General features: G+C 47.3%; 9 protein-coding genes and 2 long non-coding RNA genes across 25 annotated transcripts; 5 read left to right on the top strand and 6 right to left on the bottom strand.

The window, feature by feature from the left end:
• The first annotated feature begins 4,244 nt into the window (after positions 1 to 4,244).
• CENPV (centromere protein V) lies at positions 4,245 to 7,468 on the top strand. The gene is made up of 5 exons (XM_059865768.1): positions 4,245 to 4,477; positions 5,481 to 5,579; positions 6,322 to 6,391; positions 6,757 to 6,871; positions 7,203 to 7,468. Exons 1-5 carry the CDS (start codon positions 4,245 to 4,247, stop codon positions 7,325 to 7,327), a joined length of 642 nt encoding a protein of 213 aa, XP_059721751.1. The 3' UTR covers positions 7,328 to 7,468.
• Positions 7,469 to 7,747: 279 nt separating this feature from the next.
• Positions 7,748 to 59,621, bottom strand: PIGL (phosphatidylinositol glycan anchor biosynthesis class L). Of its 2 annotated transcripts, XM_059865766.1 has the most exons (9): positions 59,345 to 59,484; positions 56,257 to 56,356; positions 40,997 to 41,063; positions 26,864 to 26,954; positions 21,507 to 21,574; positions 13,931 to 13,962; positions 11,627 to 11,755; positions 9,403 to 9,536; positions 7,748 to 8,372 (listed from the first exon to the last, which is right to left on the bottom strand). In XM_059865766.1, exons 1-9 carry the CDS (start codon positions 59,426 to 59,428, stop codon positions 8,274 to 8,276), a joined length of 804 nt encoding a protein of 267 aa, XP_059721749.1. In that variant the 5' UTR covers positions 59,429 to 59,484; the 3' UTR covers positions 7,748 to 8,273. The 2 variants fall into 2 exon arrangements, with proteins under 2 accessions (XP_059721749.1, XP_059721750.1); XM_059865767.1 differs by lacking the exons at positions 11,627 to 11,755; positions 40,997 to 41,063 and having other exon boundaries at positions 59,345 to 59,621.
• Positions 59,622 to 61,421: 1,800 nt separating this feature from the next.
• Positions 61,422 to 117,131, top strand: NCOR1 (nuclear receptor corepressor 1). 2 transcript variants are annotated; one of them, XM_059866045.1, is made up of 47 exons: positions 61,422 to 61,541; positions 74,371 to 74,548; positions 75,811 to 75,944; positions 77,432 to 77,627; positions 78,574 to 78,756; positions 80,633 to 80,746; positions 82,015 to 82,071; positions 82,513 to 82,565; positions 83,297 to 83,363; positions 83,743 to 83,915; positions 85,860 to 85,950; positions 86,464 to 86,642; positions 87,080 to 87,134; positions 87,318 to 87,419; positions 91,847 to 91,977; positions 92,452 to 92,669; positions 94,317 to 94,379; positions 94,723 to 94,862; positions 95,548 to 95,674; positions 96,324 to 96,879; positions 97,533 to 97,662; positions 97,930 to 98,125; positions 98,667 to 98,837; positions 99,012 to 99,172; positions 99,552 to 99,672; positions 99,776 to 99,877; positions 100,366 to 100,463; positions 101,247 to 101,415; positions 101,834 to 101,974; positions 103,204 to 103,287; positions 103,781 to 104,037; positions 104,143 to 104,503; positions 105,004 to 105,228; positions 106,438 to 106,647; positions 107,284 to 107,433; positions 107,970 to 108,143; positions 108,691 to 108,856; positions 109,098 to 109,594; positions 110,036 to 110,164; positions 110,276 to 110,433; positions 110,596 to 110,819; positions 111,240 to 111,377; positions 112,435 to 112,577; positions 113,109 to 113,162; positions 113,425 to 113,646; positions 113,926 to 114,108; positions 114,288 to 117,131. In XM_059866045.1, exons 2-47 carry the CDS (start codon positions 74,441 to 74,443, stop codon positions 114,473 to 114,475), a joined length of 7,599 nt encoding a protein of 2,532 aa, XP_059722028.1. In that variant the 5' UTR covers positions 61,422 to 61,541; positions 74,371 to 74,440; the 3' UTR covers positions 114,476 to 117,131. The 2 variants fall into 2 exon arrangements, with proteins under 2 accessions (XP_059722028.1, XP_059722026.1); XM_059866043.1 differs by having other exon boundaries at positions 110,273 to 110,433.
• Positions 112,255 to 113,532, bottom strand: LOC132337454 (uncharacterized). The gene is made up of 2 exons (XR_009489182.1): positions 113,396 to 113,532; positions 112,255 to 112,652 (listed from the first exon to the last, which is right to left on the bottom strand). It is a non-coding gene; the product is annotated as an uncharacterized LOC132337454 (long non-coding RNA).
• A 1,110-nt stretch (positions 117,132 to 118,241) lies between the features above and the next one.
• TTC19 (tetratricopeptide repeat domain 19) lies at positions 118,242 to 121,765 on the bottom strand. The gene is made up of 10 exons (XM_059866046.1): positions 121,542 to 121,765; positions 121,398 to 121,474; positions 121,028 to 121,138; positions 120,885 to 120,923; positions 120,300 to 120,356; positions 120,027 to 120,088; positions 119,804 to 119,898; positions 119,450 to 119,604; positions 119,012 to 119,174; positions 118,242 to 118,553 (listed from the first exon to the last, which is right to left on the bottom strand). The coding sequence occupies exons 1-10, from the start codon at positions 121,729 to 121,731 to the stop codon at positions 118,420 to 118,422; spliced, it is 1,083 nt and encodes a 360-aa protein (XP_059722029.1). The 5' UTR covers positions 121,732 to 121,765; the 3' UTR covers positions 118,242 to 118,419.
• Positions 121,766 to 121,774: 9 nt separating this feature from the next.
• Positions 121,775 to 147,872, top strand: ZSWIM7 (zinc finger SWIM-type containing 7). 5 transcript variants are annotated; one of them, XM_059866051.1, is made up of 6 exons: positions 121,778 to 121,928; positions 122,386 to 122,485; positions 124,548 to 124,569; positions 126,899 to 127,001; positions 131,207 to 131,311; positions 147,697 to 147,872. In XM_059866051.1, the coding sequence occupies exons 2-6, from the start codon at positions 122,407 to 122,409 to the stop codon at positions 147,793 to 147,795; spliced, it is 408 nt and encodes a 135-aa protein (XP_059722034.1). In that variant the 5' UTR covers positions 121,778 to 121,928; positions 122,386 to 122,406; the 3' UTR covers positions 147,796 to 147,872. The 5 variants fall into 5 exon arrangements, with proteins under 5 accessions (XP_059722031.1, XP_059722034.1, XP_059722035.1 ...); XM_059866052.1 differs by lacking the exon at positions 147,697 to 147,872 and adding an exon at positions 141,518 to 141,659; XM_059866053.1 differs by lacking the exon at positions 147,697 to 147,872 and adding an exon at positions 131,624 to 131,866.
• Positions 134,147 to 146,944, bottom strand: ADORA2B (adenosine A2b receptor). The gene is made up of 2 exons (XM_059866047.1): positions 146,427 to 146,944; positions 134,147 to 135,389 (listed from the first exon to the last, which is right to left on the bottom strand). The coding sequence occupies exons 1-2, from the start codon at positions 146,789 to 146,791 to the stop codon at positions 134,708 to 134,710; spliced, it is 1,047 nt and encodes a 348-aa protein (XP_059722030.1). The 5' UTR covers positions 146,792 to 146,944; the 3' UTR covers positions 134,147 to 134,707.
• A 9,275-nt stretch (positions 147,873 to 157,147) lies between the features above and the next one.
• On the bottom strand, positions 157,148 to 229,748 carry SPECC1 (sperm antigen with calponin homology and coiled-coil domains 1). Of its 6 annotated transcripts, none has more exons than XM_059865629.1 (16): positions 229,664 to 229,679; positions 228,084 to 228,187; positions 218,785 to 218,961; positions 216,742 to 216,877; positions 186,913 to 188,471; positions 184,906 to 185,113; positions 184,043 to 184,116; positions 183,521 to 183,699; positions 175,904 to 176,049; positions 175,612 to 175,712; positions 174,746 to 174,827; positions 172,332 to 172,482; positions 171,309 to 171,411; positions 160,181 to 160,297; positions 159,575 to 159,634; positions 157,148 to 158,876 (listed from the first exon to the last, which is right to left on the bottom strand). In XM_059865629.1, exons 3-16 carry the CDS (start codon positions 218,929 to 218,931, stop codon positions 158,787 to 158,789), a joined length of 3,153 nt encoding a protein of 1,050 aa, XP_059721612.1. In that variant the 5' UTR covers positions 218,932 to 218,961; positions 228,084 to 228,187; positions 229,664 to 229,679; the 3' UTR covers positions 157,148 to 158,786. The 6 variants fall into 6 exon arrangements, with proteins under 6 accessions (XP_059721612.1, XP_059721613.1, XP_059721615.1 ...); XM_059865630.1 differs by lacking the exons at positions 228,084 to 228,187; positions 229,664 to 229,679 and adding exons at positions 221,376 to 221,495; positions 222,907 to 222,924; XM_059865632.1 differs by lacking the exon at positions 228,084 to 228,187 and having other exon boundaries at positions 229,664 to 229,748.
• Positions 229,749 to 229,817: 69 nt separating this feature from the next.
• LOC132337459 (uncharacterized) lies at positions 229,818 to 235,044 on the top strand. The gene is made up of 2 exons (XR_009489186.1): positions 229,818 to 230,053; positions 231,251 to 235,044. It is a non-coding gene; the product is annotated as an uncharacterized LOC132337459 (long non-coding RNA).
• A 4,367-nt stretch (positions 235,045 to 239,411) lies between these two features.
• Positions 239,412 to 242,774, top strand: TIMM22 (translocase of inner mitochondrial membrane 22). The gene is made up of 4 exons (XM_059866313.1): positions 239,412 to 239,677; positions 240,005 to 240,201; positions 241,173 to 241,245; positions 242,201 to 242,774. The coding sequence occupies exons 1-4, from the start codon at positions 239,431 to 239,433 to the stop codon at positions 242,275 to 242,277; spliced, it is 594 nt and encodes a 197-aa protein (XP_059722296.1). The 5' UTR covers positions 239,412 to 239,430; the 3' UTR covers positions 242,278 to 242,774.
• A 1,153-nt stretch (positions 242,775 to 243,927) lies between these two features.
• Positions 243,928 to 281,523, bottom strand: ABR (ABR activator of RhoGEF and GTPase). Of its 4 annotated transcripts, none has more exons than XM_059866309.1 (23): positions 281,444 to 281,523; positions 267,845 to 268,029; positions 263,180 to 263,284; positions 262,545 to 262,730; positions 262,039 to 262,146; positions 261,365 to 261,425; positions 259,255 to 259,307; positions 258,977 to 259,117; positions 258,564 to 258,685; positions 258,292 to 258,457; positions 258,057 to 258,179; positions 257,904 to 257,979; positions 257,665 to 257,769; positions 257,141 to 257,215; positions 256,899 to 256,996; positions 256,656 to 256,787; positions 249,660 to 249,719; positions 249,458 to 249,567; positions 249,085 to 249,224; positions 248,510 to 248,644; positions 248,150 to 248,255; positions 246,393 to 246,540; positions 243,928 to 246,260 (listed from the first exon to the last, which is right to left on the bottom strand). In XM_059866309.1, the coding sequence occupies exons 2-23, from the start codon at positions 267,950 to 267,952 to the stop codon at positions 246,171 to 246,173; spliced, it is 2,448 nt and encodes an 815-aa protein (XP_059722292.1). In that variant the 5' UTR covers positions 267,953 to 268,029; positions 281,444 to 281,523; the 3' UTR covers positions 243,928 to 246,170. The 4 variants fall into 4 exon arrangements, with proteins under 4 accessions (XP_059722292.1, XP_059722293.1, XP_059722294.1 ...); XM_059866310.1 differs by lacking the exon at positions 281,444 to 281,523 and adding an exon at positions 272,439 to 272,514; XM_059866311.1 differs by lacking the exons at positions 267,845 to 268,029; positions 281,444 to 281,523 and adding an exon at positions 264,962 to 265,304.
• Positions 281,524 to 282,304: the final 781 nt, after the last annotated feature.

Below are 282,304 nucleotides of genomic sequence, written 5' to 3'. Positions count from 1 at the left end.
TAGCAAGTCCAGTTACTGTTCTTTGTTCAGACAAAAATAGGGCTGCTTGCCACAGGGAAAAATATATATATATTTATATACATATTTCTATCTCATAACATTACTCACACTTGCCTTTCACTGTGTATGATGCAGTATAATTATATTTTGTCTCCCTGTAGCAGTGCAGGAAGGTCCAGGCTTGGCTCAAGTTCCAGCCACGGGACAAACAGACCCGTGGCATGTCACTGCTTGTCCCCAAGCTGCCAGCCTGGAGGGTTACACAAACAGTGAGTCAGAATTCAAAGTACTGTGAGATTGACTGTGATATTCTGAGATTACCAAAAAAAGACAACTCCCTCGGTTTTGTTTTTATAGCTTTATGCTAAAAATAAATTCACTAAACAAAGTTTTTAAGAAGCCACCGACTTCAGGAGCTGAAAGAAAAACAAATTTTAAGAAACACAAAGATTGGTAGTAAAAGGATGAAAATTAGTGATACTCCTCTGTCTCCCTGTCTGTCTAAAGTGTATTTTAGCTTTGTAGGACACATGGGATTCAGCTTTCAGATCTGTGCTGCCACGATAAACAGGCTTGGGCAGCTCTGGGTGACCCAGAGGGACATGTGACAGCTCTGCTGGTGGGAGACGTCCAAAGGGGATTTTGTAAAGGGCTGAAATCACAGGTTTGTGCCTGCATGGTGTGCCAGTGAAAGCAACAGCTTTAACTAATAACTAGGTCTGTTCTGCAGCTCCTTGTCTGCACCTCTGCCTCCTGCCCGGGAATGGTTTGGATCCCATCCAAGCTGCAGTGCAGGGAGGGAGCTGCTTTGTTCAGCTCCTCTGCTGCCTCTGAGCACATTCAGCTTCTGCTTTCTGGGGTGAGGTTTTCCAGCAAAACAGCAGAGAGGTTCCTTGGGAAACAGGCAGACCGAAGAAGAAATGGCCGAAGAAATGGGCAGAAGAAATGAGTCCTAAACCACTGTTAATCATTGTTAGTGTGTTCAACAGAAGCTCTGTAACAGTGAACAAAAACAAACACCGCCAAGGTCGTTCTGAGCAGCCCGGGATGTCACCTCCTGCATTTTGTTTTCAGATCCAGCTCGGGTCCTTTGATGGTGCGGAAAACGTCTGGAATGTTTCCCCCTCCACCAGAGGCAGACTAAAACCCAAGCACAGCCATTTCCCCCCCTGAATAAACCACGTACTTTGAACCACCTCTGTTTTTTAAAGTGTGCTGTCAGCTGTACAGAACTCCTAGTTCCTTGCTTGTGAGATATAAAAAACATCCACAGTTCCTAATTCTCTTTCACCCACAAACATGTAGCTGCTTTCAGTGCTGCTTTGGGGATAAAAATGCTCTCACAGGCAGAATTTCAATGCTGGCTGCGAGCCAGGGCTGCAGAGCTGAGTCATTGTTATACAAGCAGAGCTGAGGTGGCACAGAAAAGCCCCTTTGTACTTTACCACTGAACACGTCAGCTGCTGCTGGCCTTTCAGCATCACAAGACACCTACACAGAACCAACTGCAATTTACTGGACTTTTCCTCTTGTCCCGTCATCTGTCTGGATATTTCTTCCTTTTCCATTTTGCCTCTCAAGCTTAACAGCAAATGCATTTTTCATCAAGATGTTGGCCTCTCCTAAAGCCTGGCAAACACTGCATCAGCTCTGGAAGCAGTGAAATGAGAGCTGGTAACTCTGGGCACTGCGAAGGTGCTGCCCAGGTATACTGAGAATACAATATTTGACTGAAATTTGACTGAAATTGACTGAAATTTAGGGCTTTCAGCTCAGAATGTCTGTGACATTTATCATCATCCCGAGTTCCACTGTAAAGCTGTGGAATTGATTATTTATATGAGACTCAGTTTTGTGTTCTGAGTCCTTGGTGATGAAATATGAAGCGAATGAAAAAAAGAGAAACAATTTATTTACTATGGCATTTTGCACTTCCATTCTTGTCCTCCAGTTCTTTATTCTGAGATATCACAGGGGAACAGAATTTAGCTTCTCAAAACAGCTTCTGCATTTAAAATAAAGTGAACTAATTGTGGAGAGGCATAGAGAGTGACAGATTTGCAGATATTACATAGACAAACTCACTCCAGTTTTCTCGTGGAGCTGCTTTTTTGAGTGCTGGTGTCTCCTGTCGTACAGAGGGTCATTTGTGTGAACTGACATAACAAGCCTCTAAAACGAGCTCCAAAAATTACCCTCTGGCTTTCAGTGTGCTGAGCTCAGTGTTTTTGGGACAGCACAGACCGTGGGTGGTGCTGGCCATGCCCGAGGGGAGATGAATCCCTGCTGCAGCCAGCACGGGCTCGGTTTCAGCGCCTTCCCAGTTTCACCCCAGTGACTTTTTCCTCCCAAAACACGAGGTGACTGACATGTAATCTGGTTTGACCAAAGGTCTGGGAGTGGCTCAGATCAGGAGCTCCATGTGAAATTGTCACACAGGGTGTATCTAGTGAGTAACCGGAGCAGAGCTTCGCATAAGGGATAACAGGAAACTGTAACTCCGTGCCCTTTCCCATCATCAGAGAGCTGCTGAGCCACAGGATTCTTGAGCAAATCCTGGCATGTGCCATCTCAGGAGGCAGCCTGAACACCAGAGTCACATGTTTTTAAAGCTCTTTTCCAGACTGAGTGCTGATGGATGTTTATTCATCACTGCCCTCCTGCTTTGCCATGTTCCTGGCTGCCACTGGATCCTTTGGTGCCTCTTTGCCTCTCCAGACTCAGCTCACTTGTTTACATCTTTCCCCTTCTTGGAAAGAACAAGACATTAAGTTCTGTTGACTACAAATTCTTGATTATATCTCAAACAAAAGAAGGTTCCAGTCTTGCAACACTGGACACAAGGGTTTGTCTTTGCAGTGATTATTTTTTTCCCCAACTGAATATGACTTGGATACCTCCAAGTTTTGTACTTTTCCCAGCATTGATAGTTTTACTTGAGAAACAGCACTGGATTTCAGTGTCCAAGAATAACCTTTTGTAAGACATTTACCACTAAAGGGGTGATTTCACATTTTCCTGTTTTGTTGTTGTTGTTGTTATTTGCTTGATTGTTTTGGTTTTGGGGTTTTTTGGTTTGGTTGTTTTTTGTGGGGTTTTTTTTTGTTTGTTTGTTTGTTGTTTTTTTTGCTTTTTAAGGTATGTACTCTCTTATTTTCAAGACTTTGGTAACAGAATTAGTGAAAAGCTAAGTGGGAAGCCTGTTAGAAGCCATTTCTCTGCAAAGCTGCCACAATGACTTCAAACCTCAGGAAGGCCTTAACACATCCTGTGCTGTCACAGCAATGCTGTGTCTAAATGAGGGCTGTTCATAGCAGAGAAGTGAAACACCACAATTCCAGCAGTACTCGGGTCTGCTGAGCACCTTCCCACTCGTGAACATGTGAGGCATCTTGCTCAGAATGAGGGGGAACCTCGGACTCATGCCTGTGGATAACTGGCATGCCTGGCCTCAGCCCTGGAATCAGAAAATCAGAGAATCCTTCAGGCTGGAAAGAACTTTGAAGATCATCAAGGACAACTGTTAACCCAGCACTGCCAAGGCCACCACTGAAGCGTGTCCCCAGGTGCCACATCCAGCAGTTTCTTGAACCCTCCCAGGGCTGGTGGCTCAAGCCCTTCCCTGGGCAGCCTGTTCCAATGCCAGCAGGACCGGGGCAGTGACTGTCCCTGTGCTGGGCACTGCTGAGGCCACACCTCGAACCCTGGGGCCAGTTTTTGGCCCAGCACGAGGGACGCTGTGGACTGGAGCGTGTCCAGAGAAGGGAACGGAGCTGGGAAGGGGCTGGAGCCCCAGGAGGGGCTGAGGGGGCTCGGCCTGGAGCAAAGGGAGCTCAGGGGGGATCTCGTCCCTCTGTACAGCCCCCTGACGGGAGGCTGTGGCGGGCTGGGATCGCTTTCTTCCCCGGGTAACAAGGAAGGATGAGAGGACATGTGTGCCACGGGAGCTTTAGGGTGAATGTCAGAAAAGATTCTTCACTGCGCGTTCCCCTCGTTGTACCCCAGCCCCTCTTGGTGCCGCCGTGTCCCAGCGCCGTCCGGTCCGCTATGTCCCGGCCCTTGCCGGTTCCACCGTGTCCCCTCAGCTCTCCCGTGTCCCCTCAGCTCTCCCGTGTCCCTTCAGCCCCTCCTGTTTCCCCTCCCGTGTCCCCTGAGCCCCCCCGTCCCCCCCGGTGCCGCCGTTCCGCCCCCCGGGCCGTGCGCGTCGCGGGGGCGCCCCCCGGTGGCGCAGGCGGAGGCGGCGCATGGGGCGCGGCGCGGCGGGCGGCGCGCGGCGCTCCCGGCGGGGCAGCGCGGCCGCGGGCGGGACGCGCCGGGTCCGGAGCAGGAATGCCGAGGGAAGCCCGGCCGGGGCCAAGGCGGAGCCCCCCGGGCCCGGCGTCATCGATCTGGGGGCGCAGAGCGGGCGCTGGGCCGCCTTCCAGGAGCGGCACCGGCTGAGCTGCGAGGAGGCGGCGCGGCTGCTGCTGGACGCGTAGTGAGTAACGGGGCCGGGGCTCCGCGCTCCCGCCCGAGTCCCGCTCCCGGCAGCGCTCTCTGCACCGCGGGTCCCGAGAGATGCCCAGAAGGGGCGCCGGGGGTGGGATGGGGAGGGGGAGCACGCACCACGGGGGGAAAAAAAAAAAAAAAAAAAAAAAAAAAAAAGAAGAAAAAAAAAAAAAAAGAAAAAAAAAAAAAGTGGCTTTCTGTGCTAAAGCTGCCCGTGTTTTACGGCTCTCCCATCGAAAATGCCCTTGGGGGCTCCGCCAGGCTCAGCTGCTAAATCTCCACCCACTTCTGTTCGGTCTGTGCAGAGCACGGCACATCAGAAGCTGTCCGTGGGAGGCAAAATCTGGAAGGAAAATGTTTTTTTCCTTTGCATTAGCGATTGACCTGCACGGTGACTGCCCAGATGCTGTGGAGGCAGCTCGGGGAGGGGGAGAAGCACAGGCTCAGAAATTCCTTGGTCATAAAATTCCTTTGCAATTACAACCCAAAATAAAAGACATTTCAAATATTATGTAGAATCCACAAATCTCTGCTTTCCCCAGCTCTTAAATGGAGGAATATTAATGGTGTTGGAGGAACTGTGGGGAAAATTGTGGGGAAATTCAGTTCTCAGTTCCAAGGAGTCTGTTTTGAGGTGATAGCCCTGGTTTCTGTGTGGGGTTGTGTATGGACACAGCTGTAGGGTCAGCACTGTGACCTGGAGTGTGATGGGGAACTGTGTTGTACAGAGTCCTCAAAGTGGTGCTCTTCTTTCCTTGTCACCATTTTAATTAAACCACAAAAGCAATTGCTGCAGAGGACAAAAGCCATCCTCCACCTCATTCTGACACATGTTATTAAATACATTTGAGTGGATATATTTCTTGGTGTTCTGCAACAGCTCAAGACAGAACTGAGTAATGAATACATAAATGTCATGTACAGCCTTACTGTTCTCTTGGGCAAAAACCAAGAGAGGAGGATGCCAAAAGCTCTGCTGTGTCTCTCTGCAGTGAATACAGGGGTTTGGTGAAGCACACAGGAGGCTGTCACTGTGGAGCCGTCCGCTTCGAGGTCTGGGCTTCAGCAGATCTGCACGTGTTCAACTGCAAGTGAGTTGGTTTGTTCCCTGTTCCCAGAGATGGATGTCAGCTCTCTGCTTTTCCAACCTTAGAGCTAAAGATGAGACAGCTGCAGAACATCCTCTGAGCTGTTTCCACAGGATTTACCCCTAATTATGTCCTGATCCACTATGAGATCAGTGTTGGTGATTTCAGGTGCTGCTTTGGGCAGGACTTCATGTCTCAGCCAGGCTCACACAGAAAGTGTCAGGAGAGATCTAATGAGTCCAGGTGCTCAGCCATCTGCTTTCTGTTTCCTCTCATGCAGGGGGCTCAAAGCACATTGGTCTTTTTTTAACTTGTTCTTCTCAAGTGACATTACAGCTCTGACCACATGTGCCTCAAACTAAAACACTCTCTGGTTTCAGTACTGAGCCCTCTTTGCCTGCAACTCATTTGCTTCCAGCTCATGGGTGAACTTCTGAACTTTACTTTCTTGTTTGCAAGGTAATGAATGTTGGCAAGGTTGCCCAAATGTGCTCTGAACCATTAAGTGGATTTCTCAGGGCTAGAGTTTGTCCTCAAGAGTTGTGTGTGAGAATACCTTATTGGGGTACCTGTGTAGGGTCAGTCTGTTCATGGGTGTGCTTGACAAACACTACTGACACCATAAATCCACTTTTGCCACTTACCTCTGAGCCATTCTAGCTGTCAGTAGGATTTCTGTTGTCAAGAGGTCAGATTGCTGCTCTACAACCTGTCCACTTAGAAAGATCTGTTCTTTCTTTTACAGTTGCAGCATTTGCACAAAGAAACAGAACCGACACTTCATTGTGCCAGCGTCGCGTTTCAAGCTGCTGAAGGTAGAGTGAGAACTCAGTAAGAGCATGGCCACGAGCACAAGCAGTGTTACCCCCACAGAGCCAAGAACAAGCAGTTCTCTGCCCTGAGTTTGGCTGGCTGGGGGAAATGGCTGCATTTGAAGCTGTCTGGGGTGGTTGTGTTAGTGCATCTTGTTTAGAGCTCTTGCAGTTCCCAGGCCTGACTGTTATGGACACGTGTCCATACAAAACAGGGCTTCAGGAAAGGAGCAGGAGTGCACAGCTCTGTATCTCCAGCAAAGACAGGAAGGTGGCATTTTAAATTGCACATTTCTACATTGTATCTTTCCAAAGTAACGAACCCATCTATTTCCATGGAAAACTTAGAGTGCTTTTCCTTTGCCTAGGGTGCTGACAATTTGACAACATACACCTTCAACACACACCGTGCCCAGCACACGTTCTGCAAGACCTGTGGTGTTCAGAGCTTTTATACTCCTCGTTCCAACCCTGATGGTTATGGTAGGTACAAAGCAAGCTGTGCTATCCAGAGTTAACCACCAATAAACCTTGGATAAAGATTCCACTGGATGCTGACATGACAGCAGTGAGCAGCATGTGTCCTAAGAGTTTGTTCCTAAAGGAACTGCAGTCTGAACCTGTACCTCCTCCATAAAAAACAATCTTACCTATAAATGCATGGGCTTCTTCCTGTGACAGATTTCTCATCCAGGCTCCTCAGCCTTACAGCAATAGCATTTACAATTCCCTGAGATGCCCCAGCCATGGAATGGAGCAGGCATCTCCCACATTTTATGAAAAGTAGGTTTCTGTGTACTCTGTTTTTCTTCAGGAATCGCTCCCCACTGTCTGGATGATGGCACTGTGCAGACCATTATCACAGAGGATATCAATGGCAAGGAGTGGGAGAAAGCAGTGAGGGAACATAAGACCATCAGAGACATGTCAAAACCCTGACACACCCTTCCAGCAGCCTTGGGAGCACTGCCATGGAACTGCAGTCTGGGCTTTCCTGGGTGGTGGTTGGTGAAATCAATCTCGAATTACTGTTACCTGTTCTCTGTTTCTTAAATAAATCTTTCTATGCTGATTGTCTCATTCCTTTGTGACATTCAGTTTTCAGACTGCCTCTGCTCTGTAAACCACTCCAGGGTTGCTGGTTTGGCACTTTGCCTTTAGCTGTGCTCAAGTTTAAATCACAGTACAAAAGATTTCATTAGAATCACTTGCACCTCATTCCTGTGTCCTGCTGAGACTCTTGTGAGTTGACCTTGAGCCCTGTTCTGAATCAAGAAGAAAAGCTCATATTTCAGGAGGTAAAAGTGAAGGTGGAGCCTGCAACACAATGTGTATAAAAGAAGCAACAGCAAACATTAGTGCAATTGGAAAAAACTGCATGATTTCTGGTGTTTTATTCAATAGCTTTGGCTTTTTAAAGTTTTGACTGAATAACAAAGGTGTTGTGGTATCTGTGGAGACAGCATGAGCTTTGAAAAGTTACTCCTGATAGCTGGATCTTACAAAAGCACCAAGGGAGAGTTGCCAAGCAGTCCTTGCAGCTCTACCTTCTTGGGGAAACAGTTTATGCCATATCTTCTCCAATGCAGAATCCTCCAGAGCTTGGCTCCCAATTAAAGTTAATCCAAATTTCTCATCTTATTTAAGCTTCTATGATGAGAAAATAGAGTAGCTATAGCCTGCTCTCAGGCTTTAGCCTTGTTCTCAATGTATCAGGCAACAAGATATTCAGAAGGAGGTTCACCCAGCCTGGGTTTTGTAGTGTGCAGAATGCCACACAAAGAGCACCCCATCCTGTTGAGCACCAAACACAGGAGCTTTCTTGAGTCCTGGGCCTGGGGCAGTCGTGGTTTTGCTCATTCCTTGCTCCTGGGGTGGTGTCCTGTCAGAGCAGGCGCAGGGAGTTGAGCACCAGGTACCGGGAGAAGAGCAGGTAGAGCTGGCGGAACCAGAGGAGCTGGCTGCGATGGCACCGCATGGCTCTCTAGGAGAAACAGGGCACAAAGCATGACAGAACCTTCCAGAGCTGCTGTGGGGGCACTTTCCTGCTCCTGCTGTGGGGCTCAGTGCCCATGTACAGGACAGCCTGTTTTCAGTGAGCAGGGAGAGGCAGGGCAGGCTGCCTAAGCTCAGGGCCTGTCTGCCCCCGAGGCTGTGTTGTGCTGCCTGATGCTCAGAGAGTCCTGCTCCAAAGGACTCTTCATGTGTCACTTCTAACTCCTCCTCCCCACGTGATCTCAGGCCTGGGGAAGTGTTCACATGCTGGGAAGCAGGAGCCTGATAAGTGTGTCTGGGAACATCTCTGCTCCTTCTGACCACACACTGCCAGCTGCAACTGAGTCTATTTATAGTGCACCAGCCTAGAAAGGTCAGATTTCAGGAACAAAAATACATGGGAATAATGAACACCACCTTTATCCAAGCTGTTTCCATAAGTAACTCAGCCTCAGAAGCAGGAAAAGTCTGTAATTTGTGAATTAACAGCACTGTTTGCTGGGTAAATATTTTCATGCTGCTAATCAGATTCTGATATAGGGAACTGTGGAGTAAATGTGTGAGATCCTATGCAGCAAAATAGTTTAAAAATGTACAGTAAAGGGAACTTGTGAAGAGCTTTGGACCACAAGTTCACAGGCTGTCTCCATCTTTAGTGAGAGCTGTGATCCAGGATGCTGTTCCTGGCATGCCAAGCTTTCACAGGCCACTCACATGTTCAGAATACTGTGTTGGATCCAGTTTCCTTTGAAATGCATCCTACATCCTGGGGAGTGTAAAACTCAGTGCCCTGTGATTGTCTGAGCTGCAAACCTGCTCAGCCCTGTCCTGTCACACAGGACATGAGGTAACCTAGCTTGTCCATGTGTCTAAAATCACTGCAGACATTCCTCAGTGCCATTTCTAACCCGTGGATGACACTACTTCTGGCATCCCCTGGGAATGTGACACTTGTGACTAAAGTGCTCACAATGAGGATGAGCCACTCAAACAGGTCAGGCAGGTGCCACTCATCTCACCTTGGCTTGTGCAGTCTCCTCCTCTGTGAGGATGAAGAGTGCATCCCTGGGCAGGAGGCAGGAAATGAGGACATCCAGGAAGGAAATGTATTTCCTGAAGAGATTTACTGATTCCAGCACGAGCACACGGCACCCTACACAGAGAAAGAGGATAAATATTTCAAACCAGCAGCAATTTTTGTAAGGTGCCCTTTTCTCCAGGCTCAGCAGCTCTTTGCACCTTCCCTGTGCTGCTGGCCTTGGGAATCCTTTTTGTGTAAAAGGGGAACAACTTCTGATGCTCCCACCAGGATTTTTTTGTGCCCAATGCACATCTATGACCTTTTGTATTGTCTGTTATTCTGTATGTGACCCTTTGTACTGGTTCTTGTTCTGTAATAGCCTGTGGAAAGCAAAGCTAGCTTTGAATACCCCAAAAACTGTGTGGTTTTAAATTCTTCCTGCATAATTAGGCTCAAAAAAATAGATGCAGATGATTCTCTGAATGCTGACACTGTATCATATAATGGAATTTTAAAAGAGTAGTTTCTGGTTCAGCTACCAAAATGAAATTCCATCTTTCTACTCCAGTTCTTAGCTACAGAATAAATATTTACAAGCCTCAGGAATAAAACATTAACTCAGGCAGGCAGTAACACTTTAACAGAGTTCCTGCATTCATTGTTCAGATGTTTGTGATGAAGCAGATGAAGGTAACATAGTTCAAGATTCTGCTGATGTTGAAGGGGTTCTTTTTCTGTTTCAAAGGTCCCTTTGAACTCAAAAGTTAATTGCTTTTTTTTTTTATCATGGCTAAATTGTCTTCACTGATGAGTTCAGAGCTACTGATGGTCCCATTAAGAGCCTCTAGCTCTCAAGGGAGCTGCTTTGGGATTTCCTTGACTTGGCAGCTGCTGTGATTATGTTCCACACTTCCCACATTGTATTAAAGTTTGACAGAAGAGGCCAAAGTCACAGTTTACACAGGTGGGCAGAGATGCAATTCGATTTGCAATGAGACTTCCTTCAGTGAGCCCTGAAACAGTGAAATTACACAGAAGAGACAGAACAAAGCTCTCATGGACTCCCTCTGGCACATCACCAGGATCTTTCAATTCCTTTCTTTCTTTTCTTTTCTCCAAGGGTGTTGTTCCAACTTTTCAACAGCCTCTCCCACTCTCCAAAGTTAACTGGCTAACTCTTCATTTCAGCACCACAGAGGGCTCCAGGGCCATGCTCCCTTTCCATCGAGGAGACACGGGACACTGGGAGCTGACTCCCAGCAGGTCACACAGGGCATCACAGCAGTGATTTCCTCCTGCTGTGGGCAGCAAGGGGCAGGGGTCGAGCCCTCAAGGGCAATCCCCGGCGCTCCCACCCGGTGCGGATCCGGGGAGCGGCGGAGAACCCGCGCTGGGAGCGGCGGGCGCTGCTCGGGAGCCGCCGGGAGGTGGCGGCGTCCGCCGGCCGGGAGGGGAGCCGGGAGCGGGACCCGCATCCCTTCGGAGCGCTGCCTTCAGCCCCTCCTGTCCCCGGTGCCGTGTCCCCAGTGGCTCCGCAGGGTCACGGAGCAGCGCCCCGGGACGTGCGGGAATGCGGGGTTCGGGAGCGGCGCGGCCCGGACACTTCCTGAGCGCCAAGCTGAGCCCCCGTCCCGCTCCCAGCCCGCCGGACACGGGGCAGGCAGAGCTGCTCGGCTGCCATCGGCCCCAGCTGCTCTCCCCGGGGATGCTCTGCAGGCACAGGTGCTGCAGTCGCTCACAGAAGGGCCCTGACACTCCTTTAATCCCGCTTGCAGACATTTCTTATTTGCACATAGCAAACGTGGAAGGAAATCTGTGATGTGCTGTGAGTGGGGGAACCATTCTTCCCCTTCCTCTGCTGAGATCCTCTGGGCTGCTGCTGGGGTAGTTTCAGAGGAAGAATTAGAACAGTGCTGCTGTCAGCATTCCCAGTGGCACCTGTTTGCTTTTCAAACACGGGACAATGATCTTTCCTTTCCTGGATGGCTTTAATGGACTCTGGCAATGCCACAACTATTCCTACTCACAGTGATGGGAAGAGAGGCCTGGCACCACTCTCTGAAGCTTGGGCTGCTCTTTTTAACCAAATGTGCTCTCCCTTCCCTCAATTTTTTTCCCTGAAAAATATTAATTCATGCAGCAATTGCACCTTTTTGTTCCCCAAAGCTCAGCAATAAGGACTCAAAACCATGGCAAGTGATTTCAGTGTGGATGGCTCTGACCTGCTGGGGCCTCCTCGGTCAGATGAGGTGAAGTGGTGACATCCAGCTCCCCAAAAAGAAGGGCACTGTGAGAGCCCTCTGTGTCACTGATCCAACCAGGATTTCCATGTGCTGACAGCAAAGCCTGCCCTGCATGGCAATGTGAGATGAAATGAAGCAGGGAAGGAATGTACAGTCCAGGGAGAGATGGAAAAGGGTTCAGAGAAACAGGCTGCTCCCTGCCAAGCAGGGTGAGAGCAGTGCTGCCATTGAGGAGTCCTGTGACACCAGCAGGTGAAGCTTTTCAGAGCTTGCTGTGCCTGTGACCTGGGCAGGATGGGATTAGCAGTGTAATGCAACCTCTCCAGGTTGGCAGAAAGGGCAGGATCAATATAGCTCATGGATTAGGCTGAGAATAGAAGTGTGTGAAGCCTGCAGCCTGCTCAGCTTGGCTTTCCACTTCCAAATCACTCAGGCAGCAAGGATGCCTAGAATGAGCTTCTGAGTGAGCACTGTGTGTGCTGCAGGCCTGCACTGCTCCTGATGGAAGGAGGCACAGGTTCTTCTGGAAGAGCACTGGGTGTAGCTGGAAGGGGCCAGTGGCAGGGGTGGGAGCACATCCAGCAGTTGTCTTGGCTTCTTGAAACAAGTGCTTGTGCCTGGGCTGGAGAACTTGATTACAGATTATAAAAAGCCTGTTGTGTTTGTGCTGGCTAAAGGCATTAGAAAGCAGAGCAGGATATTTAGGGTGCTCATTTGCATATCACTGAGGCAATGCAAGGCTTAGCTGGCTTTTGCATTTGCAGGGAGATTTTCTGTGGATTCCCTGATCACATGGGCTTACACAGGCTCACCCACAAACAGCTCCCTCTTCCCAACAGCAGCACAGCACTTTTCCATGGCCTGAACATGCCTTTCAGCTCCATCCAGACAGCCTCAATCCCAGCATCACCCTTGTTTCATTAAGCCCCTCTGGTGCACAGCCCTGCACGCCTGCCAGATCAAATTATAAATACTGGGAATTTCAATGAGACTGGAACTATATTTGGAAAGGCTTAGCATAAGCAGCAGCATGGGAGCTCCCCGTTCCTTTGGTGTTTGTAGGTCATGTCAGATGTGATGTAATCAGAGCAGCAAGGCTTGCACAGAGCTCCAGCAGCCTCTTGATGCTGCTGGAGAAATGGAAATGTTCTCTGTATGTGGGTCTGTTTCAAACCTGAATGGATTTGAGGCACAGCCCATATTCAGGACCAGAGTGAAACCTGCATGAGCAGCACATAAAAGTGGCTCAGTGTAGATGGGGCCTGACAGCCAGCAGTGACATCAACTACTGCAGCCCCTTGTCCTTTGTGCTGCACACAGAGCTGTGCTGCAGCCCAAGGCTGAACAAAGGAAAGGTCCCAGGAATGAAGCTGGCACTAATACTCCTCTTTCATGAACTGGGGAATGAAGGGACTGGAGTCAGAGCTCAGCTTAAAGGCATTCTGCCATCTTGGCTCATGCTGTCTCATTAGGCCTGCAACTTCCTGCTAGCAGAGAATTAAAACTGATTTGCTGTGACTCATTCAAATCCCACAATGATTTGGGAATTAACATTAAAGGAACACAGCCTGGATGGCTGCTGAGGGAGCAGGAGGTTGACTGGGTGGGCCTGGCTGAGCCACCTTCCTATGCTCTGTCCAAACAGCTGAGTGACAGCTTTGTGCTTAAAAAAGGTCCACACATTTGTCCCTGGGCAGGCACTGTTTGCTAGAGATAAGGGCTGCAGCTCTGCTCTAGAAAAGGAGTTTGGAGCTACCTCCTGCTGTACTTTGTTTATTTCCTTTCCCTACTTGTACAGAGAATTTCTCAGCAATTCTTGCTCACAGGTGGAAGCAGCCACTACAGTTTGTTGTGCCACTGCAGATTTCAGATTTCTTTCTGAGCACAGTTGGTGGAGACTTAATTTGCTACATGCAAATATTTTTGGCTGAGTGGGTAATCGTTTCTGAGGCTTGTGTCATAGAAAAGGAAAAAGGCTTGTAAGCAGGATGTGACCAAAGACTCTATGACTAAGCTGAGGGACCTGGAAAGAGCACTCAAATTCACCCAAGAGGCACAGGCCAGACACTGCATCACACCACTGAGGCAAGACAACCCCAAGGGACTGAAAAGTGACTGTACAGAAGCCTGAACTGGTAAAAAATTGCAGGAAGATAGAAGTTCAGCTGTGGATTTCATCTGCAGTGCAGGGGTGAGTTGGGCAGCTGGAACCCTGGACACAACAGGGATGTCAAGGACTGCAGGGTGGGGATGTGGGTGGGAGGGGAGGTGGTGGACTCCTACCTTCAGGTAACTTCCCCTCTGAATGCAGGTACCTGTGAAAGAAGAGATACAATGGGTCACCACTCCATGGAACTACTCAAACCCTGACTTTACAGGAATAAAACCCTGCACATTAAACCAAGCCTTTTCATTTAACACCCAGTGACAATGGCCAGTCTTGTGAGAAACTTCAGGAGCCCACACTGGCTGCACCTCAGGCAGGGCTAAGCCTTGTTCCCCACACTATTCTGCCATTCCTTCCCTCACCCTGCCTGCTGGGACACACCACAAATAAGCTCCATAAATCATATTCACTCTCAGACTTCCCAAGGGAAACCCAAGATGCTGTCAAAGGCTGTTCACCCCTGGGACCACCTCTGGCTGTTTGAAGCCCAAGCTCTTCTGGCCAGGGGCATTGTCTCAGCAGCTGCTCCTCTTTGGGCACCAGCTCTTTTTTTCTAACCCAGGCTGGCACTGGGACATCTTTTTGCTCACCAAGACTTTGATCCCTTCATGACTTTGTCCTAGGAGTCTCTGCAGCAAAACAGAACAGGAGGACCAAGGATGGGAGATGTGAATGGTGGTGGCACTTCCATCAGGAAGTGTAAGCAAATGGCCCTGGGATGGTGAGGGCATCAGGGGGTGTTCATTTCAATTCCTTTCTCAATTCTCTTGTTTTTCCTGCTCATGGCTTTGGAGCCATCCTGGATTTGGCCCACGGCAGGGCTGGGAAGCAGCAGGTCTCCAGCAGATGGCACTCAGGGCTGTCCCACACCCAGTCCTGCTCTTCAGGAGAAAACGACATCCAAACAATGGAACATTTGCCAAAAGGAGAAAGGAAATAATAATAAAAAAAAGTTATTTAACCCTGTGTAATATTTAAAGAGATTGTTATCACCTAATAGTGGTGTATCTGACAAAGGACAATGTGCCAGTTCATGTGTAAATCAGCCAGGATAAAACATGCATTATATGTAAACTGCCGTGTTTCTCCAGTCACTTTCAAACTAGGATTATCTCTGGCTGTTGGTTAAGTTCAAGGAAAAGGATTAGCTACACAGGCCTAGACAAAATAGGAAGCACGGAGTGATGAATACCCAATGCAATACAAAGCAGAAGTCAAGCCAGAAATGCAGGTCATGACAGAACTCAAACAGCAATCAGAAAACATATTTAAACAGATTCTCCTGCCGGTGGTGTCCTCTGCTCCAGAGCCAAAGCAATGCCATTTCCTGCTAAACAATAGCCTTGGAATAGTGACTTGGCCACCTCCTGCCCCACCACTCAAACCTTACTGCTCTGACAAAGACTGTTAAATGTAGCCTTGTAATTTAAATATCTCCATGAGTATCTGCTCAGCTCTTCTGCCAGAGGTTTCTTCCCCCACAAGTGGAATCTGGCCACCCAAAGAAATGATTCAGCACTTGGTACAATTAGTAGGGTGGGAAACTTTTAGAATAAGCTTGGGGAGATAAAGCAGTGAGTGGCTGTGAAATTTGGCAAACTCTGAAAGCCCAGTGTCTGTTCTGGGTGTGCTGCTCTGCCATGGAGGCACCTTCAAAGCCCTGAGCTGCTCCAAGAGGGAGCTAATAATAACCACTCCTGTCACTAGAAACAGGAGTGAGAGATCCAGATCTTATGGAAACGATTCAGCAGGAGCAGGGAGCACTTCAGCAGGGAAGAAAAGTGTGATTCAGCAGTAAATGAAGGAGTTTGTGCTTGTGTAAAGGTTCAGGGAGACACAAACTGTGTTTGGTTACTGAAAGGTCCTCAAAGCTGCTGCCAGCAGACCTGTCACTCATCTGGAAGAACAGGCATGAAGAAACTGCATCTCTCCTCATCCTTTTTGTCCCAATCCAAGTGCTTCAATTCTCAGCAAGGCTCAGTGCAGAGCCCTGGGAACGGGCTCCACCCAGCTCAGTGTGCAGAGGAATTGCAGCCTTGCTCATTTGTATTTCTCTGTGGTTGCAGAGAGAGAGAGAAACACGAAGCTCTACCTCCTGCACACGTTCACAAAATGAGCCAATCCTCTCCCAAATCCATCTTCTCACTCCCATCTCCACCCTGCTGGAGTGTATCCATGGGACACTTCCAAGTAGGGGAGAGGTTGCAGCTCTCAGTTGTTGCCATTTTGGGAATGTTGTTTTACAGATTGGACTTGCTGTGGTTTGGTCGAAATGAAAGAGTTTGGCATAAAATCTCAAAAAGTAAAACACAGGCTCTTTTTCAGGAGATTTTTCCATGTGGGTGTTTTGGTTTTTCTTGCCTGAGAGACTTTTTATAATCCTTTTTAAACACAAAGTGACCTAAGGTGGCTCAATCCCAACCACTGCCCAGGTGCCAGGTGGTTACAGGGCACCTTTCCCTGCAATGCCTGTGGTAGGTTCAGGTCCACGTGTGAGACCCTCTGCAGTTAAGAATTTGGGAAGGCCATCAGACATCCAAAGGCTCCAACCATTTCTGCCCTGCAAGATCTCAGCCCCAGCTCCTCCCTCAAGGTCCAGCTGCTTTGAAGGCTCTGCAGTCACCAGCTCCATCTGCTCAGCAGAAACACTGAAATGGCCCAATGCCCTCACCCTGAAAACTGCAGGACTGAGCTGGCTCCCAGATTCCCTGTCTTCACTCAGGCATCCTCAGGAAAGGTGTGAGTGGGTCAGCTCCTCTGTGGCACTGACCAGTGAAACCTCCCAAGCTGTTCCAAGAAGGAACAAGTCAAGATGGAGCTGAAACCTCAGTCCTGGGGAGCACAGAACTCCTTTGGGGCTCATGTCCACGAGGGTGTGTTACAGCTTGGGTGATGTTCTGTTTGATGAGAAGTTGTTCATTGAATTCAATGACTTCACTCTTTAAATAGTTTCCCAAGCCAGAGGCAAAACCCTTCACTGAACTGACTGCTGGCTGCTGTGGAACACTGGGGAAATACAGTTTTGAAGAGTATGGCAAAGAATGGATGTCTTAAAGCTGCACTGGGGCTCCATTTAGGATCCCAACCTCTAATCTGCCCAATTAATCTGATGAAGCAGATGTGAAGGAGGAAGAACAGGCAGTCTCCTAGGAATCACAGAGCCATTAGAAGGATATACTTGCCAGATGTTGGATGTTTGCTCTCTGGAATGCCTCCTCCCTCCCTAGCTGGATTTTCTGGCTCCATTTCCATGCACCCTGAACTACACCATGGAGCAGCACTTTGTACAACACTGCCCAGGCTCTCTGTGCTCACACGTGGGGCAGTGGCAAAAGATGGTTCTGCCAGTGGCAATGCAGAGATGTTCCAGCTGACAGAGCTGTCCCAGCTCTGTGCTTTGGGCCTTGCACTGTCTGGGAGAGGAATGTGCAGTGTCACTGCTCCCCTCACTGTGACACAGGGAAGGACACCCCCTGAGGCTGCTTCTTTGGAAAAAAACCTTCTTTAGGGGGAATTCCTTCTGTGCTGGTGCTCCATGCTCAGCTTTAATCCTGATGGCTCTCAACAGTGTCATGGAAGGGCACTGGGATGAATGAACTTGGTCAAATGAAGGAATGAGGGAAAGGGATAAAGAAATGAGATAAAATCTAGAACTACACACCCAGCTATGGGATACATGCCAGGGCAGAGAGTTTTGAGGGGAAGTTTCAAGGACAGACAGCAGAGTACAATTCTGTCTCAGCCTTATGGGGACAGTCTGGCTGCAACCACAGCCATCACTCATAAGCTCCCCCAGGACATTTAAGATCAGTAAAACAAGTGAGAAATGCATGGGCTGTAGCTGCTGAAAGGAGGGAAAGATCTTCCAGCCCCACAGTATAAGAAGACACCAAATAAAAATGACAAATGGGCTGTCATTCACTGTTATCAAGCTAATCACCCAAACCCAGCTTCCTCCCTGTCCTTTAAGACCTGGCATTGGAAATTCCACAGAAGCTCACAGCAGAACTGTGCTTTGTTGGGGTGGGATGCAGTTGGTGGCCTCTCAGAATGGCTCCCACCAATGGGACTGGCTGGACACTGCTCCTCTTTGTTTCCATGGATTTGCAGCTGGCATTTACCCAGCCCTCCCCTTCTAGGGAGCCTCAGTGCAGCCCTCTGCACAATGTCCATGGCATCCAGGAGTGGGGCATTCAGTGGCCAGGCTGGGACATGGCAGTGCCACAAGGCATTGGTGGCACTCAGGCTGCATCCTAATCCACTGCTGAGTGATAAAGCTCCCAAACATTATCTCTGCACAGCCTCATTTACAACCTGCCACAGAGCTGGTGAATGTTCACAAACATCCTGCAGGACTGGGAGGTGTTTTTCCAAATGGAATTGACGAGAATAGGCTCAGCTAATGATTCCTTGATGTAGCTTTTTATATGGCATCATTGATAGAAGTTTTATGGATGCAGTTGCTATAACAACATAATGCACAGTGGTTAAATATAGCAGCTCCTATTTTCCACTCAGTTTGCTCTGCCCTAAGCAGACAAGACTATTCTTTTCTGTTCTAGCTGGGATAAAATGGATTTGATAGCTCACTAAAGAAAACAAGTGGTACAGTACTCCCTCCTCCTCCTCACAAAGATGATTCCTCTCCATCCTAAGCAAGCAAACAACAAACCCAACAGCCCCCCATTTGCCAGGCTCCTGGGCAAGAGGGGTTCTTTAAAATCAAAATGCACAGTGACTCATGCAAAACTAAATCACCTTGATATTACATGTGATCTCAGTGCAGGCACTGTCATTTCAGAGTGCAGGAAAGAGAGGTTCTCCAATGTTCCTGCCACAGAGTAATTACCAAGCTCATTACCACAGTGCCTAGTGACTGGCCAAATGCTGAGGGGATAAAGTGACCTGGATGTCACTCAAAACCTGCTCTTCCTGGAGGATGAGTGTAAAGGATCCAACCTCCCATGGCCACAGGGAAAGCTTCTGTTTTGGGGGATAAAAGAGGATGATATTGCCAAATCAAGCTACAGAAGATTGCTTCCAGTCCTCCCTGCTTTGCTGCAGTGGGTTTTTCTTGGGTTTGGGTTGGGCTTTTTTTCTGAATGGAAGCCAGAACTGAAATGCTCCCAGGGGAGACTGAAATCAAATAGTAATTTGTGTTCCTCTCCCATCCTGTTTTTTCTTATTTTTGCCTTGCAGAAGAACAAATCCACCCTTGAACCCTGGCATTTCCCAGTTCCTCCCAGATCTGAAGGCCAGGCAGGCACACAGCAGCAGCTGGACTCCTGCAAGCTGTCAGGAGGAAGGCTGCTGCAAGGGAAAGAGCTCATTTCTTCTGAGTAGCTCCTGCTCCTTTGAACATAACCTCTGTTCCAGACACTGGAAAGAATATTTATGCCTTTAGCAGACAATACTGAGCATCTGCTCAGCTATGACCATTTCCTGAACTGTTTTATTCCTTTTGAAGCTGTTCAATAATTGGCACCTCCTGAAGTGAGGAGTTGTGGGAGGGGTCACAGAGCCCATTCCAGCCCCGCTCTCGCAGAAAGTAATCTCATGGAAGTGGACACAAGCCTGTCTCCCAGACTCTGGGAGCATCCAAAAGAGCTGAGGATCACTGCACCAGCCCCCTGCTTCATCCTTTCCTCCAGTGTTCACAGTGGAGGCAGAACCCTGCAGGATTTGTTTAAAGAAGGTTAATAAATACATTGCAGATGATACCTGGAGGGGAGAGGTCGTTTGCCTTTCTCTTGCCATGTAGCACTGGGGCCCCAGGGGCAGCCACTGCTGCTCTGCAGGGCTCTGCTGGCACAGGGGCACAGAAGAAGCCTCAGTTTATGCTCCCAGAGCTGCCTGTGCTGGCCAACATGTGAGAACTCATCAGGGCACTGAGAGTCAGGAGTGATACAGTCACGCTCTACTTCCTCCATAACACAAACTGAAAAATAATGAGGGCAAGCAAGCCACTAAAAATAAACTTAACCTTTCAGCAGCCACGGCATCACTCCTGCCACATGCAGATGATGGGGCTACCATGATTAATTCTGCTGATTCAGGACTGGAAGGGAGACAAGACACAAAGCAGCCCTTAGTTAATGAGAACTGCTCGTGCTCTGGTGTCCCTATCAGCATGGATCTCATCAGCCCAGTGTTCTGCTCAGCTGAGGACCAGTGCAAAGCTCTGGGTTCAAGGGAATTGTAGACAATGAGCATTTCCTGGTAACATGCTCTGAGACAAGAAGAGGGTTAGATCCCCACTGCACACACAGGAAACATAAAGCATGAAGGTGGCAAAGTGATTTTTGCACTGCCACAAAGTAAGTCAAGAGTAGAACTGGGATCAAAATCAAGAGTTTTCCTTAAATTTCTCATTTCCTATGAGCTCTTCAGGCTGGAAGAGGACACCTAACAACCTGCCTTTCATTCCTCTTTGTAGGTCATAGAGCACTTGAGAGAGCAAACAGAGGTCCAGGCAGCTGGAAGCTCTTTAGGCCCTCTGTGACAATGGTGTGAGCATTGGTCATCAACCTCTGCTCTCAGTGTTCAGCCCCTGCCCAACCTCTGCTCTCAGTGTTCAGCCCCTGCCCAACCTCTGCTCTCAGTGTTCAGCCCCTGCCCAACCTCTGCTCTCAGTGTTCAGCCCCTGCTCAACCTCTGCTCCTCAGTGTTCAGCCCCTGCTCAACCTCTGCTCACTCCTCAAGCTTGTGCCTGAAACCACCTCCCCACCCAGCCTAAATAAAGCACTGCTTGCTTTAACCCCACCCCCTCTCCTCTGTTAGGCAATTTCAGAAGTTGCTGGGAAAAGCCATGATCCCCCTCTAACACTGAATTCCAGCCATCAAAGGTCTCAGCATCTTCCCAGAGGAGCTGAAGGTCTCAGTGTGGGTTCTGTGGCACTGCAACTCTCTCTAGGCAAGTGAGAAAGGCAAATCACTGTGAAGTTGTCAGCAAGGACAGCCAGAAGAATTTGTTTATTTGAATTGCACAGATGATTCAGAAAACAAATGGGTGCTATAAATACAAAGCTGTACTTGCAAAGAGTTCTTCTCATGCCTGGGAAAGGCAGGAGCAGCTCTGGAGGAAATCTCTCTAGGACACAGAAAGGTCTGAATGAGCAGAGGGTTAAAGTAAAATACAGTGGCTGTCTTGCCAGCAAAATCTGAGTGATTTTAATCAAGGGATTTCTGTCTGTTAACCTCACCATCACAGCACAGAGACAGAGGCTCCCATCATGTAAGGAATAAAATGGTGAAGGAACTAACAGACTATTCCTAGAAGTGGTAAAGAGGGACAGCTCCAGTGAAAGAGCAATGTCCTTGGGCAGAGAGGTAAATTCAGGTACCTGGAGATGGCAACATTCTCTGGTGAAGAATGTTTCAAAACCCACCTGCCACCAGCTCAGCCATCAGGTATTCACACTCTCCTCAAAGCAGAGTGCAAAGTGATCTGTGGCATATTTTAGTGGGATCAAGGACAGGAAGAGCAAAGAGGGCCCAGTGAAAGGGACACTGGCAAGGTCCCAGCTGATGGAACACTGAAAGATGCTGTAGGTTATTTCCAGAGCTGTGGCAGTTTCTCCAGACTGTGTCATGTCCCACAGCCTGGCACTGAGTTCAGTGAAGTGAACACTGCCCTGGTTCTGCTTCCACAGCAGCACCAGCCCAGCCCAGAGAAGTTTGCAGACACTGTACCTGACAGCAGTGTAGAGAGAGATGTGGTTGGCATGGCCACTCACTCCTCCTGCATCAAACGTCACCACCTGCAATAAACACACACACAAGAAGCATTTAGGAGCAGGAGGAGGAGCCTGTGCAGTTCCCAGATTTGACATCCAAGCCCTGTCCCAGCCCGTTGTGTCTAACAAGTTGTTTATGTGTTGCACAATGAGGCCTTGTATGTGAACTCCTCATGCCACAGAAACACAACCAAACAAACAAGGCACTCTGGAACCAGATGACTGCACAGCCCAACAGCCTGAACAACAGAAAGATGACAAAGATCGTGTCCCCACTGGCAGGATGCACTTGTTACTTATTACCAGGGCAAAAGGTCACTTTCAGAGGGATCTGTTGCAAATGTGTTCCTGACCCGAGAGGTCCAGCTCTATGAATCACTCTCTCCTGGACCTGAGAACATCCTCCAGTGCCTGTGGATGTCAGGGTGAAGCTATGGTTTGAATCAGGACATTGCTGCAACACGAGCCACACAATCATGTCTGACTGTCTTGGTTCTGACAGGAGAAGAAGCCTTTTAAAATAATCTGAATGCACTTTTGTACAACCAAATCAGGATTTTCACTGAATTAGATTGTATTGTTAATTGCTTCTCTGCAGGGGGAAATGGGAACTCCAAAATGCAGAAGTAATGTGTGCACACAGAGCACTGGCCTGGCATTGTCCAGAGCCCAGAACACCCCTGGCTCCCTGCCCTCAGACCCACTAACAGAGTGCCAGGGCTGAGGCATCACCCTGGGGACCCCTCCCTCTGTGGGGCTGTGCAATGGGCACTTAAAGGCCCCCAGGTCCAACCAGGCAGCCAAAGTGGCAGCACAGAGTGTGGAGTGGACAGGGAATGTGCCATCCTCTTTGCAGGGAGTGAAAGGGACAGTCCCTGGACAGTGCAGAGCTCAGTGCTTGCTCTGGGAGAGGCCCAGCAGCAGAGCTCTCCACAGCTCCCTTCTCTGGGAGCAGGAAGAAATCATCAACTCCCACGTTTCAGGCAATGTTTGCTTCCTTGCCAGCTTGTTCTCTCTTCAGGGAAGGAAATGCTGCAGCCCTGCTCACTCACAGCACCTCCCTTCCCAAGATCTATTTTATATGCAGGGCCTGGAGCACTGGGTTAGAGATCAGGGGAAGATCAAAAGCCACCGTGCCCATCCTGCAACCTGCTCCTCCAGCAGGAGAGGCCCTCCCAGCCAGGGGATATTGAGTCAGGAGGGAGAGGAAACACAAAGGCAGTGATAAGAAATACTTCAAACCCCACAAACTTCACACAAGCCTGCTTATAAACCCACCCACCCACCCACCCAGGACAAGCCCACAGTCAGACTTTCCACTTTGCCCAGTGGCCAGCAAGCCCCAGGTTGCTCTTTGCTGGCAGGAACTGGTGGGACCAAAATTGGTTTCATTCACATACAAAGAAGCATTTTTTGGTCAACCCCTATTTTATAAGGAGAAGAAGGATGTGTTTAACCTTGCACTGGCAGAGAGCTGTGCAGGGCTGAGCCCTCCCTGTGCACATCAGCTTGTGGAGGAGCTCATCATGAAATTGAGCACAGCTCAGGGTGAGCACAGCACCCTGGACTTTACAGATAAGAAAAAAACACACTCTGAAGTCACTCCTACTTAGAGTGGTACTTCCCTAAGATGACAACATCCCCCACTCACTGCAGGCAGAATAAATTCCTATTCAGGTGAATAACAGTGTGAGTCTGATAAGGGCTGGACTTGCACTAAACCTTTTTACTCAACGGGGACAGAGAGAGGCTTTGTCTCTTCTGCCTGCTCCCTGATTTTCATGTATCCTGTACAAACAGAACATTTTTAAGAGCAGCACCCTGCTGTCAGACATGGTTGAAATTAGTCAAAGGGCTCTAAAGTATTTTGAAACATGCATGTGCACATACATATAAATACAATTGCATTATTCCTGTTTCCTTAGGAAATCAAACTAAAAACCCCAGACAAGCCAAAACACACATTTTTTCTTCTGTGGAGGTTACAAGAGAACAAACCAGAAGACTGAGATAAGAGACTTCAGTGAGCAGACTAAATAAACTAATCATTGTTTTTACAAAACTGGCTCGGGCCAACTGTGGGAGCAACAAGGCTGGGTTAGGAAATATTCTTGACATGGGAATTATCTGTTCAGAAACACCTTTGGAGGTTTTCCTTCTCCACATCTGTTTTGAAATAGAAGCTGCTGAGCTTATGTAATGTCTGAACCAGCAGAAGAGACTACAGAGAGCACATTTGCAATTGCTGTAGTCCAGTTTACTGTTATTGTTTACTGAATTGCCTGTCTCTTTAAATAAAGGAATTTTTCAGTACAATTCTCAAGGTTTCTGCACAGTGGCTTGGCCAAGGTGGCATTGCTGTGTCTGATCCCTCTCAGCACACATCTGGCTCTGGGACAGCAGGGATGTTCCACCCTAAATATACCATATATCATCTAAATATCTATATAAGTCATCTAACAGGGCTCTGATTCCACAGCACCATTGTGCTGTTCATGACTTAAAGCAGGCAGCAATCACATGTAAATCAATCCCTCTGGCTTCAGGGATTCATTTCATTGATAAGGAATTTGAATTTCTTTCTCACATGCCGAAGATATTTTCACACGGGAGCATTTGCTCCTTCCACACAGTGCAGCTCCTGCTGTGCTGGATTTTAACTCCCAACCTGAACCAGGCTGATGATGAAATCAAGCAAACAATCAGGACAGGATGAGAAAACCTGAACATCTTGAAAATGTCTGGCTTAAAAACAGGCTTAGCCAGTTCTGGGAGCGAAAGGCTGGGATAGTAAATATACTTCATGTGGAAATTACTGCTCAATGAAATCTTTAGGGCAAGAGGGAGTTCCCTCCCCACACCTGTTCTGAAATGGGAGCTGCTGCTGTTGCTGGTTTTTCTTCTGGGTGACCTTGGTATTCAGGAAATGGAGCTTTCACTGGTGGAAGCCAGAGCAGCAGCCAAGACAAACAGGTCCAGAAATCCCTTCCGGAGAGGGGAGAGCACAGAGGAAATTATTCAATTGCCAGCAAAAGAGAAAACTCTTGAGAGCTCTGGAGTCCATGATCCCTCCTCACACCTCAAAGCTGAGGTTCTCCTCCTCTCTCTGGTGTCACACAGTGCTTCAAACACAGCACACATCTGCTGTGGAGACACAGAGGTCTCTGATTTTTAACAAGGGCCATCCCTTAAAATGCCACAGCAAGCAACTCCACTTCTCATGGCCTTCCCTGAGCATCTCTCCTTGCACTGCCAGAGCCCAGGGAGATACCAACTCCCTCTGAGTCCCTTCTGAGTTCGGAGATGTGTTTTGTGTCTGATTTAGGAGCTACAAAAGCCTGCCTAGAACTCATACAATACTGTGTAACTTCTTTTTTTACACACCAAACACTTTCTAATCTGGATCGAGATAGAGCAGCCTTGGCTGCCTCTTCTTGCAACACTAGCTTTTGCTTGGAAATCCAGCAGGCAGGAAATAATTCCCAAAGTCTATAAATTAGTTTTGGCTTTGAGTACACCAACCATTAATTTCTGTGTCTGCACTATTTAATGTAGAGCTTGGATGAAATATGTCCCTGTAGCTCCCAAAAAGATTGAGCTACTCCTGGACTTCCAGGGCAATTGAACAAATGAATAACCATGTAATGGAAGGAAACTACACAGAACATGAGGGACTCCTTGCCTTGCAATCCTTCCTTTCAGGCATGCTGGAACTGCAGCCCCTGCTCCACTGCCAGATGGCACACAACATGTTCTGAAAATAAAGATAATAAAGATACCACTGTCGATGCTGTGACTACTGGGAGAACTGGGGAAAGTTTTCCCACTGGGATGGCTACAATAGACACCCTCCAGTCATGCTGACTGCACTGAGCTGGTCTGAAACTCTGTTAGTTTTTGGTTTTTTTCAAGGCTCTTTTAACATGTTCAGCCAATTCTATCAATTTCAACATTAGTGATAAAAGGACTCAGTTTACCTTTCAAGGCAAGGCTGTTGGGTTAGAACAGCAGAGATATCACAGAGAGCAAGCTCTGAAGTTTTAAACTGCAGAATGTTTAACAAAGGTACTTAGGTACTTCTCTCACTGTTGTTGGCAAATTCAGTCTGCTCCTAAATGAATGGTATTACAGCAAACAGCTGAGACCTGTGTGATTGCTTGGGACCCTTCAAATAATGAACAATTCCAGAGCAGTTCATTAGCAGCAGCCCTGAGGAGCTGCTCCAGCTGCCCCTGGTGCTGCTGCTGTGTCCTGCTGCAGTGATTTGTGCTCAGTGCTGCTCAGGGAAGAGCTGATGGCAATGCAGGGGTTCCCATCCTGGCAGGGCCACACCATGCCCAGGAATGTTTCCTGCTCTGCAAACCCCACATTTCCCTGCTCAGCTCAGCCCTGTCAGTGGCAGATTCCAGCCTCCCCCAGCACAAACAGCTGGAGTTTAATTTTCCCTGAGACAAAGATCTAATCCTTCCTAACCATCCAGAGGAGGTCTGGTGTTTTCAGAATTTCTTCTGGGGTTTTGGTGCACTTGTCCCTGCACCCCTGAGAGTCACAAACATGCAGTACAAATCCTCCTGTGTTTGGAGCTTTCAGGTTAGATTAAAACCTATCCATTCAGGGGGCCAAAAAGCACAAAAGGAGTTCAGGAAAACTGCATTTGTCTCTGTGCACAGCAATGGATTTCATGGAAAATTAGCCTCAGAATCAATACAAAGTTGGATGCATGATGCTGGTTTTGTGCTCGTGGGGCTTTCATGCTGCAGGAGATGTGGTTTCTTGTTTTGTGAAGTGCTGAAAGGCTTTGAGAGTTTCGTGATTTTGCTGCTAATCAGTGTGTGACAGTGCCATGCCTGATCAAAGCAGGGTTCAACAGAGAAGAACAGAACATAACCCTTTCCATGCTCAGGCCCTTATTCCTGTTCTGTGGGAAAAAAAATCCCAAACTATTCCAGTGCCAGGAAATCTCCCCAGTTTAATATCCTTCAATCCTGACCTATAACCCTGCTAATCAAGCCCTCTAACACACATCTGCCAATGGGCTTCAAATCTAAGCCTAAACCTAAGTCTAAAGCCCAGTTTGGCTCTCTCCATCACAACATGGTTACTTTAAAATACAGAAACCATTTGAAGAGCTAGAAAAGTGAAATTCCTCCACTGTTTGTTTTTCAGTGGGAAGCAAAGAAAGCTCTCCTGAGAGAGAAGATACATCCTAACCTAGAGACTCCAAAGAAAGCTTCCAGAGGGAAAGGCAAAGCCCAGAACACTGGCTCAGGAGTAATGTGGCAATTGCCTGTGCTGCAGAAAGTGTCACATTACCAGGTTGATGTTCTTGGCTTCTATGTGCTCCAGGACAAGGGTGGCCAGGAGCTGTGTGTCCCACTCCACAGCAGGATCATCAGGAAGATCCCTGGAAATGAGAAGGGCCATCAGTCACTTCACTGCTGAGAACTTTGTAAAGGCCACTCTGGAACAGAGAGATCATCTTGATCACAGAATGAAATCAAGATAAATTTATTTACCATATAAAACCAGCTTAAGAGTCTTACAGGCTTGGATACTGGAGGGTTGAAAGAGAAAGAGCAGTTCCAACACCCTCCTCATGGATTTGTCAAGGTCTCCCTTTCCTCTTACCATCAAGGCAGACTTTGTGACTGCTTTACTTCAAGCAACATCTATTTTGTAAATTCTTTTTCTTGATTTATCCCAAACAAATTTAAAACCCCTTTAAAAACACATTTTTCTGAAAGACTTCCTAATCATAATCTACTGGTGAATTACATTGGGATGGTACCAAGCAAACTCCAGCTGTCATTTATTCAGGAATAATCCACTAACCACAACCAGAGGACAGCAGAGTTGTAATTATATGCCCTGGATTTGATAGTAGCTGTTCATGTGTTTATTTTGTGCTCTGCATACCCAGCTGGTATGCAGAGCACACTGTGACTGAACTCCCTGCCTGGGTATTTTGGATTGCAGGACTCTAGGGGCAGGGACCATGAGCCAAATGCAAAATAGCACCAGACAGCCAAGAGAACATTCCATATTTACACAACTGAGAGCTGAATGTGACCCCCCAGTCATTATGTTTGAATGATGCCAAGAAAACACTGCTCACAGAGCTGCAAAGGTTATTAGTAACAATAGGATAACACACAGCTGCTAAACCCAATAATGACACGTTCAACTGGTCTTTTTCTCAGACCTTTTCCCTGCTCTGGAAGTCTGATAATCACTGTGAGGTGGTTCAGCAGCAAAATGACTACACAGCAAAATGACTACACAAAATTCTCCCACAGAGCCAGGGGCTGGAGCTGAACCTCTCCAGCTGTTTGCAGCAGAGAGCAGGGGCCACATCCCATCCCTGCTCAGGCCTTGCTCCCTCCTTGCCTGCAGGGACAGCAACATCTGCAACAAAACGACAGGGAAAGTCTCCTTGGCACACCCCAAAATAAAAATAAACCTCAGCCTGGGTCTTCTAGCCACAGATTTTCCCACTGCTGTTAACAGCAGTTGGAGTGGAAGGAAGAGCTTTATGTCCAAACTGACCATTAGATTTTTTGTGTTGTTACATTTCCCTGTTCAGCTCAGGCCCAAATAATGTGAATTAGAAACCCCAGCACAAGGGAAGGAGTTCCTGCACCAGGCTGCACATTCCAGCTCTGGCCCCTCTAGCAGCACTACAGCAACAGAAAGTTTTGTATTGTTGGCAATTCCCTCTGGGACAGACAGCACCTCTGTCTGATGGACACCACACACCTGAATTTCAGCCCTGGAAGGATGCCCTGGTGCATCTGGTGGCTGCCTCATCAGCTTAACAAACCTGAATCTTTCACACAGACTTTCACACCTCCTGTTTGAGGAGTAAGTGGCCCAGGTGACTCTGAGGGTATCACCAGTCCCAGCATGTCACAACAAGCCTTCAACTGAGCACATTTATAAATATGATTCACCTAAAACATCTCAAGAAACAAGCAGACTGAGTCCAAGTGCAAGTGTGACAGTGCTTCAGTTGTTTGAATGATTCCTTCCAGGTCTGTCAAGCCTTAACCTGATAATATTAAAGCAGCAAATTATCCAACAGGGTTCTTCCACTGATCACTTGCAGTGCAAATATCATTCCCCTTTTTGGACAGGGCTTAAATGGAGGAAGTGAAGAGTCCCATTAAAACAGGAAGGGTGCTCCAACAGTGAGAGGTCAGGAAAAAAAAAGTAGGGCTTGGAATTTATGATGTCCAGGAGGCTTTGGTGTCATAGCCACAGCACTCAGCTTTATTGGGCTGTTTCCAAAAAGGCTGCTGGGTAGTGGAGCAGGTTTTAACTAGTTTAGACAGATAAAGATCATCCTCGTCAATGGAAATGAACAGCTGGAGGCAACGGTTTAGAATCCCTGGAAACAAAACAATCTGAAGGCATGAGCAAATTAACTCCATCAACACTGAACTGATTGAGCAGGAATATTCTACCCAAAATTCTGCTTCTACCCAGTTACTGCTGGTCATAGAGAGACCACTTACTGCCAGCAAGGAAAAGGAAATATTCTTCTTGCATCATATTTGTCAGGTACAGAAGAGAAGCTGATCTTGCCAAACAAGAGACACATGCACAGAAGCACATTCCTAACTCATTAATAGCCACGATGGCCCATGGAAGCATTCCCAGCTCATTCTGCAAACACAAAAACTTACACACAGCTAACTGACAAAGCCAGAGGCACCCAGGGAAGTCAGCAGAACTACATTCATTCAGCAATAAATACATTCATCTAGACTGCTCCAGGAAGTGACTTTTCTTTCATGGTAAGAGTTCATAGAATACTTTATGAAGTTGGAAATGTGTTCCCATGATAGTAAGGGACCCACAGAAAACATGAGAGCAGTAATTTTCTGCCTGTGCTCTGGATATCAGTAATTGGGTACAATAAGGATGAAAAGGTGATGAAGAGAACTGAGTTCAAACACAGCCATGCACTCAGGACAGGCTCACACGAGGTCTCCACATGCCCAGGGAACTCTGAAGGGACATCAAACTTCAAAAACTGCTCACAAAATCATTCCTGAAAAAAAATATTTTTCCTAATATCATAAATAGGTTCTGCCCAAACCTGCACAGTCCCCCGAGGTGCTGCACTATTAAAATAAAGTTGCATTCATTGCTTTTACCTTCAGAACCTTGTATGAGAAACATTCAGCATTTCAGTGGTTAATTGCACGCTGCCTTTCTGGCTAAGGCTGATAATGCCTCAGAGCTCAAGGTCGAAGGGCTGAGATAAAGGACTATAAAGGAGTGAAAATTAGCACATTCCCTGGAGCACACTGGAGCTGGTCCCAGGAGACACCGTTCCCCTCCCTGTCCTCTGCCCCACAGAGCTCCTCGTTGCTGCTGTCAGTCACTGCCACACACCAAGACATAAATCCTGCACCGAGGCTCCCAGGTCCTGCTGCTGGAGGGGGCTGTGGGAAGGGCACAGGGCTTTGGGCACTTGGCCATATTTCCATCAAACTATTATGGTCTGGAGGGGATGTTTATGGGATTCCACGTGTCTGATATTGAATGCAGGTGGCTGCTTGGATGCAGGGAAAAATGGGGAGATGAATAGGAGGAAAAAAATATTTTTAATTGAATAAGGCTCCAGAAGAGTTGTGTTCCCAGGAATTTTCAGTGAAACCCATGCTGTGCACTGTACAGGGAATTTACAGCTGTGCCAGGGGATCTGCAGCCTCAAGAAAAGAAATGGAGAATTATGCTGCAGTGTGGAGAAGAGTCTGTCTCTGCTCACTGATTTCAGCAGTCACAGGAAACATCACGTTCAGAAAACAAAATCCTGCACCTTCCTCTGTACCCATCCAGGACCCCTGGTTTTCTCTACCTCACTCTTTGCTTTCCCTCCTGCCAAGCTGAGCAGAGCAGACATTGGCATGTGCAGCTGCCCTTCCCAAGGTTTGCCCAGGAAGGAGGCAGTGGATGTCCTGGCTGTCCTGGAGCTCCCTTGTGGGGATCTGTAAGTGCCCACAGCAAAGCACACCAGCATGAGGCACCATCCCACCTTGTGCAGGTTTGGCCCAGCAGCCTCACAGCTGAGAATGAGAGATGTCCAAAATCATCATCAATCATTTCTGCCTGGAGCCAGCTCCTCTCCAGGGCTCCCCTCTGCCTGCCCTGGGCTGGAGCTGCTCTCCCACCTCAGCCTGGAACACTCTGCACTTTGCCAGCCCTGCTGCCCCTGCCAGCAGCCAGCAGAGTTTTGTAGGCTCATCTTTCTAGGAACATTTGTGCTCAAGATGATCAGATTCCTGTCATTTGGGAGGTCACTTTTGGCCAAGGTAGAGATTTCAAAGCCTTCACAGATACATATTGCCAAGTTATACCTTCCTTACATGATAGACTGCTCAATCCTTGTCCAATTTTCCACTGCTCACCTTCCACAGAGCTTTCAGCAGCAGCCAGGGTGTTCAGATGGACAATCCTCTCTTGAAGCCCTCCATGTAATTTATTCTGCTCATGAACTAAGCTCTCATGACTGCTCTAAAGGTTAAGTTAAACCCAACAGCTGGTCTGTGTGATGGCCACGTGGCTCCACAAACAGCAAATGGGCTGTGGGATAACCTTGAGACCTGACCCTCTGTGAGCCGGAAAATCCCCAGGCCCTGGGGGCTCTGGTTACCCCAGAGTCACCCATGGGGAGCAGCAGGGACCTCTCTGCCCTGACATGAAACCTTTGTGGATGGCTTTTACAGGGAGCAGGCAACAGAGTGACTTCTTGGAGATGTTAAGATCTCCATTTACACATTCCAAGATACCAGTGCCAAACTTTCAAGGTGCCCATGTGATTTTCCATCCCACCACACACCAAAAGGGTCACGATGAAAGAGCTTTCTCATTTCTCATTGCCTTTTAATCCTGCACAACCTTAATCAGACCAAGGCTAGGGACAAGGAAACTTTTTTGGCATGACTTCTCCTTATCCCCAGTGCCTGATTTTCCATTAAATCAGCCCAAAGGTCAGTGGGCTGATGGTGGAAGCAGGTGAGCTGCTGTGCACGAGGCTCCCAGCTGGGAACAACGACCACAAAGTGTTTGTTGGAACAGAAGATGCCCTTTGTATAAAGTTATAACTGTATGAAATGAACATCTGGGCAATGAAACTGGATCAAGAAGCAAAAGATCCCACAGAACAAAATGAGGTGAGTGCACAATTAGTGAAAAGGCCATGTGATGACTAGAGGCAATCAGTGACCTTTATATCACAGCTTCAAAGTAATTGAAAAAAATGTGTAAACAGAAATTATTTCATGCTCTCCAAAGTAGAGCAGGGAATTTTATTTTTGAGATTATGCTAAGATAAGCTAAGACTGGCTAGCCCTGGGTCTTGAAGCACAGCCTCTAAATCCTGACTTTTATAACTATTTATAAATTCCTCTTCCTATAATGGGCAATTACTGACAGGAGGGAATTATTGCTGTTAGGCTGCATGTACATCTCTGATTCAAATGAAAATAGCCCACTTAGATAAATGATCAGCATCTTGCAACATCATGTTCTACAGAGAACAGATGCTGTGTGCTTATTGGAATGTAACAACCTCCAATTTGGGAGAGAAATGGACTGGAGCAGGATGCCAACTGTCAAATGAAAAGCCACCTACGACAGGGAAGCTCAAGAAATTTTTAGACCAGCAGCATCCTCCCTCTCCTCATAGTAAAGAAATACTGATTATTCTGAGAGTTGTATTTTAAGATTGGAAATAATAATCTTAGGGTTTGGTGTAGGTAGAGGGTAAAGGAAGTAGGGAAGATGTAATGACTGGAATATTAACAGTAAAATACTCTGGAAGAGCTCTGCATGTTCCCAGGGACAAACCCACAGCTCTGACAGGTGACACTCCAGCTTCCTCCATCCCTCCCCAAAGACAAAGGGTAATTAGGTCCTGAGGGAACCCATTTTTTTGACTTGGGCATGATCATGTGTTTCTCTTTAAAAAATAAGCATCCTTTGGGTTTAAATTCACAGGAATTATGACAGAACACAGGACTGATTGTTTGCAAAGACCTATCCAAATGGCCCTGTACTAATTTATTTTTTTTAATGAATTATTGATGATTTCTAAGCAGAGACTGATGTCTATTCACAGGGATGACACAATTGCTTATCATAATTTGAAATCTGGTATTCATTTGACGTCTGTGCCTCAGTGCCTTGTTGATAAATTACAGCACAAAGCTCTGTAGGAACAAGTTCATATTCAATGTCTTCAAACAAAAACAATTGATGGTTCCTTTCAAGACCAGAAACACATAGAAGCTATGATGGCTTAAGCTAATTTTAAAAAGTAACTTAAAAAAATAGTTTGGAGAGGGCATCAGGCCCTGCTGTGTAAGACAGGGAACAAAATTCAACTCAATTATTTCTGAATTGGTATTTAGTCACAGTATTTTTATCTTCTGCTCTTCACACCAGTGAAATGGAAATGATTATATGTTTGCCCCTATGTAAAGAAGTTTGGGATCCTTCTAAAGAAAGTATTCTGTCTGTTCTCTGATTTCTAGATGGAAATCTAAGATGTGTCTCAGCAATCCTGGGTACTGGGAACCCCACTAACCTGTCCTTTACTCCTTGGACTGTCTTCCCATGGGGTACCGAATCAAATTCAACATCTTGGTCTTGACTTGAAGGTCTAGCCCAAAAGATACAAAATACTGCATAAAACTCCAAAATTAAGAGTATAGTGAACAGTTCTGTCCATTTGGAGCTGAGGAGCTCTGCAACAAGGATAACATTTCAAGCAGTCAGGACTTCCTTAGAGGCTGGTGCCAAACAGTGAATGGGCTCTCAAATCAAGCAATCACAAACTGCTTTGATTTCTACTGCAAATACCAGGAATGCTCCTGGGAACCTGTTCTTTTCAGCAGAAAACACAGTAATATTTCCAGTTCAAAATTCCCCAGGCTCTCCAGAGCAGATAAGAGAGCTGAGACATTTGGGCCAAATGTCATCCCAACAATGGAGACCCCGTTTGCCAAAGCACGTGACAGGGGCTGGGTGTGTCACCTACTGGGCACCTCGCTTTGGTCACGTAGATGTCACCTCATGATGCTGCAGCTGAGGGACACCACTTCCAGGAGGGACAGCTCCTGGGCAAAGCAGCAGCATTTCAGTTCAGCTCCTTCCTAAGGCCAGCAAGGTGGATGGAAATGCTCAGTGGAAAGCCTGCACAGCAGACGTGGACTACAGCAGCTGGTGGCCTTTGGGAGTTTCAGAGCACACTCTCAGAACCATCTGCTGTTGTCTGTGCCAGCTCCCAGGGGAGGGACAGACTGACCTGATCCCAAAAAAGGTGGACTGGTCTCTACAAACTCCCTGGGCTCCATTATGTACCCTTTGGGATGTCTCTGGTCACTCTGGTATGTCAGAGTCACAGGGGAAGGACTCAGCCCAAAACACCACCAGCACTGTGAGGAAAGAGCATCACCAGGCCCAGATGAAGTGACAGGAATGTCCAGAATAGCTCCCAGATCATTCCTCATTATTATTGTTGGCTTTGCCACAGTGCCTCGGAATTCATCTGGGCCCTGACAGTCTAAGTTGCCCTGACTGAGAACAAAAAGCCCAGCAATCCCACAATCACCACTGATGTTTTTAAACTGAAACACAAACCACCAGCAAAACCAGGAGTCTCTGAGGAGCAGACCACAGGACTTCAGTCCTTCCTTAGTTTATTTTGTTTTGTAAAATGCTTGAAGAAAGGAACAGCTCAGTGGGGCAGAGCTTGGGACAGGGTGTGTTAAGCCATTCACCAAGAAGCCATGTCCAGCTCACATGGGTCCTGGCACCACTGGCTCAAGGACAGATCCCAGTTCCAAACTGGGCCAGGAGGTCTCACTGTCCTGGCAGAAGAGCACAGGTAGAAGGCAATACCCTGTTGCTCTTAGCTAGTTTTGCTCTGCAGTTCTGCCACACAAAAGGTCACACATGCATCCTAACATGCCAAGGGCCTCACAGTGGAAAAGGTACAAACCCAAGGGGAAGGAACAAAAAGTCTCTCACAGCAGCCAGTAAAATCTTTCAGAGGCAAATGACTGAAATACCACAGCCTTCATACGCCAAATAAACCTGGTGACCCTTCAGCACAACCTTAATATTAAATCTGTTTGCTCTTGGAACGATAAACACACCACGCTGTGTAGGCAAACTGCACTTCTGATTCTGGCCCATGGAAGTCAAACAGGACTTTGCCACTGGCTCAATGGCCAGACCCTCAAAAAGCAGGAGAGCCAAAAACATAATCACTTCAGCCAAAGAGATAGACCTTGGTCTATCCCACATAACAAAAATACTACAGTCAGAAACCTCGGGAGACAGCTTGTAGCCAAATCAATCCCTCAGCCACTTTAATTAATCATCTGGAAAGTGAAAGCACAGAATAGTCGCTTCACGGACATTGATTTCTCATGCCAAAACTTATGTAAATGCAGATGCAACTTCAGCAGAGCTCTCCAGAGGATGATGGCCTGATTCCAAATGCAGCTTCCCATGTTGCAACATTCCAACTTCGCTCTACCAATTCTATCCAAAAAAGTTTCGGGACTTCTCAGCCTCCCACAAACTCCCATCTCCTGCAATCCATTTAACCAATGCAATGATCTGGGAGCATTAATTCTTGCAGTCATGCTGTACCCACATAATGCTGACATTCTGATGCCCTGGGCTCTCCAGCTGGGTGCAAATTTCAGTCCTTCACCAAATCACTTCCTTTTAGAAGACAATGTATCAGGAAGTCAAACACCTCTCTTACTCCCACAGACTTTACCGGCATGCAAAGTTTCTGCTCATGCAAACAGAAACAAGTCTGCAGGCACTGAGAGCACCCCAGTTGCAGAGCTCCATCAGCAAGCTCCTCTCTCTCCCTGCTCCCGGTGAAACCTCCCACAGCAGCCCGGCCACGAACTATGCCTGGAACCCCATTTGCGACAGCAAAGTGGGCCTCGGCAACAATGAACAAGCCGAGCAGAAGGAACGCGGGGCCCTTTGTGGCCGGGGCCGCTGCCAGCGTTATGCAATGCTCGCTATGGCAACGCGGGCGCTCGGCAGTAACCCCGCCGCAGGCACTGAACTCTGCCCCACTGGCGAGCGCCGAGCCGCCCACTCGCCCGGCCGGGCTGTTTACACTGCTCACATGACGGCCCGAGGGAGGCTCCTGGCAGCCGCTCCAGCAGCCAGCCGGATTTCTAGGACCGGCCGGCACTGCCAAAGGCTGGCAGCCATTCGCTCTTGCGAGCTGCGGGGCCCGCCCGCAGCGCCCCGGAGAAGGGAAGGGCAGCGGGGCGGCGAGTGGGGCTTGGTCCTCCCGATATCAACGCACTGAGCATCCAGCGAGGGGAGAGAGAAGTCAGGAAGCTTTAAGGAAGGGAACTGAATTGTTGCAAAGTGTGGAATATGTAGAAATCCCTTTGCTTGCTAAAATGTATAAATAGTAAAGAGTTCTGCTGGTTGATTTGTGGAGTTCCACCTGGCACACCCAGGCTTGGCAGCTCTGAAATAAAAAATCAGTGTCTGTCTCGAGTGTGCCATTATTGGCTTGCTGCACACCGGGTAACAAATCCGATTTTTGCAAACAGTATCTTTTTTCTTTCCTTAATGAGTGGCAGATGAGTGAGGATAATGAACTGGAGCTGGGCACTCCTCAAGAGCTGTGTGCCATGAGCTGCACGTACCTGGGTTACACGAGGTTGCACAGAACTCCCAGAGTGGCACAGAACTGTCCCGGCTCTGGGCTCGGGAGCATTCACCAGGGCACGGAGGAGGATGTGGAGACAGGGATGCTGTGCTCCACAGGTGCCTTGCTAAAATGGTGATTTAGTCTTACAGCACAATCCCGAAGGAAAAAGCTGCAGATTCCCAACGCGCTGTGTGAGCGCTGCTACTGCTCCGGCACTTCCACAGCATTTATTTCCACACGTTAACAGATGTTCATTAACTCACACCCCTGCGAGGCTGGTATGGGGAAGTGAGTGAATAATAACCTCCACGTTTTCTAATGAGAGAATTAAGAGCTCAGGTAACTCTCCCTGGAGAGCCCGAGGCAGCAGAGCTGAGTCAGGGGCAGAGCCTGGACCGGAGCCCTGAGCCCGGCTCGGCTGCAGCACCCACACACACTGCAGGAATATGCTTCACTGCCTGGGGCAAGCAACAACCCAATCCTCAACAGGCCTCTCACGGCTGCTCTGCAGAGCCTCCTATATTTCTGGGCACTTGGACTGAGCAGAAAACATATTTACAGTTGCAAATGATCCACCATTACCACCAACATCAAAGGAGCTGCTTAAACATATCCCCAAAACTTGCCAGGGACCAAAGTGTGACCTCTGCATCACCTAATTGTGCTCTGCATGACACAGCCCTGGATGACTCCTTGTGTCAATACTCTTGGCTGCTCTTCCTTTTAGGTAAAAACTCATGTCATGCCCTAAAATATTGTATTCTCCAGTAAAACCTTGCTACTCTCAGTAAGAGTTTGTGTGGATTTCTCTTTGCTGTGCTGACAAGTTCCTTGTCACAAGAATGGGCCCTGCAGATACAGCTCTGAAAAGCAGTGCCTTGACACCAGAACTGCCTTTCACATGTTCATCCAGTTAGCCCTACATCCAAACATAAAAGCTTCACTAAAAAATAGGAAGGAAATTTAGGTCTGGCTAAAAATCTTGACACTCCTAAATTTCAGTTTAAATCGGTGGCTCAGTCTCATTTCTGCAGGAACAGGCTCTTGCAGCTCTCTGACCCTCACTGGTGACAGCAGCTGTGGGAGTTCTCCTCCAAGCCTCAGTCTCTTGGCACCAATCCTGCAAAGCCTTCACCTCTCTCCCCCACGGGTCAAACCTCTGCCTGCAAATGTTTTTATCCTGCAATATTATATAGTGCCTTTCCCAAGGCAAATGATAAACCAGCCTTGGCAGCCCATCGTGTGGCTACTTACAAGAAGAGAAATGCTGAGTATTTGCCTAATGAAACAGAAATACAGGAAGAAAATATTTATAACAATGCTACTGTTTAAATAATGGAGACCATAATTCATTACAGATGTGACCCTTCTCCAAAATGAAGGGTTTAAATCTTGCTGATGCAACGTAATGACAAGAAGTAGAATGGATTTAATGAAGAATTCAACCAACTTCAATTCTGAATTGCCCCCTTTTATCACCTGCCATTTTGTACCCCAAAATAGGAACAAAATTTGCTTTCAAGCATTGTTTGTCAGACTTTTCAGTGCTCAGATTTAAAAACTGATTGATAGGAAAACATCCATCCTTCATCCTAAAAGAGACTGAGCCCTTCTACATTTAACAAAATTCAGTTAATCATTAACAATTAAAGATGAGAAAATGCCATGGAACTCAGACAAGATTTGTTATGCTTACAGTCAAATATAAAAAATGGAAAATGTATGTGCATGGAGGGGAGGATGTGTAATGAATTATTTCAGTGCAAATGGCAATTGCAGAGAAACAGACTGCAACACTGAAATGAGAAACCCTGAAATTACTGTACAAGGAGTCTGCAGGTACAATGAGATTGAGTTAATATGTGACTGGTTAGAAGAGGGGGCATGACTTGGCATGGAACAGCAATCAAAATGTTTCCATTTAATGCTTCACTTGGCATAGAAGGATCAGGTAACAAAATATTCACCCAAAACACATTTCAGTTGCTAAAAAGGCATTTCAGTTCCCTGCACTGCAGTAAAAATACTTTTTTCATTTTAACTAAAATGGATTTAAGAAGCTACAAGAGGCAAAAGATGCTCAGTGATGTCCAGCAAAGAGTTAATTTCCCTTCTCTTGATGCAATAAGACTGAAATCATAAAACACCATCCACATTTGCTAATCTAGTACACATTAGGAAAAAGGTGGATGTGCAACAAATGAAAACATTCACTTCCTATTTGCTTCATCAAGTTCTGTTTTCTCCTTTTCAAAAAGCTGGTGTTGCATCACCTGAACAGCATTTCCTTCAGAACAAATTACCTAAAGTCTTCAAAATTGGCTTCAGTATCTCCACCAAAAGCAACAGTAAAACTCTATGAGCAAACAAGTAAAATTCATTGAATTCTTTGAGATACTGAGTATCTTTTACACATTTTTACTCATTATATGAAAATACCTGCAAGTGTTTAACCATTTGCCAGCATCACTTACCTGCTAACAGAACATCTTATTCTATTGACAGTTGCTGTGAGTTGGGCTTTCTGTATTGCTGGCACTCTGTTGGTGGGGCTGGGTTCTCTTAAACAAAATTCCTACTTGGTAGTGGGGTTATGTTAAATGTATTCCCAACCCAGCAGGTGTCCTTTAAGGAATTGATTCTTTTTAATAGTTTGCTCTTATCTGAAGTACCACACCCACCACCTTCTAATTCAATTTTACACTGGAACTGAAAAACTTTGTCATTTTATGTCTGCTGACTGAACTGGGGCCAAGGGGAATAAAACCATTAAGGTTTCACGTGAACTCAGAGAAGAAAGACTTCTTTGGTAATATAATTACAGAGCACAGAGCTCGTAAGAGGAAATGAACTACAGGGATTTATTTGATTAGACTTTTTTTCTTTTTCCTTTTTAATGATAGCAAGGGCTCTCCTTCCCCCACCCCTTCCAGTGTAACCGTAGATGTTAAGCAAATTCTTGGCAGGCAGGAACTGGGACTGTTACAGAGGGATGTTTCAATGGGACACTGTTATGGATGGAGTGAGTCCAGTTCAGTTTTGAGTATCTCACCCATTGCTGAGGAGCCTGAACAACACTCCAGCTGTATGAAGAGTTTGTTTGCAAAAGGAGCTGAGGTTGTGTCCCACCACATCACCTTTCCAGCATCAGGGCAAAGCAGGAGCAGGGATCTGTGAGCCTCTTCAGGGGCTGTGCAAGCCTCAAGGGCAGTGACCAGGTTACTTCGTTGTCTTGGTAACGTTGTGGTTGACCTGGGCTGACCAGATCACTGTGACTTAATCATCCTAAGAAGGAAACAACTGCAACAAGTGGAGAGCTAATTACTGTAGGCTCCCTCCCTGAATGGACTTCCTCAAGCTCGTGCCTCACGTTCACAACCTTTGGCCTGCCTAAGCATTCAACCAATTCTGACTGTGCACCTCCCTGGGACAAGCAAGTCACCTGCAGCACTCAGTACCATGGATCTGTATCTGTTCACACCCACACACTCCCTGGGGTCTCAGGAAGCAGCAGGTTATAAACTCTTATTTACACTGTGTCAATATAGAGGATTTTACTGTTAGTTACAATGTAAAGTGCATGTTTTATCTACTCAGTGTTTAAGCCCTTTTTTTCTCTCTCTCAGTACAATAATGCAGCTGTGGAGATCATCTGGGAGACTGAAACAAATGGTGCCCTGATATAATCATAACAGAGCTGGATGAAAGGCAATTTCAGCAAAAATCTTGACAGAAGAATCTGCTTCTGTTTAAGTCTGACCTGTTCTCCTTGCAGAAACAGCATGACAGAATGTTTTGCAAAAGATTTGTATTTATATGCTTGGCTGTCAGCTCTAGATGTTGCTCCTTGTCTGTATAATAATTACATGGAATGCTCAGTGGAGATGTTCTCTAAATTGAAATAAACAGAATCAATACAGACTTAACTGCACTGTCACACCACATGAATAAAACATGCTGATGGATTTTCTTGGCCAGTGTTCAACAGGGATTTATTTGGTCATTGTTATGCTATGCAAAGTGCATGTTAAATGGTGTGCCAGCAGTTGAAAAATGCCATTTCTGTCTAACTTTCACCTGCTGTTGTTACCAGTAACTCCTAGGATTCCTCAAACAGAAAGAGTTGCATATTTATCTCTGCCACACAGTACAAGTGAAGAAAAAGAAACATTTTGGAAAATAGCTATGTACAATGGTTAACACTGGATAGGGATCTAGGGCACAGATATTACATAAAAAATTACTTGACATAACTACCAGTTACCTTTGAATCCTCTCCATTTCTTGTACTTATTTCTCCAACACCAAACCATCCTTTTTTCATGCTGCCTGATGAACTGCTGCAGTTCACTGGCTCCTGGACCTTCACTTGCTTTTGCAGTTTATGTATCTTTTAGAAGGTCTCACAAAGCAACAGCCAAACCCCTAAATGTGGTCACTTCCTTCATCATTCCAAGCAGACCAAGGTTGTTTCAGTTCACTGGAAGGCACTGAAGCATGTTCAGGTCTCATCTGATTACAGAGCCTGTAATGCCCCGAGGCCACTGAGACTGTCAACACAGCTGTCCCTGTGTGCTGAGACAAATGTCCTGCTGGGCAATCCCTGAGTCAAAATGGAAACACAACTTCTGACATGGATTAGGGGTAAGGACAAGGACTGGAAATAGGCCAGGAAGCCAGGGAAGTTTATTAGGTATTACTAAAGGAGATTCTATTGAGCTGTTAGGAAATACCTTGACCCTGGTGCTGTTCTGCAAGTCCAAGTATTCTGAAGTATTTCACTTCTCTGGTCACCTGTTGCTAACATAACATAAAAATTAACATTTTCTGAGCATGTTTCAGACACACAAGACTACACAGAATATGTATAAAGCTCATAAAGAAGGGAGGTGCAGAGATCTGCACTCTAATGGCATTATTAGCTCTTGTGAGAAAAGCAGTCTTACTGCTTCAGCACTGAGCAGCTCCCACCCTCACCCATCCCACACCCTCATCCTCCCCACACCCTCACCAACCCCACACCCTCATCCTCCCCACACCTTCACCCATCCCACACCCTCATCCTCCCCACACCTTCACCCATCCCACCCTCACCCATCCCCTACCCTCAGGAAAACCCTGGCAGAGCTGCAGTCAAAGGCAGAAATTCTGTTTCCTGACACAAACTCTGCAGCAGAAGCAGACTGGAGCAATCCAGTCCCTGAAACCACTGAACAATCTCCTGAATGCACATCCTGAGGGTTAAACATCCCCAAATAAATTACAATTACTGTTCGTGCAGATCACCTTAAGACCTTGGGCAACAGTGTTTTAACATTAAATTCTGCAGGTTTATTTTCCTAATACCTCTTCATATTCTTTCTTTTTAATTAATTTTCTGGTCATCTGTGGCTTAGAAAATTATTGATTCAGTAGGTATCTGCTCCCGCATCTGGGTTTTCTTTAAACAAAGTCACAAAAATGATGAATCTTCTCCTACATAGTACTTTATTGCTACCTACATTCATGCTTTTGGTGTTTTAATCATAACTAGAGGTTCACACACTCCCATCTCAGCAAGTACAGTATGCTGGATAAGCCAAAAAAACATTTTCAGTTGAAGGCTTGCCCAGACATCTAATATTTTATCATAAAAATCTGAAATTTTGTTTTGCTCTGAGTCACTGATAAAAAAATTACTTCATGGAACATTTGAAATGGGAAAAAAGAAAAAAGGGAAAACAGGCCTGTAAAACAGGACTCAAAGAATTGGCAGGAGCATTCCCAACCTTGGGCCCTGTCACTGCCAGTTCAGCTGCTCCAAGGGCCAGGGGGTGTTGGTGACACCACAACAGTGACAGTGCCACACAGAAAATTCAAACCAGGCTGTGGTGAGGGCCAAGCCAGCAAAATTCCTGCCCACCTCTTCCTGCAGGCCAGGACAGGTGGGTGTCAACCCACTCACTAAATAAGTGATTTAGTTCTTTCTAAAACAACTCTCTCTCTAAGGATTAAATTTAATTTCTCCAGTTTGTTGTATTAATAGGGATGGAGTGATGCATTTCTCCTCACTAAATTAACTTTTAGTCATGGTTTGTGCAATTTTGAGTTGAGATGGAAGCTGGAGCTCCAAATCATAACAGTATTTTATAATTGTTTCCAAACAACTGGGTAAATTATATCAGAATTTCTAGAAATAATGGAAAAGCTTATCAAAACACAGTATTAAAAACTAACACATGCAGTAAACAAAGATAATATTAACTGTAGTTAAGGAGATAAAGCAGTTGGTTTTGGATCACACATGCTGGTGAGGCATCTAAAAAATTAGTAGAACAGACTTTCACATCTATTTTTATTCACAGACCACAAGAAGAAAAAGGATTTCCTCCTTCAGTTTTGAATGAGCTTCTCAGCTCTGAATTACTGAGTGTCTGATAAGACAACTCAAAAGGAGTCTCTCACTCTAAAATAGTCTAGTGCTAAGAGAGAGGACTCCATCCATTCTGTGGTTTTACTTTCTCTTAAACAGTGTCAGGAAAAAGCACAGTGCCTGCCTCTTAAATTTCATGTCAGTTATCATGTTAAGAATACATGAATCTGAGTTCTTAGAACAGATGGTCATAAATGCACATTAAATTATAATGGTTAACTTTAAACCATTTAATTTAACATAATAAAATATTAATAATTGCAATAAATTTTGATCCATGCTGCTCCAGTGGCTTTTGGTTTTACAGGGCAAAATCAGGCTTGTCAGCTAATGAATTCTTGTGACTGATTGTAGTTATTATCAGTGCCAGAGGCTTTTAAAGCCAGCAGGACCACTATGGTCATTATTCTCATACAAAATGTGTGGAACAGCTCAACAGACCCCACCCACCAAATCTCTTCCTGGTGTTGGTCCTCCTGCACGACCATCAAGTCATCTCATGGATAAAGCAAACAGCTCAAGCATTTTAAACATCCATTATTAGGCCTGGTTTCCACTTCTTTCAACATTCTGGTGGCAGTTTTCCAAGTATTTTGCACCAAGATACTGAACTAGAACAAGAGAATCTCAAACAACACCTGAAGAGGCAATAACAGCTCCTTACTCCTGTCTGATGTTCAAAACCTGGGAAACACACATGCACAGGTGAGGTGACACAGGGCAGCACTCCTTGAGCTGGGCTTGGCTTCAGACAAAGGACTCCTGGCTCTCATCTGCACACTCAGATTCCTGAATACTCTGCCTCCAGCAATGAGTGTGTGAAAATCCCATGAAGGACCCTCCAACCCATCCCTCTGTCCACAGGCAGAGGGAGGAGAGGAAACAGCACCAAGGTGCAGCCTCAGCAAACTGGGCTGGTCCTGCTGCTGGTGGTTTAATGGTACAGAAAAGAACTGAGAGCTCTGTGCTTGTCCCAGGTTCTGCTGAGAGGGCAAAAAGAGCCTCTGGTCACCTCCTTCCCACGAGTGAGCTGAGCATGGGGACTCAGTGAGTACAGTGTTTGCCCTTGAACTGGTGTGGGCTGCATTTGGCACTCTGCTTTTAGATCAATACATAACCCAGGAGTAATCTTATCTGGCAGGAACAGGGGGGCTGGGGGGAGGAACACAGCCCCAGAGGTGAGGAGAGCAACTCTTCTAAATGTTAATGGGTTAAGAATAGAAAGGTCAAATGCCTGCCTTATCAGAAGGCCCCATGTGCAAACAGGCACCAGCTCAGCAACCAGAGCACCAGCTGGGGATAAATGTCAGAAGTTAGTTACTGTAGCTGTAAACACCAAAAGCAGGATGGTGCAACTGGGAAACCTCCCAAGACACTTCTGGTTTATACAGATCACTGGGAAAGTCCAACTGCCAAGTCTGGCTGGAAATTACTTCAATCTTAGAGCTGCTGTGGAAGCAGAGAGCACCTGTGAGCTGTGTGGTGGCCCCACAGTGAGCCACTGTAGGAGGGGTGTTGAGTGTGTCCTGTGTCCAACATCCTGTGCTGGCTCCAGATTGCTCCTGCCAGGCTCACACATTCTCCTGGAATAAGGAGTATGAGGATGGAGACAGAAAGTCCTTCCCCACCTCCCTGCAGGTACAGAGGGCACTAAACAGCAGAAGCTGCATGAGGACCCTGAGCACAATATGTAATGGATTGTGGTGGAATAAGAGATGAAGCAGCACAGGAGAATACATCTTAAATACTAATACATTTTCAGCCCAGTTCTAATTAATCTTCTTGTTGGCATCCAAGGAAAGAAGCCAAAAGTTGTATTACAGTGGGCAGTAATCTTCTTGCAGATACAAGCAATCAACTTGCAGGAATGATGAAGAGCACAAACACATCCTAGTGTGAGAGTTACTGTGAGGGGCCTTTGCCAGTCACCAGAGCATCCAACCTGGCACCTTTTACTTGCAATAAGTTGCCAATAAAATTTATCAGCTGATTCCCATTCTCTGAAAAGGCTGGCAGTGAGCAGCCATCTTGAAGACTACTGCTGTTCCTCCTCTCCTGGTACTGGGAATGCCCCAGGAGAAGGTTACCTGAGTTTGGGAAACAGATCCAGGATATCTGGCACAGCTCCCTGCTTCCTGCAGAACAAAGAGCACCATTCTTGTCACCCTGCTCCCAGCTGTAAACAGCTATCAAAGGAGAGGGTTAACTGCCACGTAAAACACAGAGAAGGAATAGTAACTACAAATCCAGCAAGGCTAAATATATTTTATCCCACAAAAGGGATAAACAAGATCTGTGCTCATAGCTCAGAGATCTTATTCTAACCATTGAATAGTTACTTTAATTGGTAAAGATAGGGTTACATTTAAAAACAAAAAAGGAATGCACCCACTTGAAGCCATGGCTCTCTGAAAGATGATTTTTTGATGTTTGTACCACAAAGTGACACTCTGCAGTTAACTGGCCATGCCTCCAGCCCCAGCCATAGGGGAGAACATCATAACCTACTTAAATCTGCAGGCTGCATCCTCCCTGCAGCAGGGCTCCCAAACAGCACAAACTGCTCCTTCCCTCCACCAGCATTACTGGGCATCTGTTTATCCCCTGCTCTCCTGGCAGCATCTGCTCCCTTGCTGACACACAGGAGCTGCTCCTCTGCATTACCACCTCGTTTGCAGGCTGGGAACTCGAGTTCATCCGTTTGAAAGAGCACAAATATTCAGCAGCACACATTTCACACACATGGCATCACTGAGCTCTATTAACAGCTCTGTTCAACCCTGAAGCTACTGGATTTTCAGTGACAGCTCCAGCATGTTAACGACTTGGGGTGTTTTCTGAATTCATGTAGGGAAGAAAAAGCTTTTATAAAAATACAGGATTTTACCTTTTTCTATTCACAGCAAGAATGACCAAACTTATTTATCCTATGAGTCACATCCTGAAGGCTTCACATGGCTGACAGCCTCAAGAGATATAATATACATTCTGGAGAGCCACTGCAGAGGAGAGAGAGTCTTTTCATCTCTCATTTCTTGAGCTGAGAGCTCAATTGAACTTAGTTCAATTTAGGAATAGGAAACACAACCCAAGTCTTCCAGCAGCACAATGACATTTCCCGAGCTGCTGCAAATTTGAATGAAATAATTTGCCAACTCTGAATGAAGCTGTGGAGATTCTGCCACAACTCCTCTGTTTTATTATGCAGGAGGCAATTTTGAGAATGCTGCCTCAGCTCTGCTGTTTATTCTGTGGACATGTCTGCCTGCTACAAGTCCTGTCACTGCCTCTCACTCTGACACACGCTGGCGTTTTCTTGGCTCTCAGTCACAGAAGGGGAAGAGCACAAGGGTATTGCAGAAACACCTCCTTTCTTCATCCTTCTTTAACATGTTCACATTTTAAAGATGATTCTGTGAGCACATTTCTTGCAGCTGAAACTGTTTCATAGAGTTTCAAAATTGGACAATAAAAATGCATAGTCCACCACAGCATGAAATGCAATGCAGGAGAGACCATATGCAATTTTCTGACCTGTGTTATTTCTATGCTGTCATCATTCTGAGGCATTTGATATGCTACTCTTTGGCTTAAACCCAAGAATGGCATCTGAATTTTTACCATAATAAACTTTCTCAACAGACTTTGCATTCTCATTATTCTACCCATGCAAGCCACAAGGATTTTTTTCCTCCTTAAATGTCCAATCTACAGGCAATGGTTGTGAAACTCCATTATTTCCAGGAACTGCTGGCAAACCTACTGCTGTCTGCTCTTCTCAGTATTGCCTGTATTTTCCTTGTTCAGCCTTAAAAGCCAAACTCGGTTTGCAAAAATGTCTGGGTTTCTTGATGCCAGCACTGAATAAAGAGTAGAACGGGACAGAATTAGATGGTTTTATTATGCTGAAAAGCCATTAACTCACATGAAAGTCTGTAAAACAACAAGAGCATAAAACTGAAAATAGATGCTCAGCCTTAAATCCTATTACTCAGAAATTTTCCTAGGCATTACCAATCTTTTTGGTAATGTCTTTTTAAGATCTACCTTAAATCTTTTTAAGCTCCACCACCCTCATCTGATCTTTACAATAAAAACAATGTGGAATATTTTTTGCAGTTGTAACTACTTGGATTCTCATCATTCAGTAAAGTGAAAATAATCTGTAAAGAAAGGCAGCCTGAATTGTCCAATATAGGTGATGTCTGCCACAATTTGGTCTTCAACAGGCAGAGGTAAAGAACAGACAGGTATTCTCAGTTACCTGGGAAGAGATTACACAACAGGAGATACAGCCAAGAAATCTGGGAGCTGTGACAAAGATTTTGGATTATTCAAATCTTTCATCAGTCATGATGATCCAGAAGCTACAATGGAAAACTTCCCACCTAAGGGTTATCTGCAGGACCCTCAGTGATCTCAGCCACACACAGCAGGATCTTCACAGAGAGAAAGGGAATTACTCCAAATTTACACTGGCAGGACCAAGATCAGAATCTGACCAGACCCAAACAAAAACCAAAGAATGGCACAGGCCGTGAGAACAATCAGAGTCCATGGGGTGTGAAAGCAATGGAGACCTCTGTGATTCCAATGCACTTCAGTGACTTAAAATATTCCAGTGCTATTGTTCTTCCTCCCCAAAACATCTTGGACCTCATCCTGTGTTCCTGAGCACTCCTGAGAGACAGCTCTGAAAAGATAACTGACAAACTCACAATGGCCTGAGCTTCCTCAGCTGAGTATTCCCTTTCACTCCATTTGGGAAAGCTGCAAGGCTGAGTCCTGGGAAGGGGAAAGGGACCATCCACATCAGCCCAGTTCATTCCTAAATGCAAACCACATTGGGCTGTGGAGCACGATAATAAAAACCTGCTGACCTAGTTTCCTGCAGAACAAAATCCTCTGTCTCCCCTCCTCCTGTGCCAAACCTAAATCAGATCTCGAAATTAACCCTTTGACTAGCAAGGAAAACTCTACTAATAATCCTCAACACTCATACAGCATCTCACACCATGAGAATAGCATGGAAATAGCAACTGCTTCATCTCCACAGCTCTGCAAACAGGGAGGGTTATTGCAGGATGAAAGTAAGACCCAGAGAAGGTCAGAGCCCTTAGCAGACTTCAGCAGAGAACTTATTCTCTTCCTTCCAAAGGATTTTGAAGCTCTGTGCTCCAACTGCTTTGTTTGTAACATTTCTTCTATGCAGATATAAAACCTTTGTTCATGATGTTCATGTGGCAAAAAAACAACAGCACAGCTCTGCTTTTTTAAAAACTGCATCAAACCCCTCAAGAAAAGACCATTGTTCTTCCCAAATTTTGCAATGTCAACTTGCAACTCCTTTTCTGGAAGATGAGAGCTGATTGTGTCTGCTCCAAGTGTCTGGTGAAAGTGCTCCCTTGTAATGGCTTCACTTCCTCAGTGATGCAATGTTTCATTTGAAGGGATGCCTGGGGGAGCTTCAGAATGCACCCAGAATGCAAAAATAACAGGGCATGTCACAACAAACTCAGCCAAGAATATACAAATGGGAATCCTTTGGCTGTAGGATGCTTCCAAAGGCAGCTCTGGATCATGCTGCTGCTGCAGAGCAGAACCCACTGCAGACAGGTAGGAGCAGCTGGGGAGCCTCAGATTCCAGACTGCTGAGAGCACCTTTGCTGGCTCACACTGACACAGTCAGCTGGAGGAGTTTTCAGTCATGTGTCAAAGAGGGTTTTATTAACACAAGAGTGGAGATTAACAACTGCTGTAGAGCTTTACAAATGGGTATTTTACAACGAGGTGACCAATGTGCAACCTGCAAGTGGAATTGCTGACTGCAGCCAGAGCTTTCAGTTGCTGTAAGAAAGACCCTGCACTGAATAATTTAATCACTTGTTGCTCATGTACGAACTGAGAGAGCTTTGCTTCATCCAGACAGAACCCAGGACCTGGAATTACTCCAGAATTTCCTACAACAGCTTTTGAAAAAAGAAGGAAGCCGGAAAGTGACAACTACAAGGCATGTCAGCAATGCCACTTCACCTGAGAAGAGGTTCCTGTCTCTGCCACTTTGTCACTCTCTGCAGGGAAGCAGTTAAGGCTTACACAGTAAAGACAGCACTTTATACACTGTACCCTCCAGGGAGTTTGCAGTGAAGAACAGAAAACCTGGATTAGGGAACACTGCAAAGGTTGTTGTAACTATATCTGTTCTCTGGATGCTGCATCTTCTCAGGTGAACACCACAACAGCTTCTGCCCCACCTTGGAAATGAGGAAGACAAAAGTCTGAGTTCCCACAGACTTACTACTAATATTGGTCAGGAGTAGAAACATGATGATGGAAAAATAGCATCTTATTCATCATATCTGCTCCCCGAGGGCTTAGGAGTTGTACATGCTTTTTTTATTGACACAAACAAGCTTTAACTTCTATTGTCTTGCAGAGGAAGAGAAGGCTGAACTCAGTTCTGGCTCACACATCATCTGCAATTCCAGCCAAATCCCAGCCACACAACTTTTATTACTGGGAGGATGTCAGAGGCAAAGGCACAGCTGGAAACTCAGAGCCCAGACTGAGCTTTGCTGTGCTGGCAGGGAGACAAACCAGTTTTTGATTTGTATGTAAACAGAGCCAATCTGAACTGGAAGGTCATTAAGAGAAAACACATTTCACACAACACCCATTGTACAGTTCCCTCTCCAACTTTCCCCATACCAACTTTTTTTTTTTTTTTCAATAAGACTTTGTCTTCTCTTGTTGACTGTTTCAGTGACAATTCCTGGGTGTGCTGAAGTCAATGGCCAACCCCCACTGGAAGTGATGGAACTGAAATTCTTTAGACTGGATCCCAAGGAGGAGTTTGCCCAAGAGAGACTGCAAATCCCTTCCTCTGCTTTCCAATACAGTAATTACCTGCAGAAAATGCATCCATTGCAGATGCAAAGGATGATGTTTCCAAAGCATGTCACAGCCTCAGATCTCACAGATTTACATTAACTGAGGTACTTACATTTTCTACTGTAGCTACAGTTAAAATAAGGTTATGAGAATCCACAAAGAAACCACACAGTTGTTGTGATCAAGGTGTTAATGCCTGAACCATTATTGTGAGAAGACTTTTAAGAGCATTCCCAGCAGAAATAGGAATATATTTTCCCTGAGTAAGCTTGGAGGAATGCAGAGATTCAAAAGCTGAAGCAGAATCCCTGATAGATTTTTTTCTGTTTGCTCCTCCTTTTTAAATTGCTGTGATTATTTGATATAATTGTTACTCTTTAAGGGTGAGAGTTAAGCATTTCTCTGAAAAAAGATCTGTGTCTGCCTTTAATTAACAGCTGCAGGTTCAAATGAGGGACTAACAGAGATGTTGCTGGACTATCAAAGCAGGGAACCTTCAGAAGCAAAAGGAAAGTGCCTGTCATTCTCCATTAGTTCCTCAGGGTCAGTGTTGGCAAAACACACTGAATTGTTCTACATGTAACCAGCAAAATAAAGAGGTTGTTGTAGTTTGCTGTGCTTAAAAGGGGACTCCTGGGTATAACTGTTGAAAATAGCTTTAATCTAAAGACTGTATCTTTCTATAGCTTCCTGGAAGCATGAAGAAAGTCCACTCAAAATGTTTTAACAGGAAATCAGCAAACTCAAAGACACTTCCTTCTGCTTGGACACAAGTGTTCTAGTGACAGAATGGCTCCCAGCCAAGAAATTTGTGTTCCCAGGAGACAGCAAAGCTGGGACAAGAACCATCTGCAAATCCAGGATGGCACCTTGGAGCTTTCTTTGCTCTGAAGATGATGCCTGTCTTTAATGTATGTGGAGGACATTCAAAAATCATTCATGAAAGAATAGTAAAAGGCAGCTCTGAATGAACTAAGCATGAACAAAACAAAAAAAATCCTCGTAATGGATTTTCCTGTTCTCCTGCATGTCCCTGTCTTCAGCCCCAGACTCCTGAAATGCAGCCATTATGCACAGCTTTATTTCTTTTCTTACCATAAGCTTAGCAATGCTGATGGTTTTTCAGTCAAATCAAACTTTCATCAGCTTCAGGGGATGGCTGGGATCCCTCTTCTCATCTTTCATGTTTTGAGATCAGTATTTCATAGTTTTTATTCTGCTAAAATCATCTTGAGAACTAAAAGTATACATTTCAGTGCAGAGTATTTTGATTTGATTTCCATAAACCATTTTGTCCTTTAGCTGTACTCCTTCATTTCCCCCTGCATTTATTCTGAGCCCTTGGCTTCTCTGGCCAGGCTCTTCCCCTCAATCAATCCCTGCTGTGACTTCACTGACAGGCTGGGACAGGTCCCTGGTGACATCTGAGGGAGAATCCTTGAGTGTTTCCAAAGGTACCATTGCTGAGGGAATCCAGGGCCCTCTGGCACTGAAAGGATCTTTTTCCTTAGTCCATCTTTCCCTTGGTGGACAGCAAGGAAGTTCCTTTTGCTGGAAAGCTGAGGAAGGACCTGGTTCATGGCAGCCCCGGGGGGAAAAAAAATGGCAGATTTCCTTATTGACAAAAATATATAACTCAGGACAAAATAGCTAAACCTAACTTAGTGCAACACAGGGCTTTGTTTCAGAAAGCAGCTTTCCTGGAGGGCTGTGAGACAGCTCAACCCCCAGAAGAATTTCCTCTTAAATTATTGCATAGAGCAACACTTATAAAAGTAGATGCCTGAAGGCAGACTTTGATATAATCCTTTTTATAAAGTGTTCTGAGGTCCTAAAATGCCAGCAGGAACTGCCACGTAGGAAAGCATTTTGAAAAAATGATCTATTTAGAAATGTAAATATAAATAGGTGGCCAAATCTTTTATTGTCTTCCCAGAAAGAAAACAATTTACATTTCCAGAATTACACCAAACAGAAATGAAATTTGGCTACAGAATGATAAATATCAAGATCCCCACCTGACTGACAAAGTGCCTTCTTGTCATGATGAAGCTTGTTAGAGTTCAGGATGATCTGGAGTGTGTGTGGCTGATTCAAGGGATGTAGGTTGATTTCCCTGCAATACACACTGAGCATGTGATCAATTTACATGTCAGATTTCTGGTCCCACAGATGTCGTTCTTAATTACAGAAAATTCTGAACAAAAAAAAAGCCTTTACAGCATTGCTGGGATAAGGAAGATTAAGAAAATCCCATCACTCACTCCTGAAATATGCAGTTCTTCCAGAATAAAGCATGGCAGCAATTTTAATCAGCATACAGATCAGTTTTTTAGAATTAGCAATAAAATAAAATGTCAAATTATGATACCACGGGGAACTTAGGAAGACAAAATGTAGCTCATTACCACAATTACTCCAGCAGAATTAAAACTGTTAACTACTGATCCCAAAATATGAAACAATAGAACAGGAAAGAAGAAATGTTAGGGAATAATATCACCTTTGTGATAGAAGCACATAATAAGTAAGATGAACACATTTTTTAGAATCTCACAGTTCTGTGCACTCAGCACCCCTAATCAATAAACTCAAGGACAGCAAATCCAAACTGGATCAAGGGGATGGACTTAATGATTATGCTTCTAAATTCTAATTTTAAAAAAGGCTCAGATTTCCAGTGATATATTTTGTTCTCTGAAGGGCCTGAGTGTTTTTGTGTCTTTGTGATCACCACAACCAGACACACACACTATTTACTTAAGGATATATTTTTCCCATGACCTTACAGACTCATTTCTCTGTCACGGAGAGGTCATGGAAGGAAGTTTGTTAGAAGTTAAATATGAGGAAGTGTAATAAAGCCTATTTATCTTAAAGGAGGAAAAAAAGAATCCAACAGCACAAAAATTATTACATAAAAAATGTAAAAAAAAAAATTGAGTCTCTCTGCAGCCTCATAAAAATAGCTTGTGATAGTGCAAGGGCAGATGTCCTCTCTGCTGTGCAGAGTCTGATCAGAGCCCTTTGGGACTTCAGTCAAATAATAATAATAAAAAAGCAAAGGGAGTGCAATTTCCATGGAAACTTGGAAAGAGATGTAACATTGTTTGCCATAAGCGTCCGACTGTGAATGGAAAATTTTCCAGTTTACACAGATCTCAGCTATTATTTTCTTTGCAGTGCAAACTTGGGCCCAATATTTTCTGTCATATTAAAGATGCTAATAGTCAGTTTTACTTTCTGTCCAGAACAACTGTGCACAAAAGCTTCAGAATCCACAGTAAAACATCTGATATTTATCTTTCCATGAACCCAAAACACACATTAGAAAAAAAGAATAATTTGGGCTTCCTTTTATCTGCTTCTCTTCAGAAAAAGAAGGCAGATCAGAAATCATCACCTCTTTATGTGCAATGTTTCAGACTAAAAGACAGCCAGAGCATTGGCAGAAGTGCCCACTATAAATGGGAGCTTAACTCACAGGAAAATCTGCTGTTGAAGCACATAAGATGATAAAAATACACCAAAAGCACAGAGTTTACATTAACTTTTATATAATTAATGAAGTGACTTTTATCTTACATGAGTTTCAGAATTCACTCTCTTGCTACTCCTCCCTTACCCAGCAACAGGAATAATTGTGACAGTCCAGAAATTAACTTTGAACAACACAAGCCCAAGTTCTGAGCTGGGCTGCTCCAAGTGTTAAGCCTTGTGTGGCAATGGTAACAAAAGTCGATTGTGGAACTTTTGTCCCCTAAATGCAGCTGGTTGGTGTAGTGTGGGAGCTGTGATAATGACATGGCAGCTCAGGGAACACCTCTGCAAATCTGGTGCCTGACCTGTACTAGTCACAAGTCAGAAGAGTCCAGAGCTCAAATCTAAATTAGTCTGGAACATGTGTGCATGCCCAGACATTCCTGCCCTTCCCACTCCTGGACATGCCCCACAGAGAAAAGAACTTTGCTGCAGGAAATGTGTGGTGACCTCAGATCTCTAGGGCTGAAATGTGGGTACAGTTTGGGGCCATATTTGTGCAGATATAAGTTGTCTTTAAGTGAGATAACAAACACAATGGCAACACAAAACACAGCTCCTGAAGGATCCAGGCAGAGCAGTTGTGTGATAGAGACTGAACTGGTCCTGCTGGGAATCCTGGATATAATTGAGAGAGGCACTGTTTAAGGCAAGGCACTGCTTAAGAAGAATTTGGTGTTTAGCACAGATCTCATCATAGGCTGACTGAAACTTTCTCTTCACAAGTTCACACACAGTCCCAAATGTCATGTTGATTTTATACCTGCCTGCCTAGAGAGATGACAGAGCAAGTCAATCACCTGGCTTTGAAAATCTATTTCCCCTTTTACATCTTGCAAATTCTACTCACTCACTTGTAGATCACACAAAGAAAGAGGAAGCAGCATGACTCAGCTCCACACTACAATGGCTGGAGCAGATCCAGACCTTGCAATCCTTTGGGCTTTCCTTACCAAAACACAAAGCTGCAGCTTGGCTAATGTAAAGCATGCAGTGTTTTTGTAAGCAGTGGGAGATGGGCAGCAGGCCAGCAGCTCTCCCAGAGCAATGTTCTCCTTCTTTACATTGATGGCAAATCATCTTCTGAAGAATTCACCAAGGAACAAAAGAGCCAAAGGGCTCTGATCTTAAAAGGCTAAGGAGGAACAGCCTCCTGAGCTGTATTCTGTAGGCATGAATTTACATTGAAATCTAGTGGTAAAAAATGAATTATTTTAGCAAGTTCCACACAATGCCATACCAGCAAATATTTGTGTATAACCTGTAAATTACATAAGTCTTAAGAGGCACAGGAAAACTATTGACCTTAGTGAGTCCAAGAACTTGGAGTAAGTTTAAAGAACTCTGAGTCCTAGTGTTTTGTCTAACCCACTGGCAAACAGTATCTAGAAATCAGCAACACTAGAAATTCAGTGTGGTCTAGAAATCAATCCTGATCCTCTATCAGTTTGCTAACACCTGATCCACAGATGTTTTTCATGAAGAGCATCCACATGGTGATGGCACAGTAAATAATGCACTGTAAACACACTTTGCTGTGTAAACAAGCTCGGAGCAAAATTCATCAAGAACTTCACTTCATTTACTCCCTGAATGCACAACAAAGTTGAAGGGTTTGATGGTTATCTCACAGCAATCTAACTCAGAGATAAAGACCTCAAATCTAAACCTGTTTCTTGGAGAAACAATGTACACTCCAGCCCAGCTCTGAGCAATGGGATGGCTCTGTCATTTCAGGCACTGCACAGGGAGAGAGCACAGATCAGGACAGAAATGTGTGCAATAATAATAAAGTAAGAAAGAAGCATCAGCCAGGAGATTTCTCTGAAAAGGCCCTCACCTTTTAAAGATTGACTTACAACAAGCAGCTCCCTGGGCTGTGTGTGTGGGGTGACTGAGCACCATCAGAACTTGCATCACTCACCAGCCAACCTCACATTGCTTTAGAGGATAAAAGGCCAAGTGGCTTCAGGGCTTTAATGTCAAAGATGGTTCATTGAGCAGACTTTATGCTTAGCAAAGCTGAGCAGCTTTTTCCTTATTCCTCCCCAGAATGTTTTGGGCATTGTCATATGCTTGTACTACAGAACTTGCAGTCACCTAAAGCCAGCTCATGAGAAGTGAACGGAAACATCTCTTTTCATTCCAAAGGAAAAACAACTTTTATGCTGTTTTCCTCAGCAAGCTGAAAACTTGGAGAGAAACCTAAAGCTAAAAAAAGCAAAGAACTCAAAAAGATTCATATTCTGGACTGTGGTTTCTGCTGCCTTAGCTCAAGGGAAAATATGGTCATGGGAAAAGGGCCTGCCTGGAGCCAGAGTTTTTTTCAACTCTATTCTAGCTGGAGTGGCTTTAAATCAATATGTTGCTATTATTTCTTCATAAACAGAAATATTCTTTATGGGCTGGGTGATAGCTGTTTACAAGAGAAACAACCACTTGTATCGTGTTTCCTAGCAATCAGTGTCTCATTCAGATCTTATACACAGAGAGTGATTGGGCAATTTGAGAGGCTTCTACAACATTAGTTCCAAGTTTCACTGATTCAAAGTGTTAAATCACCCTCCCAGAGGAGAGTTCCTGCACAGAGAAGTGTCAGCTTTGCCATCCTCTGCAGCTACAGACAGCTGAAACAACACCACACCTTAGAAAACAGATCTTGCATGGCTTATTCTGAAGAATCTTACTGTAATGTTACTGTGGACTGTCTTTAGTACTGCAGTTCACTTTTGTCTTTGGCCAGGACTAAAGCAGATTGTAAATATAACAGAATTCCACACTAACTCTGCAAAGACCACCTACAGACAAATCTGTCCCAGGCAACCCAGAGAATTTCTGTCTACTGTGGTTGTACAACCAAATGTGATCATGCTGCCCAGACACACCGTGCCAGATCCCAGCAAGTGTGGTTATCATTATTGCAAATGCTGTATGAACAGAGCTTCACCTAGGAATTGTGATCCCCATAATGCAAAAGAATTGTCTTCTGAATTAATTAGATTTATGGGAAGAATTAACAAAAATATCTAATATTGTCTTTCTTGAGATTCCTCAAGGCTTTTTAGAACAACACAGTCAGCTCTCCTGAATGTTAAAGTGAACTTCAACCCCTTTAAAACTGGAATTATACTGGAAAGGAAAAGCAGTTACCTGTGATCAATGACTGTGACATCAGAAGCAGGAATCCCCAGCACATAACAACTCTGTTCCAGCTCTTTCTTACGAATCTCTCCTTGATTGTAATAATTTCCTGAAAACAGCAAACACAGCAACACCATCTAACTCAGATTAGGTTCAGATCAAGGGGTCCAAACAGCTCAGCATCTTCTTCCTTGTTCCATTCACAGAGGAAATTAAGGCAGAACTGATATGGCAAGACGGCACAAATTTAGAGGGGCAAAAGAAGAGAGAAAACCTAATCAAGATAAAGGCAGTTGGGAAACGTTGTAACAGAGATCAACAACTAACAGGGAAATGGGACTCATCATCTTAAAACACTGGCTCCTTCTTCACTGAATTATTTTCCTCTCATCTTGCCCTGACATTCCCTTATTTTTTTCTTGGCATCAGCCATGCAAAGTCCCTGCCAGAGCTGTGATGCCCCTTCCAGAACGTTGCTCTATGCAGGACAATACTTGCAACTCAATTTTAACTTTGAAGTAATAAAATGAAAAAAATACAGTTGAGTATTAATGTGTGATTCAAGTCTGTAGTCAGCTGTCTTGAATTACACCAGAACTTTTTATTGTTGTGGGTGTGAGTCATCTACATCTAGCATTTCTCTGGAGCACTGCTGCAATCTGAGCCATCACTAGCAAGCTTTGTACAATTTTCAAAGGGGGAAAGAGTAACTAGAAGGAAAAAAAGCCTCTTCCCACAGCCTGTGACTGAATGACTTTGGGAGACTGACAGTGACTGACTGTGGGATGAACCTTGGATTGCAAGCCCCAGCTCCAGCAGAGTGAACTGAAGGGTGCAGCTTGTCTGGAATGACTGAGTGAGTACACAAGGGTTCATTTCAGAGTGGTTTTTACCAGGCCATTACCAACACAGTGCTGGGAGGCAACAGCTTTTGCTGCAGTGCAGTGTCACAGCAGACTGCAGGTGATGCTTTATCCAAACACTCCCACTGCTCTCAAAATCCCTGACTTCTGCTGAACTCAAAGAAACAGCTCCACAGCTGCAGAAATGTGTCAGGACATCAGGAGGATGTCAGTGCTCACCAGAAAGAATGGGCAGCTGTTGAGAGCAAACCCAGCTGAATAGCTGATGCTGCTGGACCTCATCCATGGAGCACTCACAACAGAGCCAGCTACTACAGAGAGCAAAGCACATTTAGACTGAGTTATTAATTCAATCTAAGATTATTCAGTGTGTCAAAGACTGATCTCTTTTCCCAGTGCTGTAATTCTAACTCATTTCTAAGTCAAATTGATTGATAACTGAAAACTGCAAGTACAATGGTTTTTAAGTAATGATTTTGTCTCAGCATTAACAATTTGCAGTGCCTTTGATCAACTCACTTGTCATCATCAATCACTCAAACAATGAGAGGATGAACCATCTGAATCACCCACAAGACTAATCAGAGGCTTTTAAAATAAAAATCTCTTAGCTCATAAAGGTGCTCTCCCCTACATTTCCTTACAAGTGAGAAAGTACCTAGAAGGAAACAGCAAACACACTGAACATGTCATGCCACTGAATCAGGAGTAAAGAGAGAGGAAAATTCAACAAAATAAACAGAAACACAACACTTCCTTGGAAAGTTCTCTACCAGCAGCACTGTATTAGTCCCCAAAACTGAAATGGCAGAGTTGCACTTCAGTCATCTCCCCACAGCTGTGGAGAAGCCAAATGGGATGCACAGACCTCTCTGTCCCTCAGCAGGGACAATGAAAGCTCTGCACTAAATCTTGAATGGGAGGTGCAGAGCCATCAGTGCAGCCACCAAACCACTGGACTTCCATAGTTCAATCCCTGTCTTCTCACCTGGGTGGTCTGGCAGGACAGGAAGCTTTGGAAATGACAGAAATGTTGGCAGTGAACTGGCTGGAGCTGCCAAAGGCACAGGGGGCTCTTTCCCAAAGCTAAACAGCTCTCAGTGTAAGAATTCTGGTACTGCAATATGGTCTGAAAGATCAACTCAAACGAGGTTGTTTCTTATGCACAGAAACTTGAAAAGTGGAATAACTGCTCAGGTGTGAGTTCTGCAGAACAAGCTGGAGCTTCAGCAGATCATGAGAAGAACACAAAAGTGTCATGTGCTGTGAAAAGTTCTTGCTTTGGGCAAACAGTGGAGCCTGTAAGAATCTCTCCACTCTATTCAGCCCCAGCAGCTTCCAGTTTGTCATCACTGCCCTTCCAAAAATTACATGAACCAAAGGAAGAGTCCAAGGGAGAGTGATGAGAATGATTAGAGCTTTAGAAAACATGATCTATGAGGGAAGACTGCAAGTAATCAGGTTGTTTAGTCTGGAGAAGATAAGGCAGAAGAGGCAGATAACAGTCCTAAAATATGTAAGAGGCTGTTACAAAGGGACACTCTGATTTCCACGTTCCTGTCAGGCATGAAAAAATAAACAAACAAGCTTAAATTACACCAGTGACTCAGGAAAAGGTGATCTGAGGGAAAGCTAAAGCAGCATCGAAGCAGACCCCACAGGCTGAGGCACCTCCCCGGACATCCTGGAGAACAAACATTTGTCTGCAGCAAATGAAGACACATCGCTGCTGCCTCCAGGTCAGCACTGATGGACAGCCCGGCCTCGCATTCCCTTCCGGGCTATTGTTCCATGATCGAATTGCAACTCAAGTGCTGCTTTAGATGTGTTACAGTGGATGTATCGCGACATTAAAACTGGGCCATCCAAACAAGTCTTCTGCAAGACAACGGAATTACAGGGAGATGCCAGGGAAAGGCCGTGCTGAACAGCACCTTTGACAGCCCACTGACCGCCACGCAGCCGGAAAGTGCCTCAGCTTCGCAACTTTCAAATTGAGCACGTTCCCCTCCGTTCCGTCACGACGCGCTCTTGGAAAGGAGAGGGGAGGCGAGGGACGGGGAAGGGCGGGCGATGGCCGCACCGTGCCTCAGTTTCCCCGCAGCCGGGGACCTGGCACCCCGCGTCACGGCGCGAGGCCACACACGTGGGGAGCCATCGCCGCGGCCTTCCCGTGCCCCGGGGGTTGGCGAGGATGGGGGTGGGGTTTGGGTGCGTGGGTGGTCCCCGCTCACCTGCGGAGCAGCAGAGCACGGCGGGGGCGGCCCCGGCGCTGCGCAGGCCGAGCAGGGCGGGGGCGAAGAACATGGCCTCGTCATCGGGGTGCGCCGTCAGCACCAGCGCGCGCCCGCCCCGCGCGCCCCCGCCCCGCGCGCGCCCGCGGGACCCCGCGCGGCCCCGGCGCAGGCGGCGCGCGCCCCCGAGCAGCAGCAGCAGCAGCAGCAGCAGCGCCGCGAGCGCCGCCGGCGTCCCCCAGCACCACGGGCCCGCTGCCATGGCGACCGCTCCGCGCCGCCGCCGCGCCGTCGGGAAACGCCAGCCGCCGTACGAAGGTTCCGCCGCACAAAAGGGTCCCACCCTCCCCAGGGCCCTCCCGTCCCCGCCTCGGGGCGGGGCCGCTCGGTCGCTGCCGCGGTAACGGGGCTCGGGCCATGCCACTACGGGGAAACGTGTCCCGTTCCTGCTGCCCCAGGGCCGCCCGTGAGGAGCGGGACCCTGCCCTGGCCATGCCTGGTGGGTCTCAGCCGAGGACGGGGCCCGAGGGTGTGCGCTGAACACCGGCTGTGCCCCTGGGCCAAAGCCGTATTGACCCTGCCGGTGCCTCCACAGTGATTAATAGCGAAAAAGTCGAACTGTTCAGCGTGTGGTACCTTTTATCCCTGCTGTGGAAGAGACCTGGGTTAAGGGGAAGCTCAAAAGCAGGAGGAGCTTGTCTTCAGACATGTTCTGTGGGCTATCCGCAGTGTGGCTGCAAACGGGAAACTTTTGGGTATGGTTTGGAAGTGAAGCCAACTACTGGAGAAAGCTGCAGAGCAGAAGGAGACAGGAAGCATTAAAATAAACATGAAACAGTCAATCCACACACGATGGCGTGGATACTTTGCTTTTCCTAACAGGCAATATGGAAGACAAGTGCACAGAGCAATGGTGGAGGGTGGGAGCTGGGTGGGTTAAAGCATAAAAGGTGAATACAATTTAGAAGAGTTCTGAGGAGCAGTTCAGACCTCGGCAGGTGTATGCCTGACTGGTCTCCCCTGACTCTTATTTGGACACGTTTAACTTCCAAGTGATTTCAAGCGAGAGTCATTGGCTTGTGTTGGCATTAGAGACTGTGAACATCAGCCCGGAGATGTGCCGTGTCACCATAGCGTGGCACTTCTAACCACTGTAATAACCCAGCCCTTGGTACAACACGTGTTTGCTGAGCGATCCTCCTTGCCACAGGGTGAGCCCCAGCTTTCTTCGTCTGAACCAGTAATTGTGTGGGCACCCATCCTGCAAATGTGGGCACGACTTCTCCATTTAATGGAAATTGTGACCATGAAGTAATCTAACCTTACCTAATGCTATGTCTTTCACATAGTAAACCTGATCAGAGATTCATTTGTGATTTTAGCGCACCCGAGTTGCACATTTGCACGTACGACGCCGTGCAGATTTGAAACTCCTGAAAACGCAGGGAACGAGTTACACACTCCTCATTCTGGGAAAGGAATGAACAGACATTTAACGAGATTTAAACCTCCCTCACATTTTCGGAAGTCATTCGTCGCCGGGGCTCGGGCCCGACCGCAGGGACAGCGCGGGAAGTACCGCGGACGGGGCGGGAAGAGCCGTGCGGGACCGGACGGACTCCGGGCGATGCTCCCGTGAGGGGCTCCTGAGGCCGCGTTCATCGGCACGGCCGCGGCCCGGGCCCCTTATGGGTTATTATCAATTTACATCGGTCCGGTGGGGGCCAGCGGGGCGCTGTGGCACCCTGGCGGTCCGAGCCCCGGGAGCCCCTCACGAGCCCGGCCCCGTTCGCCTCATGGCGGCCGCGCCCCCCCCGGCCCTCAGCGGGAGGGGGAAGGAGCCCCTCCCCGCCGCACCGGCCAGCGGTCCTGGAAGGGGCATAGCAGCCCTCCTTCCCACGGCCGCGCTCTCCGGTGGCTCTTCTCAGTCTGTTGCTACCTATGCCTCACCACACACTGGCACAGCCTGAGGAAGGGAGAGCCACCGTGGTCGGTGAAAGGTACCGAGCTGCGGCGCCGCGGCTTGTTCGGTATCTGGCAGGACCTGGCGGGAGGGGGCGGAGCGCGCGGGGCCGGGGGAGGGGAGGCAAGATGGCGGCGGCGGCGGCGCTGAGGGTGAGGTGAGACGCCGCGCCCGCCCAGCCCCGCCGGGACCCGCCGGCACCCGCCGCCCGGGCCGCCCCCGCGCCGCGCCTCGGTAAGCGCGGGGAGCCCGGCGGGGCGGCGCGGGGGCAGCGGGCTGAGCGCCTCCGCTGTGAGGAGGAGGAGGAGGAGGGGGAGGAGGGGGAAGAGGCGGGGGCCCGGCCATCCTGTCCTCCTCCCTCCTCACGGGGATGGAGCCCTGTGGTCTCCGGGGGGAGGGCGCTGGAGCCAGGGGGTACCCTTGGGGCAGCCCCCGGGGGTGCGGGGGGTTGGCGGATCGGGGGCGGGGGGTGCCCGGTGCCCGCGGGGCTCTCCCCCATTGACGCTGAGGGTGCGCGGGGGGATGGCGGGGCACCGAGCGGTGGCCCTCGCTGGGAAGTTTTTGCAGAAATCCCAGAGCATCTCCGTGCTGGGTGTTCATCCTTGCGCTGTGGGTAGGAGGAGTGCAAGTTGAAAAAGAAAAAAAATTAAAAGAAGGGTCAGTTCTTCAAAATCGTCCCCTTGGAGGCTCGGCCAGGAGCGCGGTGGTTCCTGAGGATGTGCTGCGGCCGCAGCTCCGTGTCGGGCGAGCATCGCTGTCAGTGCCGGGGAGTTGTTGCTGATGCTGACGCTGAATTATTCATATGGGACCTGTAAACATCCCCGGCTTCTGTCATCTCCGGGCTGCTGCAGGGCACAATGGATGTGGCTTTTGCTAGAATTATTCTGACTTGATGGTAAAGAACTTCGTGCTTGCTGATTTTTCTGTACTTTGAAAAGCTGTGTGTATCAAGTTGGTTGCAGTTAGGCAGGATTCGAGGTGGATGTGTGAACTGTCAGTGGCAGACAGGCTCAAGTAAGCAAGTAGATATTGTGAACAATCTGTTGTCCAAAATCTGCTTCTTCGTGTTTCACAGATATGGTTTTAACAAGTCTGCTACCTTTTCGTGACTCTAAATATTGGTGTAACCTGGGACAACTTACTACGGTGGGGATGTCTAATCTTGATTTTTGTGGCAGTATTCTTTTATTAATTTTCATACAGCACTATAGTTATGAACTGTTTGAGTTCAGATAGGGATTTTTATCTTAGGCAGGATGATTTGAGAGGTAAAATCCAGAGCAATTATAACAAAAGCTGGTTTTGGTAAGTGGGATGGCACAGTGTCAGTGCCTGAAGAAGTGGACACAATTATGTCACTGCACACAAGGACCGTGCAGCTCTGTTGCAGTTTTGCACTGGAATTTTATTCCGCAGAATGTTGTTATTCCTGATTAACTAAACAACCTTGACATTTGGAAAGGAAGTCTGGAATATTTGAAGTGGATTTCTAGTTAGCTGAAATGTGGTGTCTTGTGTTGGGGGATGAAAGAGCTTCGTGCTTAGCTCAGGGATTCAGAAGTTCAGGGGAAAGAAGCCAACTGCAGTGACCCTTTTTTGTGAAAGCGTGGTTAATTTTTTCTTTACGTCACTTTTCTTTGTGATATGGTATGGGCTGCTGAAGAGAGTTCTTTTGTGATTTATGTGCAGGGTAATTTGTTTGAAATACACTGCTTGATGTTGGTCACTAAAATACCTAAACTTGTTGCTGAAATGTGGGAAGAGCAGTGTTTTGGAATCTTCTTTCTAGGAGTTATAATTTGTGCTTTTTAACATGTGGAGAGGATGTTACAAGTGTTTGTTGCCACATGTGTTGCTTCTCTCTAGCTTCTTAGTCATTGCAGCCATCAATTAAAAGTAACTCTCCAGACTGAAATGACATGCACAGGATCAGAATATATTCATTTTGCTACATTGTGCTGCTGCTGTTTTGTTTTGAATACACGTTGTCTCCTACAACCACTCGTTTTAGTTGCTCTTTTGGGGCAGACATGTTTTCCATTGTGATCTAAAAGGATCTTCAAAACTCTCTCAAAAACTGTGGTAGAAGTAGGGACAAACCCTAAAGCTCCTTTCCAATTCCTCCCTCAAGTCCCTTTCCACAGCCCTTGTGCTCCTCTGACTGCATCTTCTGAGTTGTTTCATTTCTCAGTTGTAGCATGAATGAGAGATGCTCACAGGGAAGGGAAGCTGCCTCTGCTTCAGCTGCTGTTAAATGCATGAAAGCAACTGAAAAAAACCTTCTGTAGTAGAGAACAATATTTCTTATAAATAAGAAATTTATACTCTTTCAAAGCTCTCTGCAAAAGTTCTGGTGAAATGTTTTATTCCTCTATATGGCCTTTTGCCTACAAAATGATTTAAAGGAAGGCTTTCTTGGCTGATTGAAAATACTGTTTAGGGTTCTGGTGTGTGTAGTGACTTATGCTGAAGATTTTAACAATTGTTGGAGCTGGAAAGGGTCTATTCCTTGTGCAGGTGCAGTGCAGCACAGAACAATCTCAAGAGCAGACCTGTAACCAGACAGTGGTTTCATAATGCAAGCAAACATTTCCTGGATGCCAGGCTTGAACTCTTCAAGTCATTTATGTTCTTTAGTCAAATCTGAATCTGTGTTTCAATGTTGGGCTATTAACTGAACATGGTACCTTCCCTCCCTACTGCAACTGGTCCAGATGAAAATTCTGACCTATGCAGGACTGCTGTCTGTAAATATTTACTTCGTGATACTTCTAAATCATGCAAATAGCCAGGACAGTGCTGAATGTATCTTCCATTTCAGTGTCTGTCTCCTTCAGTGATTCTCCCTCCGGTAATGAACTTCTGTGAGGTTCCCTTTCCCTTCCATGCTCCTTCAGTGCTTTCCCACCCAATGCTGAATCACAGCCTGGGCCTGCTGGGGCTCTGCTCAGTGAGCTGTGTGAGACAGAGGGCTCAGTCTTACCTTGGAGCTGTGTTTCTTCCCAGTATCCTAAGAGATATTCCCATGTCCTTGCCCAGCCCTACATCTAAACCACTCATAGTGTTGCCCATCCCAGACTGTCTTGATAGACATTCTTTTTTTCCTTCAGGCTCGAGGAAGATGTTGGTCTGTGTGGTTTTGAAGTCAGCAACTTTACCTCCTTAGGATTGCAAAGGTTATTGCAAAATTTAAGATACTCTCTTGGTACAAAGATGCATCAGACCTCTGAAAAATCCTATTGTTCATAACTTTCAGCAGTAAAAAAATGTAGAAATGAATGTTTCATGCAGACAGATTACCTGGACAAACTGTTGGCCAGGATTTAAAAATTCTGTGCATGTTGAGTGACTGCTCTTGGGTAAAACTGAAAATGAAAATACAGTCACAAAAGTGTTGGGGAAAAGGACACCTATAAATGAGAATGGATGATGTTAAGTGTAAAATATGCTTCACTTGCTTGTGCCTCGTGCTGCAGGGAAGGGACATTTGGGTAATTCTCATTTGTGTCCTCACCATGTCAGAGAGCTCTTGTCCTGTGGGAGCTGCAAACAGCCCAGAGCATTCCCTGGCTGTGGGACACAGAGCTCCACTAAAACTCTGCTGGGCTTCCTGGGCACAGCCTGGGGCTGCCTGCAAGAGCAAATGCTCTCCTGGAGGGATTAAAATGTGTTCACGTTTCAGGGAACACAGCTAACAAATGTGAATATAAATCAGCTGCAAACCCGACTGATTCCTGTCCTGTTTGTCAGTGTTACAGAGTTAACACACAAGTTCATGACAAGTTCAAGTGCTGCTCAGCAAACGAGGCAGGTATATGATTTCAGATCAGCTGCACTTTTCACCTCATTAGTAGTATTTTGGGGGAAAATGATGAATTACTGTAAGTCAAAAAATTGTATATGCTCTATAGAGTTTTGTCTCATCAGGTTCATTTTTTTCAACTCTTGTTCTGTTTTAATTCTGAAATGCTGATTTTGCAGAGAAGGGGTGAATGATTGTATGCCCCCATATAATCATTCTGACTTCATGGTTTAGCTGTGCTGGAATGTTGTATCCAGAACCTGGAATAATAAATGTCACTCACTTGTTCCATTTTAGCCATTCATTACTTGTATAGGTGCTGATGTTTCTCTGTGGTCTCAAAGATCAGACTTGAGCATATCTAGAACCTTGAAGTTCTGGGTTGGTTTTGAGTTTTGTTACTCCAGATCTAAAGGATTATTTATACCACTCATTGTTTGAGATCTCTTTCATTCCCTGCCTTTTTCTATGACTTGGAGGCAGTTGTACCAGTCCCAACTGGAGGTATATCTTTATATATTGTTGTATTTCCTGTGAAATAGGGTATCTTAAATGTAATCCTAAATGTAGTAGCAATAAACTTTGTTTCCAGAATGCCCTGGTGCATTTCCTGTGGAGTATCAGAATGGACCAAGTAATTGTTCTTAGATACAGTTTAAAAAAAATTGTTATTTTAGCCTTTCTGTACTTTTTAGTTAAAATCTAGACTTGATTTTATCTGAACCCAGTCAGCTGAGGGGAATTATGAGGCTGATACTTGGTTTGCCCTGACCCTTTCTTTAGAAGTGTTTTTTCTTACAATCCATCATAGTTTGTGGATTTAGTCAGTATGGACTAGTCAAGTCATATTTCCTTTTCCAAACCAAAGCTGTTTTTAAAAGCTGTCACTGCAGATCCACTTTTGATAATCAGTGAACTATAAGAAGATCCTGAAAACTTGAAACTGTGACCACAGAATTTCTTGGCTGTTAGGTGATGTCAAAAGGAATTTTACCTGCAGGTGGATTAACAGTGAAGGAATAAATTCATGTGTAGGAGCTGTTCTTGAGCTGTCTACACTTTCAGACCAAAAAAGGAGAAGAAAAATGGTTGTTCTGAGAGAATATTTTTTGCATAGTGTGTGATGGAGATGAAGTTTGAGATGTGGTTATTTCTAAGTCATAGGTGAAATGTGAGGAAGGAGGTGAAATGGAGCAAACCTCAGTGAGTTGTTGGACTCTAGTGAGTGAGGATGAGTTGCTGAGGAAGGTTTTTTGCAGTTCTTATCGCTGTGGTTTGTGTAGCACCTCTTGAGCCTCTTGCCTGCTGCACTGGAGGATGCCTGGGCTGGTTTCTGTTTCACATTGCAGTTTTCAGGGTGAAGTTTGAATGCTCCAGTTGATGTTTCAGAACCAGTGGAATTACCCTGTGGCAGGGATAGGGCCCTTCAAAAGGGGTGAGGGAGATCTCTGGGATTTGGGAACTGCTGGAGTCATGTCAGAAAAAAAGCTGTTTCCTCTTGGGAATGTGAGTCCTTCCCTGTGCAGTGTTTGGGCTCTGTGAGGCTTGCTTTGGACATTCAGTTTTGGAGATTTGGGTTCTTTGGCTCCTGAAAGTTCTTCATGGTGTGAATTAACTGTGTGCCATTTACCATATTGGGACAACCAGGAATCTGGTGTCCCTTGGAAAATGTTTTTAGGAAAGAAGCTATCTTTGTTTCTATGACATACTTTTAAAACAAGAAAACCCTGTAATGTTTGTACCCTTCTCAGTTTTAAGTCATCACTCTGTGGTATTTTTAGTCAAGGAAATGTCTACATCCCTAATTTCCATTTCTGAAGGGAGGACTTCCTCCTACCTCTTTTGGCTGGTTTTGGTGTTCTTGTGACCCTCCTTGGCAGAAGAGATCTGGATAAGCTCCATGGCAGGGTGTAAGAGCTGTTCCTCCATGAAAATCCAGGAGGAGCTTTCCTCCCTCAGGGATTCTCTGTATCCCAGGGTGTTAGGTGGTAACTGCTGAGTGGATGCTGGAGATCTGGACTCTTATTGGAAGTGCATGTGCTCAGCATCCCTCTATTTTTATTTTATTTTTTGGTAGGTCAATGGGTAATTGATCAGAAACTTCCAAAGATGTTGATGTGTTCTTAGTTTTTCCTGTTATTTCCCCTCTATAATGCAGCAAACTTGTGTATGGCCTGGGACCTGAAATCATGTATTAGCAACTTTTCTTTGAGATCATCAATTACAGGAGGGATTAAAATAGAATTTCCAGGAGAGGAGTATCTTGTCAGCTGAATTTGATCAACCCCATTTTGGTAAGCAGAAATTCTGTTTGTATTTGTAGCAGGAGAGAGAGAGAAAAATAAACTGTTATTTAAAGATGAAGTATAACAATGTGATCCTGAGATTTGGCAAGAGTTTTGATGTAAATTACATGTGTAAGGATGCAACCAATTTTCACCTTTGGAATGGCAACAAAAATTGCTTTGAATGACTCTTTAACACTTACTTAATATTTAGTGTTCAAAAACTATTACTTGAAGTACTTTAAGCAGCTGGTTACCTGGGGAATCTTTTCCTATTAAGATATGGAGTATAAAAATCTGTTTTAATTTTTTGGCTCCCTTGATGGAGATGGAAAAGTCTTCCTAGTATAGAGTCAGTGTGGCATCTTGAATTGACAGCTGTAATGCTCCTTAACTTGTGTCACGTCTGTAATTGGCTAAATTAAAGTTTATTGTGTGTCATGGAGAATATGTCAGGCACTGTAGAGCTTTGGACATTCAGAAATAAGATTATATTGTACATTAAGGGAAATATCAGGATGTGGAAAGGGTTGAATTCAGATGTTTGGGATTTTCTTAGCATCTCTTTTTCAAATACTCCTGTTGCTTGATTTATATGATGTTAATAATTAATGGGGAGAGTGTTGTTCAGTGTTGGTTGTAAAACACAACCTTACAGAAGTAACTTTTGTACTGTATTTCTAGAAGGGATAGAAATAATGATTTTTCCATCAATAACTTTGTGAGTAGAGGGAGTGCAACTGAATGAGATTAAAGTTCTTGGGAATTTATGGTGTATTTGGGAATTTATGGTTCTGTCTGTCACAGAAGAAGAAAAGGCATTTGCACATGTGGAATTGTCTTGGAAAATTCAGCAGTGAGTTGTTCTCAACTTGGAGAAAATACATGCATTGTTTCTGTTCATTCCAATAGCATATGTCCTTGTGCTTTGACTACAAACTTTTGAGTCTTCTGCAGCATAAAATTGAGTGAAAAAAGAGTGAAAGAAAGATTAGAAAAAGTGTGGAAGAGGCCCTGAGCTTTGGGGATGACGCCTGTGTTCTGCAGAAATAGGAAGCACAGTACTCTGGGGCATATTTAAATAACCATTACTCAAGTTGTCTTTAATTTTAGTTTTGACCTTTGAACATTTTTTTTTTTTTGCTTGTAGCACACAAAGAATTCTTCAACTTTTGGAGGGTATGCCCAGCAGATTTTCATACTTTGCAGTACATCTCATCTGTAAGCTTGGCCATTGTAGCTGGAATACAGGTCCTTCAGTTTTAAAGCCCAGAATTATCTTAAATCTGCTCAGGCATCAACCTTCTGGTAGGTTCTTGAAAGAAAACCTTCTACCTTTCAGGATTGTCCTATCTGTTGATCTTGTAGCTCACATCCCATTCCATCTTTTTTGCCATCTGCATAAATGTCATTTGACTTTGCTGATGAGTGGACACTGAGGAGTGACTGAAGGACTGATGAGTGCCCTGGCAGTGTTTGGGGCTTTTTTAGGGAAGACTTTCTAGACTGTTAAGGTAGCAGCCCCACTGGTAATGTTCTGAGCACAGGGATTTCAGATGGGAGATGATACTTAGCCTTGTACTGTGCCCAGTAATTCAAATAAATAACTTTTTTTATGGGATTGGACTCATTGAACTATTTTTAGCAACCTGTCTTGAATGGGCATATTAGTGTTTTCTGGTGTATGGCATATCCCCAGGATGCAGAGTTGATATTTTTGTTTGGATGTCTGAACAGGTTAATGATTACCTGGTAAAACAAAATACTACTGGGAAGATTTGTTTTGCAAAGCTAGCAATACACACTGAAGGGTTGTTTTTTTTCCTTGACTCGTAATTTAGATTTGTTTTATGCCATTTGAAGCATTGTGTCTTGAAGGGTCTGTAATTCATGAAGTTTGGTCAGTGTGATTTAATAGGCTGGTCCATAAATACAGCCTGATTTTGGTTTTTTCCATGAGGTAGTTTCATTACCTTTTGATGAAGTGAAGTCACAGAAATAATTATTCACAAGTTTTGTTGTCATGCCTTGGATAAGGCCTTTCAAACCAACTGCTGAAACACTCCCTTCGCTCTTCCTTCTCTTGCCAGAGTAAACTTTGAATAAATATCCCTGAATTCATTTTGTGATTCTTTGTAGATCCCCTGTGCAAGGCAGAGCCTCCCTTGCTCTGCCATGGGTTAGTTACATCAGAGCTCAATTTACTAAATCTGCTGATTTAAAAACAAAATCCCCCAACTCAGGGTAGACTGTAATCTCATTCTTTGCACTCTTTATATCACACTTAGTTTGCTCAAAAACAAGATGAGGAAAATTCCCAAAAGGATGTGAAATTTAATTAGCAAATGTTGGTTAAGCACTTCAAGATGGCACGAAAATTACTCTAAATGCAGAAATGTCAGCTTGTTTTGGATAGCTGAAGGAAAACTGAGTTTACCCACGAGACTGGTCTTTTGTCCATGAAGGTAGGAGTTGGAGACAGGATATTCCAGCAAGTGGAGCAGGTGACTGCCCTGCCCTGGGACAGCTGCTGTCAGGTCTGTGTGGCCACACAGTGAAGGGGTTTGGGGAACTGCCCTGCTAAAAATAGTCCCAGTTTTTAACCTGCTGTGTTTTTCCAAGTGAAGAACTACTTCACTCAGGCAGCGCCTTCAAGTGCTGCAAGAATCGAGTCTTATTTCTGATTCAGGCTTTGACTATTTCCTGGGGAGTCTTTGATAGATTTTTTAACCTTTCTGTGACTCATTTTCCCACATGTCTGCTGAAGATAGTTTGTACTTCTGCTTCTGAAGCATTTTGAGTTCTGGAGATCAAGCTGAAATTACACCATGATTGTTGCCATTATAATATTCAGTTCCAAATTATTTTGAACTTACTCTAAATTCCCTGCATATGGTGAATGTAAGTGTGAACAGTAGCTTTTAAGGGAATTCTGAGTAGGATCTGTTCAGTAGTTTGAGCTGGCCAAAGACAGAAATATCATCATACCTTTAGAAATAAACATTGTTAAATCATTTCCTTGCCCGAGAAGCACAAATTAACACAAGGCCAAGTATCTCTTCACTGTTCCTGAATCCATTACTCTTGTCATTGCTTTTTCTCCCCTGGGTATCTTCCCTTAACTGCTTCTTTTTTGATTCTTTGCTCCTATAATTTTTTTTTTTAAATATTATCCATTTGATGCTACTGGGTTTCCTGTTTTGCTGTAGAGTCTGGGAGTGTCAGTGAAATGGGACATCATAGCACAATTTCTGGCTTCTGAGCTGCAAAACAAGAAATATTTCTTTCTGCCCCTTCTAATTGTCAATATTTGATGAGACAGACAATTTGCCAGCCTGGTTGGCAGCTGTATAAAAGTATTCACGACCTAACTTTATCTTTGTGAGACACGAGGCAGAATTCCAAAGTCTGTAACAGCTCTTTTAAACGTTTATATATTTAACCTCTGAAATTTGCAGAATAATATGAAAAGGTACAAAAATACTTGTCTGAAAAATAGAATCTTGCTGTCATTGAGCAGGGTTGGAAGCTGATTTCTGGTGTTGTAATTTATCAGGAGTGCTGAAAATGAAGATGAGCAGCCTCTGTTCTGGCAGGGGAGAGGAAAGCAGTGCAAGGATCAGAGAGGCAGAGAGAGTTAATAAATAGTGAGGAACTTTCCAGGAGGATTCTGGTTGGCTTTGAGTAGAGCAAGAGGAGGTTTGTCATGACTAATGAAAGGATACAGCAGGGAGGAAAGCCCGGATGAGGTTGTTTACAGTCTGCACACACAGTTACAGTTTTATGCAAAAGGATGGCTGTATTTAAACATAATCGGGATGTATGGAAATTGGAGAGGTTACAGCAGGAAGCTGGCACTGCCCTCACTGCCCAGGAACTGGGTTGATGAAGAATAATCTGTGTCTGCTGCAAATGTGTGAGCAGATGCTGAAGAGAGAGAGGCAGATGCTTTTGCTGACAGGTCAGAGGTTGCCTGCAGAGAAATAGGAATTGAAGTCAAGCACCTCCATCCACAACTGCAGACAGGGAGAAATGAGCAGAATATCAGTGGTAATTCTGGTAAAAATTGGGAAAAAATCCCTCCCCTCGTAGCAGAGAGGATAAACAAGCTCATGCTGTAGGAACCTGGGAGATGAGGGGTCAGATCAGGAGAGTGTGCAGGCATGTGGTTGTGTCTAGCAGGAAAAGGAGGCTTAGAGGGAGGGAATGTTGTATTTCAGTGTCATTTTACGTGTTTGTACTCCAGGGTTGATTTTATCTTGAAAGAAATGAGATCCCATGCAGGATCCCCATCCTTTAGTTCCCTCCCCACCTTGTAATTGCCAATATGTGACCACATGTTTTCCTCTGCTGTTACCCCCTTATCTCTGCTGCTGTTTTGCCAGTTCCCTCGGGGAGGAGGAAGAATGGTCCCCCACCTCTGATAACTTCATGGGTTTTTTTTTCTCTCTGTGGTTCTCACCTCTCATATTTACCTTGATTGTAATCTCTAATGCTCCTTGTTGCTTTCCTCTGCTGGCAGCTTTCATTTATTCCCCTTTTAAAAAAATTCCACTATGAACATGATCACACTTGCAGTTTTCAATAGGAAAGTCATCAGATTCAGTGTTGTCCTATTTATTATGTAAAATATTGTAGTTATCAGGGGGTTTAGGTTGACATTTTTGGATGGATGCAGGATGCTCATTCTTGTACTCCATGCCCTGTCTCTCATCTTTCCATGTTCAGTGCAGAATCTGGAGAGATGGCCAGGCCCTCTCACTGCAGTTGGTTGTGAAAGATTTCAAGATAACACCAACCTAACACTGTGTCCACTGAAGTCCCTGTGAATGGAGAAATGGCTTTTATAGCATCATAGAAAGTGAATGTGGCTTGAACCTTCAGTACCTGGGTTAATGATCAACTTGGGGATTGACTGAATATTGTGAGAATAAGGAGCAGATGTAGCTTGACAGAGAGAAACTGGGGATGACCTTGAGTCATGCAGTGATTGACCTATATTTGTGTGTGACTTCTTTCCTGGTCCCCTCTGCATCCCCAGATTCTTCAGATCTCTGCCCATGAAACTGCTGAGGGAGCACAGGTTGGGGCATCAGCAATTCATCAAACTGAGATTTGTATTTCCATAACCTTAAAGTGTTTGAGCATCTTTATGCCATGGAGCCAGTTCATTATTGATGAGTGTGCCCCAGCCTGTGACAGGAGGAGTTATCCCATCAGCAAACATTGGATGGAGCTGACAGCTCTGTGCCAGAGCTTTCATTCCTGTGAAAGTCCATGTAAGAAAGGCAAACTAGAACTTTTCTTTTGGCTGGGGCTGGGCTTTAGGAATGCTGTGGAGTGCTCAGGGACAGCTCTCTGCTCTCACAACCTGCTGGCTTTGTGACACTGTGCCTTGATTAAATGGAAATCATATGACTCAGAGCCATTAGACCATCACACAGTAGGTAAAGCTGTACTCCAATGAATGCAGTGTGAATGATGAAGTATAATAAATGTTAATGGTGAAGCATTCTGTTACAGCTTGTCACTTGGATATGAATTATAGGTACTATAATAGATGTATAGCTACTATAAAGCACACTACTAGTGATCTGTAGTGTTGCTTTGAAATAGAAACTGTTGTCTTTTTCTTTGATTTTTCATAGCTGAAAATCAGATTTAAGAGGTAAATGTAAATTTGTCTCATTATTCTGGTAGTCCAACATGTAAAGCTTTGTTTGATGGAGAGTTAAGAAGGAAATATCCTCTGACCAGAACAGAAATGATAAAATATGTCAGATATACTTTAAGATCTGTTTGTTTAGCTTGCTCTTTGCTGAGCTGGTTTTGCCTATTGACTGATAATGGAAAATGCAGTTTATAGGTGATGTCTGTGAAATGCTGTGGATTAATGTGCTGTGAAATGTAGCCATTGAGGCAGAGATCAACAGTTTATTTGAAGGTCCGATGTGTCTGCTGGGCTCTGGGCAACAGGTTGAGAATTTGCTCTGCATCTGATAGAATTCTGGATTTAATACCCAGACTCCTGGAATTGCATCTTTTGAACTATCAGAGAAAAATATTCTCAGTTTAAAATATATTTATGTCCCACTTTTTTGCTTAGAGCCATAATTTACCCACTCAAAACACTGATGGGGGAGCAGGATTGAATCAGTTTATTTGGATCTTCAGCAACTGGAGCTATACCCAGCCTCAGGCATGCTCAGACTTTGCTAGGGAACTTGTCTGGGTTTCTGCAGTATTTAAAATCTTTCCCCAATCAGTTTGCAGCTCAGTGTTTGCTCTTCATCTGCAGCTGGAGAATGCAGTAGAGGCAAAGTAGCCATTGATTGTCAACTAAGCAGGATTGTAGCATATTCAGTTTTTGGCATCCTGTAGGAGCCAAACTATGCTGGCATTTGAAGCAGAGCTGGTTTTCTGCTTTGTGAGTGCCTTTTTTTACTGACTGCTTGACTTAAGCTGCTGTTGGATGGTTGGTGATGGCATTCAGGGCCTGACTAAAGCACTGGGATTTAGTGGACTGTAGGTGACACTGAGTGCAGCCCTAAGACTACCTGGATCTGAAAGTCAGCAACAGTTCATGGAATCCAAAAACTTTGTAGAAGAAACAAAAGGGAACTTCATGTTTTGCTAAGGAAATTTACTGTAAATGCAGAATCCAGCGATAGACTTATAAGCTCTTTAAAATTTATTTAATGTGACCTACTTTTCTTATCAAATTCTAAGTCAACTAGTAAAAGGATGTATTCTGACAATATAATCCTCAAATCTTTGTGTAGACAATGCTGACACGTCTCATTTTGAGCCTATTTAAGACCCGTTAACATGTTTCAGACTGGAGTAACCTATTAAATAAATACATCAGGAAAAAGCTTTTACTGGTAATGGTTGTTTTGCTTAGGTGACTATGGCTGTAATGTATTGTGAGTACATCTGGTACTTCAGTGCTTATCAGCGATCTTTTTCCCTTTAGGCGGTTTCCTAGAAACATGATTGCTTGCTGGTCTTGATCTCACAGCTTTGTGGAGACTCCTTCCCTGATAATGTCAAGTTCAGGCTACCCTCCGAACCAAGGAGCTTTCAGCACGGAGCAGAGCCGGTACCCGCCCCACTCTGTGCAGTACACCTTCCCCAGCACCCGCCACCAGCAGGTAAGGGACACCCCAGGGCCTGGGCTGCAGCCAGCCTGCACTTCAAGGGTTTGCCCTGCCAAAAAGAGATTAATTCTGGTTTTTAAACCAAGATCACAAAACTCGTTCGCATTTGAAAACACATCCATGTGCCTGTGGTAGAGCTGCTGCCAGTCTGCTTGGTTAAATACTGGTGGGTGGCTTCTGCTGATTTACTTTGCCCTCCTGGCCCTTTATTAATAGAAATGTCCTGGGTTTATCATTGGTTTCTCATGGTTTGAATAAATTCAGCAGGGGTTGTGTTCCTAATCTTCTGTTGCAGTATTGGGCTAGAATCTCTGTAGTTAAGTGTGGTACTTGTCAAAATTCTGTGCAAGGTGGAGAATGTGTAAAAACTTGTGTTACACAGATTTTTTTTTTCCTGAAGCAGCTGTACCAGTGCTGTCAGCTGAGTTCTGCTGGCCAGAATGGGAGTAAAGGATTTCTAAGAATATCCAACTTGCTCATTTCTGCCAAGCTTTTATTCTGCCATCCTGTGCCCTGTGCTGTGGAGGACCAGCTGTTGGCTTTACAACAGTTCAGGTTTCCCTCATTTTCATTACATTCTCCTCTTGCTGCAGATACTTTGGATGATACTTTCTTCTACTTCCATGTTATCAAAAGAAATTCAAAAACTGAAGCTTTTTGGCTTGTTCTGTGTTTATTTTTGGATAATTTATGGAAGCTGCATCTCATGGGTAATGATCTATTACATGTCTTGTAGAGCTTCTCTTCAGTCAGTGCCAGCTGCATATAATTTTTAAAAGCAAGTAGTTGATCACACAAAAATATAAATAAATAATATTGTACTTCACTTTGATTGTAAATTGTAGCAACTGGAAGGTGCATCTTTTGTGACTCTTAGTCCTGATTAATAATGTCTAATATAAAAATGTCTTGAGGTGGTAACAAAAGAAATTGCCTCGAGGTTGCTCTCATTTTACCACTTTGCAGTTGGATGTGCAAGACTGATTTTAAAGGATGTTTTTTAAAGGCTATTTGTCTGCTTGCTGCTGACTCATCTGTGTTTTGTTAGAAGTTGCTAATAAATTAGGTGGAATTCCCAGTATAAATATTTAGTCTCTCTAAAGTTTATTTAAATCTCGGAACTGCCATTTGCAAACAGTTTTTGAGCCGGAATAAGACTTTCTCAATCTGGTGCCACTCTGTGTTCAATATCTTTGGAAATGATGGTGGTCAGTGAATGCTTTTGATCCTGTTAACACCAGAGGTGTTCCCCTCAGGAATTTGCTGTTCCCGACTATCGCTCCTCTCACCTGGAGGTCAGCCAGGCCACGCAGCTCCTGCAGCAGCAGCAGCAGCAGCAGCTCCGGCGCCGGCCCTCGCTGCTCTCCGAGTTCCACCCAGGCTCTGACAGGTGAGGAGGCTGACTTGGAAGGGTGTGAGCTCCAATCTCGTGCCTGCAGCTGCTCTGGGGTTACCTGAGGCAACACAGAGTGGACAGCAGCAGGGAATCAGATGCTGGAGTTTACTTTCAGTTTGCCAGTATCTTCCTTCCCAGTGAAACGGGTCACTGCATGGGGGATGTTGAGGGATGATCAGTGTGCATCACTGCTGGGAGGTTCAAGAAGGTTTCCAGACAATGTCAGCACTGAACGTTCTCTGAACATCAAATTCAGAGATTAAAATCCCACTGCAGATCAGAATAATAGTAACTGGATTGTAGTAAATTAGCAGGAAGATGCTTCTCTTTAGGGAAGAGATTAAAATATGATTTATGCCCTCAATTCTTTAGTGTGTTAGGCTGCTGGTGTACAGTCATAAGTAAGTGTTAGGGCCTGTAACAACCTCTTCTTTTCTTGCACTTACTGCTCATACAAACCTTCTTTTGCCTTGGACTCTTAGTGAGCATATCTGCTAGGAGCAACTTTATATGCAGGATTACTGCTGGAGGTTTATTTTGGCTGTAACTGACCGATCTGGTTCTGAACAAATACCCATGATGAATGTTATGTAAATACTGGTCTGGCTTAAAATCTCATTAGGATATTCCCAGAAATAACTTGATGATAGTGAAATCTGGGGCTCCCATATTGCCTTCATCTTATGTCAGCAAAATGTCAGTAGGGCTCTGTTTTAGTGCTGAGAATCACAGCAGCTTTTAGAGTTCTGAAAATTGAGTTTATAGCAGTAGTAAATCACACCCCCCCCCCCCCCCCCAAGACTGTAAATTTGTAAAAGCTTATTTGGTAGTTCTGGCAAACTGCAGGAAACTGCTGCTGTCATCTCTTCAGTGGCACTTCATAGGAAGATGTTGAAGCATATGAGGGTCTTTTATGGACATCCTGTGCACTGCACTGGGAGCAGCAAGTGATAACTGTTGAGCATTTTTCTGAGAAGGAGGAGTCTTTAAATGACTCACAGATTGAATCAATGACTGCTTCTGTCACAGAGTAGCATTTTAGTAGAGATCAAGTTCCAAACAGACTCATGGCTCATCTCAAGTGTTCTGTGTATATTTAAAAATTATTTGGCTGCAAAAATTCAATAATGGAGCTGTTGTGGCCATCTTCAGTGAAATATAGTACTGTGTTTTTCTCAGGGATTTTTGGTGTGTTTATAGTTTGAATCAGAGTTTTGATTTGAACAATATCCTTGTAACAGAGCTGAGTTTCTTTAAGGTTGTGTAATGATAGGAGTGCCTTTAATTTGAGATTCAGGTTCACTTTCTCTCTTCCAATGGATTTCAACTGTTGTATTTTTGAAGTCTTATTTAAAAACATTTATCTGCCTTATTGCTTGGAAGGAGCTTCACCAAATGACATCTCCTTTAAAATTAAAAAGCGTTGAAGATTGTTCTCATATCAAAAAAGTATATTTTAACAGTTAATCTCTTCTGTATAGGCCTCAGGAAAGGAGAACTGGATATGAACAGCAGTTCCATCCAGGTCCATCTCAGACTGATCATGATTCTCTGGAATCTAAGCGACCACGTCTTGAGCAAGTGTCTGATTCCCATTTCCAGCGTGTCAGTGCAGCCACTGTCTTGCCTTTAGTGCATCCTCTGCAGGAAGGGTTGAGGTCTGCAGATATTAAGAAGGTAAAGCCATTTGCTTTTACAGTGCTGGAGGTCTAACTTTCTGTGTTGCAGTGAGCTAATCAGATTTTTTTCTGTTAGGTAATTTTTTTGTTTGTTTAGGTTTTTTCTTTAATCCCAAAAATTTACTTTTACACATTATCAGAAGCTGTGATCATGAGTCAGTGTTACTCTCTTACACAGTCTGACTCAAACACAGTAAATAGACTGGAATTCTGAGTTGCCACTACTCTCTTAAGTCACTCAAACCTCAGTTGTAAAATGATTGTAGCATAGTGCATGAAATATTTCTGTTTTTCAGCTGAAAGCTGCTGGCAAATCCATGCAAGTCCATTTTTTCCTGTAATTAACATTGGGACTGAATAGTCAAAGTACTTCCTTCCACCCCCTTTTCCCTCCTAAGCATTTGAAATGAATCTGCTTATTTACATAACACTAATTATACTTGTCACTGTCTCATTTTGGCTAAATCTAGGACAATCTAGTTTGGGGGGGGTATTTTCTATTTTAGATATTGAATATTAGAGCTAAATTCAAGAGAACTTCACATTTATAACCACAACTAACTCCAGATGTGCTTTACCAGGCTGGTCATGATTATCTTCAAGAATATCCTCCTCAGTGTAGGTGCAGAGTATTGAGGAGTGGCTTTCAAGTAACTCTCCCTTTAAAAATCAAAGTTACTGTTCACATTTATGAAGATCTATTTTAAAAGGAAGGTGTTAGGGTCTTATTTTGCTTTCAAGGTAAATATTGCAGTATGGTGTTTTTAAAAAAAAACAACTTTGAAATTACAGTGTCATAAAAGATTTAGACCATTATGAAAATTTTAATTGACCTCTCAACAGAACTATAGATAACTGAAAATTGTTGTTGATTCCTGGGCACTCATTCCCAAGTTATGACTGATTTCCTCTCTGTCTCCCCCCATCTCCTGTCCCCATGGAAGGACCCAGCTTTTGGAGGAAAGCATGAGGGACCATCTTCTCCAATTTCTGGTCAGCCTTGTGGGGAGGACCAAAATGCTTCACCTTCCAAGCTGTCAAAGGAAGAATTGATCCAGAGCATGGACCGCGTCGATCGCGAAATTGCAAAAGTGGAGCAGCAAATCCTGAAACTGAAGAAAAAGCAAGTAAGCGCAGCAGGCACTGCTCTTGTTTTCTGCCAGTCAAAGAGGTGTGGAAAAACCTTATTTGGTGATGGTGAATTTTTTGGGTACATGAATCAGATGAAGAAGTTGAAAAGGAAGGGTTGTATGTGTGATTTTATTTTGGATAAGTTGGATGTCATGCAGTTTTAAACATTTTTGAAAGCAGGAGAAAGCCACGTAGGAGCAGCAGCAGTAGATGGGTTTATATTTGAAACTGCTATGAAACAAGGGCACTGTGACTGTAATTTCAGCTTCAGAGCTGCTTGCTGGCTGAGGGGAGGATCATCTTTCCTCTTTTGCAGTCTGTGCAAGGGGAGAATCCCTTACATGCATCTCCAAAACCAGAGCTTGTACAAAAGCCCCTGGATCATCTGCTTTCCCAAGGGCAAGAGATCCTCACATCTGGAGCAAAGGCCAGCCTTGGAGGAAAGTGCAGTAGGAGGGGTGCAAGTAAACACAGAGAGCAGAGAAATAAAGAAGGAAATATCACTTTGTTTTTGCATGGCCCTGGCCATGCTTTGCATCAGAGATCTGCACTTCAGCCACTGGAAGCAAAGGAAGTGTTTGCTGGCAGAAGTTGTTGCTTTCCCAGTAGCTGTTGTGGCCAAGTAAACCCACCCTTCAATCGAGGCATCTGTTAGTCATTGACAAAAACAAAGTCCTTGTTTCCTTTTCCTTTTCTGACTTTCAAAGATCCAGATAGAAAAAGTGCCAGCTTTACTCTTTTTTAGTTGGAACTCTGGAGGAAATGAGAGTTATACTGTAGGATTTGTTAACTGGTAGGTCCAGGATAACAAACAGACAATATATGGTCTGGAAGAGTTTAATTACGTCTGAATTTTAAAGAGCTGTAAAGTGACCTCCAGCAGAAAAACGAAAAAGGATGTCACTGAGTACCTGTTTGTGTGGGAATGATGTTTATCTCTCTGTGCACTTTTCCACAAAATCAGCAAGTGCTGTGCAACTCATCGATGAAGGGTCATTTGTGCACATTTGTCTGTATTTTGACTTAAAAAAAACTACAAAGTTGATGTTGAAATAATTGAGCCCAGGTCTTAGGGCGTTCTGCTAAAATTTTAGGGAATTCTTGCACAGCAATGTAGCACATTCTAGCCAGGACTGTAAAGCAGGATGGACCCCTGGTGTCAGAAATTCTTTGCTGTATTTTTGTGGCAGGCACAGGTGAAGGATATTTTAGAAATGAAGATGTCACTGAACCAGATTTATTTGATGTGACAGTAAATCACAGCAGTAGATTTAGTAGGAAAGGTAGTAGTTAGCTAGGGAAGGAGTACAGGGTGGGTTTTTTGCTTTTGATTTTTTCTTTGCTTGTTTGGTATTGTGACAGTCTTGGAACTTTAATGCATATGGAGTGGTTTATTTTTGCTGTGAAGTACCTTTAGAATGATGTTCTCTGTGGCGTGTTAGAAGGACTTTTGTACCTTTTGAAGCCATAAGAGAGCAGTTATGGTGACACTTGAACATCTACAGTGCAGAAAGGCAGCTTTGGTTTATTTCCACTGTGAGGAGGCGGCTCTGATGTAATTGTTCTCCAAAGTCGATACTTTTGTTTAAAGTTAAATAATGATCAATTACAAAGTGACAGTGGCTTTGACTGTCAAGCTGAAGCAAGTCTGATTCAAGGCAGGTGAGTTTTGTAAACAGGTAATTTGAGTTACCAATAGTACAAAAAGTAATCTTATTGTCCCTGTGGGCATTAAAACCATTTAATTCATTCCTTGTCAGTGCAAAGCAAATAAGAGGCAGTGCTGACTGATCAGCTGCGTATTTTATCTCTGGTGACTAATTACTGGTGGGGGGAACATGGATGGCTGATTTTCTTTCTTTGGTCTCTTAGCAACAACTTGAAGAAGAAGCTGCTAAGCCTCCCGAGCCGGAGAGGCCGGTGTCCCCTCCTCCCGTGGAGCAGAAGCACCGCAGCATCGTCCAGATCATTTACGATGAGAATCGGGTGAGTCCTCTGTGCCTCACCCAGGGCCTCTCACTGCCTCTGTGCTCACATTCATGTACTTCCATGGGGCACATTTTTCTCTTTTACTGATTTGCCCACCCCTCTTTTGCTATTCATTTGGCTCTTTAAATGGAAGAGATTTTCATGACATTTTTATTCTCGATCGCCGGAATCTTCCTTCAATCTCATAAGCACTCTGAGCTGTGGGTCTCATCCTTGTGCTGAGATGCAAGAATTATAGATATATATAAACACTCATATATATTCTCTTAAGTGTGTTATATGAAAAATGCCTCAGAAATTCATCTTGAATTCCCTGTTCCTCACATGAGCTGACAAACTTGGCTGAAGACTCTACTTTTAAATGAGCTGAAGAGAAAAAACTGCATATGTTGTAGGATTTTGTGCCTTCTTTATAAACTCTGACTTCTGGCACTTCATGTCTGTTCATTTATCCAAATCCTAAGTAGTAATATATGGGTGAATTATGAGCTTGTGTTGTTTAAATGGTGAGAAAAGTTCAGGAGCTCAGTAATATTGCCAACAGTAACAGCAAAAATGCTTCCTGCCTTTTTTTCCCATGGTAGTTTGAGATTAGGGAGTCAGATATCTGGGGGTTTTGAAAGTATTGTGATCTTCTGTGAGAGTGGTATATGTTTGTTTAATTTCCCAATTTTGTTCTGTAGTTTAGAGGAACAGCTAACTTCTATTACAATAGATTGGGGGTTTTTTGAGGAGTTAAAAACCCCCTGCAAAACAATGCTAGATTTTGTACAGTACAACTGTGTCCCAAGAATTCAAGCATGCAAGGAAGGGTCAGAATTATTTTGTGGTTTTCACTTGGTGTGAATGAAGGACCTTTGACACAGTTTGTGTGTTTATGTACTCATGGATTCACACTCCCAGATTTGGCAATTGGAGAATTTTAGTCTCTTAATCCCATTTTTCAAAGCTGTTTATACTTTATTTTACTGGACACCTTTCTTCCTCTTTATAATTATTTGCTCTATTATGAAATGCAGTTTTTTTGGACCTGCAGAGGTTCATTTCTGTTTTTATGCTCTATCAGCTTCCAGACTGGGAGATCAGAGTCACTACTAAACAATTCAAGTACAGGTTTCTTTATTTGCTGAGGCAACATTGCAGAAGTAGGTTAAGAAGGATCTCGTGTGTTCAGGGGTTTAGCAGAGAACATAGAGTTCAGATCCACATTTGACATGAACTTCAGAGGATTTACTCAGACTATACCAAAAAAATCTTATTTGCAGAAAAAAGCAGAAGAAGCTCACAAGATTTTTGAAGGTCTTGGTCCAAAAGTTGAATTGGTAAGTTGTGGAATTATGGTTTTTTTTTTCTTTTGTACTATTTTCTGTGTTGCCAATTGCTTTAATTCTGTTGTGCTGAACAGCTGTAGTTCTGTGAGTATGTATAGAAGAAATGTGGGTCTGAATGCACTGGTGAGTTGGGGCTTGAGTGAGTTCATTGGCCATGTAAGTGTGATTTTTAAAGTAGATTTTAATCTGTTTGAGAGAACAGTTTGAAGTATGAAGAAATGAAGTACTATTATATACAGAAGTAGTGATAATTCAATTTTAATGAAATTTGTGCTTTGTGCTGAATATCTTGTAGTCCCTTCAGCTCTGCTACATCTCAGATTGAGCGCACTGTTCTCAGAATACTAAAATATTGTTAAATGTGGTGCATACACATTTACAGTTCCATGCATTGCAAAGTGCTAAGTGTTCCTTTCTCATCCCAAATTGCAGCCACTTTACAACCAACCCTCAGACACCAAGGTCTACCATGAAAACATCAAAACGTGAGTGCTTTAATTCCCTCTCATTGTCCCACTCAGGGGATCTGGACTTGAACGTGCCCTGACATTTTTCATTGCAATCATCTCCAGATAGGATGTGTGAGTTTAAACCATAATTAAAAGCTTCCAGTCCATGTAACTTTCTGATTTCTTTGTTGTAAAACAGTTCTGCAAGGTTTGCATTATATGTGCTGAAGGCTGAGGGAAGCTCTGGCTTTCCATCTTCATGTAAAGACAAAAATAAATAATAGACATTAAGTTGGCTGTCCTTTAAAAAACTTCTCTTTAAAAAAGTGCTTCTTGCTCCACTCTATCAAATAGATTTGTATAGCACTTCCAAAGTACTTATTTCTTGAATAATGTATTGGAAAACTTAGCTTTAGGGCTGAATTGCAAAGACTTTTCCCCCATAAAAGCATAATAGCTTAAACCAATTTTTTTTCATTTTAACATATTATCTGTCTTGTGGTTAAGGAGAGCACTGCCTTGAAATTGGAACCTTTTGTGTCTCAATTACTTATTCCAGCCATCTTCAAGAGTCTCCTCTCTGAAAAAATACAGTATTAGGTGATTTAGGTATCTCAGCTTCATTAGGAATTTTCCCAATTTTTTTCCCTGAAACTGTAATTCATAATAAAGATCTGACATCTGGAATTGAGTTGGGTTTTGTTGAGTAGTTTTGAAGTGCTTGATTTTTATATACTTCACTTTTTTCCCCTACTTTTGTTTTACAGAAACCAGGTGATGAGGAAAAAGCTGATCCTATTCTTTAAAAGAAGGAACCATGCAAGAAAACAACGGGTAAGAGCACCTTGGTTTTCTAAAAGGAGCATGTGGCTGGTTTTCTGTCTGGACCCTTGTCTTGCATTCCCAAATATATTGATTAGAAAAATAAGACCTTAAGCTAAAACAATTATGGGATATTTCTGGAAGGCAATAATGGCAATTAACAAATACCAATAGGATGTGTAAAGCAAAGAAATCATGTATAATATTAAAAATCTCCATTTTTGTATCCACTTCCTCACTTTCTCTGTGCTGGAAATTTGATATGTCATCTTCAGCATGGCAGGGACTAGAGCAGGAAAAATCTGTGCATTCCAGAGGCCTGCCCATGTGACATGTACTGATCACTTGGTGTGTTTTGCTTAGTTCAAGGTTTGCTTTTGGAATTTAACAGGAACAGAAAATCTGTCAACGTTATGATCAGCTGATGGAGGCATGGGAGAAGAAAGTGGACAGGATAGAAAATAATCCACGCAGGAAAGCCAAGGAGAGCAAAACACGGGAGTACTATGAGAAACAATTCCCAGAAATCAGGAAGCAGAGAGAACAGCAAGAAAGATTCCAAAGGTATTACTGGAGATTTGAAACATTCCTGCAAAATATCTCTTCAGTCTTAAGTTATAAAATGATTTATAATAAAATTAGTTAATTTTAATGATTAAGTTTATGTTCATGACTTTATTGCTTTAAAAAGAAAATTGGCGTGTCACAGAGTATAAAGTGAAATGTTCTTCCCTTTGTTCACTGTGTTTCCATGGCATTGAGCTCAAGTTTCACTTCCCATCCTAAGGATCTCCATGAGTTTATCTGTCCACTGTCACCTATGTCCCCTTTGCTGTCCCTCCCCTGCAGTGTGGCAGCAGTGCCAGCCTCACCCCTTGGTGTCCTCTCAGGCTGCTGTGGTGATGTCCACAGGGTTCCTTTCCCATGTCCCTTTTCAGATCTGCTGTCAAACCCCATTTTCCAGAAGGAGCACAGGAAAAGGGCCGATTAGCAAAGGCTGCTGAGGTTGTGGTGTCAGTGAGATGAGGAGAGTTAAGCTGCTCAGAAAGGGGTTTGTGGAGTTCTGAAGACAGCTGGAGCATCAGCTTCCCATGAGCCTGTTCATTTTGGGCACACACCCTAATTTACACTGCTAGTTTTCTGTCACTGTCTGTGTTACTCCTGTGTTTCATAATCCCTGTATTCATTAGCCTCCACACTTAAAAACCATTTATCTTCTTAATTAACAGTTTGACTGATCTTTTATTGTACTTGCCAGATAATTTTATTCCAGACAGTTTTGCATTTTAAAATATTCAAGGTGTGACAATTAAGGCCCTATTATTTAATTTTAATCTATCAGACATTTGTTAGATGGAAACTACAAGGAATCTTAAAAGGAATGAAGTGCAGTTCACTTGAGAGTTCACTTTGCAGTGCTGTAGGTAGAGAGATAGGATTTAAATTAGAATTAGGTCAAGTTTGATTCAGTTGTGTTGAAATCTGTTTATCTGATGTTTGAAATCATTTCAATACACCTTGGAGAGTTCAAGCCCCATAAAGATTTAATCTCATCTCTTGTAACCATCTGTCTGCATCACCTTTTTGTCATAAAACATGGGGAAAGCAGAGAGTTTGCAATACACTGTGAAGGCTGCAAGATTTTTTGGAGTCAAGAAAAGAAGAAAGTAAAGTGCTAGAATGGGAACAGCACTCATACATAAGGACTCATACTTCAAGAATCTTTCATGTCTTTGTCATTGCAAACTACTTGGGGAAGGGTCATCTCTTTACATTATATTTACATTCTGTAAAATAATGGCCTCCCTGTCTATAGCTGTGCTCTAAGCCATGCAAAAATGAAGGGTTTTTTACTCAGATTTGGTGCAAATGGATGAATTCAGTAAAATCTTTGAGGTATTTTGTCTCTCCATTTAGTAGTGATTTTTACCTCTGAAATGCTTTTTGACCCACGTGCTGTAGTATATTTTTATGATGTTCCTAAGGGTAAACATCACAAGGTGAAAAATCCTTCCAACTTACAGCTCTCCCCATCAATTCACAAGTGGAAAATTTTCTTTTGTTGTAATAAATCTCAGTGCTGTATTAGTAACTTGACCAAATTGATGAAAGGCAAATTTAGCGTAGTTTCCTTAAAAAAACAAAAAAGGCTCTTTCAAGGTGTATCAATTGTACTAATTAAGGGGATAATTTCTGTGCCACTGATGAACATTTCTCATGCTTAGCAGAAGCAAATGCATTTATCTGAAGCACCTACTTTGCAGTGGAATTGGTTGCAACATCTCTTTTTGTGCCCTTTCTGCTGAGCTTTGCAAACTCACTGTAAAGCCAAGCAGGACATGACAGAGTTTGTGCTCTGGCTCTCCTTAAGAAAAACCAGTCCTAGCTGATTTGAGAGACTGCTAACACCATTATAAGGAATTTTGGAGGTTGTTGTGGTGTACAAAACCTGCAGATAGAGCTGATTTCCACTTTATCCTTTTTCCTTCTGTTTTCCCCTCATTTCAGGGTTGGCCAAAGAGGGGCTGGCCTTTCAGCAACCATTGCCAGAAGTGAGCACGAGATTTCAGAAATCATCGATGGGCTCTCTGAGCAGGAGGTGAGCTGGTGGCTGTGCTTTGCTGTAGAAGCACAGCCCATAAATATCCTTTCACTGGCAGTGCAAGGTGTCTTGTAGAGGGTTTGTTTCATTGAGAAGAGAAAGCTCTTCTCTCTTTAAGAGAATCTGTGTGAAGTGTGGCTTGAAGCAGATCTTACAAACACTTTTCTTTTGAGGGTTTTGCTTTCTAATTGTATCTGCCCTAGATTTTTCTCATGTGGCTGTTCATTGCAGGCTTGCTGCAACCTAGTTTTTTACAGCTGTAACACACATGTGAAAACTCTTCCTCTTCTCAAACCCTCCATCATTTTGGTGTTTCACCAGTTGTGACACTATTTCCTTTAGCTGCCCATAAGCGCTCATTGCAATAGTGACAACTTCTGCAAGGGCTGTGTACAAAAAGAACTTCCAAGCTGCCTGTGAATGTGGAGCTTTAAGAGCTGTGTAATTCAAGAACTGTAAACATCAGTAGCAGCATTTTGGGTGTTCTTTACTTTGTCTTTTGTTCTGCAGAATAATGAGAAGCAAATGCGCCAGCTCTCTGTCATCCCTCCCATGATGTTCGATGCAGAGCAGAGAAGGGTGAAGTTCATCAACATGAACGGCCTGATGGAGGATCCCATGAAAGTTTATAAAGACAGGCAGTTCATGAATGTCTGGACAGACCATGAGAAGGAGATTTTTAAAGAAAAGTAATGGTCTTTCTTATCTTTTCTTTCTATTGCCTTGAAATGACAGAATAACAGTTAAATGCCCAACCCCATAAAGCTAAATCAGGAATGCTGAAGGCTTTGTGCAATAGTATTTGAAAATGTTCTTAATTGGCTGTCATGAATATTGCAAAAGTTTTAGACTTATTTTTCATCTGGGTGTGCTCACATGCATTTAGTCCTTAAATACAAAATTTTCTCAAAAGTCTGTGCTAAGATTAAAATGAGAACTGTAGATAAGGAATTTCATTTTTAGTGCTCAGTTCTAAATTTGCACAATCTGAAAACTGGGCTTTTTAGGCTAATTTCACTTGTGTAAATGAAGGGCTTGCTGATGGAACAGATTGTTTGCAAGATTGTTTTGCTTGTTTGATCATGGATTATGTTGTTAAACTGAAATAATTTCTGATTTGTTAAAGGTTTGTCCAACATCCCAAGAACTTTGGTCTAATTGCTTCCTACTTGGAACGAAAAGTAAGACATTTTTTAATATAAACAGAACTTAGGGTGGCATCCCTAACTTTCCAATATTATAATAAATAGAAGCTTTTTTACTTAAGTCAGGGGACTAAATAGTTTTAAGTGTTTGGAGAAATTAAAAACTCAAATCTTTTCATTAGGATTAAACCCTACTTTCTCCTGCTTTTTTCACTTTAGAATGTTCCTGACTGTGTATTATATTATTATTTGACCAAGAAAAATGAAAATTATAAAGCCCTTGTGCGAAGGAATTATGGCAAACGCAGAGGAAGAAACCAGGTACATTGAATTTATTCATCACTTGGGTATTGCTGTTTTATTGCTTCATATTTACAACTGTTTCATTATCTGACATGGCAACATATTGTAAGCATGGGGGGGGGGGGAAATAATTGTTTTTCCTTTATTGTATTGTTGCCCTTTTAAAATTTAAGTGATCCTGACCTTAAGGGTGTTGTTGATTAGTTTGGTTCTAATTCTCTGAAGTATCTTCTTTCTTTGCACATTTCTTACTTGTTTTAATGTGACAATTCATTTTCTTTGAGGACTCTGCCACAGATATTCAGGTTGAATCCATCACTAAATCCTATGTTGGAGCCAAGAGAAATTAGGTTTAGCATGTGGCTTGAAGTGGAAAATATATAATCAGTTCATAATGTCAGTGTTTGTCAAAAAGCAGAAATTAATAGTGACCTTTATTTGGTGGTTAGGCTCAAAGTCAAAGTAGAACTCCAGAGCCAGAAGAAAGAGACCAATTTAATGCATATGAATAAAAAATCCTGCTGATTCAGGAAGTGTTCCTTTGGAAGTCTTCAGAGAGAAAAAGAGCAGCATTTTCTGTACCAAAAGCTTATAAATACATGTGCTGGGCTAGCAGGGTTAATGTGGGTATTGGGAAAGAAAATAACCCTGAAACTCTGGGACTGCACGACTCTGCTCTGCCAGCAGTAAATGCAGTAAATATTGCACTGAAATACACAGATACTGAACATTCTCTAGGAGTCCCAGTAAAAGTATATTTTTAATATAAAATTGTTGCAAACAGCTTCAGCTGAGGAGTGGATCCTGTTCAGTAGAAACAGCCATGGGGTTGTGCTTCTGTGGTGCTGTTGTGCTTAAACCTTTGGAATTATGGGCTGGTGTTCTGCCAGAGGAGTCCTGTCATGGCAGAGCATCTTGTCTGTACCCCACAAATGATGGATTGCTTAGAATAAGGTCATTGTCATTGTGCACAGGATTTCACAGAGCTTCTGCTCTGATGGGAGAAATCACTGAGATAACTTCAATTTTGCCAGGACTTCTGTAAGAATTTCTAAGTCTGATAATCCTTTTTAATGGGAAGGGTTATTGCTGTTGGAGTAGTGGCTGGGGAAGGATTGCAGTTAAAGTCTGGGTGTGTGGCAAAGGAAAAGATGGAAATAAATGTGGATAGTCACTGTGGACACTTAGCAGAAGTACTGCTGCCATTTGGAGTGGCTCAGCTCCTTGTGCCATTGTAAGATGAGGTTGGTGTGGCCATGAGAAGTGTCACATGTTGAGGGATGCCTTTGCTGAGTGCTGTTCTGAGGGGTGAGGAGACAGAACTGGCTCAGCCTAGTGCAGTGGAACTGGAGATTTTCAGATATTTAGAAAGTCATTACTGTGTATTTAAATGTCTTTTCCACATTGTTAAACTTCAGAATATTGGAACTGTTAGAATTCAAAATTTGCATGGACTTTTCTACCCATAAATGCTTGCTTACCTTGGATAATGCATATAGAACAGAAAGATTTTAATTCCAGCTTTAGACACAAGAGCATGGATTTGCTTGGTGAACTCAGCTCAAGGTGCTCTGCCTGACTTTGTGACTGCTCCTGTGAGTGCTGATTTATATGTGAGTAACTGAATACATCAGTTGGAGCACTGAAGGTTTGTTCAGCTCAGATTACTTGCTCTTGGAATTGTAGCAGAGTTGTACTGAGTAATTGCTGGTGGTTGATCCACTCTAAGTGCTACAGCAGATCCCTAAACTTTGGGCAACTGCTGGCCAGGCTTAATGTGTGCTCTGTGAAGGATGCAAGAAAGTGCCAGGTTTTTAGCTCTGGAGAGGGTTGAGCTGGACTTGCCAACTTAAGGAAATACTCTCAGCATTTAAAAGGGAAATGTTACCACTTCTGGAAGTTTAAATTCAGAAGTATTGCAGTTAGCATGTTAATAGAAAAGAACTACATGGTGCAAAAAATCATATATGTATTTATAATTTTATTAATGATTAATTAGCAACATCTATAACAGCTAGTAAAAAAGAACTTGAGAGGGCTGAACTGCCTGCCTTGTCAGAACTTTTATCTGACAGTTGCAGAAAGCAGCTCACCCCTTCCCCCTCCTGTGCCCCAGCTTTGTTTGAAGCTGATATTTTTCATATCTCTCAGTAGCAACTTGAAACTTTCTTGCTGATTGGCAAACACAAGTCATGTAAGATTTATGAGGTGCTCCAGGATGGGCTTAGGCCAATAACAGGTGCTTCAGCTTAAACTCTTAATAGTTCATATATTTTTGTAAATTAGAAGGCAAGCAAGTGGAATATTGCAGCGGAGGAGATATTAATCATGGTAAGGACGTTGAAGTCCTTCAGAGAATGCCGTGAGCACAACTTGGCTCAGGTTTCAGTGTGGGGGCTTCCACATGAGAAGGACTGAGTGCTGGATCAAGGATCTGAAGAGGTGCAAGGCTAGTAAAATTCTGATGTGTGTTTGTCCTCAAATAGGTCTAGAAAGGGCTTTTTATAAAATGCTGCCTGAACTGTTCCAAAGTGTCACAGAGGCAAATGAACGAATGTCTTAAACCAAAGCTTGTCAAATGTAGAGCAAGTTTTTAACACAGAATTGAGAGAAAGCCATGGCTGTATGGTGCTTAAACTTGCCTGTCTCTGGAAGTGTTTAGGCCACTGCTTGGAGCAACCTAGTCTGGTGGGAGATGTCCCTGCCCATGGCAGGGGGTTTGGAATTGGATGATCTTCAAGGTCCCTTCAAACCCAAACCATCCTGTGATTCTATGATTACAGAGAATTCCTTAAATAACTCATTGAAAGGTTTCCTTAAGTGAAGTTTTAAATGAATGTGGTGGCCAAGCCGTGCTCAGTGCTGGCTGTGTCCCTGCAGTGTGTGTGGCTGGCAGCAGGTGGGAGCCAGTGATGTGAGCAGACAGAAATTCACCGCCTGTGTGTGACGGGGATCACCTCTGGTGACTCCGGGGAGATTAGAAGGTGCTGTGTGAGAGGGGCAGCACTGCTGCAGGCAGCTTAAGTGGCAGAATGACACCATTTCCTGGAATAAACACGTTGCTGGGTCAGGCAGCCTCTGCTAAGGAGCTCTGTGATGTTGCTGCTGGGTGGGTTTTGCCCTTTTGAGCTGTGCCCTGAGCTCCAGCCCATCCCCTTGAGTGGACAGTAAAAGTTTCAATCAGCAGATGAATGTGCAGGAACGTCGCTGACCGAGGCTTCGACTCCTTCAAGGTTTGTGTTTATGCATTGATTGTGCAGCTTAAGTAAAGTTACTGGGTAACAACCAAGAGATGAGAAGAGAACCAAGTGATGTTAAGTTGGCCTGATAAAAACAGGATTGTCAACAACTGTTTTCTAAATAGATCAGATATAAAATAATTTTTTTTTTCTTTTTAACGCAGTTTTAACTCCTTGTTTTCAGGTCAATCTATCTAGCAAGGTGGAAATAATTTATCTTAGCACGTCTCTGACATCTTGCTTGAAGGAAGTCTTTGCATAATCAATAACCAGCGCCTTAATTGCTAATAATTTGCAGCAAGATGATAGTGGTTAGTGTTTAGGGTTTTTGCTCCAGTTCACATTGTTAAAATGTCAAAACCAAGTCAGTTTGTGACTATTACCAGCCTCAGTTTAGTTAGTGAAACAGTGACACCTGCTGCTGCACTCATAGGGAGGTTGCTTTCTCTGTGAAAAAGAAAAGCCTGTTTTGAGGAATTTTTTAGTAGACTGTAAAATCTGAGTTCATGAAGTGCTAGAACAGCAACCTTGTAATTCTCTGTCCTTGTCTTGTCATTCTCTGTCCTTGTGTTTCCATGAATTGCCAAATGTACTCTGGGTATCTGTTTGAGACACAGTGCTTGTAAAACTGTCATCTCAGCAGAGAAAACAGTTTTTGTTGGTTCTTTTAATAATTCTTTCTGTAAACTCACTGGAAATATAAGTCAAACATTTCCAATCCAATTTTATTAACAATTGTATTTCTTAAATACTAGTGGCAGTTCTGAGAAAGAAAGCCACTTGGAGTTGCTGATAACTTTCATGCTACAAGACCTTCTGCTCCCCAGTTGTAAGATCATGTTTCACTATAAAATACACAAAGTTAAAAATAAAATTTGAGAGGAGCAACACCCTCACTCCATGGGTCAAACCTCCCTAAGCACTTTTAAAATGTAGCTGTTCATTTTTAGTGGGACACACAGCAGCCAGTGTGTGATTGTACACAATCACCTCCATGCTCATGCTGCAGAAACCTCCTGTACCTCCAGGGAATTTATATGATACAAAGCAGAGTTATTCTGTTCTATGCTGACCAGTGTGCAGTGCCTGTAACTTCAAATATTATCAGGTGAGAAGTAAGGAAGCATCAGTTCTTGTGCTGCTCTGAGGACAAGATGCTGCACCTTTGTGTGATCAAGTTATCATCTAAATGCTATTTCATTTCAGCAACAGATTGCTCGTCCTTCTCAAGAAGAAAAGGTAGAAGAAAAGGTAGAAGAGGAAAAATCAGACAAATCAGAAAAAAAAGAGGAGGAAAAGAAAGATGAGGAGGAGAAGGATGAGAAGGAGGAATCTAAGTAAGTGTGTATGTGGTGAAATGCATGAATTCACCCTAGATTGCAGGTTTTGGCAAAGATCAGAACAGGATTTGCATTAGCCTGCCAGTGAAATCTGAACTGAAAAGTATTCCTTTTGTGTATGAAACAATTTTTTTGGACATACAAATTTCTTGTTGAGCTAATCATATCATTGGAAAAAGTAATGGAATTATTATTTTGCACATGTAATGATTTCCATATCTTGTTGGTTTGGGCTTTTCTCATGTTCTATCACACATGGAGTGTTCATATTTTCTTTGAAGTTGACAAAATCTGTGTTACTGTCTGGCAACTGGAAGTTGTGGGTAATAAGTGAATTCTGTTTCACTAAAGGCATCTTTTGAGTTCCTGGAGTTTTTTTATGAGGTTTGGAGGTTTTTTTGTCTGTTGATATTCAGGAATATCTGCTCACAATGGCTCTCTGAATGTGAATTATATTTTACCCTTTCCCAGAGAGAATACCAAAGAAAAGGACAAAACTGAAGTTGCACCAGAGGAAACAGAGGAAAAGGAGCAGGCAGCTCCTCGGGGCCGAAAAACCGCCAACAGCCAAGGTCGGCGTAAGGGCAGAATCACCAGATCAATGACAAATGAAGCTGCACAAGCAAATGCTGCTGCAGCTGCAGCCACTGAAGAGCCACCACCACCTCTGCCACCCCCACCAGAACCTTGTAAGTAGCATTTACAGCCCTTCCAGGGACCCAGCTGGTCGTGGCTCCTCACTGACACGGGGCTGTTTCCAGGCATACAGCGCACTTCTGTTTTCCTGTTTAATATTCCAGATTTATTCTTAGCCCTGCTTATAATTTTGTGACCGTGTGGAAGTGCTAAGCTTCACAAGTGTAACTTCGTGAATAGTGCATGTGCAGTCAGCTGACTGTTAGAATGAGGTGAGGGGAGAAAAGGCAGTTCAGCCCTTGTGTGGTGACACCTTGTATCCCTGGGCAGGTCCATGATGGGGCTGCAGAGATCCAGGTGCCCGTGACACAGATTCACTTACAGGCTGCAGCTCAGGGAGGATGCTGTTAAATAACTGGCCTGATATTTGAGTACTTCAGGGAGTTTCATAAGCTGAAATAGACCTTGGCAAGTTGTTGTTTCTGCATTAGATGGCAAGAGGCTTTGTTAAAATGAAATGTTACTTGCTGGCTGGTATGGTTAAAAAAGATGACGCAGTCTCTGAGTGTATTTTGGAAAAGGCTGACCTACTTTGTGTTCGTGCAGAAATACCAGAGTGAGCGTGTGTGTGCACGAGTGTGCAAGGGTGTGCAAGGGTGTGCGTGAGTGTGTGTGAGTGTGCACGAGTGTGAGTGAGTGTGTCTGGGTGTGCAGAGTAGCTGGGTAGTCGCAGGCTGCTGCTGTTCTAGAGCCTGTAACTGCTCATGTGTTCCTCAGCTGTTCTGCCCATAAGGAGCAGAGTAAGTGGGCACGTCAGGCCTTGTACAACCGTAAACAACCGAGATTGTGAGAAACATTCCTGCTCCGTTGATGCAGTGGGGTTTTATAAGTCTGAAGCAATAATGGGTTGTGCTTTTGTTTTATTTTTGCACCATTTTTGCAGGGTTTTTTGAAGAATCCAAAATAGTTTTTCAGTGGCTCGGACACTTTAGTGTCCTACTTTTGTGGTTTGATAATGGAAGCTGTAGCAGGGTCTTTGTTACATGCTGTGTGTAATGGCAGATTTTATAGAAAGGAAATGGATGGAGGCTGGTGCAGCTCAGTGATGTTCAGAAATTTAAATAGGATGATACAAAATCCAGAGGAGTGAATGAAAAGCGCTTTGTATTGAATCATACTTAGTTTTCTGCTTACTTTTACTTACTGGGCTTTTTTGTTTTCTTTGCTTTTGTCCATTTATCCAGTTGGAGACTCAGTTAATACAGGAACAGCAGATAGCAGATTTCTTGACACTCACTAACCAATAAATAACCATTCCAGCAGTGAGACACCACTGAACTAGCTTAGAGCATGTTGGATTGCTGCTTTTACTAGCTGATGGTAATTACTGACATTTTAAATAAAATTTTAGTGATAAATGCATCTAAGTTACTTACAAATCTTCCTTGACAGAGAATTAATCCCAGTTTTGTAGGCAGAATAGTTTTGAACAGTTTTCTCTGCTGAGCTTTTGGTGGTTCCTTCTGTATCTCTGACTTGCTTTAATGGAGATTGACTGCTTCCCTCTGACAAGAGACCTTTCCCCAGTGGCCTGAGCAAGCCATAATGTAAATAGATTTCTGGACTATGGGATGCATAATTGGTGCCATGATAATGAATCCTGGTCTTTTCTCTGCTCAATGTCTTTGTTTCTCTTTCAGCTTCTACAGAGCCTGTGGAGACATCCCGCTGGACAGAAGAAGAAATGGAAGTTGCTAAGAAAGGTAAACCTTGTAAAGCCTTTGACTTCTTCTGGATACTTGCATTTACAAAATTTCAAGGATTTACTGAATCACTGAATATATTTACTGTGACTTTTGCCAACACAATGCTGATTTGAAAATTGCTGTTGGTTTTCTTGTAAAAAGAGAAAGAGCAAGCAGCTTTAACAGACAAAATCATCTTTTGAGACTTATGTTGACTTTTTTCCTGTGGGTTACTTAGAACTGTTTGGACAGCAGTATTTCTCTATCTTACCTTCCTGTAGGTGTTGTTGTTCCATTTGTTGAGGTTTGGATAGCTGAGTTATTGATCACAGTAAATATTGGTTCTTTTATGTCTGATCAGGTCTAGTGGAACACGGGCGAAACTGGGCAGCGATTGCCAAAATGGTTGGGACAAAAAGTGAAGCTCAGTGTAAGAACTTCTACTTCAACTACAAAAGGAGACACAACCTGGACAGTCTCCTCCAACAGCACAAACAGAAGGTGAGTGCTGTGGACATTGAATATTTTGGGGGAGAAAACTTGGATCTTTCTGAAGCCATGCATCACACTTCACTAAGGCTGTTTTGCAATCTCCACTGATTTCCTTTTCTACTTGTTTTTGTGTTGTGACACAAATCTCTTAGCAAGGGTGTCTGGTGCTCACTGACCTGTGACAGTAACCACTTCTTGCTTTAAAATGCAAGAGAAGGTTTTGTACTAGGTAAAACACTTGAGCCTGAAGAGTTCTTCAGTGCTCTGAAACCACGTTCCTCACCAGTGCATGAGCAGCTGTAGATGTACAACAGCTCCTTGAAACACAGAAGGTGCTGATCTTACCAAGCAGAGCAGGAGAGATGGTAGAAGTCCAGGAACTGAAGGTTTGGGGACATTGAAAGTAGAATGCTGTGTTGGATCCTCTGAGCTGCAGTACTACTCTCACTGAGGTGAAGAACATCAGGGTCTGTTGTCCCCCAAACGTGCTGTGGGACTGTGGTTTGTTCCCAAACTTGGTTTTGGTCAGGAGCAGCAGAAGTTGGGCTGAAGTTGGAAAAGTGTCCCTTTGTGAATGACTGTGCTAAATAGAGAGTCTCTGTCCTTCATTTCAACCTCAGATTGGTAAATGGGAATGTGGTAAAAGGCAGAATGGTGAATTTTCAGTACATTGTCAATGCTGTGTCTTCCTCAGTCTTCGCGAAGGCCGCGAGAGGAGCGAGATGTGTCCCAGTGTGAGAGCGTGGCTTCCACTGTGTCAGCTCAGGAGGATGAAGACATTGAAGCATCTAATGAAGAAGAGAACCCAGAAGACAGTGAAGGTAACTTTCCTGGGAAGGACACTGGTGTGTGCACAGAAAGGAGCCGATGGTTTGTGCTAATCATATGCTCAAAAAGCTGTGTTCCACTTCATGGTGCTGTTGTTCAAATGCTCTTTCAGTTGAGTTCCAGCAGTTTGAACTCACTCAAGGGGATGCAGCATTTTTAAAATTTAGCAGCCTAAAGATGTTTGCTGCTTAGTATTTTGAGATGCTTTGATTATGCTGTCATCTGGAGTGCTGATACAAGTTGAATTGAATAAATGTAACCTTTGGTAGTTGGTAGTCTCAGTAAAGCTTCAGACAAGCAAATTCAAGTGGTATTTTTTTTGTGTGTGTGGTTTTTTAATATATATTTGTTGGTTGCAACTGCTTATTTATAGACACTCAACATCAGTCAATCTTGGCTGGTCTTTTGTGGAGCAGAAGGCAATAGAATTCATAATGAATGAGAGAAGATGACTAAGTGTTGGGGTTTGAGTAGTTGGTATTTTTTCCTTGCAGTGTTTCTGTAATTCAGCCAATTGTCCATCTCTGTAATAAGACAAAATTGTTGTTGCAGATGGATGGTTAAGATTGATGGATCCTTATTGCACCCAGTTTATCAGATTTTATTGATTGAACCTTCATGGTGAAGCATTTTTTTCCCCAGGTGCTGAAAATAGTTCTGATACAGAAAGTGCTCCATCTCCAACTCCAGCAGAACCTGCCAAACCAACTGAAGAAACTCCATCTGAGCCTGCTGCTCCAAAAGTAACCACTGAGGCCCCAGCAGAGCAGGAATCTGCCATTAAACCTGCAACCAGCACATCTCCCTCCTTACCAGCCCAAAGTGTAACAACAGCTGAAACTCAGAACCCTGAGCCACAGGTCAAGGAAGAAATAAACACTGAGGCTGAGGAGCCTATGGAGGTGGACAGTAGAAGCCATTCAGCTGAAGCTAAGCCTGTGATTACTCTTCCAGTTCATACCAAAGTAGAACCTGTAGAGACTGAAATGAGGCTACCAGAGAATATTCAAGTAAAAATAGAGAGTGATACCAAAGAGAGAGAGATGGAGAAACCCAAGGAAAAGTCAGAACCAGAGGAAATGGACTACAGCCTGTCCCAGCAAGTTCCTGCAGCCAGACCAGAATCCCATTCAGATAATGACTCCAGTGCCACCTGCAGTGCTGATGAGGAAGTTGATGGAGAACCTGACAGACAGGGGTGAGTAGGCCTTGGAATGGACAGTCTCTGGAGCTGTTTCTCTTTTGGGAGTCGCTGACACCACTGAGGGTATTTGAAGGGATTTCAGTGTTCTGTTGATGCAGTTCCTGTGTCACCCCAGTGTGGCACTGGAACAGTGGCCCCCTCCCTCTCAGTGGTTTAATATACACACAGTGCCAGGGATAGATGTTTAAATGTCAAAAGTATCCAGTGTCATGGAGTGCATGTGGGCTTTGGAAGAGTGCAGGTGATGGTGTTTGTGCACTCCCTTGCCTCTTCAAACATCATCTTTCCACTAATGTTTTAGCCCTCCATGTGAAATAATTTTGTTGTAGACTACTGTTAATTTTCTGTGGACTAAATACATGTAGTCCTTCCTATCCTTTGTGTTTTTCCAAAGCACTCTCTACAAAGAAGGTTGCATTGATGTAAGTACTGCACACATAAATTTCCCATGTGGGAGATTCTGAGCTCATATTTTGGTATTTCTGTGTATTATGAAAATATAGCAACATCTGTTGCCTCTTCTGCCATATATGCTGTGGGACAAAACACAACGTGGTTCTGACTTGCCAGCTCTCTGTCCAGCTTGATAAAAGATGTATAATCTTGTTCCTTTTGGTGATATTTTTTCCTTCTATCTCTTTTTCCAGTATCTTCAGCAGAGAGTCAAAGCCCTCACTGTTAAATCCCACTGGGTCAATCCTGGTATCATCCACGATAAAGCAAGGGCAGATGGACCTGCAACAGCTTCACCACCGAGCTGCTGTCATCCCACCTATGGTATGGGCAGTTTTCAGTGCTCTTTGAAGGAGTGTTTGTTACCCCTATATCTAGTCAGGAAAAAAATTGTTAAACAAGTGAAGAAAAATATGGTTTGCTTTATTACTGTATTTTTCAGAGGGAAAGTAGGTTAAGTACAACCAAGTAGCTTAAAACCAGGTGTGAACCTTTTGAAACATCCAGACTGCAGGAGGTAGCTGAGCTCCACAGCTCCTCCAGGAAGTGCCTGTGAGGGTGTCCCTGGCATTGTCCCCTTGCTGTCCCCAGGTTTCCTGCAGCCCCTGCTCTGTCCCCGTGGGCACCCCAGTCAGTGGTTATGCTCTCTACCAGAGGCACATCAAGGCCATGCACGAGTCAGCGCTGCTGGAGGAGCAGCGGCAGCGCCAGGAGCAGCTGGACATGGAATATCGGAGTGCTGTGAGCCCCTGTGGCACCTCCAAGAGCCCCAGTGTGGAGTGGGAAGGTTGGTGTTCCCTCAGCTGTGCCTTGTGTCTGTGTGTCACACTGCTGCCTCATTGGAGAGTGACAGTTTAGTGTGATAAGGAACTGATAATGAACTTGCTGGAAAGGACCTGCCCCCTCTGCTGCATTTACTGTTGAAGAGCTGCCTTGTAGCCCCTTTATATAAAGGCAGAAAACTGGTTCCACTTGGGTCAAACCCAAAAATGAGTTGTTCCTACAGAGATGGATGGAGCATTGGGGTGAGAAGAGCAGATGATTCTGTTCTAGGGGAGGCCTTTCCAGAAGCTTAAGGTGTAGGTGGGAGTGTGTACTCCATGCAGTAAAGCATTCATCTTGACTCATGCATGGACATGAGCTCTGAAATAGGGCACAAAAGTTTGGGGGAACACATTAATACTTCTTTTTAATTGCACTGTTTGTACCTGGTGGGTGTGCCTGGCATTGGAGCAGTCCCTTCTTTAAAATTGTGCTGTGAATTGGACCTTTTGACTCCAATTTTTAACTCGGGGTTCTTCTCTTTCTGATTACTTCAACCCTCCCAGGAAAACCAGTGGCCTATATGCCTTATGCTGAGGTCAAGAGAATAGAACAGGAAGCACAAGTGCAAAATCCAGCCACAAGGTCAGCATCACCCTACAGGTTATCTCCAAGAGAAGTCAATAAAGCTTCTCCCCAGCCTGAGATGAATGCAGCTCGCTACAGTGTCCCTCCAGGTAAAGATTTGGAGCATCAAATTATTCTCTAAGCACTTTGGGAGTTAATAGAAGAAAGATTATTTTCTGTGTGTGCATGTGAATAGGTGCTCACTGTTTTTCTAGCCCAACGAGGCTGTACTGTGCTGTTTCTGTTCACACTGCAGTGTTTAATGTACAATTTTTCTCCTCAAGTTCTCCAGCCAGCCCCTCACCAGGTGATAACCAATATTCCTGAAGGAGTTCGCCTGCCCACAACCAGACCCACCAGACCACCACCACCTCTCATTCCATCCTCCAAAACTAGTGTGCCATCAGAAAAACCTTCCTTCATCATGGGAGGCTCGATCTCACAAGTAAGAGAATTATTATTTGAAAATCTGTCTTATGTCAATTTTTTTTGCCCTTTCTCCAATCTTCAACTTCTTGTACTCGGTTATGGAGGAGTCACAGCATTAACCCTTAAGACCTACCTGTACATATCATTCTAAAAGTCCAAAGGAGCTTTAGAAATTGAACATTTACTCACAATAAGGACATGGACATCCAGTTTAGGTGACCTGCATCTCCAGACTACCAGTAGCACTCCACTCCTGCTGCTCTGTGCTTTGGGACATGGCAGTGGGGCACTGTAGCATTTCCAGATGGGATCACAATAGTTTTAGCATTCTCTTTTAGAGAGAGATGTGAGTCCTCATTCCAGAAACAAGAATTAACATCTATTTGTTGTTTCAGGGAACACCTGGCACTTATTTAACATCCCACAGTCAAGCTTCCTATGCCCAAGAAACTGCAAAGCCATCAGTGGGTTCTATATCCCTTGGGCTGCCAAGGCAGCAAGAGTCAGCCAAATCTGGTAAGGAAAGAAAAGCTGACATGTTTTATACAGACTATTTAATGATCCATAATTAGAGGAAATTAAAAAACCTCAACCTTTTTCTCTTTCTTCTCCTCAATAGCTTCTCTGCCCTATATCAAACAAGAAGAATTCTCACCCAGAAGCCAGAATTCCCAACCTGAGGGACTCCTGGTCAGGGCACAACATGAAAGTGTGGTACGAGGTAAAGAAAATCACACAGATTAAAAAACTCTTGTCAGAGCCTGAGAAAACCAAGAGAATTAACTTCTGAATGTTTTTTTAAAGTATTCTATGATTATATAAGTGTCATAAGATTACAGATTAATTTGTTCCCTGTTTTCCAAGGCATGTGTATTTGTGTCTGGCTCCTCCTGTCTGCATGGATCACTTAAAAATATTTGTTATGAGCCGTGCCAATTTCAAAATAAAGCTGCTCACTACAGCAAATCCATCAAAACAAAATAAATTAACTGCTGTGAGTTAATGCTATAAAATACTTACAGTCTGTAAAAGGCTATGTTAAAAGAGGAAGTAGCCAAACTACCTCATATGCCAGCTGTTAATTTCCCCTGTTAATTTCCCCTGTATTTTAATGTATACTAACAGTTCTCAATAGAATTTTTAATTATTTCAAATGGAGTGGATTTTTTTTATTCTCTTATATATCAGGATATCTTTATTTCAAATCAGGTACCACAACAATACAGGAGGGGAGTATAACACGAGGAACTCCAACCAATAAAGTTTCAGTTGAGACCATTCCTTCTTTGAGAGGCTCCATAACTCAGGTATTTTACCTTTCACTGCTGGGAAGGCTGTAGCAAAACAGATCTTCATCTTCAGACTATCATTGTGAATGTATTTGCATGTCTGAAAAAGTAAATTATTATCACTGTAGGAACTGCCTTGGGAAAAGAACTTTCAGTCAATCAGATGTTCAAACCCCACTATTGCTGAAGTCAGCATTACCATGATTTCATCTTCATATATATGTGTTTTCAAGCCTTTTAAGTAACACCAGAGCCTTTGGTAAACATAACTGAGGGCAACTTTCCTGAAAATTGCATTACATCTGAGTTCAAATATTCAAACCAAGTGTAACCAGTCTTGTGCAGATTTAATTTAAATCCAAGAAGGGAAATTCAGGCCTTTTGTCCTGCCATTTTAAATGCTATTATTTTGGTTGGTTTGACATCCCTTTGTACAGAGAACAATTGCCTTAATTCTGCTTTGAGATGAGAAGGGGAGGTTTCATTGCTTTGGACAGAAATAAAACCTAATGGCACCATGTAGTATATGTTATCTTCCCCCCAAATGGTATTTATAGGTTAAATGTTCCAGGTTGTGAAATACTCTGGTAATATTGTTTAACAAGGTAGCAGAAATAATCTCACTCATATTTAGGTTAAGTGTCTATAATAGAGGCAGAAGTTTAAGCCATACTTGATACATTAGTTGGTTTTCTAGCCCTAAAAAGTTCTTTTGGTTTTGTTGTATTTGCCCTTCACTCCTGCCTGTTCCCTAAAGACTCAGAGGCTGTGAACTGATTGCTGTGCTGGGTTTGCTCACAGGGTACCCCAGCTCTGGCCCAGCCCGGCATCGCCGCCGACGCGCTGCTGAAGGGAACCATCACCCGCCTGGCCACCGAGGACAGCAGCCCAGAGAAGTGCAGGGAGGAGGCCTCAGCCAAGGGCCATGTCATTTATGAAGGCAAAAGTGGGCATATTCTGTCTTATGATGGTGAGTATTTGTGTATTCTACCTGATCAAAGTCAGGTTCTGCTTTGATAACCCATAGCTGAAGTGTTTCTGCTTCCAGAGCAGATGTATGTTAAAAATATAGTTCAGCTATTTCTTTGCCATTTATTGAATTGTATTGTGAAAGGGTAAATAACCAGGTTTAAAATGACCTGTATTAAAATAAAAATAAATGTATCATGTAACTTTAAACTTCAGTTAAAATATTGATAAATGAGTAACTTAACAAGTAACTTTTGGACAAATATAAAGTATCTTTTTAAGATTGATATTTAATGTTACAATATTATATTGAAGTTGTATTGTTTAAATATTAATGGCCTGTGGTCTCATTAATGTAATATTCATGTGTCCTTTTTTGTTGCCACATTTCCTGGCCACACTCTTGTACATTTTGCCAGCTATTAAAAATGTCCGTGAAGGAACAAGGAGTCCCAGAACTGCTCATGAAATTGGTTTAAAGAGAACCTATGACACAATGGAAGGAAATATAAAGCAGGGGATGTCACTAAGGGAGTCTCCAGGGTCTGCACCACTGGAAGGTAAAAACAGCTGCTTGCAAGGTGTTTTATCTTTTAACCATTGATGTAAAAGTATTTAGAGTTTTTTTTAGGGTGCAGACTAACAGAGAAGTTAGATTTAAATCACACTAATGACCAAATCCATGCAATAACACTGAAGTTGGAAACAGGACTGGAGTAGATCCCAGTTTTCTGTTTTACCACAGTTGCTGCTACTGGAGGTGACATTTCCTGCTCTCAGCACATCTAACAGATGTCCCTGGCTCTCCACAGTCCCAGTGTCCTGCGGAGCTCAAACACTGGGTCACACCAGCACAGCCTCTGCCACACCTATAAGTTAAATATTGGTATCACACTGCCCTGACCTTTTGCATTCCTGCAGAAAACCTCTTTGAACTGCAGGATCCTGCTTCAGGGCATCCCCAGTGCTGTGGTGTTTTAGTAAACTGTAATCAAACAAAACCTGCAGAGGCCAAGGCAGGTCATTATATAACTTTTCTGATTGTTTTGTAAAAATACAAATGCAAGAAAATGTTTCCTGCCTCAGCCATGGAGCCTGGCTCCTTAAAAGCATTTTGTCCCGTTTTTGGGTAGCCCTTGGAGACTATTTTGTGGACATGTCCATCAGATGGAACAGGGTGAATGTGAGGTTTGTAGGCTGCACACAGAAATTCAGTGTTGCCTCTAAGTTGCTGCTCTGGTACTGCTTTGTCTCATCAGTGACATATTTTCTGTCTTCAAACTGTGAAAAATTATGAGTGTTTTGAGCACTTTGTTTAGATTCTTACTGTAGGCACAGTAAATTCATCTCTTCCCTAGTGTTTCAGTATGAACTTTGATAATTTGGAGCATGCTGAGACATATTTTGGATTTTTTTTTCTTGGTTCCACTTCCCACCATGAACACCTTTCTTTCTAGGCAAGGAAAGTGGAGTGTGAGAAAAGCAGTGACTGCTTTTGAAACAAAGGTTAAGCTTAATTATAAAAAACACCTCCTGTTTTCTAAATATGTTAAAACTTGCAACTATGCAATAGCACAAATACTTGAACTGAAAGATTATTTTTTTTAGGGCAGGAGGTGTTTATAACATGTTGCTGCAATGCCTGGCATACTGAGGCTTGGCCCTCTGGGCACTGCCAGGGTGCAGATACCATCTCTCAGGTGTGAGAAGGAGGGGGTTTGCTGGTTTGGAGGTTGGATTTTTTTTAGCACTTGTTTAATTCCCTAAATGACTTTCATTTTAATTTTAGGTTTAATCTGCCGAGCGCTGCCTCGGGGTAGCCCACACGCTGAACTAAAGGAGAGAACAGTCTTGTCTGGCTCCATAATGCAAGGTGAGGTATTGCAGGCTAAGAAAGGGGAGTGTTAATTAAGCCTCAAAAATCTGGATTTCTGAACCTTAAAGTTCTTATTAACTGTGAGAGCTGTGTTAAAGGTGGAACTTGTTTTATGAAAAGTTTTCAGAGCACAAATCAGCAGCTTTTTGATATGCTGTGCTCAAAGCTAGTCTGTAAAGATAGATTTTATTTATTATTGGAAAATAGACTTTCTAATATGAATATTTGTGAATTAGCACTTTAATGAAGGCTAACAACTGTGCAGATGCATTTCTTTCTTTTGTTTCAGCATCCGAAATAACACGGGAGGTTTTCTGTCACATATTTTTCAATATTATTTTTGTGATGATGTTTTTAGACTTTGAGTACCTTACCACAGACTACAGCAAACCAAAGTTTCACTGTTATATCTAATTAGTTATTCTGCTTATGAAAAAGGAGACTTAGCAGCTATTAATACCAGTCATGTGACCCTTTCTTTCTATAAAAGGCACACCAAGAGCAACAGCTGAAAGTTTTGAAGAAGGTTTGAAGTACCCCAAGCAGATCAAGAGAGAGTCACCTCCCATCAGGACATTTGAAGGAGCCATCACCAAGGGCAAACCCTACGATGGGGTCACCACCATTAAGGAGATGGGTCGCTCCATCCATGAGATCCCCAGGCAGGACCTCTTAAGCCAAGAGAGTCGCAAGACTCCTGAAATGGTGCAGACAAGCAGGCCAATCATAGAAGGCTCCATATCTCAGGTAGATACAGAAGGCACTGTTACACTCACACAGGAGTCAATCAGCTCAGGCTGTGCGAGTTTTTTCCACAACATGACTTTAACCTGGACTTTTCCTCCTCTTCAGGGCACACCCATAAAATATGAAAGCAGCTCTGGCCAGTCTGCCATCAAACACAATGTAAAATCTTTAATCACTGGACCAAGCAAGCTGCCCCGGGGAATGCCTCAGCTGGAAATGGTGCCAGAAAACGTGAAGGTGGTGGAGCGAGGAAAATACGAAGATGTGAAGACCGGGGATGCCGTGCGGTCCCGTCACACGTCCGTAGTCAGCTCTGGTCCCTCTGTTCTCAGGTCAACCCTTCATGAAACTCCCAAATCACAGCTGAGCCCTGGGATTTATGATGATACAAATGCTCGGAGGACACCTGTGAACTATCAGAGTCCAATGTCCAGGAGTTCACCTATGATGAATAGAGTTAGTGAGGGTATGTCATTCCTGTCCACAGTAAGACAAACAAGTTTTGTTATTTGAATTTTTTATGTACTTCATTCTTCTTTATTTTATTCTAGTGGCTTGTCTCAATTTGGAAGTTGGCTAGAATGAATTTTAGAAAGCTGTAAGCTGTTATTGAAATAAGAAAATTAAAATATGCCATAATAGAAGAGGGAAATAGAAATGCAATTCAGTCTCAATTTGCATTTGATTATGGATCACATTGAAAGTGATACCTGCAAGGATAATGTTTTAAGGACAGAACCTATTCCTGATTTTGAAATGTCTAGATGAGGAAGATGTTTTAGTGAAGTGTAAATAATCTTAAAGTACAGTTCTTTCAGCAGAAGTGTTTTGTGATATAAAATATTCTCTGTGCTTTGTTGTATTGCAGTCATTGAAAATGTTCCTTGGGAACCAGTGTATTTTTACAGTGAAATTTTCAATAGAGAAATAGGCATTTTATTAACTTGGGTTTTTCATTGCTTTTAGCTGGAGTATCCTCTGGGAAGTCAGCAAATCATGAAAGGAAGAACACACTCACTCCAACACAGAGAGAGAGTGTGCCAGCAAAATCCCCAGTCCCAGGGGTTGATCCCGTAGTGGCTCACAGTCCTTTTGACCCTCACCACAGAGGAGCAACTCCTGAAGTCTACAGGGGTCACCTCCCTCCCCATTTAGATCCTGCTATGCCATTTCACAGGGCTCTGGATCCTGGTAAATACATTTGTGTTGGCTTTTTTTAGTTTTAGAAATACTGTGATCTGTGATGCACAGAAAGGATACCTTTATAAGGCAGTTATCAGTGGCCATTTATCAGTTATAAGGTTATATTTAAGGTTTTAAGGTTATATATAAAGGCTATATATATTTATTGCTATAGTTTGATATCAGTTTAATATCTAACCAAGACACTTAGTAAATTAGTATTGTATAATGCTGTAACTTGCCTTCAGAGCTGCCTGAAATTTGCTTCTGTTTTGTTAAACAGTTCACAGTATTTATAGAAAAGGATTCATGGAATGTATTAAGAGCCCTCAGGAAAGCTTTGCAGAGAAGGATGTGGAAGAGCCTAGAGAATAAAAGTGTAATTCTATATACTTATATATAGACATATATTCTATATAAGTCCTCTGTTCAAGACTGATTATTTTCACTGAAGGATTATCAGGTGATATTAAATACAGTGACTTCCTTTTAACCTGTCCCTCAGTTTACTTCTGTGAGGTATTTTCTAAGTTCTTTAGGTATTTCAGCCTTTTATATTTTCAGGACTTCAGGATTTATAGTTCTGTTAAAGTCATCTCTCCAATCAGGATCGTTTAGCTCTTTCAGTGTGCATGCAGTGCAGAAATTCAATAAAACACCAGTATTAAAATGCTATTTTCACTCATTTGCCACCAACTACAGAGACTTGACAGCATCTGTCATTGAAGCTTTACGAACACCTTGTGGTGGTGTTCACAGGGGTCCCAGGATGAGGGAAGAGATGAGAATCTTGACTCCATGTTTCAGAAGGCTGATTTATTATTTTATGATATATATTATATTAAAAGAAAATGATATATTAAAACTATACTTAAAGAATAGAAGAAAGGATTTCATCAGAAGGCTAGCAAGGAAAGAAAAGGAATGATAATAAAATCTTGTGACTGACCAGAAAGTCTGAGACAGCTGGACTTTGATTGGCCATTAATTAAAAACAACCACACGAGACCAATCACAGATGCACCTTCTGCATTCCACAGCAGCAGATAATTATTGTTTCCATTTCCTTTCTGAGACTTCTCAGCTTCTCAGGAGAAAAGCAAAATCCTAGCAAAAGGATTTTTCATAAAATATGTCCATGACAACACCTGAACGTTTTATTTAACCCAGCATCATCCTGCTTCCTAAATGGCTCCTTTTCCCTCCTTCCACCCTCAGCTGCTGCTGCTTACCTGTTCCAAAGGCAGCTGTCCCCCACGCCGGGGTACCCCAGCCAGTACCAGCTGTACGCCATGGAGAACACGCGCCAGACCATCCTCAACGACTACATCACCTCCCAGCAGATGCAAGTCAACCTCCGGCCCGATGTCACCAGGGGATTGTCCCCCAGGGAGCAAACTTTGGCACTCCCTTATGCAGGAGCACGAGGTGGGCCTGCCTCTCTTTCTATAACCTTTTTAAAAGTGTGTTTGGCTGAGCCAGCTGTGGTTTGAATGCGCTCATACAAGGCTGTGTGTATAAATGTGTTCATCCTGTAGTGATCTTGGATGTCTGACAGCTCATTTGGAAACTGCCTTTTGTGGAAAAGAAAACCACCTCTATAATCAATATTTTTAAGGAGAAGTTTCTGAGAGTCACTGGTGTTCAAGAGCCAGGTTGTTTTCTACTTGTTTAAATTCATTCATCAACTTCAGAAAAGAGAATTATATCAAAATGATAACTTCTTCAAAAAGAATATAAAAGCAACAGCCAGAAGTGTAATGTTTGTGATAACAATACTGATTGTTTTATTTTTTGGGTAATACCCAAAATTTCTAAAAGATGGGATTTTTTAATAGAATTGAAGTGCATTTCCCCAAAGGGCAATTGAAGGGAGTGCTACAAATGCAAATTCTGACTTTGTATGTTCCTAAATTGCTCATTGCCAGATTTAAGAGAGTATAACCAGCTGGAATATAGCTCTACACTTGCCTTATTCTTTTATTTTCTCCACCAAACATTCATTGCTGACTGTGTAGACCATGTCCTGGAGTGGCCATTCTCACATGTGTCATCTCCTGACAGGAATCATTGACCTGAACAATATGGCCCCCACTATCTTAGTGCCTCATCCTGGAGGAACCAGCACCCCACCCATGGAGAGAATCACATATATCCCTGGCACCCAGCTTACCTTCCCTCCCAGGCCTTACAACCCTGCTTCTCTATCACCAGGTAAGAGCTCTCATGGCTTGGTGAAGGCTTTAATTGTCTGACATGCTGAGAGAATTGACCATCTTTATTTCAGCTTTCATTAATGCCATCTTTTGCTGTTTTCTCAGGAGATGCTTTTTGCATGCACCTCTCACTTGGATAGCAAAGGGGTTTTGATGATATCCTGTGTAGTTACAGTAGAAGCACTGTCAAATTCTGAATTTGCCTCATTCTGTCAGGTCTTTATTAGTAGTAATTTGATTATAATTCACTAACCCCATTTTACATGTGTTGAAGGGTAGAATTTTGGGTCTAGAAGCTGTGTTGTTTCTAACTGTATAGCAACCACTTTAGTAAAAGGCTTTTGAGCCTTCCACTGTCACTGTATGTTAAGCTTTTGTCTTCCTAGATAAGTGAATAGTCTTGAGTGGAATTAAAATGTATTTGGGAAATTTTGCTGCAAGTGTATGGCAAAATATACAGGCAGGTGTTTACATTGCCATGCTTCACTTAAGTAAATCTTTTTGCTCCTTCCATTTACCTTGTGGACCTTCCAGGACACCCCACACACTTGGCAGCTTCTGCAGCTGCTAATGCTGAAAGGGAACGGGAAAGGGAACGGGAGAAGGAACGGGAAAGGGAGAGGGAACGTGAACGAGAGCGGGAAAGAGAACGAGAACGAGAGAGGGAGAGAATCACCTCAGTCCCTGCTGAACTTTATCTCCGACCAGGTGAGGGCAATGGACACACTTGGATCACTTGTCTTGTGCACTGTAACTGCTCATTTTATGCAGTCACTGTTAGCAAACACCATTTACAGTTTGCTTTTACTCTGCACTTCAGGCAGGTTCCTGTTGCCCAGCAGGTCATACTTGCAGCTTCTGCAACTTTCTCTCAAAGCAATGTAGCACCTAAAGAGGAGTGAATCCTAGTTGTCACTGCCACAGCTTGCATATAATTTAGAGCATTGTGAACAAGTTGAAATCTTTAATACATACTATCACATCCAGAGTGATGGAGACAGCTGGGAAGGGATGTAGAGGAGCAGCATTGTTTCACAGACCTGCATTGTTATAAGAGTATCCAGAGCGGTGGAGACAGCTGGGAAGGGTTGTGGAGGAGGAAGCATTGATACATAGTCCTGCATTGTTACAAGAGTATCCAGAGTAGTGGAGGCAACTGGGAAGGGATGTGGAGGAGGCAGCATTGATTACAGTGTTACACTGTTGTAAGAGCAATCATTTATTTTGGTTTCTTCCCCTCCACTCTGTCCTGCAGGTGCAGAGCAGCCTGGCAGACCCGGCAGTCACGGATACGTTCGGTCCCCATCCCCCTCTGTCAGAAGCCAGGAAAATATTCTGCAGCAAAGGCCAAGTATATTCCAAGGAACCAATGGGACAAGTGTAATCACACCTTTGGATCCTGCTGCTCAGCTACGTATCATGTATGTTTTAGAAGTTAATGTGGCACAGATATCTGTTCTAATATTTCAGCTGATTAAAAAGTGCATTTAGGGTTAAGGATATTTCACTATAAGAAATATAGTGGATTATTGGATATATCAGAGCATTTTCATCAGTGCATTTTGGGTAGAAATTAGTGTCAGAAAAGCTTTGCTTTGTTGTGTTTGTGGCTCTAGTTCTTTCCATGTGATGTAATTGAGGCTATTCAATATTTGCCCACAGGCAGCTCACCCCTGGAGCTCCCTCTATCACTCAAGGCTTGCCAGCTTCCCGTTACAACACTGCTGCTGATGCCCTGGCAGCACTTGTGGATGCTGCAGCCTCTGCTCCTCAGATGGAAGTTGCCAAAGCAAAGGAGAACAAGCACGAAGGAACCAGGATAGAAGAGAACATGGGCCGCAGGTCAGCTGTGGTGACTGACCAGCAGCAGATGGAGCAGAAGACCCTGGAGGTAGAAAAGAGGCCTGTGCAGTGCCCCTATACATCTGCCAATTACTCTGGTGGCAAGTCCCAGGGACAGACTTCATCAGTAGTCTATTCAGAGGCTGGTAAAGAGAAAGGACCTCCTCCTAAATCCAGGTACGAGGAAGAGCTGAGAACTCGAGGAAAGACCACAATTACTGCTGCTAACTTCATAGATGTGATCATCACTCGCCAGATTGCTTCAGACAAGGATGCTCGAGATAGGGGCTCTCAAAGTTCAGATTCTTCCAGTAGTTGTACGTATCTTAGTAACTCTCTACTTCTTTGCTGTCTGTCTTAGCCCTTAGGGAAATGATGTGAAATGATTCAGATGTTTAATGATAAAATATTCAGCTCTGTAAAGCAGAAGCACTTGATAAACAAATACAGTTTTTCCATATAGTTACTCTTGCAAAATCAGAGTTGTTTGCTTTATTCAGATTCCATGCTACAGCATGAATGCAGGATCATAAGAGTAACCTTTTCAGAAGTCAGGAAACTGAAAATTACTTGGTTTATGTTAGAACACTGTTTCTTGGAAGAATTTGTATCACCATGGTTATCATGAGAAGGCAACAGTGTTTTGACTTTCATTCACTGGTGCCATTTTACTGGAAGCACTGGTGTTGCTAAGTATAGGCAACAAAAATTTTCTGTCATATTTACATTTTATTCCACAACCTTTGCTTGATATTCAGTGTCCTCACACCGGTATGAAGCTCCTGGAGATGCCATTGAGGTGATCAGCCCTGCAAATTCACCTGTACCTGCTCAAGAGAAGCTACAGCCCTATCAACAAGAGACACCCAAACCAAGCCAGGCAGAGAGTAAGTTCATCTGCATGTGGAAATATTCTCACAGTCACCTTTTTTAGATTTGTAAGCACAGAAGTTTCAAACCTTGAAGCTTAACGGAGTGACCTTTTCTGTTCCAAGCAGCTGACCCCAACAGGCCGTACGAGGGCCCCATTCACCGCTACAGGACACAACAGGAGCCCCCCTCACCCCAGCAACCTCCACCTCCCTCTTCCCAGGCAGAGGGGATGGCACACGTGCCCAGGACCCATCGGCTCATCACCCTTGCCGATCACATCTGTGTAGGTTTTATAATTGTGGCTTTTATTTGAGAGTATTACAAAATATTGTATCTCAATTTGTAACCTCATTTGTTGCCATCAGGCTTGTCTAATTCATGAGTACCTACACTGTGGCCAATGTCTGACCAAGATCTCTTTTCTATTTCTTTTGGTGACATCCAGCAAATTATCACACAAGACTTTGCTAGAAACCAAGCAGCTTCTCAGGCCTCTTTGCAGCCTCCCACCACTACATTCCAGAATTCCAGCCCTGCTCCAACACCTGTTTCTGGCCGGGCAAAGACCTCGAGCCGCTACAGCCCCGAGGCGCAGCCACAGCCCGTGCACCACCAGCGGCCAGGGGCCAGAGTGTCCCCTGAGAACCTCTCTGACAAGGCCAGGGGAAGGTAATGCAGGGATTCAGTCTAACCCTAAGTTTAATTGATGCCCAGATATGATATTGATATAAAATAGTGCAGTAATCTTGGTGGAGATTGGAAGTAAAGGCACCTTTCAGTCTTATTTTTACGCAAAGTCTGTCTGCTGCTCTTTTATCAATTGCTTGGCTCCATAACTTAACTTATAACTGCTTTCCCTTTGCTACTTCTCTTAATTTCCAGTCTTTAGAGGGCTGAAAACATGTAATAACTTAAAACTTACCAGAGTTGTTATGGACAATGCATTGTCATCTTTTTAAGATCACCAAGCTTACTAAAGCATGTAACATATAACTACATGTAAGCAGTTATGTAGGAACTGTAAAATTACATTAACTGCTGCTGTACATGCATTGAGAGTAATTATCTGTCTCTGAATTGTGGATGTAGGCCTGGAAAATCTCCAGAGAGGAGTCACGTCCCCTCAGAGCCCTACGAGCCAATCTCGCCACCTCAGGTCCCGGTTGTACATGAGAAACAGGAAAATGTTCTTTTGCTTTCCCAAAGAACTGAGCCTACTGAACAGAGGTAGGTGTAAAACTGACTTTTAAAAACATAATTCCGAATCTTTGTGCTGCAAACTGTGGCTTTATTAAAGAGCAGTTCAACTGTCCTTCCTCTGGTGCCACAGGCAAATTGTTAATCACTGTCAATCCTTCTGCACTAACATCCAAAACTTGCAATTTGGGAGGTGCTTTGGGAAGGCTGAGGGAAAGGTCACATGTTGGTGCTCTGTCTTAAGTTTCTTGGTGCAAGCAGAATGTTCTGTGTCACAGCTGAGAGAATGTTAGAGTGAAACTCTTCGTGGTTGCCAGTTCTGTAAAACTGAAGTGAGTTTTGACAAAGGTCACAGTTTTTATTAAATTATTCACTCTTCTCCTGCCTGGTTGGATTCCTGGATACTGTGCTGGTGGAGGAACTCAGGCTTCCAGCACTCATGGTGCTGGAGCAGTTAATCACTTGAAATATCACTAAGCTAAGGAGGTTCCAGGAGGAGGGAAGTGGGGTGTCCATGGATGGGGCAGCCCTGTCCCAGTCTGTCAGATCTGCACCACCAAACTGCACAGCACCTTCACGGGCTCCCTGGCAGTGCTGGTGTCTGCAAACGTGTGGGAGATGCACACTGGAGTGGGTGCTCCTGTTGTGCCCTGCTGAGGAAGGAAGAGCACCCAAAGTACTTATTTAACCTCATCCTGGTGAAACTGGTTCTAATTTTCTTGGGGTTTTCCACTCTGCAGTTGCTGCAGGGCTGTCACAGTCCATGATGGATGTTAGGCAGATGCAAAGGGATGTCCAAGAACATGGCAGGGGATATTGCACTTTTTAGAAATGTAAGGATCTTGAGCTAAGAAATCTAGATTATTTTTTACTTCATTTTTAGATTATTTTTTAATTTACGTACGAGTTGTTTGGTTTTTTAATTCAAGTTTATTTGTCAGATTGCTGCTGTTTAAGCAAACTCAGTTATTATTGAGCCCCCCCCAGTGTTCATATGACTGTTGGTGGTTTCTGCCTGACTGCTTTTGGGAAGATTTAAATGTGCATTTACAAGTTCTGTCTCTTTGACACATGTTGGTCTTGGCAGGACTGACTCTCGCTCTCCAGGCAGTATCAGTTACCTGCCTTCGTTTTTCACCAAACTTGAGAACACTTCACCAATGGTAAAATCCAAGAAACAGGAGATATTTCGAAAGCTGAACTCATCTGGTGGAGGTGACTCTGACATGGGTATGCAGGACTTGCCTTTTCACTCAATTTTTCCAGCTTAAGCTTCATGTGACTTCCACCTGCAGATGTCCTGACCTAAATATGATCAAATAATACAAATTAATATAAATCTGTTAATATAAAACACATAAATAATTTATGACCATAGAACTAGAAGGTTAGGTTTTTTATATACTGTTGTATGTAGGACTGTCAAATCATTTTGACACTTAAGAGGTGAAAACCACATAAGTAATGAGAGAGTTGTTAAAATCTGACATTAACTAACTGTCTGTAATTTGCTTTATATCAATACTACACCTTTTCCTATTTGGAAAGGTGTCTTGAAACTAAATAGTTTGTGTTTTCTTGGCCCTTATGATTATGTGTTTTTAACAGCATTTGAATATAATTCTAGTAATGAACACTGACATTGTGGAATATGATACTAGAACTATATTTTTGCTTTTTTTTGTGCAGTAGGGCTACTGCTGATCACTTAGTGATCATCAGTTTTGAAAAATTCAGTGGAATCTTGTGTTTTAATTGCAGCAACTGCTCAGCCAGGGACTGAAATATTCAATTTGCCAGCAGTCACTACCTCAGGTAAGTTCTTCAATAAAAGAAACAACATATGTTCCAGAAAAATGTAATGTCTTTAAATCTTAAATTTATACTCTTTGGGGAGTCCAGTAAAAGAGGAAAATGCTGCAAATTTAAAAGCTAATATCCTACATGAAAACTTATTTCCTGCACCATAAGGAAAAGCAAAATGACCAAATCTTTCCCCACACCCCTTTGTAATTTCTCCAAGATACACTTTTTGCCTCCCTTCCCACCTTTCCCTGTGTTTTCTCTTCTCTCTCAGGTGCAGTCAGTTCTAGGGGTCACTCCTTTGCAGATCCTGCCAGTAATCTGGGTCTGGAAGACATTATCAGGAAAGCACTGATGGGGAACTTTGATGACAAGAGTGAGGAGCACGGGGTTGTCATGTCCCAGCCTCTCGCCGTGGCTCCGGGCAGCTCCGGCGCCGCGGTACCGGCGACTAACGAGACACGGAGGGAAGAAGCCAATCCATCTCCAAATTCAGGTATTGCAGCTCCCAAATATCCCAGGGCCTTAAAGAACATAAATAAATCAAGGGTTTGAATAACATGGTATCACTGAAAATCACTGTCTTTCCTCTGTAATTGGCAGAGGTGGTGTTTGCATTTATTGTCCTGGCTTTTCCAGCAAGACTGATGGAACAGGGAAAGGAGAACAGGGTGTATGGGATACCTAAAGCTTCTCAGCGCTGCCTGATAATTTCTAGAAACAAACACACAGAGGCTAAAATGTGGTTGGTGAAATCTGTCCCTTCTGTTGCCAGGTGGGGCAGTCAGCAAGCAGAAACTCATTGGCAAGTCAAACAGTAGGAAGTCAAAGTCTCCAATTCCTGGGCAGGGATATTTGGGAACTGAAAGACCTTCTTCTGTCTCATCTGTACATTCAGAAGGGGACTACCACAGACAGACTCCAGTGTGGGCCTGGGAAGACAGGCCTTCATCAACAGGTGAGCAAGGGGCTTCTCTCAAATTTGTTTGCAGTCCCAGATGTTGCACTGTAATGCTGGATATTGGCCAGAAACTCCCAGCACGTGGGGGCTTTCTGCAGTGGATTTTCTGCTAATTGTCAGAACCCAGGCCAACACAGATCTCTCAGAACAGCTCATGTTTTTGCCTTTTGGTGCAGGTTCCACCCAGTTTCCATACAACCCTCTGACCATGAGGATGCTGAGCAGCACCCCCCCGACCTCCATCGCCTGTGCCCCCCCGTCCATGAGCCAAGCAACCACTCACCCACAGAACAGGATCTGGGAGCGAGAGCCTGCACCACTGCTTTCAGCACAATATGAGACTCTGTCTGACAGTGATGACTGAACTATGCAGATTTTTTTTTTTTTTTTAATTTGCGGGTCAAAAAAAGAAATCTATTTTTGACTTGTGCCCACAGAGACTTTCCAAGAGAGCAAGGGCCACACAATGAAGAATTGCTGGAGAGTCCGTGAAATGCCTTCTGCACAGGCTGTGTGTTGGAGCATGTGGTCGAGAAGGTTGACTTACTAAAGATAAATATGTAAAGAGTTTTTAAAAATGTGGACTATTCCTGCTCTACATCTATTTGTAAAGAAAACCATAATGTCTTTTAAATCATTCTTCTGTAAATAGAGAGTACTTTTTGCAGTGTTTTTTCCCTTGCTATAGTATCTGGTGTACTTATGTTCAAATCATTGCCTAAACTTTGGGGGTCATTTTGTAATTTTTTTTAAGCATTTTCTCCAGTGTAGAATACTCTTCATAACCCTAGCCTCCCTCTCAGCCTGACCTAACCAGAACCCAAACCTCCCAACCATCATTGCCCATTTAATGCCGTGCCACTTCCTGCAGGCATTGTGCTTTTATATAATTTTTTTTTTCCCTAGACACACTTTCTCAGTGGTGTTCAAGCTCTTGTGAAAATGTTGATTTTTAAGACTGACCCCTTAGTGAATTCTGTACATTAACATAACTCCAGTTCGCTGGAATAAGATGATATATTTCTTTGGAATTTGAAATTCTGCCACATTGTAAATTTTTGGTGCAGTTGGTTTTATTTAGCAACACTGCAGAAATATTATTGCATGGGTATGTTATGGTTCATTTTTAAAAGGTTAAAGAAACAAAAAAAGAACAGCTTCTGGAGGCATACCTCACTGTTATGCACACTGGGAATTTTAACTGTGCCCTAAAAGCCTATTCTTAGTGTTCTCTGTTTCTGCATTGTATGCAGTCAAAACAGGCTACTAAATTTTACTGTCATATTTAACCACAGCAAATGGCTTTTCTGAACAGAGGCTCTGGGTGGGTTGATAAATCCTTTAAGAAGAAAAAGCTCCACATCCCAAGTTGAAATAAAACAAAGTGCTTTTATAGAATAATTGAGCAACACACTTGTCAACTACTTGGCTTCTGTTACAACCAGTTTGAAATAGGTACTGTGATTTTTTTTTTCCTTCTTCCAATCTGATTTTAAAGTCTTTATGTAATAATTATTTTGAAGTCTGCGTCCCAGTCCCTGTCCCTCTAAGCAAGCTTTTGGTGGAAGTCCTTACAAATGCTTGGCTTAACTCCTGAAGTGTGCAATACTTGTTAGGGTGATTTTTATTTTTAAATTGTATATGGTACTAGGAGAGTCTCCTTAATTGTTCATCTATCAATGCTTGCTATGGTGTGCTTGTAGCTCATGTACACATCCATCCATCTGGGCAGTGATGGCACAGGCTGTCCTGACATCCATCTCCAAAAGCATCTTCATTTTATGCTGCACTGACCTCAGGAAGTGAATTCACATCTTCCGGGGTGGAAGGACTGATTCACAGATAGCACTGAGCTGGGGGGTGGTGTGGTCTGTCAGATTCCAAACTGCTTTTGCATCTCATTGATCAACAGGGTCTTTGCCTTGGAGTTATTTCCAGTGAGAAATATTTTGGGTTTTGCTGTATTTGTGATGCGTTGTATGGAAGGTGTAATGCAGTGTGTAACCTCGAGTCGTGTGAGCTCTCAGCCCATGGACTGTCTTGGTCCACTTACAAACAGGAAGAAGCACAGAACTATTTATCAATAGCAAATTTCTTTTCAGTCCTTTAAGGAAAGCCTTTTTGCCCCAAGTGTGGGAAACAAAATTCCAAAGGAACTCGTTTGGAAACTTGACACTGTTGAAAATACAGAACTATTTTGCTACTTTTTTTAAATACTGTATCACAGTAGATCCCTTGGCAGTCTTAAATCTCCTCGCAGTCTTTCTCTGAGAAAGATTTCTCTCATCCTCCCCTCCTTTACCCTTCTGGCTTGAAGCAGTGAAGTTTTCATCCTGTTTGTAGACCTGTGCTCTTATTTTAACTTTCTTTTTTGGTTCCCACAGCAACATATACTGGAAAACGAGTCGATCTGCCCTTTTTGTAGATTTAAATTTGGAGTGGAGAGTTAAGTTCCATTCTTAAACTCACTTGTTCTCACTTTCTTAGTGTAACAAATACAATGTGAAAGAGGCATGTACAGACAAATGTCTTTGCTACCTGTACAGTAAGTATAGCATGTTCATTGCAAAACTTCATGTTACTGCTGCAGCAGCAGCAAGATATCCAAAGTAGGATAGTCACAATCTCCTAAGATACAGTTTGAGTGGCATTTGCACATAAAATGTTGCTGCTTTTTTTTGTTTGTTATCCGAGTTTTAACTTCTCCAGTGTAAAAACCTCTCCAGAGCCTAAGTTAGGGTTTACCACAATTCCAGTAATCTTCAAGTATGGAATTACATCTGCCCTGTTTCAAACAGGAAGGTGTTTGTAAGTCATGTTTACAAAGTGTAGTTTACTACAAATTTTTACCTGATTTCTGATCAGCGCTTTCACAATGCTTTCATCTTGATATGGTTCGTGATTCTGATATGAAATCATTTAAGACTTGAAAAACCCATGCATCATAATTTCCACACAATGTCTTCACTAGACAGTGACTTCTGGATTCAGACCAATCAATAAAGGGGATCAGTTCTCCACTTGCTTTTCCTGTGTCTCCCTTTTGTTTTGCAGCATCAGGCAAGACCCTGCTCCCAGGGTGCTGTAGGGTTCCAGGTGACACTGCTGCCCTCCAAGCTCTGCTGCTTCAAACCCCAAACCCAGCACTTGAGGGAAGGTTGGCTCTAATGTGCCAGAGCCTGTCAGTACAGCCCTATTTTTATTTCCTAGCTTGCTGAGAACAAAGCTCTGTATGTGACTGAAGTTTTCCAGCATCAATGAACTTCTGCTCTAGAAAACCTGTGTGCCTCCTCCTCTTAGCTCAGAGTTGAGAGATGAAGCAGCTACTGTAAGTAAATTAATAATGATGTAATTACATTGAGGGTTGTACCAACCAGCTGCAGTTCTGACAACTGAGAGGTTAAAATAGTGACAGAATTAGTTCTACTATCTTAACTAAATATGGATTTGGTGATCTCTGGCTTAATTCTCCTCTTTCTTTAACATCAGGCTTCCTGGCAGGGCAGAACTGAGAAATTCTGTTGTCTAAAGCAGCTGTTCATACTTGATTCCCATGAAGGCACGTAGCTGACAAAGCTGGGTTTGTACCCAGCATCTTTTCCAACAGGAAGCCTCAGCATTCAAGCACTGACCTATCCAAGAGAGAAGACAACTCTAGCACTCCATGTGCTCTCCACTGCAGCCAAGTGTTTTCTTTCTGACAGCAGCTCTGTGCTAACAGCCTCACCCCTCCTCTGAGAGGACAAGTTCTATCTTTGGATGCTAAATGAAGAAATACATTTGATCTTCAGGCAAGCTGTTGGACCAGGACAGAGAGCTGCAGCTCTGTTGCAGGGCAGGTACAGCCTGGGAGATGCTCTGCTGCAGTTCAAACACACTGAACTGCAGCACTGATAAAAGTACAGCCCCTGCTGTGCTGTGCAACATGTAAAGAGTGAGACAATTCCTGCCTCTTCATTTTCAAGACTTGCTCTAGGACAGCCATGAACACTTCTGTGGGCAGGCAGGAGTAGCAAACTGACTCTAACACAGTATTAATACCAGACCTGACTTGCACTTAGGCAGCCAAAATTAAATCACGTAGCACAGTAGGTCAGTCAAACCACAGACTACACCACAAATCCACACAGTTAAGATTTCACACCTTTATTTTGGGCTGTTAGGCAGTGGCAGCCCTTCCTCTTAAGCAGTCCTGAAACTCCTCATTGCTGTTTCCCTGGAGAATTGCACCAAGCTGCTCCCAGGCTGCCTGTGCTGAGCAACCCTTGCTGCCTTCAGTCACCTCAAGGTTGGACTCTGTGGCCAAACTTATTTGGAGCCCTTTCTCCTCTTGGCCAGCTCAGCTAGTTCCTCCTGGATATGCTGGACAGAAGCAGCATCTCCTTTCTGCTGTGCCTGCTTGAGAGCTTCTTTGTACACTTGTTTTGCTTGCAGGAAATCTTCTGTAGCAAGAGGGGAAAAAAGGCTTGGCTACCCAGTTCCATCAGCCATTTTCAGAGCCCCCTCTTGGTGCTGATGACATGCAAAGGACGAGGACTGCCTGGAACACATCAAGATCTAGGGAGGCTCAGAAAACATCCTGCCAGGTTGCCAACTCTGAGAGCTGGAGAGCAGCAGTGATGGTGGGACCTGGTGCTGCTTCAGCATTAAAATCTCACAGAAACAAATCTCATGCAAGTCTTCTGTCCTTTTGGAAAAGTTACTGGAAACAAAGGACATGGGAAACAAGATCCCCTGGCAACATTTTGGGTCAGTTTGTGAAATCAATTCAAAGTCAGACCTACTGCTTAAACTAAAACTAACTACCCCAAACCAGCACTGTAGTTCAGCCCTACAACACAGATCCAGATCTCTGCAGTCAGCACCAGCTCAGTGCCAGGCTGAGCAAGTATTCACTGACCTTTGTGCATGAGGATTGCTGCCAGGTTGTTGAGCACCATGTGCTCCTCGGGGTGCTGTGTGTCCCTTGCCAGCTCTGCTGCCCTCCGGCTGTAGGCGAGCGCCTCCTCGTAGCATCCCTGAGCGTCCAGCACCGTGGCCAGGTCATTCAGCAGCACCACACTCTGCACCAGGAGGGAAAATGGAAGCTTGTGGAGCAGGCTGGGGCAGCAGAAGCACCACATTCATCCCCTGCCACACCAGTTAAAGCAGTATTTCCCAGAGAAGTGCTCAGTAAGGAAGTGTCCTGTTATTTCTGTATTTGCATGCTCGTCCTTCCTGGCAGGAAAACAGCCTCAGGTAGTGCTGATGTCTGATGGCAGCAGAGCTGCTCCAGGGCTGCCTCATTCCCTCCAGATCAGCCTTTCCTTCCCTGGAGCCCTACTGCTGTACAAATCACCTGTGGATGAGTCTCTCCCTGAACATCATTTGATATCTGCAGAGCCTTCTCATACATTTTCTGTGCTGCTGGGAGCTCGTTGATGTTCAGGAGGTAGCGGCCGTAGGAGTCCAGGCTCATCCCAAGCAGGAGCTGGGTGTTGGCCTTTTCTTCAGCTGCAAACAGAGAGGAGTGAGGTGATCACTGCCATAGGATCCAGCATGAACCCCCATCCTACCACAGCAGGAAACTCAGGCAGTGGGAAGAGAATGGATTGACATGAAGATGGTGCTTAGGAATACAGAAACAACATCAAGGACAGGGAAATGGAGAAAAGATGAGAAGCCTTTGGCAGACAAGGCTGCGGCTGCCCACCTGATAAGACATCCTCAGGCAAGTCCTTCTGCTTGGCAATCTTCTCCTCTAAGGTCAGGATGCAGAACTGGTAGCCAGCTACAGCTAATTTGTGCCTGCAAAGTGCAAAGCGAAGCTCCTTCTGTGCCTGAAGGATCCCTCATTGAAGAGCCTCTGCTTGGCCACCCCACCAGCACTGCAAGGCTGAGGTGAAGGCAGGTGGCAGCTCCAGCTGGGAACTCACTGTTTCTGAGCAGCGTAGATACTGGCCAGCTTGAGGGACACCTCAAGGACGGCATTGTCATCCTGCCAGGAGGACACACAACGCAACTGTTACTCTTCTTGTACCTTCCCAACACAAATATTACTTTGTCACAGAGTTTAGACCTCAAAACCCCAACTTGTTGCCTCCAGTGCTGCCATCCATTAAATATTACCAATTTCCAGTAAGAGGCATTACAGCACAATAAATAAGGTCAAGAGAAGGGCACCACTGGGAGCCTGTCTCAGAACATACCTCCTTTGTGTCCCCTGCAAGCATATAGCTCATCGTTGCTTTGTAGAGCTTTTCTGCCTGAAACAAGAATTTTGAAGAGGATACTGAGAAATGATGGCATTTAAAACAAAACAGAGGCAAGCTACACAGAGGGACCTGGCTCACATTTGTTGCATTTACACTACACCAAGAGCAGTTAGAAGTGAAAGGCTGTGCAGAGCCCAGTGGTACTGAACCAGTGGCTCCTTTCAGTTTCTCCTTGAGCACTGCTGCAGCAGCCAGGCCTTTAACCTGCCTGTGAGCTTAGGGCTTTCCCAGATTCTCTTTGGAGGAGCTACCGCTGTGCTCAACTGCAGCATTTCACAGAAAGAAGTATTCCTTCCCCTCCACACCATGTTGGAGCTCAACATTTACCTGTGAGGGCATCTTTCTTAACTGGGTGTGCTCATGGGACTGCAGCCCTGAGTTAGATCATTCTGTTTTGCACTGGGACATCTCTGCCCCACAGCTCTGTGTCTGCAGCTTGTGCCAGCACCCCACACCTTTGAGACCGTGCACAAGATGTCAACCTCTAAAAATTCATTGGGAAAACCCAGAGTTACTCACATTGTCCAGCTGTCCCTGCATGTAGGCTACGTTCCCCATCTGGAAAAGACAAACAGAGCTCAAGCTCCACCAAGGCGACGCGGACGAGCCTCAGCCGCTTTTCCTTCTCCCTCCCACCGCTGTGCCCCAAGCCCGGCTCTCACCATGCTGTAGGCGTAGATGATGGCCTGCCTGTTCTCCTGCTGGTGTGCCTGCCGCAGGGCCTGGTGCAGGAGCTGCTCGGCCTCTGCCAGCTCCCCCTTCATGACGCTGAGCTGCGGGGACAGCGGGATCGGTCAGCGCCGGCAGTGCCCGCACAGTGCCCGCAGAGCCGGCAGCGCCCGCACAGTGCCCGCACAGTGCCCGCAGAGCCGGCAGAGCCCGCACAGTGCCCGCACAGTGCCCGCAGAGCCGGCAGAGCCCGCACAGTGCCCGCACAGTGCCCGCACAGTGCCCGCAGAGTCGGCAGCGCCCGCACAGTGCCCGCACAGTGCCCGCACAGTGCCCGCAGAGCCGGCAGTGCCCGCGCCTCACCTTGGCTCTCTTCAGCAGCAGGACGATGGCCTCCTCGCCGTCCTCCTCGGCGTCCCGCGGGAACAGGGAGAAGAACCCTGCGGGGACAGCGCGGTGGGTGCCCGGTGCCGGCTGCGCGCCGCCCGTGCCCGCCGCCCCTCTCACCTCCCAGGAAGGCCAGCGCAGCTCCGGGCGGCCGTGCCCAGCGCGGCCGCGCCCGCCCCGCGGTGCCGGTGCCGCTGTTCCCGCGGTGTCCCCGGTGTCCCCCTGTCCAGGCGGGCCGGGGCAGGGCGGGGCAGCGCCGGTGGCACAGCCGGGACAGCGCCCGCGGAAGCGCGACCGCCACTGCCGCCATCCCGAGCGGTCCCTTTAAGAGCGCGCGCGTCGCTCGTGACGTCAGCGCGGGAACGGGGCGGTGTCGTGACGTCATTCACGGAGCGGCACCGGGACCGGGAACTGGAGTGGGATCGGGATCGGGATCGGGATCGGGCCGTGCTCGGGAACAGCCCCGGCAGCGGGGCGGGAGCGGGTCCCGCCGCTCTGCCCGCCCTGGTGAGCAGCGGCCGCGGCGCCCCGGCCGTGCCGGGCTCCTCAGGACACGGAGCGGGGGACGGAGATGGGGAAGCGGCTGGAGCAGCACCCGGGAAGGGCTGAGGGAGCCGGGGCGGCACAAGGGGATCTGATCCGTGTGTGTGAATACCTGCGGAGGGTGACAGGGGCTGCACCGGGCTCTGCTCGGCCAGGGAGTGCCCCTGGCGTGAGGAGCATCCTGTGGGCAGCGAGCGGTGCTTCCCACGGGACCTGTGTCTGTGTGGGGGCATCTCCGAGACACCCGTGTGTCTCTGGGGAATCCACGTGTAAAAAAAAAACATCTTAGGAGTTGTTTTAAAACGTCCTAAAGGATGCCATTCCTTGGTTGGGATGGGGTGCCCAGCTAGCCCCCCTGATGCTCAGTGTCCATGGTGACCCCAAGGATTTCCCACTGTGTCCTGTCCTGTCTCCTTTGCAGGGGAGAGCCCGTGCCTGTGGGATGGACAGCAGCACCTTGCCAGCAGTGGCAGAAGAGCTCTTGAGGGAGATCAAAAAGGCTTTTCAGGAGACCTCGCAGGGTATGTGGGGGATGCCACAGGAGTGGCCGGGCACGGGGCCTGTCACACCCCGGGCTTGACAGCTCGCCTGCAAGCAAAGCTGAGTTAATGGAAGAAATAACAATTGATGATTTTCGAGTATATCAATAACAAAGAAGAAGACAAAGCAGTTAGTATAAAAACAGATTTTAAAAGATACATGAAAATTTTTGTAAGCTAAACTGCGTGCATAAGTAAATGTGTATACGTGCCTTATTAAATTTCTGTAAAATTTTTGGTAATTATATTAACACTAATTACTTTGTACTAATTAATCTAATAAGTTATTGTAATGTAGTTAATGACTTAAAATTATGCTTTGTTAAGACTATATAAGCTAGAAAACACAGAATAAAACCTTTTTTCTTATAAACTAGTCACGCAGCACCCTCACCTCACACAGCGCTGATGAGGGCCCCGTGCCTCCCCTTTCCCACCTGACCCTGCTGTCTCAGGGACCTCGATGTCCCTTTTTGTGACAACAGACAGGTGTGAAGCACAGGTAATGAGGAGCAGCCCCTCCTCCAAGTCATATTCAAAAATCACACCAGTTTGGACTCGGTAGTGTGAGATTTAGGGGTTCTGCTGCTTCTTAGAGCTCCTGGTGCCCGCGGTCACACCTGAGGGATGATAAATTAATGCTCCGGGCAGGAATTCTGCTGTGCCCTCTGCACTGCTGGTGCACAGACCCACCAATCCCACCACGGGTTGGAAAGGGGAATTTCCCAAAGCCGTGTCCTGGCTGACCGGCAGAGGGGGTGTGCTGCTGATCCCAGGGCGAGGAACAACTTCCAAGGTTTCAGTGGCAGGAGCACCAGCCAGCACCGAAATCCTGGCCAATTCCAGCAGCTAGTTAAGAGTAATTACCTTTGCTGAATCTGTGCTGAGAGAATATTTGTGTTTGTGTTTGCTGGATGAGCTGGACAGAATGGCTCTTCCCAAGGAAAGGGTCTACTGAAGGAATATTTTTAACTGCACAAAACCCAAACAAATAAGAATTCAGATAAATCTGTCTTGAGCACTATGTGGGAGTGAGGGATGGGCAGAAACTGTCAGAGTGACCCCAGTGACAGCTTTTTGGCACACTTAGACTATGGCTTCTGTCAGGTTAGAGTAGATCCAAAATCTACACGTGAACTTTTAAAAGAGCTTTACAAATCCTGATGTGCACTAAGCAAAAAAAGAAGTTCACATCCCTTTAAAAACCTCCTTCTTACAGCAGCAGAGTGGTACTAAAGCACACATTGAGACAGACTGGAGACAAACTGATTGATCCCTTTGCAGAATTAAACTCCAATAAAGCTGGAAAATTCAAACCAACAGTGCAGGTCATAGAGAGTGTTTTGAATTGTCGGAATAAAATTATTTTAAAGTCAAAAATCCAGATCTTCCAGTGGGATATGGAGGCAGAGTACATTGTGTCCCCTGGGTGATAACAGAAAGATCAGAGTGGACAAGCAGAGCCTGAGCTGTGAGCTCCAACAAACACAATTTGCTGGAGTGTAACTTTCCATTTTAAGGAGAAGTTCCAATAAATGGAAACACAATGTTTCAGTGGGCTGCAGTAAAAGCCATAAACCCTGCAAGACTGTGCTGGGAAAAGAACAACATTTTTAAAGTTGTGAGGCCTGACTTCTCAACTCATGCCAGGAGAGCTTCAGGGAAAACAATATATATATATATATATATATATATATATATATATATATATTTAACCAGCTTCTTAAAGTGACAGAGTAAGATGCTGAGGCCTCCTGCCTTTTATTGGGAGGTTTTAAAAATAGGATGTTGTAAAAGAAAGTACATTTGGGCTTCTGCTTTTCTTTTTAAAATGAATCCCTGTGGCTGTGATTGCTCTGCTTGATAAGTGCCTCAGCACTGCTATCATGGATCATTTTTCTGCTCCTTGTTGCTTTTTTGGTGGCTATAGAGGATGTTGAGAGTTCTGCAGTCCTGTGTGGCCCCTGGGGTACCTTGGGGGGACAGTGACCCCCCTGTGATGTGAAATTCTGCAAAATCATGTTTCCTTTTCTTTCTGTTGCAGTTCCTGATGACCTGCTGCTGGGGTGAGTGTCCTCTGCTTCAGTTCCTGCCCCAGTGTCCTGCTGTTGCTGGGGCAGTTGGTGGTCAGCTCTCATCCTGGTTTTCCCCTGTGTTTTGACCCAGTGCTGCTGAAACACAGAAATGCTGGTGGTTTTCGCAAATGAAGGTTCTGAAGGGTTTTTTTTCAGAGATTCACAAAATTATCTCTGTATCACTGCATCTCCTGTGATAACTTGCTCTAATTTAAGCCCAGGATATTTAACCTGAGCTCTGGGTCCAGCCTCAGCTCTGGAAGGAGTTTGCTGTGGGAGTGGGTTGTGTTCCAGGGTGATTCATCCCTCTGCCTTCCTGCCCCTGTGAGCACCCTGAGCTCACTGCTGCTGTTTGAGTCATGGGCACGTGTGATGGAGAGGGAGAGGTGTCCTGAGCATCACCCTGCTCCAGGGAAATGTTAACTTGGAGACTGAGAGTTTTCATCTGTTTGGGGGTGGTCTCAGGTCAGCTTTGTCACCCTGTGAATACTTTCATCATTCCCAGCAGTGACCTAAGAGATCCAAGTTTCACAACTTCAGCCTCACCAGTTGGTGTTGAAGGTGGAGAAGGGGCATTGTCACAGTGAAAGAGAATTCTCAGATTTATCTTTAACCTTGTGTTCCTGCCTGCTGGGGGATGAGATCACCAGGAACCCTCCAGGCCCTGATGCCTTTGTGCTAAAGTTATCTGACACAACACCTGGGAAAGGTGTGCTGCCTCCCTCTCCTGGGACCACAGTGGCTTTTGAAAGGTGGGATCAGATTTGAAAGCTTTTGTTTCCTTCTCCTCAGAAAAGAAAAGAGGAGATAAATTCCCGTCTTAAATTTAATAATGGTGGTAACTCTTGGCAGCAAGATTTTCATGGATTCCCTGCATCCAGCAGCTCAGAAGTATCCTGATTTTATTTCCCAATCTCTTTCAAATCTCCAAAGTCCTTGAATTTCCTGTGGGCATTTCCTGTTGAAATGATCAAATTATATGCACAAGAAAAGAATTCCCTAGATTTGAAAAGAGTTCCTGAAACTCACTGAACTCAGCCCCCTTCTAGTCCCAAACCTAATCATGAAGGAATGTCTTACGTTAAGTGTTCCCCACCCACCTCCTCAGATGGAGCCAGCCCTTCTTGCCTTGAGTTTGTGCAAGTTTTGGTCTTCCTGGAATCTGTCTGTCTGCTTGGCTGCTTATCAGTCAGCTTGACTCAGCCTTGCTGGGGCTCTGCCTTGCTCTGTCCTCCCTGCACTTGGAAACTTTCCCCTTTCTCTTGGTCTCCTGCTCTGTTTGGTGCTATCTCTTCATCACCACTGATTTCCTTGTTGTTTACCCTTGGAACCAATCTAGACTACACAGATTTTTCTCAGCTGGTGAAAGGTCTGTAAAGTTAACTGAGTTGCCCCTGAGCTCTTTGGAAACACTCAGAGCAGCTGGATTTACTGGTCTAGAATGACTTTGGAGCCCACAAGCTGTCTGGACAATAGGCTGAAGGTGCAGATGTCCATATTTAACACACACTTTATCCTATAGCCCTGCACAGCAGCAGCAGGAGACAAAATCCCCCTTTGGGATGTGCAGTGATCCCCATCCCAGGGACTCCCTCATCCATAAATGCTGTGCATCCCTGAAAGGGAAAGGGTTTTTAGGGAGAGTGGAGGGACATCAGGCACGTGCTGCCCCTGGGTGTTTGTCTAGGATAACTTGGCTGTCTCTGAGCCCTGCTCCTAGCTGGGTCACAGATGTAAAACTCCACTCCATGTGCAGTGGAGTGTCTTTAGTAATTCCCTGATGTTCTCCAGCTTCCTCCTGATGCAGTTTGGTGGGTAGAGAAAGGATAATTTATCCCTCAGTTGTGACTGTGATGGAGGAGATGTGATCACTACAAGATGACTCACTCATTCCCCAAGGTTTGAACTGATCTCCAGGGGATGAGGAAGGAACCCCAGTTCCTGTTGCTCCAGGAACTATGGATCATCCTTGCACTCCCCTTTCTCCAGGGAGCTGTGTGCTCCATGCCTGGAAGTGGGATTCCAGGGCAGAGATTGAGGGAGGGTCTAGGGCAGCACATCCAGGACAGCCTGGCTATAAAGCTGAGGTGTCCCAGAGCACGAGCCCCTTTTGCCCTGAGCACTGCCAAGTCTGGCTCTGTGTGCTCCACTAAAATCCCTGGTTGTGCCTTTGTGCTCGTGGGACATTTCCAGTTGCTGCAGGAAGGAAAAATGTCTTACCTTTGCAATGGGCTCCTTCAGGGCTGCCTCTGTGCCCTGAGGCTGAGCCAGGGGATCTCCCTTTGTGCTGTGACCTAACTAGAGACACGTTCTCTTCCAGGCTGAAGTTCATTTTTGGCCCATCTGCAGTCCCAGCTCTGGATTTGGTGGATCAGCATTCTGTCACCCGGGTCAGGTCCCCCAGTGGAAGGATTCTCTACCAGGTACATGCTTCTCTTGGCTCCTCCTTTCTGCTGGTTTCCAGCTGGCATCTGAGACAGTGTTTTCCATCCTGCAGAGCATGGATGAACACAGGGAGGACAGCAGTGTTTTACAGCCTCCTGAAGTGACACTGGAGAGCAGCAGCCACAGGCTGGAATTAGAGCAGCACGGTTCAGAGCCATTTTCTCTGTGGCTCCCAGCCAGCCAGAGACAATTTATGTGTTTGTGGGCATCACAGTCAGGAGGAAGTTTTCCAGGGATTGCTAATTTTGCTTTATTACTCCCATCCTATCCTGCAGAGGAAGTTCTTCCTCTTGACCAGTTGTACACAACTCATCATTATCTGCCATAACTCTGTTTCTTTCCTGTCATGACCTCTGCTTGGCAGGAGATCCCTGCTGCCTGGGAGGGAGCAGTGCAGGCCAAACCCCTGGGTTTCACTCTGGCTCAGTGTATTCAAGGCTGTGAACCACAGAAACCTCCCCATGAAATGGCATTTTGGGGAGAAGAGCTCACCTCAGCCTGAGATCAGTTACAGCACAGGGTGGGAGTCAGGTGAGGAGCCATTGGTACTTCATTCTCACCTTCCTGTACTGTGCACAATTCCTTGTCCTGTGGTCCCCCAGCACTGGTGGCATCTCTTTTGGGACTATCCATGCTGTGAGCCATTGACCAGCTGCATCCAGCCCATGGCTGTGCCCTGGCTGCCCTGTGCCCCAAAGATTTTGGTCAAAAAGCACCAATTCCTTCTCCTCATCACTCCCAACCCCTCAGGTAGCACAGCCCCTCCAAGGCTGGGCCTGGTCTGTGCTGTTCACTAGAGAAGTGAAAATGTTCAGTGATGCTCAGTGCTGCAGCACCCGAGAGGAACATTTCCAAGTATCCCCTCTGCAAAGGACCTTTTCTCCTCCCCTGAAGGTGCTTTGGGGTCCTGTAGGGTGAGAAAAGAGCTGTGAAGTCAGGGCTGGGCTGCCACAAACCCTTCTCACGTGTTCAGAGCTTGCCCTGCTTGGTTTGCACATGGAGCCTTTATCACTTCTGGGGCCATGGAGAGGACACAGCCCCTCCAGGGGGACATGAATCATAACCAGGGCTCAAGAACAGCCTTGGATTGCAGTTGAGGGCTTGCCTGTGGATGTTTGGTAAAGCCTAGGAAGCTTCCAGCACCCTTAGACAGCAGCTGCCTTCCTGATTAACTGAATGCTCAAAGGCTTTCCCTTTTTTACTGTTGCTTGTCTGAAAATGTCTCTGGGCAGAGAATGGTCACATTCCCTTTGTCAGGCCCTGCAGACTAAGGCAGAGCTTTGCTGGGCATCAATTTAATAATTAAATATTAATAATATTAATAATATGATATTAATAAAGGGCCCAGTTGGTGCACACTGAAAGGAACAAGTGTCTTCTGCCTCTGCAGGGAGAGGGAGCCTCTGGTTTCCCTGTGGAGAAGGAACCCCTGGCCAGGAGGGTCAGGGAGTTAATGCAGGACAAACCTCCAGGAAGGAGATTCCTGTGTGCCTCCAGCTGCATTCCTCTTCTGTGGAGCTTGATTGCTGATGAGTTCATTAACAGAGGAATCTGAAGAGATATTTTCTCTGGGGGTGTGAGGTTGGTGCCATTGTGAAATTCTCCCTCATCACAGCTGTCTGAGATGCAGAAACAAAGAGCAGAGTCTACCCTGGGGCTGGAGCAGTGACAGGAACCCATCGGGGGTCATAGAAACCCAGCCCCTGGGTGGGACACTGCACTGCAGCCACTGGCTCTTCATTCCTGGGTAGGAATGTGTGGGAATGTCCCCCAGCTGTGCTCCTGGAGAGAGGGGCATCCATGGCTGCCTGGACACTGCACAATCATCCCTGCTAATTATCCCCCACAAAGTCAGCCCTGCCATTTGCACCCAGATGTGGTTCAGCTGGAATGTGAGGTGGTGCTTCCACTTGCAGCTGGCTCTGGAGAGCTCTTTGAGGCCATGGGGCTGGTTCTGTTGTGAAACTCCTTTGGGTCATTACAGCCAAGTCTGAGCTGCTGATAATTCCATATCAGCCAGCACATCTCAGGTCCTGCTTCAGGGGAGGAGGGCTCTGCTCAGACAGGCCCTGTGGTGTGGGCAGCCCTTGCCCTCAGGAGCTGAGATGGGAGAAGAAGGAGCCCTCAGTCAAATGAGAGCTGTGATTTGTCCCTTAATGCCCTTCTGTTTAACAGGAGTAGCACTGATGGAGTGTGCCAGGGCTGGGTGCCTCAGAGCTGAAATCATCCCAGGAGAGCCTGGATGACACCTGCCCTGCAGAGCTTGGGGGTCAATCCTGCCTGCTGCAGGGCTGTGGTGGAGCTGTGCTGGATGTGGCAGCATTTGGGGCACCCTTGAGCTCTACCTGAGTGGCAGAGGTGCTGAGCTGTGGCAGTGAAGCAGGGCAGTGCTTCAGCCCTGCCAGCTGGCACCTGCTCTGCTCACATCCTGCACTTTCAGTTCTTTTTTATTTTGTCTTTTTTCATCCATTTCCCAGAACTGTGTGGCAGATGCCCCACAGTGAAGGGTTTGAGCAGCAGGCCCTGGCACAGGCTGTGGTGCTGTCTGTCTGTCCCTGTGCTGGTGCCTCAGCTGACCCTCCTGTGCCCCCACACGCTGGCAGGGACACCTCCGGGGGATTTTTCCTCCTTGAGACCCAGGGATGAGAACAGCAGAGGAAATCTCACCTCAGGGCCAGGGAGCACCCCAGTGCTTGGCTGGGCTGCAGCTGGCCAGGAACAGAGGCACCTCTTTCTCCCAGTTTTTGGATTTTAGATTTTGCTTTATTAGGCAGAGCTGTGCTCCTGATATCTAGGTCAGGATGGGGGAATGCTGAGCTCAGCCCAAATGTGGCAGTGTCTGTCTGTGGCTCCCCCCCTCCCCAAAGAAAAACACTTCTGAAGGGAAGGCACCAGCAGAATCCTTCATCTTGGAAAAAGCAATCAAAGGGGCTGCAGGAAAACAAACTTACCACAAGTGAAACAAACTCAGCCTGCAGTAAAAGGAGGACCCAGGGTAAAGGCCAGACTGAAAAAGAAAAAAAAAAAGGTTTACTTTGAAATGGGAATGTGAGTTTTGTGTCCTGGATCTGCTGGGAGTGAGGGGGACTTTGGGGCATTGGCATTTCTGTGGGAGAGCCTAAACTTCTGGGTGTTCCCTGTAGGGCAGAGGGGCAGGGGGAGCTCCAGGGGACAGGAGAAGGCTCCTCTTGGAAGTGCAGCTTTGGACAGGGAGGGACAATGTTCCTCTGGAGGGCCTTGGGATGCCTGGGATGTCCTGGAGGGGAGCAGCACTCTGCAGAGTTCCACTGCCTTTTCACTTTTTGTGTTTATCTTTGGATCTGGGGCTGTGTGTGCCACAAACCCAGCCAGAAGGAGAGGGCTGGGCCCTGTGCAAGTGTGTTCTGCTCCTGCAGGTCCTTCCCATAGGTTGGGCCCTTAAAGTAGTTTCCTCAAAGCTATTTTCCAGTCTTGAAGAGACCAAAATAGAAATAATAATCCCCAGGCTGGCTTTCCTATGCCCTGTAGTCAGCTCCAGCAGCTCACAGGTTGCTCCATGCTGGAAAAAAATGCTTCCCTCACCTGTTTGCTCACCCTGGTGCCTCAGTACCAGCCTTGCAGGGAACAGCATGTGGGAAAAGCAGGCAGTGCTGTTCCCAAAGCAGAGATGGAGCAGGGAGGCTTCTCTGGAGACTTCAGCTTTGTTTATTCAGGCAGATCTGGATTCCAGTAGCTGCAGCTGGTTCTGAGAGCTGAACAGCCTTCGTGGCTGGGAAAGGAGAGGCCTCCCTGCAAGTGCCAGTGCTGCTCTCTCCTGTCTGGTGGCTCTGGGGTCACACCTGGGCTGTGTGTGACAAGGTCTCTGTCATTTCCACCTCTGAGCCTGCTCGGGCTGGGAGGGAGCTCACAGGAGGGGCTGGCACTCGATGGAGCTCAGGGAGTGGTGCCACCACCCCTCTCCTGGTCCCTGGGGCTGGGATCTGCTGCAAGCACAGGTACAGGACACCCTCACCTGCAGGGAGAGGAGCTTCTAGAGAGCATGAGAAACCTGAGGAGCTTCAAGCTAAGGTGGGTCACTGCAGTGCTTGGGGACACTTCTGTGCTGTGACATCTCCCCCTCTCTGCTGGGGCAGTGCAGACCCAACCTGAGTGAGAGAAATTAAAGTGAATCCTGCCCCTGACTCCTCATCTGCCTCTGTTTCAGGTCCTTGGGAGCTCAGGCAAACTCTACACCTGCTACAGCTCCTGCCACTTCTGCACCTGCCCTGCCTTTGGGTTTTCTGTGCTGCAGAAGAGTGAGAGCCTTCTGGTGAGTTCTGTGCCTCAGCCTGGGGCTGCCATGGGGAGGGGACAAGGCTCTGCCCTGCCCCTTGAACCCCAAATTTCTCCCCAAACACGAGTGTGGAGCCTGACCACTGTGTGGCCTCTGGGAGCCCCAGATTTTGGGTGCTGGGAGGGCTTTTGGTGGCCAGCAGTGGTGGGGAGGGTGCCAGGAGCTGTGTGCCAGCTCCCTGCATGGCACTGTCCTGGTGGCAGAGCTGGGGACACTGAGCACCACCTGTGCCAGGAGGGAACCACGTTCCTGGGGGGCTGAGCACTTCACTGAACCCATTTTGGCCAGGATGGATTCCTGAGCCTGGCACTCCAGCCTTGCTCCTGCTGTTGACTTTGCAGTGCAAACACATCCTGGCTGTCTACCTCAGCCAGGCCTTGGGAGCCTGCCAGGAGCTGGCTGTGTCTGAGGAGCAGCTCACAAACATCCTCCTGGCTGAGGAAGAGGATGAAGGATGAAGGAGGAAGAATTTGGATCACTCCTGGCTGTGTAACTGGCATTTTTAATATTTGCAAGGCTGTCAAATGCTCATTGAGGCTGGTAGAGTTCTTCCTGTGCTGCAGCCAAGTGTGACATTAATTAGCACCCTGGCACTGATAAATTAATTAATTAGGCCTCTGTTGACTTCAGTTTGATTTATTTATGCTGGTTTTGGGATTTCTGAAGATGTTTGAGCTAATCTGTAATGATTGTGGTGTGAGGATGCAAACAGTCCTGCAGGTCTCAGTGATCCGCAGATTAAGGAGCTGCTGTGGCTCTTTGCAGGTGGCAGCTCAGAGCAATTTCTGATTTTTCAGTGGCAAACCTGGTCCAGGGACTAGGACAGGGACCCCTCAGCACCCTGAGACTGGTGACAGCTCTGTGCCTCCACTGGAACAGGATCACCGTGGTTGCTGTGCTTTAAATCAAACATTTTCAGACACACTGAGCACCTCCAGGCTGCTTCCCTGGGAGCCAGCTCCTTCCCTGGGAGCCAGCTGTGATTCCCTGTCCATGCTCTGTGCTACCTGAGGGCAGTGTGGCCTCTCCTGCTGAATCAGCCACCAGAAATAACGGGGCACAGGCTGAGCCAGGTGGTGTGGGTGGTAAATGAAGCATTTTGGATGAAAATAACAGTTCCTGCAAATACAAAATCTCAGCAACATGAGGAGAACACTTCCATCCATGTACAGCAGAGCAGGGACAGCTCTATAGCCACAGCTGCACTGGCACAGAAAGTTCCTCTGCTGCTTTTGCTTCACATTTTTATGAGAAATGAGCTTTTTATTGAGGGGGGCAAGGGAGGTGTCCTATTTTTATTTTGCCTGGAAATATGTTTGGCTCAGATCCACAAAGGCATTTCATGTGCCCAAGTGACCTTGGCTTGGCCAGAGTTAATGCCTGACAGCCCAAAGGCACAGCTGGACTAGGGATGCTCCAATCCACCTGCAGGAATTCTGGCTCATGAGAGGCATGGGAAGGGAGCAGTGGTGGATGCTGAGCTGCACTGGAAGCTCTCACATGTGCACAAGTGTTCTGGGACCTTCTCTCTGGGTGTTACAGCACTGAGATTTTCACTCTGTTGCTGCTGTGAGAGTTTGGGTTGGTTCCAGGAAGCCAAAGGGAGAGATTCCATCCTTTGTTGTGAGGATAAATGTGGCTTGCAACCACTTGGCAGCACTGCCAGGGCTGCAGGTGAAACCCTGCTGCTTTCCAGCCCTGATTAACAGGAGGAACAGGGCCAAGGATAACCCAGAAGGGAAGGGATGGAGGGAGGAGAGAGGCAGGCCCTGCCCGGATGGCAGGAGGTGGCCCTGGCTCAGCTGGGCCCTGGCCAAGGCAGATGCAGCAAAGCTGAGAGGGGCTGGTAAAGGAGAAGCACCTGGGACAGGGACTTGAACTGCTCAGACTCGTGCTGGAAGTGCCCAGATGTGAGACACTGAGCTGTAGCTAAATTTGGACATTGTATAAACACTGCAAAGCCATCCAGAGCTCTCTGGTGATTTCACCCAGGTCTGGGGCTGAGCTGCTCCAAGGGCAGTGAAATCCAGCACTCCCAGGGAACCATTCCCTGTGCATGGTGGGCCCAGAGTCATTCCTGCAGCTGCTGCCTGCAGCTCTTGCCAGCTGGCAGAGGAGATGCTGCAGGAACAAGATTTCTTCAGCTTTTCAATTGATTTTACACCATATTTGTCATTATATATGCCAGAGAAATATATAATGAATATATCTTGGGGTCTTGTACCCTCCTTTTAGTGCAACAGAATTTTAAAAAATATAGAGTTGATTTCTGTGTGATTCAAGTACAATTTTCCAGGGATAAAAATATGAAAATTACTATTGGAGGAGGGGAAAAGCATTCACAGCTTCTGGGGGTTTGAGGGCTGCAGGTGTGCCCCAGCCAGACCAAGCTTTAGGAGTCAGGTGAGCTGCAGCATCCACCTCTCACAACTAAAACCTGCACTTGTGGAGGCTCTGCAAGGCTGGCAGAGCAAAAACCCAATTGTGGGGCTCGTGTCCCCAAGGCAGAGTGACACTGGCCTTGGTGGCTCTGGCTCAGACCAGCCAGGACCACTGGGGCCCTTCTGCCTCCTGCATTTTGATAGCTGCAAACAGATCTGGAAGCAAACCTGAAGCACTGGGCTGACAGCCCTGTGAACCAAAGTGATTTAAAGGCAGTAAAACCTCTGCTGTAAAGCCTTGGTCAAGTCTTTTCTCAAATCTTTCAGTAAATGGGGTTTCCATGCTGGGCTGGCCAGTTCTGACCTGGTTTTCCCATCCTCACAGTCCCTCCCCTCAGTGCCTGGAACACAGATTCAGTTTCACACCAGCAACTGGGCTAAGTAAGACTTTTTCCCATCAGAGAATACAAGCTGCATCAAACAATTGATGGAATAATTCGGGTATTACCAAAGTGCTGTCAAGTATGAACTTGGAGAACAACTCAAAAAACAGACACAAAATTATTACTCCTAAATGAATCCAAATATTAAAAAATAATAATAATAATAATTAAAATAAAGATCCTATGACTTGACATGAGCAGCACAATTGGGGAAACACCCCCCCAGCAGGTGAGTCTTCCCCAGTCAGTGTCCAGCCTGGAAAGGAAACACAAGGGGATCACAGCTCTCACACCCCCAGGGGTGAGCTGCACTCAGTGTCCCCGCTCAGGTCACTCCTCTACCAGGCACGACATTAATTACAAAAATAAAAATAAAACCAGAGCTGCACGAGTCCATAGAGGTCATGTCTGAGCCCTCGTGGCCCTGCTGTCAGGGGCAGGGCAGTGCCAGGGCGGGCAGGGCAGTGCCAGGGCAGGCAGGGCAGTGCCAGGGCGGGCAGGGCAGTGCCAGGGCGGGCAGGGCAGTGCCAGGGCGGGCAGGGCTGGGCTCAGACGGTCACCGAGGCCGCGGGGGAGCTGATGTTGATGGCAGTCAGGTGCTGGTTGTGCTCCGAGGGACACTTGGGGAGGTCGTTGGCCTTGCAGAGGATCTTGGAGAGGATCTTGCGGAAGGTGCAGCGGAAATCCCGGATCCTGTAGGCGTAGATGATGGGGTTGATGACGGAGTTGGCGTGGGACAGGGTGATGGCCACGTACATCACCCACTCGGGCTTGGAGCTGGAGAAGTCCTCGTGGAAGTGCGTGATGCAGTTCAAGATGTGCAGGGGCAGCCAGCAGAAGGCAAAAAGGCCCACGATGATGGCCAGAGACTTGGCTGCATGGACCTCCTTCTGCAGGGTGGTCCTGGAGTTGCCCATCAGCTCGATCTGGTGCAGCTGCTTGCAGGCCACCATGAATATCTTGATGTAGATCCCCAGCATGATGACGAGCGGGAGCAGCACGCAGCCGAAGAAGTTGAAGTAGACCATGTAGCTCATGGTCACCACGTTCTCAAAGAGGCACGAGATGAAGCAGCCCTGGGGCTCCGTCCCCGTCTCGTTGGTGGCGTTGGGACAGCCACTCATGGCTTTGTTCCAGCCCATCAGAGGGGTCAGTCCAATCCCAAAGGACAGCAGCCACAGCACTGCGATGAGTCCCCTCGCCCGCTTGCCGGTCACCAGGCTGTTGTACCTGCAGCCCCCGGGACAAAACCACGGCAAATGTTACATAAACGAGCACCGGTGACTTCTCTGCAGTTAAAGGCATCAGTGTTTTGGTTAATGAGACAAAAGCCGCACCCACGAGGGGGCCTCACCTCTCTGATCGCCCGAGGGGCAAAACCTCTCACCTGTGTCTCCACCCACACACCGTGGTTTGGGGACGTGACATTTACTATTCCTGAGAGGCGCCAGGCACTGCCCCAGCCCACAAACCCCCTGCAAGGGGAGGGAAGGGACTTGGAGGCTTAAAAAAAGCTTTATCACTGCGTGATCCTAAACCACCAACTGCCAGCAGGGCACGGACAGGGAGGCTCCCTGTGGCTGATGCTCTCTGGCTCTGAGCAGCCACTGCTGGGCACGCTGGGGCAGCTGCTGGGCCAGTTCCTGGGCTGGCCCCGTCCAGCTGGGGCAGTGCTCGTGCCCAGCTCTGCCTTGCAGTCCCACGGGAGTTATGAAGAAGCTCTGCTGTGGCCCAGGGACAGGTTGGTGCAGTGCTGAGCCTGGTGCTGCCCCACACCTTCCTCATCCCACTGAGTCCTTTCATGGCCCCTCCAGCCTTCAGATGCTCAGAGACACAAGCAGAGCTGGAACCTGAAGCAGCAAAAGTCAAAAGTCTGGTTTGGGAGCAACCAGAGCAGCTGCCAAAATCTAAGCATCAGTCAGATCCCTGTCTGGAGATAGGAAGAACCTGCGAGTGCCAGAAGACAACATGAGAAACCCATTCCTGTCCTCTCCACAGCCAGGCAGAGCCTGCTGGCTGCCACACGTCCCCTCCTTCCCACACCCTTCTCTCAGTGCTTGTTTACTCTGGCTTGGCTGCCCTGCTCCTCCTTTGCTAAGAACGTTTGTTCTGATTTTCTTCCGGCCGTGAGGCAGGGGAGGGTTTTATTCCCACAGAACTGCAGCTGTGCCTGTGAATCACTGCACTGCCTCGTGTGAGTGAGCTCCTGCTCCTCCTGCAAGGATGGGGGGACAGTGGGGGTCAAAGAGGGGCTGGGGGAGCCCTCAGCTCCTTCTTCAGGTATCAGCTGGGCTGGCTGGGAGGATGCAGGAGCAGAAGCCACATTTAGGTGCTGCTGAATTGTGGACACAGTCCATGGGTTGGTGTCTGAAAGGTAGATCCAGCCACTGAGGGGCTTCTCCTGCATTTTTCTCTCATTATTAATAAGTTCCAATACTTAGAAGATGAGAAGTTCTCAAAAAGGACATCAGTGAGGCTGAGCCTGTTGCTTTTGAGACCCCACATTAAGTTTTCAGAAGCTGGAGCTGGTCTGGGCTTGTGGGACCTGAAATCATTGAGATTTGAGAAGCTGACAGAAATCCAATCTCTTGGCAAAGTCTGAGTCTTGAGCTACAGCCCTGGCCAAGCTCAGTCAGTGCTGCAGAGGCACCAGGAGCTGCTGCTGTCTCAGCTCTGCAGCTCTGCCTCGGGCTTGCCCTGCTCAGAGGATCTCTCCAGGTGCTCCATCCCAAAAACTACCATGGTGAGACTGGAAAATGCCAAAGGGCCATTGTTTAGAAGCAGAAACTGAAGGAATAGAGGGGTTTGTGAGCTCAGGAGCAGGAGGAGCCACCATGGCCATGCTGAGGTCCCAGGCTAGTGACATTTGGTGCTGCCTCTTGCTGGAAACACTTGGCCCCACATAAGGCTTCTTCCATCTGCTCTTCTCCTGAACTCTTCTGCTAAGAGAAGGCTTGGCTTGAAGGTTTACAAGACCAGTCAAGAAGCCACTGGATGTTCCAGTGGCTGTCCTGGTGGCCTGTTTATTTTAGAGCTGCTGGCTCCTCCCAGCAGAGCTGCAGAGGGACATGGCACGTGCATTTTTATATCTCCTGAGAGAAGATGTGAAAACATGCTGGGCTCCCAGCCTGCAGGAGCCAGAGCTGAGCAGTGGGGAGGGCTGGAGGCCCAGGATAGAGGTGGAGATGGTTTTTCACAGGGAACAACTGCCCTGCTCAGATTAGTTCTTCATTTCCCCAGAATTTGCATGGCAAAGGCCTCCCCCATCTCTCCATCCAGCTGATGGTCACAGCTGTGGCCAGCCAGAAGAGCCCAAGGTGAAAGAGAATAGCCTGATGTCCTAGAGTTGTTCATTAATTACCTTCATACACTTTTTTGGTGGGACCCTGCCTGTGTTGCCCTTAAGTCAACACAAGTTAAGTACAAGCTTAAAAAAATAAATGAATGAATGTCACCAGACCCAGGTATGAGGAGTCTCACAAGCTCTTCCCTAAGCTCCAGGGTCAGACAGTGAGGAACCAACAGGTTTTCACAGCTCAGAATTCTCCAGCAAACCCTTCCTTCATTCTCTTTTAGGCTTAATATTATTAGACAAAAAAAAGCCCATTAAAGTAAATTTACTCACCTAAGTCTGCTCAACTAATGTATAACAAATATTGAATCACCTCTACACTTCCCTCCGGAGGCTTCAAATGTTGCCTTAATGTAAGTAACAGCTGAAGATTTTAAAATGATTTATTGGAATTAAATAACTTGGCAATGTGTTAGTTCCTTCTAAAATGTCTTTACTGGTGCAGTCAGCTTGAAGGCTTTAATTAGCCCAGCTCCCACCCCTGCCCTCTCAAAGGAGCCCTGGGAGGCCGTGGTGGGGTGAGTCAGGCTCCTGTCCTGATGGAAGGAGCTGAGCACTGGCCACCAGTGTCACTGCAGGAGGACAAGGGGCTGCTTGAGGCACAGCTCAGCTCTTGCAGTCCCCGTGGGCAGCTGGGGCTGGACAGGTGTCCCCTGCTCCTGGTGGCCCTCCCACAGCAGCATTCCCGTGGCCCCTCCAAACCCCAGAGTTTTCCTGGGAGAGCTCACAGCAAACACCAGAAGAGCCAGTTCTGGTCAGAAGCCTCGCTCTGTGTGTTGGAGGATGGTTGGGGTTGGGATTTTTGCATTTCTGCTGCCATTTCCTGGGGCTGGGAAGCAGCCAAGGTGCCCAGGCTGGTGCTGAGCACAGCTGGCACAGAGCAGGACACGCTGCCAGCCCGGCCTGGCAGGAGTCTGGCTCCCAAAGGCGGAACTGAGTCATGTCCTGCACGTCCCTGGCATCTGCCACCAGCCCCTGCTGCACCCCGGGGAGCTCAGCCCAGCCCTGCTGCCCCTGAGCTCTGTCAGACAAGGAAAGCCCAGCAGGAGAAATTCAGCTTTTGGGGTGAAGGACTTGGGGCAGCTGGAGGAAACACTGGAATGGGGTTATGGCCACATGATTTGTGTCAGAGAGCAGGAGCAGGAGAGCCCTGCCTGTCCCACATCACAGCCTGGGGGTGCCACCCAGCCCCGGCCTGTCCCTCGTGTCCCTGGGCCAGAGCAGAGCCTGCTCAGGGACTTTGGGCTCTCCCACTGCCTCCAGAGCAGGATCAGCCTCCGATGGACAATTCCAGAGCTTCAACTCCAAAGCCACACAAGGCTTGTGCTCCCCAGCTCCCATCCTGCCCCGTGCCCAGGCTGCTGGATGCAGGGAGAGGAGCAGATGGAGGCTGCAGAGCTGGGACCAGGCAGGTGCTCTGTACAAACAGACAGTGACAATTCATGTATTTCTATTTTAAGTGTGAAGGGAAATGCACAGACACCTCCATTCACAAGGGGTGAGAGCAGCTCGGCTGCCAAGCATTGTGTCCTTGTCACCTCCTCACAGCTGTACTTTGCATCTTGCTCTTTTTTTATTTATTTTTTTTTTTTCAGCTATAACAAAATAAGCACCATTGCTGCCTCTGTGCTCCATGCACAGCCACAGAATGGAGATCACACAGCAGCTGAAATGTCCTGGCAGGACATTTGAAATGAATCATAAATTGCACCTTGGGGGGGGGGAAGAAAAAGAAATGAAAAAGAAACAAAAATAACAAAAATAAAAGAAAAAGAAAAAGCTGTGCTGTTGAAGCAGGAAGGAGTTGGCGGCCAGAGCTGTGCTCAGTGGTGATGCTGTCAGCTGGGGAAGTGGGACATCTGTGAGTGTCCCTGTCCTGGGCTGACAAATCACTTCCTCCTGCATCTGTCCCCATTGTGCGGGGACAGCAGCAGCACTGCCGGCCTTCCGCTGGGCGGGACTGCCACACTGCCAGCGTCACAGTGTCACACTGCCACAGTGTCACACTGCTACACAGCCACACTGCCACACTGCCACAGTCATACTGCCACAGTGTCACACTGCCACACTGTCTGTCACCCACCAGCCCGGCTCAGGTGAGCTCACGGGTCAGGAGCAGGAGGAGCAGAGGCACGGGCACCCCCAGCCCTCTCGGGTGGAAGGGAGTGTCCCCTCCCTGGTCCCCGTGTCCCCAGCCACGAGCCGGGGCTGTCAAACACCTGTAGGTTTAAAACCTGCCCTGAATATTCTCATCCATGCCCTCACCCCTCCTGTGAGCCCTCCCTCCCCAGCTGGCGACAGAGCCGGGAGAGGGACAGAGGGGCAGCCCCCGGCTGGGGACAGGGGACAGGCACGGGGCTGCGCAGCGATGTGGGAGGGAGGAACACGGGAGATATAAAACCTGCAAATGTCACACGGCCGGGTAATCTGGGGGGTCACTCGGGAATCTGCAGCCGGGGATGCTGCGGGGGGCTCGCAGCCCTGCACTGCCAGAGCGGCCCCGAGCGCTTTGCAGGTGAGATCTGCCCGTGCTCGCTGCTCGGCAGGGTGAGAAAAAGCGGCTGAAAGCCGAGCTCAGACCCCGGGGTGTCAGCGGGGTGGGCCAAGCCGGGCTGGGGCAAAGAGAGGCCAAAGAGCGCAGGAAGGAAATGAGCTCAGCCCCTCGCCCTGCGCGCTGCTCCCACGCTCCGGCAGCCAAACAGCAGCAGCTGCCCCAAAAGGGCCCTGTGCCTGCAGGAGTGGGACTGGGGTGACACTGGTGTGACAGTGGTGAGGAGTCAGCCTGTCATACTGGTGCGATCCTGGTGTGGAACCAGCGTGCTTTGTGTTCCTGGGGCAGCCCTTGAACACGGCCCCGCGGTTCTCCCCTGTGGAAGGGCTGAGCTCCTCCTCAGCCCCCCGGTGCTCTGCGGCCCAGCCTTATCAGCCCTATCAGCCTGCTGGGGCCTGGGGCTGGGGGTTTCTGTCCTCCCCGAGGGTCAGGCCTGGCTGTGCAGCACCAGGGGCTGAGTTAAAGGTGCCTGGCAGAGGGGAGATAGGGGCTGGGGTCAGGGGCAGCTGTTTGGGAGCGATCCCGGGTCCCACACGGCGCTGCCCGCTGCCCCTCCCAGCGCCGGCTGACGGCGATAGCAGATAAGGGGGGATGGCAGATCCCTGCTGGATCCCTCCTTCTGCAATGAAAGGGCTGGAACCCCCTTCCCAAAGTTTTCAAAGCGCTGCCTTTCCCCCCAGCAGCCCCACCGAGCTGCGGCTCAGCTGCCCTGGCTGCAGAGCCCAGGGGCTGGGGGATGGGGCAGGGTCAGCCCCAAGCCCACCCAGCCCATCCCAGGAGCCCCAGGAGCCCAGCCCGTCCTTCCTCCCTGCCTGGGCACTTCCAGGCTGGACAGAGCTCCCAGCCTGTGCCAGCACAAGGGGCACAATACCGTGGAAGGTTTGAGCAGTGAGAAAGAGGGACATGGCCAAGAGCTGCTCCTGCAGGGACTGTGCACTGTCCCTTGTCCCCAGCAGCTCTGGTCCCAGTGACACCAGTGCCCACAGGGCACTGCAGGGTGGCAGAGCAGGGACACCCACAGGGACACACCCCCACTGATGCACTCCCAGGTTATTTGTGGCTCCTGTCCAGGCCTGATGTCATCCACTGGATTAGGAGTTAATCCTCTCTTTGGATTGCACAAATTCCCTAAACTCAGTCCCTTCTGCAAGCCTGAGAGCCTGAGGACTGACACATCTGTAGGCACAGCTGGAGTCACCAATTCCTGGCATCTTGTGGATCAAATACAGTAAGAGGAGTCCCCAAACCCCCCGTGGTCACTGCCTGGGGCAGCCCAAGGCTGGGGCAGAGCACTCCTCAAAGTCTCAGTTTCGTGGTCTGTGCTCATTGCTCTGGCAAACAGCAAATTTCATAAAAGTCCCAAGCAGCAGCTTGATAATTAACAAAGCAAAAACTTGCAACTTCAAGATAAAACAGTTTCTGACAAAACATTTCAGATTTGTGTATTTTTTGCAGGGAGAGGTCAAAAGATCTTCTGGAGCAAAATTCTGCTGGATTTCAGAAGTTCATTAAAAAAAAAAAAAACCTTAAAATTAACCTGTGTGTTTTTACAGACTGAGCTGGCCAAAACAGAATAAAAACCTTCTAAATCCAAAAATCTGGGTTCCGACTCAGCCTGGAGATCAGTGCCCTCAGCCAACAGCCTGGAGCCAGCCCTGACATCCCTGATGCTCTCTGGCATCCTTGCTGTCCCCCAGCTTCTGCAGAGGGGGCAGAGGTCCCAGAGAGGTCCCAATTCCTTTTCCTGTCAGGACTTTTGTTTTTTTGGGAGGGAAGTGGCCTCGGAGGTGCGGAAAAGATATAAAAATCTGGGACATGCATTTTAAGGAAACCAGGCTGCTCACAGCTAAAAATAGCTGTGATTTCCCCTCTCTACTTTATTGCCACGAGGGCACATGTGATTATTCCTGATTTTGTTGTTGTGTTTTGGCTGCACCCGAAGGCTGGAATGAGTGGCAGCCCTGGGAGAGCCTCCCATGTCCCCTGGGCCCAGCTTGGCTGCCACAAAGTTCCCTAAAGATGTGACAGCTTCACTGCTCAAGTGAACATCCCAACCCTCCTGCCCCTGCTGGGTTTGTGGCACTCCAGTTTGTAACTCAGTGATAAGGCCAGGCACACCATCCTGGGGCTGGAGAGGCTCTGGAAGCAGAATTGGGATGCTCAGGAGTGGGCACAGCACGGGAGCCACAGGGGAGCAGCAGAACTCACCAGGGGTTCAGATGAAGGGCAGTGCAAGGACAGAAGGAAATGAGGCAAGGCACAGGGAGGAAGAGCAGCTCTGTGTGCTGCTGGCACTCACAGAGTGGCAGGTGAACACCAAGAGGATTTTCTCTGCTCCCCAGTGGTTCCAGTCCCACTTGACATCAAACCCCACCAGTTTTCTTTGCTGAGCAGCAGGCTGGGATCTGACAGGGATCTGGGAACAAATCCCTGCTGGGGAACACCTCAGAGGGAGCCCCTCCTCTGCAGCACAGAGCCTCAGCATCAGCCAGGCCACCTCTGGAAAGGATGAGGAGAAAACAGCAACAACCCAAATGTAATCTGTGCCACGAGGCCAGCAGGAAGGAGCTGCACTCCTGCCTTCCTCATGTCAAAGCCAAGGGGGGCAGCAGCTCCTGTGGGACACTGGCAGGAGCGGAGGCAGGTCAGGGCAGCACCATGAACAGATCCTGATCCCATTAACTGATTGGGAATCCATAGGAGGATCCTCTGGCTGCAGGAGGGGCAGCAAGGGCTCAAAGATGTGCAGAAAGGGAGAGGATGTGGCTGGGATTCCAGTTCATAGCAAAGCCTCCCTGGAACATCAGTCCTGCACATCTGCAAGGGGTAAAGCTAAAGATGGGAGAGAACTAAACCCAGGACAAGCAGCAGATCAGCTCAAATCCCAGGGAACTGGGGATCATTTTCCCAGGGCTGGTGCCAGCTGAGGTGTTTAACAGACAGCAGCACCACATTCACTGTCCTGCAGGAGGTACCAGTGCACAGTTACTCAGTGTTTCACTCTCCTTTTGCTCTCTAAATACAGATTCTCTTCTCCCTTCCTAATTCCTGACACGTTTGTTCCAGGCATCCATCCCTACCTACAATTCTTTGCCATGCCAAAGGATTTGGGTTAATGCAAATAAAAGGAAACTCTTTTATTCCACCTACAAATCTTCTTTGGCTCCCAGCTACGGGACTGTGGGGTGAAATCCAGCCCTGGAGGAAGCCAGAGAGCAAAAACCTCTGTGCCAAGTGCTCTCTGCAGGATGGATTTGCTGCTGCTGAGAGATGCTCGATTCCCTGGCTGGGATATTCTGCTTGGAGGAAGTGCTGGGGGTTGAGGCTGGCAGAGGAGAGCTGGGATGGAGCTGGGCACAGGGATGGGCACTGAGGGGTGGCAGCAGCCAGGAGGGTGCAGGAAGAGGGGACAGGGACAAGGAGCTGCATCCTGGTGATGGCCAAGGGAGAAGGGAGCCAGGGAAGGGCTGGGAGCTGCAGCTGCACAGAATGGGCAGCGTGGGTGGGGGCTTCTCCACAAACAGAAAATTCATCAAAAGCAAACAAGTGAAATATGAGTTTCGAGGGACACAAAGAATTCATGGCTTTGGGTCAAATTCAGCAAATATTTTTAGCCAGAAGAGGGAGGGCTCTAAACCACCATTTTTAAAATAAGATTTTTGTTCTGTAGTTCTCCAGATGAGAAGTTGTCAGTTCCTTCCCCAGTGAGGAGGTCTTGACCTCAAAGAGCAGCACAGCCACATCGGAAGGGTTGGGCAACTCAACCCAAAATCTGCCAGGTTGGTCAGGATCACTTTGCTTCACTGAAACCTCTCAACATCCCTGTTCCAGTTTCGCTGAAACAATTTTCCTCTTCCCCATGGGATTTCTTGGTTCAGCCACAGAGCTGAAAAATCCATTATTAGCCTGGCTGTAATGCAAAGTTCTGCTGTGCACCCCAGCCCACAGGCCTGCCCAGCCTCTCAAACAGCTCTGAAAGGGTATTAAATAATGTGGCACAGCCAGTCCTTAATGTCCCTGCAGAGCTTTCCACAGGGAAAGCTGATGGAGCACTGGATGTGACAAAGACACTCATCTGCTCTGCAACAACCACATTATTTATGGTAATCACTGGACAGGGCTGGGCACAAATCATTTTCTTAAACATTTAATACTTCATGGCCTGGTATCAGCCTCTGCACTGGCCTCCAGAACTGGTGTTTAAATGAGAAAAGCTTTTCCTACAGTCTCCATTCCTAGAAATTGATGATCAGCTTCCCATTCCCACAGCACAACCCTGCTTCCAGAAATGGCACATGCTCCTGCCCAGAGAAGGTGGTGGGAGAAGTTCCTCCCCCCTCCCTGCCAGCAGCACTGTGGAATAAAGATGCTGAAGAGAAAACTCCAACCAAGCCTTGCTGGGAAAACCCTGGTACAGTCCAGAAGAGTTTTGCCTGTGTAGATTTATAACCTCCTCTATCCCCTTTTGATTTTGGCTGTACAACTAAAAAAAGCCTTTCAGTATCAGTCCCTAGATCTCCTGTCACCGAGGAGTGGCCTGTCCATTGTCCTGCTCCTCACAGGGAGTACCCCCCTCCTTTGGAAGGAGTTTTTTACTTGCTGCTCCCTTCTGAGAACACTGAAAGAGGCCTCAATGCCAAGATGGAGTTAAATCCAAATTTCACACTTTAGCCAGCCTAAGATGGGACTCCTTGCTCTCCATTTGTGTCCAGCTTGAAAGGACTCATAGGAATAAAGATGTTTGTGCAAATGGAATAAAAGGTTTGGAGTGAGATGGGGTGAGGAAAGCAAAGCTGGGAAAGAATCCTGAAGCAAGGCAAAACTGCCCTGGAATGGGCTGCCCTGATGGAGAGCTGAGGAAACCTGCTCGAGGGCAGGAGTGGGGGAAAAGGAGTGGAGGAAATATTGGCAGTTTCTTCAGTTGGCAAAGCCACTTCCCTCTGCGAGCACAGGAACGATCCCTCAGAGCATTTCTGATCCTCTGCTTCCCCCCGGCTCCCAGCAGAGCACAGACCCCTCACCACAGTTTCCTCAGCTGCAGAAAGTGCTTGTGGAACAAAAACAGAGTTATTGCCTGACAGCTTGTGGCCAGGGGTGTGATTAAACTGAAACTCAAAAATCTGACCTGCTTCTGTAGCTGCTGCTGTGCCGCTGCCCCACCAGCCCGGGAAAGCCCCGAGCGAACGGATGGAAAAGACACCGACAGCATTTTCCGGAGCCAGGGTGGCTCTGTGAGCCCGGCTGGGTGGCTGGGAGGGTGAGAAACAGGGTCAGGGATGCTGGGAGGGTGAGAAACAGGGTCAGGGCTGCTGGAAACAACCTGTCCCTGTCCCTGTCCCCGTCCCCGCTGTGCTGCAGGTCCGCGGCCGCTTGCGCGACATCCCCCGGAATTTCCACGCGCCGCGCTCGCATGACACACAGCCACGCTTCTCCTCCTCGGCCCGATGACTAATTAATATTTGCTCAACCTCTGCGAGGTCTCAGACGCAAGGTGCCAGAACAGGGTGAAAGGGTTTTCGCTTTCGAAGTCGTTTTAGGGTGACTTCACTGCTCGTGCACGGGGCCGAGCGGAATCCAGGGAAGCTGCGGCTTTGCGGAGTTCAGCTGAGGTCCCTGCTCCACAGCCGCCCTGCTTCCCCACAGCCTCTGCCCCCCGCCAGTCCCTGGAGCTGTCCTGCACTCCCGGGAGGATCCATCAATAGCATATTCCCAGGAAGGGACAAGTGAGACAAGGAGGAGACTGAGATGAACAAACTCAGGTGGTTCACAATGCAAAGTTCGGGGTTTGGTGCACTTCAGCTTAAGGAAGCTGCTGCACCAGCCCACTGGAGAGGTGCCTGGGACTTCTATTCCATACAGTTTTCCCCATTTTAATTCAATTCCCATTAATTAGAAGGAAAACAATTCATGTCTTGGATGCTGCACTTGGATGAGACTGAACTGTAAAACTCTAAATCAGCCGTGTGAACCTTTCTGCTCCCCTTTTCTCCTTTCACAGTAGGAAATAAGAGAAAGAGTGGCTGTTCCTCTGTTTAATTACCTGGGAGATGCCTGGACACCGCAATAAAGGGGCTGTATAAATACCTGCACAGATGAGCCACAACCATCCCAAACACAGCCTTACACCACTGCGGGCCCGCCCGAGAAACCCCTGACCCTCCCAAGGCAAACATCCTCAAGAAACTGAACTTCCAGGTGCATTCCGAAGCAAAAGTAGGACACTGATCCCATTCCTGCAGCGACAATCTGGTATTTCCACCACCTGTCAGCAGCAAAACTTTTGGGGCAGCACTAGAGATTAGAAGCTCCTGCACGCCAAGAGCTGTCAGGGAATGTGGCTGCCCGCTCCCACTCCAACCCTTACCTCAGTGGGATCTTGATAGCCAGGTACCTGTCGATGGCCACCGCCAGCAGGCTGAAAATGGAGCTTTGGGTCAGCACCAGCACGAAACAGGCGAAGAAGAGGCAGCTGTGAAAATCCACCTGGAAGCCGATGCTGATGGTGATGGCGAAAGGGATGGCCAACAACCCCACGGCGATATCGGCCACGGCCAGCGACACCAGGAAATAGTTGGTGGCGTTCTTCAAGGTGCTGTTGATGGCCACAGCCCAGCAGACCAGCACGTTGCCAGCGATGGAGAGCACGGCGATGATGAGCTCCAGCACGATGTAGGTGGTTTTCATAGTGTCCATGGCGAGCGCCCAGCGCCGGGAGCAAGCGCTGCTCATGGGAAGAAGGGACTTTCCGCCGGGCGCCCTCCCGCAGGTACCAACACGCCCCGGGGCAGCCGAACGCCCATGTCCGGGCTCCCCGCGGCCCTGGGGGGCCGGAGGGGCGCGGCGAGCCCCGGGTCTCGGCCCCCCGCTGCCCGCACCGCCCGGCCCCCGCCCGGCATCCGCGGGTCCCGCTCAGCGCCCGCCCGCCGCCACCGCCACCCGCGGGGCCATCGGGAGTGCTCCGCCCGGGGCTGCTCCGCCCGGGGCTGCTCCGCCCGGGGCTGCTCCGCCCGGGGCTGCTCCGCCCGGGATGCTCCGCCGCTGCCGCCCGCTCCCGGCGGAAAAGCCGCTGCCGGCGGTGGCGGGGCTATTTCTGCTCACGGGCCGAGCGGGGCGGGGAGTGCGCGGCGCGGAGCCATTGGCCGGGACCCGGCGGCACCGGCACCGCGCCCCCGCAGAGCCCGGCCCCGCTCCCGCACCCCGGCCCCGGCACGGCTCCCCCGACCCGGCGTGTGCGGCTCCGCCGAGGATTTTGCACAATTCGGAACAAAAAGTTGCCCTTGCTGTCCCCAAACTCAAGGACTCCGAATGCTGCTGCTGCTCCGGGACAGCGGAGTTGCCGCGCCGAAAATAACATTCGCCACCAGCAGAGCGCTGACCCAAAGTAGGAGATTTCACAAAATCCTGGCAGCGCTCGGTCTCTCTATGGTTATGGCACAGCGGGGCATTTCCTGATGTAAGAAATGGCAAAATACCACAGATTAGCAAATGCTGTTACTCAGAGTGCTGAAGTGGTTGAGTTTCAGTCTAAGAAGCGTAAAAAAATGTTATACCTGAAGGGGTTGTCTGCTCTGGTGGATCTTAAACCAGCAGGGAAGGTGAAGGTAATTTAATAACTGGTTACCTTTTCATTGCAGGTTTCATGCTTTATATCGTGTTCACCATCAAAACACAGAACAGGATTGAACTTCACACCACTGCCAAAGCATCCAGCAGCACTGAATAGCCCATGGTAGAAGTGGAAAAAAATCAAAACAATTAAAGAAAATAAACCTTCCTGTAGCAAACAGAAAGTAAAAGATAGTGCCATTGATTTACTTTTTTTCTTTAAACAAAGTTGTAAACTAAATCCTGTGGAAGGGAATGTTTTCTGAGGATCCAGAGTTAAATCAGAGCAAAAAAACATATGGGAAAAATAGGATTGAAACGATTCCTTTGGGTGTAGTGCAAATGGAAACATTCCTGTTGACCAGCAACGCTTTGGGTCAGACAGATACAAAGGGGGACTGTTAATTTATATTGAACAAAGTATTTTTTTATCAAGTTGGACAGCTCAGGATGCTTAAAGAAAGCTGTGCCAGGGGTACATTTCATTTGATGGGGACACACAGAGGGATCTGCACATGGGAGCATCGGTGCCCTTTGCACTGCCACCACCACCTTTGCACTTTGCATTCCAGGCACTCTGCTGTCACAGGGAAGAACCAATCCCGTGATGGCATTAACAGGGAATTCTAACCTCAGTTTTTGCCTGCAAGTGCCCTGAAAGGAGCAGCAGAGTTTGAGGTGAGCTCAAGGTTCACAGCCCCGGGTCTGGCTGCTCCATCAGAGCTGGCTGGATCCTGAACTTGCCCACACTGGTTTGGTTTATTTACTATTTTGGGATGAGTGCAGCTTCCCTCGTGCAAAGCCTGTTACAACCATGTGAACTATCACAGAGAAGCATTTTCCCCCCAGAGGGATGGATTTACATCAGGGTTTTTACACACATTGTTTTCCCAGTGCAGGAACATGTGCCAACAGCCACCTTCTGCTGCTTTACAGCACTTCAGCAAAACCAGAATTAACTTTCTGCAGTGGACACATTTTATTAGAGAAAGATCTGCTTTTATGATCATGGAAGCACTTATTACAGACTGAGCCCAGGGAAATTGTGGTTTGTCAAGTCAGACACGAACAGAGAAACCATTATTTCAGGTTCTGATGAATAGGTTGTTTGGGCAAGGTCTCTGTGAGACAGGTAGCGAGGCAGTGAATATTGTGGATTTTGCATTTCAGGGAGATTCATGGCTCTCCAAAGCAGCAGAACCTGTGCCAAGGTCCAGTGGTTTATTCTGGCAGTAACTGGTGCAACTGAGCTGACTCCCAACACAACTCCTGCAAGGGGAGCCAAGGACAAGTGTGCTCAGCTCTATTCTACCAAAGTGGTTAAATCCTGCTGGCAGGAAAACCAGGATGAGCCCGTTCCCAGATCCTGCCCTCCAGCTGTGCTCTTTGAGCCCTCTTTAAATACCGGCATCACAAACCCTCCATGAAACACCAACTGAGGTGCTGCCCTGTGGAGACCGAGCTGAGCACTGAGAAACCCTGCAGCTCCCGGGGGATCCACAGGCGAGAGGCTGCAAATTTATCTTCTGGAATCTGTAAAGGAGCAAGGAAATCACAGAACCATCGAGGCAAACACGGCTCAGAGCCGGCAGCCCGATGGGCGATGAATCCATTCAAGAATTGGAGTGCAACAGCACCATGGCAGCAGCGGAGCCCTGCTGGATGCTCAGATGTCAGACGCAGATGAATCACCACTACTATTATTTTCCTGGATTCCACTTCCCTCCAGGGATTCGCCTCCCAACACTCACGTAGGGAACAGCAGCAGCCCCGATCTGCTGCTTTCAAGTGCAAGAGCTGCCCGGGCTCCTTTGTTCCGAGGGAAGCCGATTGAAAGGGATCCCACGTTGCGCTCGGAGCTGCGCGGGGAGAAGGGAGCGGCACCCTGGGGCGGCCAGAGCCGCTGTCCCCCCGCCTTGGCAGGAGCCCCCCAGCCTCGTACGTGCTGTTCCTTCTGTCGCTGCCGTCCCGGGGGAGCGGAGCTGCCGCTTCGGAGGCCGAGCTCTTCCTGCAGCCCCTGTGATCTCTCCTGAGCAGGCTCCGGCTGCTCCGAGGACTTCCCGAGCGAGCTGTGCCTTCACACCTCCAGCGCTCTTGGCCCAGGCACAAAGAGCTGGAGAGGAGCCCCAGTAACACATCCCTGCACACACACCCAGCCAGGGCCCGGCCAGCCCGCGGGACAAGGCTCTGAGCACCAAGAAACCTCCCGAGCCAGGGACAGCTGAGATGTTCTTGCTGGTCCCGCAGCCAGATTTGCCAGCTCAGACACTCCTCAGCAGCCTCAACAACAAATTTTCCTCTCTAAGCTCACAGAGGTAAGGAACAAGCATTGAAGTGGGAGAATCTCTGCTGCAAAGGGACACAGATATTGTCTGGCTATCAAAAATAAAGGTGGATGCCATACAAGAAGTCCATCTGTCTTGCTGCTTCAGGCACACCATCATATTGGCTTTGGCAGCCCTGCACCGACCTGTAAGTGCTGCAGTAGTGGGCAGAGCTGCCTCTGATGGTTTTGCAAGCAGAGGAGCTGCCACCCATCCCTTCCCATGGAGGGCAGCTCCACCCCAAAACTGCCCTCGACACGGGGAATGGGAAATCAGGAAAGACAGAGGCACCACCACCAGCCTGGCAGCGCTGGCACTGCCTGCCCAGCCCCATCCCCATCGCCACTCAAGCCTCCACTGGCACTTCTGAGCTGTTTTCCTGGACAAGACAGAGCCTGTCCTGAGCCTGACTCCAAGAAAGGATTCCCAAGACACAACGCAACCCCTAAACCGCAGAGCAGGTACAAAAACCGCCTTTGAAATGATGCTGCCAGCGACAGGCTGAACTGCTCGGTCTGCCCAAGCCAGGGGAAAGGAATGGATGGGTTTGGATAACTTGCAGGCACCTCTGCATGTTTATTGCCCACATTGTGTTGAGCATTAGCACATCAAAGGCTCCTGATGAGCCCTGAATTAAATGATGAGGAGAGGAATGGCCCAAGGTGAGGTTGGTAACTGTAGGGCTGCAGGCATTTTGCTGGAAGAGATGGAAAACAAAGAGTGGAATTCCAGGGAAAGCTATTTCCATACTGGAGATTTCAATCATTCGGCAAAACCCTTGGAAAACCAAACAGAAAAACTTGGTTAAGATCGTAAACTGTGGATGAACAAACTTGGATTTTCCTAGTCCCCAGGGTCATTGCCAGATAATAAGGGTGTATTATCCCTGAATCTCAAACCGGTGCTTTAAATTATCTGCAAGAACTCATCTCACAGCAATGCAGGTGTGTGAATTCTTTAGAAATTGTTTCATTAGAAAACAAAGAAGTCACCACAGGACTGGAAAAAAAAAAAAAAAAAAACCATAAACGGCTCCACCAAAGTGGTTGAATTAAAAAGGATTTTGGCTGAGCCGAGTCCAAGGTATGAGAACATCATTTTGAAGAAACTTTTCATTTTTTTCTCTGTGTTTGGTGTTGTGTACTAACCAGCTTCTGGGGTGGAGAGTCAAATGCCTCTTCCAGCAGGATTTGTGAAGCAAAGCTGCTGCTCAGTCCCCACAGTGCCCAGCCCTGCACGGGGCTCCCAGCAGGTACTGGGCCCAGTGTCTCCCTTATGCTGGTGGAGCTGGTACAGCCAATCTCCCCGAGAAATCCACGGGAAAGGTTGTGTTTCCAGGCCAACATCAGCCCCGGAGAAGCTGGACAGGCACTGATGCCCTTTGCAATTCAAACAAGCTGTGATTGCTTCGTCCAGGGCTGAGCTGCTTCCTGGGCAGAACATTCACGAGTTCCTATGCCCAGAACTTGCTGAGTGTCCACTTCACTCCCAATCAACACTTCACAGCAAAAGGAGAAGTGGTTCTGCTCCCTGACATCAGGGAAATGAGTCCTCAGCCCCAGCCTTTAAAGCAATTCAGGTTCATATACAGATGTGACATTTGGAGCTCCAAATGAATGCAGTGAAAGGTCTTGAATGGGTACAACACAACTGCTCTGAATATGGAATTATGCTCAAATACTAGAGAAAAGCAAGATTTAGTTCATATCCCTCAGCTGGCTTTCTCTGTGCAAGATGAGCGCATGATTTATAAGTATCTGTTATTATTATTACTGAGATTATCTGTGGCTGTCAGAGGACTTAGAAACCTCTGGTGTTCCAGGTCCCAGCCAGAGCTCTGAAAACCACTTTTGATCCCCAAAAATCAGGCTCCTTTCACAAGCAGGGCCAGGCAGGTCACCCAGGGGTTAAAGAGCAGCTTAGCTGTGGTGAAGGGAAGCTGCAGAATACACACAAAAATTCAAATGAGCAAATGCAGGGGGAGGACCAACCTTTCTGTGCACAGCAGCTGCCAGCAAATTCTGAATCTGCACTCACAGCCTGTCTGAACCCCAAGGTCGTTATTGCACAGCCCCTACTGGATTGCTCCATCAGAGATGGGGGTTTTGTTTCATCCATGCTCCACAACCACTGGCAAAATGAAACCTGGTGCTGTTGAAGCCCAGGAACTTGGTTAATGTGGATTCCAACCTTGCAAGACTCCATCAGAATCCCTCTGAGCTCAGTCCCTCTGAAAGCAATGTCTAATCAAAGCTGAAGGGGAGAACTGGCCTGCACTATCCCATGGCAGATCATTTATTATTAATATTAACCCCTCTGCAAGCCTCAGACAGAACTCTCCCTTTCCCAGAAGGGCTCTCCAGGGCTGAGCTGTGCAGAGATTTTTATTTATGAATAAATTATTTTTTTTCAGACACATTCGGGTTGCCTGGGCTGAACACTCATGGCTTTCACTGGGCCTGCCCTGGTTGTAGTTCAAATTTGGGTAAGGAAAGTAACAAATGTTCTATAACTGAAAAAAACCCAGGAGTCATGGTTGCAGCCTCACTTCCCAGGAATTTCATCCTGTTGGGAGAATGCTGGGAATGTCCTGAGGAATCGCTCACCTGGGGAGCTCCTTTGTCTCCATGATTAGAGCCTGGGAGTGGCTTCCTGTGAGACAAAGGATGAGCTGAGCGAGGAGGCAAAAGTGACAGCACATCAAGGTGGAACAAAGGTTTGAACTGCTATAAATTCTTTTTTTTTTTTTAAGCCAAGAGAAGTTTTAACGGGAGCTTTGCACAGAAGGTGTGCAGCTGTGTGGAGCAGGTTAAGAAAAGCATTTGCTCCCATGTTAATTCTCTTGATCTTGTTACTTTCTCTTTAACCAGCTTAAACTCTTGCTGAGGGGCTGAGGATGAAGCCTTGGTCATTGCTGTGTATTTAAGAGGGGAAAGCAGTTCAGTTTCTGGATGTGTGAATAATATTTACCCACGCTGACATTTTACAGCCTCATTTTCTTCCTGTTAAGCTCAATAAAACCAGTGACTCCCCCAGCACCTGACTCTCCTGGGTGACATTTACTCCAGAGTCCTCCAGTATTAAACTGGATAATTCTGTGAGGCTTCAACCACCTGCTTCTGACCTTTGCAGCCCATCTGGAAGACTCTTTATTCTACTCACAGTGCTTTTGCTTCTCTTCCATCTGCTCTGGCTTCCACCTTTCACCAGTCAGGAAGGGAATTCTTCTTTCCATGCCAATCCACATTCTCCAAGCACCAGGAGTCACTTGGCACTGAAAGCACACTTGAGCCACAGAGCAGCCCTGGATCTTGTCCTCTCACCCCACCTACAACCACGCACAAATCACCCTGGGAAAATAATGGCTTTAGATTTCAGTCTCTTGCTGAATCAACCCTGCCCATGGCTCTCGCTCTCTGGCCATGTCCACAGAGAATCCATCTTTCCCCACAAATGAATCAAAGCACCAGGAGTGTTCTCTGAAAAGAGACAGCAGAGCCTGGGAGTATCATTTAAGTCCCAGCATTAAAAATCCAGGGCTGAAACCCAATACTGAGGTGGGGAAAGGCAAAGTAGCTCGGGTTATGTAAATGACAACTTTTCCCACAGGGTTTCACCCGCCCAGCTGGACACAAACACTCCTGAGAGGCCTGAAGAGCTTTAAATGCCCATTTCTTTTATCATCTCAGTTTTCTTTGCTTACTTGGCAGCTGGATTGTTCTGGTATTGCTGTCACCACCTTGGTGAGACAAAAGCAGCCTCTGTGAAATTGTTCTGGAATCTGATCTCAGCACCTTTGAAAGCTCTGTGGGTAGAGGGGATGGTGGCTCCAGAAGACTCCAAGGGATGTTTCTGGCACTGTGCACACAACTGCTCACCCTCTGCAGTGTTCTGTCACTGCCTCCCAGGTGCTTTGAACTCTGGGAGTTGTCATCTCACCTTCCAAACTGGCCTTGAACACTTCCAGGAATGGGAGATACTTTGGATTTTGTACTGTATGTAGGTAACTGAAACATTTCAACAAACCTCAGAAACAGAAAAAGATTTATTAGAAATATTACACAGATTTTGCATCATACATTTTAATAATGTTAATATTTAAATATTAGCATGTCCAAATCTGCAATGCTTAGTATGTACATTCTAATGTGCTCTTTGTATAAATTAGATTATGATGGAACATCTGTACCCAACAGGGAAAGCTAAAACTGTCAGAGGTGATCATCCCATATGACAAACTCAAGCCTGGACCAACAATCAATAAAAACATTGTGTCCAGCACTGCCCAATGGGACTTGGCACGTGTGCAAGTCAAAAATGGAGAGACCATCAGTTGAGAAAATAAAGTTACTTGCAGTTCAGTGAGAAGCTGCTTCTGCACCGTGTCGGTGAGCGAGCGTCGATGGCACTGCAGTTGGTACAAACCAACACAGCTGAGCATAGTAGAACTTATTGCTGGGTTTAAAAATGTCTTAATGCTCCATGCCCTGAGTCTTTTTAGGCAAAAAGCCCTCTTGTGACAGGAAAATGCATAATCTCATCCCATAGAGCCCCTGCCTGTGATCAGATGCACAAGGCTCAGCTTTGCCAAGAGCTGGCCCAGTCAGATCCTTGCTGCTGGTACCCCCAGCACAGCAGGATGAGGGAGGTATGAACAACCAACAAGCCCAGGCTCGTGTGGTCATTGCCAAGGAAGGGGGAAAGTCAGGGAAGCCAAAAGTGGATTTTTGAAGAGTTCCAGGTCAGGAATTAAACTGGGAAGAACCAATCATGTTGGTTTGGAGAGAAAACTTGCACAGAACTGGTTGCACGTACAAAAGAGAGAAAACCTGTCAAAAACAACTTCCAACCACAGAAAGAAAATGGCCAAACCTCAAAGGGACCCTGCATAAGCCCCAAATCCCTCTGCTTAGCACAGCTGCCTTGCTGCAGTGCAGGAAGAACAGGAGTCTTTGTCCCCTTTGTGTTGCCACGACTGGCACAGGAAGGGGAGCCTGGCAAAGGCAGCCAACTCTGCTGTGTCCTCTCCTCACCTGCTGAGACCCCCAGGCTGCACTCTCAGGAGGAATGCCCCTCAAGCTGACAGCCCACACAGACTCTTTGATGTCCTTTGTGACAAAGAGCCCTAGGTGTGTCTGTCCCTTGTCCCTCTCCTCACACTCTGGGCTCTCCCTCAGTCTCACCAGGAACTTCCAGATAAAGCTCCTCAGCCCTTCTAGAAAACCTCCTCACAGGGCTGACTCTGGGCTCCCTCCTCACTCCTCTGTACCTTCCCAAGCCACAAAACAATTTGTACCTTCTCTGTCTCACCTGAAACCCCAGGAGCAGGACTGCACCTCCCACACTCCAATCTCCTCTCCTACACTACAGTACAACACACGGCCACATCCCTCCAGGGAATGTCACTGGCACCCCCCTTCCTAACCCTTCTTCTCACCTGCTCATCCCAAATCAGCTGTGCTCATCCCAAATCAGCTGTTTGCTTCCCTGCAGTCCCACAGACTCCCCAGGTGGTACCTGTGAGTGACAATTCAAGGAGCAAGGGACAAGACAAGATTTATCTGCCTGCACACCAGGGAAAGAGCCATTACTCCTAAGAGGCAAAGTCAGAAAGGATTTGGGCAGTTCAGGCAAACCTACTGCTCAACACCACCCCTGTCATATCATCACATTCAGGACATTTTCAGAGAATTCTCAGAACTCCTATAAAGACTACCCACATACCCTCTTGCTTAATTTAATTAAATTCCCTTACTTTAAAGGCAGCTGGAACTTAAATTTTGCAGCTCCAATCTGAGATGTCTCACAAGGGCCTGTAAAGTCTCTGAAAACCAGGCCTGCAGCATCTCATATAGGATAAATTTAAATTCATATTGAAATTTTAAGGCAGTGTGAAAAAACAACAGCAACTTGTGAAAATCAAGGTCTAGAAATGTAACTGTGCAAGGTTTAAAAGGAAGACCCCCCCCCCAAAATTGTAACAGTTAAATGAACAAATAAACAATATTCTTAATTTAAAAAAATAATCTGGAAAACCGTCTCTCAAAGTATCAAAATAAGATGTTTTGCAGGTTGGAGGACAGAACAGTAACATTGAAGAAAAGATAAAATCAAGCATCTTCTTCCCTACTACAACTCTGTGTTGTAACTCCTAGCTAAACAAAAAAATTAGGAATACACCACTAGAATTGGGCAGAATTAGTGTTTGGACTATGCTGCTGGGAGGGGCATAGGAGTGGAAGCAGCAAAGAGATGACAGAAACATTGCTCTGCATAAATCATTTGGAAAAAAAAAAATGCTGCTGGATCCCACAGAATGGTCTGTCAGGGTAAAGTGAGCCTGGAGAGACAGAGCAGTGTCAGAAGAGCCCTGGGAGCAGAGGATGCTCACATAGGAGGTGACACACACCCCATGGACACTGAGCCACACTGCACACCCTTCCAGTGACCACAGGGTTAAAATTCCCTTTTCTTACATCATTTACTCCGACTTTGAGATGTTTACCACACACTGGGAATTAAAAGTGTTTTTCTCATCCCTGCAAGTGCCCAATCCAAAGCCCACTGAGGAATATGGAATTTTCTGTGCTGACTTCACTCCAGCTTTGAACTCCAGCCCGTTGGAGAGAATTGGGATCCCTGCCAGGGGACACCTCCAGGGAAAAGAGCTGCTGCATCCACCAGGCAATGGGCTCTGCAGTGCAAGTGCCTCATGGAACTCTGCTCAGCAGAGTTTTCCTCTTCCATCCTATCATGTATTCTAGAGCAACTCATCTTGGCTTCTCTACGGACAGCAGGGTGTGCTGAGAAGTCCCAGAGTGAATTCCACCTAGAAAGGGCTCCACTGCAAGGAACTGCCTAGGCAGCACTCAGCTGCTTGCTCACAGTGCAGGATGGCAGCCAGCATGCAGGGGCACTGTCAGTGCTCCCCCCTGGCCATTTTTATCACACAGCCTCTCCAAAGACTGGAACTAGACTTCCCCAGAGGCAATGGATTAGAATAAATTTCAGGCTAAAACCAAGAGCAAGAGATGATTTTCTCCTCCCCCAGAACAGGCACTGCCTTCCTCCAGTATCCTCTTGGTGCAAAGCACTCCCTGGCCCTGGGCTCTACCATCTATTCCTGAATCCTGTATTCTGCTGTGAGAACACCAAGTCTGAAATATGTTGTTTATTAATTAAATAGCATTACAAAGTAAAATAAAATCAAACAACAAAGCACTATGGGGAAAGAGAGGCTGAGATCAGCCACCTGCAAAGCCCTTGAAAGCCTGAAATCAATTTTGTTCTGTGAAATATCTTGTTTCCATTTCATGAGCCTTTTTCCAGGAGGCAGGAGCAGTGAGCACTAGTATTTTTTGCAAGAGAGAAATGATCCCTAGCTCCCTAGGACTAATGTCCACAAAGCATCAGGGTTAAGCACAGTAACTAAACACCAACTTTCTCCTACCAGCATGCCCTGAAGCAGCCAGGCAGCCTTTACATGCTCTCCCAGACCTGCTCCTAGAACAAATCCAGCAGCCTGTTGGATGCTGGATCCTTGGAGACAAACACAAAAATTAACTTCATCAGGTGAAATGAGAGAAACAGAATAATGGACACTTCACAGTGTCTCTGAGGCATTTTCCTAACAGTGTTACTGAGGTGGGAAGCTGCTCCCTGGCGCCTGATCTCCTGGCACAGACGGGTTCCAGTTACATTGTTTGTCATCTGTGGAGTGAAGCTGCACCTTCCATTGGTGCTGATATATGACTGTGTTCCTTTACAGCATGACATCATTTCCAAGCATGTAGCAGTGCCCCATGGGCTGTATTTCATGGCCCAGGGCACAGGCTGTCTCCAGATCCCTGCCTCTAGGCAGCAATGACACAGCTACAGGAGCAACAGTGAAGGAAGAAGTTACTCTGCTCAATCCACAAAATAGATGAGATGTCACTGTATTGCTCACCTGATTACTGGCACCTTTTGAGCTAAAGCTATTAAATTGCATTTGCAATGTTCCTGTGATAACTGTGCCTGCACAGTCAGCCAGGAAACCAAGCTCTGGCTTCCCGGAGTAATCAAGTAATGAAGTTGGAGTAATAAACCTATTTTTCCTCAGAGATTATTTCTGTTTGAGATGAAATGAAGTCCCAGCACCCAACAGGACCTTTCAGACTTATTTCACTAGCTGGTGATGAACAGAGGGTGGTTTCTGAGTTACAAATGATCCTGTTACCATCCTGCTGGTTATGCTATGAGTAAATTAGTGCAGTTACTGGGTGAGATGTGCGAGAGTAACTCAGGTTAAGGTTCTACAACTTGAGTGCATCTGTCAAGGTGTTTTATAAAACACATGGAGGCAAGAAAACAACATATACTTGGGATGAATTAAGCATCTTTTGGCAAGAAGAGCATTTTTGTGAGCTTTTGTATTAATATTAATCTCCCAGCCTCCCTTGAGTGCCAGCATAGTCCACATTGACTTAAAACTTCATTGTGTGGCAGGTCTCCTGTCCAAGCAAACGTAGTGAGCCCAAGGGATCCTCTTCAGAAATATCCCATGTGTGCTTGAAAACGCTTTGCAATTTCCATGTGGGAGTAAACTTACCAATGGATTTGGTTTGCAAAGGTGGACAACAGGGAATTGTTTGGTTGCAGTCCCAGATGGAATCAAACCTACAGAAGAGCCTCCTTTCACACTAAGAGCTTCGCTTGGTTGTGGAAGAGGAGCAAGCAGGTTTTTAAAGTGATCGAGTGCATCTGTAGCATTCTTTGTTCTCTTCCCCACTTGTGTCCACCTCTTGCTCTGCAGCTCAGGTCTCAAAGTACTTGTAGATCTGGGCCACGTACTGCATGACGCTCTGCCAGTCGGGCCGGTCCGTGTACATCATCTCGCTGAGCTCCTGCACAGACACAGCACCACGCTCAGGCAAGCCCAGCACGGCTCCTCTGAGCCCCCTCAACACTTCTGCTCCCACTCCTGAGCCCCTCACAGCCATCACTGGGATGATCCACTGGCCAAGTGCAATTCTGAAATCTCTTAATGCATTCTACAATCTAAAATATTTCTTCCATCTGAAATCAAAGATCAGTTCTCTATACAACTTCATTTAAGCTGATGCTTCTTTGCTTCTGAATCTAGCTCATGAACCCCATAATAGTTTTCCCTTCATATTAAACTTCTATCTCCCTTGTCATATAGGTAATTTTGGAAAAGTTTTTTTGAACAGTTTAAAGTCTGTTTCTTAAAGCACTAAAACAAAAGGAAACAAAATGGTGCAACCATTAATGTAATGGTGCAATATGGAAAGTCTGTCCATAAAATTATGCATAATCTGCAGCTGGCATCCAAAAGAAGGACATAATCCATAACCTCATTTCTATACTGGATGACCTTCAGCAGCTCCTCCAAATTATATTTATTCTGTGATTCTACAAATTCTTTCTGGAAGCTCTCCTAACACCATCCTGATGGTGGTGCAGCCCTCCCCAGCATTGTGTGACATTTTGAGTGCAAGGTCACTGACTGGCCACATGGCAACAAGGAAAGGTGTTGGGATGGTGTTTGCAGCAAATGTCCCCTTGCTCAAAGGTTACTCACCAGACTGGGTTTGATGCCCACACTTTCAGCAGCTTGAAATGCCAACAGCAGATTTCTCTTCTGTAAAAATAAAGTTCAAAAGGATTAACATCAAAGCACTATTACTGAACCTTTCCTTGCATCTGGTTACCCAGTAAGTTTAAATGAGCAGGTGTATTTGAAAACTAAACCCCTGGATTCCATACTTGCCTGCAGACTGTTTTTTGAGCATCACTCTTTTTTGATCTTACTCACTCACAAGTCCTTTGTCTTTGAACAGCTCATCTACTTCTGCCTGAGTGATACCCTCTGTTTCTGACAAATAGATTGTTGTGAAACTGGTTACAACTGGGAAAAAAACCCACTACTGTTCTGTCTGTACTATGAGTGAAATGTTTCTGCAGAGGTTTTAATTAATATAAGGCATTCTAGTACATAATATAATTCTTACTGTGATAGATAATTGTCTTTGTGTTTATTAGCAGCACTTGCTGGATGTAGCCAACTTGTCACTGACTCATCACCCAGCAGTCCCTGCATTTCTCTCTGGGAGTTCACTGTTGGTTTCCTTCCCCTTTTCATCCATTCTGTTCACTGTGAATTGTGCAAGTGTACAACACAACTTACTTTGTCCTGGCTGTTGAGCTCCTGGTAAGGAATATGTGCAGGCAAGTATGTGTGCAGGAGAGCACAGAAGGCCAGCCCATCACTCCAGCTGCTGCTGAAATTGGTAATATCAATATTCTGTAAGAGAAAAATTAAGCCATCCTTGAACAGTGCTATACAACAACAAAATCTCCAAACAATAGTTTTTATGCAGCCCTGGAACAAAAACCCCAGAGCTGAGCTAGAAATATCTGTGGTACACTCCCACCACTGTCACCTCCAAAAGGAGGGAGGTGAAGAAGAAAAATTTGGAAGAAAATAGTCTAATAGAGTTGGGAGTTTATATGGACAAATATAAACTTCCTTCCCTTGTTTCTACACACTTGGATTGTTCTTTGCCAGCCTCTTACTCCAAGGCTGCACTCAGGTGCACAGAGCAAGTCCAGTTTCCCTGATCATGACAGCTGAGGTCCAGAACCATGGGGGTTGCAGTGACTACAGAAACAGAAAGTGGTATTTTAACTCCTTTAGAACCACAAGAACTCCTTTAAACCACAAGATTTCTGGGGATGCAGAGTGCACTGGGGGTTCTTCCCTGGATGCTCTCACGGGGCACAGCTGCAGTTAAAACAGGCCCATGGCCCAGTTCTGCTCCTGTGAACAAGGTGACCTTTCTGATGCTCCTGTCTGCACTGCCTGGCCATACCAGCACACTCAGGAATTCCCATGGCCAAGTCTTGCAGCTGTAGCTGCAAATAGCAGCTAAAAACACAACAGTGAACTGCTACAGAGCAAGAGCTGCTGGAGCAGAGAGGCTCTGGGACACGATGGGGCTACACCTTCTCCCACACTCCTGCAGGTGTGGAGTCACCTCCAACCCTCCTCAGCAGCCACATCCTCCTGTGTGCTCAGCTTCAGTTCACACTTCCCACACCTGCATTTTCTTTAGTTAACAATTTTCTCATTTCTTTCAAGACTCCCCCAAAGACAAGACCTTTACTGCATCTCTCATACAACAGCTGATGCAGACACTAAAACTCAGACAGGAATTATTTCAGCATGTGCTCCTTGCTTCTGATGCCTCACTGATTAGTTATCCAACCTGGACTTGGTCCAGTCAGACAGGATTTCCAGTTAGTAATAAATGTCCATAACCCAACATGACTCAAATTGAAGCAGTAGAGAATATTTCAGGTTAAAATACTTTGTAATAAATCTACAACTCTAATGGGCTCAGAAAGCAGCTGACATCCCCACACTGCACCAGCCACCACGTTGTACTGGGCTCTATTAACATCTGTCAGTGGAGACAATACAAAAATGAGGCATTGCCTGAACACTGCCACAAGAAAAAAAAAATTGCTTTGAAAGCTGCCTTGGCATTGCCTATTCCATAAAGTTGCAACTTTTTAGTTGTAAGTCCAACTTTGTGTGTATGGAATTGGCTGAGCTGGATTATTCTGCTTTCTTGAAGTATCAGACAAACAAGTTCCTTTCTATTTATCAATCTGCAGTTAGTGGGAAAGGACTGACTGCCAAGTTACAGAAGTGTTTTTACTGAGGCCAATATGTTTTATCAGCAAATAGCTTATCAGCAAATGCCAATATTCTCATTTTATACTGGAGGATAGAAATGGAAAATGGAGGTTGTTCCTCCTCTTTCCCAAAGGCCATGGAAACAGGAACAAACAGAGCCTTAGTTATGCAACAGGACTAGACAAAAAGGGAAAGCTTGGTTGTGTAGGAATGTTGTATCTATCCTCATTTTCATGATGCTACTATGAGACATATGAGATACAAAACTGCTTCCTCACACAGTATTTCACTATCCCAGAATCATTTAATAATTTTAATTTTAAATAAACCTAAAGCTCTTCTCCTCTTCCCAAATCACAATATCTATACATGAGAAGTGCTCATGTCTACACCAAAACTAGGTCCAAAAATCCTCACCTCCCCAACAGTGCTGTCCAGCCAGTCATCCTCAGTAACTTTTGGATCTAAGTCTTACAAACAAGCAAAAGTTCAAGGATGGGATTCTGCTGACCATGTTTGAGCCACAGATGAAGTCTGCTGCAAAGTGGTTTGCCACAATCAACTGCCAAAATGAACTCAAATCTGAATTTTTGTCCTAAATGCAAACCCAAAATGAACATTCAAAGGTTCAGCTCAACTGTTCAGTTCCAGTACAATAAAAAATACCTGGGCATACTCAAGCCCACTAAGTTCCAATTCTACATCTAACAAGCATCAATGAATTTTGGTTTTTTTTTCTGTAACAAATGCATTTCCATTACATAGACAGTACAATCCCCTCTTCCTGGCACTTCATCTTAGCTTCTGTGTTAGACACTTTTCAGTTTGGGATATAAGGACATGGTAAATGAAAAGTGATCTGTGTTTTGCTACACTGCAGCTTTATTTGTAGTACCTCCCCACTCCACCACACCAAGAGGAATTAAGTCAAAATAGAGACAACTCTGATTTCTCGGAAGATCTCTGGCTCCCCTGAAGCCATTATAAAAAAAAAAAAAAAGGAAAACAATTTAGGGAATGAACACCTCGGAAACTATTCCCTTCTCCTGATTATTTTGGCAGCAGAGCCTGTCTCAGTCTTGCTGCCACACCTCTCTCCCTGTTCAGTCCCTGAATATATGGGAGCTATTTGTGTCCATGCTGGTTGGTAATGCACACCCCCAAGCTGCAGAGCAGGGTGATTTCTGTGTCCCACTGTGCTCACAGCAGAACCCCCAGCCCAAGCTCTGAAAAACTGCACGTGGCTTCTCATGAGACACCCAGAAAGGATGGCAACACTCTCAGCCACCAGAATGAGTGCAGGGAGAAATGGGAAAATGGAGTAGGGATTCAGATCAAACTGAGTCGCAGCATTTATCAGGAAAGGGGGAAAAATTTGCTGTCATATTGCCACAGCACATCCTGTGGTCAGTGGCAGCCCAGGGTCTGTCCTCAGCACTCCTGCAGTGTCACCAATCAGTGGAAACACTTCATTCTCTTCAAGCTCACAAGTGAACTCCTCTACATGCACTGGGAATGTTCAGAGACTGGGATCTGCAAGCACAGCTATCAAAGTAGCAGAGTGGCCAGAAGGGTCTGTTTCCATGAGCATTAAAGTAAAATTAAAAAAAAAAAAAAAAAAAGAAATATCCAAGCAATGTTATTTGGATAACAAATGTACAATCTAGGATATCAGTGTCAGGTCAAGCCTAAAAGACACAAAGCACCTGGAAGTGATTGACCTTAGCCCCCCATTCCAGGAACAGGACCTTTCCTGCAGATAACAGAGCCCTTGGAGAGCCCTGCTAAAGACACCCAGGGAAATTTGCGTGATCTGTTCTCACTAAAAACAATTCTTTGTTTGTCTGAGGAAAAAACCACCACCCCATTAGATTTCACTCGATCTTTGACTCCAAGCAAAAAGCAAAAATGACATCATGCACTCTTCATTACAGTCTGAGTAGGTTAAAATCCTGATACAAGATATTCCCACTATGCACGTGTTACTGTGCCCACAGCAATGGCTCTGAGTCATAATTTTTTCCCTGAGAGCCAGAATTATCAATTACAGACATGAATCAGCTTGAAGCTAGCCTGGAACTCTGAGGAACAAAGCCTGCAAGAAATACAACCTGAGCATCATTATTCCATTCTCTCAGCATCCCTTCCTGCCTCTCCCAAGTTACTGGTATGGAATGGCACACCAGGAACCTGTCAGAGTGGCTGATCATGGAGGTTCAGCTCATGCAGAATATCAGATTAAATACTTGAAAATAAATCTATTGAGTAAATAGATTCAATTTATTGAATCTATTCAATTGCCTTGTTTTTAATAGCAGCTTCCCTCAGGTGGCTCAGCTTCCTCCAGCTCATCACTACCCAGGCCCCCACAGCTCCTGTTGAACAGCTCAGTGGTTTTATGGGGATATATTTAAACACATGTCTGAACAGAAGCCACAGCTCTGCACATCTGAACTCTGACCTCTCTAAAGCAAAATGGATCAGGGTACCTCAACAGGCAACTTCCAAAGAGGACCCAAACCTACCCATCTTTAACAACAGCTGCATGAAACTGCAGCTCTAATTTGATTTATTACTCTCTAACTGGCTGGGGCCAGGTTAACAGGGTTCAGCCAAAGAGGTTCTATTCAAAGCAATCTTCAGGCTCTCACTGGGCAAGTTCTGAACACTTCCTAAGAAGTAACATGAGGGAAGGATGGCTCCTTTCAGCCTTCTAAACAAACAAAACACTCCAGTTCATCTGAAATGCTACAGCAAAGATATGAAACATCTGGGCAATCTACTGGAACTATGGGTGAATGAGAAGTGTGGTCAGGTCCAGTTAACAGGGATGAAAGGCATGAATGCCTGAAATTAAAGGCTGCCTGGATTCTTCTGTAATGGCAGGGTACACCCAGATGACAACTGCACACAGCTATTTTCAATGGGGAGCTGCAAGTCTGAAGTGATTTGTACATCACATTTAGTCCATTTACTACCAGGAAGCTTTCTGAATTCTCTTACCAATCTTTTTCTCTTAAATGGAACACAAAATGAAGTAATGCCTTGTGATTAAAAGAAATCAAACCAGCAATGTATTGTACAGAGATTAAGTGGGCAGCCAGGACTGGGAAGGAAGCCAGGTGACCTCCTATCCTCCAGTCTGTATTAATATCCCTGGTTCAAATGGCCCAGCCAACTGCAGTCTCCATAAGAATTGCTTTAAATTTCTTTAAAATGTTGTGTTTTTATCCCATAATCCATATTTCTAATACTTCTCTCAGCATGTCAGTTAGCCATGCATCTTATTGCTGATTACACATGCATGGAACAGCAGAGCTCAGATCACAAAATGCTCTCTGAAAATGCAGTTAAATCATGTCATAACAGCACTATGAACTGAAAAGGAACTGATGCCAGCTCTTTAGAAGTCATGCCATTTACTGCATTTCTTTTTATAAAGAATCCCTGCTTCCCATCACATTTTTAGGTTCTGTTTGCTCCTTTCTCCCACTGCTGCCACAGGTGCTGCTTTGGGTTTACCATTCATCATTTGCTTCAGTAAGTGTGAATTAATGAGCCCTTTAGCAAAGACAAGATATTAGAGGATTTATGGCTGTTTTTTTTTTTTTTTGCAAAAGCATCAAACACCAATTTGCTATAGAATTCACATAGAGCAGAGACATTTAAATAGAGGAAATGAAAATATTTAAAAAGGATTTTATGCATCCTACACAAAGATGTTTCAGCTCCCAACTATTTCCATCTCAAAAACCAGAGAAGACACCAAAAGGTCAGGCAGATTAAATTATCTTATATTAACTTTCCTACCCATGGCAGACTGGCAAGAATAGGTGGAATGATCCTCTCTAAAATTCTGTGTTTAAAACAAGCTCATTTGGACAGGAGTTGTCCTACAGACATTGTTCACTGTAAATTCTAAAGCCATTCTAAACAATCTGTTCACTCTTCAAACTGAGCTCTTTCCTCCTGTGGTTCAGGAACTCTTCAAGGCAGCTTAGTTCTGATATTGTGGATACAAGGAAGAGGTGGTACTGAAATGGCTGAAGTTTTCATGACAATAAAAAAATGAAAGTAGTAAAGTAACTATGTAGCCTCCTATTTCCTTTGCTTGCAAGGCAAGATTCTACTGACACTGGAACCATCCCTGCAACCATGCTGTGAGCAACCAGCCTACCTAAGGAGCCAAACAGCTCTGCTGGTGCCTTTTACTGCTCCTTTTGTTTGCATTTTTACCCATAAAGACTGACTTTTTATAAAGAAAACAATTCTAGTGAACACAGGCTGAGAGTAGCTGCTGGCACAGCATATGACACACAGTGGATTAATTTGAACCTTTCCTAACAAATAATCTGAGTTGTTTTGAATGCAAATAACCCCATGACAACATCCTCATTACTAAAAGTCACCTACTTCAAAGGTCTCACTAAAGGTTAGTAAAGTTACAGGGGTTTGTACATACTCCTCAGTTTGGATCTTAATTTATTGCTATGCACAAGAGAGACAGAAAATGTATAAAACCAAGTTCACAAGGAGCTGGTTGGTTGTTAAACATACAGGACCAAATGAGAGCTGGTCTAGGCAGAAGCAATTTTATGGATGTGTCTGGGTCATTTCAGAGATGAGGTCATGGTGACAAGAGGTATTTATCAAATGTCAGTGGTATTTCTGTAATTTCCACCAGTCACATTCTGTGAGAAGGCAGAGCAGGAGTCACTTCTGTCTGCAGAGGTAGATTACACCCCAAAAGCAGGGACTAAGGAGTTCTCCCTCTTGTAATAATCCAATTAGACATTGACCAGTCCTGGGTTTTGCTCTGCATGGCTCTTTTCAGCCCGAATTCCCCTTGCTAGGCTCACTTGCTGAAAGGCAACTCCCTGCTTGCCACACAACTGCCACTTCCATCAGTTTTCCCAGCAGCTCCAACAAATGACACCAGTGCTGAATGCCACAGAGAAGAAACAGACTGGGCTGGGTCCCTTCATTCCCAAGGCTGCAGCAGTGAAGATGCTCAAGGACCACACAGATACTCTGGGGAAGAGGGGAGGGAGAGAGGAGGGGAGGATTTAGCTCCACTCAGTGTCCAAGACAGCAGCACAGCTACTTCCTGCCTGGAGCCCTGGTGCAGAATTGCTAATGACCACACTGGCTGCTCCCACAGCTCTTTCTAATTATCTGTCTAGAGAATTCAGAGATTAGGCATGCCCTGGAATTCCTGGGCGGAGGGGCAGGCTGCAGACTGCAGCAGGCTCAGGGTGGAGGATGGAAACAAGGTGGGCAGAGGTCCCACCAGCAAAGGTTACTGGTGGACCAGCAGCAGGGCCCAGCTCCCTGCCAGTTAAATTCCCAGTTTGGAGCTGTTCCAGCTGGTGACCAATCAATTCAGCGTTCTCACTGATTGTCAGTGCATCCAGGCAACACAAGGGAAGTGTCTTGGACTTTGGGATGGACAGAATGTAAATGCTATTTTTAAAATGACCCAGCAGGATAGAAAGTTACGCTTGAGAGAGCTGCATTTATTTTATCCCTCCAATCAAGAGACTTGTGTTTGTTTAAAGGATAAAGCCCTCTGTGTGAAAAAAGGTAGAGCTTGGCTCAAGTTATTTGGCTCCACTGGGGAAGCACATTTGTGCACTGGCATCACTGAGAAGGGGGGACTACATTGGTAATCAACCTGGTTATTCCTCACATGCCATGATTTGGCTGCTGCATTTTAATTCCAGACACCAATCCTGAGTGCACATCTAGTGATTAAGAAAGCACTGGGCTCTCCTATATTTCCTCAGGACAAGGCACAGCTGTGCTGGGATTCTCTAGGCTTTAAAACTAAGTTCCATCATATATGTGTCAAAGGAAGTGTTTGACCAAGCCAAGCCCCAGGTATTACATTCTGACCAGGTTCAGAGGTTGATCCTGGGTTTTGTCCCATTCAGCTCTAATTCTGGTGAAGAATCAACTCTGCTGGAACTGCCAGTCTGAGTACCAACCCTAAGGAGTGTGGTAGCTTTTATATTTCTTATTTATTTATTTATTTATTTTACATTATTTACACAGCTCTGCAGTCCCAGATGATGCCAGTGAGGTAAAGTGCTCAGCTGACAATTAGAAAAGATTATTGCTTCAGTAGACAGAGAATGTCAACTGCTCACACTAATGACGTATAAAGAAGTAACAGACTTCTTGTTTCTAAAAATAGCCCTTATTTTCCAGAATAAAGAAGAAACCTTCAAACATGGATGTGTTAAAAGTACAACTGTCCGTGAAGGAGCTTTGGGATGTCCTATAAAACAGGTCCTCACAAAGTGCAACCCCAGGAATGCACCTGGTTGATAAATCTGCAGTCCAAAAATTGCATCCTGGCAGTGTGTCCCAGCAGAGTCCCTCTCCCAAAGGAGAATGATCCCATGACCACCTCACCAAAGGAATGTTATGTCCATCTTTGTGTCACACTTAATCCATGCTGGATCTCATCCAGCCAGCAAGCCAGGCAAAAAAAGCATCAGAAAAAACAGGGGCTAACAGCATGGAATAGGGCTTGAGACCAAGGAGGATTTGGAGGAAATACTGCCTAGCACAACGAGAAAAGAAATGCAAATTCCTGTGAGAAAAAGAAAGCCACAAATTCGTAAACAAAAAGCTGGTATTAGTCTGAGCTTAAACTGAACACAAAGGATAAAGAGCTTTATATTACATCCATTGCCAAACCACCAGTAGAGCAGTCTCTTCTATAATTACTTGACAAACAGCAAAAATACTGCAACAGCTTTATACTTCTGCCTAAGCTTTTGTATCTCTGCTCCACGAAGAGCTGCCTTGACTCACAGCTGATGCACTGACACTGCCATAGTCAGGGAGGTGATCCCATGCAATAGCTTGAAAGCACAGATCAAGAATACATGAAATACAAACATTTCCAGAGGTACAGTTGCCATTTCCCTTTATCACTTCTAGGACCTTCCCTGTCTGCTCCTATTTAGCATTCTTCTGTTCAAAACAACCACAGAGTTTTACTGTAAGAGATGGTGGGTCTTCAACAAGTGGTGGATGCAAAATAGGTCCTGTTAAACCAAACATCGCTTTGAATAAAAGAATAACCATGAAAATGTAGGAAGGAAAGAGCCACTCTCAGATCCTCTTTTCCTCTGGGCCACAGGAAGGGTGTGTAGTGGTTGAAAAGAGCATGAAAATAGTTCCATATTCATTAACATGGTGGCAGTTCCTTCTCCTCTCTAGAGAGAGCATGTGTGGCAGAAACAATAATCCTCAATTCTAATGATCATGGGTTAAGTGCCTCTTAGAGTTCTGTGTTTTCACAATACATCTGTGAATAGCAATAGACTTTAATCTAGAGAGGTTTGGCCCCTTGACAAATGGTCTCCACAGAGAGCAAAGAGAATCAGGGCACTTAAATGACACCACGGTCACTAATGACATGATTATGGGAGGTGATAATGCAGCAAGAATGACTCTCAGCAGCTTCCAGGAGTTCCAGCTCACAGGAACCCAGCCTGTTAGAAAAGAGGCACCCAATTCCTGCTTCACACTGCTGCTAGGATGTATCATCTTTTTAAATAGATGAAAAAAAAGCCACAAGACAACAGAGAAAAAGCTATTTTAACACAAATAGCTTACTCTCAGCAGGCTTTGTGGTTTAAAGTATTTGTGGTAAATGAGTTTCAGAGCCACAAAAGCATTTCTCAAGCCTGGTCACCTCATGGCCCTACATTACACACCATGATGTCAACGAACTTGGAGAGGCAGAAGGAACAGCAGAATTGTGTATCTGGCAGCAGAGAGCCTCTGCCACTGCACAGATCTTATAGGGAACCATACATTAGATTTGGGTTTTAAGGTGGAGATTTTCCACCAAAGTTTTGCACAAAGACACTGAGTCCAAAGCCTGATTCACCACAATTCTTGTTACTACTGAGATTTTTTGCACCTCCCCTGCATAGTTATTCAGAATCAATGGCCAAAATGCCAGATAACATTCATCTGGGCACCAAAACATGACAATTGAAATAATATGATCTATCATGTCACAGTTCATGCAATCCCATTTTCATATGCTTTTCTCCTAGTCCTTAAACTGAACTCCCACTTATTTTCACTCCAGTGATTCTGTTTTCATGTTCTCAATATTTTTTCTCAGTATGCATATCTTTTTGATATCAATTCACTGTTTAAATAAGGATCTTAGAATTGACATACCCAATTACAGAAACATAGATGCTTTCATCATTCCCTTCAGTTACTGTAAACTCATGCAATTTCTTTTTTTAAAAAGCAAACAAAACCCTCCAGGCCACTGCTAATTTGTGTGGCACTTCCCCCAACTCCCCTCAGTGTCCCTGGTTTATTTTATGAGATTGCCTCCTGGGGAACATGCTGAAGTTCAAGGCCAGGGAATGTTCCCACTCTAATCCATGCAAGGAGAGTTTATGGCTTGACTTGATCTTAAACTAAATTAAACTAAGTGAGTCTGTATTTGCCAGGAGCAGGATGAAAATTTCTATCTACAGCATAAGCTTTGTATGAATTAAAGCATTTAAAAAGTGGAATCTTGTGTGCTGGTCCCTAGGTCTCATCCCCAGATACCTTCCTAGGTCACTCATTCAGCTTTCCTCGGGAAATCTGGGACATGAGGTGTAGCTGCTACTGAGAGTATCAGATATTTTAATCCATTTTGCTCATACTGCTAAATGAAATCATAATTTAAACAGAAAGAAATCCCTTCTTCCCCCAGCTCAGATGAGGAATTGCTATCTCACATTTTGCCACCAAAAAGAGAAGGGAGGAAGCCAAGCAGCAAATTTTTAATGCTCTCATTCTGCTGTGTCACAGGGCTGAAAAGAGTTTGCATCCCAACTTCCCCCTGGTTCTGGGCTTCATGTGAGGAATGACATGACAGACTCTCCTGGAATTTGCACAGATGATGCCTCACAGATGGGGGTGTTATCTCTGGAAAAGAAGGGCTCTGCTCTGTGGAGCTCATTACCTCATTCCACCCTTGCAGTGGCTGAGGCAGGAAGGAGGATGACGTTCTTTACTCCATTTCTTGTACTCAAGAATGATAAAAACTCCCTGTGGAGCTCAACACCAGCCTCACCATGGGAGTGCAAGGGGCTGGGAAAAGCAAGTTCATGATGAGTTAGTGAAAGCACAGCAGAGAGTGCAATGGGAATGAGAGGCTGAGGAAGAATGTCCAAAAGAGAATTCCTCTAAACAAAGCAGTGAAGACAGAGAAGCAAAATTCTCACCATAAATCAATACTGTGATTCTGCTTTGGTTCTTCTGACTTTAATAGCTACACTGAGATGTCACACAGGCCTCCATATTTGCAAAGCCACATCCTTTTTTTCTAAAATCAATACATTTAGTTCAACTTGGGTGTAAATCAGAGAAAGAAACCTACAGGCTGATGCTCAGAGAACACTTCTAACAGTGAAAAGGGCAACACTTCCAGGAGAATCTGAATGAAGAGGATGGAAGCAGCCCATAAAAGTAAACATGCAAAAATCAACATAACAATATTATTCATATTTCTTTGAAGTGACTGCTTACTGCATACTATAGGAAAGTGATTAAAGTAAAAAGGTACCTACTCTCTTACCTGGTAACCTTCAGTCTTCTTTTGGCACCATTTCAACAAAGCATTCCTCTTGGAACCCCCATACTCCCGGGCCAGGGCTGCCAGGGGGTCCTTCCTCTCCACACTAAACAGGGAAGAAGGGGTAAGACAATAAATACACTTGAAATCTCTTTAATTTTTAATTTTTTAATCTCTTTCATATCTGTATGACAAAGCAGAATGGCAGCACAGAACATGAACATAAACCAAACTGAATTAGGTTTTGGAGCTTGCAATTAGTGTTTTTCTTTAGACAAGGTGGTGTCACTGCACATGAAGAGTTGAAAAAACAGAACCTGTGGATAGGCAGTGGTGAGTGTTAACCAAACATTTCTGCTATTATTTTCATCAGCTTTGCTTATACAATTTTCAAGTAATCTCTTTATTTTATATATTTAAACTAGGATTTAGGTGTCAAATGGAAAGAAACTGCCTAAAGAATCTGTAACAGTAACACCTCACACCTCACACCCAGCTGAGGTGCTGCAAAAAAAGCTCTTTAAAATGAAAAAATGTGAAAGCTGAGAACATTTAAAGGCCAACAATTAAAACACCCACATTGTCTCCACTCTACAGCTTCTACTGGTGGAAATAATGGTGGAGATCAGAGGAAAATTTATGTTTTTTCTCAAGAGAAAAAAAATTATGTGTCCAATTTCCTTCATCCCACAGAGGCTCTGGTTTTTAGCTCACCACAACATGCAAAATGACAGAAGATAAAGAGGGCTGTCCACATGTACTCATGATGGAATTCTTGTGTACAACTCAGTGGCTCCTGAAAGCTTGCTATCCTCATTTCCCATTTGACAGATAACTGTGATCATTACAATCTGAATTTTCATATCTGGATCTAACAGAGCCTGGAAATTCCCAAAAATCAGCCAGCAGAGTCTGCTCTGGAGACAAGATACCCTCCAGATTAAATCCTCCAGATTAAAACACTGATCTTGGTTCCAGGTAATGCTGTTGGACTGCCCTGTTTCTCCCAGGAAATTGGGCTGATACCTGAGTTTGCTTTGGGGTTTCAAGCAGCTGGGGGTAGAGGAAAGCATCCTGCTGCTGAAGGCCATGGGGGGTTTGCTCAGGGATTCCAGGGAGGGGCTTTTGCGGAGGTAATGGTCTGGTTTCAGCTCTTCATTCCTCCCCTTCAGAAGGTCTGTGGGAAATCAAAAAAAGCTGTCAGTTTGCAGCCTGAAGAATTTGATTAATCACTGTCCTGCCACCCCAGCACACAATATGTAGTCTGTTGTTTTGATTCTAAACAAATGTACTCATTTGTTCATTAAACACACATGGGGCTAGGAAACCTTGAGCAGATTAGAGGTGGCCACAACAAGGAATGGCTTTGATGATTTCAACAGTACAGGCTGCCTGGTTTCCTGTGATTGATACTCCTGCTGGGGGGTAGGGGCCTCAGGTGAATGAAGGGAAATACCAAAATCTACAGTCTCCAAGGTTCAAAAGCTGAGCACCAGATATCTCCACCAGATGACTGAGCAGCCCTAGTACAAGGATTTCTTTTCTGCCATTAGCAGACTTGTAGCAAGAAAGCCTCTTGTCTCCTGAACACAGCCCTGGGAAAGGCACTTACCCCTCATGATGTCTGACATCCACTCTGACATAACTTGGAGAAGGCTCAATATATTCACAGCAGATGCATCTGTATTTTTCTTCCATATATTATGTAATTTATATAATGTATTTGTTATATGTATGGCTATAGAGTCAACAGAAAATTACTGCATATCAATGCAAGAGGTGATGCAACAAGCCAGGACTGCACATCATGTTAGAAATTACTGGATGTGGAACACAACTTTTTCACCTCTTTTTCAGTTCCATCCCTATGATAATTAAAAATTAATGCCATCTATCGCTGAGGTGTGAATTCCTGCTTATCCCAGCTTCAGCTCCCTTTGATTTATTTCTGGGTGCTTGAAAGTCCAGATGGAGCCAGGAAACCTCTGACTCTCAAAGATCACAGCCAAAGACCAGCTCTGGGTGAAGTAATCCATGCTCCTCTCCAACTATGTAACATTTGGGTCACATTAGGGACATCACAGAACCCTGCTGTGACACTGGTCAGATGGAATCAGCCAGAAGATTTTTATTATGGAGACTACTTCACTCTGAATTTCCTTGGGGATAATTTTTGATTCAGTGTTGTTTGCATAGGGCTTGGATCAACTGCCTTCTAGGATTATTTAGATTGGAACCAGAGCTGTTACAACTTTACAGCGAGTAAGCCTTTGCTATGGATTATTGGAACTAAATTAAATCCAGGTACAAAGAAAGGCTGTAAATATAGGAACTTGTTAGATAAGCAGCCATAAATTTTTACCATACAATGGCTTATAAAATATCTGTTGATTTTAACAGATTTTCACAGAACTGTCTATGGGTAATAACAGAAATTATCCATGGCCTAGAGTGGGATATTTATTGTTAAGGACTGGCATCATATTACATAGCTGATAGATTATTTCACTCTACAGTAAACTGGTAGAGATTAAAAAGGCCTTCTGTTGTATTTGGGATCTACACACTCATGCAAGACTTCATGGAAACCAACTGATACAAGTAAATAAACCCTGTCCATTTCCCTAGACAGAAGCAGACACTTCTGCTTGCTTAGCCAGGTTCTAATTTCTCTTCTGTATGAGCAAACTATTGCAGAAAATCCAGTCTAGCCATCAAGAAGTTGTGACTGGTTGTTGGGGCTTTTTTTTGTCCCTTCCTGCAGTTTCCCTACAGGAAAATAACATTTCATCTGTCCTTAAAAATTCAAGAATCTGTTGTTACTAACTTTGATTACAATGCAACAACTACATTCAGGACCAGATAATCAAAATAAAGGGCCTAGAGAAAATGGGAAACAAACACTGGTAGGAAAGAATATTAAATGACAAGAGAACAAAAGCAAAGTGTGAAATGAAAACAAACTCATCTCTTGAGAACTCTCAAAACAAACTATTTCCAGCCCAAATATGACTGCTCCTAAAACAGTCACATCAGGATCTGAAATGTTTGATGTATTTCAAATGAAGCTCAATTTAAAAACAAATAAACCCTCAGAAGACAGTGCTTTGGGCTTGTTCCAGAGACATACATGTTGAACAAAATCCAGCCCTCTCCAGTTTCACAGTGTGGATTAGAGAGGTGCCATGGATCCTTCAGAATAAAGAAGGGGAGTTTGTGTTGGCAAACCACAATAAATCAGCTGTTTTTTAGTTATGATCAAGATGGGAATAGAAGCACAACCAAATTAATAAGCTCTGTAAAACAAAGATATTGGAGGCACTTTCCATGTTTCCTTTGACCATGTAAGAAGAGGAAAAATGGCTCAGGCTGAAGCCAACAGTTAATAACAAGTTAAGTTAACAGAAAGAGGCAGTGTCTGTACATTTATCACAACTTACCTGCCAGAGGGAGGTCTGACAGGTCTGCATGTCTGGCAATGCCCTTGCTGGCTGGCTTGGCATTGTTATACACAGAATGTCTCTGTGAAACAAAGGTGCAAAAGGTAACTGAAGAAGTATTGGCCATCGTGCTCAAATAGGTGAGCAAAAAGAAGTTTCTGCTATCTCAAGAGCACAAAGCATGTAGAGGGATAGAGAAACCTTTCAGCAGGGTATCAGCTGCACCTAGAGTTGGGTAAATAACTGTGAAAAATACAAGGACAAAGTGACAAAATTTTATCTGGTAATACACTGGTTCCTCAGCTACTTCACACCTCTATTTGTATGATTTTTCTCTTGCCAAACACAATTTAGAGCCACAAACCAAAAGTAAGAATGCCTGTTCCCAGCCCTGACTCTGCTCCCAGCACCCTGAGTCATATGTCAGGAGGATTCATGTCTCTGCAGCCCCAGCAGCAGTTTTCAATGAACATCCCACCACCATCAGGCATTAATACACAGTTCCCAGACCTCACTGGATAACGGGGAGCACACATCTTGGAAACCTCAATCCCTTGTGTCTCAGCTCATGTGCCAGCTCCCTAGTTCAGTGTGATGTTTCTTCTATCTCAGTCCCAATAACTGAAACTCTTTTCTGGTCCATGGTGATAAAAGCTCAGAACTGTATTCCAGAGTTCACATCCATCCACCAAGACCTCTAAGCTGAAGTCCAGACAAACTCACTTTGATCCTTTTTGTTAGGACCACAGCATTTAATGTTGCACAGCAAACAAACAGATGAGTTTCCCCTTCCCCCTGTCAGCAGATGCTGGAGCCAGCACTGTCCACCTCTTTTGAATCTACAAGGACAGAAGAGCTCCTTGTACCTGCATTGGGGAAACAGCAGCTGCTGGGGCTGTCCTCACTGGAATTCCACTGAGAGGGCTCCTGGGCACCTTGTGAACTGGGATATTTTGTCCACTGCTACCTGCAAGGAAAAACCATGGAAACATCTGGATTTCAAATCTATCACTCTTTTTTCATATCAGGGAGCCAGTGTGTAGTGACATTCCATTTTTATGCACCAAGCACTGACAGAAAACACCCATCCAGAAGCAAGAAGAAAATCCTGCTCACTGCTAGAAATTCTTTCACTGCAAAGTACAATGTATAAAATACCTGAGCATCCCAAGTCAAATGACTTTATCAGTGACTTCACAGTGGCTGCAGATTCTGGAGGGGTGGGAGATGCTCTGCTGAGGCAGACCCCCTGCCAGCGGCTGGCTGTGTCTGACTCCAGAGAATCCACCTCTTCAGCTGCCAGCCTGCAAGGCACAAACCACAGCAAAGTCAGGGCCCACAGGAGGTGCAGCACAGATTAAAGGTCTTCATTGATAGTGAGGTAGATCCAACAATGAGCAGGTTTTACTGCATTGCCCAGAACATGGACCACTCTAAGAGTATTCAGGTCCTTTTCTTGCAGTGCCTGGCAAACACTAAATCACTGAGTCTAACAAACTTTTTTGCATTGTTAACCATTTCATCCCCATTCCCAAGCCTCACACAGGAAGGGGGATTTTCATAGGGAAAAAAAAGCAGTTTGATGAGATTTCTAATAATTATCAGTAATTACCAGAAAATGGGCTTTCAATACAGCAGAGGTGCCAAGGGGCTACTTTGGCTCTCAGTTTATAGTGAGGAAATAACCAAAAGACAAATACACTTCAGAGTAAAAACTCAACACTTAAAACTTATCAACAGAGACATCTGCTAAATAGATGAACCCTCAATCACAATTCATAAGCACTTATACAGGGACTAAACTCTTAAGTGCTTCATCCTAGCAGACACAGGAAGGCCAAAATCCAATGGCTAGAATGAAGACAGACAAAGCAAATAGAAAATGTTTCATATTTTAACAGGAAGGATAAAGAAGTTACTCCTTTGAAAAGAAATTCTGAAGTCAAGATCAGGTGCTGGACTTACAGGAGTTCAAACAGGAAGACCCAGAGCTGTGTTAAACATCAAATATAATCCCACAGTGAAAGTTGCTTCTAGTCAAGTATTTTACATGATATTGCTCAGTGACTTACCTGTACTTCTCAGGTAGATTTGGAGTGCAATTATCTAGCTTTAGCATAGGAAAGCTGCAAGCAAATAAAGTCTAGCAATGTAAAAAGAGATGATTTGTACCTCTCCCACCTGCTCAGAACATGCACATGAGCTGCTGAACAGCAGGTCCTAAGCTATCACCACTCCTCCCTGTATTTACAGTGTTTGATACACACATGAACACAAAACCAGAAATTATTTCATAAGGTGCCTGGAAGACTCCATCCAGACAGTGCCTATGGGGTTGAACAACTTCTGTGAGCCAAAAATAGAAGTCAGAGCCTTTGCCTTTAGCCATCAGAAAATGAAAAAGGCTAAAGGGTGTCAGTGAATAAGAGAATAAGAGTGACTCAAGTTTCTATTTCTGGCAGGGCTTAAGGAGGTGCTGTCTTTAAGCAGACTTTGCTATTTCTTTAATTCATTGAAGCTCCTTGTGTGCCAGGGGAGCCTGCAGAGGCAGATGGCTGGAGAAAAAGCCATTTCAGTTCCATTCTCCTTTAATCCAATAAGGAGGAAAGGCAGATTGGATGAGATTCACTGGGCTCTGAGGGAGCCAGTGTTTTGCTAGCCTTAAGTTCCAGCCTTGACTTCTTGTTCTGTGGTTCATAAAGCAGGAACAACAAATCAGCACGTGACAGAATCTGCACCTGAGCTACACAAACCACAAAAGCTAAAAGAGTCCTGCAAAGTATGGAGGAAGGATAAACTTCTGCCTCAAGACCCCAAACCACCCAGTGCAATCTATTACACTTTCAGTCTGGCCTTTGACTGCAGAAGGATGCAAACATGTTAAACAGAGTAACTAGACCAGCCCCTGTGCCACAGAAGAGCCAACTGAGAATTCAGGTGCCATTATTCTGTCATTAGGAGGATTCAAGTGCTGTAGTTACAACCAGTTTCCCTTTTTTTTTTAAGGATGCTTCCTGTAATCTTCCATCTGTATATTTGTAATAGGCAGCCTGAAACAACCTGCTTGATTAAACACAATCACAACAGAAAAACAAGGCCTCCCTTGCTGCAAACCTTGGCATAAAAGGTAAGAAAAACAGTCCTGAGAGCCACTTGCTTCAACTAAAACAACATATGCCAGCCAAAAAGCAATGGAGAGATGAAACTGGTGAGCACTTAACCTTAAAAAGAAAAATCTGTATGATAGGGAGATGCATGTGTGTGTACAGAGATGGGCTTCTTAAGAGAGAAGCAGAACAGCAAGAGCTTAACTTCCAGGAGCTAATTCAGGAGGACAGTAGAGAGCACAAACTGGAAAGATGAGTGATAAGCCATAACTTCAAACCCAAAATGACTCCTCCTCATGCACAGAATTTCCTCAGCTTAGCACATCTTATGCCATCCAAGAGACTACACAAGTTCTGCTAAAAAAATGAGGGATTTGAACAAAATGTCAGCAAGTGCAGTATGCTTTCCTGGAAACAAGAATGAATGGTTCACACAGAAAAATGCTGCACGTGCAGCTGGCTGAAGTGGAGCAGCTCCAGGAGGAAGCAGAGCACTGGAGCCACAAAGGAATTAAAACGTGCAGTCCCTTTCACAAAACCACTGCTGAGTTTCATTCATTCACTGGTGAGAGAAATAGATGCAAAGAGCTTTTCTCTAACAGCAAGAGTAAATCTCCTTGTTTTCTAAGTCTGAAATATGTGACAACTGACTGACAACAAGGTGCAAGTCTTTCAGGGTTAAACGTATAGATTTTTGGCAAACTCAGCCTTCTCACGTTTGTAAAATTTCTAAACTGCTCTGATGACTGTTACAGGAGGCCTAAGACCACAGGACCATATTTTCAGAAATAATGACTCCCCAGTCTCATCTTTGACACCTTTCCTGTCATTGTGACTCCTCCTGAACTCCAAGGCACACAAAGAAGAGACACACAGCTACTGCTGCACAGAATAGAAGAGAGGCCAAAGGCAGGCAGCAGAGAATTCCAAACACTTAAAACATTTATTTGGCACTTCAATGTATATTTCTTAAACATAAAAACCAACATTCAACAGCTGCCAGCACAGCAGAGAAAGGCAACACAAGTGTGCATATAGGCAAACACTCCAGTAGCACGGCACAAAGGTGGGGCCATGCCAAAGCCAGGACATCCTGTGGAATTCTCCACTAGCTCAGCCTGCTCCCACACCAGGCCCTTGCTAGGTCTTCACATCCAGAAGAAAAGGACAGAAATCCCATAGCCAAACCACAGAATTCCAGTCCTGGAACAAAGAGTGAGAATCTCCTGGTAGAGATGGTGATCTCTGAGCTTTTCTTCAGCATCCATGGAAAGCTCTTCTCCAGGTGTCTCCAGCTGCAGAGCTGAACTTCAAGTTCTCCCTGATCATCAAATACTTCACCTGAGTTAAAGGCATGAGAACAACTCCTTTCTGAGAGGGTGTTTACAAGGGGCTTGATATGTTCGTTTCTTTTCCTTCTGCTCTCTCCATCTGCAGTTCTTCCAGGAGGACAAACCTCGCAGGGAACTTTCCCCGGGAAGGTCACAGCAGGACACGCTCAGTGGTTGTCCCTTCCCAGCAGCACCGGGTCGGCCGTGCCACCCAGTGGTGACTGCCTCGTCAGTGCAGGGGTGGAAATCAAACCAGCAGAGCAGCTGAGAACGAGCGACTAAACTCGAACTCGTGTTCCCACTCGGCTTTGCTGCTGGATTTCAGTGACCTATCCCCAAGTCTGTGTGTCTGTATAAACTATCTGTTCTCTTACATGTATTTAGACACACAGAGATAGATCGTAGAATCTAATATTACATGGAGAATTTATGTATATGCCATTAAATTTTACAAATCAGACATACACACTAAGATTAATTTTTGCTTAAGGTTAAAATGGCATGTTTGAATTCCTGTTTCGAGGAAAATAGCCCCATCCCTCCAAAAAAAAGCTCTCAGTTATTTCAGATCCCCAAATCTCTGTGATTACTTCTTATGGCTTAGGCTGGCTTTAGAGTAATTCAGAACTTCTTCTGCCTCCTGGTGTCTTCTGAAGAGAGAAGCCTTCTGAAACAGAGAGAGAGGCTCTTGCCCATGGGGAAGAGGTGGACCTGAGCATTCACACTTTGCAATACACTTGAATTTTGCAGAGTAATAAAAAAAACAGAGGTGCTTTCTTGTATTGAAACTTCCCTTTTCCAGCTGGGAGTTGAAGGCAAGTCCTGCAGTGTCTCACAGGCCTGGCTGTGCCTCCTTTCAGGGCTGTGTTAGCTGGCAGAGATCAGGCACCTGTGGAGAGACACAGCAGTTGGGGAGGTTATGGAAAGCCACACCATACCCACCCTGAGGTACAGCTCTCTATTTTACATCATCCCATCATCTCTAAATTAGGGAGAGCCAGGGAAACACCAGTGGGGTGGCTGGGACAGGTAAAGGAGCACCTTAATACTCCACTAATTTGGCTTTGAGATGTGTTGAGCAACAACAGTACAAAACACAGAATAAATCTGTGTTGCTCAGATGGGAAGAAATGAATTATTTACAGCCAGGGAATCAATGTAGGACAGGGGTGGTTTCTGGCCTTCCTCTCCTCTGCTCATTTCAGACTATTCATCCAAAAGGGGTACACAGACCCATCCAGGCAGCTGAGCTGCTCTACCTCAGATAGAGTTTCAGGGTTCTTGCACTAGAGGGGATGGAATAACCTCATCCAACATAAAAAAACCCACCAGGAACTCCCCAACAAACCCAAACCCCCACACCAAACAACTCTGAGGAGCAAACAAACACTGCTTTGAGAGCCCTGCTCTGTCATCCTCCTTTGCTTGCTGTGAGAGCAGAGTGAACTCTCAAACCTCTGTGAGACAGAACAGCTGCAAACACAGGCACAAATGAGCAGCACATCAGCACATACAGACTGACAGCAGGGTTTAATACACAGACTACAAGCTCATTTCCAGGAGAAAAGCATGTGACACTGCCATGCTGTGGCATTGGAGACTTTAGGAGGAAAAACAGAAGCAAATTAGTGGGATGCATCACAATCTTCAGTTTAGGCTTCCGTTTGAAGATCTGGTTAATTTTTCTATTATTCTACGAAGTCGCTCATTTAATTACAGATTTAATTTCTCTAAGTACTACTCCTGGCCCAGCTGTCTTCCCTCCACGTTCTTAGTTTGAGGCACAAAATGCTTTAGTGCCAAAAATAATTTTGACAATTTGAAGCCAAAGAGTCAAAGCAAAACCTTTAAAGTTTTACTCAGGCTCTTATCCTGTCTGGTCTCGAAAACCTCCAAGGATGGAGACTATTTAACTTCCATTTCCACTACCTGTGAGGAGACAGCTACACAACAGTGGACTGTCAGCTTCTGCATTTTACTGCAGAGAAATAACATTAATTAGGATGTAAAATATCATAGAAGACTGCCTGAAGCACGGGTTAATCAACTTGTAGCTTCAACCAATACTAACTTGGGACATGTTAACTCCTTTTTCCCTTATTCCATTTGGTTGATGCTTGTCCAACCTCCCCCCCAACATTCTCAGTCATAGAATTAGACATTTAATCTGTGTTAAAGATGCCCTTGGGAGGCTCTTACCTTCATTCAGTTGAACTCTGATGACCTCATCAGCATTTTTTCTGCAAGTTCTTGGGCTGTTCCTAAACCAAAAATGACTTTTTGTCTGATTAGAAGAACGTAACGGTGAAATCAAACTTGGAGGCAGGAACTCAGGCAGCCACAGGCAAACATTAAAATGGCAGGATGTCGTAGGAGATAAATTGGCTTCAAGATGAATTTATGAGGTGGAGTCTAATGACCCTCAAGAGATGGCTGAGATTTTGCCAAAAACCTTTGAGTAGCAAGCTCTTTGGAAGGTACATTTTCCAATAAGAGCTTAAAAATCAGACAAGAAACTTTCACTAGGGACTGTCAGACATTCAGCTGAGCATGCAGCTGCTCAGCATTAGCAAACATGAGGAATACTTTATAGGCTCTGTTAAAGTATCATGCTACAAACTGCTTCCACCAGTGCTGAGCACACATCAGAATCACCACAGGCACCAGAATCCACTGCTGATTCTGAGCAGTGGCATTTGTGAAAGCTGACAAAGTGATGATGAGAATACCCCCAGAACTTCCTGGGTGAAAGAAGCTGAGGTGCTTGGGCAGACAGAGACCTCAGGAATGGAAAAATATCTGGAAGTGTAGAACTGGCTCTCAGCAGGAGCTTTGGCAGCTTCAGGAATTCGTTTCATAGGTCAGTAGAGCTTTAAAGTTGCAGTGTTTAGCTGCTGATCACTGGTTTGTTTAGACAGGGACTTCCACAGGCTTCATTATGTTCCCCATACCACCCAGTTCAGACATTTTGCACACTCTGAGAGTCAAATTAATTATCCTGACAGATGCAAAATTTGGTTTCGTTACCTGCCTTTGAAAGAGAATCAATATTGCCCACTGCAGACAGCACATCTGGCTCCATGACCAAGGCAATACTCAAAGCAAGCTACACAGAGTCAACATGACACAGAGACAGACACATCCATGTGTGTGTGACACAGAGGGAGACACAAAAGCCAAAACTGACTTCATTAAATACATGTCTGAACAGTTCCTCCTGGAGCTACAGCTGTATGGATTCTGGGGTTCCAATTTAAAAAGGAATATTTGCAGCTCAGGCTTCTCATACCAAAGAGCTGATCATGTTCCTTATAGATGAAAGATAAATATTCCAGTTTGCAAATTAGCAGGTCATCTTCTATTCATTTGAAGTACTATCAAATATATCTTAAAAGCCAAAATAATACAGAAAGGAAGCTATGAGAATATGATTCCCCACCCTCATATAGGAAACCTGCTTTCAACAAGAGAAATTTCATTAAGAACAAATTAGAAATGGAAACAGAGCCCAGAACCTTAAGTACTGTCTGGTAATCATTTTGTCTGAGTACATGGTCTGTAACAGCTTTTCTTTGCATCCACTTGGGACTCTGCTAATGAAACTGGAGCCTAAAACATTCCTTTATTTTCTGAAAAGAAGTTTTTCTGTTTGCTCAATCCAGACATTCTGATCCCAACACCTCCACAATAAACCTCTCCCATATTTTTAGTCCCATCTACTGTACAGCTGCTGTGGAAACTCCTGAATGGAAAACAGTGAGCAAATAAGTGCAATGCAGAGCTGGACTGTTACTTCACCTGAAAGAAATGACAGGGTTCCCCCTGTTCCTGTGGTCATTCTACCAATGGCCATGAATTTACCAGGAGAGAGATTAAAAGGCAAAATCTAGAGGAGTAAAATTAATTTACACATATTTCTGATGAACAGGTGACTGCTTGTGTTACTTTGTCTTTCTTCATTGACTTCCCTCAGGTTAAGAAGTTCTCTTCTGGAGTATCTGTACCCAGCCAATCCTTCCCCAGATGGTTTAATACAGCTGCACAGAGTTATAAAGGCATCACCATATTGAAAGCAAAGCTATCAGAGGATATTGGCAATTGTTACTACTTAATATTTGCTGATTAAAACCTTCATGGCTTAGTTGACAGAACTAGACTGCCAAAAAGAAAAAGAACAGAAACATCTTAGAATAAGAGACAACAAAATCTGCCAGAAGAGTTACAAACAGACGAGATGCACATCCAAGCCAGCAAATAGTTACTGACAAAGCACTGTTTGCATGCGTTAGCAGGCACACAGAGCAAGTCTTGGCCTTGGTAAATGGTGAACAACCAACCTGTTGCTGCCCTTCACTTCATCCAGCTCCTTCTGCAGTCTGGCACTCTTCTCCTCCTCCTCCTGCAGCTTCCTCTTCACCACACGGAGCTCCTGCTGAGCTTCACACTTAATGTCATTGGCTACAACCACTGCAGTCTGCAGGTCAGCCTGGAAACGCCTCCACTCCTCTGTGTCCTCCTGCAAAGAGCAATGAGAACCCCAAACTGCTGTAAAAATGCACCCACTCGAGCTCAGCACTTAGTTATTGATCTCTATTGAAGTGATCACAAGCAACCAGGATTTTCTCCCCAATTTTAAGGTGGTTCTGGGTCAAACTGAACACTTGCCTCTTTACACTACCAAAATTATTGCCAAAGAAACTCATGCTAAACTTTTCACTCCAGTATTGCCAAGAAGTCCAAAGTGAAGAGAATGAAGACTTAAAGGTGCAGAAAGAATTTCTGCTCTTGTTCTAGGAAAACACAATGTCAGTATTGCAATAAAAACTCAGCTTAGTTTTGTCTTGGAGCTTAAACCTTACCTTCATCTGCTTAGTCAGAGCTTTCAGCTGCCTCTCTGTATCTTGTTTTTGTTCTTCCAGCTTCATTGCTTTACCTAGAAATGATAAAAAACATGAAAAGATTATTAAACACATAAAGGTAACAGTGAAAGTGAGAATGGGAGGGCAGAGCAGCTGATTTGATAAAAAACATGAAAAGATTATTAAACACATAAAGGTAACAGTGAAAGTGAGAATGGGAGGGCAGAGCAGCTGATTTGATAAAAAACATGAAAAGATTATTAAACACATAAAGGTAACAGTGAAAGTGAGAATGGGAGGGCAGAGCAGCTGATTTGGTTTTGCTTCTGGTAATGCCACCAAAATAGATTAAACTGAATGAAGACAGTGTCAATGATCAGGAATGGAACCAACAGAAGATCTGATACTCAAAGATCTCTAAAATATGTCATTATTTTCAGGTATTAAACCAGACACATTTAAGCAATCCCACATGGATTCACTTGCTCAGCACACAGATCCTGAGGGATCACTGATGTGAGGAAAAGCCACTGGTTCCACCAGGTGGCAGCTCCCCATCCTCAGCAACCTCGACTTCACTGCTCTTCCCAGTGCTCTGCCCTAAAAACTCTTTAATAGAAATCCATTAATTCCAATTTCTGGAACAGGTAATACTTCCTTCACTGAAGAATGAGGCTTGGAGACTGTCTCTAGTGTCCCATCTACAGCACTCTCTGTTAAAACAGTACTTCTATGCATGAACAGAAGGGAATATCCAAAACTGGAATATTTGTAAAGATCAAACCTCCTCCTCCTCCCCATTGCATCCCTAACTGAGTCCCCCAAATTAGCTCACTTCAGTCCCTTTTTCCAGCTCCACCTACTTTCCAGGTCACTGATGAGCTGGTTATTGTGGAGTTTGATAGCACGATGCTGTTCCACCTGGTCTTCCAACTCAAAAATGGTCTCCTTCAGGTTTTTGATATCTGCTTCATTCTCTGATGTCTTCTCCTGCAGCTTCTGGCTGGTTCTGCTCAGTTGCTCAGCCTGTCGGTCACACACCTCCTTCAGCTGACCATACTCATTCTCAGCCTGGGAGGGAAGAAAAAAGGTGCAAGTTGGTCCTTATTTCTTAGGAGATCTCACTCATTAGAGACTTTACTTGTGGATTTAAGCCTTGTGTATACCCAGTTTTCAATGAAAATGAGAGTCTCAGGAAGCAGAGAAGAGAGATGAATGTCAGTTTGCTTTCCTAGCAATAAAGATAATACAAGATGCTGCAAAGGAAATGAAATTTTCTATATGATGACCACAATTCCAAACCAATCTCTGCAGTTAATGAAGGGAGAGGAATTATCTTCCTGGAAATCTCCACTTCTATTTCTGTAGAACATTATGAAAGTGATATCACTGCCTTAGGGCCAGGCTGATGATCAGTTCATCCACATTAACAATTTGCTGCCTTTTCCATGTGCATTTTCAATGGGCTGTGAAAACACACACAGCAGAGCCAGCTACTGCAGATAAGCATATTTCTGAATATGGGACATCTGGAATTACTGAAGGGGGAATCTGCTGCACTTCAGTTTGCTGGCTCAGCCCACTGATCAATGTTTCCAGGTTTGGGGGGAGCTCTCTGACTAGGAACGAGTTATGGAAAAGGTGCAGGCTGCCAATTCAGTGAGCAGCACTGGCACAGCCTCACTGCAGGGCAGCCTTACAGAAGCCTGTGGTCTTGTTTGGGTGTCACAAATAGCCAATGATTCAAAACAGCTTAATTCCAGGGAAGGGAAGAGTAAAAAGAGGGAAATCTGTGGTTTCCAAACCAAGCAATAAAAAGTTTGGTACAGAGTCTGAGCACTCAGCAGTTTTTCATTTATTCTTCATGATCTGCAGCTCCAGAAAGCACTTGGGAAAAGCAGAGAAAAGCTTCCTTTACTAACTCCATTTGCTGTGGTCACCTATTTTAGCTGAAAGGACATCTGGATTTTCTAAATCACTCAAACCATGGAGGTGCTTTTTGGCAATGCTCTCTTCCTCTGCAGCCAATTTTATCATTCTTCTCATGCTCCCTTCCCCATACAGGAAAGGCTGCACACTTTCACTCCTTGTGCAGCACTGGGACATAATCACTGCTTGTGCTTTATTAACACTTGCTGAATGATGGCTCACGCTGCAGCTCCTCTGAACAGCCAGGATCACACAGAAAACAAGGACACTAACTTGCTTAACCTTGTTTGGAGCAAAGCTATGAACTCACAAATGAGGTAAATTGTTCTAAAAATATTTTTTTAATGTTACTTTGCCTAACCCAAAACAGAGCTTTTTTTTTTTTGTAAAAAGATTTGTTTTATGAAAATTATCTCATCTGGAGCTTGAGTGTGCTGTGACTTGTTGCTGCCCCATCAGCTTCCCTGAGCATTAATTCATGTCCTTGTGTTCTCATGACCAATGACACCTATACTTCACTGCTAATTAATTGGGATTCATTATTCAGAATTTAATATTCACAGCTAACTAATTATGCCCTTCTCTTCATCTGATTAGCAAGTGATTTACACTATTTGTTCACACCATATCAAAGTGCTTTTTTATTGATCTGCTCTTTGCTCCAATTCTGATAGACAGAATTCTATTTACTGAAAGAACAAATTCTACAGAAGGTATTAGGAAAAAATAGTTAGGAATTTATAAATATAGATATGCCAATAGTTATTTCTGAGAAAATATATGTATAGCAGCAGAAACTGAGACAATATCATATAATCCCAGCTTCCATTAAGAGCTAATCATACAATTTAAATCCTGGAAACTTACAATCAATGTAAAGACCAAACTATTTGTGAAAGGACAGAAACAACCACTTTATTTTAGAGCTGTTACTGTTTTACCTTAGACAGCAGCCCCTGAATGTGCTTCAGTTCACTGTTTGCCTTCAGCAGCTCTTGTTTCAGCTCAGTGCAAGAGGCTTCTAACTGGGCCTTTTCTGCATGGGCTACTTTGAGCATCTCCTGCACCTCAGAGTTGTCAGAGGTGCAGCCCATCACGTTGATTTCTGCAGCCTTTTGTTTCTCATTCTCCAGCTGAGTTTTGAGAGAGCCATTCTCAATTTTCAGACCTTCCAAGGCAATTTTACAGTCCTCCAGACTTTTTGTCACTGTGCTGTTGCTCTGCTGTTCCACCTCTAGAAGTTTAAGCAGCTTCTCATTTTCTTCTCTCAGGCTTTTTATCACCTGCTGGGCATCCTGATGCTCCCTTTCTAAGCTTCGCAGGCTGCTGGTTAACTGTTGCTGAATGTTGAGCAATTTCTCTCTTTCAAACTGTGCTTTTTCAAGAACCTCTGCACATTTCTGTTCCAGTTCAAGGACCTTCTCCTCTTGAGCTTCATTCTTGGATCGCTCTTGGAGGAGAGTCATGAGCTTCTCATTTTCCTGGCTCAGCTGCTCGGCTCTGTCTCTGTGCTGACGGAAGGAAGTCTCCAGGAGAGCTTTCTCTTCCACCAGCTTCTCATTTTCTGTTGTCAGCTCCTGCACCATCTGCTGCTGATCTGACAGCTCCTGCAAAGTGGCCTGCAGCTCTTCTGCTGTGCTGTGGTGATTCTCCTCCATCTTTTGTATTCTCTCTGTAAGAGATGCCACAGAGAGGTCGCTAATATTGTTTGGAGAACTTCCTGCAGTGGAGCACTTGGAGCCTTTGAAGTGGTTGCTGCTGGCAGATGCTGGCCTGGAAGGCACATCTGCAATGTGCTCGAAGTCAGATGCATCAGGTGACAGGGAGGCCTTGGTGACATCGCTGCTGGAGGAGCCGGAATTGCGCAGGGCAGCCCCGTTCAGGTGCTGCCTGTGCTCCTCTGCTTCACCCCTGGACACACTCTTGGATGGGCTTCCAAAACTCGACTCTTGGGTAGTTGGGGTTGGGAGGCTGCTGTCGCCTCCACTGCTTGTGGTTGTGTCTGAGAGAGGGGAGTTCTCCAGGTAAAGCAATTTCTCTTTCAAAGCACGGTTTTCTTCTCCCAGGCTAGCAAGCTCTTTTTGGAAAGTCCTGTTTTTCTCCTGGAGGGTCCTTATTAATGGATCTATGTCAACAGGCGAAACTGTTTCTAAATTTTGGTTGGAAGCCCCCATTCCTTCAGCATTGAGTGACCCTTTCTCCTTGCATTTCTTCAACTCACAACGAAGTTTGGTAATTTCTGAATCTTTTGTCTTTGCTTCTGCCAGGAGCTCTTTAACCTGAGATTCCAGAACAGCCTTGTCACCAGTTTCATTCTCTTGCTTGGACTTGCTGGTGGGGCGCACGTGTTTGGTAGGAGTTGGTGCACCAGAAGAGGTGGGGCTGGCCTGTGTTTTCCTGGTGTTGGCCTGAGCACGCAGCACAGCTCTCTCCCTGGACACGGAGGAGGACAATTCCCGGGGCGCTGGGATCCCCGTGCGCTTCGCAGCTGAGACTGCTCCTTGAGGAACAAGGGATGAAGCAAATTGGAGTTAGAGCATGAAGCAAACAAGTTTCACAACAATGCTGGAGCCTAGAGCAGCCCTGGAAAAAACCACCTGAGTGTTTGAATAGGTTTAGTCATCACTGACTGTGTGGATTCATGTTTCAAGGGCTTGTATTATTCTGTTTTTCTTCCTTTCCCATCCCCTGCAAAGGAACACAGCCTGGTAAACTTTTTCCCAGTGTGGTAATATAATATGTAAATGCTGCAATACATGAGCTACAACCCCTTATTAATTGTATTGATGTAAAGATATAAGGATATTAATTATTTGAAAGTAAAAGTTCTTCACACTACTTTGTAAAATGCTGGATCTAATCCTAATAATTTCTGAGGAAATGTTCAGTAACTTAAGAAAAAATAAAAATGTATTTTTATCATACACACAAAACTATTTGCATTATACTCTATTTAAGCAGATCATCACAATAGAAGGACTGAAACATTTATGCTGAGTACAGATTCAGTGAAATATAAAACTCTTCTGGCACTTCCAACACTAAGACAATTGTGTTGCTGCAGCTTCTTGCAGAGATGGATGAGAGATTTTCCATGTTCTAAATTCCCATCCTCTTATGGAAGAAGAGCAAAAGGAGCTTAGAGAGTTGATGCTGTTCTATTCAGTTGTTGGTTGGGTTTTTCCCCCACCAACCAACAATGCAAAGCATTATGTGACTACAAGGGAAATGAAGTTTATGAGTTGTTGATTTTCATCTTTCAAAGCTCTCTTGAAATACAGGACCCCAGGCACTGAAGAAACAATAAGAGCCATCTGAACCATGGAAGTTGTAACAACCTAGTTGAAGAAAAGAAGCTGGTTCAAAGGGCAGGTATGACACAGCACTGTAACTGAAAACACCGTGAACTTAAGAAAATCCTCCTGAAAATTCAGGACCTTATGCAGAAGGAAAAGCTCTAAAGGACAGGACCATAAAGTGTGGGGATAGGGCACAATGAGGAGATCTTGTCCAATGGAGCCACATAAACAGGATGCAAGAGCAAGTTATGCAAACAGAAAGGGCTAGTGAGCCAGTGTTTGCAATAAAAACAACTTCCAGAAGGACTCTGGGGGGAAATCCTAGAATGAATTCCATCTCCCCACATTCGGGAGGCTCTGTGCTGACACACATGTGCAGCATCCACAGAAAATCAAAGAGCATCAGGAGCAAAGGGGGGCAGACTCCCTGCCTTACACAGCAACCTCATCACCCTCTCACAGCCTTCTCCTTGCCACAGCAGACCAGGGCACGGAAGGGTTAACATTAACACCACCCCGTTTGCTCAGCATCTCTTTTGAAGAATGCACTGGGTTTATAAAGCCCACACAAACAGGAGCCCCTCCTCTCCCCCCCAAACACACACACTCTGCAGCAGCACAATAAACACCCCAGACAAAGAGCAGCTGAAGAAAAGCCCCCTGAAGCCGGCGCAGCGCTGGCAGGAGAGCACAGAGAGCCTCTGTCATGGCAGGGGCACGGTGAGGCCAGAGACAAAGGCTCCAGTGTTTTTGGGAAGAGATACAGGGACAGCCAGGCCCACACAGCTTCATTCAGTCACCTACAGCTGGAGGGACAGCACAGCCCCGGGATCTCCGGTGGAAAGCACCACGAAGGAGGAGATGGGAATTCTCCTGGCCAGAGCCCTGGCTCATGGATCATCCCATTCCCAACCCAACCACCAGGACCTGGCATCCATAAAACCTAATCAGACTGAGCTCAGCACATGAGCAAAGCTCGTGGTGCCCACGCAGCCAACACCAGGAGATGAAGGACAGAAGGAAAATTGAAAGGACCATGATGTGATGTGACTTCCAGCAGAGAAATCCCAGCTCAGCACAGCCCTTCCCTGCTCAGAGAGAGGTACAGGTGAACCCCAGGTGGGAAAGCACTTGAATACATCCTGACCATGGAGCAGAACGAGTGTCCAGCATACAGAAGCAGTTTTCACCCAAGCTGCAACCACACTACAGTTTTAAGATGTAAAATCCACATTACAAATGATCAGAGATGCTCGTGAACGGAGCCTAAGGGGTGATTTAAAGCCTTCTGTGTGTCCTGGGCTTTTATTCAACCTAAAGGGGTTTTCTACCTTTCACACAAAATTTTATGACAAAAGTAAGTGCTCTGAGAAACTTTTTTAATGCCCAAACCGGTTCAATAACATGACTGTCAACTGGTCAGTACATGACTAAGCAGTATTCCATAAATAGTGGGTGGTATTCTGTACATTGCAATAAATAATGAGGCAATTACACATTAGTACAAATTGCTTGGCACTAAGGACACCACCTTTTCCTAGGAGATATGCTGCACCTGTAGGGATGCCAGCATGTTTCTAATCACCAGCAGATGACAACTGCAACATGATCCTGAGCAATGGAAGACATATGCATAAGGATAACAATTAATGATATTTAACTGGGATTATCTGTACTCCACCAGCTTGCCGACCTGTGCAGGCTTTGAGCTTACTCAAGGTGCCTCCTGTGTTTTGCAAGACTCCACGCTCTGCTGACTTGCTCTGTCATAAATCACAAGGCATTTGCTATCCATCAATAACCATTAACCAACTTGGTTTTTTCACAACATAGAAAGACTTACATATTTTCCTCATTCCACTCCCCACAAGCACCACATGGTACTAAAAAGTCACAAGGAGACCCCCCCCAAAAAAAAGTTCTAAGTGCATATGTTGATCACAAAACACCAAATCAAGTATAAACACTACTTAAAAGTCTATTTTATGGGCAAGCCCTCTCTGAATGACCTTGGAATTGAGCAGTGTGGTGGTTGCCACTGACTGCCAAGCCACAGCCCGAAGCTCCACAGGCAGGAGTTGCACTGAGGGCTGTGCAAGACCCCCTGGTGACCTGATTAAGTGGCCCCCAGTCTGGTGATGGGCCATGGGACACTCCAGACAGACACGTGCCTCCCAGGCTGCTGCATCCAACACAGCCCTGATTTATGCTGCTGCTTTCAGTGGCTGGAATCACACAGATCTTCACTGCCTGGCCAGTGCTGCTGGTTTTGAGCAGGGGAGAGAAAAACAACCAGCCCTGAATCTCAGTGGAGGTCACCTCACACTGTGTTCCTCACCTGGGTGCCCAGTAAGAACTTCTCCATTTTCAGCTGTACTTTCCAAGTATGAGGCATTAAACCATAACAATAGACAGAACTTATAATTCTTTAAGTGCTTTAAAAATTACCAGCTGTTTAACTCAAATCCTCTGAAACACATAATTTAGTTTAAGCTACAGGACAGGGAAGCAGAGAGAAATGAAACACCTCACCCAAGTCACACTAAATCAGGATTAGGACAAGGGTTCATACCCTGCTGTGCAGCTTTCCAAGCACCACTTGCTGCCAGGGAGCACTCCCTGACTTCCCACTGGTGTCAAAAGCCAAAGTATCACTTTAATGAGATAAAAGTTGACCCCTTGAAATGATCTTTTGACATTTTAATCCAATTTTCAACACAACTACAATGCTTCTCGCAGAAGCATCAGGATTACTCCTCAGTTTTTCCCCATCCTGATCCATTTCTGATCTGAGCTCTCAGCACCTTCCATAGGGACATCCATAACAGGAGAAAATGGACTGTGGAATGGAGGAAAACCTTTCCTAATCCTCCAAGGTGAGGCACACAGGACTGCTGCTCAGAAGTAACATCCAATGTAATTACAGTGGTAGCAGGGTAAGGGGAAGTAGGAGGCAAACCTTTTACCAGTCACAGGGGAACACGTGTGACATTATGGAATGAAGATTCAATACATTTATCTGCCTTTACATTCCATGTGCTCTGAGTGCAGTAAAGCACCAGCCTTGAATTTACATTTATTTTACTTGACTCTTAATTATACTAACAGTTCAAACACCTGCTTCCCCAGTCCCAGAGCAGAGGAATAATCTCACTTGGAAAGTGACAGCATTTGACTACAAAATCATCTTTGAAAATGTTCTAATTTCTGCCTTGAATCTATTTTTTAGAACTGGAGTCAATACAAAATTATTTGCCTCTGGCCTTTGTCCCATTTGTGTCCTACAACCTGCCCTTTTCTTAATCCTTCCCTCCATCAACATATTAATAACCCAAAGGTTAATGCCATGGCCTTCTGCTGTTCCACAGTGGAGTTAACAGGGAATGTTCCATTTAGTACCTTATTCCTCAATTTTAATCCTGTCCTCTCTTAAGCAAACAACAATAAACCCACATTGTTTCCTTCAACATATTCAAAATTCCACGTCAGTAATTCACTGTTCCATAGTTTCAGTAGGTACTGAGCCTCCTGCACCATCGATGTAATTTAAGCACTGATCACCCACGAAGCATTTCAGTCATGTAAGACTAAAGCATGGAGACAGATGCAGCTTTGGTGTGATGTTTTGAAACAATGGATACCTTATTTGAATTGCAAGGGCAGGATAACTAACAAGAACTAAAAGAAAGCTATTCATAGCATGCTGCAATGTTCCAGTCATACATTTCAGAAAGGCAAACTGTTGCCTGCAGACAAGTTTGTCCTCTCATGAGGGATGTTAAAGCTCTCTCATTCCAGCTCCTGCTTTTGCAACAGATCAGCAATTTCACTGTCCCGTGTCTGTCATCCCTAAATCCTCCTCAGAAAGGACAGTGCAACAAGAGATCACAAAAAGAAATCAAGGACTGACTACTCAAAGCCTCTCTGGAAGCAGAAGACAGAGGTGGTTCTGTCATTCTGGAATTCTGTCCTCACATGCCAGGATGTTTTAATAAAATTTCCCATCAGAACAGAACTCCTGAGCCTCAGATAGAAAAGTGGTTCTTTGAGGGAAAGGTCAGTATAAATCAAATGGGCTGGAAGCATTTAGCACCATGGCTAAGTAAAGGGAATATTAAGAGCCCACACTTGTACAGCACATAAAAAGAATTATTAAACCACCCCACACAATTTTACTGTGCTTTAGCACTTGTGGTTTTGCTGAAATATGTCCTTCTTATCAATTCTGGCTTTCAGCTCATCCTCTGGCTGTAACTTCAGAGAGCATTTCCTCAGGCTTTGCCAGGATGTGCTGAGGATCCAGAGCAGCACCAGGAACACACAGCAACAGCCAGGTGAGGCAGGCAGGTACCCTGTGCTCAGCCTTGCCTGGGAAAGGTCTTGGCACCACTTTCAGTTTCTCAGTAAAACAAACCTGGCCACAGGAGTATATTCACCTGGTTTATGACACCAAAACACAGCTGTCTAGTGCCATTTCAGATGACCTTTAGGTATATTTAAAATACCTTCACTGCACTCTAAGATTTGGCAGCACCTGTAGGAGACTTGTCCCTTGCTCCAGAGGCAGAGGAACTGTGAAGTCTGAAGACACCTGAAATGCCACCAGACATTGAACTGAACAGTCAGACTTTCTTCACAGATTTACAAACCAATGTTAGAAGGCAGATAACAGCAGCTTTTTCGTGCTACATTCAGAATTCCTCCAGCACCCAAGTACCCTTTAGCTGATTTCCAGCTACACAATGAATGATTTGACACAATGGATTAATATGGGATTCATGACATCATCAATGTGAATTTAGTCACAGCCAAGACACAAAAGATGGCATTAGCTTGGAGTCACTAACCACACTCTTGGTTGACTCACTGTGATAAAGCAGCACATGTTACAGGGAGCCTGGACGTGTTTTCTGACTTCTTTTGTCAACTCAGAGTAAAGTTTTCAAGAACCTAATTAACTTGGTGTTTAAAATCCATTTTTCAAAAGCAGATAAGCCACTAAGACCTCAAAGCTTAAGTGAAAGCCCAGGGGACTTGGCAGATCCCTTTCACCCTGTTCCAGCATTGATCCTGAGGTGGATACTGAGACTGATTAAGAGTCAGTGAGGGATGTCCTTTGGGAAATGGTGACTGTACAGCACAGAGGAAGGATTGCTGTACACTTGACTCCTTTAAAGTACTTTTTCATTAAAAGTTTTCATTACACATCTGTTTTATTGAATCATCCTATTTTCTCCTGCCTTTTCCCCCCTCCTTTGTTCAAAGCAAATGAAACAGTTAAAAACCAACTTCCCTGCTGACCAGAGATCTTCTCTTCTGATATCCAAATTAACAGGAAACACACTGACACATTTCACAGTGGCATGAGGAAAAGCAAACATTGAGAAGTAGGGCAGATGGAACAGCAGCCCTTACCTGCACTGCTGGGCTACTTCATACAACACCCACAGAGACAAAATCCCTGCACGTTCTGCCACACTGCTTAATCCCCCTATCCCTAAACCTCTGGGAATGGTCAGACAGCTTGGTAACAAATACTGAAGGGATGCACACAAGTAAATCAAGCCATGAGGAAGATTTGAATCAGTCCCGAGAGCTTCTTGGGAGCTGAAATGTGAGTGGGAGTGGATTCAAAAGGCTGGAATTTCAAAGAGATGCAGGTGGCAAGAGATACCACCCAGCACCTACTGATATTTTCAAAACTGCTTGAGCTGTTTAGAACTTCATATTTGAGAGTGAAATGGCTGAAACTTCTGCTCCACCACCAGCTCAGGCAAAAGTCAGGATAAAGAATGACACTATTGTACTGTGCAAAGTATCATGGCTTGATCTGCTTGGTACACAAAGGGAATGAGCTGAACGGGTTCCATTCTTCCATGACAACAGCACTGGATACTTCTTTGAATAATCCTCAAAAACTCAGAGGAGCACACCATTTTCCACCTCTTTCAGGGCAGTCCTACAGTGCTCTCTGCTACCTGGTCTTTATGCAGCAGCAAACAAAGCAAAGCAAGGCTTGGCCAGTCGTGGCTTTTCTGAATTAATCAGTCTGTTTGCAGAGTGTTAGTCACAGAGCCAACACCTTCACAGGTCAGCACCTCCTTGGGAAGGTTCACTTGTACTCCACCTAGCTTTACAAAAAGACAAGGAGATGGCTCCAGAACAACAAACGTGGTTTTGATAATTCAGCACTAATTGTATAGAGAAGCTTCTGCTCCAATAAGGCCTTTTACTCACTTAGCAAATGCAGACTAGGAGTAATTAAAACATTAGCTTTTTTTCTGAATCATTTAATGGCCTGTTGGACTGTCTGGCCTCCCTGATTGCATTGTCTGTGGAACAGGCACAATATGCAACAAGAGGAAAGAGCTAAAAGGCTTAATGCAAAGATTTTCATCTATGTAATCATGGTGGAGAGTGTAGGAAAGCAACTCGGGTACTGATATTTGAGATGGAGGATAAGAGTAAGACCAAAGAGAAATAAAAATTATATTACAAAGTACTAGGGAACAACAGATGTCTGTACTGAAAAAGCTACACTAGCAATGAAAAAGAAAAAAACAGCAATAAGTATCTTGATCTGAATAATTCCTAATTTAAGACTAGAGACCCCTGACATTTGAACTGAACATTTGGTAGAGGTTGGCTGATTTTTTTTAGTTAGAAATACTAGTCTAGAGATCTGGAGTGCAAAAAGCACCCAAGAAAAGGCACTTTTGGTAACTTAAAGACAAAGTCATGACACAACTACTTGCCAGTGGTTTAAATCTGCAGATGAACTATTGGTTGGACATTCTTTTCAAGGGTGGCCACCAGCAGAGACTTTCCCATGGCAGGAATGTAACCCAATAGTAGAGATGACCTTATAGTTGAAGCATCACCATTTAGTTCATTTTAGCATCTAAACAAGTATTAAGAATCCAGAAAAGGCCCCAGTAAGTTTTACAGTGGTTTTAAAAGAGAAAAATGTCTGCTGCACAATTAAGGAATGATCACACACATTTTATTTTCAGCTTGTTGGATTCACCTAATCAATAGCTCTGTCGTTTTCTCCTTGCAGAGAAAGTCACATTTAATTCTTCCAGAAAAGTGTTAAAATGAAAACAGAAAAAGATGAACCCTACTCAGTATTTGGTGGTTCCAAGCTCAGCACAGCCACAAGAACTGAATTTCAATTTCACTTTGTCACAGCTCAATTCTATTACAGTGGAAACAAGGTCGCATTCAGAAGGTAAATGAGAGGAGATCTGATCAAAACCCAGTTCACAAAGTCTCATTGTGAATTTCAGCTGACTTTTTCTGCTCTTTATGGGCCTGTTCACAGACAATTCCTCTCTGAATAACAGCAAGAGTAGTTAAAATCTCTTTACCCTGAGAGACTTGCCAATGTCCAACAAAAGAGTCCCTCTTAACATTTTTGATGCTGTTTACTTGAATTTCCTGAAAGTTTTTAAACTGAAAATGAAAACTCAAGCTTGGATATCCCTGTTTTGAGTAAAAGTGCAGAAGTACAAAAGCAGTGCAGGCTCTACTGTAAGAGGCCACTTTTGCTCCCAAAGATCCATCAGGAAAGCAAACTGGCTGAGCTGAGAGACAAGAACTGCTCTGTGCATGCCCAGTCTTTGCTGCCACAAACACAAACTTCTCTTTCTAACCTGCTCAAGAGTCAAGGAGCACCCAAGGGGCTCCACTGCTCCATAAGGCTCTGGCATCAAGAGAATCATGAGGTGCTGCTGTATTCACCCCCAAAAAGAGGGACACAACCCCATGGAATTACCAACACTGGTGCAGGTCAGAATTGGGGTGGAATCTACCCCTGAGCTGCTTTGGATTTCTGGAGTACCCAGCAACCTGGCATAACAAACACTGAGCCATCCAAAGCAAATGCTCAGGGAAATTCTATATCCTACACTTGCTGGAATATCCCTATGGTAAACTCAACACTACTTTTTTTGGAACTGTTAATACCACTGGGTCTGCCAAAACTTTAGTCACCTCCAAGTTATACCCCCTTGTCTAGCCCCCACAAAAGAATGACTAAAACTTTCAATGTGTAGCATTATCTCAAAATTAATCTGGTGAAAGCTACAGAAATAGAGAATTCTCCCTTTTTAAAATGAAGTACCCCTACTTGCTGGTTTTAATGAGAATTTGTAATTTCCACAACCATCACAGCTCATTATTAAAAAAATACATAATTTTTATATTCCTTAAGGGGGGCTTGACTCTATATACTTGTGACATAAGCACACCAAAATTACTGGGATTTCTGTGTACTATGACACTTCCTGATTTTGTTTGTTCTGGAACATTTCCTGCCTATGCACCTGTAAAAACAAGATAGGATCAGGTATAATCATCTAATACCTACAGCTAAATCAATTTTAAGCTAAACTCTATTCAGGTAGTTTTCTGGACAACTGTTAAAAAAGAAAATCCATAAATATTAATTTTTCTGTGAAGAGCGACAAAATCACTGCTGTTTCACTGAAACAAAGGATTTTTTGTTTGATATGGTTGGTAAGTCTGGAGTTTCCTTTGTTTTCCTACCTGTTAGACCTGAGGCTTCTGCTTTCCAGAAGGTTCTTAGCAACTGCTGTGGGGAAGGAACACCCTTGGAGTTAATAACACATCCCCCAGAATGTGCTGTTCAGAAAAAGCAGGGATTTGCGTGCAGATAAAGCAGAGAAATAATTTTTCAACTCCTAGGGCTGTACTAGGAATATTCCAAAGATAAATTACCACCAGCTACACTAAGAATCCCAGGGTTTTCCTTGATTCTAGTTTGCAGACAGGAGATACTTCTCCTCAGCTCAGAAAGCAGCTTCCCAGCTAATCTAGCCCAGAAGTCCCTCACTCAGCCATTGCTGGGTTAACAGTGGTGATAAAACAGCTGTACTTCCATTTCTGGAAAATACAATTATAATGGATAAAAAATACCAGTGCTGAGTGTTTTGAGAAGTACAGGAAATTAAAAAGCAAACAAAACTAACCAACCCTAAATCTAACCATACCAATTCACTTAGCAGTGGCTGTCAGTACATGTGCTCCTCCATGCACAGTGGTTGTCACAACTGAATGTGATCTGTGGCTCAAGTCAATGAAGGACTGTCCTAAAACCTCCTGGTCCAAGAATCCAGCTGGAAGGAACAGTGAGAACCCTGCTCCTTCCAGACGTGTCAGGTGCTGTGGATCACTCCTCTAAGCATCAAAATCTGTATCTCTCCACAAGCACAAAGGATAACCAAACAGATTATAAGAGGGGAAATGCTTCATATCCAACACTTTCCCAATTAGCAGGTAATTTACTCAGCCTGTTTGACTGTTCAGGAGGCCATGCTATGGACTGAACCATGGAACTGACAGAGATACCTGCATGGGGCTTTATCACACTTCTCTTTCTTTGTAAAGAATGCTCTAATTCCTTGTCCTTGCCACTGAGGGAGCAGAGCCATCACAGAGGAAATGAAACTGAAAATGCCTCTCCAAGCACTGCTGTGGGGTGCTCCGGGTCAGGAATCCATGATCCCAACCTCCCAGCTCAGGAATGCTGCCCCACACTCAGCCCAAAGAACTTCTGTCCTCATGAATTCCCAAGCCCTGCTAATCCAGAAAGACAGGGGGGAAAGGGATCACAAATGGAAACATGAAAGAAGGTTCCTCTTCCTTCCCTAAAAGGGCAGAACTTAAAAGCTAGAAGCTTATTTTTTAAAATTGTTTGCTTAATGCTTAATAACCAGTTTGCATTGCACTGGTGTTACAACTGCCTTTTGTTTACTGAAATGTGATGGCCACATAATAAACCCAGTTTTATTGTCATTTCCAGCCTGCTTTGTGAGGGGGTGGGGAAAGGACTCCAATTTAGTCTCCACAGCTCTTCCAGAGCTTCAGCTCAGCCCAGCACAGAGCTAGGAGAGCTGGAACAGCCAATACTGGGAACTGGGCTGAAATCACCAGAACTATCAACACAGGATGAGACACATCAGGAAAAGAAATGAGACAGAAGGGGAGAGGAGAAAGCTCATAACATAATGAGATATTTATCTATAAAACATTGCCCACTTCAAAGCAGGAAGAGCTTGAACTCCTTGGTTTGAAAAAAAAAAAAAGAGCTTTTAATTAAAAGATCAGTCAAAGATTTTCCACAGTCAAGCAGCCTCAAAGAAACTATGTGTGGAGGAGGCTGAGAGTAATTCTTAACATGATTAGTCCATTCTTCAAACTCAACAGGGTTTTATGAAAGCATTTCTCAAGACCTAGAAGATAAGGATTGTAGAAATATCCTCAGCCTCTCAAAGAGGGGCTTTTCCCTTCTGGCACCTCCATCCTGATCAGCTTTTGCTCTGGAAAAGCCTGGAAAAACACATTCAGAGCTCTGTGCCTCCCACCTCGTGGCAAAATAGATTGTAATCCTAGGACCCATGGCTTTGGGTTGAGCAAAGTTACTGCCATGGACTTTAGGAGGCCTGACTTGAAATATTTCTGTGCGTTGCTCTAGTCAGCTGAAAACAGGCTGTACTGAGCACACAGCCTTCCAGTAGACAAAGGTTTAAAAGCCTTTGAAGGTTTAAATGAATTACACCACTTTTCTGGAACACTCTTCCCATTCAAGGAATGTTTCCAGACTGGGATGGACACGACATCACCACCTTATCCCCTCCCAGCATTCTAGCTGACACTACAGGCTCTGGGGAACAAGACTTTGAACCACTTCCCTTTGGTCAAAGAATTTTCAAATGCTTTTTATTTTCTGAAAAAATCCCCAGGATTTTGACAATTTAGCCTTAAATAAGAAAAATGCAACAGGCTGCAATTTAGCAACTATTTCACATTATTGCAGACAGACAACACCAGGGCTATTGCACTCTGGAGGAGCTTTCCCAGCAGAGAATACCAGTCCTGGAATGACTCCTGTTCATGGAATCTCATCCCCTCTTACCAGCTGTCAATTATGACTAATGAACCTCATGCTGAGTTGGTTCTGTTCTGCACAAGCACAAGGAATTACCTCTGTTTTATTTCAGGAATTATAAACATTTTTGTCTATGAGAGTAAGTATTCAGTTATACTTTTGAAGGTCTTTCCTGTATTGCAGAGAACTCTGTTCCTGCCAACAAATTTATCATTATCCACACCCTTGTGGAAACAACCCCTATAAAAGGGATTATATGAACATAATTATTTGGTATCACAAGGATTTCTACATCTTCAGTATGAATGCTGCAATGGCAAAATGCAGAAGACATTTAGGGTGTGAAAAATACAAAAGAATATTTTGTATTCTTTTGTATACAGATGCAAGGAAGAAGCCACCTTTGCATTCTACATATTTCAGACTAATTAAAACAGATTTCTATCCTTAGCATAGGATGGGATTTCTTAATTCAGTTGGGGAAGAAAGAAAAGTCATCCAACATAAGTAAAATGTGTCAGAGGATTAACTGCACCCTGCCCCTAAAGCCATTTTCATTCCATACATTATAAATATGATTTCATTGAAGTTGCTGGTAAAATTCTTACTTGCCTGAGTAGCAATGATTTTTAACACTTAGCACCAAAGCATCCATCAGGACAGGAATGTGAGAGAAACATAACTCTGCTCATGGGATGTGGACATATTTGCTTTGCTCCTAACATTTTTCCTAAGCAACTGAATAAATTCCAACCAAGATACAAAACCTACAGAGCTGGTAACAAATGGAAAATATTTGTCCCTGTTTCAGCCAACACATCCCTTACACATGCTCAGAACTGAACCCTGCAAACTCATGTTAGCCCTGTGCCTTCCCAAGAGTGCATTTTTCCAGTGATGAATATAAAACTTGCCTGTAAGAACTTCAAATGCAAATTTTGCTGCTGATAAAAATGTAGAGCTTGTTAGCTGTGTGCTCCAGAGCCTGATGAAAAGGGCAGGAAGCTGCAGCTCTGATGTAATTTATAGCCTGAGAGAACCAACCCATGATCACACAGCACACAAGGGCAGAGTGCTCTGCCCCAGAACATGCAATCCATACCTATTGATGCTTGTGGAAAAACATTTCATGAAATATAATAGATGGAACATTCCTAAGAGATCTGTGAACACATGCCTGCTTTGGATTACAGGAAGAAAAAAGTTGATGCATGGAAAATCTAACAGTGTCTATTACCATCATCAGAGATCTCAGTTTTAGATCATCTTCAATCATCATGCTCAAATTGCTTGGAGATACAGAATGGAAAAGTAATAGAAAATATCAAATATTTGTCTATCTTCTACTGTCAGTCTCTGAGAATCACAGAAAAACCAAATTAAGTTCTCCTCAAGCAATGCAGTACAAACAAAAATCAGAGAAGTACTCTTGCCTCAGTTTTAGAATCTCATGTTGTTTTGAAAGCTACATTCCCTGTGGAAATCAGCTTTTATGAAGAGTAAATTAGTAAAATTGGGGAGGAATTGAAAAGAGAAAAAAAGAAGACAGATTACTTTGCTGAAATACTGGTAGAAGGTCCAGAACACAGGACTGCTTCCAAATAAACTCCTCAGTACCTCCAGAGCTCTGGCAGCTTTCAGTGGGAAGACCAAGGGGCAATACATGCTCAGATTTCTTTGGCCAGCTTTACAGCTTCAAGACCTTGAGGAGCCAAATATATCCCAAACAAAAAGAAGCAAAAACCTCTCTTTCTCCAAGGCCAGGATTATTCCCTTCTCCTTCCACCCTTTTCCCTCTTTCAATTATTTAAGGCTGTGTCAGAACCAACACAACCACAACCATCCCCTGGCTGTTCCTTTGTCACTCTGCAGCTGTCAAGCACATTAACTAATGAAAAAGTCATCAAGAAAATTAGCTTTTGCATTTATTATCATGTTTGATCTATCACTGGTAGGTCCTAAAACACCACCAGCATTGGGGCAAAAGCACAATGCAGAGCTCTGGACCCACAGGACAAGTTCTTGCTGACCAGCTCATTCAGCTCATTCCCAGAAGCTCCCTCCTTTATCCAAAAATGGCTTTGTTTTGCTGATGGAAATTAATTCTCACACAAAATGCATAAACCACATCCTGCTGCCTGCCATGCCCTAAAAGTTCTTGTAAAAGCTGTCATCCTGCCCATGGAGAAAGCACTCCCACTCAGCACATCCTTCCAGCCAGGGCAGAAAACTGCTGGGAAGGCCCTGTAGTGTAGGAGAGCTTATTGGTGATCTTTTGCACTAATTTAGCATTCATTAGCCTTTCAACTTGGAATCAGGGGACCTCAGATTATCACTGAACACTGCCTCAGATAATTCCAGAGGTAAATTACTCACACTCATGACTGAATTCCTCTAGGAGGTCAGTCCAGACTGTGACAGTGGCTGATCCCATTTCACTGGTCTGGAAGCAGAGAAACACTGCCACTGACTGATGTGTTTGTCAGTCCTTCTGAAATGACTTCATCATGTCAGCCCTGTCAAGTCACCTCACGAGACCCATCAACAGAGCTGGCCTTGAAGAAAAGCTTAAGTCAAGTAAAAATTACTCTCCAGGGGAAAATAAAATTCTTCAATACCAGTTTAATCAGCAGTGTGTTACTACTCTGAAAAATGTGAGCATTTGTAAACCCCCCCATGCAAGAATGACTTGTGGGAGGAAGAGGTGACTAAGGAATTAAACTATCCAGTGGAGAGCAAATTGTGGTTTGTTGGCTCCACTGGGAACAAAAGGTCTGTGGCTCGCTGCCCGAGCTGCAAGAGGACATGACTTGCAGTCGGTATTTCCATGAAAGCTGTTATGTGATTCATTAGCTTTGCTGGCCCCTCTCTCCTCCCTCCCTTCCCCCCACACCATCATTAAACTCATCTGGTCTCTGGAGCTCTTGCTTGGCAGAAATGGTGTTCTGACATCCAACAGAGTTAAAATGAACGGCTCCCATGTCTGGGAGAATAAAGAGAGCACCCAGAAAAGATCTGACTACACACCCTGAAAACAAAGAACAGAAATGACAAGAACATCTATTTCTACAAAAGCATTTATCTTGAAAGTCTCCTATGTTTTACACTGAAAAATCCCTTCCTCGAACTCAAATGAAGCCACCTCTGGGCCAGGACAAAACAGACATAAGAAAACAGATCAATACTGACTCAGTGCATGCACTGACACTTGATATTCTCATCCAAGCCATGTAAGCATGTTTTACAAATAAACACAATCCCAAAAAAAGCCTAACCCTTGGATAACCCCACCCGCCACCTTGTTCCAACAAGAGAAGTTAACATTTCCCATTCAAGCGATTCTTTCAGGAAAGTTTTTGTGGGTATTGAGTCATTTTCTCCCACCTCTTCCCAAAGATATTCATCATCCATCACCTGCAGATGTTTAGAGGATAAACAACCCCCCATCACCGTGTCAACCAGTGTCAAAGAACATCAGTGCTCCTGTTCAGAAATAACAGGAGGCCTCCCTGTTTCCAAGGCAAATTGTGTTTGAAAGGCTTTCTCCCAATAAATACTGTGCACTGGAAAATTCTGGATTCTTCCATACAGCTCCCAGGAAATGTTCCAGCTATTCCACAGGTGCTCTGGCCTCTGTTTGTATACACTGTTTCCTTTAGCTTGGGTAGTCAGTTTCAAAAGCAGAAAACTAATTCTGCTGACAAACTGCTGCAACATTCACTCTCCTTTCACATAATTTTCTGTACTACTTTATAGGTGTTTTCATTCTAAAACCTCCACTGGTTTTAAAAATACAAATATTCAAAGCACTGGGAAAACCAATGACTTGCAAGGAGCAGAGTTTTGGCAAAGAAGTGATGCAAACTTGGGTCACACACCACAAAGTTCTCACAAATGATTGTAAAAGCTGTCTAAAGTAAGTTCTAAATTAGAAGCCAGGAAAAGCCTATAGAATTTAGTGTTATTACAAGCAATCCTCTCAAATCCTTGTTAGACACTCTTAGGAAGATGGAGATTAATTTGAGATGATACTGGGCTGTTAGAGTCTTGTCTTCTGGTCAAAACATTCCCATCAGACACCAGCAGTGGATTTTCTTTCCTGTCTTCTCCTCACCACAGTCCCTTGCTCAGTCAGTCCCAGTTCTTTGATTGTCCTGTATTAATATGTTAACTTTCAACTGCTCAGCTTGGAGGCAATAATTTCCTTCCTGTTCCTGGACAGCACTGAGTAGCCCACACAGAATTTACACTTAATAGGAAAACCCATTACAGTTCATAATACTCTTGTAAATATGTGAAAATAAGTACTTTACTTGAAATGATAACCTATATCATAACAGTATCACATTTTTAAAGGCTTCAGTGCCCACTGACACCAAGAGGAGGAACAAAGCTGCCCCCAGCAGCCCAAGATGGTAAGTTTGGGGTGAAAGACAGAGATGAGCCATAAGATGTCCATAAAGTTTCCTAAGAAGGTAGAAAAGATGACCCTGAATGTCATGCTCAGGGAAACAGGTCAAATGGGTTTGTTGCTAAAACTGCCTCATGAGCTAGATCAATAAAGCAACCCATTCCTGGGGTTTAGTTTGGTCACTCCAAAACACAAGCTTGAAAGTACCACAGTTGTTCAAGATGTTGGTGCTCCTGAATAAGAGCTGAATTAAGTTCACTCAAGCAGAAACAGAACTCAGAGATACCACGATGTATCACATTCTGATGTAAGAAACAGGTTTTTGCATCCAGCTGTCAAAAACACAAACTCTGAGCTCCAAAGCCAGAGCTCTCGCACACAATAAGGACTATGTTGTTAGATTTTTTTCTTTTTGTCAGCAGGAATGTTCCTGACTCTTTTTTCATGGTTAAACATTGGAGTTTTGAACACATAGTTCAATGCAAAACTCTGGTTTTCAGTCCTACTCATACCTTATAAACAGTGAGGACTTTCAAACAAGACCTAGTACAGCCTACACTTAAAAACTGAGAATAGTTCAAAAACTGCTTAGGTGCAACACAAGTATAACTCTTTCCTCTTCAATAAAAAATAAACAAGAGAAAACAAAGGATGAAAGAGATTTTTCAAACCCACAAGGGATCTGCACACTCATTTATCACCTGCGTTAACAGCAATAAGCTGTTCAAAATGGCCCTGCAAAATCAGAGTCCGTCTGCTCCAACTGATCAGAAGTCAGCAGTGTGTCTCCCCGGGTCATTATCCAGTTCTCCCTTAGTTTATTATCAGTACTACCCCTCCTAAATGACACTTTCAGCTCCAGCAAAACTTCGCCGGCTAGCAGCGGCCGGCGGATTTCAGGGGCTGGGGATGTAGGCAGCCACAATCTCCAGCCTAAAGTTTAACTTTCCCTTAGGGCAGCATTTCTTCTGGTGACTGGATACTGGCAGCTTTTGTGTTCTTCATTAGCCCGGTGATTAACATAGTGCTGGAGAGTTCTCACTACACCTCGCTGCCGTTCCAGCACTCGCTGGCAGATCTGTCGTGAGATCCGCGAGCAGCAATGCAGCCCTGGCTAACAATTCCAGAGATCAGGTACATTTGTATTTGCTCTTAGGACAATGCCTACATATCGACCCGAAGTCATAGAAACCCCTGCTAAGCAATAACAACTTTAATGGGATTTTTGTGAATGAAATTCCCATGGCAACAGCAAGAAACAGAGTGCCAGGAAATACAACCGACTGCGGTTTTACGTGTGTTAGAGGGTTCTAAATTCGGAAAGAAACTGAGAAATAAGCAGCAGAAAATAGTGGACCTACGAGTTTCCCCCCTCACTCAGCATTTGAGAAACAAGCAAAATAAATCAGAAGGCAAGCGAAACAGCTCTACGGCATCAGGAACAAATTAGCAGCAGTGCTGGTGTACGGCGCAGACATTTGGCACACGGGGAATGCGATCTACCTGATACCAGCTCTCAGCTTTCTATGAAATCTGCTCCTGATTAACATGCGGAGCTACACTTCTGAAAGGACAATGGTGGGAGACCTTCCACAAAGGCATCATTTTAAATTCTAAGGCCTGGAAAATTTCAGGCCTCAGGCCACGAACAATGGTGAAGGCTAACACAGCCAAGCTGCAGATCCTGACAAGTTCTATGCACATCACTACATCGGCTTTGTAACTTTTTAGCTGCATCATGCAGACTGTGCCAAGCAAAAGAAAAAATCTGTCAGCGAACAGGGAGGGTCCCACCCTTGCAGGCGTTCTGCTCCAAAGGATTCCTTTCAGAAAAGCTCCCGTGAGGACGGTGCTGTGATCTCAGGTACGGAGCGGCAATAAAGCTCATTTACAAGGCAAACAGCGGCAGTGTCCCCGGCAGGTTGGAAGCCACCAGCTTTCGCTGTGACAACAGCCCCGTGCCGGCTCAGCCCCCGAGAACAAAACGCCATCCCCGCGGTGCCGCCGCCCCGCCGCTCGCACACACCTTGCTCGTGCTCCTCCGCTCTGCCCGGCTGGTTGCCCATCTCCTCTGGCCGCCCGGCTCCTCCCGAGCCCCCTCAGGCCGCCGGAGCCCCGCTCATGCCCGGTGCCGGTGCGGAGCCGCCTCTCGCCGTGCCCGGCTCAGGCAGCCCCGGCGGGGAGCGGCAGGCAGCGCGTTCCGAGCTGCTGGCGGCCGAGCCGCGCTGCGGCCCCCGCCGAGGCGGCTGCGGCGCCGCCTCCTCCCTCAGCCAGCCCCGCTCCCGGCCGGGCTGGGCGGCAGCGAGCGGGGCAGCGCCGGGGGACACCCAGCGGCCGCCGCGGGAGCTGCAGCTCCGGCCGGGCCGCGGGGCCGCGCAGCGCCGCTGGAGCCGCGGGCTCCGAGAGGGAGCCAGGGGTGCTCCGGCACGGCCTCGATGCTCCAGCACCGCCTGGAGCGGAGCCTCCCTGCCCTGGCACGGCCGAGGCGGACAGGGGGAACAGCAGGGAGCCCGTTCCGGGCGGAACACCACGGTGATTCTAAGCTAAACGCTGAAACGCGGCTGGGGGCGAGGGAGGGCAGAGGGACCCTCAGCAGAGACCTGAGAAGCCAAATGTCTCCAAAGCAAAGCCAACTTTAATTTTTCCCCAGTTCCACCACCCGAAGCACGCTTAGCATGGAGCAAACAGACCCTGCCCACAGATCTAACTACACTGCTGAGCACAGCACTGACATGGTCTGGGCAAGGGCAGCTCCAAACCGTCACAAAAATGAGGGGACCCAATTTCAGAGATGCTCAGTGTCTCGTGAAAACATAGATACCCAAGGGATGCTGAAATGGAGACTGGATTCCTCTGAAAACCTCATCATTATTGTGAGCATGAGCACTTTCTGACAAATCCCATCCATCAGATCTGTTCTGATATCCTCTGGGGCTATTCCTGGGTCAGCCGAGCACCCCTGGCTGCTCTCAGCCTCCACTGGTGCTGAGAGCAGCACAGCAGGCTCACATACCTATTATATTGAACAATATACATCATTCAATGAATACCATTAAAATCTATTTCTCTTTATTGAGTTAAGGATGTGGTATTTTATTCCTAAAAGTCTATTACAGTGATTTTCAAATTTCCCCTTATGCTAATAGAACAACAATCCAACCTGACAGCCACTAGCACATCTAGACCTGCAGCCACAAACTGGAGCAGATTTCTCACCATATCTCTATCATCAATATTTTTGCCTGTGACTGGCACTGTAAGAGCAGCTGCATAGGACAGGCCCACCCAGAGCCTCACCAACAGCACATCTTTCCAAAAAAATCAAGATGCTCCACCCTAATAGAGCCCTGACGTACATGGGAAACAAGGATGCTGAATGACTCCAGTGATCAGTTTCCATTATGTGGATAATTAACAGAATCCTCTTGAATCTTGGTTTCAACAAGAGAGTTAAAAACAAATTCAGAAATAATAAACTAGTGTGTCTCCTAGGCTCAAAACAGCCTGAAAATTATACATGGAGAATTAATCTATCTAATTGTGAATCCATCACTTCAGATAAAGTATCTGGAGACCATTCAATATGATAGAAGCAGAATTTTGCTAATATTTCAGTACAATAGGATGAGTTCATTGTCAGTCTTCAGCTTTCCATTGTTCTTCCTCTGACACTTTATAGATGAAGTGAAAAGTTTTCACACAGCTGTCTATATCTGGATGACATTAAACAACTCCTGTCTGCTTCTGTCTCATGACATGTCAAGCACAAAACACTTTGTTTAATGAATAAGCCATCAAAAAGGAATCAGAGACAGTACATTCTTTCTTTCTCTAAAAGTCATCTTATGATCTCTTAAGTCTTGTATCTTACTATAGTGGGTACTCAGCCTGCCCTTTCCAAGGTACAGATGCAAACTTCCTCCAACTGCTGTTGAAATGTATCTCCCACAGAGATTTTCTTCCACTATAAACTAAAGAGTGACTTCTGCTTTCTTTCAACAGGACTCACCTGAGGGGCTGCATGAGCTGTGAGAGTCTGTTGGGCTGATAATTCCTGAAGCTGAGCATTTATTACTTCATCACTTGCTTTCTATTTCTGTGATCACAAAAGGGAATAGTGTAACAAGGTCCCAGTGCAGCATTGGTGCAAGCCTGGAGCAATTATAAAATGTAATCACTGACTCAGAGCAAACACACCTGAAATCTGAGCGCTGTAGAAGAGTCAGGACTGGAAGAACCAAGCTGTTATTTTTGACAGTGGCACGAAATGTAAGTCAGAACATTCTAACACCATGATAGGGAGAATGATGAATGAATGTCAGGCCAAAGACTTCTAACCCAGTCCAAAATACAAGGTAAAGCACAAATTTTTAAATACAGCTGCAGCCTGAGCAGAAGGTATAGATAAGAGATTACTGCTTATGGAGCTTGCAGCTCAAGCTGAGGTAAAAGGAGTAACAGCAAGCATGAGATGGAGACCAGGTAACAAATCCCAACAGATGCATGGCTTAATCTTTAGACAACTATTTGTTATCTGAACATTTTACATTACTTTCCCTTCCTCTTCAGTAATAAAGGTATAAAAATAAACGAATGCATTTCAGCTCTACAAAGCAGATTAGTTGGTCTCTTCCAAAGCACGAAGCTTGACTCATCCCCTTGCTCTTTCTTGAGCTGCCAATAAAACTTCACAAACACTCCTTTCCTATATAGTGAGAATGGGAATTAATTATTGAAGGTGTGATGTACATAATTCTTTCAACTCCCTAGTCAAATGACAGGACTTGCTTGCCAGGCATAACTTACTTTGCATCCTACTCACAACACAGCAAATGAATGAGTGGAATTTCTGTTCAAATTGTAATCCAAGCTCATGAGAACAAGTGTGAAGATGCCACCAAATCTCAAATTTGCAGTGGTCAGGCAGCTGACAGTCTCTCCAGAAGGCTGAGGTCTAAAGGAGTTACAGATACTGATGCTGTACTAAACTGAATGGGCCCTAAGTGTGGCTATCATGAACACCAGAGTTCACACTATCACATTCTCCTTCTTCCATCAATGCTGAAGATTTATGAGCACCAAGTACATAGGTAGCAGGGAAAATAAATCTTCAGAATCTGTGCATCATTCCCAGTAGTGGGCCTCAAAGGATTAGAAATATAACATCTAGAGCTGAACCCCAGATGAACCAAAGCCTTTTTTAACCATGCTAGAAACAGATTTTTTGTAATGAAGATACTTGGTGAGGTCACAGTTCATGGCACAGAAGGACAGCCTTCCTGGAACCCATCTGAGATGGAGCTGTCAATCCCTCCCCTCTTGCTCTACAGTATTAAAATCTAATGTAAGCCAAAAACAGTGGAAAAAAAAAACACTACAAGGAATGCCAAGCCCTCCCCTGATCTGCATACTTGTCAGACCAGGCCAGCTTTGCGTTCCTTTCCTTCTCCCTCCCATTCTTTAAGTGCAAACACAGTGGCCCTCTGCCAAGGCATTCTGGCTGCAATAGATTTAGACCCAGAGAATTTGTGTTAAGGATCATTTCTCTTCAAACCAGCTGAAGGAAAGCTGATAATTAACCTAGGGCAGGTAGTCAGAGCAGGGTTGTGTTGACTTTGCTGAACAACTTCAGTAAAGAAGCCTGGAAAGAAATGAAAACAAGCTGAGAGATCCCAGATTTGTGCTATTCTTGGAGCATCCAGGCATGCTCCCCTCTCTGTTTAAGTGTCCCTAGGAAGGCTTTTGGGATCACCACAGTTCCCTTACAGCTGTAATGGAATCCTCCCTATACATGTTGCCTTGAGCCAATTACTGTCAACAATTTAATGAGTTAAGTCATTGCAGCCTTCAAGACTCAGCATTTCAGTATCCCTATCACACACTGAATCCTCTGAACTGGCTCAGCTCCCAGAGGGGCTCACGTGTGCCAACAAAGTCATTCTCAGGGGAACACCCAGAGAAAAGGGTCTCTTTCACAGGTGGTTTTAACAAGAAGCTGAATGCAGAATCTCAGAATGTGTTAACAGAGATTCAGCACAGGAAATGTAAATTCGGCAGTAGATTAGGACAGCAAGAAAAAGGTACATTCTGCAGACAGTGTTGTCAGCAGAAGTTAATTCCTGCTTGTTTAATAATGTAAGATGACTGCAGCCAGCCTGTGAATGCCTCTCAAAAAGCCTGTTATCCATAACAGGATCAGGTATCAGAAATCCTACCAGACAGCCTCTAAAGGCATTGGTCTCACTACACTGCCAGTTATCAAAGAGGAAACAAAGACGAAAAAGGTGCCTGGAGAACAGTCATGTGAAGCAGCCCTCACTCCCAGCCATTCCAGGATGCACAACTGCCTATGGCTTACAGAGGGAAAGAGCAAAGCTTCAAAGAACATGAACAACAACACAGCAATAAATATAATACAAGAATATTTTCAGCACAGGCATTAGCAATCAACAACTGTATTTGCAGGCTGTGCCAAGAAAAAAAAATCTTGTCAGAAGAAGTAAGAGAAACTTGACAAGTAGCAGCCATAACCTAAATCTGGAGTGCCAAATTTGATCTCCCTCAAATCTTGTGCTTTCCCCTCAGAGGACAGTGGGTGAAAAAAACTGGTGCTGAAACTCAGTCTGACTACTTGACACCTGGGGAAATCACACACAGAGGAAACATTTTGCTAAGGAAAGCCAGGGAGGTTCAGGTTAATGGCTGTAGCAATATGTTAAACATCCTTGCAGATATTTATAGGTATGTGTAGATGTCAATATGCATATCCAGCTGCATGTGGAGCTCTGGATGTAAATGCAGACATTTCCACTGCTTTGCATGCTAAATTCCAGCAGCACTTCTTGCCAATTTGAATGACAGCCTGACAAAGCAATATCTTGAGTCTTCCTTTCCTTTTTATACCACTTTTGGAGTTAGAATTTCTTTGTAGGAAAGAATAATTATGCAAGAGCTGTGTCTTGTACCTGGAAGGGGGAACAAAATGCAAGTAGCTTTCCAGATGAGGTTTTGCAGCATATTTAGAGCTCCTGGGAAAGCCCAGATGAGCTCAGCCACTTGGTTGCAGTGGAGCCTGGTGGAACAGAACATACCGATCTCATTAGTGACCCTCACACTTGGCTCTATCGTTCACAAGGAAAACGAGACAGTAACGAGCCTCAATGCAAAGTGCAGCAACCTCTCCTAAACCTATAGCAGTGCTTTGATGTGACAGATCACAAAAAGCAGGCGCTGTCAAAAGCTGATGTATGGCAGAGTAAAAGGGCCCCAAGGTCAGAGAGCTGTCCTTCAATAGAAATCACTTTCCTTTTTCCTGTCCTAATTGGGGTGCATTAGCATCTTATGAACTGCTAAATTGTCAGTTAGAATTTTTTTTTCCCCTAAGGATTTTTTCTTTTTTAAAGAAAGCTTTTAAATAAAAAGTTACTCTCTTGAATTTTCTGACCATGGAGGGAAAGCTTCTGGTCTGGATTAGCTTCACATTAACCTAAATTTTTACCCCACATCCCATAAGAGAAGTTAGCTGAGAGAAGACAATAAATTTGACAGAGTCCCTACACTACTATCAAATAGCAAGCTGAAAACGACAATTCTATGAGCATGCAGCAATCTCTGAAATCTGTAGCATGGCACATTTTCAATTTTGCTGGGAAAGAAGCATATCTAATGAGTGCTATGTGCAATAAAACCACACACCAGTCTCCCCTCTGGAATCAGCTGCAGGTGAACAAGTCTCACCAGTGATATTCAAGCTTTCCCAGCACTAACACCAGAGCTGGCAGGGACCAGTTGGCCTCATTTAGTTAAAGCCTTTCTTTTCTGAATACCAGCACTATCTACACAGAAAAGCTGCAAGCAGCTGTTTCAGAGAGAAATCAAGACTTTTCTTTTCACATAAACTACATGAAAAAACAATGATGGACAAATGGAGTAATGGTATGTGCTCTGCCAGCACTAGGAAGGAATTGAAGATACACAGGTACCACATTTAGTCACTGGGACGTTAACTCTGATTATTGGGCAGGAATGTGAATGACAAATCACAGAAAAACTCATCAAAACAGAGCCCCTCCTTACTGGAGCTGAAGATTGTTCAACCCAAACTGTGCCACAACAGAATATTAGCCTCAGGCCCTTCTATAGTTTTCCCTGATTATGCCAAATCTCTTGGTATTTTTGTTTCCCTATTTAATTTGCTGGGTTTATTACAACAGCCTGTGTTGCAGAGCAGCTTCATTTCCAATGCTGGCAATGTTCCATTCTGGGATTAGCAGCTTTTGTCCAGGTAACCTGCAGAGCTCAGAGCCTTGACACGAGATGCTGAGGAGATAATTGAAACTCTAAATATCTTTGAGCTTCCCTCCTCTATGCTCCTGGATTGGCACCATCTCCAGCCTTGGATGTGGATCAACTCAGCAGGAACACACAGAAAGCAACAGGTTTTTGTAATTTTGGCTGAAAATTCAGGCCAAGTATTGACTTTCCCATTTTATGCATAATAATAAATGGTAATTTCTGCTGGAGCAGGGGGTGACACAGCAGGCCACACCTCACAGTCCTGCTGGCATCCTGGCTTCTCCCAGCCCCCAAAGATGTAGCACCTGTCTCCTGCTTTGGCCTTTAGAGAGAACTTGAGCTTGTCAGTAAAATAACCAGAATTTCTATAAATGCTAAGGTAGGTGATAATAACATTGTTACTGACAGTTTCCTATTGTTTCTGAGGTAAATCATGTCTAAAGAGATTTAGCCTTTATTTAGCTATAAAAAACAAGTTGATGAAGCAGCCTGAGAAAAAGTACAGCTATCTCTTAATTACATTTCAGGGATAACTGATACCTCATATTGGAGCTGGCAGCACTTGATATAAAAATCAATATATTTGTGAGAAATGAGAAAGGCTGAAATAGTCTCAGTGCTTTTGGATGATGTGTGACTGGACTGTGCCATTCCCACATCCTGGCTCGCTTTCCTTTCTGATGTCCAGACTCTTTTTGGTTCCTGTCCAACCTGACAGATAATAGCAGCTGCCACTGAAATCACATCAAAGCAGCACAGGAACATGATTAAACCAGACAGCCTCCAGGGAAGTTCTCAGAAAGTGCTTGAACTGGGAGTTTGTATGGACTGAATGACAGAACTCAGAGCAAGGATTTGGAATGACTTCCAGGCTCTGCTGAGAAAGTAATTTCATCTGCCTGAACCTCAAATTTTCTGTTTGCATACCAGTCCTGCCATGCCATGCTCTTCCTGAGAGGTATATGATCACATAAGAAGCTTTGAAATTCTCTGTGAAATTGCATTTTTTAAGGTTATTTGGCTTGCAGACCTCAAAGGAGCAGAATCTGAAGTCATTGATTTCCTACAATCCTGAACCTTAGGGGAAGAGAGTCCTGGTGTCTCATTAATATACAAACTTCTCTATTTATCCATTTTACAATCATTTCTTTGCTATATGGCTTCAAAGACTGGATGGCTTTATAAGTACATGCATTAAAATCAATCTATTCCAAGATTAGTGAACTCTTGCTCATGTTTTACAATTTTCCAGCCCTTTTTCATCTACTGAGACATTAAAAACAATGCCAGAGTTCTGCAGGCTTGATTTTAACAAACCCAAACAGCTATTTCAGGACAGTACATGGGAAGACATCACACTGTGGATAAGGAAGCTGAATACAAGACATTTATTTCTCCCTGTGCGTCATTTCCCACTGCCTGGGATTTCAAAACTGCCAAGGAGTTACAAAACCCATCAGCACAGCACAGAACTCCCAGCCAGAATCAGTCTCTAGCTCCATTTGCTCAACTGCACTTGCCAAGGATGGATACATGGGCTTGGCCTCATCCTCCTTTATGTTGTTTATGATTTACTGTGTCAGCTCCCAACAGGGCAGGCAGGGGTAGTTCCATCAATAAAAGGCTGGAATAAATAACTGAAACTCCACCAAGGGCAGCATAGAAACAACCCTATTTGAACAACCAATCTTTAGGTCAATTATTTATTATCTGCATGAGCATGCATTTGGAACATGTCTTACTGCTCAAGGTCAACACACAAATGGTGGACAGTCACACCCAAAGAGGAAAGAAACCTAAGCTTTTCTATTTCCATACCTTTTTCCCCTTTAAATTCTCTCACACAGGACTATTATACTAACTGTGTACCATCAGAGTGTGGCTGGAACTAATAAAATATCATTTCAGTAAAATACTCAAACTACTCACTCGAGTAACAGACAAAAAAAGCCCAAACAAGGGGGAGAGATAATGCCTGCAGTCAAGACATTAAAGGAAAACACAGAACAGATGAAGGCCATCAAAGAAACAAAAGAAAGTGATTTTGGAATAAATTTCTAGATTTACACATTTGGCTACGTATACAAACATCTGCATTTCCCAGCTACTGGAACCTTCTCATTTGGATTAGCTCCACAGCCAGCTTTGCATCTTGATCACAGTCAGGCTATCTGGGATGCCATTGCCATAAAATACAGCAGCTGAAAATGTTCTCTCCTTTCCTACTTCTGTTCCCTAGAACAAGCTGTGCCCTCTGTCATGCTCACTGTTAGTTCTCTTAGCAACAATACACCATTTTAGTGGGACTATTGGTATTTTCTTTTTTAGTGTGACAAAGCTCTCTCTTGCTCTATAAGATCAAGCACCTTCCAGTGGCCCTGACAATGACACCTTCTCAGCATTTTCAAACACCCTTTTGGATTATGGAACTGCTGTAAAAACAGACATGCAAGACACTGTATACACACTTAAAACAGTCCCTGTAAGAGCTGGGACAGTTCTCTCTAGGTTAAAAACTACTTTAGAGGGGTAGCACATACATTCTTAATGTTTATCTATACACTTATTCTCTTTTCATTTAGCATTAATATTCCCATTCATCCTTCTACAAATGCAGATGCAAAGCAATATATGAGGTTATATTCAATGATGTGATTTAAAGAGACAAAGCAATACCCAGATGTAACTTGACCTCCATAAACCATTCCAGCCTTTGTATTTAAAGTAGTCATTGACATAAATCTCCCTCCTCCAATCCCAGTTATTATAGCTGCATGCAGAAGAGGGCTCTCTATTCCATGCTTGTGTTTTGGTGTCTAACAGACATATTCCATTCTGGACTCCCTGCAGTGCTGTTTCCCTGGCTGCATTCCCAGGATCCTGTGCTGCATCATCTGTACAGGTTTTCATCTCCCTGCCTGGCTCCTCCCAAGCATCATGCCTCTTTATTGGCTTGTGAATCCCAAATTCCTTTGGATACAGCTAGTCACTATTAAATTTGAGGATTTACACACTGATTAACAGCAGAATTGGATCTGTCTTTGGGTTACTATGAAACATTTGTGCTGTTAAAAGGCACATCATTTTCTTCCAAGGGTATATAAAGGTTTTTATATTTCATTTTTTTTAACAGAAATCTCTCTCTGGTTAGTAACATTGTTCTGTCACACTGTCAAAACCTGCAGAGGCTGTGACAAATAGGGAGGTCATGGTCAAATTTAATAAGAGCTCACATTCCCTTGGAAATGCCACCAGGGAGCAGACAAAAGCAGGCATTTGCTGAGCTCCTGGGGGAAAGCAGAGCGTTTGCACCGAAGCTCTTGGTATGCAGATGGTGTCGCTGCCTTTCGAAACAGGCTTAGGTTTGAAACCTATGGGAACAAGGGGATGGGGCTGAGCTGCTGGGGAGAGCGTGCCCCGGGCTAGCTCAGGAGCAGCACAGGCTGCACATGAGGATGCCCAGGGCTGGCTCTTTGTTCTCACACCTCTGCCGTGTCCCAGGAGCAGCGGGCAAACAGCTCTGCTCACTCAGTAGAGAGAGAAGAGAGAATGCTATTGATAAATGGGGAAAACTTCAGACGGTGATGCTGTCCTGCTCTGGAGCCGGGGGCTGGGTCCCCGGCTGGGTCCAGCCCGGCCCGGAGCCGCGGGCCACCGGCGCCACCGCCTGGCTGCTGGGGCTGCCCCGGCTCCTAAAACCAGCCAGCGCATCCCTTTTCACTTCGTGTCCCTGGCTCTTGGGGTGCAGGATGCAAGGCACAGCGTCCTGTGACTGCCACACGGCTGTGCTGCAAGAGGGACACTGCTGGGACCTTGACACTCAGAGCACGGGTCACAGCAGCTTTGTGCCTACCTGTGCTGGGCTTCAGCCGACTCTCAGCAAGCTCTGAAATGGCTCCTGCTGTGATTGTCTTCTTCAGCCTGGAGACTCCCGAAGCTGCTGCTGGCCCAGGTTTGGTGAGCATGTCCTCGCTGCTCGCCCGCTTCAGCTGTGACACAGAGGGGGGAACAGGTCAGGACCCTGAATATTCCCATCAGTTAGCTCAAAATGCAAGATTCCCCATGGGAATATTGCCTTGATAACTGGAGTACGTAATTTTTGTATTTGTGTTCCATTCTAGGTTTTTGTGAAGTGGGTTAAGAGATAAAACCCTTTTCCAATAATGAATAAAAATGGGAAAGAATGTTCAAAAAGGCATATAATTGAAAGGCAAGGAGAAAACAGCTGGCAGGAGTGGTCTACTGGCACTCTGGCAACTTTTTGGGAAGGAATCTCTGGTGACACAAGTGCTTACTCAAGAAACTCATGGAACACAAGCACAAGATTCAAAGAGAAACACTGAAATGATCTTGCTTCAGCAAGCAGAAGTTACAGTTTATCTCAGAACTTTGGTCAGCTGATTTCCATTTGCGCGCCTCTAGTAACAGTCTCTAATTAATTTCAGGAAAAATACTTTAAGTATTTTAAGACCAAAGCTTTGGAGAGTCTCCCTAGAGCAGTAGTTTTCCTATACTTTTGAGTTTGTGGACACCTAAAGTGTTTTCTCAAATGAAAATCCACTTCCTTTGAAGTTGTCCAGTGCCACCAGGGGGTCCCTGGAGCACAGGCTGAATGCCTCTGCTGGGTCAAGAGAAAAGAGAGCTCACAACAAGCACTGCCCCTATTTAGTAGTTCCTGAATGTGAAACATTTAAGCAAAATGAAATCTTTCAACTCTTATTCCTTCTCCCTTTCATCTCCTCCTCTGACTCAGAGTCTGTGGTTTCCTGGACCCTCCGAGCCCATAAGTTTCAATAGCTGAAGTGTTGATGGTGCTCCAGGATACCAAACAAGGAACATTTTGCCTTCTGGCAGAGGTTTTGTCAGCTCACTCTTAGGAGGAGAATGGAACAACCCGACTTTCTGACCTTTAGAGAGTTCTGCAGTCTCTCTGAAATAATTTCTTCAATGTGTTCTTTCCTATAGCAGCAACTACAGTGCCTTTTCTATTCCCTTTCTTCAAGGAAGCCACTTTGATGATTTTGCATTTGCAGCTGGACACAATTTGAAGGCATTAGCTGTCATTAGGAAGAACTCTCTCCACAATTAAAACTAAATTTAACAAATCAATCATATCAGATTTTCTGATTAGTGTCCTCAGTAGCATTGCTTCAGAGATGCTGCCTCAGCCACACAGCACAAAATGCCTGGAGCACTGAAATACCCTGTTGGTAAATGCATCTAGGAGTCTGCACAGCAAGTTCAATAAATTAATCCTTTCCTTGAAAAACTGTGACAATTAATGAAGTTTTAATCAAGAGGAGATCTAAATCCTGTACCCTGCTATGTACTGTTCATTAAGCTTTATTACTGGAAAGTTACAACCTTGGTCTGGATTTGGATGACAAGGTTATTTCTGTTTGCTGGCTGCAGGGTGCAGATGCAGCAGCATTTCAGGTGTATTACTCCATTTTCTTGAAAACATTACTTGGATAGAAGTTTCTGTTATTTTTTAAAATATATCTGTATTAAAAAATAGAATTAATGAAACGCATTTGTTGTATTGCAAAGTCTTCTGTTAAGATATTTTGCCTTGAAGGGAGAGGCACAGGTTTTTAGGAATGCTGGAAATTCATTAATAAATCTCTTTGAATTTCTTTACATGTGTAACTGTCAGCTGAACTGAGAATTTGCCATTTGTTTTTCCCCATCTTCAGAGTTTAGGCAATTCCCTCACACACAGAGTGTACAGATACAGTACATGCAAAATACTTTGAGAAATGTGTATTAATCTAATATACAACAAAATTTAAATCTCCCTACACTTAACACAGCGGGTGGAGTAGTTTGAGGACCAAGCCAAAGCTTTAACCTGGATCAAGACTGGCATACTTGAACAGTCTCCAAGGATTAGTACCTTGCTGAGCCGGGATTCAAAGGCAAGGGAAGTGGAGGATTTGGATGTCTTCATTCCTGTGGAGGTGGTGGAAAGAGGTTTCCCTCTGTCAACTCCATGGCTCCCTTGCTTTGCTATTGCACTCCAAGGCCTGGCACTACTCTTCATTTTCTTCCCAAGTAATTCAGTCTACAGACTCTAAAAAAAAAAGTTCATATGTATTTATACACTCATACAAGAATATAACTTATCTTTATGTGACCTGAAAGGCAAGAGAGATATCTAGCATGAGTTTAAAGGGCTGAAAAGGCTATGCTAAACTTGATCCCCTCTCTCACAAACATCAACACTGAGCCTAGAGAAGCATTCAGAGCAGGCTACAGCCACTTTTACTTTTCATACCAACCACAGAAGGAACTTTAACTTTTCTGGGGACTGTTTAAGTTCCAAAACCTCTCTCAGGCACAGCAGGACACCTGTGAATACTGAAGCACAATGAAAGAATAACTGAGAACATTGAAGCCCACAGCAATTTAAAGCCACCTTGGGAAAAAAAGAAAAATACTTATTTTACCATTAGATCCAGCATCTTCAACTGAAATAACACTCACTTTTAGAAAGTCACATGAGAAGCAAGTTTCCTCAGATGGGTGGAAAACATATCTTTAACTTATCAGAGTCTTCTAGAGGAGCAGCAGTTGATGTTGCCACAGTGATAAAAAGATGTTCCACAATATCAAGACTCACAAAACATAGTAAAAAAACCCAACTTCTTTGCAAACAAAGATCCAGATCCACTATTCCTCAGAGATAAGCTTATGCAAGAGAGAAATCCTGCCAGGAACGAGCAAACAGACATGATTTCCTTTTTTTGGATGTAGCTGAAGACATTTCAGCTGCCAGCAGGAACAACTAGCCTGTTTCCCTCAGCAGGCTGACAGCTGCCAGTTAAACAGCTCCCTCCACTCCTGGAGATCTAAACCCATATATTTTCACCAGCCACTGCCCAATCCACACCATGAGCAGAATAAAAGAATTATTTGGATATTTTTTCCAAGTCCCATGAGCCTGCTGGGCTGGGAATGTAAGGGAGGGGAGATGGCCTGATATCTCCTGTCCTCCCCCACTTCATATGAGTAACATTTTTCTTCATTTTCCAAAATAGACACAGGATGTAGCTGTGGCTCAGCCTTGTGTAGGCAGAGGGAAACTTCTCTGTTAAACAGGTAACCAGAATATCCACAGGCACAGGATGGAATGCTGAAAATTCATTCATAAATGTCTTTGAATTAATTTATATGTGTAACTATTAGTTAACTAAGAATTTGCCATTTGCTTTTCTTCATATTCAAAGTTTAGGCAAGCCCCTCACCCACAGAGTGCCCAGTGCCTGGCAATGTGCTCAGAGGGAAAGTGGGCTTGGAGAGCAACACCTTGACAGAGACACTGAAGCAATTTATTCCTGGCTGAGTCAGGAGGGGCTCTGGTCACATTTTACATCTCATAATTTGCTTTGTACCTGATTTCACATTCATAAATGAGAGCATTCACTGAACTCCCAGGGCACAGCTCTGTCTGGGGCCAGGGTGGATTTGACAGTGACAGCACCTTGCAGGTGCCACCTCGGTCTGTTCAGGGAGTGCTTCTGCACGGAGGTGAAGGCAATGTCAAGTGCTCAGCTGCTGTTCACAGAGAACAAAGCCAGCAAGTGACATTCCCTCTATTTGTCCTTGGTGCCTCTTGCAGGGGGAGCTGTCTGCTCTCTCCACAGCAGTTCCCTATCAGCTCCTAAATAAAGGAATTAAAAAGTTGTAGTTGTTGCTAAGTATAGGCATTAACCCATTAAAATTCTTAACACATCCAGTGAGGAGCCATCCACTGATCTCATTAGGAGCCTTTGGTGATGATTATGCTGATCACTGTTTTAAAGCCCTGACAGATATATAAACTATATTACAATAGATGACATTATTTAGCATTCCAACAGCTCATGATCCACCTTAGCAAGCTTTGGTGTTTACAATATTTAAAAACTTATCTTTTTACAGGCTCTTATTCCTTTTAACATTCACTGTATTTATATGGGTGAACAGGCAACTACACATGCAAACTCCTGCTGATTAGATCTCCAAATTATGCAGATTTTGGTTTTTTGCAGATCCAGCGGTTGCACACACACTGCTTTATTATACCCTCTGGTTTTCTTCATAACTGTACCTCATATTTTCCTGCCTTAAGCTGTACAGATGCTTTCTTGATATCCAAAGGAATTTAATTTTGAGTCATCCATGACATTTTCAAATTGCACTGGAGTGATATGCTCATTAGACCATGATCTTAGAGTAAAAGGAAGAGGTACTTAAAGAAAAAAAAACTAAACCACAACTCAAGAAATCCAGCCAGTAGCCTAAGGCAAACTGGCTTCTTATGTAAAGAGAGCTGAATTATTTGCCATGCGGATTCAATAACATTTTACTGCACCAAGCAGATGAAACTAAAATTGAGAAGAAATACCTGGATTTATTAGTGTTTATTATTAGTTTTCCATGTATTTATAGGAGAACTGGAACTTGTAAAAGATAGAGTTCAGACTTCTCAGGTATTTGGCTAACCTGAATTTGCCTTGTAGATAAAGATTTCTATCTCTGAAGTGGGATTCCAGGACTTTCCACAAGCCTTATATGTACTTCAAAGCATCAAGCCAGGTTGCACATCCTAAGCTGCTTTCATTCCTAAGTAGGTGACACATATTTGAGTTATTAGAAGTACTGCTTCAGTAGTGCAAAATAAAAGTACTTAAAAAAAAAAAAGTGGAAAAAAAAAAGTCCTGCTGTTCTTTGATGAGGGCAGAAAATCCAATCTCAGAGTCACCATCAGCTTTCCCCCTCCTCCAAATGCAATTTATTGCATTACAATGAAACAAGCAAAACAAAAAAGCTCCATGGAAGGTGTGAGCAGTGGGGACAATGGAAAACCCTGGAGTTCAGCATCATGAAATTGCTCATGGAAGGAGATCATGGTAGTAGTGAACCCAAATATTAACTCAGCTACCCCAAGTGCCTGCAGCCAGGCAGCAATCAGGACACCTAGCACTGGCAAGGAGGTTTCTCTTATCCTGAAGTAGAAAGAGCACATTTATTAAAAACATCCAATCCAGCTCCTATCTACTTGTGTCTTAGAAGTAACTCTGCTGTATTTTCACTAAATATCAGCCTTCCACAAGGACCCCAGGGAGATTGATTTGATCTCTAGGCTACCCCCAGGGAGACTTGAAAGAGAAACAACTTTCCACGAGAGACACAACCAAGCTGCTCCTGAAAACACAGGGACAGAAATCACTTGTTTTACACCCATTCTGTGTCAATAAATTTCAGATGAGAGCTGATCCTTGTGGGAAAATGACTTGCTTTAAGCAATGCCTGCAGCTCTGTGTTTTTATTTTTCATTTTTGCACATTTCACAGGGAATTTTCCTTAGGAAGCAAACAGAATTACTGCCATCCTGAAATTCAAAGTCCTTCTTTGGCATCAGCCAGAGCAGGGCACTCAGCTGGCCAGACTAAATCCCTGCAGCATGCCCTGCTTGGAGCTGGACTCTGAAAATGAGGAAGCAACCCCATGCTGAAATAAATGAGGACCCAGCAAGATGTAACTTCAGCAAAACTGATTCTATTGCCAGGCACTTCCAGACTGCAGGGGTTTGGGGTTGGGCTTTTTAAAAATCTTTTACACCTAAAAGTGGTGTCTGAATACACCCCTCCTCTGAAACAGGTACTGCAGAGGATAATCAGGTTTACCAAAAATGTAAAGCTGGTCCTGACAGAGCTTCTTCTCTCAGTAATCCTCAGAATTCCCTGCAGGCATCAGCCTTTAAAAATTCAGGCCATGCTATACAGTTCATCCTTTCTTACAGGTATTTTTAAAGGATGTTTGGAATATGTTGATGAGGACTATTTTGGCAGTTGGCAGAGGTTCTGCAGTCCATTTCACTTGAAATTTTACTGTTTTATTAAAGGCTGAGGACCCAGACATTTCTTTATTAGTCAGTCCACATGCATTTATTAATAAAAGTCTTTAGAACCAGCCTAGAATGGTTCCCATTTTATGGCTAGAAAAACTGGATTAAGAATTTATCCTAACTTACAGGCACTCAGCATCAGCAGAAACAACACCAGGGCTCCAGGGTCTTTAGACTTGGCTGTGGATCAAAAGAGGAATTCACCAGTTCTGGGGAATAAACTTCTAGGACACACATTCTGCTGACTATTAAAGGCTTTTTTTATTCTGAAGAACTACAGAGAATAGATAGGTTGATTTGAGTGATGATGAGCAATATTATTTCACAGTCAAGAAACCTAGGAACTGCACTATTAAATAAATAAAAAATTATTAGCATATCTGCAGAAATGAAATTACCCAGGAAAATCCCTGCTGGGGGATGGAAAGCAGCTGTACCCCACCTATAACTGTTATACAATTTAGGTTTTGGGGCACATGTCTGTGTGTCAGGACTCAGCAGGACACTCAAATGAAAGCAGAGTCATGCACAAGATGCTTTGGGAAAAGGAATGAAATAAAGAATTATGAAAGCTCATTACTAATCTGGAGAGGAATGTGCCAGATGGCACATTCAGCTTCACCAGGACCTGGGAATGCCCAGCAGTCCTGAAGGATGAGGCCAAAGTCCCAACTCTACAGCTAAGGCCCTCAAAGGACACAGGTGTGACTTTGGTGGGTCAAACTCCACAGTCCCCAGTGCCATTTTCCTGTAATTCAGTTACTTTTCATTACATCCAAAGGTCAGACTATTCCAGAAGCTTTATTACACACACTCATGAATTCAAAGCACGATTTTCTTTTTCTTTTTTTTTTCTGCAAAATCTGCATCATGCTTCTACTATTTTCCCTCTAATCAACTTCTGCTATTTTCAGAGAAACTATCAACTGGAACATAGAAATATCTAACAAGTTCAGTAAACTGTAAAGCATTTTCTAGTGGCACGTAGGAAGCTGTATGGCAGGATAGACAGCTGGGCTAAAATAGAATTCTTTTCTGCCTTTCACATCAATTAACTTTAAACAACAATTTTTAGGCTTGACAGATGCTTCCATATGACTCATCTTGATTTCTTAACTGATATTAGGAATCAAACCAGGGAAGCTGATAGTCCAAATACAGTAATTGGAAATGTGGAGATAGATGGCATAGAGAAAAATCCATTTGGAAATAAGATCAGGCTAAAAAATAAAAACAAAGTAGTATTAGTCCTTTGGTCATCTTTAACAGCTTTCCTCAGGCCTATGTTCCTTTTATCTCAGTACAATTTCTGTATCTATCCATTCTCTCTTTGTTTTAATTCCAATTACCTTGGTTTTGGTGTATTTGAGGCTCTCAGTGCAACCTTCCTCCATCACTCCTCCAAGCAGTCACTTGCTGGATTCTTGCTGGTACAAAGCTTACCTTTAGTTAGATTTGGATGAAAAAGCCCACCAAAAAAAAAAAAAACCAAGCCAGACCACTTGCTTCCACCCAAACACAACCCAGACAAAAAAAATGCCCATTTCCCAAAACCTCATCTCTAAGGCTCCTCTTGCTTTTGCTGTCCAAAAAGAATCAATTATAAACCTGACCCCAGACACTTCCCAGTTTCCTCTGGTCTACCTCAGCAGACTCTCTTTCCAATCTCATTTGCAGCTGAATTTTCGTGGTTTGCTGGTAGAGGACCAGGAGACAAGACATCACTTGGAAATTTTCGTGTCCAGACAGCAGGGCAGATTCTGCTGGTTTTATTCATGCCTCAAGAAAGATGGATTTAGTGCTATTATTATTATTATTTTTCAACTTGTAATAGTGAAGAAAATAGTGCTATAATAAAACAGCTAGGCAGCTGTAGAATTGAAGTGATCTTGCAAGGAGTTAAAAATGCTGTTAAATTTTAGACACAGAACTACACAGAAATGAGGATACAGACATTCCCAAGGTCACCCATTTAGTCACTCTGTTGGGTTGAAGCTTGCTTTGCGTTTTTGTTTTAATGATTCTTCTGTAGAACTCTTCAACATCAAAAGAGCACTTTCAATGTGGCATCAGCTGAGAATTTTCTTTCCAGGGGATACAGCTCTACCTCTCCTCTATAAGCAACTACTGCAGAGCCAGTTCCTTTCCTTCCCTCCCATGGTGTCAGATGCAAACAGATAATGGAAACTCCCTTGAACTTCCCAAAGACAAAGATTATCTGTGGTTACAGTGGTAAGTGAGCAGCTCACATTTTTGGGTTAAGGCTTTTCTTGCTTATTTCCTTTGTGTGTTTTCAAGAATTCCCTACAATTGGTATTTATTAAGCAGCACACAAATGTACTGAAGGGTTCCAAGGATGTCCAAAGATCAGAGATGGCCCAGGCAAGGACAGGTCCAGGCAGCCACATGTGACAGATTTCCAGCCATCAACTCAGCCTCCAAAACCATCCCCAAAAGGCTGCCAGAGGCCAGGCCAGCAACTGCAAAACTCCATGTCTCAGCATCATTCAAAATAAAATCCTCTTCCCACAGCAACCATCAGAGTCATTGATGACTTTTTCAGGCATGGAGAGCACTGCAAAACCTTCTGCCCACCCTCCTCCACAGAAGCTCTCCCTGGAGTTTTGGATTTGTCAGCCTTTCACTCATCGTTAGATCACATGAGAAAAATGCAGAAATCACAATAAAATCCTCATGTGTGCACATGGATAAGGAATTGGTTCAGCTGCATTTCCCTTGTCCTTGTTCCATGCTGCTGGCCATTTAAGAGACAGTAAAATACAGATATCTTTGCTGTCATCCAGCACAGTGACTGATGCTGGCAAACTGAGCCAAAGCTGTACTGGGAGATGTCTGGGAACATGCTTGTCCTTGTCCTGTATTGAATCACACAGTTTGTACATGGATTCTCCATCTCCTCCTCCTTCCTCACACTGATTATCTAACCAGTCACCATTACACAGCTCAGAAGAGAAATGCTGCTACCTCCTTATGACCCCTGACCTTATAAATGAGAGGATAAAAGCAAAACTCCCAACCCAGCTCTAATTTTCTACATGATGTGGCAATTCTGAATCACAAACATCAAGTTACTGAAGGATGCACAGGAAGATTCAGGAAGGCTAAAAATGATGCATTGACTCCAAACTCCCTTTTTGAAGTTACAACCATGTTATAATCGTGAGGAATTAGGTCACTCTGGGCTTTCCCCAATATGACTCTGTCCTCAATAGATGGGTTTAATTCATGTTCAGTACATTCAGGTTGAGAACAAAAATGTTTTAGAGCCATTTCAAGGCAGCTATTGCTCATTAATCCATGTTCTTTGAACTACTGTCCCAGTGAATACAGCACAAAGCAAGTGACACATTCGGCCACTTCATGTTTTGCCAACCCACAAGAAGGAAGAGAAGAAGGTTTCATTTCAGATAGAGCAAGAGCTATATAATTGCTGAAGAAATTAAGAATAATTACAAGTGGTTTGCCTGATAATTACCTGTCATTACGTTTTTCTGTAGCATAGAGGGTAGGCACAACTACAAGAAAGAAAAGGAATGATGATGTTTTTTTGGAACAGCAGAGACGCACAGCATGTGGCTACATGGTCATCCTGACTGGTGCATACTGGTACAGAGAGTGGCAGCTTCCCTGTCCCCTCAGAGCATGGAAGGATGATACCAGAGGCAATGCATTCCATGGAATTCCACCTGATTCCATCCTCAGCTTCAGCACAGAAACATCATACCCCCTCAGCCATGCAATCTTCCCATGCCTTAGTTTTTCCACTCGTAAAAACGGGATAATAATTGCTCATTAAATAGGATATTTACGAAGATGGACTCATTCGTTTGCCTTGGAAAGGAACCCCACAGGAAAAAAAGAAAGACAAAAATTAGTTAAATCAACATCTGTCACACAGCACGCAAGCGAGCAGCCTCACAGATTGCCACATGCTGGGATGTTTCCCTGACTCCCGTTTTCCATCCATCACAGTGCAGAGAAATAATTGAGATCTGGGAGCTATCCCTTAAGGAGATATTTATCTCCCATTAAAGAGCAAAATAGCTCACTTGAAGTCCATAAACTGGGAACTTCTGAGCATTTATGAGAGACAGTGTGAACTTCTGACAAAAAGGGCTCCTTGCAAAGATGAGGACATAACTCCAAAGCTGCAGGAGAAACCAGAGGACTTCTGCATTTTAAAAATATTCATAATGAACAGGAACAGAACAAACCTAAGCAACAGTTTGCAGCTGTGACTGGGAGCCACTGATGGACTGATTGACCCACCTTGGTGGGCTACACAATGAAATGAAATTGGTTTAGAGCTGCACAAAAAAGGGAAGGGGTAGCACAGAGCCAAGTGCATGTTAGGATGAGGAATTTCTGTGGTAGTTACAGAAATTGTGCAGAAAAAACACTGTTTGAGCAAACCAGGTATCCTCCCTCCTACCGAGGTTACAGAGGCAAAGAACACTTGCATTTAGAGAGAAACATGCAAACCAGAAAGGATCAGTAGGGGATTTCTAGAACTGTACAGAAGAGAAAAAGGTAGAGAATCCCTGTTTTCAAACCAGTTCTACCACTAATCCTTTACTGCTACACACACAGAGCTTAATTAACATCTCTACAACTTTGCCATATTACCTGCTCTATAAATGCTGTTATTATTACAATTGTTTCCATGGCCAATCTTCATCCCCAGCACAATTTTAAAGACAACAGTTGAGGTGCTGTAATGAAAGGGTCCTGCTGAGAAGCTGACCAGCCCTGGCTGTAAGAGGTTCCTGCTGGAGTGCCCCCAGTGCTCTCCCTGCTCCCACAGACAGGAGCTGCCAAAGCTCCTGGCTCAGCAGCCCGTTCCCTTCTGCCCTTCCTTCACTGGACTGTGTGCACATGCAGCAGCAGAGGAAACTCTGCTTGTGCTCCTGCTTCAATTCACTGTCAGGGAACAACTGTAAATTGCCAGAGGGAAAAGCAGGAACAGAAACAGCTTCACCCCTTCTGTCACTAAATCAATGTAGCTGAGCAGGAGGAGAATACAGTAGCCAGCACTCATGAGGGGATTTCTTTCTGTGGTTGTAATGGCTTTTACACCACCCCCAGCCCATTTTCAGCTAACACAGCCGTGTTTACTCTATTTTTGATTAATTCAATTTAGTTTAACATTGAGATACTATGAAAAAAGTGTTGTTGAGCAAAGCAGGTTTATTCACTCCACAAATACATTACTGGCCCAAGAATCCTTCTAGAGATAATACAGTTCCCATCATAAAAGAAATAAAAGACAATAAAATACTTACAGTAAAAGCTTGTCCTCTTTTCTGCGTTAAAAAGAAAAGTGGCTCCCACTGGCTTCTGACAGCATGTGCAAACCAGACTGAAAATTCAGGGCTTGAGTGCTTCCCTGAGAGGAAAACCACATTGCAGAGAGACACAGAGAGCTGCTTGAGAAATGATTCACACACGGAAGCGAGCTGGCTCCACCGGCGCCTCGGCACTCAGCACACACACACAGGCACTCGCTTACTCAGGGGAATGACAAATATTATATTTTCATCAAAGCAAGGAGGATTTATGCAAGAAAGCAATTTGTAGCCTAGCTCCAGAACAGTGAGATGCTTCAATCCTTAAAGCAGACAAAGAGTTTCTTTCAGGGTCCCATCATCCCCAACTGCAGGACTGGACATTGGGCAGAGCATAAACCACAAACTGGTCTGGATGATCCAATTAAGCAAAAACATGCAGCACATACCACAGAGAAAGGGCAAGGAGGTGGCATAGAAAAAGGCATTTTCAGAGGAAAACACAGAAGCAGCTTTCAAAAGCTTTTCTATTCTGCAATAATACATCCCCCAGAGTGCCAGCAATCTCAGCCAGGACACCTTATGACGTTTCCCTTGCCTCCATTATTGCTTCAACAAAGTGGAAAAGTGGGTGTAGGGAAGGAAGGTGCACTAAGACAGAAGCTTTTACAAAACTAACCAGAATCAGTCCTGAGTGACTCGAGCTGCCCAAGAAGGGTCAATCCCTTCTTTATTTAGAAAAGAGCAAACAAAGGACAAGAGCGAACAAATGCTTGAGAACGTTAACCTCTTCCTTAAGATTTTTGAAAGAATTTCATGATTGAAAACAGGAAGAAAAAAGCCAGAGGTCTTAACAGAGTTAAAGCAAGCAGAGATAGTATCAATTTGAAAGAGACAGAGAGGATGAAAAGACATAAAATCCAAATTTCAAACAGAAAACGAACATGTTTTAAAGAGGACTTTTTGTCCAATTCTAGAGAGGGTCTGATCACCCTCTGGTCTCCCTGACCAAAGAATTCCTACAGATCAGGAATTCTCCCTCTCAGCAGTGTGAAGCTGGTATTTAAGTAATGTTGCTACTACAGTAGATGTTTCTAGTAGATGTTGATGAATCTGAACAGTCCAACCTTATTGCACCCTCCTTACTGGAGGTGCCAAAGGGGCCTGAAGGAAGCTGATGTTATGCCAAGAGTAAATTTATGTTTTAGCTCAGTCTTGGCACCACTACTGTTATCACAGAGTAACCAAACCTTAAAAATAGATGGAGTCCAAGCCAAATCTCCTCTGAAGATTTTGGATTTGGGATCCAACTTTCTGATATTCTTAAGAGTAACAAGCTCTCGCCTTATCTTAAAATGCCAGAACAAGACAAAAGAGCACACCATGACTTATTTGGCACAGGATAAAGCTCTGTGCTTGGCAGGTCTCAAGCAGACATTAGTTCTAAGCCCCTAAATTCAGTCAGGTGCTATTCCAGCTTTGCCAACATCCACAATGTACCAATCCTTCTACCCAGCCCACTTTGACAGTTTCTTCAATAGCCAAGGTCAGGCTGTGTGACCACAGGTAGAACTTACCCGTTCTGTATTTTTACACAACATTCAGAGTTCTTGAGATGATTCACAGCTCAGATAAGGAGGAAGTTGCTGTAGATACTTGATCTGAATGCAGAGATCCTCCTCCCTGAGGAAGTGACCCCACACGTGATGCAGGCATAGGCAATGAGGTCACTTGGGTACCCAGGGGAGGGACTGCAGCTCACCCCTCTGCCTTGTTCATGTACCACCTTTACAATTGAACAGATGCAGCACAAAAATACCAGCTCAGGGCAAACAGCTGCAGGTACTTGGACCCTGAGCTCACCAGTGAGAGGCACATCGGGTGCAGACACCTTGCTGAGAAGAGTCTTTGGCTGAAGAAACAAAATCCTTTTTGGACAGCAGCATTCTGCCCCTCTGCCACTGCTGGTGAGTTTGTTTGGGCTCAGAGGGAGAGCAGTGTTGGCAGCTTGATAGGTTTTCCTATCCTCCAGCCAAGAGAAATACAGAACTGAGATGAGGGAGTGGGGAGGCAAGATGAGCTCCTGTATTGCACTCTCAAATATCTTTGGGATACATTTGATAAATATAACTTGACCAAAACCTAAAAATGAAATGCTTGGCTGTAAGGAGACAGTCACATCATTTAAATACTTCAGCTTGGGGAGACAGCTTGGAATAGTGGTGGAGAATTTCCCCAAACCCAAGGAGACCAGACAGTATATTTGTTTATTTTGAGGTTTTCTGGTAGCCCTTATGACTATAATTACCTGATCTCTTCACTTAGACCAAAGAGTTATTCAGCATAAAGCTTTCTGAATTGATAAATTGCCTTTCTGCTAAATGAAAAAACAGTCCAGAAACAAACAGCTAAAATGAGTTGGCCAGGCTGAAAGAAAGCCAGGGCCTTAACCATAATTACTTTCACACAGCCAGGGTGAGAAAACAATTTCAAGTAGCAATATAAACTTTTTTCAAGTATCTGCCAGGTTCTCACCCAGCTGGTAAAATTGGTTGACAGACAAAATAACACTGAACATATTGCCTGCATTCTGCTCAATGCACTTGCTCCCACAACTTCCCTACAAGGTATGAGAGAATAAGATCAAACCTTACCATTAATACACCTTAAAAATACTGCATTTGAGGAATTTATAGGCTTTATGCTGCATTAATGGTACAATTCCACAAGAACAAGTATGGATGAGAACGTAACGAAATGGGCAAAGGGCAGAATTTTGGGTGGCACAGCTCATTTGAGAAGCAAATGCATAGTGTGGAAAAAAGGCTCACACAAGGAACAAGGTTTAAAATATCTTTGCATTTACAGATATTTATGCCACATTTAACTGCTTTTGTGCATGAAACAATCTTAATTACAAAGGAGAGAAATTCCATAAACAAGGCTATTATGTCAATAACAATGTCTTTTTAAAGCAAGTCTCTAATTCAGCTGTAAGGCTGGGGACATTGCTGTCTGGAGATGGAAAACCAAAAGCAATTACAAAGGCAAGCCTGCATCAGACAGTGGATATTAGTGGAGTCAGGCCACGGCTTTGGGACAGCATTTACTCTGTGCTTTTTCCCTTTTGGACATAACTGATCCAAACTTCTTTATTTTCTCAGTTGCAGTGCAGATGTCAGGAAGTTCACGCTGCTGGTGGACGTTTGCAGAGTGAATCATGGGGCACCACTTTCCATTTTGACAAAAACAACTGCTGCTCAGTCAACAAGATGCTGCTGATCAAATGGGTGGATGGAACTCCTGCAACTGCTGCCAAAAAGGCTCCACCAGCACAAGCAAGCTGTGTGAGCTGGCTTGGAGAACTGGGATTTATTTTCCCTTCCATGTTCTTAAGAGACTACTCACAGTTTTATGTTCCTACCCAACACCTGAGGGGCTCAGCCTGTGGCTACCAGCTTTGACCTGCAAGTGGAGAAAATGCTTGTTGCTGGAAGAGACTAGAATAGTTAAATTGGGGTGAAAAAAGGCAGATAATGTTTTATGGAACATGGAGTGCTACAGGAGACAAGAAAAACAGCTTCCTCTGGTGCCTATTGCCAAAATTTCAGAAGACCAGACAACAACTTGAGAATTTCCAAGGGAACAGCCACTGAGTCAGTCAAAAATAGAATTAGGAAACTGCCTGTTTCAAAAGTAAGTCTGTAAGATATGCCAGCATTTTTCAGTATCTCTGTAATTTCTGACTAGAACACTCAAGAGTTAACAAACATTTATCTACCCAAAAAAAAAAAAAAGTCAACCCACAGAAAAAGGCAAAATGAGAAAGGAAATCTATGTAGCAAAGAAACACTCATCATATTTCATATACTTAAAATAAAAATCATTGATAGCTTTTCCATGCATTTATGCAAAGTTTATTATTTGCAATTTTCAAACATCTCTACTTTCTTAGGCATCATCAACAAGCAAGGACAGCTTTCCTGCAGTCAGCCTGTTATTCAAAATGTGGATAAATCAGGACATGCAAAGAAGGCAATACTGAGTGCTCTTCCCTGAAAGAGGACAATAAGACTTATACTGTTCCTTTTTACTAACTGATTTTTTTTTTTTTTATTTCAGTGATTAAAATCAAGAAAGGCTTAAGGGAAAGGGAGTAACTTTCTATTTTATTATTCCTCACTGTTAGTTTTCTGCTATATCGGTTATAATGTGGCACTCATTAACAATGCATAGAGAATTACCATATTCAAGTAGCACAGCAAGTTTTTACTACCTACCCAGGCAAAATCCTGCACAACCCTACTTGCTCCCTTTACTTATTGTCCCAGAGGGATCTCATGCTGGAAGAGCTGGCATTCTATCACCTAACGGGAGAGGAATTCCAACAGGTTAGAAACTCCAAGGAGCCCGGAACAGGAAAACATTCCATTAAATCGCTGCCAATGCAGAGCTGCACGGCAAAAAGAAGCTCTGGAGATGTGTGCTGGAGGCTGCCTTGGAATTAAAAACCCCGGCGGGATTCCGGAGCGATGTCCCACTGCTTTGAACTTCTCGGTGCGTTTCAGGGGGATGCAAATGAGAGACCGGAGGTGTGGGCTTTGTCTCCGAGGGATTCCCGCTGGAAATGCCGACAGACAGAACGGGAGCGGAGCTGTGGGATCCCCTCGACCCACGGGGAGCATCCCGGGGAGCCCAGCGGGAACCCAACCAGGACAAACCCACAGACGGAACTCAGAAGCACGAGGAGAGGAACGAGCCCTCTCATGCAGATCAGGAGGGCAGAAAAACGGCTCTTGGCAAGATTTGATTCCCCACACAGCAATGCCTTGGAGTGCCCACCTCGTGTTTCCTCTCTGCATCTTTTACAGACACTCGATCAGTATCGGTTGATCACTGCAGTAGCTTAATAACTCATCTATTTTACAGGTCAGGAAATGAAAGCACCTAAATTACTGAATAAATATTACAAATTAGCAAGGGTCTACAGTGCTCATCGATTTTAACTCCCATCTAAATCAGCAGTTTTGACAGACATGCACACTGTTATGCAGAGGCACCCAGAAATTCAGCATAGAAATTTGGCTTTGATGATGTAATCAAACTTAGAAAAAAGAGAGAATCTAAATTAAAGTTCAACAATTCCTTTCTTCTAGACAGCTTGTAGGAACAAACATGTTTGCTACTGCTTAAACTTTTAAATCAGCTTAGCAGGCTTGAGAAATGGAACCATGCAGCTGAAATTTGAAGTGCCCAAACACTGAGACCCTCCCAGCATTAACCACAATGCTACAGAGGAACCATTAAGAAACAAGTAGTGGTATAATGCAGGTAAATTCCATTCTGAGAGCCAGGTTCTGCTTTCAAGACTTCTTACAAAAGTATTTCCTTGGATCTCTTGGTTGGCAATCATAATCCCTTCAGATTTTAAACCCTCAGTGCAAATCTGGCACTCAATATACCTTATAACTAAAATGAATTAGAAGCATCCTTAAACTCAGCAAAAAAAGGTCTTGGCATGTGGCTCACGTTGCCTACGGGGCAGGTAAGGACAAATATGAACACTTCACCAGCATGAGCTCATCCTGCAGGCACAATCTTCCCATCAAACGTGCTCAGTGCCACTCGTGCTGGCTCTGCTGTGCCAGTTGTCCCCCCACACAAAGAGGATGCAAAGTGCTCCTCTCCTCAAGGTCTCCTTTTCTCGTGCAGCACAGCCACACCAAACAGCTCACACCAGAGCAAAAGCCCCCCTTACCAAAAGCCCTAAATGCCCAGAAGCAGGAGGCACGGGCAATGAAGTGGGGAAACAGCAGGAATAGGTGCTCAGTTTTCCATGTTTCTATAAAAGCAAGTGATAATTTAAAATCTCCAGCAGATACTATAGCAGGAGGGCAATGAAGCAAGAGAACAGATTGCATGAAAGGAAGAAGTGCCCTATGGAGTTTGTGACCTGTTTACCATAAGTAAATAAATAAATGAAAGCAAAACAACCCCCTGAGGTGACAGTTTGCATGAGGGACATTAGTGACTCTGTCATGTGGAAGCCTATAGAAACAACTGTCATTACAGAGCAAGGGATTGATTTGCCACACAACAGGAACTCAGGAGAGAAAGCAGATGTGAAAGAAGGGAAGAGGAAGATTTGGAAATGAGGACAGCAGGGAAGTCACTCTGAATATTGCCCAGCTAACACCACTGCCCTGGTACAGAGCAGCTGAAGGCCAAGAGGAAAACCGAGCAGTTTGAGAACACCATGAAATGAAGAGAGAGCACACAACCCAGGTCAATTCTTTCTACTCCCCACTGAATCACTCAGCAACTCCTCCTGCTCCTGTGGCAGGTGGAATATCACAATTTTGCATCCTTCATTAGGGTTAATTAGTTCACTTGCTGACAGTGTTGAAAGAAAGGCCAAGTGTTGGCTCAGCCAGAGGGAGTGACATCTTCAGTTCCTGCAGGAGCCTGCTGTCCAAGGAAAGCCTGTGGAACTGTCCTCTATTCCCTGATCTGAGGACTGGCTCCAGAATAAATCTTATTCCTTTCAGTTCCACTACCATCCACTGCTATCAAAAATCAGGAATATGTTATTTTGTCCTCTTTGATCTCATTCAAACCGTGAAAACAACAGTCTAAGCATTTTGCCCTGCCGTATCTCGGGGAGATGGAAACCTTTTACCAGCAAGAAATTCTTACAGCAGTTACCATGGTGACTCTGGTAATAGATATTTAAAGGCAGCTCACTCAATCACATTCATTAGATATCAGGAGGCTTTAGTAAGAGAGGCACAAAAAGCTTGAAACCAGGGAGCCAACCAGGCTTGGTGATGGTATAAGAAATTTCTGGGGAGGGATCTGCTTATTCCATCATTTAGCTGGACACAAAGGGCTCCTGTTCAAATCTGGAATGGCACTGAAGCTTGCAGAATAAACTATTTTTAGTTTGTCAATTTAAAAATTGGTTCTGAAAGCCTTATTTCAATCGTGGTACTTCAATAAATCCTTTCAGAGTGGGCATTACCAGAAATATAAGAAATAGCTGTGCCCCAGCTCCATCCCCCAGTAGGGCCAGGCTGCTGGCAATCTCCTGCTCTGCCATCACCTGGAAACTCAAATCTGGATAAAGCTCTCTGAGTTGAAGAGGTATGTTTGGTTATATAAATGTTAAATCATTTATTTCTTTAGGTTTGTGTCCACAGCTTTCCAATCCACTGAAACACAACCCAGAGAATCTGCAGAAGCAGATCTGCAGATAGGGAGCCACTTCACCAGGCTGGCTGAGCCTGTGTAACAGTCATCAAACTGAGATTTCCTTTCTCTTTTTGCTGCATATTTCCATGACAACTTTCCTGAGGTATCAACTTCTTTCTACTGGAAAGGTCTCTCAAAGAGAATTTAGGCTTCTATAGCAACAGCTGAAAGCCCTGGGAGATGATGATGCCTGAAACTTTTTTTAGACCACCCAAGTGTGTTTTAAATTGTATAGGTGAAAACAAAAAATATGTGTAATATTGGGCAAACTGTGAAGAGGAGAAGGAGTACCTTGCTGAAGTGGAACAAACACAAAGAAACCACCTTACTTTCAAAAGGAGTACAGACTTTGAGATCTAAAACGTTAGGGAGAGCAGACAGGATCAAACACTCATCTTGAAAAGCCACATCCTGTTCCTTCTCTCTGAGCTACAGAGCACAGTCACAAGGAATGAGTCTGCTGATCCTAAAAGGAGATTTTAGTCCAAGATCTCTCTCTGCAGCCTGCTTTATATTGACTTAAAGCAAAAAAAAATTGGAAAATCAGTAAGTCAGGATACCTTTTGAGTTTTAACTCCAATAGACCTGTCACCCACCTATAATCTAACCTTTTTCTTAGTACTTTAGCTGTTTGCCATGGTAGTGACACAGTATTCTCCAACACTGAGAGCTACTTTAGAAGAAAAAAAACCCAGCTGCACTCTCAACCAAATAAATTTGTTAAACTCAAAAGCCAAGGAAAGTACAGAAGCTGAAGCAGCTTTCCTTCACTGAAATTAGATCTATTTCACAAAGCACTTCACTTCTCCAATGCACTTTCCAACCTAAAGTCCTTTAAAGAAAAAAAAAGACAAAACACTACATTCACAAGGTCAATGAGAAGTAGGAAAGGATTCAATTTAATGTATAGATGAGAATTCCACAGGGTGGAAACAAAGCCCAGCAGGTGCCAGCACCTTCCCTTTTGTGGCCACTGGAAACCTCTTTGTACCCAACAGGTGAGATCAGCATGTGACCACCTGCAGAGCAGCCCCACTTTCTTCTACTTGTGAGGATTAAAAGCTTTTCCTTTTTTCATTAAAATACCCATTAATTTATCTCCTCTTCTTCTCATTCACCCCTACAACATGACAGTTCTTGATAAGGAAAAAAGTGTCCATAGGTAGGAATGAGTGAAAAAGAATGGATTTGATCTAATTCTTGTTGACTTCCACCTTCAGTCACTTCTTGCCCAGCTGAATAACTTCAGAAAGCACTGGCAGTTTGACAAAATAAAAGTTGAGGACTGTGAAAACTTATTTTAATTTTTTAGTAGCACTTCTAGAGTCTATTCAAAACCTGGGAACTCTACAACCAAGACATATGCAAAACCAGGATTCCTGACAAACCCCTCATTATTTCCAAGATTTATCCTCTCTGGAGAAGACTGAAGCGTGGGAGTCACTGAGTCACTGCAAAGGTCAAGAGAAACGCAATTATTCGGTGTCACCGTGTGCTGCCCTCTGCTGAAACAGACACCGAGCTCCCGGGAGCAGCAGAAAAGCTCGGGATCATCTGTGCCCGCTGCTGCCGTCACACACACCCGAATTCAGAATGCTTCATTTCGTGGGACCAGGCAAGGTTAAAAATAACCTGAGCTCCTGCACTGGACTGAACAGCTCCGGGATAAAGGAGAGGCTTAGTCAGGGAGAAGGAGGAGGGTCGGATGCACCATCACTCTGCAGTGATGGAGCTTCACAGGCTTGGAAACAAGAAACAGCTGAAAGTTTCATTTAAACAACTTGTTTATCAAAGATGTTGAACTCTCATAGTCCCTCTCAAATCCTTAATCCTCCATCTGATTTCACCCACACGAAAAATCTGTTCAGGCAGATGAGATTATTCAAATTCCCAGGCACCAGAATTTGTTCGTATGTAGAACAGAATGGGAAGAGGAGAAAATTATTAAATATAATTTAAGGGAAAAATAGCATATAATCACACATTAATGTCCATAAATAAGTGTATTTTATAGAACCATAATTACAAAATTCTTGCTTAAATATTTTATTTACAAACAAATAGTAACCCAGCATTTTCTCCAAAGCTCAGGGAAAGAAGAAAGAAAGTCAAAGCAATATTTCAACTATACTTATAAACTCTCAGTGCTGAAAATCCCAATCCAACATACATGGTCTTTTTCCCTTTAGGTCTTTGGAAATTAGACTTTGCTGCGAGACTTCAGCCCAGCAAGGTTATTTTGGGTCAAGAAGATTGAAATCTTAAGATGAGGGCTCCTTAGGGAGACCATCCTGCCAGCAACCTCAAGATCCTGCTGTAGTAGATTTTAACCATGTGCTCTTTCATGGGATTTGACCTTAAAATAAAAAAGGGGGGGGACCCCCAAACAATCCCAAACAAACAACAAAACCCCATAACTTAAAAAACCCCAACGACAAAAAAAAAAAAAAAAAAAAAAAAAAAAAAGAGAAAGAGGGAATAGCAACGGGCAGGTGGGCCCTGCTGGTGCAGCCAGTAGAGGGCAGTGGGATTTAGAAGAAAGTTGTTGAACTTCGTCTAATGAAGTATTTGAAGTGATAAAATTATCTATTTAAATCGTTATATGAACCTACCTACACTAAGACATTAGCAGGACAGAGAAAAAAGAACCAAAATAGAAAAGAAAATTTATTACATTAGGACCTCTAAAAGTCGTGTTTCAGGGTATTAGGAAGATTTCACACTAATGCATCATTTACTTAATTTTGAAAGCAATTTTCAATTACTGAAATACAATCATTCCATGCATTCTATTGAAACCAAGACAACTATTTCTTATAGATTGTAAAACCTATGAATAACTTAAAATAGAAAAATATCCAATAAGAAGAAAGGTATTTTTAAGGCACCCCTATTGTCACTTGTGAAGATGAAAACTGGTTCTAATCCACACAAACAAGAAAGTAAAACAGGTGAAGAAAAAGCAACACATGCAGGAAAACATAGGTGTTTTTTTTTTTTAAGTGCACCTTATTCACCAGGAAAAGCAACATTTCTCACCTTATCACCAAACAGAACAGCTCCCCAGAGCTAAGGTTGCGCATAATTCGACACGAGCCCAGTTCGCATTTTGTGATGGAACACTGTGGATATTCTCAGAGCCCTTTCGAGCTACACATGTCCTGAAGCAACACCGCTGCCCCACGCCAGAGGGGACCGAGCTGTCCCCAGGGAGCAGCCGGGGCTGTCCCGGTGCTCCGGCGTGCCCGTGGCACCGCGGGGACACCTTGGCCAGGCTCAGGTGCCTCGGGCCGTGCAGCCCCGCTGGAGCTGCGGGAGCCCCGCTGCCCTCCGAGCCCCCCGCGGGCTGCGGGAGCCCCGCTGCCCTCAGAGCCCCCCGCGGGCTGCGGGAGCCCCGCTGCCCTCAGAGCCCCGCTGCCCCTCCGAGCCCCCCGCGGGCTGCGGGAGCCCCGCTGCCCCTCCGAGCCCCGGCTCAGCTCCGGCGGGACGCTGCGGGCACGGGCAGCGCCCGCCCCGTGCGGGACCTGTTGCCCTCAGGCACAGGCGCGGGGCCGGAGTCAGCGGCGGGGAAGATGCGGGGACACGGCGGCGACACCGCGACACCTCACCCGCGCCCCGCACCTCAGCCAGGGCACAGGGACTGGGTCCCGCACTGCGGCACCTCAGCGCTCCCCCAGCACCGGGATGCCCGGCGCTGGGTTTTCGCCAGCCCAGCCCAGCCGGTGCCCCCGCGCTGCCCTCACCTCCCCGCGCTCACCTGCAGCCGCCGCCGCCGCGCTCGGGGATGCTCCGCAGCCCGAGCCCTCACCTCACCTGCACCGGCCGCACCGGCCACCAGGGGGCTGCTGTGCGGCACACCGGGTAATGTAGTTCCCTGGCTGCCCGCGACGGCCAATCCCCGCGGCGCGCCGCCGAACGTGCCGGGAGTGGTAGTTCATCCCGGAGGCGTCGGCGCGGGGCAGACTGGGAGGTGTAGTCAAAGCGCGGCGGTGCGCAGTCGGCTTCTCCTCGCCGCGGAACTACAACTCCCGTGCGCCCCCTCCGCGGCGGCTCGAGCGGGCCCGGACGCGGCGCCGAGCGGCCGTGGGTGTGCATGTCCATCATGGCGGCCCCGCCGCCCTCAGCGCCGGGAGAGCCGGCGCCGCCGCCGGCGCCGCAGCCGCAGCCGCTGCAATACAGCCTCCTGCTGCAGCACCTCGTGGGCGACAAGCGGCAGCCCCGCGTCTGGGACCCCGCCACCCTCGGCGGAATCCCCTGCCCGCCCAAGAGCGAGGAGCAGAAGATGGTGGAACGGGTCATGGAGAGCTGCCCCTTCAAGGCGGCGCTGGCCTGCGTGGGAGGTGCGGCGGCTGTGGGGTCGTTCGGGGTTCCCTGTGGCGTCGGGAGAGGGGCGGATGGAGAAGAGGCTGCAATCCCCGTGTTTGGTTTTCCTCCTAAGCCTCCTCCAGTGCCTGTCACATGTCGCAGGCAGAGATCTGTGTCCGCCTTCCCTGGAGAGGCTCAGGTCCTCGTGGCCTTTCCTCACGCAGCACGGGCTGTCATGCGTGTCCATTGCACCAAGAGATTCCCGCCCTGCCACAGACAGCAGGGGCAGAGCCGCTCCATTGCCTGCAGGGAATGTGCTGTTCCTGCCCAGCCAAGTTAATTTCATTGTTTATCTTTCACAGGCTTTGTTCTGGGAGGTGCGTTCGGTATCTTCACAGCTGGCATTGACACCAACGTGGGGTTCGATCCCAAGGATCCCTACCGCACGCCCACGGCCAAAGAGGTGCTCAAGGACATGGGGCAGCGAGGCATCTCCTACGCCAAGAACTTTGCTATCGTGGGTGCCATGTTCTCCTGCACGGAATGCATGGTGGAATCTGTGAGTAAGAGCCTCTGTTTTCTGGTACCCTTTAAAATCTTTTACTAAATGCAAATGAGTACATGTATCCTCTTTGCAATAGGGCTGCTTTGTTCTTCTTGGCCAGGAAAGCTTTTCAGCTTTGAGATCTGTCTTCAGAGCTGCTGTTCTCTGACAGAATGAAGAACTCTTCTGCAGTAGCAAAGTCCTTTTCAGTTTAAAGTCCTAAATGTATTGCAAGCATAGGCATTACCTTTTAAAACCCTAGCTATAAGGGCTTGTGTAAAATGTCAAACAGTGAGTTGCAACATGGTAATTTGAGTGTCTAAACATTCCATATGCAGAAAGGGATCATTTGATGAAAGTTCTTGAGTAACAGGCCAGTTTTCATCTGGCCCCTACAGTCAGAAATTACCTTTTGCAGCTCAGTAGTAAATCTATCATCTGTTTTTTTAAGTAGGAAAATTACCCTGTTATGAATTTGAGTCCTGCCTTTTAATTGAAAGGCACAATTACTTCTTAACTCATCTAGAAGAAAAGTGTATCTGCTTGCACAACAGAGCAGAGCAAAGAGATCTCTTCAGTGGTGAAAATCCAGCATGTCCTGGCTATGGAAATAGTCCACCTTTGTCAGCAGGTGCTGTGACTCTCACTGTGCCAAGGACCAGCTGCATGGCCAGGCTCAGGGCTGCTCTCATGTGGTTGTTGCACTTTTAGACTCATGGCTGTGTTCTGTCCTGGCTCACCTGAGGATCCTTCCCACAGCACTGCATTGCACCACATGGATTTGTCTCACCTCTCCCAGTTACCTTCTCCTTCCTCCCTTGCTTGCCCTGCAAGTCTGGGAGTGCAGGGCCATCTGCTGAGAGCAGAGGGAAGAACACCCTCAGCTGAGAAGGGGATGGAAGGTTGTTTAACCTTTCTTGCTGTTAGCACAGATGCTGAGTGTTTGTGCCATATTTCCTTGTTGGCTCTGATTTGTAACTCCACAGTATCGTGGGAAGTCAGACTGGAAGAACAGCGTTATCAGCGGCTGCATCACGGGAGGAGCCATCGGCTTCAGAGGTTGGTAGTGCCTGCTGGGAGCTGTTTCTGATAAGATTCAATTTGGTTATGCAGCACATGATGTTCTCAGTGCAGCACACACAGCACAAACCTCTTTGCATGGGGCTGTGTGAGGCCAGTGTGAGAGTGCTCTGGACTGACAGAGCTGTCAGCTCCAAGAATAAGTGGGGATAAGGAAGGGTTGGTCATAGAGGAAAATTAACAAAATTCACTTGAAAGAAAAGTCTGGAGATGGTGGTGGCTGTCTACACTCTTCTGTGGTGTCATGGGAGAGAGGCAAAAATACATACAGAAGCTCTTGTGTTAACTGAGCTCTACACATCTGCAATTTCACTGTCTCTGCTACTCTCCTTTGAAATTAGAACTAAAGAACTCTCTTCTTTTGTACCATGTATAAAATGGTTTTCTCCTTTCTCATGTATCCGTTCAAACAGACAATTCTATTTACATGTGAACAAGAAGAGAGGTTTTAGTCCAGGAGCACTAGTAGAGACTTTCCTTTAGTGGTAACATCTGGGAAAATGCCCAAGTAGGAGAGGGCTGTTCTGCTCATCAGAAATATCAAACTTCTCTCACTCTCCTTAAGAAAAACAGTCCTGTTTAAAGAAGCATAAATGAAAAGAAAGCTCTTGAAAGTGCTTCTAATTGAGCTTGTTAAGTTGTGTTTGTCCTAGACCTAATCCTCTTAGAGCTGTCAGAGCAGTGGCTGCCCTTCCTCTCCCTCCCTAGCCCCACCAAGCCACTTGCAGGGCTCAGATGAGAGCACGGTAAAATCAGCAGTGGCCACGGGAGGGTTCTCCTCTGGCCCCAAGGGGTTGTACATCAGGCAGTGGCAGTGCCAGGGTCCCCTGGGAGGGCAGGTTCCTGCTGCTGTGAGCTCTGAGCCAGCACAAGTTACTGGGAAGAAGAATATTTTCCCTGCTTTGTCTCATGGTTTCCCACCCTTGCCTTGCAGCTGGGCTGAAGGCCGGGGTGATCGGCTGCGGAGGATTCGCCGCTTTCTCTGCCGCAGTCGATTACTACCTCCGGTAACAGCCAGGAGCAACAGTGCCTGTTCCAGTGCTGCTGCTGAGAGCCTGCACCGCAGCACAACCATCAGGCTTACCTTTCCACTGCCTCTGGAGTCGGGGTGGCGCTGGCCACTTTGTGAATGACTAACAGCAACCTGGCTGCGAGCCCTGGCGAGCTGCTGCAGGCAGGCTTGCGGGAGCATGGGAGGATGGAGCCAGGCACAGAGCAGCATCTCCAGGACAGATCAGCTGACTGTCAGTTTCCAGGAAACATGCCTGGACTCTGAGTTCTTTCGATCCTTTGGGGCTGATTTTGATTAAGTCTGTTGCTGGCATCAAAAGAAGGCAGGAGGACAATCTTCGAAGAGAAATGCAGCGATTTAGGTTATCACATATTTGAAGGTGCTGCAAGTGTTTTAACAGTCACCAGTTTGCAGCTTGCTACTCTGGGGAGAGGTAAGATTCTGTGGAGAAATAAGCTTGTTCCAGGCTTTTCTTAAAATACCATCTGAAGACAAACCACCATCTGTACAACTAGTCTTATTTCAAGTACAGAGTTGAGCGCCAGATTTCTTTACCGTGTTTTAAAGGGAAAAGCAGAAAGGAATCCTTAGCCTTAGAGCTGTGCGGTTACTGGCAGATGAACAAAAGAGTTTAAGGGAAAAAAAGAGGTTGTTGCTGAAGTATAATTCTCTGTAGCCACTTGGCTAGCCTGATATAACCACACTGTGAGAGTGCAATCTTGCTACTGCTTTAACTGCCCCAGGCTTACCCCATTAGTTCCAGCAGTTTGATAGTGAGACTTAGAAAGCAGAGCTGTGAGAATAAACCAGTGTTTGACAGATAACTGGGCACTCACTCAGCACACAGCCTGCTTCCCATCACATCCCTGTGCCACCCCCAAGTGCCCCAGTGTTACTTACACAGGGAGAAGTGAGTGTTTTTTCTCAGCTCAGTTTTTTCTGAGCCCAAAATTGGTGCTGAAATCAAAACATCTGTTCGTTAGCTCAAGGAGCTGCTGCCTTTCTTGTAACCAAGCTCTGTTCTCAGACCTCAGAGAGTCATTTTTAACCTTCATTGAGCCACTCCATAAAGGCAAATACTCCCTCTAATCTGTTTGAGGCAGTGGCATTTCAGATGCAGTGCACACAACTAAATAGGGATTCTCCCACTCACCTCCCCTCCTTTGCATCCACAGTTGGACATCCCAGAACAGTGACATCCCTTGTTGACCTGGAAAAGCAACAGTGTGTTTTGGCTGATACAGTGGTCAGTGGTCAGTTTGGAGGCACACTGGCTCCCATTCCCACATGGAAAGAAGTGAGGAGACAGCAAGCACCATGTGATCTATCAGATGAGGTTTCCAGATCTCCTGATGTCCCTTGCTGTGCCTGTTCAATATCCTCAGGCCAGAAGCTGTGCAAGTCAGCTGAATTTTAAGCTTGAGTAATTCTAGGCTGATTAAACAGCCTGGCTCCAGACAGTCCAGGGTTTTTTCCTCCAAAATACAAGGATGTAGCCCAAACCATAAGAAGTCTCTTCAAAGATTGCCTGGCACAATGCCTGTGCTTATACCACTGGCTTGAAGTGCAAGAAGCAAGAATTCCACGGCAGAAAGAAGAAGCTGTGATGCCAAAGTGATCAGTTAGTGCAAACAGCAACACCACAGGGCTTCTTTTGTGCAAATATCGGGGCTTTGCATTTTTATTAACATTTTTTTTCTCCTCACGAGGTTTTACAGCCATTTAAAGTTTATAATCTACAGAAATTGAAACAGAACACAAACAAAAATATATCCTTAACAACTTTTGAAAGTCAAATATTAATTAACAGTTCTATTCTACCTGTAGCTGCAAGAGTCCACCCCCTCTTTTCCTTCCTGTAGGGACAAGCAAAAGCCACTCATGGGGACAGCCACAGCCTGTTGTGCTGGGCTGTGGGGACCGGGCCTCCAGCCACTGTCACAGGGGGAGATTTGGCTGTACAGAGTCTCCATCTGGAATGACAGTGTCGTGGACAGAGACTTGGACACGTGTAACAAATCAGACACACAGGGATCTGTTGTGCAGTCAGATCTAAAGCTCGGCCTCCTTACTGGGTCCAGGGCCAAGACAGACGCCTGGTTATTTTCTGCAATGCTGTTTCCCTTCTGTTTAGCTGGTAGTCAAGAGGAGCAGGGTCTGGAGTGTGAGCCCTTTGGAGGGGGACTGAGACCTCCCCTCCTTAGTTGCTTTGCTGGTGCAGGGCTGGCAGGTGCTGCCTTCCCCAGGGAGGGGGCTGAGGACATACCTGGTGCATCGGTGGCTGGGCTCTACCTGAACAGTCCATTAGCTGGGAGGGTAAAGGCAACGCTGCTGTGGGGGACAGGCTGGGTCACTTCTCATCCATCTCCATTTGGCACAGGAGAGCACAGGGCCAACGCAGTTGGGGACATGGGGGGGCTTTTCCCACAAGAACACGGACTCAGCTCACAGAGCGAAAGGTTTTGTGTCCCAACGGGTACCAACACCTATGTGGGAGCGTGGGGGGACATCCCAGGAGCTGGGCACTGGGGCAGCCTGTCCTGCCTTGGGACATGGCGTGACAGCTCCAGCCATCAGCTTGGGAGGGGTCACTGGAGCCACTAACAAACAGACCTGAGCTGGCTGGGCACGGCTAATCCAGCAGCAACCACTCTGGGAGAAAGACAGAACGAAGCATTTCTGCCTTCAGTCGTGAGGGCCATGAAGGCTTTCCTCCTCCCATCCTTCTGTGCTGGTTCCCAGGCTGGGTGACCATCCAGCTGCTGCAGAGCACTTGCCTCTGGCAGCCAGGCTGTCACTGAGGCAGGGCCATGTGCTGCCATGTGCTCAGTGCAGCAGGGAAGGCAAAGGAAGGGATACAAAATCTCCTTGTCCCCATGGCCATGGGAGGGATGCTGGTGCCCCAGCAGGTTGTGCCACGGGGTGCATGCAGTGCTCATGGCAGTGCTGGGCTGGCAGGGGCGTGAGTGCCTTGCTATGGCACAGATAGAACTGTACAGCAGATACCCTGTTCCCCACCAAATTTCCAGTTTGGGGAAATCTGCGACCACATCAGTGCCAGAGCAGACGTGGGGTCAAGCCCATGGTGCAGAAAGCAAATTTGCCTCTGGCTGGCCATCCTTTCAGCCTGCTGTGGATCGAGACCAGCACAGCACCTCTGGCTCCAGCCTTGTGTGAGGGGTTACCCCATAACGCTACTCAGAGGCGAAATCCAGCAAGGGGAGGAACCACCACGCCACACACACACAGGCAAAGCACAGGGCTGGGGCTGGAGAGGGGACTGGCCTGAAAACACCCAGAGGAGCCGTGGCAGGGAGGAAGCAGCACCCTGCTCCTCTGCTCTCGTGGTCGCAGTTTGCTCAGAGCAGAGCAGGATCCAGGCACAGGGTCCAACGTTTGCGCAGGCAGTGAAGCCAAAGCAGAGCTGGTTGTCACCGTCACCAGGGAGGGAGGCCCGTGAGCTCCCGGCCTCGGAGCGAGCCAGTGCTGCACATGCAGGCGTGGGCAGGGAGCTGGGCAGCAAACAGGCACTCGTGGGGCACTGCAGGCTTCAGGCAGGGGGTGCCTGGTAGGAGTGAGCAGGCGGGAAGGAGTCCAGGAGAAAACTAGCCAAGGGGGAAGCCTGTGTCCACAGCCCTTGTCAGTCACTACCTCTTCCGTTGAGCAAATATACATAAAAACAATCCTTGAACACAAGAAGGGACATAAGACACGACTACTTTACAGAGAGGGCCTGGCACCTGCTGGGACCGGGCCACTGGAACATGATTGTACAGGAGCTGCAGGCAGCACCGTCCTGGGTCTGGGCTGGTCTCCCTTGGGGGCTGTGGTCTAGTCTGTGTCCCCCAGCAGGGAGCTGGAGTGTTTGCAGCTGGTGCCTTCTGCCTGCAGGCTACACGTCCGTGGAGAAGTAAAGTGTGTTGCGTTTGAGCTCGCTGAAGGAGATGGGAGGGTGCTGCAGGTAGTAGAGAAGGACCTGGACCTGTAGAAGGTAAATGGGGGGGTGTTACTACAGAAGGGGAAAGAGCTGCCACCTCCCAGCTTGTCCCATCCAGCAAGAAGTAACAAATCTACCCAGACAGGCAGGTAAACCCCTTCAGTACCCAGCTCTTACCTGGGCCATCACATCGTGGGACCAGATGTCGGAGGCCAAGGTGAGATGCGCCTTGCTCTCTCCCTCTGAGGGTCTCAGAAGTGTCGGCCCAAAAACCGTGGCCAGGTTGTGGAGAGACATTTTGTTGATAGGTTCCTTTTCAGCCACCCTGTGGGGTACAAGGACAGAGGCAGTGTCAGCCCCTAACGATGTTCAGGAGTGGAGAGCCATGGGGTGATGTGGATGCTGAGGGCTGCTCTCCCTTCTTCCAGCAGCAGTGGGGCACCTCCAGCATTCCACTGCCCTCTCTAGCCCTCAGAAAACCCAGGTGCAGGGCAGGGAGCTCTGCCCCCTTCACGGCCTCTGCTGGAGCTGCCGGGCCTGGCTGGGAGCCCTGGGTGTGATGTGGCAGCAACCAAGCCCTGACTTCTGCACTGCGGGGCCTCCACCCTTCCCGAGCCCGCAGGGTATGGGGAGCCCTGCACCAGCCCCTGCCCCCTGCACCCACTCCCCTCGAGGCTCCCTGCCCCGACAGCCCTGTGGGAGCCCTGCCAGCATGGAGGGAAGCAGGACCACAACATTGCCATGTTAGGAGGCAGCTGTGCTCCCCGGCACAGGCTGCTCGCTTGAGCCCTGGCCAGGGGAGCAGATGTGGGAACTGGCTGTGCCCGGTTCTCAGGATGGAAATGGATTTTTCCTTCTCCATCCCCCAGCATCAATCACTTTTTCTGTTTGGTTTTAGCCAAACCAGAGGAACAGAAAAAAAAACTTTCATGATGCAAGTAACATGAGCCATAAGCCCCAGCTCTTGCCAGGCTCTGTGTTTTGGTCTGCTGCCCTTCCACAGCCCCGTACCTTCCCTGGGTTTTGGGCCCCCAGGGACCCCCAGTCCCTGAGTTCCCAGGTTTGGATGCACCTCATCTGGGCCAAGAAAAGCCTGTCAAACCCACAAACTGCTGCACTCACCCTGGGATAGCTGATACGAGGTGTCACCTGCAGTTCTGGGACATTTCCACAGAGCTGAGTGTCCTTGGTTCTTGGCCACCCGCTGCTGACAGGTGACAGGGATTGCTGCATTTTGTTTTGCAAGGACTACTGCTGGACTGGTGGGAAGGGACACAGTGCTGTTTTCCAGCTAAGGGGGACACTGCAGAGCTCCCAATTCATTCTTGCCCTGTGCTGAGGCCAGCTGCTCCCTGCAGAGCTCATCCAACCAGCTGCACGCCGGCTGCAGCAGCCAAGTGTTCCGTGTTTGCAGAGGCCATGTGCTCCCTGCAGAGCTGACCTGGATCACTGGCCAGGCACAGCCCAGACCCTGCTGGTACCACAGCCGGTGGTCCTGAGACACCAGAGGCTGCTCTGGAGGGGCAGAATGGCTCCATGACCCCCCAACATCCTACAGGGCCCAAGGAGAGAAGATGTGGAAAGCCAACACTGATATCAGAGAATGGTCTGAACAAGCTGCAGCCTGGGGAATATGCCAGAGCCCAGAGAGACAGGGCAGGTGGGCCACACCTGGAGCTGTACCCTCTTGGAAGGGCTAGGAAAGGACCACTCCATACCTGCCCCAAGCTGCTGTTGCTGGCCCTGGCTGTTGCCCTGCTCTGCACCAGCACAGCACCATCTGCCTCCAGTCTGGGATCAGCCTGGAGCTGTGCAGGCACCACAGGAATCAAACAGCAGCTCTAACTCTGTTCATGTCCCATCCCCACGACAAATCAGTGAGACAGACCTGTCCTGCACCTCCCACCCATCCCAGGCAGCCCCTGAGCCATTACCTTTTCAAGTGCTCCAGCAGGAAGAGGAATGTGATGAGGTTGGGGTCGGGCAGCGAGCGGAGAAGGTGCATCATGCAGTTCTCCTTGGCAGCAGGATCCGAGAGGGCTGGAGGCAGAGGGAGAGGGCTCAGGACAGGGTCTGCTGCAGCAGCAGGACCCACCACAGCCAGATACCTCCCAGCAGCCACTGTGTGAGCACTGGGGAACAGCACCACCAGTCCTGAGCTGGCCTGTAACCAGCAAAAACATCCAGGACCCAGTGGGCCCAGCTGGGAAGGACCCTTGGGAGTCTCCCATCCCAGAGCAAGCAATGCCAAACGGAGTTTGTGCATCATCCCCTTCCCATCCCCGAGCCCTTACCAATGCCCTCCATGAAGGCAGGGTAGAGCCTGTCAGTGAGGAGGGGCTCGGGCAGCTCACGGAAGTACAGCTTCAGCGTGCCAGCGATGGCATTGATGTCCATGTCACTCAGCATCACCAGGATGTCCTTGTTATCTGTCCAGAGAGCACCCACATGTGACGCCTCCTGCCCTCCCGATGCCCTCTGGGTCTCCACCCTCTGTGTCACTCCAGCTACCCAGACAGGCTGCCAGCTGCAGGGCAGGGACAGCACTGCTGGGTTCACTGCCCCATCAGCCAGGCTGAGGCTGGGAAAAGCCCAGTGGTTCCCGCCTGGCTGGGCAACAGGACACACAATGATTTGCAAATCCATTTGCAACGTTTCCCTGACTCAGTGTCTCCCAGGAGCCAGCCAGGAGTGGCAGCAGCTCAGAGGCACAAACAGTCTGGGATCTCTGGGTGTTTTTGTCCCTCCACACCCCCTGCCCCTTCCTGTGCAGAGTGGCACACCTGGCACAAGTGCAGCGCAATAACCAAACCCGGGCTTGCAGAGGGCTGGGGGGATCTCAGAACACCAAGCTCCCAGGGACACTCACTCGCATCAAAGACAGCTTTCAATGCCTGGATGTCAGTGGCCACTCCAGAGATCCTGTAGATGCCAACCTCTTCGATGCCCCTCTTCTCCACCTCCTCGACGCACTGGCGCACGATGTAAGGCACCTTGGAGCGCTCGCGCCTGGCTCGGGAAGCAGAGCCGTCATCAAAGACTCCCAGGGGAACCCTGGCAGCCAGCCCAGCCCTGCCACCAATGCCCAGCCCTGCATGCAGGAGGGGAGGATGGGAATGGCAAAGGGAACAGGAAAATCCCCAGCAGAGAGCAAAGGCCAAGCTCCCCAGTGCTGGTGGGAGCAAGGGGACGCAGTGCAACCCCACACCCAGAGCAGCTCAGCCCCACAGCCCTGCATTTACTTTGTCACAACACTGATTTTCACCCCGAAGACACCAGTCTGCTTTTTAGAGGGGGTCCTCTTCAGGCTCATGTCCCTGCTTGTGAACTTCATGGAAAACTCCACCTTGATCTGTGGGAGACAGGGGGTGAGTCCTGGCTGGCCTGAAGGCAAGAAGGGGCTGCATTCACAGCGAGGGGCTGTGGGTCCCCCACCCCACTTACTCCGTTCATCTCAATCACATCCATGTGCCAGTTCTTTGTCTGCACGGCCTGTGGGTCCAGCTGTGGGGAGAGATGGTCTGTGAGTTCTGTGGGGACACAGCCTCGTGCCAGCCCTGCTGTCATCCCAACCTGGTGGTTCCCAAAGCCCCTGATCTACAGATGGTGTAGAACACAGGATATGCTTTTCCTGGGCAACATGCTGTTCATGACCAGAGGATGGAGAGGTTCCCCTTGGGGTCTGGGGTCCCTCTGCCTGTGCCCTGAAGCCAGGTGGGCTCAGCCCCCCTGTCCTGCCCTCTCCCCAGAGCCCCTGCAAGGCAGTGCTTTAACCCACACCCGAGAAGCAAGAAACTTCCAAGAAAGTAGGACTATTTCTGGCGGCAGATTGAAGAAACAGAACTAGGGCAGCGTTTTCCATGCAGAAAAACAACATCTCCCCATAGCCAAGGCTATTTATAACCCCTGGGAATGACAGGCTCTGCTATTTCTGGCTTTGGGGCTAGCAGGGGACTCGGTGACGCTGCCCCGGCGCCCGGGTGCAGTGAGAGGTGCTGGCATTCCCAAGGCCCTGGCACGTGCCGTGGTGGGTTCTGGGCCCCAGGGCTGTGCAGAGGTGGGTGCAGTTGCCTTTTGGGGCTTTTTGGTCCCCAGCTGGTGGTATTGATCCAGCCCCATCGATCCCTGTAATGCAACGGGGCGGGCAGCCCAGCCCTAATGTCCCCTTGGGGAAGGGGATGGGATATGGGAGCTGGTGGGGGCTCCCAGGGCTGAGTACACGCAGCTGCCAGGCCACACTTGCACCAGGCACGTGGGGTCACTCTGCAAGGACACAGGAGCTTCCTGCAGCTGCTGGGTCAGGAGATGCTCTGGGCAAGTAAAGATGTCCAGAGCTGCTGTTCCCCTGCCCACAAAGTCGCTGCATGTCATGATGGGGGGACACTGTGGGGTCCCTCATGTCCCCTCTTTCACACCAAGACCCCACAGTCCCAAGGACAAGCTCGAGCTGCCCTGGTTATTGGCACAGACCCAGCACAGTGACATTGCCAAATGCCCAGCCCTGTGAGCCCCAGCAGCTCCTCAGCCATGGGAAAACTGTGGTTCCCAGCAAGGCAGAAATGCTGCTGTCTCCAGCATGGCCCAGGATGGGCTCCTGACACAGAGCCCTCCCTGTGCTCCAGCCCAGCACATGGAAGAGCCCAGTGAGTGCCACGCTGCTCCCTCTGTGCCAGCCCTGCGGCTGCTGGAGAGCAGGAGGAGGAGGAGGAGGAGGAGGAGGAGGAAAGCTGCAGCTGCCCTGGGCTCCCATGGGACCCTGCAGCAGGTCTGGACACTGGGATCACGAGACTGCAGCCAGACCACAGCCAAGCCCAGTCCTGCTGCTCCAGCTCCTCTGTGCTCCCCCACAGGGCTGCATCCCCCACAGCACTGCCATGAAGCCACCACAGCCAACACCACTGTCCCAGGCACTTTCACCCTTTTCCCCACACATCCCTGTCCCACTCATGGCAGTGAAGCCCCTTCATCCCCCAGCCAGGTCAGGAGCCTGTCTGCTCTGCAACACAATTTTAACTGCAGCCACCATACATGCCTTCCCCTTCCCCACCCCTCAGGTCCCTCTGGCTCCGATGGCCCTGGCAGCTCACATCTGGAAGGGATTTAGCAGAGCTCTGAAGAAAGCTTTTATTAAAGCCAGGTTGGCTGCTGCCAGTGCTGCAGACCTTACCCTGAGCACGTCACTCCCCTGCAGCCCCTTCCCCCTGCATGGGCACAACCATCCCACAACAGCCAGCAGGGCCCAAATTAGGGCTAGTTCTGCTGGCACCATGGGCCTGAGTCCCCCTGCAGCTAGGGCAGGTCCCTGTGCACTGCTGTGGCCTGGCCCTGGTGCTCTCTAACCCTCCTGCAGCAGCAGCAGCAGATGATGCTGCCACTCCCCAGTTCAAGCAAAGCCATGTCCAACACTTCATCTCCAGGCGTGGGAGGATGGACGGGAGCATCCACCCACAGAGCCAGAGGCAGCTCCTGCCCACACAGGCAAACACCCTGTCCCAGCTCCCAGCACCATCTCCTTGTCCTCTGAACAGAGCTGCCTTGCTCCAGCAGGATTCAGGCACATCCCAGGTCAATGGGGATCTCCTGGGCTAGGAGCCCTGGGGAATAGCCTTCGAGCCAGCATTGTGCAGGATGAGATGTCAGCTCCTCTTTGGAAGATCAGATGGCTTCAAACACACCTCTGTGCCTGGGGAAACAGCCAGGTCATCAGCATGTCTCCAGGCTGCTCCTTCCTGCATCTCAGGGACTCTCAGCCATGGTGGTACCCATGCCCAGGTCAGCATTCACTGTGGTGCTGCTCTCATCCAGGGCGAGGTGAAACACCCTCTGTTTGTTGCCACAGGGATGTGCCATCATCCTGGGTTCCCAAATTATCCAAAGCTGTTTGTTTGTAAGACAAGGCCCCAGGTTGTGGAGGAACAGGCAATGAGAATCCTGGCAGTCCTGCAGCACTCTGTGTGTTCTGGAGAGGTCCTGCTGGTGCTGATCCTCCCCTCCTTCTGCTTCTCTTGTCCATGGGACAGCTCCAGACTTGAGGTGATGAGGCCACATCCTGGAATTTTGTCCTCAAAACATGTCCAGGTCGTGGCACTGTGACAGACCCAGGCAAGGCTGGGTGCACAGAGTTCCAAGGTGAGGAGCTGGTAGGGCTCCAAATCCTCAGGGTGGTTCCCCAGGGCCCCAAACACTGGGATGCTGTGGTGGGGCAGGGACTGTCAGGCTGGGCATGTCCCCTCCTCACATCTCAGGCCCATGAGGTCACCCCACCTCAGCCTTGGGTGAAGCAATTGGGAGCAAACCAGTGACTCAGTCTTTGAGGTCATCTCTGCCAGGGCCCTGGGGAGCAGGATTCCAGACGAGCTGCTGCAGCCAGCACTGCTTCCCATCAGTGTGGCATCCACAGATTCCCCAGCCTGGCCTCTCGTGGCTGCCCTGGCAAGCAGATCCCTCAGCAGACCTCCATGCCAGGGAACAGACAGGCCCTGAGCCCCCAGCACCGTGGGACAGGGCAGCCCCCACACCAGCAAACGCTGCCAGTGGCCAAGCACAGCCCCCCAAAAAGCAGCGATCCACAGCCCTGACTGAGAGTGACCCGAGGAGCAGCAGCAGCAGCACCCAGAACCCACCAGGAAGGACCCTGCACAAACCTGCCAGGGCCACGTCCTGCCCTGCAGCCCCAGGGAAGCCAGCAGCCAGCACGGGCATGGGAAATGAAACCCCTTCGTGTTGTGACCCAGCAACAGCCGCCGGGCAGCCTCCCCAGAGAGCCCTGCTGCCCCTTAATCCCCTGGGCTCGGCACAGAATCGAGGTTAATGCAGCTGCGTCACAGCCGCCGCCAAACCGAGCCCCCACGGGCCAGGCAGCCCCTGCTCCCCGGGCACGGGGACTCCACCGAGGGAAACCCCCAGAGTCCCCCCGGGGGGCTTTTGGGACAGCCTGCGAGGGTGCTGTCCCCCTCCTCTGTCACCTCTGTCGCACATCCCCGCACTCGGTGTTCCCACAAAGACGGGCAGCACTGGCTGATGTGGCTGCGACACAGCTGCGAGCTGGGAAAGCCTGGATCGACCCGGCTTGCAAGAGGGGGGTGCAGGCACCAGGTGCTGTGGCACCCCGGGAAGCCGGCCCCAGCCAGCCCAGGAGCATCACTGCCCCCTGGGCAAGCTCCAGGGCCGGGCAGGGGCTCCCTGCCCTGCCTCTGCAGGACCCCCCGGTGCAAACAGCTCAGCCTCCCGGAGCCTGCCAGCACACAGAGGGAGAGGGAAGGAGCAAAACAAACACCTCGCAGGCTGCCAAGTGCATCTAAGAGCTCCCAAAGCACCCAAACATCTCCCGGCTCCGTGCACAGACCCCGCAGCACTCACTTTCCACACAAACAACACAGCCCCGCATTTCAGCGCCCCGCACCCCACAAAACCACGGGTCACCACGCAGAGCAGAGCCCAGCGGAGCCAGCCCAGAGCCCAGCACTGTCCCCTGCAGCCGCCCCCCGCACCCGGAGCACCTTCTGCCGGAGCAGTTTGCTGCGCACCCTGCCCCAGAGCCGGGCGCCCGTGTTCGGGGCTCGCTTCCCCTCGGGCTCCTCCACGCCGCGCTCGGGGCCGGGGCCGGGGCCGCCCTCCGGCTGCACCAACACCTCCGTCATCGCGACGACCGCTTCGGCTCCGGGCAGGCGACACGGGGGTGCCCGCGGCTGGGTTAGCGCAGCATCCGCATCCCTCCTGCCGGCGGCGAGAGGTCAGCGGGGGCCGGCGAGGGGAGCCCCGCTGGGGCGGCGGGGCGGCGAGCGGCCGGGGCTCATCTTCAGGGTGTGAGCCAGCCTGGCGAGGCGGCGAGGCAGCCCCAAAAACCTCCCTCCCCCTGCGAGGAAGTGACTCAAAGGCAGCCCCCCCCCCGGCGGCCCCCACGCGTTTAACCCTCGCCCTGCCGCCCGCCGTCGCTCGGGAGCGCTGGGTGGGATGCCCGGGCTTCCCGCCGCCGTTATCCCCCTGCCGTTATCCGCTGTTGTTATCCCTCTGCCGCTATCCCTCTGCTGTTTTCCGCCTCGCAGCGCCAGCGGCAGCCGCGGCCCCCGAGGCACCGCCGCTGGCGGCTGCAGCATTCCCGGCTCCCCGCAGGAGCCAGGCTGGCTCTCCTGCGCTTGCTGAGAGCAGGAGGAGGCTTCTGGGGTCTGTTGTCACGCCTAGGGACAGCTGGGTACCCCCATGTCCCCTCTCTGTGTACCCTAGCCCTTGTCAGCCCCACTGCCAGGGGGGCAGGGAAGCCCTGGAAGGGTCCCTCGTGATGAGGGACATGCTGAGGCACAGGCTTGGGGGACTTTGCCCCCCAGTCCATCCCTCAGCAGCCCCTGGAGTCCCCACGGGTCACTATGGCTCCCTGCAGGTCAGGGGTGCTCCAACACCACAAATCTCCCCCGCCAGAGACTCTGCCAGCCCAGGGAAGGGGACAGACAGACAGACAGACAGACAGGCAGCTATTCCCTGAGGGTACAGCAGGCACCCTGCCCATGACAACACAGGCTCTGCTTCAACAGCCACATCCCCCCCAGGCATCAAATGGGCTGAGGAAGGGGGTCCTGAGACCTCCTTCATGCACCCACTGCCTGTATCCTCCAGGGCCTGGGGGCCACATCCAGCCTCTGTCCTCTGCAATGTGGGCACAAGTACAGCCTGCATTGCCCACCACAACATCCATCTGCCATCCTGGCACAGCAGCACACACCCCTGCCAGCACCCAGCACACACAGCCCAGCTGCTGGGAGCAACTGGGACAGCTCAGAGCAGGGCTGAGCCCTGCAGTGCAGGGGACACAGGACCCTCATGGGGACACAAGCCAAACAGGGCAGCCCTATTCTGACCACAGCATATTCCAGCTTTAGAAAATGGGGTTAATAATGACAAAACAGGGTGAGTGCCAACCAGGAGTCACACCTTTCCACTGAGCAGCCAGTGCTGCTATGTGGAACCAGCAGCAACTCATGACGAGCCCAGGGACCAGCCAGGGTGAGGAACATCCAGGGCAGCATCTGTGCCTGAATGGCTCAGGGACAAGGCAGGGGGGCAGCTCTGGGGCTTGACTACAGCCCAAAGCCCCAGCAGCAGCACTGCCCATCCTGCTCACAGCTGTCCTGCCCTGTCACCAAGCCCACCCTTGGGGCAGAGGCTGAGCTGTGGCTCTGGGGGTCACCAGCACAGCCCCAACCCTGCCGCTCTTCCATCCACCCATCCAGATCCTCCTTGGATAAGCAGCCCCAGGGCCTTCTCTCTCTCCTGCTCTTTCTCCACAACTCTTGCACAGCGGGTACGGGCTGTGCTGTCCCTGTCCCGACCCCCGCATCTCCCAGCATGACTCATGTTTGTTGATCCAGGCTATTTCCGAGAGCGCAGCTGGACTGATCCCCGCGGGACACCGAGCCCCTTCCCTGCCCTGGCCTTCCCACTTGGCCCAAAGCCAGCCCCACAGCACTGCTTCCTGGGAGAGATGGCAACAGAGGGGTGATTTCAGGTATGGACAAGCCACTGGTGAAGCTGAGCCCCCATCTCCCACTCTGTGTCCCCTCCAGTGCTGTTTCCCCACAGCATCCCCTTCCCTGCTGCTCTCTGCTCCCCTGGGACCTGCCCTCAGTCGCTTTCCCACGGAGCAGGCAGCCACGAGGGGCCCTTTGAAGTGGCCCTGGGTCCAGGGCTGTGTCCCATGTGTGACCCTGTCCCCAGCACAGCCAGGAAGGCAGCCAGGCTGGGCTGCCCACCAGGAAAACACAGAGACACCCCCAGCCCGAACTCTGTTCCCCTGCCCTGGGCTTCCCTGCAGCCTGGCCAAGGTGGCTGCAGGGGGAATGTGAGGTCTGGGGGTTGCCTGTCCCCTACTCCATCCTCCTGGTCCTTTCACCTGGGAGCATCTCAGGGCAGCCCAGGCCTCCATCCTCCCTGCCTGGCAACCACCAATCAGAGGCGGCTCAGCCATCGCCCTGGAAACCCTCGTTGCCATAACAGCAGCTGATGGAGGCACAGGGAAGGCAGATGGTGGCAGAGGGGGACACAGGAGGGATGGGGGGCTGCACATGCAGAGCCCTCCCTAGGGCAGCTGCCAACCCCTCCCTGCAGCCCCCTGGGGCCACAGCATGAAGAGCAGCAAAACGGAAACACTTCCAGCCCAGCTGGGGCTGGATGCACCTCTGCAGGGAAGGTCTGGCTTTGCCACCTCCACAAAGGCCCCTCTCACTTTGTCCCACCTTCTCCTGCCGCCATTGTGCCCCAGGACCATCACCCCCCATGCCTGATGCCCACACACCTCACTGCCTTCAATCCCACAATTGCTGTACCTCACTCCCAAAAGCAGAGCTGCCCACCCCAGGCATCACTCCAGGACAACCCTCCCAGCCCAGGTGCCAGGCCCTAAGGAGTCCTCCTTTGGGTGAGAGGATGCCCAAAAGCCTCAGTGCATACCTGGATCTGCCCCTTGCCCATGATCTTGTCCACGATTTCATTGTTGTCCTTGTTGAGTTTGGTCTTGTCATAGCACTTCTCGTAGCAGAGGATGCGCAGGGACTGGGAGCCCTCCAGCTCGATCTCAAACTCCTGGGGTGTGGAGGGAGGGTGGCTCAACCCCAGCACCCCAGAGCAGCTCCAAAACTGGGGTTGAAGGGAAAGGGGGAGCACAGCCCCTCCCTGCATGCCACCCTCCCTCACCTCATTCCACTGTGGTTCCGTGGTGTCCCGGAACACCCTGGTCTTGGCTTTGCTGACAAAGTAGCCAAAGGAGTCCACCTCCAGTGTGCAGTAGAGATCTGGGGGAGCAGACATGGCTCAGAACCCCAGGACACTCTCACGATCTCCCAGGGGACCACGGTGGGCAGAGCAGGGCCACGTGCTGGACCCCAACTCTTCCAAGCCCACCAGCCCCTCCAAGCAGGGTGGGCACCCACACTTACTGGCTGACTGCTTGAAGCCCTTGGCAGAGTGGACGATGACGTGCAGGAACCCATAAAGCCCTGGGGACTCGTCATCTGTGGCAGGAGAGCAGAGGCTGTGTCAGGGCCTGGGGCTGGCCATCCTCAAGGCAGCCTTTGACACCTTTGCCACAGCAAGCACAGTGCCTGCAGTGACACCCAAATTCTCCAAGCCCCTGGAGGGACATCCCTAAGTCCTGTATGCCCCACTGACAGACATCCCAAGCTCTCCTGCTGCTGGACAGCCCTGGGGGAGGTTCCCAGTGGGGCTGGCTGGGTCTCACCCTGGGCACACTGCTCCTGCCCAGACCATGGTGTGGGCTGGAGAGACCCCAAAAGCAGCCCCGGGCTGCAGCCGGGATTGCTCTGCCTGGGAGTTGGACACTGCTCCAGCAGTGCCACCTGGTGGGAAGCTGTCCCCTGCACAGCAGAGTCCCCGCTCCAGCTCTGGGACCAGCTCCTGCCCGGCATCATCCCGAGCAAAGCAGGACCCAGCGGGCACTCACCGTCCTTGTTGCTGGTGACTGGGATGTTGTGGACAGTGCGCAGCTTGAAGCAGGATCCTGTGAGCACCTGCAGCTCCACTGAGCTCAGGACAAAGGCCTGGAGGTCTGGGAGAGGATGGAAACTTCAGAGGGACACAGCCAGTGTGCTGGTCATGGACTGGAGAGCACCAGGCTGGGATCCTATAGGTCCTCTGGGGTGACCAGGAGCCCCAAGAGGGCCTCAGCAGCCCCAGACTTACCCTTTTTCTGCAGTCTCTGGATAGCCTCCCTCCACTCAGACCGCTCGTAGTCGGAGGAGAGCAGGAAGAGGTAGCTCTGTAAGAGAGGGAGATGTGACAGGCTGCGTGCAGCCAGGGCTGAGCCCGAGCCCAGCCCCAGCCCGCCCTCCTCACCTTCCCGTTGCGGTTGTGGATGCGGAAGGGAATGGCAGGGGAGTTGAGGAGCAGCCAGAATTCGTTCTCAAACATCTTCTTCTTGAGGCGCTCGATGGCGCGGCTCTGCCCCTTGTTGGCTTTCTGCAGATGGGAGCAGAGAGGACTTTTCAGAGGTGCCCCTGTCCCCCAGGACCCATCCCTGATCCAGAGCAAGGCACCCACCCCAAGAGCAAGTCCCACACCCTTCTCTTACCTCCTTCTGCACCTCGCTCTTGATGGCTGAGATCTTCATCTTCATGTCCTCCAGCTCATGGTCGGGGATGACGTGGACCTGCGGGCAGTGCTCCGACTCCTCCGGCGAGGGGAACACCAGGTCGGCCAGGGGCACGTACCACTTGCAGTCGTACTGCTGGTGCTTCCTGCAGCCAGGGCACGGTGCTGACTGACGCCTGACCCCCTCCCTGGCACATCCCACACCACCAAGGGACAGGGGGATTGTGGCACAGCACCCAATGCCCTCCTTACCCCACTGCTGTCTTCTTCAGCTTGGCACAGAGCAGCACGTCGGTGAAGAGGAAGACGTGCCGCAGCTTCCGCGAGCCCTCCGACAGCTCCACCAGGAAGCCATCCTTGACAAGCTGCCGGGTCTGTGGGTCAGAGGGGCTGCCGTGAGAGCAGGCAGGGAGCAAAGGCCAGCAATCCATGGGGAAAGGCTGACAAGCCTGTCCCTCTCTGTGGCTCAGCCACCAGGAGCATGGGAAGGTCCATGTCCTCTATGCTTAAAAAGGCACCAGCAAGCAGCAAGGACCAGGTAGAGCCCCAACCCTGTACCTGGAACTGTATCTGGAGGAGCCTCCCCATCTCCTGCCCAGGCACTAAGGAGCTCTTCAGGGCCGAGACACCAGCCAGGGGCTGGCAGAGGGCTCAGCCAGGCTCACCTCGCCCTTGGGGGTGGTGACCGCTGTCCTCCGGGGGTCAATGTCCTCATTGATGCTGGAGAGGAAGTTCTGGGAGATGCGGAGGGCGTCCTGGAGCAGCGGGTAGTCAGGGTGGTCAGCTGGGGTGTGCTTAAGGAGGTCCTGGAAGGAGACAGGCACAGGTGAGCAGCTCGAAATCATCCAACCTGGAGACCTCTCATCAGCACTCCCCACAGCTGCAGATCCCCAGGAGCAGCAGACACCAACCACCACCCCCGTGGTTCTGGTGTCACACTCACGTGCAGGACGAGGGTGCTCCGTGTCACCCGGTCGATGGGTTTGTACAGCAGCGCTGAGGGGAGAGACAAAGTGTCAGCAGCCACCTGTGCCTGGAGCCCTGGCCCCTCTCCCACCTGTCACAGAGAGCACAGGGGCAAGGAGGGGAGCCCAGAGAGCCCCCCTGGCCTGCACAGAGCCCTGGGCAAGCATCTGAGATCTGTCCTGCACAGCTGGACAATCGTGGTAGTGCCAGGAGCAGGGGGGAGGCAGCACTGCCACAGCCCCGTGTCCTGCTGTGCTGGGGGCACCAGGAGCCACAGCCAGGCTGGTGTCCCACCACACCTGCAGCAGCACAGGGCTGGGACAGCCCTCTGGAGGGCAGGGCCTCCCCGGGAGGGCTGCACCCACACTTGCTGTGCGGTGGCTGCGGAGCGGAAGAGCCGTTCCTCACCCTCGGCAGCTTTCTCAGTTTCCCTTTTTGCTCAGCGCTGGGTCTCGTCTCTCACCAAGCTCTGCCACCCCACGGGACACCCTGTACCCACCCCTCTGCACCTCCCCAGCCAGCCCTGGGTGCAAAGGGGGCCCAGGCTGCTTTAGCAGCAGCAAAACTCCCACCTACAGAGAACACCGGGTCCAAGGCTTCAGCCCCACACCCCTGCCCCCTGTCCCTGCCTGCAGCCCCCCTGACTGCCTGTGAGGCTCCACCCAGGGCAGAGCTGCCTCACACACAACCACACAACACACAGAGGGGGTACAGACAACCCCTTTCTCCTGCCACACACCCTCGCAGCAGGAAACAGCCCCAGAGGCTCTTCAGAGGCACATTTCAGTGGAAGCAGACAGACCCTTCTCCCACCTCTTTGGGCAGGCAAAGGCACAGAGCCCACTCACAGTGCTGCTCCCCGTGCCTGACCACATTCACATCTCCCCAGGCTGCTTCCAGCCAGGCTGATGCCTCTGGAGTTTCCCTTCGCTTTGGAGCACTTCCCCAAACTGCCAGGGCCAAGAGCAGCCAGATTTTGAGCCATGGGAGAGGAGGGAAAGCTGCTACCTCCTCACCCTGGGTTCCCATCCCTGTGATCCCAGAGGGTGCTGCCTCATGGCCCCCAGTCCTGAGACAGGGTGGGCAGGGGGTCTCTGTTCAGGAGGTGATGAACCCGAACCAGAGGCTGCACCCCCACAGCTCCATGCCAGAGGGTAAAACAAGAGCCCTGCTCCCTGTGACAGCCAGCCAGAACCCTGCTCTGGGATAAAGGTGACAGGCAGTGTGCCCCCCCTTTTCCACCATCCTAGACCCACAGGAAGGATGGACGCTTCTGCTGCCATCACTACAGGAACATATGCATCACTAGAGGAACATGCAAAGCTCCGGGAAGCCCCTGGAGGGGCGGTCCCAGCAGGACAGAGGAGCAAGGGGCTCCTTGTGCCCACAGTCCTGCCAGCCTGGGACCCACGGGCAGCAGAGGCAGGGATGCCCGGTGCCTCTCCTCCCAGCCGTGGAGAGCTGGACATTCCAGCCCCACGATGCTGGAATGGGGACCCCTCCCCATCACCATCCACGCAGCACAGCCCGGCACGAGGGGGTCCCCGAGCCCATGATCCCCCTGCCCACCCCAGCTCCCTCTGTCCCAGCAGCGGCACGAGCCATGCCCGGAGGGGACAGCGAGCGCGTGGCTGCGTGCGCCCGAGCCAAGATGATTCAACCGAGCCTGGAACAAAGACGCTCCCAACTTCAGCCTGCAGAGCACGACTGCAGCCTCCACCCCCCGGCACAGACCCCGCGGCATCGCTCCCTACCGGCCCCCCAAAAAGCGGAGCCGCCCCCCTCGCCTCACCGTAGGTGCAGTTACAGCAGGGCCGGACAATGACGAGGATTTCCATGGCAACCCCGCGGCCGCGCAGCCATCGCAGCAGCTCAGCCCGGCTGCGGCACAGCTCCGGCCGCTCCGCACGGCTCCCGGCACCGCCGCGGGCGGGGAGGAGCGCTGGGCAGGGGCTGGGGGGCTGCCGCACGCCCCCCGCATCCTAAAGAGCCGCGACCCCCACCCTCCCCGCCGGCTCCAGGCACACAAAGGGCTCGGTAATTCACCCGCGCACACAAAAGGCTGCGTCCCCCTCCCCGCGCCGTACCCTCCATGGTGACGGACGTGTGGCTCTCCTTGGAGTCCTTGGGGCCCTTCACCTTCAGCTCCTAGGGAGGGAAAGGCCCATCAGCACAGCCCGTGGGGGCTGGGGTGGGGGGAAGGTCATGGCTCAAGGTCATGGGGTCCCCCCAATCCTGCCTGCACCCTGGCATCTCCCCCTGGCCCCAGCCTGGCCATGCTGGAGGCCACACATGGCTGCTGGGTGAAGGAGTGTGGGTTCCTGCCTGGCTGGGAGCAGCTCTGGCAGTGCCCAGCAGCTGGGACATGGTGGTGATGCCACCGAGCTGAACAGGACCAGGGAGCTCAGGCTGTAGCCATGGAGGTCCCAGTTTCTGAAGGGGATCCAGGCACGGAGCTCCAGGCAGCAGATGAGCCACAGGTGCCCAGCACTGCATGGGGTGGTGACAGCACAGGCTGAGCCCAACCTGAGCTTGCACAAGGTGGGGACAAACTCCTGCAATGCCCAAAAGACCATGGCCCTCCAGCAGAGCCCCCAGTGGCCCAGCCCTTGGGGACAGTCCCTGCAAGTCCCCAGGGCAGGGAGAGCATCTCCACGGGGCAGACATGGTCAGCTCAGCCACAAGGACAGTGCTCTCTGCCCTGTGCAGGGACAGCCTGGGCACAGCTCTGTCCCACTGGCACAGCCCCATCCCAGCTTACCTCCGAGATCTTCTGGAACTGGTAGTTGCTCTGGCTGCACTTCTCTGCCGTCTCCAATGCGATTTTGTAGTTATCCACAAAGGCTTTGTAGACCCCCAGCTGGCTGGCCTGTGGGGAGTGGGGGTTAGCCAGGCACCAGCAGGGTGCTGAAGCCCCCCACAGCACCCAAGGGGTCAGGCAGCCCTTGAGGTGACACTGCCTAGAGGTGTCCCCTCCTGGCAGGACACTCAGCCAGCTGGGGGTCACATGCTTGGCTCCTGCTCAGGGCAGGATGGTGGAGCTCCTGCCCAGCCTGTACTTCCATAGACCTCCAAAATCCAGCAGACAAGTGCCTGGACAGCAGAAGCTGAAGCTACAGCCCTTCAACCTGGCCTCTCCTTCTCCTCTCCCCAGCACGGTCATGGCATCCATGGGCACAGCCCCTGCGGGCATCACAACTCCAAACTCATCACAATTCCAGCCCTTCTCCTCTTCCAAGTGGAGCAAGACCCAGGGAAGGTGCATACCAGCTTCTGGAAGAGGTGACCCATGGTGACATTGCTGTCCCACTGCTGCACCTTTGGGCACAGGCTGTCGTAGAACTCCTTGTGGATCTCATAGATATCCTGGATCTTGTAGAAAATGGTCTCGATCTGCTGGAGGGTGAGGACAGGCTGCGACGTGGTGGCCGTGGCCTTCAGTGGCTTCATGGGCTGCCAAAGAAGGGAGAGTTTGAGATGAGGGCTAAGAGGAGAACACTGGGGATGAGGAGGATCTGAGCTGGCAGCGAGGGCTGCCCAGGACAGATGGACCAAGGCTGGCAGCTGGACCAGGGGCACTCCGGGCTCGTGCATCCTCGGACTTCCCCGCAGTGGCGGTGACCCCGTGTTGTGCAACAGCGTCTCGCCATGAAGGTCAGCAAGTCCACAGGAGGAAGCAGGGCTATAAGTATGTCCCCAACAGGGACGTGGGCAGCAGGGGAGGTGAGATGGGGGTAGACAGAGCAAAGCTGGCCCTGCTGTGGCTTCTGGAGCTTTGCTCCCCACTCAAGCTGACGTGGTTTGGGGAAGCACCCAGGAAAAAATTACTCCATCCATCCATCCATCCATCCATGCATCCATCCATCCCTGGAGGGGCTGTGCAGTCTGGGGGCTGTGCTCACCAACAAGAGGGCCTCCAGCTGGTTGATGTAGATTTCCTCGCTGGCCAGGAAACCAGAGAGCACCAACTTCCGCATCTCCAGGCCTTTGCCAGCATCCCGCTCGCCCTGCAGAACACAGCAAGGAGCCTGGCTAAGCCAGCAAGTGGCACAGGAGGAGACCACTCATCCCACCAGCCCATTCCTGGCATCCCCACGTGGGCACAAATCCCTACCAGTGTCAAGGAAGCTCTGTGGCAAGGCGTGGGCATGTGCCCGATGGGCAGCAGAGCCCGTCTGGAGCCAGCTGGGAAAGCCACGAGCTGTGCTGGCTCCTGTCCCCTCCCTGCTCCGGGCTGGCCATGAGCCCGGTGCTGCTGGCAGCACTCCAGGATGGCGCTCGGCATGGCAGGACTCTCCCAGGGCAGAGTCCAGAGACGCCCAGTGAAATCATGCTTGGCCCTGGATGGGGCTCCCACGTGATGTGGCACCACCCTTTCCCTCGGCTGAGGTTTCCCTTGGGAAGTGCCACCCCAGCGGGCACTGCCCAGTGGCACTGGGCATGTCCCAGCACCCAGGTCTGCTGCAGCACGGATGTTCCTGTGGTGTGACCCTCAGGGTCAGGGAGATGGCTGGGCTGGGGGTCTCTGGGACCCTCAGCGAGGCTCTGCCAGTGCCCAGGCATGGACACCCTAGCCCCTGGACCATCCTTGGTCACACCTTGGCCTCTCCTCTTAAAAAGCACAATTGAGGACCAGGCTTTGCCACCCAAACAGGGGTCAAGCAGAGCCATGGGGGCATCACTCTGGGCCATTCAGGATGGTTTGGGGGGGATACTGGTCATGTCTCACTCTGTCCATGCCAGCCAGGGGAGGTGGCACAGCCCCAAGGTGGACACGGCTGAGGATCAGCATCCCTCTGCCCACTCTAGTGTCCATCACCCAGCCCTGGGTGCTGCTGTGACAACAGAGTGTCCACCCTGCCAGGCTGCCCCATTCAGGCTGGGCCACGGTGACAGAGCAGCAGGAGGGTGCACGGGGGGGGGCCACTTTTATTCACTAGGAGCTCGTGGGCTCTTTGCCACAGATTAGTCACGGGCTCTTCCTGCTTCCCCAGCCTGGGCCCTGCGCAGGAGCTCAGCAGATAAGGGGCCCACCCACGCTCGGGGCCCACGCACCCCACGGGGACGATGTCAACCAGACCCCCATAACCCAGAGCAGTGACTCTTAGTCAGGGCCTTGGGGCTGCCCCATGCAGGAGACCCCAGGAAGAGCAGGGCCAGAGCCCTCTTCCAGCACCCAGGCACCCTGGCATGAGGGTGGGCATGAGAAGGATGCTGAGCTGCACCTGCCAGCACAGGGGTCTCCCCTTGCCCGCCCCCAGCTCTGTTTTGGGACTGTTTAGGGGTTTTTGGTGGCCGAGTGAGGGAATCAGCCAATAGCCGAGCAGTGGTCAGAGTGTAAAACGAGCCCCTTCCTGAGCATCCGGTGCCGGCTCTGCTGAGCCCCGCAGCCCCCACCCCGCAGCACGTGTGGCTCTAATCCCCCCTGGAAGGACAGCTGGGTGGCCACCCCACTCTGAGCCCTCCACACCTGGAGCCTGGCACAGCCCTGCCCCGTGCCCCTGGCACAGGCAATCCTGGGGGTGTGGTGATGCTCCCGCTGCTCCCAGCTCTGTCCCCCACCAGCACCCATCGCATCGCCCCAGGAGCTGTTCCAACACCCGGGCATCAGCAGCACCAGCGAGATGCCCCTTGCCCCCACACCCACTGCCCAGCACTGGGGCAGGGTCCCCCCCGCTGCCCACCTTGTCGCCGGCCGAAAACGGAGACACGGGGCTGGTGGGAGTTCCTGGCTCAGAGTCATCTTCATCCTCCAGCACTTTATCCAGGTACCCTATGGCCTCCTCTTCCTCCTCCATGGCCGGCCGGGCACGCAGAGGGGACCCCACAAAGCTCCAGGCAAGAGGCTCAGGCGGCCGAGCTGTCCCAGCCTGACTCAGCTCTGGACGCCGGCCACCAGCGCGGGATGAAAGGAGCCATTATGGGATCCCCGGTGCTGCTCCAGCCTGACCCAGCTCCGGCCTCCCAGTCCCCGCCGGCCCGGGCGCTCCCGGCGCGGCTGCTGAGCGGCGGCGGCGGCGGCTCCGGGCTCGGCGGCGCTGCGAGCGCAGGGCCAGCCCCGCTCCCGGCCGGCTCCGCTCGGCCCCGGGGCCGCGGGCGCTGCAGGGGCCGCTCGCTGCCCGCGCCCCAGCCCCAGCCGGCCCCGCCGCTCCGCCCTGCGCGCTCCTACAGGAAATGCTCTCCGGCTACGGAGGTGGGGCTGCTCCGCCGCCGCAGCCCGCCCGTGGTCAAGGCTGGGGCGAGCGGCTGCCGCCTTCCCCGGCTGGTTTTGCCGAGGTGTGTCCGGCAAGAGCCGCGGGGAGGGGTCCCCTGCCAGGCCCCCCGCGCTGCCCCCCGGCAGTGGGAGAGCATCCCTTCTGTTGTAGCCCTCTGGACCCCCGTGTCCCGTGGGAAGGCACAGCCGGACCGTGGGGATTGCCGCCAGCGAGAAGTGGAGGGCAGCAACATCACCAGGTGCCACACGGGGACCCGGCTGTGCACCCCCAGAAGGTACCAGAGCTCTCTGTGCCCCAGAGGGGACCTGGGGCAGTGTCACAGAGCCGAGCCACGTGTGTTCACACAGACCTGCCGCACATCCCGCAGGGACCGGCTGGCACCTCAGCGCTCAGCCCCGGGGCAGCGGGACATGGGGACAGCAGCACTGCTGCGGTGCTTGTGAGGGACACTGAGGGCCTTGGCAAACAAGGAAAGAGCAGGCTGGAGGAGGGGATGCTAATGCAAGAGCTGCTTCAGCAGTTTCCCTCGGGCTCCTCAGAAGCAAAAGGGGAACCAGTGGCTGCATGTGCTCTGCCCACAGGAGCCATCTCTTCTCCCTGCACCCATCTGAGCCTGCAACAAACTCCTGCTGTGAGATGTGGGCAGGGACACAGGGACTTTCCAGAGCCCATGTCCAGCTCTGTGTCCATGCAACAGCTCAGCCTTTGCACTGCAACCCTGCCCAAAGTGGCCAGGTCCCCAGAGTGGAGAATGGTCCCTGTCCAGGGCAATGCTGCCCACAGTGCCAAACCCACCAGCACCCAAGCAGGGGCTGGGACACCAACTCCACACCACGACCACATCCCAAAGTGGGATGGTGAGGGTTAAGATGTGTCTGCACGCAGCAGTCACAGGCCCCAGACGTGGTTACAGCTGCCCCAGGAGCCTGCAAGATGAGGTGCCCCCCCAGAAACCTCCTCAAACCAGCCCTCTCAAAGGCAGTGCCACCAGTCCTGCCTCACTGGAGGAGAGCAGTGGGCTGAACCTGGCACCCTGTGCCACCAGCCACACAAGCACGAGCCTGTGCCCCTGGCAGGGCTGGACACACTGTGCTGGTATTGGAGGGACCTCTGCCAAGCCCCAGCACAAGCAGCTCCAGATAAAGAGAGGGAGGCAGAGCTGGCACCGGGATCCAACACTTCCCAATCCTGTTTGTCACAACCAAGTCATCGTCCCTGCCTGTGCCCAGACCCAGCGTGCCCCACCAGCCCTCAGGGACTGGCAGCATCTCCCCCCAGCCCTGTCCCCCAGAGCCACCCTCTGCTGTCCCTGCTGGCCTCAGGGTCAGAGCCCAGCGCTCACAGCCCCAGCACCGAGTGTCAGGGCTGTGTCAGGTCGAAGGGCTGTGCTGGGGGGACAGGGAGCCCAAAGCCCGAGTGGCTTAGAGACAGCCCCAGGATGCGGTGGCAGAGGCCAGCACCCTGCTCTCCCTCCCCAGGGGCGCTGGGACGACGATGCTGCGCAGGGCGACCCTGGGGAGGAAGCCACACCTCTCCCTCTTCTGCCTCAGCATCCGGGTCAGGAGCTTAACTCTTTCCATGACAAAAATAAAACTTCACTTTTCCCGGCCCGGGTAGCGGCAGCGCCGGGGGATCCCCCAGCCCGGGGCCGCGCGGTTGCTCCCTGCGCTAACCCCAAGGCGCCTGCCTGGACCCCACCGCTCCTGGGTTCTACGGAAACTTTCATTCTGGAAAAAAACCACTTTTTTTCCCTTTGGATCCCGCCCCCCGCAGCTCTCCTGGCATTCCTCCTCTTTCGGAAAACCAGAGCGCTTCCCGAGGATGCGCTGCGAACAGCAGGGGTTACATTTAAGCTGTGCAGAGCGAGGGGGGCACCTCGTGTCCCCACCCCTGCTGGTGCCTGGTTCCCGAGTGCCACTAGATGGAGCCGGCAGCCCGGCGGAGCCGCTGCGCCCTGTCCCCAAGGGCTCCGGGAGCTGGGGACCCGGCAACTCCTGCGCCCTGTCCCCAAGGGCTCCGGGAGCTGGCGACCCGGCAACTTCTGCGCCCTGTCCTCAAGGGCTCCGGGAGCTGGGGACCCGGCAACTCCCCGCTTCCAGCACGCCCGCCCCGAGACCCGCTCCCCGGCCAGCCCATTCCATCCCATCCCGGCTCTGCCACCGGCGTGGCACGGCGGGGCAGGGACACAGCGTGTCCCTCGGGCACGGCATCCCCTGAACTGCCTCTCCCCGGAGCCCAGACTGCCACGGCCGGCAGAAATTGGGCTGTCGGGCACAGTCCCCCAGGTCAGAGCACCACAAACACCGCTGGCAGCCGAGCAGGACACCCAGAGCCCCGATCCCCAGCACCTACCCCTGTGCCGAGGCCGTCGGTGGGCGTGGGTGACACACCGTCCCCGCTCTCCTGGCCGCGGGCGCTGAGCTGGGGGGACATGGTGGGCGACTCATCGATGTAGGGCATGGTTTCCGAGCCCTCCGGCAGCGCCTTGGGCTCCTCGTTGCCCTCGGCGTCGTACTCGTCCGCACCATAGTTGAAGTCTGCCGGGGTGAGAGAGGGTGGCCGTGAGCATCCAGGCACGGCTCAGGGACACCGTGTGGCACCGAGGCCACCCAGCCCAGCCTCTGGTTACCCGTGGGCAGCTGACCCTGCTGTCAGGGGTCCCAGGGCCACTCACGGCCAGCCCAGGCCAGCCCCGCTGCCTGCTCAGCCAAGCAGGCAAGAAGACATCATCACACATCACAGCGAGCATCCTCGGCCCCGCAGGCATCCTCTGCTCGACACACTTCCCTATATTTGAATAATTAACGGAACCGAGAGGCCCGACGGCCTCGTCTGCGCAGGGACAGCTGCTCTGCCAGACGCTCCAGCCCCATGCAAGTGGCTGTGCCCTGCCTGCCCGCCGGCCACCATCCCTGTGCCATCCCCGGGGACAGACGAGCTGGGCTGGCAGCCACGGCCGCCGTCCTCCTCGCTTGCCCATGCCCACACTCCTCGGAGCTGGAAATGCCAGGATGCACAGCTCGGAGGGCAGTGCCACCCCCGCGGCAGAAGGGCTCCATTCCCTCCCCGGTGGAGGACGGAGGGGGGCTCATTCCCAGCACAGGATGAGGGCCCCCCCCGCCAGAACAGCACCCATTTCTGGGTGCCCCACGCTGACCCACAGTCCCCCATCACCCAAGGCCCAGGGGAAGGCATTTCGGGGAGACAGAGCCCCAGGTGGGAGGCGGGGGGGGTCTGCAGCGGGGCCCTGGGGCGCAGCGGGGGCCCGGGGTACATCCGAACCTGTTACCATGGGAACCACAGCGGCTCGGTGGCGGCGGGAAGAGGTGGCTGCAGCAGCCCCGAGATGCTGACAAAGGGGAGGGGGAAGGGAGCCCGGCTGCGGCAGGGGCGGCCGTGGGGTGCACCCAGCATCCCCCACCCCAAGCTAGCAGCCAGGAGCCCCTCGGCAGCTCCCAAAGAGGCAGGGGGCTCATCCAACCCCACCCCCTCGCTCCTCTCCCATCCAGCAGCCCCATGGATCCCTGGAAGCCACATCCCCACAGGCTTCCAGGGCACAGACACTGGAGAGACCCCAGCTAAGACCCCAGCTGATAACCTGGCCACAAATGGGGTCAGAGCAGCCACCCCAGACCAAACCCCACACCGCTGCCACTCCAGGTCCCCACGGCCCTGGCCATCCTGGACAAGGACTCCCCTGGCTCCCACCAACACCATTCAGTACATTAATATTACATCCTGCTTCCTAGGGAAAGTGGATAAATCTTTAAATCAAAGAGTGTTGCAAAGCGTGCTCAGGCCAGGAGCCCTGCCAGTGCCAGTGGGGAGGGATGGGGAGTCCTATCCTGCACCTGAGAGGGGTTGGAGGAGAGCTGTGACATGGGCCAGATGCACTCCATCTCTGCCAGCACACCACAGCCCCTCTCAGACCTTACTTCTTTAGCAATTAGCTGATAACAATCTCTCAGTGGACCACCTTCAACCACAGCCCACCTTCAACCCAGGAGCTGACTGGATTGGTCCCCCCTGGTCCTCATCTTCCAGGGAAAAAGGATCCCTGGCTCTAACCTGCTCAGCCTCCTCATGGTGGGATGTCCACCATCTCACCTGGACAGATCTTAGCTGTGATGCTTCCAGCACCATCCAGGAGCACGGCAGCACAAGGCTCATTAGCACTGGTGTCCCCCATGGTGGCCACTCCCCAGGACACCACCTCACAGAGCTGCCCTCCACCAGGGACTGTCCCAGGCTGGGAATGTCCCACAGCAATACAAAACTCTCCCCCAAGCTCCTTTTCCCACCAGGTGGGGTCTAAGTGGGAGCCAAGGCAGCAGAGAGGGACCAAAGCTGATGGACCCCAGCAGCTCGGAGACCATCAGGCACCACTGCCTTCCCTCCACCATGGCCAAGGTCTGCAGCTCCAGGCCTAACCACAGGGACACCCAGAGTGGCACTGTCACTGTGGCAGTGCTGGCAATCCAGGTGGGGCTCATCAGCATCCAAGTAATGAGGAACACAGCGTTAACGAGGCAGCTGGGGACCCTGGGAGGTGACACCTGCAGCAGTGCAGGGAAGGTGGCATGGAGAGGGAAGGGCTTGGCCTGCAGGGATGCAGGAATGACCTGGCTCTGTTGGTAGCAGTTGGAGCAGATCTACATCCCAGCCCCAGAGCAGACCTGGGGATGAGATCTACAGGCACTGCCCAACAGGCACCCAAGGAGAGGGACCCTGCGCTGTCCCCAGGACAGAGCCATGTCCCCACAGCTCCAGCTGTGCCACCCGAGGCTGTGCAGAATTTGAGGGGCCTCATGTGGGGAGCCTGGGCGCAGGAACCTCCCCAGCAACCCCAGAAGCTGCTACAGGGAGGGGACCAAGCACCACCAAGCAGCCAGGACAGGCAAGGGAGTCACTGATGGGTGAGGGGACACAGAGAGGTTGTCCCCTGTGTCTCCCTGCCTGTGGGGTGCTTGTGCCACCCAGGCAGCCCAAACCCAGCGTCTCCCTCCCTCCTCCCCCACAGCTGCATTGCCCCTGCAGCCTGTTCTGTGCCCGTGCCAAAACCCAGTGCTATTTTTGCTCCTGATTTTTAGCAGCAGTGGAAATCCTCCTGCTGCACCCCAGGCATGGGAGATGGAGGGCAGGGAGGAAGCCTGGCCCAGGGGAGCCACTCTGGGGGGCAAGGACACCCCGACCTGAAACAGCCTTGTAGCCCCAAGCCCACAGACAGCCCCAGGGCCCTGAGCTGGACCCAAGCCCATGCTGCACCAAGGGATGCTGACACCCATCAGGGCAGAGGCTCTGTGAGCTGGCACATGGCCCCAGCAGGGTGACAGGGACAGGAACACATCCTCATGAGGGATTATTTTCCCCAGGAAAATGTTTTTGCTCTGCCACATCTTCCCAGGCTGACCCAGGCTACTGCCAGCAGGATGTTCCCCATGAGGGAGCTCAGCCAAGGGCAGCAGCTGGCTCCTGCCCAGCCCAGACAGAGCACAGTCACAGCAGCTCAGGGTGGCAATTCCAGCTGGACACGTGCTGTTCCCCAACACTCTGTCAGTGTGTGGGCACAGCCCAACGCTCACCCAATCCATCCTACTTCCAAGAAAAGCCCAACATCCACACAGAGCCTGTGAGATTTTGGGGAAACGCCACGGTTTCCCTGTGCCTGGGTGAAAATTCACCATGACAACACAGATGTGTGAGCTGGCCTCGGACCTGCTCCGTGGGCCTCTGCTAAAGGGTGGCTCAACACAACAGCATCTCCTCCACACCATCACTGCCTTGCCCAGTGTGATGATGAAGGCTGGACCCTGCCCTGCATCCCCCAAAACATGGGCATGCCAAGCAGCCTCCCCCACGCCTTGGGGAGGGCAGCTGGAGCAGGATTTGGGATGGCAGAGCCATGGGAAGGAGGGTGCAGAGGCTGGGGCTGGATGTGGCCCCTGGGCTCCAGCCCAAACACCCACACAGCCACCCCAGCCCCCGGGAATGCTGCTGCTGGATGTGGCCTCTGGCTGTGGACATCAGAGGCTTTGGGCTGGAAAACCTGGGGAGGGGGCTCAGCCCTACCCAACGTGCCCCTTGGCGGCCTCTGCTCCCTCTAGGGCATGACAGATGCCAGATCCATGCATGGAGCATGCTCCGGAGCATCCCACCTTCCCACGCACCCGTGCCAAACCTCGCTGCCCCACCAGCACCAGGCTCTGAGCCCAAGACTGCACCCCAGACCCCAGCCCGGGACGCCCACGCAGCTCAACGCTGCCCCAAAATAACCACGGGGACGCTGTGACCGAGCCCCCTCATGCCCTGGCCCCGTCCCAGACATCTGCCGAGAGACCAGGACCGGCTCCGGGGCTCCCTCCTCCCTGCCGCCCGTCCGTGGGATCGGATCGGGTGGTTCGCACCCCCCAGGCTGCTGCAGGACGCCCCCGGTCCCGCCGGCTGCCAGCCCCCGGTACCGACACCGCGTTGCCACAGCACCGGCACCGCGCCTGGAGCTCGCTGCGAGCACCACGGCTGAGGGAGGGAGGCAGGGAGGGAGAGGTGCCCTCCTACCGCCGCGCAGGGACGGCGATGGGACCTGCGGCCAAAAACCATCCCCATCCCCAAAGCCCCCCGCGGGCAGCGCCGGCTGTCAGGAATGACCTGCTCCAGCCTCAGCGAGCCCCCCGCGCCGGGGCCACCGCCACCCACCCTGCTCATGCAGCCCCCGGAGCCTGGGGGACGCCGCACAGACCCCGGCCAGCGCCGCCCTGCCACCAGGGCATGCGGGATGCTCCCGGAGGGGAGCACAACCCCCTGCCAGCATCGCCAGCCCCTGCCCGGGCTCGGCTCCGCCCGGGACAGCACAGCATCCCTGCCCGGCGCGCCGCAGCGTTACACAACAGGTAGGGGCCACCCAGCCCCTCGCCCCCCGCGCCCCCCCGGCAGCCCAGGCCCCACGTACTGCTGTAGAGAGTGTCGATCCAGGAGAGGCGAGGCAGGCCGCGGTGGCTCAGCGGCTCCATGCTCGGAGGGCTGTGCCGGCGCTCAGCCCGCTCTCATCGCACAACAAAGGCGGCGGGCGCGGGCGGGAGGCGGGGGCCGCGGGCCCAGGCGGGGGCTGGATGGCAGAGCCGGACACGGCCGCCTGCCCGGGCACACGGCCGCGCTTCTGCCAAGGGTGCCCAGGGAAGGAGGTGCCGCCTGGCAATGGCAGCGCGTCCCGCCTCCCGCCCCTGCCTCGCCGGGGGGAGCCGAGCTCAGCGTCCCCCCGCACGCAGCCACGCCGACCCTCCGCAGGGGTCTGGGGACCGGCGAGGAGGAGGAGGAGGACAAGGAGGGGATGGTGGTGGCACAACAGCGTGTGCGGCTGCACCCCCGGCCACCCCGAGGAGAGTGGGGGGGAAAGGGGGAGCTGGCTCCATCACCCGCTCCAGCACAGTCTCACCTCCTTGCTGTGACCTGAGGATGCTGTGCCCAATTCACAGCAAAACCTCCCCAGCCCCTCCAACACCTACGGCTGAAGGACACAGGCTCTTCCCAGCCCTGCTCCCCCTGGTTCTGGAAACCAGGGCCTGCAGGAGCCGGGAGCGGCCCTGCCCCACACAACTGGGGCTGGCAGAGCAGGACGTGGCCAAGCAGGGGTTAAACCGCCCTCCCCGGCTGCATGTAGCCAAAGGAAATACAAAGTGCCAGAGTCATCAACCCCAATATGTCAGGGCGCCAGCCAAGCGTTCAAGTGCAAAGAGTGCCCTGGTTCAGGCTGTGCCGGCACCGCTGCCCCGTCCCGGTCCCGGCAGGGCGGGCACCATCCCCGGGCAGCGGCCTCGGCCCCTCCTGCCCGCGGGGCTCGGTGTGGGCAAGGACCGGGAGCGGCACCGCGGCCAGATGGAGCCGGGCAGGAGGGATAATGCTCTGCCGGGCACACGGGGAAGGGGGAGCGTGAAGTGCCAGAACGAGGGTGGGAGACCTGAGGGGACCCTGCCAGGGCACTGCCACCACCTGATTGCCACCCCCAGGGGTGTCCGTGACAGGCTCGGATGCAGCATTTTGGGGGAGCACAGCAATGCCAGAGCTGTGGTTCAGCATGGCTGGAGCACAGGGAGCCACTGGCACCTGGCATCCGGGATGAGGAACCACTGCTGCCCCCAGCACAGCCCTGCCTGCCTGGGGGCTGCATCCAGCCCTGGCATGGCAGGGACATCCAGAGCCTCCTGCACCCACAGGCTGTGAGTCAGGGGCACAGGGTGCCATTTCCCACCTCCCCCTGCCCCATCCCACGTACTCTGGGGAGCTGAGACTCCCCTTGTCCCCAAGGCATTAGCACAGGCAGTGCCCAAGGGTGGCCACCATGTCACAGCCTTTTGCTGCTGTCCATCCCCCACCGACTCCCCCATTCACTCCTGCTTTGGCTCAAGCTGAGCATGCCCTCACTTTGCCCCTCAATGGATGGAGAGTTTTCTCCACACTCCACAGCAAACCCCACACCCCTGCACCCCCAGAGCCCGAGGCTCAGCCAGGAAGGTGATGGTGGTTCAGCTGAGAGCATCAACCTTGTTCATGGCAGGAAACCACAGTCCGCTGATGCCCTGGGGAGCCCTGCAGCAGCACCAGCACAAGATGCAGCTGCTCATCCTCAGCAGGATGGCTGCAGAGCCGTGGGGGCAGCAGGCAGCTGGTTTTCCATGCACAGCTCCCTGCATACATGCAGGGAGGGGCTTTTCCACATTTTTCCCTCAGCCAGACACACTTCCTGGCCTCTCCCGCCCACGGCACCAGCCTCTCCAAGCCTCCTTGGCACATCTGCTGCTTTATCCAACACAGGCCATGAGCTGAGCACTTGGATGAGCTGCCAGAGCTCCTGGAGCCCTCCCCAGGCTGGCCACCCCCAGCCTGACACTGCACAGCAGGTCCTGGCAGTGCCACAGCCAGAAGAACCAGGCAGGCAAGTTCCCCACAGCTGGGTGAGCGTCCTGGGAAGGCCAAGCCAGGGCCACCCTGTGCTGCACCACTAACCCAGGCTCGCACAGCCCACACCAACCAGCCCCACCAAACTCCTGGGCTGTATTTTTACTTTGGTTTTCATTTTCTTTTCACCTTTGCAAAAACAACAACAACAAAACCTCAAAACCTGCAAAGTGGCTGAACCTCCCTCCTCTCCCTGTGGCTGGGGGGGAGCACCCACCCCACCCTGGCACCCACCAGCCCTTGGTGACAGAGCCCAGTCCTGGGTGAGGAGATGCTGCCAACCATGTTCTCAACCCCCGCCACCCGCCCCCAGCTCCAGCTGGGAGCATCCCTGCAGCAAGAGCTGGGAGAAGCTGAGCTCCACCATTCCTCCCCAGCAGCAGCCAGCCCTGCACAGCCTGCCTGGTGTCTGGCTGTCTGCCTGGCATCTGCCCAGCCCCTGCCCGCCAGCCCACGCGTCGCTATTTCTGGGCTCTTGTGCAAGAGTCCTCCAGTCGCAGCCACAGGAGCTGCAGGAGCCCCAGGGCTTGCCCAGAGCTGGGCAAGGGCTGCTGGTGGGCACCCAGGGCTGGTGGCACCCAGAGAGCAGCTCCAGAGCCACCTGCCCCTCCAGCACTGGGGGTGTTTTCCCATGGGAAGAGTGGAATGGGAGACTGAGGTTGGGGAGCACCATGCAAGTGGCTAAAGAAGTTAAGGACTGGAAGAGCAGCCAGAGTGCTTTGGTTTGGGAGAGGGAAAACCTGCTGGAGCCATGGCAGGAACACAGCCAGACCCTCCAGCTGCAGAGCCTGGGGCTGAGGTGGGAGATGCCAGAGGAGAGCCTGGCTCCCCCAGCTCCCCCAGTGCCTGCTCTGCTGGGCTCTCAGCAGGTCCAGGCTCACCCTCGCTGGTGCAGAGCAGCAGCTCTCCCCTTGCCAGAGGCTGCAGAGAGGGAAGAGAGGAATAAATGAAAATGTTTCCAGCCTCCCTGCCAAGGAGCACAGCGGGCCCTCAGTCCAGCACTGAACTTCTCTTCCTGTATCACTTCCCAGTGGAATTGAAACCCTGAGGTCTGTGCTCACTGGGGCACAGCTGAGAGGTGCCTGGGGAGCAGGGAGGTCACTTGGAGCATCCTGCCCTCAGGGCACTGCCAGGCAGGGTGCCAGAGCCAAGAAAGCATGGGGAAGAGGGCAGAAACCCAGCAACAGCAGCACTGCCCCGGCCTCTCAAAATGCCAGATGGACAAAGAAGGAAAGGTGGTGGCTGGTCAGAAAAAACCTTTTACTTCAGGTGAAGGCCTGGGCTGGCCATTGCACCGAGAGGGAGGCAGCTGTGGCTGTGTCTGCCACAGCCCCCAGCTGCTCCTCTCCCCCCAGCCCTGGTGCTGAGGTGGCTGGGCCAGGTTTGCTCCCCAGCACAGGAGCTGTGGAGGAGGAGGAGGAGGTGTTGGTTCACAGCCTCAGAACAAAAATCACCCACGGAACAAAAACTGTCCGTGGCAGAAAGCCCCATCCCAGCACAAAGGTCTCCCAACCTGCCAGATCTCCAAACAATCCCTGAACTTTACAGCTGGGACTTATCTGGGGGCAGATCTGCAGGAGTCCTCTGGGATTCTGCTTAGGCTGGCCAGTGAGTCAGCTACAGCCAAGGGAGCCAAGAAGTGCTGCTGCTCCTGATCCACACACAGCAGTTATCCTGCTTAGCAAACACTGATCAAGTCGTTTGGGGTGGGAAAGCCAAGCCTGCTCCAAGATGTCTCTTGGGGATGGGGTGAGTTCTCAGTGTTCCCTCGGGCTGGCTCCCGGCCACTGCTCCAGGTGACCTCAGTGGGAGGAAAATCCAGCAATGCCACGAACCAAGGGGGCACAGGTGCCACTTTCTGGGGTGGATGGACACTGAGTGAGCTGCCCTGGCCAACCCAGGCTCCTTCCTCTAATCCAAGAGAATATGAATTTCCTGCCAGCACAGAGCAAAGCTTCTCCCTGTGATCACTGCCACAGCAGACAGCACCCAGCAGAAGACAGAGCAGAGCCATGCACTGGGATCCCAACTGTGGGCAGGAGGGGAGGAGGAACCCAAGGAACAAAGAGCCCTGCTGCACAGAAGTGTCTTCCCAGGGAAACAGAAAGAAAACAAACCCCAACCAGATTTCAATAGCCTTACAATGCAAATGTATGCAGGCCCCGCAGGGCACTTCTGGCTCTATCCAGCCACCTAATGAGGGTTTCTTGCCTGCCCTGCTGCTGCCATTGCTTCTACCTGGGGCTACTGATCACCCACAGCCAGCCACTGTGAGCCTGGGGACCACCTCCGTGCTGAAGTGCTCGTCCCCATGGTGGGCACAGCCCGTGGCACTGCTGGCACTGAAGGGCAAACTCCATCCCCAGCCCTGAATGCTGCCAGCTGGGGGAGCTCAGCATCACCTCTGCCCCAAATTCTGGGGGCCAAAGCCCAGCCAGTGGGGCTGTGCCCAGCTGACAGAACACAGGCATGCACAGGGGTGCTGCATCCAGACCCATCTCCTCCAGGGGGATGCTGGCATCTCTGTGCTAATGAGAGCAGCACCGCTGCCATGCCAGGGGAGAACCCCTGTCCAGTGAGACAGACAGGGACCCCCAGCCCTCTGTGCACCCATCCTGCTCCTCTGCAGGGCTCTGGCACCTGGAAGGGCTGTTCCCCCAGCCAGAAGATGCAGCTGATGCCATGGTGGTGCCCACAGGCAGAGCTGATCCCTGGTCTCCCCTCTGCTCTTGCAGCTCCTTTACAAGCCCTTCACTATTTGCCCATCACTCCAACAAGCAGCACTTGCTGCTCTCACTTAAAGCTTTAAACTTCAACTCTTCTACTCAAAGGCTTTTCAGCCTCATAAACTTTACATTTATTTATGATCTTCTTTAACAGAGACAACCTGTTCCAGAGTTAACCCTGCAGTCCCCATCTCAGGCAGCATCACTCTCTGAGGAAGCAGCCTGCCATCACTCAGGGGCTGCTGTCACAATGCCACCAGGGGGGTTTGTGGAGAGAAATCACCTCCCCAAATGCTGTCGGGCCCCAGAGCAGATGGAGACAGTTCAAAGGTCCACAGCAGGCACACACACACACACACACACACACACACACACACACACACACACTGGGGTTTTGTCCTTGCCTGAGCAGTCAAAATTAAACACTGAGACTCTGCCTGGCCTGGCCTGGCCAGAGGAGGAACTTCCAGCCTCTTCAGAGCCAAATAAGCACTTTCTGACAATGGGGAAATACAACAAAGTAAAAATTTAGAAACTAAATACAAGGACACAGAGGTGGTAGATGGCTCTTGGGGAGACACAACTGCCCCCACTGCACCTCCCTGATTTGGCACCAAGATCCCATCCGGGTGCTAAAGGAGGGGAGATGGATGCACAGACCATGCAACATTCCACCTTCCTTGGGCTGTGGAATCACCATTCCTTCCCCTCCTCACACCATGACCTGCCCCAGGCAGAATGAGATGCACCAGGACAAGCTCTGGACTTTGCTCACTATTTTCCATTCTGCTTCAGCAGAATATTCCAAGAAAGGGATGAGGAACAAGCAGGATCTAAGTGCAGCTTGGGACAGGAGGACAGAGCTGCCCCATCACCTCCACAGCTGCAGGGAGTTTTTCTGGGACAGACAGAGGTGCCACTTTTGCAGCAGCAGCAGCACAAGCTGGAAGCAGGGGCGGAGTAACAAGAACAAGCCATGACTACTCAAATCATGCCAGGATCCCCCAGCATGACACCCATGCCAATCCAGCCCCCATCTGGGCATGCAGGGGTGAGGTGGCCAATGCCACAGGAACTCCAGATGCCCCAGGGTCCCTTTCTCACTTCAGCCCTCTGCTGCACACCCTGACACTGCTGCCCTTCTGTGCTCACTGCCCTCCAAGGCAGGACCCTGCTGCTGCTGCTGGCAGCTCCCTTCCCCTTCCCAAGGTACCAATGAAGGCAGTGCAGCAGAGTGAGGAGAAGAGCCCACGTGACTCCAGAATCTTTCCTTGAGAGAAACTGTAATTCCAGCTAAACAGAGGGCTGGGGATTCACTTACAGCACATCTCACAGCCTCAGCATCCTGCTGTAACCAGATCCACCAGCTCATGCCATCGTGGACTATTCCAGCTATGCCAACACTCCCCACCCTAGAGCTCACATTTCTGGGGTGTAGGGCACTGCACAGGGCAGCTCAAGGGATCCCACAGCCTTCCAGAGGAGCTTCAGCTCCATGGCAAAGCCAGCCTCTTTCTCTGCTTCCCAAGGACAAAGCAAGGAAACCAGCACTGAGCTGCTTCCACCTCCGTGCTACCTGGCTGCCGGGCACAAAGCATCTCCACTGAGCATCACCGTGTCCTCCTCTCGGCCACCAGCACCTCCTCCTGCTCAGCTCACCCTCTCCAGGCTGCCACCAACCCACAGCCCTCCATCCTTTCCGTGGCAAACAGGAGATGGAAGCAGCAGCCAGCCCGAGCCCGCTGCACCCCGGCTCAGCCCGGCAGCGCGCATACTCAGCTGCGAGGCCAGCTGTGTGTTTAGCCACAGGGACAGGTGACGGCCAAGATGAGGGGAATTTCAGCCCTTTCCACGCTTCGTTTTGAGCCATCTGCTCGCTGACGCTCAGATTTTGTTGGTCCCAGGAGAGCTGGCACAGGCGTTATCTCAGATGCCAGGATCGTGTATCTGGCTGTCACACGCGCCGCTCTGGTGCTACAGCCCCACACGGGCATCTTGCAGATTTCCTCCCTTTAAATCAGATTAATCACAAGCTACTTAAAGGAAAACACTGTGTTTCCCTGGTAATTCCCATAAAGATGATATTCAACACTCCTTCACTTGCTGTCCAGAGGGTGCTTCCCAAGGCTGATACAGCTGGGGACTGACTGCGTTCAGCCACAGCCACAGCAGCACTAAGCTCCAAAATTCACATTAAAATACTGAGGGACCCAGGCAGAGCAGCACTAATAGGGTTACACACCACCAGAGTGCTGGCAGGAAAAACAACCAGCACCACAATCATGAATTTTCAATTGCATCTGAAACATAGAGAAGTAAGAAAACAACAGGAGCACTGGGTTAACCAACTGTCCATGAAAGGAGGATCCAGGCAATGACTGCACACCTCTTACTGCACTCTCAAATTCTGCTCTTAAATGTCAGCCCAGGCAGTGCACACAGGGGCCCTTACAACGCCCAACAAAGAGAATGCTGATGCCTGGGAAAGGCTCAGGACAGGCTCGGGACAAGGCTGGGGAGGGCTGAGCCCAGCCATGTCATGGGGCAGGGAGCCAGGCACTCAGCCACTCAGCAAAGGGGATGCTTCTTCCTCTGATGAGTGCTGGAGCTGCTGACCCTGAGGAAGATCCATTTAGGGGAGGAGGAAGAGGAGGAGGAAGAGGAGGAAGAGGCCACATTCAACCACAGCTGATGCAACTTTGGACTTCAAAGTCTTGTCAAAAGACTCACCCCCACCAGCTGCAAAGGGTGGTGCAGGGCTGGACCCCTCCAAGTTGTGAAGCCAGGACCCTCAGGGGCTTGTGCTGTGCTTCAGGGAAGCCCCTTTAACATCACCCACCAACATGAGAGCAGCCTTGCACCATCCTGGCTTTGGAAACTTCCAGGAGCATAACCCAGACATGAACAAAACACAGGTCTGAGTGTAAATCAGAAGGATTTGTGCTTAGTTGCTCTGATGCACTCGAGCCACTTCAGCCACAGAGCAGCTCTCCAAGAACCACAGCCCGTGCCTGCTGCTGGGAGCTGGAGAGGGGCCTGGAGCAGCCCTTTGGAGGCAGCATTCCCAAGGTGCTTGTTCCTGGGCACAGGCTCTCATGGCTGACTGGAGAGCGGGACAAACACTCACACGTGCAGCCTGGCACAGCACGGGGACAACACTGAGAGCAGCCATGTCCTTTGGGCATTTCACCTCCAGGCAGCTCAGGAAGGTGAAGTGGAAACTTCCTCCAGCACTGCAGACTAATGCAATAAATACAAATTAACTAAATATTAAGCATAATTTGACATCAGAGCACTTACTCTCCAGGCAATCTTAAACCAGCACGATACAGCCTCAGGGGGAAACCACCACCCCAAACAATCGAGCAAGAACAAAATTAACTCAAATCAGCTGTGGAATTAGCAGCATTAAAAGTGACATTCCCTAGCTGCCAGGACTGTGTTTGAACCGGGTTTAATGCTGATGCAATAACAACTTCCAGGCTGCTGGAAGTAGGACAGTGTGACGGCTGACAGCACTAGCTGGCTGTGCCTTCAGTGCCACCACACAGCCAGACACTTGCGAAATAACATTGTCCTCAATCCACCTAGAAAAATGCCCCGGGACATGTCACCACCCTGGCATGCTTCTCCTTTAGAGCCTCCAGGACTTCCCCACAGGAGGTCACAGGGTGTCACCTGAGCAGAGGTGTTCCCGTGAGCCAGGTCACGCCGCCGGGAGGAAATGACTCCTGTGCAATGTCCCAGCCCCAGAGGTGGCTCGTGGGCCACTGGGCCATCACCGAGAGCTGCAGGGGACCGGCCAGAGCCAGCTGCAGGGGACTGGCCAGCCACTCTCCCTCCTCGCACACCCAAGGATGGGGCCTTGGCACGGGATGTTCCTGGGAATGGGACACGGAGGAGACAGGGGCTTGAGGTGACCTTAGTGGTTGGTCAGGGGCCGCACAAGGAACAGCCAAGTTCGATGGGGATGGCAAAGGACTTTGGGCGGTCTCTACTACGTTTCGGCATGGGGCGCTCCTGGCTGCGTGCTGGGGACACGCTGGGGCTCCATGCCGAGTCACGGCACGGGCCGCACCAGCCGGGTGCCAGGGATGGCACAGGGGCTCGGGATTGCCTTTACCCTGGCACGGCACGGGGCCACGGGCACGGCACGGGAGCGCAGGACCGGGGATGCCCTCGGCCGTGTCCATTCGCCCTTGACCGTGCGGCGGGGACGGCTGGGGACACCCTGGTCCCCTGGGGCGCGGGGTGGGGACGGCTCCCCCTCACCCACCTGCCGAGGAAGCGTCCTCCGCGTCGGAGCTGCCGGCGCTGCCGCCCTCCGGGGAGCTGCCGGCGGGCCGGGGGGCGGCGGGCGGCGGCGGCGGCGGGGCCCGGGCCAGCGCCGCCTCCAGGTATCCCACCTTGAAGCGCTCCTCGGCCAGCGCCCGCTGCAGGCGGCGCAGGTGGCGGCGGCAGCGCTCCAGCTCCCGCTCCATGGCCCGCACCGAGCCCAGCTCCATGCGGGGCGCCGGCTCCCCCGGGAACTGCGCCTGCCAGTGCCGAGCGAAGTCCGCCCGGGCCGCCTCGCCCGCCGCCATCCCCCGCCCCGAAGCCGGGCTTCCCCCCACCCCCGGCACCGCCGCCTTCCGCCCCCCGCCGCCGCCGCGGGGCCTGACGTCGGTGCCCGCCCCCGGCCCGCCCCGCCTCGGCTCGGCACGGCACGGCCCCGCCGGGGCGGGGGCAGCGCTGCCACCGCCCCCCGGCTCGGCCCCGGCTGCGGCCCGCGGCGGGAACGGGCGGGGACCGGCGAAGGGGAGGGGATGGGATGGGATGGGACGGGGACGGGATGGGGACACCAGCGGGGTGCGGGTGCTGCGCTCCTGCAGCTCACAGACTCCCACTGCCCTCTCCGGGAAGCTGCGGGTACGGGATGCGGGAGACGGAATGCCCGGTGTCGGCAGCTCAGGGCAGTAACAAGATGATAATTAATGCCAGAATCCATCCCCCGTGCTCCGGGAGATCCCCGAGCTAGGAACAACTGAGCCTTAAAGGCTCTTGTGACATGGAGCAGCTCCTGTGCCTTCCACAGCTGCCACATGCCCTGGCCTTCACTGCAGAGCTCTGTGTGTCCCATCCTCATCCTCTGGCCAGT

Source organism: Haemorhous mexicanus, chromosome 22 (assembly GCF_027477595.1).
Source record: "Haemorhous mexicanus isolate bHaeMex1 chromosome 22, bHaeMex1.pri, whole genome shotgun sequence".
NCBI lineage: Eukaryota > Metazoa > Chordata > Aves > Passeriformes > Fringillidae > Haemorhous > Haemorhous mexicanus.
This window is presented reverse-complemented; position numbering and strand designations above follow the sequence as displayed.

Coding starts and splice junctions, on each gene's coding strand:
- NCOR1 (XM_059866043.1), top strand. CDS start 74,441: ATGTCAAGTTCAGGCTACCCTCCGAACCAAGGAGCTTTCAGCACGGAG. Junction 96,880..97,532: donor GGAGAACCTGACAGACAGGG/GTGAGTAGGCCT, acceptor CTCTTTTTCCAG/TATCTTCAGCAGAGAGTCAA. Junction 108,857..109,097: donor GCTGCTCAGCTACGTATCAT/GTATGTTTTAGA, acceptor ATTTGCCCACAG/GCAGCTCACCCCTGGAGCTC.
- ZSWIM7 (XM_059866048.1), top strand. CDS start 122,407: ATGGACAGCAGCACCTTGCCAGCAGTGGCAGAAGAGCTCTTGAGGGAG. Junction 124,570..126,898: donor CCTGATGACCTGCTGCTGGG/GTGAGTGTCCTC, acceptor GTTCTCTTCCAG/GCTGAAGTTCATTTTTGGCC. Junction 127,002..127,075: donor GTGGAAGGATTCTCTACCAG/GTACATGCTTCT, acceptor TCCATCCTGCAG/AGCATGGATGAACACAGGGA.
- ABR (XM_059866310.1), bottom strand. CDS start 272,499: ATGGAGCCGCTGAGCCACCGCGGCCTGCCTCGCCTCTCCTGGATCGAC. Junction 262,731..263,179: donor AGCTGGAGGCCCTCTTGTTG/GTGAGCACAGCC, acceptor CTTCTTTGGCAG/CCCATGAAGCCACTGAAGGC. Junction 257,770..257,903: donor CCAGAGACTGCAGAAAAAGG/GTAAGTCTGGGG, acceptor ATCCTCTCCCAG/ACCTCCAGGCCTTTGTCCTG.
- CENPV (XM_059865768.1), top strand. CDS start 4,245: ATGGGGCGCGGCGCGGCGGGCGGCGCGCGGCGCTCCCGGCGGGGCAGC. Junction 4,478..5,480: donor CGGCTGCTGCTGGACGCGTA/GTGAGTAACGGG, acceptor GTCTCTCTGCAG/TGAATACAGGGGTTTGGTGA. Junction 6,872..7,202: donor TTCCAACCCTGATGGTTATG/GTAGGTACAAAG, acceptor GTTTTTCTTCAG/GAATCGCTCCCCACTGTCTG.
- SPECC1 (XM_059865632.1), bottom strand. CDS start 218,931: ATGAAGAGTAGTGCCAGGCCTTGGAGTGCAATAGCAAAGCAAGGGAGC. Junction 216,878..218,784: donor TTGAATCCCGGCTCAGCAAG/GTACTAATCCTT, acceptor TCTGTGTCACAG/CTGAAGCGGGCGAGCAGCGA. Junction 171,412..172,331: donor AAACCCCAAAGCAAACTCAG/GTATCAGCCCAA, acceptor TTCCCTGTTTAG/TGTGGAGAGGAAGGACCCCC.
- PIGL (XM_059865766.1), bottom strand. CDS start 59,428: ATGACGAGGCCATGTTCTTCGCCCCCGCCCTGCTCGGCCTGCGCAGCG. Junction 21,575..26,863: donor AAGCCAAGAACATCAACCTG/GTAATGTGACAC, acceptor TGTTTATTGCAG/GTGGTGACGTTTGATGCAGG. Junction 11,756..13,930: donor AGAGGGGAAGTTACCTGAAG/GTAGGAGTCCAC, acceptor ATTGCCATGCAG/GGCAGGCTTTGCTGTCAGCA.
- ADORA2B (XM_059866047.1), bottom strand. CDS start 146,791: ATGAGCAGCGCTTGCTCCCGGCGCTGGGCGCTCGCCATGGACACTATG. Junction 135,390..146,426: donor GCTATCAAGATCCCACTGAG/GTAAGGGTTGGA, acceptor CGGGGGCTGCAG/GTACAACAGCCTGGTGACCG.
- TTC19 (XM_059866046.1), bottom strand. CDS start 121,731: ATGGCGGCAGTGGCGGTCGCGCTTCCGCGGGCGCTGTCCCGGCTGTGC. Junction 120,924..121,027: donor TCATCTACGCCTACAGCATG/GTGAGAGCCGGG, acceptor TGTCTTTTCCAG/ATGGGGAACGTAGCCTACAT. Junction 119,175..119,449: donor AGGGAGAGACTCATCCACAG/GTGATTTGTACA, acceptor CTCCTGGTGCAG/AGTGTGGTGCTGCTGAATGA.
- TIMM22 (XM_059866313.1), top strand. CDS start 239,431: ATGTCCATCATGGCGGCCCCGCCGCCCTCAGCGCCGGGAGAGCCGGCG. Junction 240,202..241,172: donor CGGAATGCATGGTGGAATCT/GTGAGTAAGAGC, acceptor GTAACTCCACAG/TATCGTGGGAAGTCAGACTG. Junction 241,246..242,200: donor AGGAGCCATCGGCTTCAGAG/GTTGGTAGTGCC, acceptor CTTGCCTTGCAG/CTGGGCTGAAGGCCGGGGTG.